The sequence below is a fragment of the Pelodiscus sinensis genome, chromosome 7 (genome assembly GCF_052426305.1).
Source record: "Pelodiscus sinensis isolate ZL-2025 chromosome 7, ASM5242630v1, whole genome shotgun sequence".
NCBI classification, from domain to species: domain Eukaryota; kingdom Metazoa; phylum Chordata; order Testudines; family Trionychidae; genus Pelodiscus; species Pelodiscus sinensis.
In genome coordinates, this window is record NC_143058.1 from 76987620 (window position 1) to 77219947 (window position 232328).

The 232328-nt window shown below is 43.4% G+C and overlaps 1 protein-coding gene and 1 long non-coding RNA gene across 5 annotated transcripts; one reads left to right on the forward strand and one right to left on the reverse strand.

The window, feature by feature from the left end:
• Positions 1–29349: 29349 nt before the first annotated feature.
• Positions 29350–208709, forward strand: ADAM23 (ADAM metallopeptidase domain 23). 4 transcript variants are annotated; one of them, XM_075934339.2, is made up of 26 exons: positions 29350–29701; positions 31070–31296; positions 55288–55364; positions 81125–81188; positions 89193–89275; positions 90036–90099; positions 91255–91327; positions 92803–92882; positions 97300–97365; positions 112981–113052; positions 120622–120788; positions 125583–125667; positions 126667–126757; positions 128530–128578; positions 134168–134267; positions 143949–144020; positions 150418–150504; positions 151739–151819; positions 160666–160716; positions 161564–161627; positions 164599–164704; positions 171199–171318; positions 172630–172798; positions 178983–179094; positions 195416–195506; positions 205601–208709. In XM_075934339.2, the coding sequence occupies exons 1-26, from the start codon at positions 29578–29580 to the stop codon at positions 205647–205649; spliced, it is 2424 nt and encodes an 807-aa protein (XP_075790454.1). In that variant the 5' UTR covers positions 29350–29577; the 3' UTR covers positions 205650–208709. The 4 variants fall into 4 exon arrangements, with proteins under 4 accessions (XP_075790454.1, XP_075790456.1, XP_075790459.1 ...); XM_075934341.2 differs by lacking the exon at positions 195416–195506; XM_075934344.2 differs by lacking the exons at positions 195416–195506; positions 205601–208709 and adding an exon at positions 192346–193374.
• On the reverse strand, positions 151814–165748 carry LOC149524099 (uncharacterized). Its single transcript, XR_016350113.1, has 3 exons — positions 165326–165748; positions 156899–156998; positions 151814–155686 (listed from the first exon to the last, which is right to left on the reverse strand). It is a non-coding gene; the product is annotated as an uncharacterized LOC149524099 (long non-coding RNA).
• Positions 208710–232328: the final 23619 nt, after the last annotated feature.

Here is a 232328-nt window from a genome sequence, read left to right on the forward strand (position 1 = left end):
TAACTAATTGTGCCTTTATAGTTTGATATTTTGTCTAATAATATTGGTTTTTAATCAAAGTTGTAAAGGAAAAGTTTTAATTAAAAGGTTCATTTTAAAATAAGTGTTAAAGGGAAAGGGGTGTTTTTAGAGGTATATTTATGTTTAAATCATTATTTCAAACTAAATTAGTACCATAGAAAAATCTCCTGCCCACATATATTTTTATGGTATAAGAATGTCCTCTCAACCTAACCTGTTTTGACTCATTTTGCAAACTGTTGTGTGAATGAAGGATATGCAAAGTTCTGTTTGTAAATAGGGTTTTATACACATTCTGCTTGAGAAAAGTTGTATATGTGTTTATGGTCAGTAAATAGACTGTCATTCATGCTTATCAATTGTAAACTTGTGCTTTTCCCACAATACACAACTTTACCTTGGAATTCATAATATCCACATGTTGAAGAGTTCATAATATAAAAAATGTTATGCATTTTTGCAAGAAAAGCCTTTTGTAAATAGGGCCCTATGTCAGAGTGATTTTTTTTTAAATCTGACTATTTAAATAAGAGTTTAAATAATTATATATTTTCTTTTAAAACCAGTATGAAGTGTAATAACTTATTTTTTTAAAGAAAAAAAAACTTGGAATATAAGTTTTAAAAAACTGTTGCTGTAATGTTGGCCAAATAACATTTATTTTATGTTAAAATTATTTTATATACTTGACTGTTAAAGACCTTTTCTGTGCAAACAAGGAGAAAAAATGAAAGGCAAATATAGAAACTTGGAAAGAAAACCAAAGGAAGTAGTGACAAAGAGATATTCAAAGGGTTGAGATGTGTATTGTATTCCCTAGATACTCATCTCATTAAAATGAACGGGCCAGATTCTGCTACAGTTATTCTTGTTACAGTACCTTATTTCATGAGGAGACCGAGACCTACTGCAAACAAAAAGAATGAATAAACATGGTAGAATCTGTTTCAGTAAAAATGGGGAAGGGGTATAAGTGAAATTCTGATAATGTTGAAGACAATGGGAATATAACTTTTCACCAAGGCCTGCTCTATACGAGGGACTAAGTTCGAATTAAGCTATGCAACTTCAGCTACGTTAATTTTGTAACTTTAGTCAAAGTATCTTAACTCGAATTTTGGTGCTATCCATAGTGTGGGAAGTTGAAGGGAACACACTCTCCCTTCAACTTCCCTCATTCCTTGTAGATGCAGGACTACCGGCATCGACAAGAGTGCCCTCTCAGTTCAAATTAGCATATCTTCACTAGACCCATTAATTTGAACCCCGGAAGATCGACTGTGACTGCTTCAATCTTATTTGTAGTGTAGACATGGCTTCAGTGTATTTAAATCACTTGTATCCACTGAAAGCTTCAATCCAGATTCATGTAGAAAAGAGGGATGCAAAAAAGAGGGAATAAATTAGAATGAGGTTTATTTATATTATATATCTATCTATCTATCTATCTATCTATCTATATATATATATATATATATAATGAATAGTAACAAAAACACACTTGTAAAATAAAATTAATGAAAGCTTAGACAAAAAATATTTTATAACAGCTGAAGTAATAGTTCCCAGCCCTATTTTTGTGTCCATGTTATATATAATTGTCTTTTACACATTTTTTTCACATTTTATTAAAGCAAATTTGTTTGTCTGATTTCCCTGTCCAGCTCTCTCCACTATTTAAAACCTGGCTTTTCTTCCCCATTGGAATTATTTTATTATTATTTTTGTTTATTTGTATTACTGTAGCATTGGAAAGCGCAAGTTATGGACTTGGACCCCATTGCGCTATGTCCAAACATAGAACAGAAAGATAGTTCATGCCCCAAAAAGCTTACAATCTAATTTAAATTTAGCAGTTTTCCCCTCCAATTCTTGTTCTGTTTGATTTTTTTCCCTTTCCAGTTCTATCTAGCTAACTTTCATGTGTTAATTTGCATATGTTCATAGTATCAAAATGTTCCTTTTTGAAGCCTTGATTCAGAAAGGTATTTAAATTTGTGCATAACCATAGGCATGTCTACACTAGGAAATTATTTCAAAATAACCGAATTCAAAATAACAACTCCCAAAATAACTTTTGAAATAAGTTTGTTCCCTGGGGAAAGCAGGAGAACAGATTCTGAAATAACAAGCCTGTTATTTCGAAATAATGGGCTTGGTAGAATGGATGGTCCGCTTATTATTTCAAAATAACTCCCTAGTGTAGACCAGAACCAAGTGAACAGAGCTACAGGTTGTACCTCCCTTAACTGGGACTCTCTGGTCCGGCAACATCTGTAGTCTGGCATGGACCACGGATGTTCCTGGACCAAAAAGCCCAGGAAAAGGGAGGTCTAGTGGTGGGGGCAGGAGCACCGTAAGGGGCACCGGCGACTCAGCTGGGAGCCCAGAGTTGGGGGGGAGTTCTGGCTGGATAGCAGGGCAGGGAGTTCTGGCCCCAGCAGAGCCCTTTTTTCTATCACTGATTCTTCAGTCACTGTTATTACAAACTCACTTTCTTTAATATGTTGCCATCAACAGACTTTGGGGAACATTTAAAGCACCGTAGATACAATTTTGCCTTGACTAATGAAGATTAAGTAATCACATGCTCAATTGGTGGGGAAAAGCTCTCTTTTAAGAGATGTAGAATCTAATACCCTAAATTCTAGACACAATTGAACATTGACTTACAGGTTTTCCATGACAGATGTTTATAGCTTTTAGATTTTCCAGCGTGTCTCTGACACTACTATATTTTCCAGTTTGTTCCAGAAAATTGTCATTTTTTGCAACATACCGTACCTGTATCATATTGAATCTGAGGTCAGGATAATATTGCAACCAAAGCCACCATATTTTTGTACATATATTATTCCTGCTGTAATTAATGTTCATATAGTGCTTTGTGGGTGTAAAGAATTCTGTAAGTATTAAGCATGGTTATTATCAAGAATTATTTTAATATTTCACCTCTTTAACACTCTCTGTGATTCTTGGCGTTGTGCAATACTGTAGTGCAATTCCTTTTCCATTTTATAAATAGAGTTCTTAATCCGACTTATTTTTTCAGATTTCCTGTGTTTTGTGTTAGTTCCTTTTTGCATTTTCTGCTATTAAAACAAATCTTCTGGAAACAAATAACAGGATTCACTAGCATGGGACCAAATGAACGATGGGTATGTCTACACTTGCCCCCTACTTCGAAGTTGGGAGGCAAATGAAGCATACCGAAGTTGCAAATCAAGCCTGGGATTTAAATATCCCGCGCTTGATTTGCATGTTCCCGGCCATTTTAGAAATTCACTAGCCCGACGTAACTGCCCGCGTCTACACGCGGCAGTGAAATGGGAGTCTTGATTTAAAGCCCTAACTCGAAATAGCTGGTATTCGTCCTGCAATGAGGTTTACCAGCTAATTCGAATTAGGGGCTTTAAATCAGACTCCCGTTTCACTGCCGCGTGTAGATGCGGGCAGTTACTCTGGGCTAGTGAATTTCTAAAATGGCCGGGAACATGCAAATCAAGCGTGGGATATTTAAATCCCGGGCTTCATTTGCAACTTTGGTATGCTTCTTTTTTGGAAGGGGGGGGGGGGGGGGCAAGTGTAGACATACCCTAAGAGATACTCCTGAAGGAGGAGAGAACATCCTAAGAATTGAACGAGTGGTTACAATTATGCATTATATTGGGGGGAAAAAAGTAAAATATGTCTACTTTTGAAATGTATGCAGAAATCTGTTTTGTGCTATGGGTTAATTAATTATAAATTACTGTACTTTTCCTGGAAACTTTCTAGTGGCATAAGGCTCAGCATGCCCAGAAATCAAAGATATTTTCTTGTCTGCTTTTAGTGTTTTACAGATATAAGTTTGTTCATTCCTCCACCTATAAAACACCACAAGTCCCATTTTAATAAAATAAAGAGTAAATATTGCATGTTTGTTAGTGTTTTTATTCCTGAAATAGGATTTTAATATATCATTAACTGGCACTATATATTCTGGAGTGATCAACACAATATATGCTTTATCATTAAGTAGACAACCTGTCTTGTCTCATGGAGGCCCTTTCTTCCTATTCATAATAGATGTGGACATTCATAAGCTCATAATGGGTGAAATCTTGACCCCCTTGGATGTCAAAGGAATTTTTACTATTGACTTCAGTTGAGACAGGATTTGATTCCAAGCTTCTGGGTTAATGACAGCAATCGCTTATAATGAAAGATGATATTTTAGAAAGCATTTAATATATTTTCTAGGTGGTTTTCAGCTGCTAAAAAGAATGTAAAGATGAGGAGTACCAGCTCCAAATGACCTGTCAGTTCCCAACCAGTTCTCCACAGGCCATCAGTGGCCAATGGACAATAGTTTGAGAACCTCTGTTTGAGTGAGGGCAATGTTTTGGAGGTGTTAACATTTCTTGTAGCCTTCCATCTCGGGTAAGTCCACTTGGCTTTACTCTGCAATTCTGTAGATCAAACTAGATTAGAACATGGGAACAGAAGAACCAAAATCACCTTGTGCATAAATGCTTTGTTTTTCTGGTAAACAGAATGCTGTAGCTTTTTTTTTTTCTGGTTACATCGATTAAATATCCTCATACAGGTTGGACCTCCCTAGTCCAGCATTGTTGGCACCTGACCAGCCCTGAACAAGAGAATTTTCTAGACCAGGAGGTGTCCCCTGTCACCACCGTGAGCCAGCCGGCCCTCTGCCCCTCACCCCCTCTATCGCCTCCCCAGCTGGGCTGTCCATCGTATTGCTGTCAGCCGCAGGCTGCCACGGACGGCCGGGGTTCTCCAGCCCGTGTCCCCGCTTTGCCATGGGCAGGTTTACCCAGCTCCACACTGCCTCAGGTAGCTAGACTTCTCCAGCGCCATGCTGCTGCATGCTGCCAGGGTTCTCTGGCCCCCAGCCCTGTGCTGCCAGGGGTGGCTGGCATTCTCCAACCCCCACTCTGTGCTGCAGTGGGCGACCAAGCTTCTTTGGCCCCCAGTCCTGTGCTGCCACGGGCAGCCAACATTTCCTGGCCCTGCACTGCTGTGGGCTGGAGAGGTTCTCTGTGGGACTCACTCCAGCTGGGCTACTGGCCCTCCTGCCATTAGGCTCCCAGGCTCTCTGGTCCAGGAGCATGTTGCCAGACCAGAGTGCTCCAGTTTTCAGAGGTGCAACCTGTACTCCCTGCTGCCCTATCTCACAAAAAATACACGTTCTTGTAGGGTTTTATAAACTAAGCCTTGTCAGGTTGGATCAATAAACAGCAAGCTTTTGAAGAACATTGTAGAAACCAGTGGTGGTAGTTCAGTAGGTGTACTCTTAGAAATTCACAATACATGCTAAAGGTTAGAAAGTTTAAGGCTAGAAGGGAACAGTGGATTATCTAGTCCAATGTGTATATCACAGGCCACCAAGAGTACCCAGCACCCACACTAAAACCCACAAACAGAGATGAAAGTAACTTAAATTTCTTATAGATACTATCATCTTTTGCGTGCACACACACACAGGCTCAGAGCAGAGGGCTGGGAGGGGTTCTGATACAATAGTACTTGTAGCAAATTTAAGGGAGGGGGCTTCAGGGAGGGGGTAAGATAGGTGTGGGTGTGGCGGGGCTCAGAGCAGGGGCGGGAAAGGGCTTGGGAGTGTGGGGACTCAGAGCAGAAGGCTGGGATGTGCATGGGAGTGCCATAGTAAGAGAATAGGTTGGAGTGAGGTTCAACAGTGCTCAATAAGGATTTGAAGGTTAACTGGTAAGCATCACCTTTAAAGGATGATGCTTAACGATTCTGGTTAACTGGTGGGGCTAGAGCAACTCCCTGCCTGCCATGGGCAGGAGGCCGCTCCAGCCCCACAGGGCGCACTGTGGACAGGAGTTGTGCCAGACATCTGGAGCAGCCCCTGTCTGTGGCGGTGGGCTGCTCCAGCCACATCCGGGGTGCGGGTGCTCCCCCTTAATTTGTTAACCAATTACATATAATGTAAACTTCATGTTTAACCAGTTAATCAATTACACAGGATTTTACATCCCTAGCACACAAGGCCCAGCAATTGTAGAGGACTGGGTCAACGAAACATGTCCAGATAATCCTGGCAAGTGACCTGCTCCCACGCATTACAGAGGAAGGTGAAAAAAACCCAAAGGTCTCTCATAAGCTCACATGGTGAAAAATTCCTTCTTAATCCCATTTATGACTATCAGATTCTGAGCACATGACCAAAAACTAACCAGCTTAAGTGCTTTGATGAATCAGGGCCTAACTTGTTAGTGAGCTGATGACTCAGTATCATGAAAAATACAGATGGAAGTACTGTCAATGAAATAGAAATCTAAGTATTGACCACATGTGGTCCTCAGAGGTCCAATTATACTTTTGTAAATATGGAGGTGCAAACCCTGTATCTTAATTCTGACTTGGATAATGATCTTTGCATATGATAATTGTAAGCTATTCAGAATGGGAACCACTTACTATGTACTTATACTTTGTATTTAATTCAGTGGACTCTGATCCTGCTCGTTGTCTTTGGATGTCACAATAACACAGATAATCAAATCCTTTTCGTTTCAGGTGGACACTATACAATTCTTTAGTATTTGTTACAAACTGTTGTGTGTGCTGCTAAACAACTGCTTCTCTCCTCTTTTCCCAGATGTCCAACTTATTTTATGCATATTAGTTGAAGTGTCATGAGCCCCTGCTGGTTAAAAAAAAAAGTATTCATATAGGACCATTATTATATACTGATGTCCAGAAGCCAGGTGGACAGTTTCAATCTTTGTCATTGCATTCTTTTCCTGAGGGGCAGAAAAATATAGGTTTGCCTAATTTCCCCCAGAAATGAAAAGGTATGGTTGATAGTATATGTTACTACCTCAATACTAGTCCTTCAACATGTTAAATCAAGGTTGGGAAATAATTTTTGATATGGGGCCACTCCAAGAATTTGGAACATGGTCAAGGGCCGCACTCTTCCATATTAATGGAGGAGGTGCAGGGTGTGGGACGGACGTTGGGTGCAGAAGGGAGCTTGCAGTAAGAGATTGGGGTGCGAGAGAGGGTGTGGGGTCAGGGAATGAGTTTGGCTGGAGGAGGCAGTTGTGATCTGGGTTGACTAGGATGCAGGAGGGGTGGAGGGTTTGGGCTGTGATGGAGGGCAGGAGGGGGTTGTGACTTGGGGCAAGGGACTGGGGTACAGGAGGTGGTGCAGGGGTTTGGGTTGTGACCTGGGGCAGGGGATTGGAGCGCAGGATCTAGGAGGGAATATGGGGGCAAGAAGGGGGCAGAGGCTTATGTGGAGGGGAGGGGCAGAAGGTTTGGGTTGTGACCTAGGAGAGGGCTGTGGCCTGGGACAGGAGATTGGGGTGCAGGATCTGGGAGGGGATATGGGGGCAGGAGGAGAGTAGAGGTTTTGGGTTATGTGGGGTAAGGGGCAAAGGGATAAGGTGCCAGAGGCAGGCTCTGGCTGGGAGACTTACCTGCTTGACTCTGAGCCAGCAGCCTTCTCAAACAGACTCCCCCTCCCCTCGCACTGGTTGCAGGATCCATGTGGTTTTTGAACAGTTATGAGCTGAGAGGAAGGTGAGGAGGATGCTTCCTAAGAGGCCTGTTGACAATAGGCAGCCCCCATTGGCTGGAAACTCTGCAATGGGATTGTAGCTTCCACCCTCCACTCCCGGGCTCACAGCTGTTCAAACAAAGCCCCACAGCTGCTTTTCTCAGCAGTCTGGGGTGTGTCAGGCAGGGAGTCCATGGGTGGGGTCTGGTGGCTTGGTGCACCAGATTCAGCCTGCAGAGGGTATTTTGCCCAGGCCTTCCATACTCACTCTTGAGCACATAAACTGCTGCCTCTTAACTCACTTTTGTGTTGTGATGAGGGAACTCTTTGCTTATTTTCCTCACTCTGTAACCTTGGTACCAGTGCACAGAAGGAAAGACTTAGCCCATACGATGGTTAGATAATCTATTGAATTGTACATAATCTCTGTTTTGACTGAACTTTTATTAAGAAATATCCTGCATCCAAATAAATCCCTAATGGAAACCTTCCTGCTTTAGGTCGATACAAATTCAGCTCTTTCTTTTTCCCAGTGTATTTATTTTACGTAACCAAATGTAAATATGAATTATAATTTGTACTGTCCATTTCATTCTTTCCGCCCCTATTATGAGAGAAAACGAGCTACTCTGAGGGCCTGACACACATTTCTTTGCTTCAATCAAAGATAAAAGTTTTAAATCAAAATGTTACTATCAAAAGACTTTGCTGAACATTTAAAGCACTGTACTTACAATTTTGCCCTGACTAATGAAGACTGAGTATTCATATGCTCAACTGGTGGTGAAAGCCCTCTTTTAAGAGATTAGAATCTAAGAGTTCGAACTAGGGATGCAAATGTAGCCGACCGAAATTGCTAAGGAACCTAAAAAAATGAGGACTAACGTTAGTTCCAGCCAAGGGGTTTGATTTGAACTAACGCGTCCCGGAGCGCACTTCCTGGTTCAAATCAGCTGGTGAGCAGAATAGCACGCGGGGGAGATTATGCTAATGAAGCACAGGATATTTAAATCCCCACTTCATTAGCAATTTAGGTCGGCTACATTTGCATCCCTAGTTTGAACTAGGGAGCAAGTGTAGATGTACCCTAATATCCTAAATTCTAGCCACAATTGAAATGTGTTCACAAGTTTTCCATGATAGATGTTTATGGTTTTTAGATTTGCCAATGTGTCTCTTTAACACCACCATATTTTCTAGTTTGTCTAGAAAAATTGTCATTTTTGAGTTGTTACAACATACTATACCTGTGTTTTATTGAGTCTGAGGTCAGGATAATGTTGCAGTCAAAGTATACTGTCCATAATTAATGTTCATATAATGCTTGGTGTAGGTGTAAAGAATTCTGTAAGTGCTAAATCTGGTTATTATCAAGGATTATTTTAATATTTAATCTGTTTAATATACTCTCAGTTCAGACTTCATTATTCAATGTGCACCACCTGTGAAATGTGATGGCAGCCTACTTATATACAAGTTCAGAAGATTATTAATCTTGGAGATTCCAAAAGGACAGTATCATGAAGCTCTGTTATTTATTTATTTATTTTTGAACTCTCCATTGTTTAAAGCTTTCTTAAAAGCTTGACAAAAATCTTCATTTGTCTTTTTCTATTTAGAATATTCTAAATTTCAGATCCAAATTTCCCCAAAGTTCAGGATAAAGAGGTGTCATTAAATTTGGATTTTGATTCAGCCATAGAAGGTATGCAATTTTATATAAAAATAAGACTGTTCTCTATCAGTGTCACCTGAATAACTATTATGCTTACAAGAAGTACATTGGATCTTTAGAAAGGCAATATGTCACATTTATTAACATGTAAAGCAGTTAGCATATGCTTACATAGGCGCACACACACACAGTCCCACCAAACATGATCATGGAGGAGCAGGGCTGTATTGGTCTGGACTGATGCTCCAATCTTGGCAGGATGGGACCCAAATATTATGGCAAAGCAGCTCCTTTTTATAGCAGTTTTCCTTCATTGGGAGCAGTAAGTTTTGCACCATTATGCTGGAATCAATCACCTTTTCCATTTCATGAGTGCTTGTTTTCTTAAGATGTTCTTGTCATAACACAGCTCTCTTGTCACAACTGATAGGTGCTTGCCTTATCTTTTAGAGTTGTGAATCTGCCCTTCACCGGCTTCTCAATAAGGGTAAATAGCAATCTCCTGTTGCCTTTAAGTCTGTCCTTGGTTGCTCCCTAGAACAGAGGTGGGCAATAATTTTTGATGAGGGGCCATTCCAAGAATTTGGAATGTAGTCAAGGGCCGCACTCTTCCATGATATTAATGGCGGAGCTGCAGGGTCTGGGGTGGAGATTGGGTGCAGAAGGGAGCTTGAGGTAACAAATTGGGGTTAGGGATGTAAGCGACTAGTCAACTATCCGATAAGCATAAGCTTATCGGATAGTTGACTAATGATGCAACTAATTGCTTCCTCCTCGCTTGCTGCCTCTATCAGAGAGAGGCAGCAAAGGAGGGAGGAGGAGCCAGTGCTGGGAGGAGCTGGCTTAAAAACCAGTTCCCCCAGCACCGTCTCTGTGGGGGGCAGAAGAGGTAGAGGCACACCAGGAAACGGCTTCAGTCCCCGCTTGCACTGCTTCTGCTGTGATTCTGCATCTGAAATGTACAAGAATCCCAGTGGGACTCTTGTACCTTTCAAAGGCTGAGACGCCACAGGGAGTGTGGGGCCAGTCCCATGCTGGCCCCATGCTCCCTGCAGGGCTTCCATTTTTGAGGCGCCCTTATAGACTATGGAAATTATAGACTCATGTGAGCTATAGATTGTCATGTCTCCATATGTGTGTCAGCCAACTCCCTGACTGCACTACATCTCCGATGACACATGCCAAGACTGCCCATGAGAGGAAGTTGAGGTGCATCCTGGGATATATAGTTTGTCCAGGAAGCCCAGCCAATAGAAGAGAATAGGACCATGGGGAACCTAAACTACAGATCCCATGAAGAATTACAGCAGCTTTTCCAAAGCAAAATACTTCAGACTTCAGCCAAAATATTTATTTTTGCCTTTTTACCTCCCTCCCCATCAAACTTTTCCATAGAAATTTTTGATGGAAATACAAAACACACAAATATCAACATTTCCCATAAATAAAAAAATAATCAATTTCCCAACCAGCTCTGAATTTAAACAAATGGATAAATAGTTCAATACAGGAAGACAGAGGCTTTGAACCATTGCCCACATTGTGGAGTTGAAAAGGGACTAGGAATCTATCAAGAAGACATCATGGATTACAGCAACACGCATGATGGTATGGAAGTTTGGACATCCTTTGAAACCTTCATGAGAGCACAGCATGCATGGCTCTCTCTGTAACACAGCAGCCTTCTTAGACTAACAGGGTGTGCCTCTTGCAAACACCATAGTGGGGCCCGTATGTAGCCATGCAGCTAAAAATGTAGCTTATGTGCCTCAGTGTACCCTGCCAGCTTTCTGAAAGCAGAAACAATCTTTACCTTTCCAATGGTAAAGATGAACCAGACAGAATTTTGTATTTGAAGCAGATTGCAAGGCAGGAATTGATCCTTATGGTTTTTGCCTTAAGTTTTAAAATTAGTATTGTGAAATAAATAAAAGGGGATGACGATTGTTTTCTTTAAACGGTAATTTGATGTTCGTGCTTAAATATTCATATTGTGTCTGTGTAAAAAAGCCCCACCCCCTGGCTGTGTACGACACTGCCGTGCCCCCCTTCGTCTCCCACTGTGGCGCTCGGCTGAGTTCTGCGCCGCTCAGCCAGGCTGCTTGCGCCATTTGCTCCCCCGCTGCGGCCTGGCTGAGCAGTGCAGAAGTCAGCCGAGCGCCACGACGGGAGGCAACAGCGTCTCCCAGAGGCAAGACGTAATGCTATAGCATTACAGAGTCACAGACATTGGGCTACTATATATATGATTAACACTCAAACAATATTTTGTATTTTTAAAACGTTTAACCTTTTTAATTAATCCTCAGAATATTCGTACATTGCAATTAAGGTGGAGGAAACTGAGGGGAGGGAGGTTAAGGCCAACATTCAAAAGTGCCCACTAAATGCACGTGCCCAAATGTTTGGATTCCCAGTACAAGACAGTGAGGCCCAGATTTTTAGGGGGGAGGGCTGAAAACCCAGGCCTCCATTTAAAATTAATGGGAGTGCTAAGTGCTTGGTGCCTCTGAAAATCAGGTTGTCATGCTCTCAAGGCCATGGGGCTTGTGTGCACTGTGCTAATGATTTTGAAAATGTTTTCTTTATTAACTAAGAATCCTGTCTCTCTCATGAATTCTTTCTAACTATGTGATTTCTTAAAATATGAATGACTTTGTACCACATTTAGTACTATCAGATTACTTAAATTATTTACCACTTTTTATCATCAGTTAGAGAACTTTTATAGAAATGGGAACAGGATCTTTCTCCTGGTTATTTTTAACATGTGCCAGTGGGAAGTCTTACCTCTGTGATGGGGCTCACAACGTTGTGCTATGGATTTTAATGGAGTTACAGATTGGAAATGAAAAAAGGTCTGTGAAGCCTCCAGCTCCATCCAATCTTTGTCTCTGCAATACGTTTTTGCATATTGCTACTGAAGTCAGTGGAAGATGAGGGCACTCATCACCTCTTGCTAGATCCTTATCATGCTGCAGGATCTAGCCCTTAGTCTAAACTTTCGACAGGAGGAAAGTTGACATTTAGAAAGGTTTAATTTAGCCTTATGCATCTTTTTTGTTTGAAGTAAGACATGAACTGACAACATGTTTTATTATCTTCATACTATTTGTGTTCAGAGCCCCCCATGTGATCCCGGCTTCAATTAGACCCATGTGCCGATGAATAAGAATGACTGTCCTTACCCTGGAGAGCTCATAATTAGAGATGATTAGAATTCCTCCAGTGGAACATTTTCTGTTGAGCATACCAATTTGTCTAAATCAAAAGTTCAGTGGAGATGGCTTGATTTTGATGAAAGTCTGATGGAAAGCAGGCAGAGTTCTGATGGAAGCCTGCCATCCCAGCAATTTTCTGCTGGAAATCTGATTTCCTTCCAGTTCACCTGTTTAACTCTTTGGCTTCCACACCGGGTGAGGTGAAGGTGTGTTGACTTGGGAATCTATATACCCTGAGAGGGCGAGTTCCCAAGCTGCCAGCCTCACAGTTCTTTGGCACTTCAGGCTTCTAGCCAGGGGCACTGCCTCAGAATTGCAGACCAACATGCACAGCTCTGGGGCAATGTCACAAAGTTCACTCACTGCAGGGATATCACCCCTGGCTGCTCTGGGGATTAGCTTTTTCCAGGTCTAACCCTCCCCCTTTGCCATCTCTACCTCTCTGTGTGACTTTCTGCCTTCCCTTTGGGTTTTAGCCCTCTGGCAAAATCACTGTACAGTCCTTCTAGGGTACTAACGTCCCACTGGATCACCTGTTTCAAGCAGTCTTCCCAGCCTGTGCCACTTCCCTAGTGGCTGATACAGGAACCTAGGCACTTCTCCAGGTTTAAACCAGAAACCTTATGTCCAGCAACTGTGGTCTAGACAACAGCACCCAGACTGTGTTGCTGTTTCTCTGCACTCCTTCCTGCTTCTTTACTCTTATCTCCCTCCTCCCCCAATGAGTTTATGAGCCCAAATGCCATCCTCCCAGGGAAGTGACTGCAGACTACCAAAACCTGTAGCCCCTTTCTGCTGCCACCTTTCTGGCTTTATACAGTCCCACCTGTTCCTTACCAGCTGGGCTCTATCTTCAGTCAGACTTTTCATTCCTATCTCGTCCCCAGTTGCAGTCTGTTAGATGCTGATCTCACTTAACCTGCTCTGCCTCGTGTGGGGTGAATGCCCCATCACAGGCAGCTAGCAGGCTGGCTGCTTCCAAATCCATTGATCTGGAGCTGTCAACAAGCACGACTGTCTGGATGCCCCAGGGATCCAAGGACCCCCGAATCAGGGTTCCATTCTCATTTTCTGTGCAACTCTAATCAGAATCTATATGACAGACAGGCCCCCGCAGAAACAAAACAGACAATAGTGTGGGGAAGGCTTAGGTAACAAAAGGAAGTGAGTTGAGAGGACAGGAATGCTTGTCTTTCCTGGTCCCCAGTAGGGATATAACTGACTTCTTGAGTAGTTGACTACCTGATAAGCCTACGCTACTTGACTACTTGCTACCTGTCTCCCCCTTGCTGCCTTGTTCTTGCTGTATCAGAGGCAGCAAGAGTGCAGTAGGAGCTGGTGCTGTGGGGAGCCATCTTAAAAGCTAATTCTCCCCAGCACTATCTGAGGGGGCAGGGGCAGATGAGGATTTTGCGGGGCCCAGAGCAGCACAATTTCGCGGGCCCCCCCCCTTTGACACGGCGCAGGCGCGGGGCTTCTTGAAGCGCGGGGCCCGGGGCGGCCGCCCCGCTCGCCCTGCCCTATATCTGCTCCTGTGAGGGGGGATGCAGGGGAGGCAGAGGCACAGCAGGTCCCGGCTTGTGCTGGATCCCGGACCTACCCCCACTGCAGTGCTGCAGTTTAAATGTAGTAGGAGCTGGGCTGCCTGCATGCTCGGTTCCTATCGACTAATTGTGTACTCGATACAGATTGAATCAAGTACACAATTAGTCAATTACCCGCTTCTTAACATCCTTAGTCCCCAGCTCTTTTCTCTGCCCTACTCTGAAATAGCTGTAGTGCTAACTGAATTTATTGTACAGTGTAGCTCCTCTTGTTAAGCCAGGCAAAGCTTGGATGAATAAATACGTAATTATTCAATCAGCATACTGGGCTGTCAAGTGATGTGGGATCTTTCATAACATAAATAATAGTCTATTTTTTGTTCCCCTACTGCGCTCAATATGCCTGACTTCAAAAATTAAGATACAATGAAAAATCTCTCTCTCCACTTTTAGTTCTACTGTGGTACATTCCAACTTCTCCACTTTGTGCTCATCAGAACTGATATTTTCTTTTCTATGGAAAACTAATATTCACTGGAATGTATCTTGGGATTAAATTAACAATTCTATATTGGAAATACGTATCTTGTATTTGACATTGTAGAGTAAATACAACCACTTCTGACATTTTCAGGTTTTGATGAGGTATATAGACTAAGGATGTTAAGTATTGTGTAATTGACTAATCGAGGGCAGCACCACACAGCTGATCCTGGCCTCCACATGGTGCTGCCTCTTTGAAACACCGCTGCAGCATTTCACAGAGGCAGTGCTTCACAGAGCCCGGGGTCAGCTGAGGAATGCAGCTGACCCTAGGCACCACATGATGCTGCTGCTTTCAAACGCTGCAGCGGCATTTGAAAGGGGAAGCACCACACAGCTGATCCTGGGCTCCACGCAGCGCTGCAACTTTGAAGCGCAGTGCAGAGCCCGGGTTCCCCCCCCCTCTTGCTGCCTCTATTTGTTACAGGCAGCAAGGGGAGTGGGAAGCCACTAGTCGACTATCCTGTTGACTATCTGATAAACATTTGCTTATTGGATAGTTGACTACTCCTCAACATCCCTAATATAGACTATGTTCTGGAGATGACAGAGGAGGGGTTAACTTCTTTCCTCTAGCTAGAGCAAGATTACAATTGCCTTCCTTGAGTGCAGGGATCCCTAGGGGATAGCCATCTTGGAGAACTGATTAAATCCCCCCAGCATGCAGTGGAGTGATCTGACACAATTGCTATGGAAGTCACTAGGAAGACTCCCATTAATGTCAGTAGGAGCTGGGTCAGTCCCTAAAGGCTGGCAGAGTCAGAGAAGAAAGATCTGTGGGGAGAGGGCTGGAGAGAATGGAAGACTAGAGTGGAGTGAAAATGGCTTTTATCTCTTCTCTACATGGCTGAAAAGACCGAAAAAACTCATTTTTGGACGTGGCTGAAGCAAGCCAGTGTTTATAAAACTGTAAATGTTATTCAGTGGCAAGCCCTGTTATATTTCTGCTTGGCTATTCAAGGAAAAGGACATCTTAACATTGATTTTTCAGTTTCATACTAAAGCACATCACAGAGCTGTATACATTCTGCATAGATACATTACTGTATAACACGTTCTAAGAGTTTTTGGGCCTGCTGCTTCTGAAATTTAACAGCACCACGACAACAAAGTGATTCCCAAAGTTGGGGATAAAAAACACAAGAGTTCATAGTTTTATACAGGAAATAAACAAAAATGTGCTGCTTACAACCCATAGAAAAATGTTTTACGAGCAAGGGTAGTCAAATATTTGTGTCAAGGTCCAATTTTCTTGTTCAAGGTATAATCAAAGTCCACACCCCAGAGAAAATATTAAAAAATAAAAAGATGTTGTGGTCCATTCAAAAGCATCTATTCAAAAGGGATAGAAAATAAGACCCAGAATATCTTACTGCCCCTGTATAAAACTATGGTACGCCCACATCTGGAATACTGTGTACAGATGTGGTCTCCTCACCTCAAAAAAGATATTTTGGCCTTGGAAAGGGTTCAGAAAAGGGCAACTAAAATGATTAGGGGTTTGGAACGGGTCCCATATGAGGAGAGGTTAAAGTGACTGGGACTTTTCAGTTTAGAAAAGAGGAGACTGAGGGGGGATATGATAGAGGTCTATAAAATCATGAGTGGGGTGGAGAGGGCAGATAAAGAAAAGTTATTTATTAGTTCCCTAAATAGAAGAACTAGAGGACACTAAATGAAATTAATGGGTAGCAGGTTTAAAACGAATAAAAGAAAGTTCTTCTTCACACAGCGTGTAGTCAACCTGTGGAACTCCTTGCCAGAGGAGGCTGTGAAGGCTAGGACTATAACAGAGTTTAAAGAGAAGCGAGATAATTTCATGGAGGTTAGGTCCATAAAAGGCTATTAGCCAGGGGATAAAATGGTGTCCTTGGCCTCTGTATGTCAGAGGCTGGAGAGAGATGACAGGAGACAAATCGCTTGATCATTGTCTTTGGTCCACCCTGTCTGGGGCACCTGGTGCTGGCCACTGTCGGCAGACAGGATACTGGGCTAGATGGACCTTTGGTCTGACCCAGTACGGCCGTTCTTATGTTCTTATCTGGTTGTCTGAATTTGGCAGCTATCCACATAATGACTGCTCCTGTCACAGCCCATAATTATATACCCCCACAACCAGCCTTCATTGTAACTGCTTCTAGAAACCAATGTAATGGATGGTTTGTTTGAGGGGTTATAAATCACTGATTTAAATTGGTTGTTTACTGATATTGGAAGACAGAGCACACTAGCTTATATAAGAATAGCCTGAGGCTTGGAGGACTATAATACTGATGAGTATTTGTAGTACAGCTGACAGTAGAACTCTAGAAATGTATCCACCTCTCTCCCCAAAGATTTCGGAGAGTTCCTAAAAGGCTCAGTAAGCTAAGAAGGTGTTATAATGGGAGTTCGTCCAGTCAGGCAGCAGAGCTCAGGTGATTCATCCCTGGTTGTAGTCCAGAACATTGGTTCTCAACCGTTTTTATGCCGGGGACCCGGCAAACCCATTCACAAACTTTTGGTGACTGGCATAATTTTATTTTCATATTTGCATATTCATTATGTAAATAACAGATATGCAAATATACAAATACAATGTTACCTGGCCGCCTAGTCCCAATCCAGACCCTTGCTCCCCAGTGCCTAATACCTTTTGAACCCCATCCCTACATCCTATGCCCTTTGACCCATTAGCCTCTGACCCCTATAGCCCATGCCAATACCCTCTTGCCCTGTGACTTCACCAGGTTCTCACCCAACAGCCCTTTGCCCCCCCACCCCAATGTTCCCCAGGGCGAGGCTGCCCCCCCCCAGAGAGCCTGGCTATTACTGCCATGCAGACGGGGGAGTGACCATTGGCAGTGCACGCACTACCTATTCCTTCACGCCCTCTTCCTCCCTAAGTCTCCTTCTCTGCTTCCTACTGCCGTGCCTCAGGAACCATGGCTGCTGGAGCTGAGCCACTGTGAACAGCCAGCTTGTACTCCGGCAGCCTCCGCAGCCAGCAAGTCGGAAACCAGCAGCAGGCTGTGGCCCACCAGTTGGGAACCACTCGTCCAGAAGACAAGGCAATCCAGGAGTCCCTCTGATTCAACAACTGAAATGTTCTTGCAGCCTAACAGCAGGTAAATATAGTGGTCCTGATACTGTTCATTCAGGAGCTCAAGTGGTCCAGAAACCAGACATTTCAATGGCAAAAAAATAGATCTGGAGCTCAAGAGACTAGCAGGAAGCTTCTTCCAGCACGGTCAGGATACAAATGTGGACAGTCCTTTTTGGAATCTGGGTGTTGTCTTGTCCTGTTTTTATGCTGGAGCTGTCGATGCCTGTGAAGGAAAGTGGCAAGCTGTTAAATGAATCATCATGCCAACTTTGGTGTTGCCATATTCTACTGGAATTCTACTGAAATCAAAATGGAATGCCATGACATAGCTGGCATGGCATCTATAGAACTGCTACTTGCCCAATAAACTTGCACAAACTATATGACTGAGTCAGGTGCAGTCTTCCGTGCAAGCAATGAAGAGAATTCAAGTCTTTTCAGAACTGCCAGGACACAGACTGTGGTGGGGGATTTGGGTTTTTTTTTTTCATTTTTGTAAACTTTTCTGCAGAAACAACACCCTATTTTCTGACCAGCTATAATAAAAAGACATGGCTTGTATGCAAGTGATAAATACCCTTCACTTATTCCTCACTTATGTTCTAACCTAAAACCCACTGAAGTCAATGGGAATCTTTCTGGCTTCAGTTACTTTAGCATTAGGTCTTTAGTCTCTGTTCAAACACCAGTAAATTCAAAGGGATGCTAACTTCCCACAGTGTAATCTGCTCCTCTGATTTTCCAGGTCAGGTCTTGACTGCTGGAAGTCAAAGGCATCATAAGGGGGGATATGATCGAGGTCTATAAAATCATGAGTGGTGGGGAGAAAGTAAATAAGGAAAAGTTATTTACTTGTTCCCATAATATAAGAACTAGGGGCCACCAAATGAAATTAATGGTCAGCAGGTTTAAAACAAATAAAAGGAAGTTCTTCACACGGCGCATAGTCAACCTGTGGAACTCCTTGCCTGGGGAGGTTGCGAAGGCTACGATTATAACAGGGTTTAAAAGAGAACTAGATACATTCATGGAGGTTAGGTCCATTAATGGCTATTAGCCAGTATGGGTAAGGAATGGTGTCCCCAGCCTCTGCTTGTCAGAGGGTGGAGATGGATGGCAGGAGAGAGATCGCTTGATCATTACCTGTTCGATTCACTCCTTCTGGGGCACCTGGCATTGGCCACTGTCAGCAGACAGGATACTGGGCTGGATGGACCTTTGGTCTGACCCAGTCTGGCCATTCTTATGCTCTTATAGCAAGTCTGTGACAGCAGTAGCAATGTGCTCGCTGCCTGGCTGATATTTAATTGGTGTGTGAAGGCCTTTATCTGTACCACATCACCCACGCATTGCCAGGGTTGTCCCATTTACTCTGGCCTGTCAGAAATTGTGCTCTACTCCCTACCAACTTTTCATATGACTCAAATGGGAAATTGTGCTCAGATGCAAAGGATATCCATTTGTGATAAGCAAAAGTGCTGCCACTTAACACCTCTAGTTTGTTCGGACTGAACAATATTCTTCTTCATAGTCAGATCCCTGTGATGGATTCAAGGCACAGGTATGTCAACTGATACATATTTATTCAAAGTTTTTTCTCCCTCAGTCTTTTTACATTTTACCTGCATCATTTTACACAGATGCAGGATATAAACGGTGAAATAGCAACTAATAGTCCTGTGGCACCTTAGACTCTAACAAAAATATATCTAGAATCACGAGCTTTTGTGGGTAAAACCACTTCATCAGAAGAGGTGGCGTCAAATAGCAGGCTTCATTCCACAGCTACAGTTAGAAGAGTTTGCTTACTGTAAGGGCAGCACATTTTCTGAAGCCAACCTGTGTTTACCTGCTAAGTATAGCCATGGCAGACAAAGTGACAAAAGTTTTCCAGATAGCCTACCTGACCAGCCTGTTCCTGCTTCTGTTGCACATCTTGGTTAGCAAATGACAATCTAGTGAACAATCAGAGGATTTGGTGTCAGTAATATGGTATTTCTGCTCTGGAAGGCATAAATACTTCACATCCTGGCTATATTTTTTGTTGTACGTAGTGGACAACATGCACTAATTCAACATATTGCTAAATCATTTTACAAGGTAGTTTATAAAATCTTCTGGATATGAATGCTCCAGTACTTGCCCATGGCTAATAAAATGCTTTGTTCATCACACATGATTATGCAGTGTGTTCATTCTGAAACTACAACCTACTGCAATTTATTTAAAATAATTCTTCATATCAGACATGACTTAGTTAGGCTGTTGCACTGGGAAAGTAATGTCAGTGCAATTACGAAAGCTTCTGACCTGTTTTCTGTTAATGGCAGAGATGATTTCTCTCCTTGCTGAATATTGGTGAGCTCTGCCATTTTTCTCAACCTATTTAATTCACCCATTCTTCTCCACCAAGATTTCACTGTGTCAAGAAAATTTAGAAGACTCTTAATTATTCCATATATTGTGAGCCATAACTCAGGATTATATGACATTATACATGAATGGATTCATTTGTATAAAGCTAGTACAAGCAACTAGCAAAAATGTCATGCTCCTGGTGTGTGGTTAGAGCCTTTATTCATTTCATTTTGTGGAGTTTATTTTCAACAATTTGAGGTTTATGTAGATGTCCAAAAATCTCAGATTTAGGGTGGAGGGGCTCTTTCTTATAAACAGTCATGAGAAATGTATACCATCGACAATAAAAAGCTAGGAGTAGGCATAATGATGCTGACATCTTGCAATGATTTGTAAAATTTTAAATTATTTATACTCGTAGCTCAGAGAATACTATAAATGCTCCACAGTATATTTTATTAAAGTAATTAAATGTCAATAATGTGAAATCTCAGTACTGCACAATCTCTGCTGTTAAATCTTTGCTGAGAAACAGGGAAAGGCTGCCATTTTGTTATGGTTTATGTGGATTAGGTGAATGTTAATTAGTGAGCTTCTACTATTGTTTGACGTTCTTTTTGGAATAAAAACCACTTGCATAGTTAATCTTCTTCCTTAGAAGTATTACTTGTGTTCTCTTAGGACAGCACTAAATTAGTTACTTGTAATGGTTATTTTAGATTGATTGGTGTCTCAGTCAACACTCCAGTCCTTCATGACCACACTTCAGTCCTTCCTGCCGCATGACACCATCTCTTGATGTAATATTTTGCTTCCACTTGATTACTGCAGGGCTGTGTTTTGCAAATGTTACTATCATTTAGATCAGTGTTTTTTAAACTTTTTAAGACTGAGGAACACCAAACAATATTTTTTTATGGGGAACACCAAGGATTTTTTTGTCAAAAAAACCAACAACAACAAAAAACCAGCCCCCAAGGAAAATTTGTCGAGCAAAACAAAACAAAACAAACCCATTGGACCAGGAGGGAGGGTAGAGGAGGGGACTTGAGGCAGGGAGCGGGCATGGGGGGGGAGCAGGGCTGGCCAGGAGGGGGTTGGGGGGAGCAGGGCTGGCCGGAGGAGATCGGGGGTGTCGAAGCAAAAACACGCTCCTCTCTGTTTAGGCGGCTAACAACTGATTTGCTTTATTGATCAGTAAAGCACAGTGAGCCAAACGTGGTCCCAGCAAAGCCGGGCCCAGTAAAGCTGCTAATACAATCAATCCTAGTATCTTTATACCCTTAGCCAAACAGTCCGACATCAGGGCATCCAATTACAGAAATCCTCAATTAAATTTGGAAAAACAAAGCCTTATCAACAAGATGGCGGATCTCAGGGGACTTGAGGTTGTGCCCTGGGTGGCAATGCCTATGACAGGAAGAGCCACGCGGTCAGGGTGCTGCTCTCAGGCCGGGTTCCTGCCACAAGGCTTGTCCAGGGTGCCTGCAGCTTTAAGAGGGCCAGGAGACAGGCACTATAGAGTTGTGATTAATTTGGATGAAGTGGCCACCAGGGCACCTGTGCTATTTCCTGGAGGCCTCTTCTTCTGAAAAAAAGAGCTCTCAGAAAAAGGTTTCTTCCTCATAGAAGGAGAATTACCAATGCCGGAAAAACCCCTCTGTTCTTTCAATTTGCTTTTGAAAGAATGCAATTGCAGTGTGGATGCAATTGAATTTTTTTCAGGAAAACAGGACATTCCCAGACTCAGACTAGGAGGCAGGAACTACCAGAAATAAAGGAGGAAGATCAAAAAGAAAAAGCAAAATCTTTAGTATCACCGAAGAAGCAAGTCATGCACCAAAATAAAGCACATTTTGGAATGTTAAAGACTGTTAGGTGACGTGTGTGCTGAGAGCTTGAAAGCTAAACTTCTCTCTGAAGTAAACTTACTGTGAAGGTTTTCTGACTCCTGGAGTCACAGAACAAGTAGAAAGAAACAGGTTAATTGTGTGTTTTGAAGCTATATTTATCTTAGCAAATGTTCATCATCTCGGTAGTTTATTCGGGGAAAGGTAAGAAAGGTTAGAAGTACTTAAAAGGACCTGTGTGGAATCTAGTTTATGGTCCGCTGGTGCCTTTAGTGAAGCTATGCTAGTTTACAGCAGTTGAGATCTGACTGCCTTCTTACTATATTATGTTTCCTATACATTTATTGCACTATATATTACAATTTTCTTCCTTTTATACATACTGTTTTAAATCATTTGCTCCCTCTTCAGTTCTAAACATCCAATCTGTAAAGCAGGGATGGGGAACCTTTTTTGGGTCAGGGCTGCTGACCCACCAAAAAAAAAGTCAGGGTCTGCACACAAGTGAGAAGCAAATAACCAAACCCTCTCACTGACGTGACCCCTGACTGAGGAGAAAGACACTTCCCACATTCCCCTCTCAAAGAGCCAAGGGGAGCTCAGCCTAATAGAATTGATGTGCTCCAGCCCTGTGGAGGGGGAGGCAGGAGCACCAGCACAGGCTTCCTAGTGCTGTGGGGATGGAGAAGGCTGAGCTTCAGGGGCCAGGTCCAGGGAAGCCAGGAGTTGCATCTGGCCCCTGGGCCTGAGGTTCCTGCTGTAAAGGGAATGAAATTATGATTTCTGGAAGGATGACTTTCAGCGAAGTCAAACATTGCAGGATTTGGATAAATGGCTCCATCTCTTATTGTGTAGAACATCTTCTGCATCATAAGAGTTGTTTAAGTGACAATCCATTCAAGGAATAGGTTTAGGCGATTTTTTTCAAAGGTGAATTGTGAACTGTTTGCAAGCTTGCTCTCTGAGTAGCTTTTCTTTGGAAAAGAGAAATTTAATCCAGCTGTCTGGTTTGAGAGGGGGACTTGACAGTTGTGACATTTTGGTGATCATCCAGACTAGTAAGAAGTTTTGTAACCATGTGCCTTGTAACTTTGGATGCCTTAATTCTGTTCTGCTATGGCTCAGAGCTCTAATACCAGTAGACAGCCCACAACATAAAGGTATCAACCCCAGCTTCTACCAGCCTAGTTACTCCCTAAGGGTGACATCAGTAACACCCTCTGATCCCAAGTTCCAGCAAATCCATTTCCCATATTCCTAGCTACTGAACACACTGACTTTTCTGCTATGGTTTGTCACCCTTTAAAAAAAGGAAGAGAATTTGAAGTGAAATATAGCCAGAAAACGAGGGTCATCGTCATAGGCTATACTTGCACTAAAAATAAATAGCCTCACAGCCTGTATCCCTCAAGTCTGAGTCAGCTAGCATGGTTTTTAATTGCAGTGTAGACATACCATATGATGCTGGCCCTTAATTTCTGGATAGCATTCACATCAGATCATCTTTTTTAAAGAAGATTGACGACGTTTTCCTGTTTACTCTGAGTGGGGCAAACTCCTCCTTCCTTAGTTTTCCAAGGCTGGGATTTTTATTTGCGTTCCAATGTCTGCTAATTTAGTGATCCACTGTTATCTTTGCCCAGATGGTACATTGCTGGGTGATTCCAGTTAGTTTTGTGTAAAATGGAAGATGACACTCCCTTCCTGATTACTTCACTCTCTGGTGTAAGGCCATGCTGCTGTTTTAATGACCATCAAGTTCAAAACATTACAAGTTTTTATAAGAGACCTTACTTGACACATATTTCTACATAATATCGGCACATACAACATTGATTCAATTGCTTATTTTTGGTTTTCAGACTCTGTTCTTTTTTTGGGGCACTTGGACCCTGATTGTCACAGCAGTTTTCTTTTAGATTATGCTCCCAAGTCTGGTTAGATCATCTACCAGGAGGAAACAAGGGTCAGTTTAAAACTACAGTAGAACTGCAGAGTTACAAACACATCAACCAACCACACACCTCACTTGGAACTGGAAGCATGTAATTAGGCAGTAGCAGAGACATCCCACTACTCCCCCCCAAAAAAGCAAATATAGTACAGTACCGTGTTAAACTTCTAAAATGATAAAAGGAAAGTTTTTTTTAAAAATGACAAGGTAAAGAAACTGTTCCTGCGCTTCTTTCATTTAAATTAAGAGGATGAAAAGCAGCATTTTACTTCCACACGGTAAAGTTTCAAAGCCATATTAAGTCAAAGTTTATTTGCAACCTTTGGAAAGAACGACCATGATGTTTTGTTCAGAGTTACAAACACCTCAGGAATGGCAGTTGTTTGTAACTCTGAGATTCTACCATACCTATGTGATGTTGTTGGATTTTTTTATGTGAACGTACAGAACATTGTTGCACCCACTGTTGCGTGTTGGCCCCAAACCTTGTACAATACTTGACTGACAGTGATCCATAAGTATTGCCAATATACACCTGAGGAATTCTGCTGTAAAGCTGTAGTCAAGCAAGTACACCATGGCCCCTTCCCTGAAAAGGATATGGACAGTTGACTTTCTCATGTAATGAACTCCCTTTTGGGAGTTACCTTCACATAGCAAAAACAATGGCATTCCCTCCTGTAACAGAGTTAGCCTTTACCTCACACGAGTGCCCCCTTTGGCCAATTGCAAGTTCCTGCAAGCCTCAGTTTTAAAAGCCTCGAGGCTACTCAGCCCTCCAGTGGAGTCACACCCTATGCAATCACAAACCACTTCCGGGTTACACTTCTAACAGAGGCCTATCCTGGTACCCTCTGTAGAGTGTCTCTCAATTCAATGCCATTCCCTTAGTTTGTTGCCTCACTCTGAATGAGAGTGGTGCCTCCAGGGCTTCCCTTCCTGGAGAGAAGTCCTTTGCCCTTTCTTCAGAGCTTTACCTTTAAGTCCATGAGTTGCTCAACAGCTCTCCACTGGGAGCTGTCCTTGGTTCTGCCAACCAGTCACCGCCACCTCCTCCTTTCCAGGTCTGGGCTTCAACTGAGCTGCCTCTAGTCCTGCAGCTTCTTATATAGTCCTTCCTGGCCCTTGATTGGCAGTCCTCTGGCTGCCTGGAGGACTTCTCTATGGCCATTTTGGCCTTAGGGTCTAGTCCCATTATATCTCCACAAGGGCAAGATTATATGAGAATGGACTAGATGACCTATCAAGGTTCCTTCAAGTCCTTCTAAGATTTTTATGACATCCAACATGCCAAGAACACTATTTCCCCTTGTAGACTACTGATATAGGTAGCATCTGAATACTTCTGTTTTATACTTGGTCTCTTTGGTATAGAAAGGATTCTGGGGTAGGCTGGAAAGATGTCAGAGCAGGAGGTGCAAAGTACAGAGCACAACTTATTCCAGAAATCTTGGCCACCAATGTAGTTGTTCGGCAGCTATTACTGACCAATGCAAAGTGGAGTAGTTCTGAGGCTACTATATCTTACACTAAGACCAGCTCAGAATCTGGCAATCTCCAAGAATGAAAGATAGAAAATTGGTGGAAAATGTTCTATGATTCTCAGTTGCACTGGGTATTGTTCTGGTACATCTTGGGGCCTCTCCTAATAATTTTAAATGTTCTCCACTCTACATAGTCAAATACCTTTTCCATGTTTCATGAATGTCAAGCATCAGGGATCTGGCATATGCTCAATACTGAATACGCTACAAATACGATATTGTCAATAGTAGGTCTTCTCAGTAGAGACTTGGTCTGGTCTAAATGCATTAATTCACTTCCCAAAAAATTAGTTAAGGTGGACTAGCAGTGCCTTGTGTGCTTCTAGAAAGTTGAATGCTCCTATATTTAAACCTCTGAAAACCTCTGTCCCGCTGCTGGCGTGCTCCAAGGCTTTGCTCCCCGTCTCCCTGCAGACCAGGGAGACGGGGAGCAGCTATTCTCGCCCCAGAGGATGGGGGCGGCGGACCGCGGCGCATCTGGGCTTCCCGCCGCTCCCGTCCTCTGGGGCGAGAAAAGCCCCGTTCGTAACTGCGGATCTGACATAAGTCGGATCCGAGTAACTCGGGGACTGCCTGTACTTATGAACATGAGGGTGGGGAGAAGAGTAGAGGTTGTATATCAGTAAGGCGTTGACAAAATAATCTCCGATGCTCACTGCAAATTCTACTCTAGCCCCTCTTGTGGCATACCAGTTTTTAAGATATACATGTGTTTGCCTGAGCACTTTATTTACATCAGCTGATTCAGCTACTTACTGGAGGACTGCATCTGTGGAAGCCCATGAGGAAATTAACCCAATTCTCATCACTAGCTCTAATGTGAGACAGCAGTATTATGATGAGGGGTAGTGCCACCACACTAAAGATCGCAAAAGAATTTCAATTTTTGAGGGGTGAAAGTCTACAGAATGTCTATCTTTTCAACTATTGTATCATTTACAATATTTTTTAGTAATTCACTTTACTTTTTCATTTTTCTGGAGCAGCTTGTGTGGGCGAGGGGGAGAATTTCATTTGAGGTTTGCTATGACTGTTCTAAAAAGGGATGTATGACTAAAAGTTTCTAATAATAATAACAATTATACTTAACTTGTATATAGCACTTTTCATCCATAGATCTCAGTGCACTTTTACAGAGGATGAAGAAGTAAAATCGATTTGGATTGGTGATGTGAAAAAGTCATGACGGAAAGATGCTCTGTAAATAGCTAAGCTTGTAAACATTTTAATTTTTTAAATAATTTCTTTTCATTCTGCCTGGGAAATAAACCCTGCAGGATTTCATCATTTTCAGCTCCATTGAATGATGAGCAGAGCTGAGATGCAGGGTATTGTTATGCTGCAAGATGTTAATAGCTGCCAGCTGTAGTAAGATGAGGGCTTAAAACAGAAGCCTCTATTACAGGCCTGGTGTGAGGCCGAGGCAACAGTGGTCAAGACTTCGCTAATATAAAGCAAAATCAAGCTGTGAGCAAGAGGCAGCCCCTGCACACAAAACTTGGCAAGGACAGTGCTGATATTGCAGAAACACTCATGCTAAGTGGTACTAGGCATGGGTTGTAAACACATTCCAGAGGGATGGTAACAGAGCACCTTGTTACGAGACATTTTGGTACCTACACATTCCCCATAGATCACAAGAACATACTAACCCAGCTTAGCACAGGGTAGGGCAAAATATGGCCCACAGGTTGGATTTGGCTTGCCAAGCCATCCATCTAGACTGTGGATGCCGCAAGGAGCCTTATGTAGACTCCCTGCCTGTCCCCACCCATTGCACGCTGCTCAGAAAAGCGGCTGCAGGGCCCTGTTTGTCTTTGAACAGCTGCAAGCCTGGGAAGGGGAGAGAGGCTTCTTGCACTGCCTTCACCACCAGTACAAACTCCCTGGCCAGTTTTTGGCCAACGGGAACTGCCTATTTGAAGAAAGGGCAGCGCAGCAAACAGCCCTGCATTTCGCCTCTCAGGCTCACAGCTATTCATCAATGCACATGGCTCCTGTAGCCTGTGTGATGGCAGAGCAGGCAGGGAGCCTGCCTGGGAAACCTGCTGGGCTGCTGGCCGGTAGTTGCTCTGTTAAGTCTCCTGGCCAGAGCCAGTCCTTGGCATCCCAGTCACTCCCTCCCCCCAAGCCTCTGCCCCCCGGTGTAACCCTTACCTATATAAACCAAGTCTCTGACCCCCTCCTACACTGATACCCAGAACCTGCAACCCAATCCTGTGTCACAGATCACAACCCCCTGCTGCCCTAGGTCGCAGTAAAACGCATGCACCCCATCGTACACCCTAGTCCCCTGCCCAAGGTCACAACTGCCACCTTCACCCAAACTCCCTCCTAGACCCCACACCTGCTTCTGCACTCCAATCCCTTATCACAAGCTCCCTTCTGTACCCAACCTCCATCCCAGACCCCGCACCTCCTTCTTTAATATCGTGGAAGAGTGTGGCCCTTCACCACATTCTAAAATGTTGGAGTGTCCCCCCCATTAAAAATTATTGCCCACCCCTGTTCTAGCATGACAGCATGATGAATAATGATGTCCTGATTGAACAACTATGCATGAGGTCAGGGTGATATCTGGGTACGTCAGAGAGTGGCAACATGATACATCCATAATGATGTGTAATGTGTGTACCTGTGTATAATACGTGTGTTAGAGGGGCTGTTGTTCTCCAGCCTAGGGAGCAACACAAAATCTGTCATTGGCTGAGCTGAGTCCATTGTCATGGGCACACATTCATAGCATAACTGTAAACATCTGATCCAGGGAGCTATTATTGTGCTCATTTACAATAAACCTGGTCTTTGGGGACTCTCTCCGAATCTGCTGTGCAAGCTACCTGTGCAGAACATACAGGGGGAGATGCATGCAGCAAAATGGTCATCATCATTGAATAAAGCAAGATACCTGTCAGGACAAACCACACCGGTGACTTCTGACTACTCCATCAAGCAGGTATTTGTCTTATAGAGGACACCAGACGTGGTTAAAACTGACAGTGGTGCTAAACACCCTTTTTCAGATTAAAAGGAGACAGTAATTAAATTCCCTTTGCATAGTTGTGGCTGGAAACAATAGAAGCCACCAATCAGAAGCTAAGCTGTGTGGTTTGAGGGATTCTGTCATTATATATGCAGGGGTTAGTGGATTTTTTTTGGCAACATTTGTATGTGTGAGATATTTTGTATTTAGCTGAGACATTCTGAGGAGATATCCCAGACCTGAAGAAGAGCTCTGTGTAAGCTCAAAAGCTGGTTTCTCTCACCAACAGAAGTTGGTCTAATAAAAAGCATGACCTCACCCATCTTGTCTGTGTAGAAGAGACAGAAAGCCCAACAACCAGCAGAGAATCAAAGAGGCAGTTATTAAGCGTGGCCTTGAGAGTCTCAGTCGAAGTGTGACAGTCATAGCGCTCTTTGGGGGCATGGAACTTGCACGAAGACTTGGGAACAGTGAACACAACTTCTTGCTGGTGGTGGCTCTTTCTGTATTGAGGGACACAGGGCGGTGCGTGTATTCTTTGTAAACAAGCGGGATTGTTCCAAAAAGTACAGCTGCCTGGTCTTATCAACGTCTTCTCTTCAACGAAGCAAGGCCACAAGCGCTGGCCAACTGCTTGCTCCAAGGGACAGCAGTCGCCATCTGATGTCTGTGGATCTCAGGCCACTTCTCCCGCGGGACCACAGGCTGGACTGCCTCGGCCCGGCACCCTCGGGGCCTAGCTGGCCCCGGATGAGGGATTTCTCCAGACGAAGGGAGGTCATTTCAGGCTCCCTCGTGGCTGCTCCCGCCTGCCCCTGTAGCCTGGGACCGCGCGCGGGGATCGGGGCCCGTCACCCCCCGACGCGGGTCTCCGCCCGCCGGCACCAGGGACAGCGGCCCCGCGCGCCGCACCGCCGCGCGCGCACCCGCCTGCCCCCGCCGGGCGCGAGCCCGCTCGGCCCCGGCACGGCGGGCTGCTGAGGAGGAGGGGGCGGGGCTCCCGCCGCAGCACGGCCAGGGGAGCGCGCGCCGGCGATGGGTGGGTGGAGTCGCGGCAGCCGTTGGCAGACGAGCCGCGCGCCGGGCTAGCGCGTGCCGCGGTGGGGACTGCGGCTGCCTGGCAGCGGGAGCCGCGCCCCCCCGCACAGCGCCAGAGCCCCCCCCCCGGCGGCATGCGGGCGGCGCGGCTGTGAGTCCCGCCGCACAGGGGCAGCCCCGTCCCGGCTCCTCCGCAGCGGCCGCCCCGGGAGCGATGAGCCATGAAGCCTCCCGGCTGCAGCGCCCTGCGGCAGCTTCTCTCCGGCCGCCTCCAGCTGCTCCTGGGGCTGCTGCTCCTCCCCGGCCCCGCCCGGCCCCAGCCCTGGGGGGCCGCTGCAGCCACCGGTGGGTAGAAAGCTCGCGCGCCGCCCGGTGTGTCCTCTGCACGCAGAGACCGGCCCGTCGCTGTGTGCATGTGTGTGTGTGCATGTGTGTGTCAGGTGTGTGTGCATGCGTGTGTGTGCATGTCAGGTGTGTGCATGTGTGTGTCAGGTGTGTGTGCGTGCATGTGTGTGCATGTCAGGTGTGTGCATGTGTGTGTCAGGTGTGTGCGTGTGCATGTGTGTGCATGTCAGGTGTGTGCATGTGTGTGTCCGGTGTGTGTGTGTGCATGTGTGTGCATGTCAGGTGTGTGCATGTGTGTCAGGTGCATGTGTGTCAGGTGTGTCAGGTGTGTGTCGTGTGCGTGTGTGTCGTGTGCGTGTGTGTCGTGTGCGTGTGTGTCAGGTGTGTGCGTGTGTGTGTGTGCATGTGTGTGTCCGCCCGTCCATGTCACCCCCCCAACCATTTTCTTCGCCAGTCTACTCTGACCATTGCTGTCCAATGCAGAGAGCCGTCTCAGCGCTCAGCGTTTCCCTTTTGCTGTAGTGTGTGTCCAGATCGGTGCATTTTAAAAATACCAAGCAGTGATGGATGAAAACACCCACATCCTATTTAAATCCGGTGTCCCTTTCTTTTTGCACGGGCCGGGAGGAGAACATGTATAAAATGCATTGATGAAGCACTGGCAGATGTTTGGGAGGGTGTTTGTAAGAAGAACATCTGCAAATAACGTATGTTTTTTCAAGATTTGATTTCGTTTTAGCTGCATTTAAATGAAATGCAGAATGCCGGAGACACTTGTCTTTAAAATGGTGTTATTAGTACTACTATTGTGTTGCTTGCCAGATTGAATGATACCACACACCTTAAAAATGAACAAAAAGGAAATGTGGGTTTGAGCAGGAAAACCCTGGAATGCTGCTCACTAGAAGTGTTCTTGGCATCCTCAAAGTTACAGGAGTAGGGAAGATTGGCCATTATGTAAAGGGAATCGATTAACATTCTGTGCACATGGACTCCGTACTCAAGTTGTCTTGAGAACGTGGGGAGCATTCCCAGCAGTTTTATAGATGTACAGCACAGTGTGCAAACGTGTAACTAGCAGAGAGGGGAGAACTGCATGTCTGTTAAGAGATCCCTCATCTCATAAAGCTGAAAGGCTTTAAAACATTCAACATCTGAGATTGCATGTGAAAATGTACATGAATTTAAATAATACAGGATAGCAGAAAACCATTTAAAGTGTAAAAATAAATCAGACCTATTTCATTAATCATTTCTGTTTAAGCAAATAATATACTGGAATACAGCAAAAAAAATCTCTAGCTTAATTTTATGGAAAGAGACACATTCTGCACGTTAGTTTATGGCTGTCATATCTTTCTTCCTCAGCTCTGTATTGGAATGAAACTGCAGGAGGAATAGCAGGAGCACTGGCAGATGAAGAGAATATACTCCTACAGAATAACAGAAGTAGCAGTAAGAATAACAACCCAAGCAATGAAATCCAGAAAGAAATCACACTGCCTTCAAGACTGGTCTATTATATCAACAGAGACTTTGAAAGCCCTTACCATATCCTGGACACTAGAGCAAGGCACCAGCAGAAACACAATAAGGTAGGGACAAACCAGACTTAGTATTGTACAGTAGCTTATCCTCTGGTATGGAAATGTAATAGTTTAAATTATTTATTTAAACAGGACACCAAGACTTCAGAGGTCACTGCACCACTTTTAGAAGTTAAAAAAATTGTGGAGATTTAAATATGGGCCTAAACTGAAATTCTGGATCCAAATAACTTATCCAGGTATTTCAGGGAAATGGTGGAATTGGATAAGAATTCAGCATTTTTTTGCTCAATGTTATCAATATAAATCATGTTAGTTTGACTACATCTGAATTGAGATACATTAAGCAGCAAAATACTGTTATAAAGCTGTGCTAAACTACTCAAGTATTTGTGGCCCTTGCCTTATTTGAAATCATTTAGCTTAAAGTGTTGCCAAATAAACAAAATTCGGATGTCCTACTAATGCATGTACAGTAACGATAATTATAAAAGCTGCCAGTTTTCAAAATCTTTAGCCAGAAACAACATTTTTATAATTAAAAACAAAAAATACTTTACCCACACAAGATAAATATTACAGATTTATCAACTTGAGATGGTCAGTAGAAATGTCTGGTTTGAGGTGTGATTTAGTAATATAGTTTTGTGTAGTCAGCAGGCCTAGAAGTAAATATAACTGAAAATTATCTCTTAAAAGCCATAGAATCATAGCGTTGGAAGAGACCTAAGGAGGTAATAGAGTCCAAACCCCTGCTAAAAGCTAAATCATTCTAGCCAAATAAGTCATTGCCCTAGTGAAAATGAGTTTGGAAGGGAGAGAGCAAGTGACACAGGGAGGGAGGATGGAGCGAGTGGTGGAAGGGCCTTGAAGAAGGGGCTGGGCAGGATGTCCCTGGATATTTTTAAAACAATAGGGGGGTCCTTGGATTGCTAAAGTTTGAGAACAGCTGTTCTATGGCACTATCATCCATTGTTGGAATCCTGTTTATTTAGCCTATTTTGCTGCCTCCTCTTTTCCCCCATGCTCCGGGGAGCCGTAAGCCACAAGCTACATGGCAACCCCTGTGCTCTGGGGAGCCACAAGCCATATGGCCTCCCCTCTCCCCTGTACTCAGGGGAGGTGGAGCTGTGTGGATTCTGGGGCATGAGGCCTTCTCCCTCTCGGGTGCTGTGGGAGCCGTGCAGCCTCCCCCCTCACTGGGGCTCTGGGAGGCAGGACAGGAGTCACATGGCCTTCCCTCTCCCCAGTGCTCAGGGCATGCACCTCTCCCAGCAGCCTGCTGCAGAGTGGGTGGGCTTGGCACTAGCAGCACCTCCTGGATTCCCTGATGAGACTCCATGCTGCAACTTTTGGGGTGAGGACGAGGAGCGTGGGGCCCCAGTCCCTGGCAGTGGCTGCAGCCCCACCTCTCCAGCGTGTTCCATGGGGACGCTGCTGCCTGGTTCCCTCCCACCCAAGATGGCGGAGAACCTCCCAAGAATGAGCAGATCCTGCAGGAGATTGGGAGCAAGGACATGGCCTGTGTGGGACCCACCCTGCAGTGAAGGGCTGAGGTTGGGGGTCTGCAGAGAGCGAGGGGCTTCCCACCTGGTTACACCCAGAGACTGGGCAGGGCCCCTGCACCGATAACTTCCCCTGCTTTCAAGACACCCAGCCTCTGGCGAATGCTGTGGAGATGCTGTCCTTTGAGAGTTCGCTCCCCACTTGGGATCCCTTGGGAAGGCCTCGCCCTCCTTGGGTGCCGTGTCCATCCCTCTGTCCACAAAGCACTGCCCCTTTCCCCCCGTCAACTCCCGTCATCTGCCCTGCTCGCAGTGCTGCATCCCAGCCTTCGAGGGAATGGGTCAGGGGCGGATATAGGGCAGGGCGAACGGGGCGGCCGCCCTGCGCTTCAAAAAGCCCCGCGCATGTGCCGTGGCAAAGGGGGGGGGGCCCACGGAATTATGCTGCCCAGGGCCCCACAAAACGGTCATCTGCCCCTGGAATGGGTACACCCGCTGGAACATCCTGGGACCAGGACGTTGGCTCAGGCAGGCTCTCCAGGGTATGCCATGAGCTGGGCAGGTTTGGCCACACAGCACATCCAGCTCTTTGGGGACAGCGCAGTTACGCTGCACCCCAGCCACTTCTCTGACTTTCTGGAGCAGCCTGTCTGCGCTCTGGGCTCACCATAGAGCAAAGCTGCCCTGAAGGCCATTCACACGGCGTGCAGCTTGACGAATTCGTGGGAGGGACAGGGTGTGTGGAGGAAGGGGAGAGGGTGTATGTGAGGATGGGCAGTGCGGTGAGGTGGATATAGGAATGGAGGTGGGGAATGGGCAGTGTGGGGGTGTAGAGGGGGAGGGGTTAGGGAAGGATGGGGATGTAGGAATGGAGGAAGGCGGTAGGGATAGGAATGGAAGAAGGGGGCATGGGCTGTGGGCCATGGAGCTCCAGGACAAGGACTAGTGGCTCAGATTTCCCCACCGGGATTTCTTCCTGCGTGACCCAAAGCTGGTTCTCAGTAGGGCATGGGCATGTAAAGCTGGGGGCTCCCCCATGGTTCCATGTTTCTCCATTGCGCCCTGTCCACATGGAGCATGTCCCAGACCCGCGGCCGGAGCTCACTTGCCAGCTGGAAGGGCACATCTGGAGCACTGCTGCCCTGCAAAGACGGGTAGTAACCACGTGTGGAGAATGGGGAATTCTCACAAAAGTGGCCAGTGAGAGGGGAGTTGGTGAACATAGCGAGCAGGGGACACGGCCCCCTAGTTATTATATAAACAACATTAGTAAAGCTCTTTGACTTGATGTACTGCTTTTCTAGATTTGCTATGGAAATATAATTCATTTATGTAGATACTCGTTAGAAATTCTCCTTAGTGTTTTCCAAACTTACTGATGAGGATGGTCTTGCTCTTTTCTCTCTTATGACTTCCTGCAGAAAGGGAAAAGTTGAGGAAATTCAGAGATGGTGGAGTGTGAGGAAGAGTGTGTGTGCAGGCCTACAGAAAGGTTTGGGAATGTAGGTCTTGGAATAATGTAGATCTGTGATTTGTGGGGAAATTTTGCAGATCTTGAGGGACCCACATAGTCAGCTGCTCAGCTAGTCTCTCCTTGTGTTATTTCTCCATGCATTTTTAAAAACCGTTTTGATGCCATTCCTTGCCTTCCTGTGCCCTAGTATCTATCTCAGATTTGTGTAGAAACTGTAGATGGAGCAGAACTACAGGAGTTAATGCTGATCTTGTTAGCATTAATTTCAGTTGCTATGTTCAGGGCTGAGTACTGTGTAGAGTGGTTTTCATTTCTACTTGGCTATGTCCCCTTAACCTGACAATCCCCATGATGCCATATTCTTATTGAGGCGTTTCAGTAAGCTTGAAGGTCAAGCAGAGCACGTCTTGTTGGCACTCTTCCCTCTGATGGATTTTTGCCCTTTTGAAGTTGAACTTCCACTGCTTTGATCCCTTTCACACAGCAAAAAGGATTGACAATGTTTTCACTGGATTCTGTCTTATGCATTGCATTGTTTAAATTGCTTATCTGTACTTCCAAGGTACTGACAGTTCCAACCGATCTTATATTTTGGACCTGGTCCCATAGCTGTCCTCTTCATTTACTTCAACAGTCCCTCTGTCAATATTTGTTTGTTTCCTCCTACTGTGTATTTGTATCAGAGAAGACAAACAGCACAAAAATGTGTAATCTTTCAGTCACAGTTTGTCAAAATACTACACTTACCACATGAAATGAGTGTTTTATTCTTTTTACAAATATAATGATAAATAAACAAGTTATATGCATCTTTTGGATTTCCTACTGCATTTTGTGTGTTGTAGTTCTGTTTTCTTTTGGAACGCCTTCTGGTTAGGAATTATCTTTTATGTATTATTGTACTGAGATGATCACATTTTAAGTGCTAAACAAATCAATGATTTTCAAAGCCAAGTCAACAGGAGGTCTACTTTGAGGACTGATAATTTAGGTGTAAATAGAAAGGGGGAAAACATGGCAGCCTTTTAAAAATGTGCTAGTTGGGAAAATGGTTGATATTTTTATGCATTTCAGTAAGATGTATGACTACAAATCTTGTTTTGTGAGCATTGTTTTATTACCTCTTTTATAGTAATTGGCACTTAAATGCCTAGAAATGAAGGGCCTAATCCCATAAACCCTTTCTGTGCAGCTGCTGTTGTGATTAATAGGAATGGGAACTCCCCATAGCGTTGTCTGTGGGATTGGGCCTTTGAATGACTCCTAAATGCTGAATCACTATGCAAAGCTTATGGATGTATGACTATGTATAATGAGAGAGGTGTATGTAGGCGAGCAGAGAGAGCAATGTCGAAAGGGCTTTAAAACAGCATTTTTTATTTAAAATCTCTTCCTCATGGTGAATTGTTTACAAGCTGATTATTCTGGATGATATATATATGAATTAATGAGATACTGTCAGGATTAAAATAATGGATCTTATTCTGTTCCCAGTTATACGGATATAAACCAGTTGCATTAATTGGGATCACATTAATGTGACTAAGAGGAGGATTTAGTCCAATATATTGTAAGGTGCTTACTGGTAACACTTGCGACAGTGCTGATTATTTAAAAACTCTTTCTTTGTGCTACTTTGCTTTATTTGTCTAATCTGTTTTCATTTTCTGGTTTTTGTATTTTGCAGTGCTTGGGTTACGAATGCTACAGAGAAATGTCTAACTAAATTTTAATTATACAACTTTCTTTTTTAAAGTATTTTGTTAAAACATTTCTGTAACGTTCTGGCCCCCTTTCTAGGGGTGGGGAGTCGTCATGTTTTGCTGTCTCAGTCCTAATTAGTCCTCCGGTTACCGACCGGGGCGGAGGGGGACCTGGGCCCGCCCTCTCTCCAGGTTCCAGCCCAGGACCCTAAGGGTGGGCGTCCAGGACGCACCGCCCGACCGGGGGGGCTATGGCCGCAATTCACCGGTCCCCGGGGTTTTCCGACCCCGTCCTGGGCTGCTTCCTCCGACCCCTTCAGTTCCGTCTGGCCGCGCTTGGTTCGGTGGGGTGCCGGGTGTGATTCACCCTCTCTGGTCGCGGGGGTTCTCCGCTGCCAGTCCTGGGTTGCCTGCCGGTCTCGCTGCGTTCCCCGTCCTCCGCGCCTGCCGGCTCGCCACCCCACTGGGGCTCCGTCTCTCTTTCCCGGCTCACGGCCGCCCGGCTTTTGAATCCGGCGCCCCTGGTCAGGGACGCCGGCGCATGCGCCCTGGGCTGCTGGGAGCGCGTGGGGGTTGGGCGTCGGGGAGGCTCCTGCGCCTGAAAATGCTCCGGTAGCCACCGCCGAGCAGACGCGGCAGAGCCGCTCGGGCGTCCCGGCAGCTGTTCCCCGCGGCGCCTAAGTGCGGGGCGCGGGGTTCGGGCTTGCGATTCCTGCCACCCCGTTACAATTTCCCATAAATATTAAGTTGTGGGGACTTAAATTACCTTTGAGGTCTACGTAATTTGTCAACATCAAATTCAAATGTTTTATGAATAATAAACAGTATACTAAACATTTATGAACGGATGATTATACAAAATTAAGCTTCTCTGATGGTGTCTTCTAGACTGAGCACTGAGTCCCATTGGGTAGATAGAAAGATTATTTAGCTTAAACTATATAGAAGCTTCTGGGACCCCATAAAATTGGGTCCATAATCCATGAACTATTGGAACTCATTTACGAAACTTTTCTTAAATATTACATGAATTAGAATTAGGATTTATAATCCCTATTCCATGATGAGATATCCTTTGAATTATTATGTATCTTAATTAAAACTATCTTCACATAAATTTTTTCTGAAGAAAAAACCTAATCAAAAATCCAATTTAAATTAAAAAAATGATTTTTTATTATTTTTAAATAATTGATTTTTTTATCTGCCCCGAGACCAAAATTTCTCAAATTGGGGTCTTGACCAAAAAGGGAATTGCAGAGAGGTCACAAAACTATTTTAAAGGAAACTTGGTATTGCCACCCTCCTTCTTATACTGCATTCAGAACTGTGCAGCTGGACAGCAGTGGCTGTTAGCTGGGCAGAGCCTCACCTGCAGCAGTGCAGAAGTAAGGGTGTCGGTACTATACTTACTTCTGCGCTGCTCTCTGCAGAACTGGGCTTTCAGTCAGCAGCTGCCACTTTCTGGCTACTCAGTTCTGAAGAGAGCAGTGCAGAAGTGCAAGGGTGGCATGGTATGATATTACCACCCTTTTGTGCTGCTGCTGGTGGCAATACTGTCTTCAGAGCTGGGGCCTTGGCCAACAGCTGCTCAATTTAGAAAGCAGCTGGTCACCTCAGAATGCAGTGCCTCTGCCAGAAGCAGCACAGAAGTAAGGGTAGCAGTACCACAACTCCTCCCCCCCCCCCCCGCCATAATAACTTTGTGATCCCCCTCCACAACTGCTTTTTGTGTCAGGACCCCTACAATTGCAACACTGAAATTTCTGATTTAAATGCATGAAATTTATTATTTTTAATCATAGAACACTAGACCTGGAAGGGATCTCGAGAGAGGATTAAGTCCAGTCCCCTTCCCCCACTGCAGGACCATAATATCCTGTGACTATGACATTGACCACTGAATTTGGCAAGGCCTTATTTATGTGGTGGTTTCTTTTAATGTTTATGTTTCTGTGTGATGGATGCATGATCACTGTTATCATATCATCTAGGTTAACAGTGTAACTTAAACTGTACTGCACAGTAAATGCACAATCATGACTTAATCCTGCCTGCACCCCTTACATGCTTCTGTAATACAAATAATTAAACAAACAAAAGAAACAGCCTGATATATCATGTCATGACTGAGGCATAGCCAAAGTGCAGTGTGGGGAAGCTTGCACTACCACTCTGCATGCTATGTGTGCTCTGTGGCTAGAGGACTTTAGTCTTTACTGCTGCCAGCCTGGTTGCGCACACAAGTTCTTCAGCCACTTAAAAATATTTTAAAAATTCAAAATATGTCACAGTTTTTTTAAAAGTAGCCTTTAGCAGATCTGACTGTCTTCTCAATTGTTTTTATATGTCTTTTAAATCTATCTACATACATGCACAAGAGACTTATACTAGGGTTGTTAAATTTCAATTACTTGACAAGTGATATAGTCAATGCAATTTGAATTGAATATTTGATTAGTCAATAAGGGTGCTTCTGCCTTTGAAGTGCAGCTGGGAGCATGGGGCCAGCCAGGCAGTCCCCCACTGACCCTGTGCTCCCTGTGGTGTTTCAAAGTGGCAGCGCTGCGTGGAGCTCGGGGTTAGCTGGGGACTCCCCTATTGACCCCCAGCTCTGTGCGGCACTGCCACTTTAAAACGCCGCGGGGAGCCTGACATCAGGCTCCTCATGGCATTTCAAAGTGGCAGTACCGCACGGAGCCTGGGGTCAGCGGGGGAGGTCCTAGCTGATTCTGGGCTCCACACAGCGCTGCCACTTTGAAACGCTGCGTGCAGCCTGGGGATTCCTCAGCTGGCTCCGGGCTGCATGTAATGTTTCAAAGTGGCAGCGCTGCATGGAACCAGGGATCTGGCCCCAGGCTCCATTTCCCTTTGCTTGCTGCAGCTTTCTGATAGACAGCGAGGGAGGGGGAGTGAGAAACAATTAATCAGCTAGTGTGTTGACTATCTGATAAGTATTTACTTATCGGATAGTTGACTACTTGACTAGTCGTTCACATCCCTATCTTATACCACTTAAGCTATGTACTTCCCAGTGATCTTTCTGTGTCATCTGTGCATTGAAAGACCACTGCAATTAGGTCTAAATAGTCCAAATTATCAGTAAGGCCTCCAATCATTTTTGACGTCTGATCTTCCAAATTTTTCTTTGATCCTAGATAGAAACACACTATATCATTTTGGTTAGATGAAAGCTTGAATTTCTAAGATATAGTCAGTGCAGTGCTGAATGTCTAATGTATTTTTCTCAAGCAACAAGTAAAATATTTTAAAACACTTTGGTACCTGAATGCTTCTTTGGCTCCATGCTGAGATGTTCACCAGGCTAGCAATCTATTTCATTTCTGAAAATTCACCAAATATATAATAGAAGTTGTTCTCAACTGGGCTAATAGTTCTCAATTGTACTATTTAGATTCATGTTCACCTTTTGTTATTATCCCAGAATGATGCACGCAAATGTAGTGTTCCTGATCACATTGCCCTCTCCCAAGTGCTTCAAAATGGATTCCTTGAGGATCCCCTCCATGATTTTTATAGGGACTGAGATAAGGCTGACTGGTCTGTAGTTCCCTGGATTGTTCTTCTTCCCTTTTTTGAAGATGGGCACTGCATTTGCCCTTTTCCAATCATCCGGGATCTCTTCTGATCTCCACAGGTTTTCGAAGATAACGGCCAAAGACTCTGCAATGACATTGGCCAGCTCCCTCAGTACCCTCGGATGCATTAAATCCGGACCCATGGATTTTGTGTATGTCTAGCTTTTCTAAATAGTTCTTAACCTGCTCTTTCTCCACCGAGGGCTGCCCACCTCCTTCCCATACTGCGTTACCTGCGTTGTTCTTTGCTATTTGTAGTTAACATTGATCAAAATGACAGTGTGGTCTTCTAGTAAGTGATTAATCCAACAAAATAGGATTGTTCCTTTATTGTCAGCTTGTATGTTGTAAAAATGCATCTTTGTGTCGGCTGTGACAGCAATATTGCATACACTGTTTAGTTATGAAGGGGGATGTTAAAATGAGGGTAATTTGTTAACTGTGTAACCACTGAAAATGTTATCCATTATATGGTTACAGCATGTGCCAGCCGTTGCCCCATGCTGCTACCTCTGATACAGGCAGGTGGCTCCCTGGGAGCCTGACCAAGAGCCATGTGTAGCTGTTATGCAATTTGGGTAACTGATAAGCTCATGCTTATTGGTTACATGTTTATGTGGCTACATTCTTACATTCTCAATCATGAAATGCATTAATTTTTAAGAATAGGAAAAGGTTAAATATCAACTTAATGCTTAAAGGACTCTTGCAAATGTTAACTTTCTGGAAATGCCAATTTACATTTAGCAAATTTAGAAAACTAGTTGATGAACATATATACATACAGGCAGTCCCCGGGTTACATGGATCCGACTTACATCGGATCCCTACTTACAAACGGGGTGAGGCAACCCCGCACTAGCTGCTTCCCCCCAGCAGACCAGGGAGACGCGAAGCTAGCGCCCCCCCCCCAGCAGACTAGGGAGACGCGGAGCGGCTTTTCTCAGCAGACACCTCAGCTTGAGAATAAAGGACTGAGGGAAGTGAGGTGTGGGAGAATAAAACTGAGCTCTGGAGAAATGTTTGGCTAGAGTTTCCCCTACAATATGTACCAGTTCCGACTTACATACAAATACAACTTAAGAACAAACCTATAGTCCCTATCTTGTACGTAACCCGGGGACTGCCTGTATAGGAGCTGAGGGCAGAGATGGTGCAAAAAATAGCATAGATTTCTTACAGCACATAGAATTGATACAAATTTACACCAGGACACTGGGTATTAAGAAAACTTTATTCCTTTTATAGTGGCCAACAAATCTTAGTTAACTGGATTAGTGTTGTAAATAATGAAAGAGAACAAACTCAGATTCCCCCATTCTCTGATCTGAGCAGTAATCCCTGCTTCATGGAAAGCAGCCAACCAGATCTGTCGTCGACGTACCAGATCTTCAGAAAAAGAAGCCACGATAAATCATGCAGGAAGAAATGATGAAAGCAGTCAGGGCTACATTGTGACTTTGTTACAAAACCTCATGCACAGGACAGCATATAGTGTGTGTTCTCGCTAGGAATGTGAAAATGTAACTTTGTACACAGTTAACTGATTAGCCTGGGCTCATCAGTTAATCTTCACAATTTCCTGCAGGCTCCTGGCATGCACAGGGAGCCAGATTAAAAGGCTGGCTCCCTGCCTTTTTGCCCCCATCTTCCGCTCCCTTGCATTGCTGCCTCTAACAAAATAGGAGCACGCACGGGTTCCTGGGGGGCTGACTCCCCTCCTCCCCAACACGTGTACCTAGCCTTGAGGCTCTGGGCTCCCATCCGCCCCAGCATTGGGGAGGCCATGCGGGTGCTCCAGCCCCACATCGCTCACCCCTGCAGCTCCTCTTGCTTTGGGGGAAGGAACCCCAAGCCTCATGGGCTGAATTCAGGAAAGCCAGAGCCAGATCAGAGCCACGAGTTCTGCCTGATGGAGGAAGAAGTGGCTTAACGTGCTGCTGCTCTCCCTCCCTTTGGCAGGCACAGTAAAGCACTACACGGAGGCTCCCCTCCTGAAAATCTACTAGCATGGACCCTCCTAGGCTTTGCTGTGTGAGGGGAATGGGGGGGAGTGCCTTTCTGTTTCCCAGTCAGGGACCATTTTTTTTTTCTTCTCACTTTTGTGCAGCCGCTGACTGATTTTTCTGTGTGTCTGTGGTTTCCAACCCAAAAAAAGTTCTCCCTGTCTTAAACATTACTTGCATTAGAATTAGAATTAATAATCCCTATTCCATAACTTTGAGCTATGATGTATCTTAATTAAAACACAAGTTTTTTTCCTAAAAAAACTGATTTAAATATAAAAATTCAGATTTTTATTTTTGTTTAAATCACTGTTTTTTATCCACCCTGCTATAGAGCAACATATCAAAACTATTTATAGTGGACTATTTAGAGTAATGGCAATAATGGTTTACTCATGAGTTAACATGCCTTATGGTAATGGTATTTATAATCCACCAAGTGTGTAGTAAAAATGTTCAATAAACTTCATATAAGAGAACCAAGAATGGTGAGATAATATCTGTTATTGGATCAACTCTTTTTGATGGAAGAAAGAAGCTTTAGAGCTTCACAGACCTGTATGAGCAGAGTCTGTTTATCTTTCCCAGAACTGAAAAATAATTCCGTGAAGCTTGAAAGCTGTCTCTTCCATAAAAATATTTTGTCTCACAGATCCTGGGATCAACATGACTACAAAAAATAGCTATTCATATAAGTTAATTGTTAGCTGTATATGCTCATTAGCATATGTTTTTAGAGCTAATTTATAAAATAAACCTTACTTTGCTCTGTTTTTCTCCTCCACTTTCTGTGGACATGTGTATCTAAGAAGGATTTCTTCAAATTTTAAACAGCATAAATATCTTGAGTTTTGTATGGTTCAGCATAAAAATGGCCATCAGACCAAATGTCCATCTAGCCCATTCTTCTGTTTTCTGACATTGGTCACCACCAGGTGCCTCAGAGGGAATGAACAGAATAGGCAATCATCAAGTGGTCCATCCCATGTTGCCCATTCCCATCTTCTGACAAACATAGGGTAGGGACACTATTCCTGCCTATCCTGGGTAATAACCATTGATAGACCTATCCTCCATGATTTTATCTAATTCTTTTTTGAACTCTCTTAAAGTCTTGGTCTTCACAACATCCTCTAGCAAGGAGTTCCACAAGTTATCTATGCACTGTATGAAGAAATACTTCCTTTGGTTTGTTTTAATTCTGCTACCAATTAATTTCATGTGGTGATCCCTAGTTCTTGTATTATGGAAATAAGTCAATAATCATAGAATCATAGAATATTAGGACTGGAAGAGACCTTGAGAGGTCCAGTTCCCTGTCCTCATGGCAGGACCCAGTACTATCTAGACCATCCCTGATAAACATTTATCTAACCTACTCTTAAATATCTCCAGAGATGGAGATTCCACAATTTCCCTAGGCAATTTATTCCAGTGTTTAACCACCCTAACAGTTAGGAACATTTTCCTAATGTCTAACCTAAACCTCCCTTGCTGCAGTTTAAGCCCATTGCTTCTTGTTCTATTCTCAGAGGCCAGGAAGAACAATTTTTCTTCCTTCTCCTTGTGACACCCTTTTAGATACCTAAAAACTGCTGTCATGTCCCCTCTCAATCTTCTCTTTTCCAAACTAAACAAGCCCAATTCTTTCAGTCTTCCTTCATAGGTCATGTTCTCTAGACCTTTCATCATTCTTGTTGCTCTTCCCTGGACCTTCTCCAATTTCTCCACATCTTTCTTGAAATATGGTGCCCAGAACTGGACAAAATACTCCAACTGAGGCCTAATCAGCGCAGAGTAGAGCGGAAGAATGATTTCTTGTGTCTTGCTCACAACATACCTGTTAATGCATCCTAGAATCATGTTTGCTTTTTTTGCAACAGGGTCACACTGTTGACTCATATTTAGCTTGTGGTCCACTATAATCCCTAGATTCCTTTCTGCCGTACTCCTTCCTAGACAGTCGCTTCCCATTCTGTACGTGTGAAACTGATTGTTCCTTCCTAAGTGGAGCACTTTGCATTTGTCTTTATTAAACTTCATCCTGTTTACCTCAGACCATTTCTCCAATTTGTCCAGATCATTTTGAATTATGACCCTATCCTCCAAAGAAGTTGCAACCCCTCCCAGTTTGGTATCCTCTGCAAACTTAATAAGCGTACTCTCTATGCCGATATTTAAATAGTTGATGAAGATATTGAACAGAACCGGTTATACCTTTCCAGCAGGATTGTGAACCGTTAATAACTACTCTCTGAGAACAGTTATCTAGTCAGTTATGCACCCACCTTATAGTAGCCCCTTTAAGTTGTATTTGCCTAATATATTGATAAGAATATCATGCGAGACCGTATCAAATGCTTTAATGAAGTCTAGGTATACCATGTCCACCGCTTCTCCCTTTTCCACAAGACTTATTATTCTATCAAAGAAAGCTATCAGATTGGTTTGACAGGATTTGTTCTTTACAAATCTATGCTGGCTGTTCCCTATCACCTTATTATCTTCCAAGTGTTTGCAGATGATTTCCTTAATTACTTGCTCCATTATCTTTCCTGGCACAGAAGTTAAACTGACTGGTCTGTAGCTCCCTGGGTTGTTCTTATATCCCTTAGGGTATGTCTACACTACCCTCCTAATTCGAACTAGGAGGGTAATGTAGGCATACCGCACTTGCAAATGAAGCCCGGGATTTGAATTTCCCGGGCTTCATTTCCATAAGCCGGGCGCCGCTATTTTTAAATCCCGGCTAGTTCGAACCCCGTGCCGCGCGGCTACACGCAGCACGGAGTAGCTAGTTCGGATTAGGCTTCTAATCCGAACTAGCTGTACTCCTTGTGGAATTGACTCCTTCTCAAATTGACTCGACTACCTGATAAGCATATGCTTAGTCGACTACTTCTTTATATCCCTAGGTAGTGAACTACTCCTTTATAACCCTAGTTTACAGTCCAAATAAAGCCTTTTCCGAAAGATCCCTTATCCCTCTTAAAATAAGGAATGAGGGATCTTTTGGAAAATACTTTATTTCCCAAAAGATCCCCGTCTAGACTGGCGCTTTTTTCCGGCAAAGCTCCGAGCGAGAAAAAAGCGGCAGCCATGTTTATGCAAATGAAGCGGGGGGGATTTAAATCCCCGCTTCATTTGCAATTGCGATGTGTCTAATTTGCATCCCTTTTACGGAAAAGGGATGCAGTCTAGACACAGCCTAAGGTTGTGTCTAGACTGGCAAGTTTTTCCGCAAAATCATCTGCTTTTGCGGAAAAACTTGCCAGCTGTCTACATTGGCCGCTTGAATTTCCGCAAAAGCACTGACGATCTCATGTAAGATTGTCAGTGCTTTTGCAGAAATACTATGCTGCTCCTGTTCGGGCAAAAGTCTTTTTCCGAAAAACTTTTGCGCAAAAGGGCCAGTGTAGACAGCTCAGATTTGTTTTCCGCAAAGAAGCCCCAATTGCGAAAATGGCGATCGGGGCTTTTTTGCGGAAAAGCACGTCTAGATTGGCCCCCAGACGCTTTTCCGCAAAAAGTGCTTTTGTGGAAAAGCATCCTGCCAATCTAGACACACTTTTCCGAAAATGCTTTCAACGGAAAACATTTCCGGAAAATCATGCCAGTGTAGACGTAGCCGAGAAGTATACTTTAAAGCTAAATGATTTCCTTGGTTACACTAACTTCCAGTGGCTTTAATGAGAATTAAAATCAATGGGAGTTAAATTGAAATCAGTGGTGCTGCTCACGGTTAGAGTTAGACATGTGCATAAGTCTTTAAAACATCAGGGGCTTAGTTACTAAAGTTGGCAGATATAAAACTGGATATATTCTGAGTAAATCTGTGGAGCAAAGCATGACCTATTTCTATCTCATCAGGAAAATATTCTTAAATTGATTTAGCAGATAGCTTTTCTATGTTGAGAATTTATTTCCCATTTCAACTAAAAATCCAGTTTATCCATTTTAAAAAATATTTTACAATTATATAGCTCAAAACAATTTTAATTTATAAATGAGTAGCTGTTTTTAAAAAAAGCTTAATTATCTCTTTTAGATACATGCATACATATCATTTTTCCAATTTAAGCATTTATTTTAGTACACAACAGTAGCACAGATGTACAGAGAAAGTCAGCTGGGTATACTTCTGAATCATGAGGTCTATTAATTTTTAAAAATCCACTTTTTTAATATGGATCAAGAAGTCAACTCTTTACAATAGCAAACTCAGGAGTTTTGCCCAAGTAAGGAATGCAACATCTGTCTCTTACGTGTTTGGCTAGGCTACCAAAAATTTTCTAAAAAGCATCAAACTTACAGTGTGGAAATCTATATCTAATTATACACAGTAGGAGATCTAAAGGAACTGTTAAGTAGTCTGTCTACTTAAGCAAAAATCTATCCTTTTAAAAATGTCTGATACTATCTGATGAATAAACTTGATTACTTAATCTATTGGCTTGTAAAGGCAGTAGAATTTTACAGTTAAATAATCTAAACATATATCCCTCAATGATGTGGCCTTCGACTGAGAAGGAGAAAGACACTCCCCACTTTCCCCTCACACACCAGAGCCTAGGGGGCACAGCCCACTAGATTTTGTTTGCTCAAGCCCCAGAGTGGTACCATAGGGTGGCTGGAGTACCAGTGAGGGCTCCCCAATTCTGGGGGAGGCCCTCAGTCTCGGGGGCTGAATCCAGGCAAGAAGGGGCCACATCCGGCCCCTGTGCTTGATGTTCCTCACACCTGTACTAGAGCAATGGGGTAGTGCTCTTCATAGAATTTTATTTTGGTGGCAGCAAAAATGAGAGAGAGAATCCAACCCTTCCTTCTTGAGCTAGCTCCACTAGTGGCATTTGATTGGTAGCACTTTGCTGCTGGAAAGCTTAATGTGATATTGCAGCTTTTCAGCAAGAGGGTAGCCTTGGTTGGTGTAACAAGCACTTGTGCTGAGAAAGCAAATAGTTTCTTTTATGTCTTTTAAACTATGTAATAAATAGATGGGAACAACAAGAATATAGGTGGTTCTTCGAGTGCTTGCTCAGGTGTATTCAATGTAGTGTGTGTGCTTGCAACGTGCACTGGTGGCAGAAGATTTTCCCTTAGCAGTACCCATAGCAGAGCTTGCTCAGGTGCCCCCTTGAGAGAGACACACATGCTTTGTTTTTGGCCCCCTTCACCCTCAGTTCCTTCTTGCTGCCAGTGATGGTCCTTGGAACCTGCTTACCTCAGCGTTAGCTGTTGCACTTTTTCCAGTTGTTGGACTCTATTTTCCTAGTAAATAATTACCATTGTTAGTCAGTTTACTGTTATCAGTCAGCTAGTATAAGTCCTGTAGGGACTTAGCCTTGGGGTTGGGCATGTCAGCTGCAGTTGCTGCCAGCCCATGCCAGTGAGTGACCACAACTGCAACTGTTTGTGGTGCTTAGCAGAGACACACATTAGTAATATGTGCCAGGTTTGTAAATCTTTCTAAGTCTCATAACAAAAAGGAGAGAGACATTGGTTTTAAGACTCTCCTAATGGAATCCACCTTAGCTCTCGTGCACGAACAATTAGACTCAGCACTGACTGCCAATACGCAGCACTTAGCTGGTGCAGTCAGTCTCCCAGGACTCTTCTCTGGCTCTGCGCAAGCCCAAACAAGATGGGCAAATCTTTGGGGCCTACAAAGGATAAGCCCCAGATGATGGCTGCTGTTGACCCTTCTGCTGCACTATAGCAGACTCCTTAGTCCCCTTCAGAGTGAGGCTCCCTCTCTCTCTCTCTCCCCACCTCTTCATCAGAGTGGCTTTGAACAGGTGCTAGTGCAGCCCATACCTGTAGCTGTGGGACTGTACCATAAAAGAAAACCTGCCATGGCACCACCCTGGTCTCCACAGATAATAAACTTGGGACTGGTACTCATTGTAATTTGAGCCTTGTGTGATGTACCGGTTGGTAGCACAGCACCACACCCTCTGTCAACACGATTCCCCAGTTCCGTCTTCCTGCAGTGTGTCTGTGAGGAGTGCAGGGGTTGATGGTCCCACTCTGCTTCGTGGCACTGCTCTTTGGACAATTGGCACCGCTCCTGAAGCTGCTATGAGCTAACCAGCCACTGATGCCTGCACCACATGTTCCCCAGCAGTCAGGTTCTCCAGAGGACCATTCTCGTCTCTCCTCTATCCTGGGCATCCCCATCAGATGCCAGAGTGTGGTACTGCACTAACAACAGAACTTGTTCATTGTCTGGTGGCACTGCACACTGTGGCTACGTATACACTACAAAGAAAAGTCAGAAAAAGATAGCGAATTGCGAACCACAATTTGCGTATCTTTTTCCGCTTTTCTTTCAGAAGAGGCTTTTTTGAAATTTGGCACGTCTACACAGTGCCAAATTTTGGAAAAACCTGCTCTTTCGAGCCATCCCTTTTTTCTCTTAAAATGAGGTTTACAGGGATGGTGAAAAAATGCGTCCGCTTTTCCAAATTTTTTGGGGAAAAGCAGATGCGTTCCTTGGATGCAGCAGTACTTTTCTGGGATACCTCTGGTATCCCGGAAAAGTGCTGCAGTCTAGACGTAGCCTCTGTCAGCATGGCCTTGGACCAAGCCTCAGTGCTTGGTCCAGTGCCCTTGTTTCCCAGACTGCTCTGTGGCTGCAGACCTGGCCATCTTAATGGTACCTATGGGGGTCTGCTCTGCCGTCCCAGGTACCACGCTTGGTAGCTGGCATGTCCATGGCACTGTCAGCCTCCTTTGCTAAATGCCCTCTGGCACTGGAATTCTCAAGGGCTGCCACTCTGTAGGTGGAAAAGGAGTTAGAGGCACAATCTTCAGCCTCCTCAGGTCCCAAAGAGGTACCAGTGGTGCAGACTGCCTCTTCCTTTTGACCTAATCCCCCTCATCCTCCAGTGGTTCCCCTGGGTGACTCATAGGCCCACCAGGAATTCCTAAAGAAGGTGACCAGCAATCTAAACCTTCTGGTGGAAGAACTCGAGGAGCCTGATGAGCCCCTCTTTGGGGTGCTAGGACAGGCAGCTCCAGACAGGGTTTTCCCCTGCAAACGGGGTGACCAAGATTGCTACTGCCCTGTAGCAAACCCCCTCTTCTATTCCTCCCATTTCCAAGCGGGCAGAGTGCAAGTATTTTATTCTGGCCAAGAGGTATTAGTACCTCCATTCGCACATGCCTCCCAACTCACTGGTGGAGGTGGCTGTGAATCACTATGAGAGGCAAGGTCAGTACAGGGCAGTCCTGAAAAATAAAGATTCGAAGAGACAGGGCGTAAAATTTATTCATGCTCCAGCCTTCAACTCATAGCCTGCTACAAAGTAAACAAGTGGCAGGCTACCACAAAAATTGAGCCTTCTCTCCCAGAGGACTCAAAGAAGGTGTTTTGGTCCCTGGTGGATGAAGGGGCTATGGCAGCACTCCAGGATGCAGCAGCCTGTACCATGGGCATTGGCAGTATCTATGTAAAGGGTGTCCTGGCTGCTCCTGTCCGGCTTCTCTGTTGAGGTCAGCAGCCCATACAGGGTCTCCTCTTTGATGGGGCTGCTCTGTTTCCAGAGCAAACAGACACTAAGCTGCATGGCTTGAAAGACTTCTGCACCACCCTCTGTATGCTTGGGTTGTGTGTTCTGGGGCCTGAACACAAAAAGTTTAAGCATCCTCCTGCTCAGCCTTCCCGGTCTTATCAGAATGTGGGGAAGGGCAAATCTAAGGGGTTCAGACAGAGGTAGTCCAAACCTCATTCTTCCTAGCAACTGGGCTCCTCCCATTCCAAGCTTACTTCCAATGTTACTCTCCTTTTGAGGGTATGCTCGAGGGTGATGTACTTCTCAGATCACTAGATCCTTCCTCTGTGCTCTTCTCCCACCATTTGTGCCCTTTCCTCCCTGTGTGGTATGTTATGACTACAGGATCCTTGTGTCCTCAGGACAGTGTAACAGAGCTCTATGCTCTAGCTCGCCTCCACAGTTCCTCCAGCCCCTCTGCCCATCCCTGTTCAGAGACCTATCTCAAGATGTTGAAAGGTTGCTGTAAATTGGTGCGGCATAGCAGGTTCCATGCTGCTACAGGAATCAAGGGTTTTATTCCTGCTATTTTTTGATTCCCAAGGCCAAGGGAGAGTTCTACCCTATTCTGCACCTGCGTGGCTTGAACACTCTGATGCAACAAGCCTGAGCAATGCGGCCTTTGGAAGAGCTGTGTTGCAGGTGGCATGTCAGTAAACTTCTTCCACCTCCAGAGAGAGTGCTTGCAGTCACCTACATTTAATGGACATGAACAAGGACTTGAAGAAGAAAAGATACCTGTGTCTGTAACTGGCATTCTTCAAGATGTTTTACTTATGTGCATTCGACATCTTTCTCTCCTTCCCCACTGTTGGATTTTTCTGGCAAGAGGCTGGAGGGGGCTGGAAGCGCTCTATATAATGTGGCATCTGTGCACTACTCCACGGGGCACCTATGTCAGCCCCACTATGGGTACTGCTAAGGGAAAATCTTCTGGCACTGGTGTATGTGGCAAGCACACACACTTTGAATGGACATGAGCGTCGTATCTCAAAGAACTTGAGTTACAGAAACAGGTAATAGTTTTTTTTCACATATGTTCACATGAAGTTACATATATCCCATATGTGTGTCAAGTATGTTCATGCATACAGACTGCACAAGCAATAAATGTAATTTTTCTTGTGCACAGATGAGGAAATATCTAAAGGGTGTGCATATAAACAAAGTGTTAAATGCTTTGAGGAATATCCTTTCTTATTTAGATTTATGCTATTTGTGACTTGTTTGTGTAAGAGGAAACAAATTTTAAATCACACTTTAGCATTATAAAACACTAGAATGTCAGTGTCTCGCCATATAGGGATTATAGGGATTAATGCACTTTAAAAGAGAAAAATATCAGTAGTGTGTAACATTCTTGAGAAATTGTCCCTCTCCTATGAATGCAGCACATAACATAAAATTATAATGGCTGAAATATGAAGTAATAAAACATTTTATGTTAAATTGTTATAAGTAATGTAAATCAGTCATAAGGATGAAATACTATTTTAGTTTTCACTAATTAGGGTGACCTACTCACGGATTTATGGTTGCCACATGAGAGTGAATACATTACACTAATACATAAAAGTAATATATTCGTTTCATACCACTGTTTGAGCTAAAGTTTTGCTTTCGACAGGTGTGATACCCAGGATTCCGGAGAGGTCATCTGAATTCACTCAACTAGGATGCATTGCAAGAAATGGGATGGCTGGTGTCTATTCCAATATTTAGTTTTATCAAGCTAGCACAAAACAATTTCTGTATTACCTGATTGGTTAATGAAAAGTCTAAACAACATAGTTCCCTTAAAGCACCCAGCCTCGGGTTTACGTGGCGCTTATAAACTTTGCTCTCCCCCGGGTGTCCAATAGGTCCTCTACTGTGGGTGTGGGGTAAGGATCAGGCTGTGTGATATCATTTAGTTTCCTATAATCCACACAAAAATCTCATAGTCTTATCCTTTTTGGGTACTGTCACTATAGGAGATATCGGGGCTTTTGGGTTTGGTGATTACTCCCATTGCCAACATGCTTTCTACTTCTTCCTGAACCTGTTTCTGCATTTTTCCCTTGGCCCTGTAAGCCCTGCTAGGAGCTAATGGGGACCTGTGGTCTTAATGGCATGCCATTCTATCGGTGAGCCCTAGTCTGTTTGAAAATGCTCACTGGTGATGCTTCAACAACAACAGCAATTCTTTCCTTTGAGTGAGCGGTAAACCTTCCCCCATCTCAATGCTTCAAGAGATGCCGCTACCTAACTTTCAGCAACCATATAGATTAAAGGGACTAACATTGTCTGTTTCTCAGCACAGCATGTTAGGGATGTTAGTGTATAGATGTTTAAATGATTAACCAATAAACCTGGGCTTTTCAGTTAATCCAAACTACTACACACAATGCCCCCCTTGCTGCCTCTATATTAGAGGCAGCAAGGGCGGGGGGGGGGAAGGGGGAAGAGGTGGGAGCCAGTGCCCATGGAGAGCCAGCTTTTAAGCCAGCTCCCAAGCATCAGGTCTCATGGAGCCACTAGTCCCCCCGCTACTGCACTGCTGCCTCTGATAGGCAGCTGTGTGGAGGGTTAAAGGTGCAGGCGGGAGCCAGTACACATGGGAAGCTGGCTTTCAAGCCAGCTCCCTGCATGTATCAGCTCCTATGGAGTCACCTGAGGCCCCGCCCCCTCCCATGTTCCTGCTTCTTTATCAGAGGCAGCAGCGTAAGAGGGGGCAGGCTTTTAAGCTAGTTCTTCATACACGTTGGTTCTGCAGAGCTGCCTGCCCCCACTTGCTGCCTTCCACAGAGGCAGCAGAGGATGGGGGCAGGTAAGAGTCGGTGCTTGGTGGGAGCTGTATCTGAGGCAGTAAAGGAGGGGGAGCGACTACTGCAACAGAACAGCCTCTGTCTGCAGTGGCCTGGGCTCATTGTGGACAAAGGCTGCTCCGTGGGATGCCGGAATTGCACCTGTCCACAGAAGCTCGGGCCCCTTGCAGACAGGGGATGGTGCCACTCTGCACTGCTGCCTCTGTGTTAGAGGCAGCAGTGCAGGGTGGCAGGGGCTCCCCAGGAGTGGAGCTGGGAGCTGGAGTTCACTGGCTGCAGGTCCTGATCCTGAGGAGTATTTAGTAACTGTGACTGTTAAAAATTGTTGACAAACCCTGAGGGGCAATACCTTCCAAAGAATCATGCCCTGTGGTCTCCGCACCCAAGTTGAATAAAACCGCCACTGGTACTTACAGCGCTGGGACCAACGAAAATGATACCTAAACCATCTCACAGTACCTCCAACAGGAGGCATTCTGAACCGCTGACACGGACACTGGCCAAGTCGGTACTGGCCCCAAGTATAGAAGTCTCTCCGATACCGTCTACAGCTAGGGTACAGGCAGACTCCCTAATGCATGGACAACTTATGGCACTGGTGGTACTGACCTTTGCTCTGCGAAGACCATTGACTGCCCATCAGGAGCTAACAATAACATCGGTACCGGGCACACCCTTATTCAGTACCGACGACACACCAACACTGGAGGGAAGAAGTAGACTCGCTACACCATTGAGTTTGGTGACCCCTTTCTCCAGCAATAGTGATGATGAGATCACATTCTTCTCACTACATTAAACGCCAAAGCTAGCTGCACAAATACAGCTACAGCAGCAGATGGCTCAGCCCCAGATGTGGCAGTCTTTTCCATGGCTCCCTCCATCCTGATTCCACAACCTTGGCAGGGATGGGACCCTTTTGATACCTTAAAGACTCACATACTGGTACCTCAATTGATGCCGCCACCCTGGACTCTGACAGTGGCCCGCAGGTCACCTACAGCTGCAAGATCTGAGGTTATCTGGATGAGCTATAGGACTTGGATGACTCTTAGGGAGACCTCCCTCGCACATCTCGTCCTCTTTCCCGATAAGACAATAATGCTTCCTCCACCAACTGTGGGGGATGACTTCAAGTCTTTTCAAGACTTATACAAAAGGGTGGATAATACCCTCGACATCTCATTGCTCGAGGTGCCTGAGACAATGTTTGTGGAACAAACTCACCAACATACTGCAGACCTTACCTTCATCGAAGATTGCACTGCCAGTCAATGAGGCCATATTGGACCCAGCAAAAATTCTATGGCAAACGCCAGCATCTATCACCCCAACATCAAAAAGAGCAGACAGGAAGTATTATGTCCCAGCGAAAGGGACTGAATTTTTGTTCATGCAGCCACCACCTAATTCCTTAGTCATTGATGCAGCCAACAACAGAGGCAAGTAAACACAATATAAATCCACCCCTTATGACAAGGAATGGAAGAGGGCAAGTCATTGAGGATACTCACAGACAACGCTGCCTGCATGTTTTACATAAATCGCCAAGGCAGGGTGAGATCAAATACCCTCTTCAGAGAGGCAGCAACACTATGGCAGTGGTACATTCACCACCACATCACCCTATCTCCCAGACAACCAAAACATCACTGCAGACCATCTGCCACGTATTTAATCAAGCAATACAAATGGGAGATTCATCTTCAAGCCGTATATATGTCTGCCTCAAGTGGTGTTTTGTGGAAATAGACTTATTTGCAACATTACACAATACCAAATGCCCCAAGTATTGTTCCAAGGTGAGGTTGGGCAAGGACTCCATGGGGGATACCATGATGATCAGTTGGGCCCACAGTCTCTTATATGCCTTCCACCACTTCCTCTTCTTGGCAAAGTCATTCCATCCTCACAGGAGGAATAACAGGTAGTTCGATTTAGGGTTTTAATTTGAAATACCGGGTCTCTGCCGCGTGTAAACGCAGGCAGTTAGTCCGGACTTGTAAATTTCAAAAATGGTGACCGGCCGGGAATATGTAAATCAAGCATGGGATATTTAAATCCCGGGCTTGATTTGCAACTTCAAATGCCTACATTAGCCTCCCTAATTCGAACTAGGGGGCTAGGGTAGACATACTCTAAAGGATGTGCAAAATCTAAATGACTAGGAGAGGCTGCGGGATTTGGGCTTATTTAGTCTGCAGAAGAGAAGAGTGAGGGGAGATTTGATCGCAGCCTTCAGCTTCCTGAAGGGGGTTCCAAAGAGGCTGGAGAGAGGCTGTTCTCAGTAGTGACGGATGGTAGAACAAGGAGCAATGGTTTCGAGTTGCAGGGGGGAGGTTTAGGTTGGATATGAGGAAAAACTATTTCACTAGGAGGGTGGTGAAGTACTGGAATGGGTTTCTTAGGGAGATGGTAGAATCTCCATCCCTAGAAGTTTTTAAGTCTCAGCTTGACAAAGCCCTGTCTGGGTTGATTTAGTTGGGTTTGGTCCTGCCTTGGGCAGGGGGCTGGACTCAATGACCTCCTGAGGTCTCTTCCAACTCTAGGATTCTATGATTCGATGTTGTTATCTTGTTCATAGCCTTCAGAGAGAAAGCAAAGTGCAGACACTCTCTTACCAGTTGGGACTATTATAGTGTAACTTCCAGGAGCAATGAAGCTTTAAAGCCAGTAGTCAGGAGTGAGTGAGTTGCCTGAGGATGGTGATATGTGGGAGCTGGAAACTTTTAAGTGGGTGCTTTTGAGTGACCATTGAAGGTGAGTACAGGTGCAGTTGCCCTGAAACTTTGATCTTTTATTAAACAAGGTAGTTTGTTGTGAACCTGGTTTTCCAGGTAATACATGAATATGCTGCAGATATTGTTAATCTCTCTTAGATCAATATTGAACATTTATTTGAGAGTTCAGGTTAGAGAATTAAAGCCATTCTGTTTTTGGCAACTAGGTCTAATTTAAAGTTAAAACTGAAATTTGAATAGGTTGAAAATCGTTGACCTAGTAATCAATAGCATGGCTACATCCACAAATCCAAAGTTTTTGATCTATTGAAGGAGTCCTGCATTCTGTATATATGAGCCTTGCTGTGAATTTGTATGCACATACTTGCATTACAAAGGCCTTAATTATAATTATTCACTCTTTTAAAATGAGTGCTACGTGCTGAATAAAATTAGCACACTGTGTATATACTGTAGTAGGTACTTCTTGTTATGCTATTACTATATAGATCTAAATTATGGGATTTATAAAAATATGTAAACATTTATATGGGAGTCCTAAATAAGTTGTATCATATTGTACAAAATACTGTAATAAAAAGACAGACTTTGATATGACTTATTTTAAACATATAGTAAAAGTAAAGGGTTTTTTTTCCCCCATGTCTGCAGGCTGTGCATCTGGCCCAGGCAAGTTTCCAGATTGAAGCCTTTGGTTCCATATTCATCCTTGACCTCACATTGAATAAGTAAGTGTATGATTCTGGGTTTCTTTGTTTCCTGCTATTTGTGGACTGTCTCTTTGAAAATAGAGCACTTTTTTAAGGGAGAGGGCAGTAGCATAGGGCAAGTAGAATCCTGTGAGCTTTGGTAAACTACACCACCACCCATTAATATACTGCCACTTTGATATATTGAAATATGCGTGAAAGATGGAAAGCTTGCCTAAATTAGGTGTATTAATCTAGTTTTCTTTAAGAAACGATATGTTCTGTTCTTCAATACTTTCATGTAAAGATGAAAAATAGAAATAGAAATTTTAGTTTGGGTCCTAAGGAATATAGATGCTCACTTCTGTTACTGAGGGGTGTTTGACCTCTGCTCTGCCCCTTACCCCTCACTCCACCAGTTCTCCCAAGCCCCCACCTTTGAATAGTGGCAGGTAGGAGGCACTGGGAGGAAGAAGGAGAAGCTGATCAGTGGGTCCTCTGGCAGGTGGGAAGTGCTGGTGGGTGGTTCTTCATCCAGAAGTTGGTTCCAAGTTGTTCTTGTATCCTGAAGGGACAGCAAATTAAATCCATATAGAAACTCATTTACAACTGGTGTTTTATTTCATTGGTAGGTAAGATTAGAGGTATAAAGCAGCTTTAATTAGAGACTCAGCTTCTGTCTCATTCTTTTCAGTTGCACTACCTCTACCATATCTCCCCAACTGTGGCAATACGTTGACATAAAAAATGCTGCTGTCTGTACTTCTAAAAAGAGTATGTGTGTGTCTAGAGTGTAGACTACAGGAATTTTTCGAAAAAAGTGGCCTTTTTTTGAAAAATCTTTACTTGCATCTAGACTGCTGTAAATCAAAAGTAAATCGAAATAACCCGGCAGTTTTTTCAACCATAGAAAACCTCGTTTTACGAGGAATAACGCCTTTTTTCGAAAGTGCTCTTTCGAAAAAAGGTGCTATGTAACACAAACTGTGCTTTTTCAAAAGAGAGCATCCAGACTGCTTGGGTGCTCTTTTTCGAAAAAGTGGCTTGCTTTTTTGAAAGTACTGGTGGTAGTCCAGGCACTCTTTTGAAAGAGGCTTGCAGTCTAGACATAGCCCAAGACTCCTATAGTGCCAAGGTTTGCCACTATATGTTGCGATATAGCTGAGGGAAAAGAATGAGGGAATAAAATAAGTATTAAATATGCGATGAACAGAATTCTGTAAGCTCTGCACAAAAAATGCATACACAGCTTGTGCTGTCCTTGAGAATGACAGTGTATTTTTAAACAAAAATGAATCAGCAGAAATTAGTATTTTTCAATATTAAAGAAGTATTGCTCTCTTCTTGATGTCGAGTTAAGTTTTTTTTCGGTTAGTCTGTTAGCAGTTTTGAAAGTTTTTTGAGATGTAAAGGTACAAGGTGTAATGTTGCAATTGTATCAAATACTGGGTTATAGAGGAACAAGCTGTGGCTTTTGAAAATTTACTGAGTCACTATATTCCCATATCTGTTGCTTATTTTTACTCAGCTCTTCTGATTAAGATGTTTTGTTTTTAAAAGTGAACTGGAAGGCTTTTTATCTGCCCACAGCTGAATTTAGAGTTAAATGTTTTTCTGCAACTAAAGCATTACATGGAACTACATTTGTTATATTTTTTCAACCTTTGCACCTTCACCTTTAAAATGTAAAATGGCTAAAAAAAACATATGAGGACATTAGAAGGTGGAGCCAGGGACTTTAAGCGGCAGGCAGGGTGAAGGACCAGAGAGAGGAAAGAAAGCCTGGAGCCTCATGGGAGTTGATTAAGTACTGCTGTGTTTCAGCCACAGGAAGAGATCCTAGTGCATTATGGAAGATGGAGTGCCTGGGCAGTGGAATAAGAACTAATTCAGGAGGATAGTTTGAGGAAGGACCGTGAACTGCAAGTCACACAAGGAACTTCATTGGCTCAAGTGGCTAGAGAGATTCATGTTGACCTGAAATGAAACATTTTGATATAGGACTGTCAAAACAAAAAGTTTTACTATTTTGACTTTTTTCTGAATTGGGACAAAAGCTAATGACATTATTTCCTGCATGCCAGAAATTCCAGTTTTAGATTCGCTCCATGTATCACTTTGCCTTTATATCCAGACACAAGTTAAATACTCTGGAACTAAAGGTGTTAAGTATCGAGTAACTGACTAATCGCGTACTCAATACAATTTGCATCATGTACATGATTAATCAATAAGGGGCTGCTGTGGCTCTGCAGTTTGTCTAATTTTCTGTACATTAAAAGTATCTTTTTAAATAATAGCTATGTTGCCGAAAAGTAACTCGAGCAACTCAGTCATTGGATCTATAGATTAAAATATGTTTTTATGAGTTGTGTAAGTTCAACAAAAACAAGTTATATTGGAATATATAACTAAAGTAAATTCAGCTTTCCACAGTCCTCAGAAGAGAGAACTTGCCATTTTTCCATTCCACTCTAGAGCACAAGGAGCCTGATGATGGATAATGGAAGGGGCTGTTGAATCAGTTTGAAGGAAACAAAGCACGTCAAACAACTAGTATTTTTCCATCTAAGATATAGAGACAATTAAAGTTTCAGGCATGAACAGAGTATAACTGCTTCCGTAAATTACACAAGAACAGTGACAGGCCCCTTTCTGAAGGAATTAAAAATCAGTTCAGTGTGATGGGGAAGCACCTGCTGATGAGATCTGTAAAGCTATCTGTATGCTTTCCACAGCATCATCTAGTCTTCACATCTTTAAAAGGCACATAAGTTGGACCTGATTTAATTTTCATATGCAGCTTTTAAAAGGAGTGTCCTACAAGTTTTTTGTCGAAGGTTATCAAGAAAATAAAGAAAAGGAGATAGTGCTCATTATTATGCTTCTTGTTGACTTATTCATGCCCATGTCATGAGGATTGGTGAAAGATTTAGGCTAAAATTGTGAAAAAATCATAACTTTTTTTCACAAAATTTCATCTGAAAACTGTGCCTCCTTTATGTGCTTCAACGTCTGCTTTGCTGTGAAATTTGACAACATGACTAATTTCAAAACTAAAATATGAAAATTTCACTTTTTCTTGAAATGGATTCACAATTTCCCTCTTGGAAATGACTGCTGCTTGAAATAGGGCCACTTGTGACATTTTTGCAAAATGGGGCCAACTTTATGTTCATAATGAAATATAAAAACGTATTTCATGAAGTCTTTTTTTTTGGAGAATATTTTGCCCATTTTTGTTTAGATGGGAAGGGAAAATGTATTGTTTAATTTCTTTTCTCTGATAAAACAGCTCAGTCAGTGTGAACATCTATGTATGTAGCAGTTAAAGAGCAATAGTTATACACGTTGAATCTCCTAAATCCGGGACTCTTTGGTCTGATAACAAACCACGGGTGTTGCTGGATCAAAGAACCCTGGATGGAAGTGGGAGCCCCAGCTGGGATTGGTGGCCGCAGGGAGCTCCAGCCAGTGCTAGCGGCGGCCAAGGAGAACCATGGCAGTGGGGCCAAAAGCAGAGCTGGCGGGGGGGAGAAAGAGAGGGGGGAAGGTGGGCTAGGAGTCCAGTGGTAGGGGACTTCCTCTGGTCCAGAAAATTCCCTCATTTAGGACCAGTTAGGTCTCGAGGGTGCCGGACCTGTATGACCAGTTCAGCTTCCTTCTCTAAAATCTACCCCCCCAAAAATAGTCATTAGTCAAAATTGGTGGGTTCGATCTAGGGCAGAGCAGAATTTGTTTGTAAAATTTGAAATGAATAGGGCTAAAACATGTGGCCAAAAAGTAGAGCTATTTAACATAATTCCAAAATTGTTAGTAATAAACCAAGTTGTAGCAAAAAAACAAACCAATCAATCAAGTAAACAGAAACAACAACAAAAAAGAACCCCCACCAACCTCAAAACAAAACAAAAACCTAGTTGTACTGGATTCCTCTTGCTGAAGGCTATTGATTAGGATCACAATTTGGTATTGTGTTTTGGCAGTTAGCGAGAGAAACTTAAACTCTTATTTAAAATAATTAAAGTGTAGCCCTGTTCTGTAGAGGGACAACATTTAAAATATAATTAGATTATGAAGAAGGCTTCTCAGTGTAAAAGGAATTTTCTTGGTAAAAATGCTTTGGGTATTTTCTCTTTAGAAGATGCATTAAAATTCTCCCAACTCCCTTTTTCCTCTTCAGAAATTAGGCTACTTGCCTCTCCCTGCAGACATCCTTGGGCCCATAAGGGAGGAGCTCTGTGGATCTGTGTGCATGTTGTATGAACGATCTAGGTGACAGGAGGTTTGGTGGAAAAATCAGAGGAACAGTCCCTTACTTCCTTTGACTTATTGAAGTCGATAGAAGGAGAGAACCTCCGGTTACTTTCAGGAATCTCACCAGTCTCCATCCCCTAATCTTTCACAGTTTCACTGTGGGCAGTTCTCCCATCTCTTGAACCACAGAATCACTTGAGGAAAGTTTGTTTGATCCCACGTGAGTCTCGATAAGCCCTTTTTTTTCTGAAGTCTGTTTTGAAGCATGGGTGAGAAAAGGCTGATAAGCTTGCTTTGTCTTGCAAGAAAGGGCCAGGTGGCCCTATTTTGTATTGAGGTGGGGGATTGATAAGCTTGTTTTGGATCACCAGCGGGGAAGGGGGTTTTGAATCGAGTTGGGGTTATACAGGTTTCAAACTCTTCAGTGAGATTGTTCCACATGAGAACTGTGTTCCTCTGCAGAGTTGCAGATCTTGCCATTGTATCATACTTGCACTTTCAACCAGCTGTCAGAATAATGATATAAACCATCCATGCACAACTTCATTATAGAGTGATACTTTGACAGAGTAGAAGGTGACTTAAGTTATGTTTTAGCTAGTATCATCTCCTTTTGTACTAAGAGTAATTGGCACCAGTGGGGCAAAATAATCTAATTTGCAACGAAGAACCTTCATAATTCATCTGTGCCTATCTGAACTAGGTAAATTCCATATCCCCCAAGAATCTATTACATAGCATTTCTCTCTCTCTTTAATTCTTCTCCTTGTTAAAGCATTCAAAGTTATATGTTTTCAGTTTAGTATCATTTTCTTAAATTATACAGATAAAAAGGAGTTTGATTTTTCTGTTACTTGAATAAAGTAGTAAATGCTATCTAAATGAATGTGCAATCTGTGAACTGTTAGTCAGTTAGTGTATGCTTATCTAGTATCTTTATGTATGTTGTCTGGAACAGATTACAGCAGAGTTTTCTCTTAGTATTTTTATCATCCATGGTTTGAAGGACTTTTGTGTTGTTACTTTGCAGTTCAAGAATAGTGCTCTTCATAACCTTCTGTTATACTGGGCTAACAGAGCCATTGATCAATTCTATTTTGAACTAGTGGGAGGGATGTAAGAAGCTAAACCAGGAGTTAAGTAAAAATTTCTGTCTTAGAACATTTTAAAGATGAGGTGAGATAGTGTAGTCATTTTTTTGCTGCCAGAGATGGCACAAACTAGGGATGTTAGTGATTAGTCGACTGTCCGATAAGCAAATGCATATTGGATAGTTGAGTAGCCACTTGACTAGTTGCTTCCCTCCCTCGCCTCTATCAGAGAGAGGCAGCAATGGGGGGGGGGAGGAGCAGGAGACAGTGCTAAGGAGAACTGGCATTAAACCAGTTCCCCCCAGCACCATCTCAGCAGGTGGCAGGGGAGGCAGAGGCACAGTGGGGAAACTACATGAGCAGGGACTGCTTCAGTCCCAGCTGGCGCTGGTTCCCACTGCAGGTGCTTCTGCTTTTGAAACGTTTGCAAATGTCTGCATTTGGTGCTGTGTGGAGGTTAATGTCTTAGTCCTAATGGGCATTACTTCCCAGGTGGTTCCAAAGCTGTGCTAGGGATGTTTTCCACCAGCACGAATATGCAAAAGCAGCATTCTAGAATAATTTCAGTTACTGATAAATAGCATTTCTTTCTGTAGTGTTTGCAATATTCCTTCAGAATGTTCTTAAAATGTGTGACTTCAAAGAAATCTATTCTTGTAGAACAGTTTTTTGACTTGCTTCCACCTGTTCAACACATTTGCTAAAGTTATAATATGAGAAATATAATATATATTGATGTCAGTGATTTGGGTTATCATCAGACAATAGACAGAAACTGTCCACTCCACTGGGGGGCTCTTACTCCATATCTTTAACCGAGTTCTCACCCTTCATAAAGGAGGGCTATGAAGTGTAAAATGTTTGCTTCAAGAGCATCCCTGAAGGTTGCTCTGGATACTGCAGGATGTGCAGCTACAAGGGTTATGCCCACCAGCATCTCCATGTGAGTGGGGGTCTTAGCAGTCTTAGGTTTGCCTTATGAGATCCAGCAAATCATTCAGAACCTCCCCTTTGAAGGTACATTCCTCTTTTTGGAAAAGATGGACAAGAGACTTCATAGTCTTAAAGACTCAAATGCTACACATAGATTTTTAGGATTCCATACCCCAGCCACACAACATAGGCATATTGCACTTCACAGTCAGACCCACCCTTATGTACCTCATGGCTGGCTGTCAGGAGTGGCCAAGAAGGTGAAATAGGAACAGCAGGGCTTGGGCTAACCCAAATTTTCAGCAAGCCATAAGCAGCAGTTTTGAGGGTATGGTCCAGAACAACATCAGTTATACTTTCAGATCTACTCTACCTTACTTTCTCATCCCAACTATCTCCTTTCTACTGTGCTTGGTCCCAAATTACTTCAGATTGTTGGGTTCTATGCAAGCTAGAGCAGGGATATTCCATCTAGTTTCCCTCCTCCTACCATTTCACCCCCTTTTCCTATCCCTGTTCTGGGACCCTTCTCATGAGCAACTCCTAATTTAGGAAGTGCAAGTTGTCCTATCTCTAGGGACAGTAGAGGAGATTCCTCCAGAAAACAGAGGACAGGGTTTTACTCCAGTTATTTCCTAATTCCACAAACCAAGGGAGGGCGTCAGCCCATTCTAGACCCAGGACAACTCAATAAGTTCATAGGGAAACTCAAGTTTTGCATGGTTTTCTGGAATCTATCATTTTCCCTCTGGATCTGAATGACTGGTATATCGCCCTCAACTTGAGGGATGCGTACTTCCACATCTCGATTTATCAACCTCAGAGGCAGTTCTTGAGGTCCATATTACCCAACAAGCTCAACTAATTCATGGTGCTCCCCTTTGGCCTATCCTCTGCCTCTCATGTATTTGCGAAATGTGTGTCAGTCAACACCTCTTTCCTCGCAGGCGACAGGTGCAGGTCTTGCTAAACCTGGACAACTGGCTCATCAAGGGCCAGTCCAGGAGTCAGGTAGAGGTCCAGGTGATCCTTTTCAGGGTCATTTTCAACAATCTAGGCCTCCTCTTCAGCATGCCGAAATCCACTTTCTCCCCAGTTCAGAGGATAGAATTCATCAGGACAGTCCTGGATTTGACTCAAGCAAGGGATTATCTCCCAATGCAACAGTTTCAGACCATGGTTGCTATTATTTAAGGACCCAGAAGTTTCCCCAAAGCTACAGTCAAGGCTTCCTCAGACTTTTAGGCCACATGGCTTCATGCACAAATGTGGTATGGCACGTGAGACTAAGATTCAGACCTCTTCAATTATGCCTGGCATCAACCTACCACCTGTCCTGAGACAAGCTGGACAGCCTGGTTAACATTACCCCCTCATGGTGCTGGACTCTCTTCTTTGGTGGCTCAACCTGCCATGAGGGCAGGGGACTAGACTTGATCTCTTGAGGTCTCTTCCAGTTCTAGTATTCCATGATTCTATGAACTAACAACAAATACGCTCTGGAGTCCCTTTTGTGACACGACAGCCCTCAAAAATCATAGTTGACAGATGCATTGGACTTGGGGTGGAGAGCTCACCTGAGAGGCCTCAGAACTCAAGGCCTTTAGTCTCTGACTGATTGGCTTTTCACATAAACATCAGGTAACTTCCATATACTTAACTGTCTTTCATAAGGGCAAGGTACAACTCGGGTTGCACCTGGCCTTCTTGCCCAAGATGATATCCCAATTTCTCTTGGGACAAGATATTATCCTCCTGGGTTTTTACCTGAAACCTCACACACTGGATATCTGGAGAGCTCTTGCGTTCCACAGTGAGTGCGCTAAGGCATTTGGGAGAAAACCCAGCTCTTCTTGGTGACAGCGGACTGGATGAAAGGTCTTCTAGTTTCATTGCTGTGCATTTCATCTTGGATCTCAGATTGCACTTGCTACAAGTTAACTAAGATCCCAGTGCCAGCAGTCATGGCCCGCTCAGTGAGAACAAAGGCTTCCTTAATTGTGTGCCTGACCCAAATTCCAATCTAAGAGATCTTCAGGGTGGCATAGTAGTCTTCAGTACATATGTTTACTGCTCATTATGCAGTCAGCCAGCAAGCCAGAGATGATGCAGCGGTTGGTAAAGCAGTGCTCCAATCAATGATTCCTGAACTCTACCTTCCGGGTGTAATAGTTTGGGAGTCACCTGTGTTTGAATTGATGTGAACACTTAAAGAAGAGACAGTTACTTACCTTCTCTTAACTATTTTTTGAAATGGGTTGTTCATGTCCATTACAGTACTCACCCTCCTGCCCCTCTGCCAGCAAGTAGGAACCGAAGTGGGAGTCAGGCTGGCAGTGACATATATAGGCTGCCATAATGATGTCTCTCCAAGGGTATGTCTACACTACAAAGTTAATTCGAACTAACAGCCGTTAGTTCGAATTAACTTTAATAGGTGCTACACATGCAAACTGCTAGTTCGAACTTAATTCGAACTAGCGGAGCGCTTAATTTGAACTAGGAAAACCTCATTCTATGAGAACTAACACCTAGTTTGAATTAAGTAGTTCGAATTAAGGGCTGTGTAGCCACTTAATTCGAACTAGTGGGAGGCTAGCCCTCCCCAGCTAGCCCTTCCCAGCTTGCCCTGGTGGCCACTCTGAGCACCACCAGGGAAACTTGTCTGCCCCCCTCCCGGCCCTGGAGTCCTTAAATGGGCATGGTCTGGCTACGGTGCCCGTGCCAGATGCAAGCCCGCCAGCACCCAGCCAGCAGACCCTGCACCTGGCACAGCACGAGCCAGCCACCCGCTGCCACCCAGCCCTCCGCCTCTTCCCAGGACCAGGCTGGCGGCTCCCAAGAGCCTGCCCGGGCCCACAAGAGGCGGGCGCCCGCCTGGTCTAGTGCGGACATCGTGGACCTCATCCACGACCTCCGCACTAGGCACAGGAAAGTGGCCGTCTAGGGCAGGAGAGCTGCCAGCCTGGCCACCAGGAGCAGGTTTGCATGAAAATCAAGGTGGTCCAGTGAGACCCCCGACCCTGAGCTTAGAACATAAAAACATAAGAACAGCCATACTGGGTCAGACCAAAGGTCCATCTAGCCCAGTATCCTGTCTGCTGATAGTGGCCCACACTAGGTACCCTGGAGGTGATGGACCGAAGACAATGACCAAGCCATTTGTCTCATGCCAACCATCTCCAGCCTTCCACAAACAGAGGCCAGGGACACCATTTCTACCCCCTGGCTAATAGCACTCCATGGATCCAACCTCCATGACTTTATCTAACTTCTCTTTAAACTCTGTTATAGTTCTAGCCTTCACAGCCTCCTGCAGCAAAGAGTTCCACAGGTTGACTATTTGCTTTGTAAAGAAGAACTTTCTGTTATTAGTTTGAATCCTGCTACCCATTCATTTCATTTGGTGTCTTCTAGTGCTTCTGTTATGGGAACTAATGAAGAACTTTTCTTTATGCACCCTCTCCACACCACTCAGGATTTTATAGACCTCTATCATATCCCTGCCTCAGTCTTGTCTTTTCTAAGCTGAAAAGTCCCAGTCTCTTTAGCCTCTCTTCATATGGGACCTATTCCAAACCCCTGATCATTTTAGTTGCCCTTTTCTGGACCTTTTTCAAGGCCAAAACATATTTTCTGGGGTAAGGAGACCACATCTGTACACAGTACTGAAGATATGGCGTACCATAGTTTGATACTTCCCCTCCTCCTTCTTCCCCTGCCTTCCCCCTTACAGCTCCCTCCTCCCAGGTTTCCCCTTCCCCTCTCCCACCCTCTCTCTTTCCCTCTCCCACCTCCTTTTCCCAGTCTCCCCAGAGGTTACTCTCCCCCCCCCCCCAGTTGTGTTAAATAAAGAGAGTTTCTATTTTTGAACACACGTGTCCTTTATTTTTTACATCAGGAAGGGGGGCTAGGGAGGGGTAAGTAGAAGGTGGTGAGGGAGGAATGGGGTACGAGCCCCCAATGGGGAGGACTGGGGTGGCTCCTCGGGGTGGAAGCCTTCCTGCAGCCCCCGATTGATTCCCCCCCCCCCGGATGGCAGCCTGCGGCAAGTGCAGCCGGGCTGATGGCCGAGTGCTGTGACGTGCCGAGTGTGGGCATTCAGGGCACTCCAAGCCAGGACTGCTTTGCTGTCCCTCATCGAGTTAGACAAGCGAGCGGGGAACCCCTGAGAACTGTCTGTCCGGAGTGGGGGTCGGGTCCCTTTAAGCACAGCCCTCGGCTAGCCTGAGATAGCAGCTCCACGCTCTAAGTCCTAATCTGATGCCCTGTCGGCACTGCTTCCGGCCATCCTTAACCTCGGTTCAGGGTTCACTCAATGTGGACATGCTAGTTCGAATTAGCAAAATGCTAATTCGAACTAGTTTTTAGGTCTAGATGCACTAGTTTGAATTATCTTAGTTCGAATTAACTAATTCAAATTAAATTAGTTCGAATTAGTGCTATAGTGTAGACATACCCCAAGAGACTCCTCAGCCAACCCCTCAGGAGTTGCTAGAGGAAAAGTTTGTACAAGTGACCCACGCACACACCTGTTTGGAATGGACAGGAATAACACATCTCAAAGAACAGTTATGGGAAGGTGAGTAATTGTCTTTTTCTTTGGGAGAGACAAGCCCCCTTTTTCCAAGTTCTCCTCTTCTTCCCTCCCCAGGCTCCTGCCCACTTGCCTCTGCTCTTAGTAGACCTTTCTGTATGCTTGTAATGAGAGTCTAAGGAGTGTCTCTGAGAGCCTTACCAGCTTCTCGAACCATCATTCCTGCTTTGCTGAGATAAATTACTAGATTATCACATTCAGACATCTTTTCTGCACAGTAAATGGAAAAAATGCGGCTTTCACATTTATCACTGGGATTTTGTTTTTTGTAGCAAATTTGGAAACTGACCATGAACATGAATATACCTTTAGGGTCTGAATATACCATTAGGGTCTGAAGCAGTATGTAAAGCACTAGCTAAAGCAGCATTTTTTTTAGTAATGTGGAAAATTTAAAGGGTGACTGTTGACCTTGCTTGCACACACTTTAAACATGAAAGATTCAGTTTCCCCTCTAATTTTAATGAGTTTCTTTATTGCGCACATGTGTAAGCTATTTCAGAGGCTGTGTCGCTATATGCGACTGCTGAGCAGCAAGAACTTTTCATATTTTGAAAGACTAGAAGACCTTTCTGCAAGGCAAGAACTTTCTCAGATTTCATTTTGGCAGAGTTTCTTTGCCTTAATCAGTTTTAGGGAGAGTCTAAACTGAACAAAATGTACTGAAAAGAGGATAGCTAGAAAAAAGTGTCCTCAGAGGATATGATGTAAAGACCTGAATTAACATTACTGGTAATATTTGAAATGAAATACAGGCAGTCCCCGGGTTACGTACAAGATAGGGACTGTAGGTTTGTTCTTAAGTTGAATTTGTATGCAAGTTGGAACAGGTACATATTGTAGGGGAAACTCTAGCCAAACATTTCTCCAGAGCTCAGTTTTATTCTCCCACATCTCACTTCCCTCCGTCCTTTATTCTCAAGCTGAGGTGTCTGCTGAGAAAAGCCGCTCCGCGTCTCCCTGGTCTGCTGGGGAGGCGTTAGCTTCGCATCTCCCTGGTCTGCTGGGGGGGCGTTAGCTCCGCATCTCCCTGGTCTGCTGGGGAGGCGTTAGCTTCGCATCTCCCTGGTCTGCTGGGGGGGCGTTAGCTTCGCGTCTCCCTAGTCTGCTGGGGGGGGCGTTAGCTTCGCGTCTCCCTAGTCTGCTGGGGGGGGCGCTAGCTTCGCATCTCCCTAGTCTGCTGGAGGGGGGCGCTAGCTTCACGTCTCCCTGGTCTGCTGGGGGGAAGCAGCTAGTGCGGGGTTGCCTCACCCCGTTTGTAAGTAGGGATCCGATGTAAGTCGGATCCATGTAACCCGGGGACTGCCTGTATTAGAAATATGTGGGTTTAATGTGAGACTGCACTGCAGGAGCCCCCAGAGGTGGGGCTGTAGTTGAACCCATGGCAGCATGGCACCAGACCCTGGAGCAGCCTATTGGAGCACAAGGCTGGGGATGGAGCCCCATAGTAGCCCCGGGGCCAAGCCCTGCAGCAGTGCCCTGGAGCCTGGGGCTGGGGTACCACGGCTGCCCCCAGAAGTGTGAACTGGAGCCCTGAGGCAGGAGTCAGAGCCTCTGATGCCTAGGGAGCTGGCAGCAGCTGGGCAGGCAGCCCAGCCAGGTTGCGGGGCAGGGCTCCTCATTTTTCCATCTGTCACCACTGAGAACAGCCTCTCTCCATCTGCCTTGGAACCTCCCTTCAGGAAGTTAAAGGCTGCTATCAAATCCCCCCTCACTCTTCTCTTCTGCAGACTAAACAAGCCCAAATCCCTCAGCCTCTCATTGTAAGTTATGTGCTCCAGCCCCTTAATCATTTTGGTTGCCCTCTGCTGGCCTTTCTCTAATGTGTCCACATCCTTTCTGTAATGGGGGCCCCAGAATTGTACATAGTAGTCCAGATGTGGTCTCACCAGTGCTGAATAAAGGGGAATTATCACTTTTCTAGACCTGCTGGCAATGCTCCTCCTAATGCACCCTAATATGCCATTACCCTTTTTGGCTACAAGGGCACACTGTTGACTCATATCCAACTTCTCATTCACTGTAATCCCCAGTCAGGGGTCTTCCTTTGTTGCTCGTTCCTCCTTGTATTTCTTCCCCGTATCCGACATCCTTACTTACCTCAGGGCTTTGGTCGCCAACCCCCAACAAACCTAGTTTAAAGCCCTCATCAGTACGTTTGCAAGCCTGCCCACGAAGATGCTCTTTCCTCTCTTCGTTAGGTGGATCCCATCTCTTCCTAACAATCCTTGTGCCCGGAACAGAGTCCCATTGTCGAAGAAACCAAAGCCCTCTCTTCAATACCACCTTTACTTTCTCAATTCGGCAATCCCTACCCGGACCATTTCCTTCAATCGAAAGGATGGACGAGAACACCACTTGTGCTTCAAATTCCTTGATCTTTCTTAGCACTACATAATCTGCTGTGACCTACTCAAGGTCATTCTTGGCCGTATCATTAGTTACTACATGGAGAACTGGTGATTTCCTATTCCTGAAAAATAATGCCTAATTCTTTTTGCCAATATGATAAGGAGCCACCTTAGCAATTCTGGGGGAAATGGCTGTTTCCAATGACCCCTTCGTCCCTGCTCATGTACACTCAAAATTGGTGCCATGGTCATAGCTCCAAACAATAGTTACAAGTTCCATTATAAAACCTTTTTATAACTTCTCTAATTTTGATTAGGAAACTTCATTTGGCCTGAAAATTGTCGTGTTTTATGCACAGCTGAATGAAAATAAGTCGTGTAAAGAACTGGGGATTACAGTGGATGAGAAGCTGGATATGAGTCAACAGTGTGCCCTTGTAGCCAAAAAGGGTAATGGCATATTAGGTTGCATTAGGAGGAGCGTTGCCAGCAGATCCAGTGAAGTGATTATTCCCCTTTATTCAGCTTTGGTAAGGCCACACCTGGAGTATTGTGTCCAGTTCTGGCGCCCCCCCCCCCCACTATAGAAAGGATGTGGACGCATTGGAGAGGGTCCAGCGGGGAGGGTGACCAAAATGATTAGGGGGCTGGAGCGCATGACCTATGGGGAGAGACTGAGGGATTTGGGTTTGTTTAGTCTGCAGAAGAGAAGAGTAAAGGGGGATTTGATAGCAGCCTTCAACTTCCCGAAAGGAGGTTCCGAAAAGGACGGAGAAAGGCTGTTCACAGTAGTGACGGATGGCAGAACAAGGAGCAATGGTCTCAAGTTACAGAAGAAACTGATTCTGAAACAGATTACACAGGAAGAAGAAAAGTATCTAGCAATGCATTCATAGTCATGAGAATCAAACATGGATCCCTGACTCCCTTGCAGTACTTCCTCTGAAAAGGGGGATAATAATCAGGATTTATTCAAGAATGGCTAGAACATTATCCATCAAAATACCATGAAGGAATTCATCAGATTGAGATTCTCCATAGAATTTATGTACATTTCTCCTTCCATTTTCATTCAGGCATTAAGGGAGAAGTTATTTCTTATAATTTCTTTTGTGTGGTAACTTACAATTGGGGGGATGGGAGAGGTTTTTTGTGTGTCTAATTGGATGAAATTAGAAGGAAATCAGAGCTGTACTAGATTTTAAGGGATTTTAAGTGGATGTACCATTTATGCAGCCTTCTATAGGAAAGCATCATTCATATAAACAGTAATAATACTAGGGGACTTCACAGATATAGTAAAAGTTACTTGGAAGTTTCAATTGATCTATGTCTTCAGTAAATTCGTACATTTGATTTTTAAAACCTATAGTTTTAATACAAGACATCACCACTGGCCTATAAATAACTTGCATTGAATATATGAAAGTAATACTCATGCTGGTTCCTTGTTTGAGATCACAAGGAATTTGTCTTCAGTCCTATTCCTGGATGACATTTTTGTCAGAGCAACTTCAAAGGCAGCAACCAAAATTGAGATTACTATAAATGTGCAGTGGAGCAATAATAAACTTCAAGAAGAACACTCTAGTTTTAGCAAAGCATATAGTTATGATTGATAAAGAGACTAGGCTACAGAGCAGAAGAAACTCTGACAACATCTATGCCACATTCACATGTAGCAGAAGGGCTACACAGGGAATGCAGCAGTGCTTTTGAAAATAAAGGAGCATCAGCAAGCATACCAGAAGTCTAGGGAGGTGAATGGTTGTTCTGATTCTGCCAAATAGACATGCCACTACCAAAATGCTTCATGGATACCTCCCAGGAGTCCTGGGCAAATTAAAGCAACAATGAGGAGGTCATTGTTTATAAGAAGGAGGGGGGACTCATGAGGGAGGCAAGCAGAGGATCCATTCTCCCTCATAGCTAAGTATGCTAAACATCGATTAATTTACTAGTCAATTTCCATTGACTACTTGACTAGTCGATAGGCACTCCCCATTCCTCCCCAGAGGGGGATCTTGTGCATTTCAAAGTTGGAACTCCGCATGAAGCCTGGGTCCAGTGGGAAGTCCCACTGACAGCTTCTGCTTTGAAATGCACAAGAGCAAATCCAGTTGGCTTTATGCAAAGACTTGGCTTTATACAATAGATTGAGAAATGTGTCTGGGATGGAAACTAAAGGAGGCATGAAGGTAAGTATAGTGGTCAGTAGGTTTCTGGTGTAGGGTGGTGGAAATTTGTCCATCATTTAATGTACTGTAGTGTAAAGGAAGTGGATCTCTCATGTGGATTGATCCAGGCTGAGGTTGATAGTGGGGTGGAAGCTGAAATCCCTGTGAAATTTTTCAAGTGTCTCTTTCCCATGGGTCCATATGATGAAGATGTCATCAATGTAGTGTGAGTAAGGATGCTAGGGGGTGAGAGCTGAGGAAACGTTGTTCAAGGTCAGCCATAAAGACATTCGCATATTGTGGGGCCATGCAGGTGCCCATGGCTGTGCCGCTGACTTGAAGATACAAATTGTCTCCAAATTGGAAGTAGTGGGTGAGGACAAAGTCACAGAGCTCTGTAACCAGGTGTGCAGTCGTGTCATCAGGGATGGTGTTCCAGACAGCCTGTAACCCTCTTCATGTGGAATGTTTGTCTCCCCCTCCTACAGCAGCTGATGTCACCCATTTTCAGGACCTCTTTTAATGGGTTGCTGTAAAGCCACCTCTTCAAACAATCTGTCCTGAATTCCCTGTTGTAGAAGCTGTTCACCAGGGCTGTGTCCAGACTCAGGGTTTTTTTCGAAACAAGTAGCCTTTTTTCGAAAAAACATCACCTGCGTCTAGACTGCAGCTGCGTTCTTTCGAAATTAAATCGAAAGAACGTGGCTTTTCTTTCGACGGCGGTAAACCTCATTTCACGAGGAAGGACGCCTTTTTTCGAAAGTGCTCTTTCGAAAAAAGGCGTTCTTGAATGCCAACAGGGCTTTTTAGAAAGAGAGCATCCAGACTCACTTGCTGCTTTCTTTCGAAAAAGCGGCTTGCTTTTTCGAAAGTACTGCTTGCAGTCTAGACGCTCTTTTTCGAAAAAGCCTCTTTCGAAAGAGGCTTGCAGTCTAGACATAGCCCAAAGGAACAAGCAGCAACATTTTCATTCTGCTCCTGCAGACTGGGACAGCAAATGGCTGTTTCTCTTCAGCTGCAAACTTTATGCTTCTTCTACCCTCCAATTTAGATTGGGCAATTATGCAGCCTTCCTTAGTAAATGCGCCCACAAAAATTATTCAGAATACAATGGCTTTATTAATGCCATTCCCGAGGCAAAGAAATAGCAATTTAAAGCAGTCTTAGCAGTGGGCTGTACAGTCTCATGAATGGCTCTACAGGCTGCTTTTGACACGGCTGACACATTAGTTATGAGGTGGGCATCACGGTTCAACTCTTCAACCTTCCCACATGAGATACAATCCTCTGTAGAGGATCTCCCATTTGATGGCGAGAAATTCTTCACTGCAAACACCAATGAGGTCCTTCAAACTATGAAGGACTCCAAGGCCACACTTTGATCCATTGGCATCTACATGTCATGATCAGAAGGAGTGCTGACCAGCGCGTGATGACTAAGGAGTTAACTCAGGTACCTAGCAAAGGTGTCAGCTGGGGGGGTTGGGCAATCAGCCAATAACAATGCAGGTAGGAATTTTCTTTCGCTCTTCTTTGTTTGAGAGCAGAACAGTTTCCACCAGGAATTAAGGGAGACTGGAGATGCTTTCTCTCCAAGAACAGACTTCTTGAAATGTGTAAGTAGGGAAAAGTTTAGATAGTCTGTCAGGGTTTATTGTTTTCCTTGTTTGGGGGTTTGGAAATCATGTCTGAGCTGGCTAATTGTTTTTCTCTTTTGTAACTAAGGATTACAGCCCAGGGACTTTCTCTGAGTATATATCAAATTGTGGCTATTTATCACCTAGCCAATTTACTATGCTTGCAACAGTAGTTTTGTTTTGATAATAAAGGAGTTTCTGTTTATTTTAATTAACCAGTACTGGTTGGTTGTTGTGTCCTTAGGATTAAGTGCCTAGTTACAAGGGCAGAATCCATTGTTGTCTGTGGATTCCCTCTCTCTGTTTTCCCAACTCTAAGCAAAATGGAGGTTGGGAGCAGTGGGGAGAGCTTTACCTTAGGGGAGTAGATTCCCAAGTGATCTCTCCCTGGAAAAGGGTTTATTTTTATATTTTCTTGTGGTGGCAGTGCGGAACCATTCTTGTATTTTTCGGATCTTAGGAGGACTGAGATTGAATAAGTTTGTCTCTGGGAATCACAGAGACAGGTTTTGCAGGTTTGTTTCCAGAGAAACAAATAGGTGTAAATGCTGATTTCCAGCTTCAACTGCAATGCCTCCACCCGCTCAATCTAACAAACCGATTTGAGGAATTAATTGAGGGTTTGGAAAACTGGTCATCCTCCCCAGTGTGTCACCATTTTTCAAACTATTTGGTCACAGTCTCTTCCCATTCTACCACAGTTGGCAAGCCATGACCTCAGATGGATGTTGCAGACAATATGATCAGGCTACACTGTCCCCTTGACATCTGTACCCGCAACCCCCTAAACTGTCCCTCACCGGGGACCACTCTTACAATCTTTTGCTTCACCAAGAGGTTCAACATCTCCTCCAACTTGGAGCCACAGAACTCATCCCAACCCAATACAAAGGGAAAGGGTTCTATTCTCACTTTTTTCTCACAGAAAAGAAGAGTGGGGGATGGCGCCCAATTCTTGACCGTAGAGCTCTTAACAAGTATGTTTAAAATGGTAACCCTCACAACTCTTATCCCAGTGCTGAAGCAGGAAGACTATTTATCCTTCGACCTTCAGGACACATATTCCTTTGTTTCCATACACCCAGCTCATAGATGTTTTCTCTGTTTTATTCTAGCTCACAATCACTACCAAGACCTATTTTTTGGCCTTTACATGGCACCAAGAGTGTTTTCCAAAATCTTGGTGGTAGTTACTGCGCATCTCAGAAAGAAGGGTATCATCATTTTTTCCTTGCCTAGATGACTGCTTTCTGAAGGTGCATTCCATGCAGGACTAGGTCCTCCAGCACCATCTGATGTTTCCAATTCCTCAGCCTACAAATAAATGAAACAAAATCAACACAAAACATTCAGTTCATAGGGGCTCAATGTGACACAACAACTGTGACTACCTCTCTGCCACTTGACAGATTCGAAAACATCAACACACTCTCCAACAAACTGCAGCACAGTCTCCAAGTTACAGCCCGTGACACTCTCCCATTATTGGTATACATAGCCGACTGCAGTGTAGTTATCCTAAATGCATGCCTCTTTATGCGATGTTTACAGGGATGGCTGAGTACGGTTTACAGACCAAGGAAACTGAGCTCCTTTCGATCTGTCAATCACTCTGTTGATCAAACACACCCTTAGATGGTGGATGCTTGCTCACAATCTTTGTTCGGGGTCCTGTTTACACATTAAGATCCCTCTGTGACTGTCACTACAGATACCTTCCTTACTGGATGGGGAGCACATCTGGGGAACCATACTTCCCAGAGACCACAGAAAGAGCACTATGTATAAACTTGAGCTCTAGGTAGTTTGATACGCCTGCAGCCAATTTCTTCCTCTCATTAGTAACAAGCATGTCAGAGTCTACACTGACAACACAGCCTGCATGTTTTATATAAACAAACAAGGCCATGCCTGATCCCACACCCTCTATACAGAGCCCATGATACTTTGGAACTGGTGGCTCCAGCACAGAATAACAATATATGCTTTTCACCTTCTAGGGGTTCTCAGTATTACCATGGACATCCTCCACAGAGCTCTTTCCCCAGAGCATGAATGGGAGATAAGTGACAATGTTATCATCCTAGTCTTCAAACTTCGGGATAATATCAACCTTTTTGCCACTTAGAGCAACAAGAAATGCCTAGACTTCTGCTCCAGAGCAGAAATGGGAAAACGATCTCTGGGAGATTCACTACTAATTCAAAATGGGACTATGGTCTCCTATACACATTCCCACCAATACCTCTCCTCAATAGAGTGGTCAAAAAATGTTGGATGGACAGAGCGATGGTCATACTCGTTGCCCCCTCATGGCCCAGACAACCTTGGTACCTCTTCCTCACCAGGATGTCAGTTTTTCCACCGATTACCCTTCCACAAACCATAATCTTCTGTCACAGCTGGGAATATAGGCACAGCAATCAAGCCTTCATATGCTAAAACTTAAAGCCTACTACCTCAATGAGGCCTTCCAGGTACCCCTGGAGCTAGAATGTTCACAACCTGTCCAAGTAGTGTTACTCCAGAGCAAAGCTCAGACCATTCAAAAAGCTTATATACAGAAATGTGAAAGATTCTCACATTGGTCGCTTCGACAGAGGCACTCCACCAGCTTCTGCATCCCTCCCAACAATCTTTCATTATCTTTTACACCTTAAACACTCGGGTCTCTCCTTTAGTTCCATAAAAGCAAATGTTGTAGCCATTACAACTTTCCATATAAAAATGGATGATACTGATATATTTGCACACCCATTGACAGAGATTCCTTAAAGGTCTCCAAACCCTTTAGCCTGACATCAAACCACTGGCTGAACTGTGGGACTTCCCTAAAAAATCAGTCCTGTTTCCTCATCTGTCTGAACCAGATTATTTCCCCAAGCTTCTTGTTCTTATTGAGTAGACTGAGATGATGTGGCCAGATCTGCTGCGGAAGCACAGTGACAGTGCCATTGTTTTTCTTCACAAGTGAATTGCTAATGAGCCAGATTGGCTTGGGTAGGTTTGAAGGGTGATGCAGTACATGAGTGGAAGGACTTCTGGGCAGCTTGTCTTTTGCATTCTTCGTTCTTGCCGCTACTTGTATATGCAGATGACAAGGTCCACATAGGGATCTAGGCCTCTACAAAGCCTTGTCTGGAGTAGACCAGAGAATCTGGCCCAGAAGGACAGGATGAGGGGGCCCTAAAAAAGGAGAAGGCAGGGGTCAGTGGCGTGATCAGCACACTGGGAAACAATCCCTATGGGATTTCTGAGTGCAGCCTGTCACATACTGCTCTTTTTGTTGAGTCCTAGAATTCAGTAGATCCATACATTTTTTTTCTTACAAAATCTGCTTTATAGTCAGCTGCACCAATGTTCCCTCTAATTTTTCTATCCATGTGCAGAATATTTTTATGTGCACCAAAGTATATGTGAATGTGCACTGCTAGTAGAAACATATGTTTGTGTTTCTGTGGACATTGCTGTGGGTGCTCTGCTAATCAGCTGTGTGGCATTTGAAACTCTCAAAGAACACTAATCAGCACTTCTGTTAGCAGAATGTGAAGAATCGTACTCTGTGTATTACTTGATAGAATACATAGTTTGATCATGCTCCATAGCTTAATTCAAGGTCCTTTCATACTTGCCAAGAATGTCTTCCCTTCATGCCCAGATCCAAACTATCAGCAATGTTTGGTATAGAAAATCTGCAGAGTTGCAGTGTTGGACATTATTTATTACGCTTTGAGACGTTACAAACTGAATTTACAAGCCTTTGCATATATAGGGGAAGAGAGTGCTCTGGGCAATAGGCCCAGATGATAGACCAGATGATGCATTCCAATCAGCTATGCTTAGGAGAAGAAGGTAGAGTAAGAGGCATCTTTTGTTCCTCTATATTTAGATCAGGGGTCTCCAACCTTTTTAAGTACGAGATCACTTTTTGAATTGAAGTGCAATCCAAGATCTACCTCAAATATAAATACCCTTGCCCCACCTCCTTCCTTCCCCTTCTCTTCTCCGAGGCCCTGCCCACTCCATCCTCCCTCTCTTGCCCATCCACACTTACTTTCATCAGGCTGGGGCAGAGGGTTGGGGTGCAGGCTCTAGTCTTGGATTAAGGGATCTGGAGTGTGAGAGGGGCTCTGAGCTGCTCTTGGCAGGCAGTTGGGATGTTGGAGGGGGTTCTAGGTTCAGGCTCTGGGATGGCATATGGATGCAGGGGTGCTTGGGACTTGAGGTGTAGAAGGGGGCTCATGACTGGGTAGGAGTTTGGGATGTGAGCTTCACCTGGGCACTGCATACCTCCGGTGGCTCCTGGGTGGTGGTGCAGTAGGGCTAAGGCAGGCTCACTTTTGCCCTGGCCCTGGCCCACTCCGTAAAGCAGCCAGCAAACTCCCTCCATCCAAAGTCCTGTTGTGCCCCCTCTTTGCTTTGTGGAGAAAGGATACAGAGTGGGAGAGGGCACACCTTGACATCACCACCCCTCCACTCACTCCTCTGCCCTGCACGGAAAGCAGGAGGCTGCCCAACGGGAGGGGCAGCTGCAAGGCAAAGGGCAGGAGATGTGCAGCAATGGGTGGAGGGGCAGCTGAGGTGCCGGCACTTGCTAGCCTCTTGGCCAAACCAGCCAGGATCATCTGTCGGAGGCTCCAAGATCTACCAGCAGATCCTGATCATCTGGTTGGTGACCACTGATTTAGATCAAGAACCTTCTTTGCCCTCAGGCAAGTTAGAGCAGTAATTAAATTTCCTACTAAAATTCTGTCCTCATTTGGCAGCAGTGATAGAGCCCATAGATTAACATTTGAAATCCATTTGAAACACTTGGAGGAAAGGAAATTATCAGGAACAGTCATGGATTCAGCAAGGGCAAGTCATTCCTAACCAATCTAATTGCCTTGTATGGTGAAATAACTGGCTCTGTGGATATGGACGTGATAGACCTTGAGCAGTGGACATAATATACCTTGAGTTTAGCGAAGCTTTGATATGATCTCCCACAGTATTATTGCTAGCAAGTTATAGAAGTATGGCTTGGATGAATGGATAGAAAGCTGGCTAGAGAATTGAGTTCACTGAGAAGTGATCAATGGCTTAATGACTAGTTGGCAGCCAGTATCAAGCAGATTGTCCCAGAAATTGGTCATGGGCCCACTTTTGTTCAACATCTTCATTAATGATCTGGATGATGGGATGTGATTGCGCCCCTCAGCAAGTTTGTGGATGACACTAAGCTGTGGGGAGGAGAGGTAGATACACAGTAGGGGAGGGATAGAGTCCAGCGTGACTTAGACAAATTGGAGGATTGGGCCAAAAGAAATCTGATGAGGTTCAACAAGGACAAGTGTAAAGTATTCTAAGATTTTACATCCATGAGTGGAGTGAGTTTTGTCTTGTGCACCAATATTGAGGTCACGTTCACTTGATCAGATGTGTGCCACCATGTCACCCAATTTAGCAAATATCTTGAATATAGTTTTTTAAAACATTATGGAAGAAAGAATACTTAAATAAGAGATAATTAAAAAGGTGCATGACTTTAAATGTTTTTTTGATATGAAGTCAAATAAAAAGAAGATTAATATAGCAACATTTTCAGTAGCCAGCTTCCTCTGTTTATAGCCCTTTCCCAGACCCTCCCCCAGCTGGACTAGATGATCTCTTGGGGTCCTTTATGGTAGAACCTGCCTGGACCCTGTGCTGAGGTGACAAGTTATTTAAAAGATATAGGGTTTATAAACTTTCCTCCATTAACTCCACACATTTAAATTCTGTCTCTTCAGGATTGTTTTGTGAACTATATGTTTGCAGACTCCATTCACATAATCTAGAGAGCAATGATATAAATAAAACAAAACAAAACAAAACTTAGAGCTAAGGACTCAAGCAACACTGGGTAAATCTTCTAGTGAGCATGCAACACTAGAAAGATAAGACAATGATTACTTTCTAACTTGATCAGAAGCAGCCACCCATAAAAAGAGACATACGGTTTTCTATATAGGCCTTCTAAGAAAATGATACCATTTTTTTGTAGACAAAATAAGATCATCTCTCCTGCTATATTGTAAGTGTCCAGAATGCTGCCGGAGCTGGAACCAGGGCTGTGGTGAGGCTGCCCCAAATGAATCCCTTTCAAAAGGTGGCAAACACAATTTGTTTTAGAAGACTGGAGAGGTAATGGGAGGATTAATGTTGTTAGTGCCTGTGAGAGATCTGGCAGGTAAAGTAGGTGGAAAATCCTGAAAATCTGGATGGTGAGAAATTCTGCTTCAGTGATTTTAAAAGTTCCCAATAAGACTATAAAATACTGGTCTAGTCAATGAAGGCTGAAAGTGCTTATGACATGTACAATAATACTAAATAGGCTCCTCGTGATTTCCCTTAATATAATACAATACATACCAAAGGGAATTAATCATGTTCAGGCCAACATTTTCAAATATTACCAGTTTGTTTTATTAAAAGCTGAAGATAAGTACAAATATCCAGAAATCTTCTCCCAGCTTAGCAAAGGAGCTGCAAACACCTCGCAAAATATTAGCCTGCTTGAGTCACTGATAATAAATAAGGGTATGTCTACATGGCAAAGCTATTTTGAAATAACAGCCATTATTTCGAAATAACTTTACCAGCATCTACACAGCCAAACCGCTATTTCGAAATTAAATCGAAATAGCAGAGGGCTTATTTCAAAATTGGTAAACCTCTTCCCATGAGGAATAGTGCCAATTTCGAAATTGCTATTTCGAAATAAGCGCTGTGTAGATGCTTATTTCAAAATAGGGGGCCTCCAGCCCTTCCCAGGGTGCCTTGGTGGCGACTCTGGGCACAACCAAGAAAACTCCTCTCCCTCCCTCCCCCGGTTCTGGCAGGCCTTAAATGCGATTCAGCGTCCTATCAATGTGGATGTGCTATTTCGAAATAGCAAAACGCTATTTTGAAATGCATTTTGTGTCTAGACATGTTATTTTGAAATAACACTGTAGTGTAGACATACCCTAAGAAAGTAGGTCCCTGCTAGCACTGCATCCCACCAGATCTCGTAGGGTATGTCTAGACTACATGCTTCTGGCGACAGAGGCATGTAGATTAGGCTAACCGGCATAGGAAAGTGAAGCGGCGATTTAAATAATCGCCTCCTCATTTAAATTTAAATGGCTGCCGCGCTGAGCCGATCAGCTCTTTGGGATGAGGTTTACCTGGAAGGTCGACAAATGCCTTTGATGTCGACCGTGGAGCGTCCAGACTTCCACGCTGAGCCGACAAACAGCTGATCGGCTCACCGCCCCTCTTTCCTCCCCCCGCAGTGGCCTGGCTAAAATGGCCTGTAGGTTCTGAAGATTGGGCTGGGGGCCGGGAGATCACACGAAGCTTCCCCCTCCCACTCCCTGCAGAGCAGAGAGCCCCATGGACTGTGCTTTAAGCCATGGCAGCTGCGTGCCTGAGGGTCCTGTCAGGGTGGTCCATGGGCCAGATTCGATGGTTTGGTGGGCTGGATCTGGCCCCTGGGCCATATTTTGCCCAGTCCTGGTGTAAGCTGTTTGCTAGTATTGGCTGGCATAGTGAGGGAAGAACATGTGCCAGGCATTGGGGCGATGCTAGTACTGCAAAATTATTAGTATGATATCCGCTAATATGATGCACTGTCACATAATTTGCATAACTCTGAGCATGTGAGAAGTGCTATAACATATGTTTAAGTGATTTATTTTATAAGGGCCCCAAAGTCTTGTTGAGTTGAGCTCTAAATCAGTGTGGTTGGGGCATTGAAACTGTCCCAGATATGTAAAGACTGAGCCAGAGGCTGGGGGGGCATAGGATACTACCCATTTAGGGCTTTCTTCTTATCTGCTGTGCAGGGGTAATAAGGCAGTCTGGGAACACCAGGGACCAGTGCTGCTCCTACTTCCTCAAATACTACGTGAGGCAGAAGTCCCCCTTTCCAGGAGTGGAACCAACCATCTGGCACCCAAGTGTGGCGCTTTAAGCTGTCAGAGTAGCTAGCATGTTTCCACTATATCGATGATCTCCTTTAGTATCAGAGCTGTTTTTATTTTTTTCTCATCTCTTTGACAGAATGGGAACTTTTGCAGAGGGAGAAGGAGTTTTCAGGCAAGGAAGTGTGGGAATGATAAAGGGTAAGATTGAATGAGAGAATATGAGATGTGAAAGAAATAGGGGATAGTCCTGCCAGGATATTAAAGGCTTTGTAAAGAAATGTTAAGAGTTACTTAAAATAGTTAAAGTTTGTAGATGAAGATTGAATAAAGAACTAATATATAGAAAGTAGGGTGATTATGGTTAATAGATAATCTGTAATATATTTTTTAGACTTCATACTCTTGGGACAGGTTTTCTGTGTGTTACTTTGATATGAATAATAAATATAATACTTATTTGAAAACAATAGTTAAACTACCCATACATTGTTCTAAGAACTAGTACAAACAAAATTCATAAAGCTAATTTATATTAATTTTAATTCGTGTATACATTAAAGACAAATGAAATCATACTAATGTGAAACTAACACAATGGAAATTTAGCCAGGGAGTCAAATTCCCATAAATCTAAAGTCTTTCTTGCCTCGATATGTAACAGCAAGCCATTTTCTGGATATGGCTTTCTTGATTCTTTTACTTAGCCAGGTTAGGAAAAAAATGATTCAAGGACTTCTGCAAAAATGATAAAATTAGTGATTACATGTGCATTTTTGGTTTTTTTTTTTTAAGAAATACCATACTAAACGTTTCCCTTTTTTACAGTGATTTGTTATCCTCCGATTATGTGGAGATTCACTATGAAGATGGAAAACCACAATTTTCTAAGGTACTATTTATATTAAATATCAGAGATTCATTTCCCCTTCCTTTGTACAATGACAATGCAGTGAAATACAAACTTTCTGTGTTGTTCACAATATTTGTCAAATACTAGAGGTCATTTACTATATACATCAAGGAATTGTGATTTTGTCTAGCAGATGAAGATTCTTCAGAAACATTGTAAAAAGAGTGGGCAGGTATCTGCAAGTGAAAGTCCCAAAGATGAACCTAGGTACCCTTTCTAAAATATAACTTTTGCAGTTGCTCCCACACCAAGGGTCATCATCACTAAATTCTTTATTAAGCATTTACCAGTCCTTAGCATAAAATGCAAGGCTATGTGATAATGGGAAGCCAGTAAATAAACTCAGGCTATGTCTACACAGCAGCGTTATTTCAGAATAACTGATGTTATTCTGAAATAACATAGTCCACATCTACACAGCAAGCAGTTATTTTGGCATAATGTTGAAATAACATCGAGCTGGATCACTTCTTACTCCGACTCCTGTAACCCTCATTTTACGAGGAGTAAGGGAAGTTGGAGGCAGAATGCTCTTAACTTGGATTCCTGCTGCATAGACTGCGCCAAAAGCCGAAATAAGCTATTTCAACTGAAGCTATACAATTGACGTAGCTCAAGTTGTGTAGCTTATTTCAGCTTTAGCCCTGCTGGGTAGATGTGCCCTTCGTGGCTTTTCTTTGCAAGAGTTTTTATAAAACCACGAATCAGAAAAATATATTTTGAGTGAAATAACTCCCACCTCCTTCAGAATGCCAGTAGAAAGCCTATGCCTTACTTACGCTCTCACATTAGAGCTTAAAGTTGCATTTAAGCAGTGCTAGGTTTTGCACAGAGATAAATTTCACTTCTGAGAGAAAGGATTGCATAACCTAGTCCTTTAGGGAGACAGGGGAAAAATATGTATGTTTTAGTTTGATTTAGATGATGCAGGGAAGATTACTATATTTCTGGGATGTGGAATAGCAAAGATAAGGGGAAAATGTCTTTAACTGTGATCTTAGCTATAAATAGCTATTAAAATAGCTATAAATGCCAGAATATAGTAGATGTTGCAAGCCACTCTTCATGAAACATGTCACTGTTCAGAGGGCCAGAAGATCAACACAACACGCAAATCTTATTTTGACATCCTCAAAACCAGGTTGAACTTCAGCTTTTATGTGGTTGCGGTTTGTCTGGTTGCTGTATGTCCATAATCAGTCCTCCTCATTGAGGATCTTAAGAGTTCAAAATTGTAGCTTTTATTCTAAATGTATCAATTTATAATCTGTTAATAGAAAAAAGTAATTTCATGCAGCACATCAAGGAAATTGCTAAAACATTACTCAGGAGAGCGCACAAAAATGCTAAAGGAAGCAAGAAAACAGTTCCTTCTGGCGTTTACACAGACTGAAGCAACTGTCAGCTGCAGCACCAGCAATGAGCACTGCGGTTGCTGAATCATGAGTCTAACTTTAGACTCAGCAAATGGGCCACCTTTGCAAGCTGCGGTAATTTGATCTAAACTTTCTGTAGGATATTTTCTGAGTTGATTGACTTAGAAACACTAATAGGATTATTGAGGTCACTTGATCTACAAGAAGCATAATTAACAAAAGTAAAGAAAATTTACCTAGGGATTTTTAAAAATCTGTTCTGTCTTATTTAGATACATTTGACAAATGGCAAGCTGTTTATTTCTCACTGAATATAGAGAAGTGAAATCTTGATTAAACCAGCTCTTTCTAGAACTACAATATATAGCGTGGACTAGATCATGATCTCCTTAGTCTCATAAGTAATCTTATTAAATTCCATGGAACTACTTATATGAGAAAAATGATCACTGTTTAGTTCTTTGGGAAGAACTGTTTAAATAAGTCCAGTTCCATAAACTTCAGAACCCAGGCCATTGCTTAACGCATATATGGGCAGTGCTCATTTTGTGATGGTACTGGCCTGGCATGCAGTACCGGCACCTCCAGACGCAGTACCAGCAACTTCAGTCAGAGCTCAACAACTTTGCATCTGGAGTACCGGCACCTTTTTTTTTTTTTTTTTTTTTTTTTTTTTTAAATAAAAAAAGCACTGTGTATGGGTAACTGTTGTATAACAGTAGTGACTTACTTAATTATGTTAAGAGTACATGAACTAAATTGTTCATAAGAAAAGGTTGTGCTATACCCGTTCTAGATTCTGAACAGAACATTTCTTAAAATAAACAAGATACAACATGAAATTGATGCTGGTATTTATAGTTCAGTAAAAAACATTACATGCAAGATGATTCCTTAGGGTACATGGTAGGTTAGAACAATTGGAGGAAGAAGCATGATCGAACTGTATTTACACTTTTCTCGATAAAACTATTGCAAGCAGTTTTTTTACTTTGATTTTAGCTAGCATTGTTGATGCATATTAAAGTCTGGGACTTTAATTGATATAAATCAGCATGGGTCCATTGACTTCAGTGGAATTATATTGATGTGCACTAGCTAAGGATCTGGCATTGAAAGCTTCTAAATTCCTCAGCTCTTTCTCTTCTAAATTTTTCAGCTATTTTCCTAAATGTTCACTCTGTAAAAGTTTAAATTGAGACTCATGCTTTCAACTTAAGAATATAAGGACTGAATGGTTTCTAGGTTTGCTCTTGCCGCCAGCCTTCTAATAATAAAAAGTAAATGCACTATACTTGTTTACTGAATTGAATTATTCACATGAAACACAATTCTGCTATCCTTGTTCACAATGAATAGTCTCTTAAGCCTCTAGCAGTCCCATCAATAAAATGACTCACATTTAGATATTAGTAATTTTGTTATTCACTAAGGGCACATCTACACTACTAGATAAGGTTGAATCTACTATGGTTGATTTATGGACACCCAATTTTGAGAAGTCGAAGGTCTGTGTCCTCAGTATGGGCAAGAACCTAATGTTTCTCCTTGGCTACGTCTACACTGGCACCCTTTTCCGGAAATGCTTAAAACGGAACTTTTTCCGGAAAAGCATCTGTGGCCAGTGTAGACGCACTTTTCCGGAAAAAAGCCCCGATCGTCATTTTCGCGATTGGGGCTTTTTTGCTGAAAAGACTACTGTGCTGTCTACACTGGCCCTTTTCTGGAACAGTTTTTCCGGAAAAGGACTTTTGCCCGAACGGCAGCAGCATAGTTTTTCCGGAAAAACACTGACAATTTTACAGTAGATCATCAGTGCTTTTCCAGAAAAGTAAGCGGCCAGTGTAGACAGCTCGCAGCTTATTCCGGAAAAGTGGCTGCTTTTCCGGAATAAGTGGCCCAGTGTAGACACAGCTCTTGTGTCTCTGCGTCATATTATGGAGCCTGCTGTTGACTCAGAGTGAGGCATTGTGGATAGCTCGGCAGTATGGGCTATGCTTCTGGTGTCCGCTGGGTCCAAAACTTGGAAGCGGGCGGTTAGAGGGGCTCATATTGGATGTGTCCCATAAGTACGCTGACTGTGTGTCTCAGATTTTCCGGTACTGTCCCGAATTTAAATACTGTGTCCCGCTGTCCCCATCAAGGAGCAATGGTCTGAAGTTACAGTGGGGGAGGTCAAGGCCGCCTCCTCCCCACCACCACACGCTGCATGGCTCTCTCCCTGCCCCACGGGATTGCCTGTACTGTGTGGGATCCTGGTCTGGCTGCACAGCCTCCTCCTCCAAATGTGCAGCTGGCTGCTTGTTCTTTGTAACAGCGGCTGCTGCTGCTGCCAGAGGGAGAGGAGGTCCAAGGCAAAACGTGCCAAGGAGCCAGTCTCAGACCTCGGTGCCTTGCAGCTGTTGCCTGAGCTCCGCAGGGGCTGTGCAGAGCCCAGCTGAGGCATGCTGGGACTTTGCAGGTGTGCTCCATGCACTGCCACTCTCTCCCCACTCCTCCCCACCCTGCTGGGGGAATGGCAGTACATGGAGCTGCTCGCTCTGCCACCGTAAGCCGGATCTGGGGTGGTTGGTGCTTTCTTGCCCTTCTCTCCCCTCACTCCATGCACCCTCAGAGTAGGAAGCTGGAGGTGGTGCTACAACCTCATGGCTGTGCGGGCTCCCTGCTGCGTGTGGGGAAGGGGGGGGGCCCTAAACTCCCTTCCCACCTTGCTGGGGGAATGGCAGCGCGTAATCCAGAAGCTTTCCCCACTGTAAGGGGTCCAAAGCCAGGTAAGTGTCCCCTCATGCCAGACCCCCATGTCCCAAACTCCCTAACTCACTCCCCTCCCCCTGCCAAGACCCTGCACCCCCCGCTTGCTCCTATACCTTCCCTTGCTCCTGCACTCTCCCTCCTGGCAAGACACCCTCTCTCTTGGCCAGACACCCTAACCTCAGCTTGCTCCTGCACCCTACCCCCTCACCAGACACATACCCTCCCCCTGCTCCTGCATCCACTGCTGTTCCTGCACGCTCCCTGCTGGCCACACGCTGCACCTTTCCTTGTTCCCGCTCCCTCCACCTGGCAAACCATGCTACTCCCAGTCTGTTTCTGCACTCTGCCTCCCAACCAGACCTCGCAACCTCTCCCACTTCTGCATCCCACCACCCTCCCATATCCTGCACCCCATTCCTATCTCAGTCGCTGGCAGCCCTGTCCTACACACTGAGCCCCTCATTTTTGTCCCTACCTCAGAGCCTAAGGGGGTCCATAAAATCCACTAATTACAGAACCCCAGAAAAGTAAATCTTGCCTATGAAAAGCCCTGAACCTCAGTCTTCCTTGTCCCTTGCCCTCACCCCTTGAGACTAGAGCACCAGCTGAGCGAGGTGTCTCAACTGAGGACCACATCAGGGAGGGCTGGGGGTTTTTGGAGGAATTTTTTTGCTTCTCACTTGTGTGGTCCCCAGCTGTTTTTTTCTGTGGGTCAATGGCCCACAACTCAAAAAAGGTTCCCTACCCCTGCCATAAATAAAGAAAACATTGAAACCTTTTGTATTGGACATAAATTAATATTTTACTTTATTTAAAATAAAGTTTGATAAACTAACATAAGAAACTAGCGGTGTTATGGGGCGTGGCTAGTGGTGTCAGGGCATAGCTATTGTGTCCCCATTTTTGGTTCAGAAAATATGGTCACCGTACCCATAAGGCATTTCTCTAGTCCCTCTTGTCTTGCACAAGATAAAGGGGACACAGTGTGTGCTCATGGATGTCATGGTGCGCCACATGGCACTGTAGTTTGAGAATTTACGTATGTTGCTCCGCCAGGAAGAGGATAAGGATGAAGCTCGGTGTGGCACGGAGGCCCTGCTCAGGCAAGCTCTGGTGCTCATACTAGCACAACTGTTAGTCAATCTGGTAGACATAGTGCAATGCTGGTTCTGGTGTTGGGAGATGACCTTAGATTGGTGGGACCTCATTGTCATGCAGAGATGGGACAATCAGCTTAGGCTGCAGAACTTCCACATGTGGAAGGCCATGTTCTTTGAACTGTATGAATGACTTTCCCTTGCCCTAAGGTGCCAGAATACTTGCATGAGACCTGCTCTGATCATGGAGAAGCGTATGGCAATTGCCCTATGAGAGCTTGCCATGCCAGATAAGTACTGGTCAGTTGGGAACCAGTTCAGGGTGGGGAAGTCTACAGCTGGGACTTCTGTTATAGAAATAGCCAAGGCCATCAACAACATTCTGCTGTAGAGAGTTCTGACTTTGAGGAATGTAGACAACATCGTGGAGGGCTTTGCCGCCATGGGCTTCCCTAACTGTGGGGGCACCATAGATGGCACACACATCCTCATCCTGGCCCCTGAACACCATGCTTCAGAGTACAGCAACTGGAAGGAGCACTTCTCCATGGTGCTGCAGGTGCTTGTGGATCACAAGGGCTGCTTCACTGATTTCAATGTGGGATGGTCAGGAAAGGTGCATGATGCCTGCATCTTTTGGAAGTCCTGCCTCTTCTGAAAGATGCACGGTGGAACTTTTTTCACTGATTGGAACATCTGAGTTGGAGAGGTGGAAATGCCCATTGTGATCCTGTGTGACCCAGCCTGTCCCTTGCTCCAGTGGCTCATGAAGCCGTACATGGGCAGTCTGGAGTCCTCCAGCAAGAAGGAGTTCAACATAGGGGCAGAATGGTGGTAGAATGTGCGTTTTGACATTTAAAGGGTGGAGGTTCAGGAGTCTTCTTACTCACCTGGACCTCAGTGAATGCAGCATCCTCTTCATGATGGTGGCTTGCTGTGAGCTTCACAACCTGTGTGAGAACAAGAGGGAAACTTTTTTTGGCTAGGTGGAAGGTTGAAGGAGAACTCCTAGCCAGAGAGTTCAAGCAGCTGGACAGCAGTGCAAAGGGCAGTGTTAATCAGAGAAGCCTTGAAAGCCTCTGAAATAAAAAGTTGTCTTCAGTGCAGTCCAGGAAGTTATTGGCTAGTCTGTGCCCTGCTGTGTTAGTTTCCCAACATATATCTGGACAGTTGAAGTCCCCTATTACCACCAAATCCTGCGCTTTGGATGATTTTGTTAGTTGTTTAAAAAAAGCCTCATTCACCTCTTCCGCCTGGGTAGGTGGCCTATAGTAGATCCCTAGCATGACATCACCCTTGTTTTTAACCCCTTTTAGCCTAACCCAGAGACTCTCAATACGTCCATCTCCACCTCAGTCCAAGCGTGTACATTTTTAATATATAAAACAACACCTCCTCCCTTTTTTCCCTCACCTGTCCTTCCTGAGTAAGCTGTATCCTTCTATACCAATACAGGCAGTCCCCGAGTTACGCGGATCCGACTTATGTCGGATCCGCAGTTACGAACGGGGCCCTTCCTCTCCCTGGTCTCCAGCAGACCAGGGAGAGGAAGCAAAGCGGCAGAACACGCAGGCAGCGGACAGGGCTGTCCGCTGCCCACGTGCTCCGCGGCTTGGCTCTGCTTTGCCCCCCCGTCCACTCCTGTCCCCCTGGTCTGCAGACCAAGGGGACGGAGGGGAGGAGGGAGGCAAAGCAGAGCCAAGCCGCGGAGTGCGCGGTCAGCTGACAGCCCAGACGCGTCTGGGCTGTCCGCTGCCCGCGTGCTCCGCGGCTTAGCTCTGCTTTGCCCCCCCCGTCCCCCTGGTCTGCAGACCAGGGGGATGGGAGGAGGGACGGGGGGGGCAAAGCAAGGCAAAGCAGAGCCAAGCCGCGGAGCAGCGGCCAGCTGACACGGCTTGGCTCTGCTTTGCTCTGCTTTGCCCCCCCCCCCCCCCCCCGTTGGGAATAGTGTTACTCCTGGGGAAAAGCAGGAGTACAGATATTGACTTCTGTGGCCCCTAAGAGAGATTCAACGGGCTTTGTAGTACGCGACCAATGGACTCGTGGCTTTTTACTAATATATTTTATCTAATATCTCAGAACTGTCTATTGATAAGTAAAAACAGCATCATCTCAAAATTATCTGCTTTTTGTTTGTATTTACTATCACATTTTAAAAATGTGGTAAAAATCAAGTTTTTACTAGTGTTTTTCAGCTTGTATAGTGGAGACAATACTGTTCTGAATTTCTAAGCTGGACTTTCTTCATTAGCCATTCATGAACAGCTATATTGTTTAAGTAAAGTCCCAGTTATACAAAGTTTCATTCTAGATTATTTTTAGCAAGACCATCTTAAGTTTGACTTTCCAGACAAAGCGTATGTGGGATAATGTTAACCCCCTCCCAAAAAAACTTCTAATGTCAATGGTTTTGATCTGACCCCCTCTGAGAAATAATAAACTTGAATCCCCATAATTCCACATCTAAAGAATCGTTTTTGAGGAGAACTTCTCTTTAAAGAAACAAAATAATTAATGACATTGTGACTGTAAGTAAGGAAAAGATCAACCTTTTCTATAGTTGCAAGACATATATTAGTAAGTTATTTGCTTTTTTCTAGACAGCGTATTTCCCCCTTATTCGTGATGAGGATACTCAGTGGTTGTTAATGTAACAGACTCTTTCCTTGAAATTTCTTCACCTGGTATGTAGGAGCCATTTTTAATCTAAGTAAATATGTTAAATTATCATTTAATTATTTCTTTAATATCTTTAGGGTGGAGAGCACTGCTACTACCATGGGTACATCAGAGGTGTCCAGAACTCCAGGGCTGCCCTTTCAACATGTAATGGACTTAAGTGAGTTCAAATCTTCATTCTTGCAAAGAGATTGCTTGCTACGCTTGGATTCCTGTGCTTTGGGTTTCATCTCTTAGAGTGAGCTAGACTAAAATTCTTGAAACTGTCAAAGATTGTTGGCATCCTGAAATACAATCTTGTTTAAAAAATAATGCTTCAGTCACTCCCCTCGAATACCCTCTATCAACTCCTTGCTGGCCATGCTCAGCTATGGAGTTGGATTGGCATTGCAGTTTTTAAACTGATTTTTACCCTCCTCCCTGTCTATAGATTTTAGCTTTTGGTTGATGACTTCTTTATCTTTTTAGGATTTTTTTTCCTTGTTCCCTTTAGTTCTTCAGTGTTCTGCAGTTTCTTCCTCAAGCCATGTTCAGGACTGGAATAACAGAAATGTTCTAAGTCAGGAATGAGTTGTCTTGGAAAGACAACGTGGGGAAGTTTGTACTGTACAGAGCCTGTCTTCTGTAAATCTTGCTTTGACCACTACTATTAATTTGTTTCTAAGCACGAGTGATGCTAGAAATTGTTGGTTCTGTTTAGCAAGACACTTGCAGATTGTAAATACCTAGACATATATTAATCAAGGTAGCTGATTAAAACGAGATCAGAAATAAACAAAAATCAGACTTATGATGGTTTCTTCACTAGTTTTAAATGGTACAATTGGATTTGTTTACCAAAGACCATAGGTTGGATTAAAAGTATTCCTTAGTACTTGTATCGGTCCTACATTTCTTCCTTTTGCTTTCTAATGTTCCAGTGGCATGTTTGAAGATAGCACCTATGTTTACTTCATAGAACCAATGGATCTGACCCACAGTGCAGTAAGTTCATAATTTGTAATATGTTGGATTTTGTTTGTCACGGGACTGCATAAATGTCATTTCTGACTAGTGGCTTGCAAATCAGAATGATTAAAGATTTATTTTTAATTCTATATTTAAACTTAAATTTTCTAATCTTATTTCCACTTTCAATATGGAAATGAGCCATCAGGGTTTAGAAATATATTTACTCAAATACCTTTTTTACATTCTGAGCCTGCTTTATTTAACTTGTGAGTCTCTTTAATTATAGGGTTCGTCTAGACTGGCAAGATTTTGCTTTTGCGCAAAAACTTGCCAGCTGTCTACACTGGCCACTTGAATTTGCGCAAGACCACTGACTTTGTAAAGTACAAAATCAGTGCTTCTTGTGCAAATACTTTCACGCCCCCGCTCAGGAAAAAGCCCTCTTGCACAAGAATACTTGCTTAAGAGGGCCAGTGTAGACAGGGAAGAATTGTTTTGCGCAAAAAAGCCCCGATGGTTAAAATGGCGATCGGGGCTTTCTTGCGCAAAATCGCATCTAGACTGGCCACGGATGCTTTTGCACTAAAGCACATTTTGCGCAAAAACATCCTTGCCAATCTAGACGCGCTTTTGCGGAAATACTTTTAATGGAAAAACTTTTCCGTTAAAAGTATTTCCGCAAAATCATGCCAGTCTAGACTTAGCCATAGTGTTTTTGTACTATTGGACCATGTACTAGATTAGGAAACCAAGCCAAAGAGGGCAAGTTATTCACCACACAGACAATTGGTTGCTGAGGCAGGGTTAGAATAAAGAGGCAAGAAGCCTGACCACCAGACCCAGTGAGAGACTTGTGTTACCTCTTCTGGCCCTGGAGAAGGATACAGCATTGTTAATTGGGAGTCTGTAACCTGTTCTGGAAGAGAGTTCTCTAAATAAGGCCTTCTACAACAGACCAGTACATCGTTCTGAACAATGCAAGCTTTTCTGTTCAGATTAATGTTCCAAGAATCCAATGCTTAGGAGTTATCCTGATAAAATTTAATTAGCAACAATCTAAAGAAGTTACATTTATGTCAGTGGATATTGCTATTTCATTTTAAAGGAAAGAACAGATAAAATGTCAATCTTTCATTTCATTTGGCATTGTTAATAAGAAAATGTTTTTGTACATTCTTTTTGTTTTAGAAAAGCACAGGCAGGCCACATGTCATCCAGAGGACTTTAGGAACACAAACTTCAAAGCAGATGAAGAATGTTGGTATGTATTGTGTGGCAAAGTTCCAGCTATTCCCCATGGGTCTTCTAATACTGGCAATTAGTGTTAGCCTCAGATGCTCACTGTGGCCCTCCACACAGCCTCTTTCTCTTTACTGGAGACAGGAGCCACAGCCTACTGAGCCATACTTATCACAGGCTAGTTCCTAAGTTTGGGGTAAAATCCCCTCTGGAATCCTGATCTCCCTTCTCAAGGCAGATTTTGAGATGTCATGGGGAGGTTAGGGAGAACCTGGGCCCACCCACTACTCCAGGTTCCAGCCCAGGGAACCTAAGGCAGTGGCAAGAGGAAGGGTTACTGCTATTTTTAATTTAGCAGCTTTTCCTGGGCCACTTCCTCAAACAATCCCTCCTAGTAAATTTCCTTTGGTATCTGCTCATCATTCCTCAGCTCACACCAACAGGCCTTCCTGTCCTTTGTTCATTCCCTTCCTCTCCATGTCTTTGCCTGGGGGAGACCTTTTAAAGCAGCACCAAAGGCTTTAATTGGTTACAGCTGTCTAATTAGCCTGTGGCTTCTAGCAAGTTCTTATTGACCCCAGGTGTCTGCCTGATTATGCTGGACTTAGGCTTAGACTTTTGTTTTTTTTACTCAGGAAAGAGAAAGCTGTTCATCCAAGCTCCATGTATTCCCTCTACCTGTGAATGGCAGATAACTGGTCTGGATCTGTCACAACTGATTACATTATATTTTCAGAAAAAAACAGCAAGCAAATGGTCTGGTAGCACTTTGTAGACTAAGAAAAACATGTAGATGGTATCATGAGCTTTCGTGGGCACAGCCCACTTCTTCAGATGACCAGAGTTACGATTAGTGGAAGCTCCATTTTATTTTCAGTAACGGAAATAATTGTAGTTGTAATGTAAATACAATTACAAATGTAATTTAAATGTAATGTAAATACTGAGTTTATTTCAGAAATGTTAAAATTGAACTAAAATGTTATCACTTATCACCTGTGTTTAGGTTCGTCTGACAGAAGAACTTTAATCAGCTGCTATTTTTAATAATTAAAACTTTAACCAGCTGCTATTATTTTATGATTGTCATTAACAAATGAAAGAGAAAATGCCACATTGTATGGTCAGGTCTTAGCCTCTTTGTTCCTTTTTAGTGCATGTTGAATTGTTATTTTAAATCTGTTCACATATTGTTACTGATGTGCAATCCTTAAAAGTTGCAGATTTTGATGACTACACTGCAGTTCACCTTTAAAGGAATATGCATGAATTAGATGGTCACAGTCCATTTCCCCCTGGATAGGTTATCGACATTACAGTGATTTCTAAAATGTTTTATTGAATGCTCTTTGGATTTCACTAAACTTTTTAATTTTTCTATCTTCAATTACAATGTACACACATATACCTATATCACTGTAAACAGTTTCCATGTTTGCAAGGATTTAAACTCTGTTTTTCTTCATAAATGTTTGAGTTCTGTTTTATTTTCTTCAGAGGCAGAATCAAATTCTGAGTGGTCCTTCCTGTCTGAGTTACAGTGGCTGAGGAAAAGGAGAAGAAAGAGGGCTGTGAGTGTAAGTGTGTTTAGACTAAGCTCTGCAGTGCTGCATAAACTTCTAAATTCTTTAATTAAAAGTGAGCATAGCTTCTTAGCAAACAAAACCTTTTGAAGGTTTGAAACAAAATTTAAAATATATGACTCTTATTTTTATAATGCAGTACTGTGTTCAACCAAATGATGGCATTATATTTGCACCTAAATGTTCGGAGTAAAATAGGTATAATATATAAATATTATAATACCATTACTGTGACAATAATACCATGTACCATTTGAACCAAAATTTGATAGTGAAAGTGTGATTAAAATTTTAATGGTTAGTAAGGTCTGACAATACTGTGGACAGAGTACAGCCCTGGTTGAAGTCTGATTACTATATAGAAGCCCTAATCTGTGATCACATGACTAATTAAATAGCATGTCCAAAAGCACAAGTAACAAATGTGTGATCCAAAATTATTATGGTCTGAAGTCACCATTGTGGTGTCCTGACAGATATCTTGCTGCAGTCACTGATGATAACTGTTTGACTGTGTGTGTGTACTCCCCCTGTGTGTTGCACTGGCTCTGTGCAAGTACCCAGCACAGAAGACTCCAAGAACACACTTCGAAGACCACAAAAATCAGATACAAGATGAAGGCACCAGGTCAGATTTGTTGTCAGATGAGACACTGCCTCTAGCTCCCTAGCTCAGATGTCGACAGTTTTGCTAGTACATGAGTACCCCCTGCCAATAAAATCAGCTCAGTCAGTGATAGGATTTCCCACTACCCCCTAGGCTGGACAAGGGCAACCTCCTTACAAACCAGTTACACATCACTCCTAACATATTAAGTTACCACCCTCCAACTTTACCTACATACCATCCATTATCTTGTACATGGTGGTTTGATCAAAACATTCCTATCCATCATGCTGTCATTTTAGACCCTGGTCTAAACCTGGACCCTGGCCTCAACCTGGGTCAGTATGTCCATGTTATCTTTGGGGAGTGTGTTGGTACTAAGATGTTTCTTAACAAGGTGTTCCATTACCATCCCTCTAGAATGTGTTTGGCCAGTGCATAGTACCTCTTAGGTATGAGTGTTTCTGTGATATCAGCCCTGTTCTTCCCAAGTTAGATGAGCAGGGCCTGCCTCTTGCTCACAGCTTAGCTTTGCTTTTTGTCAGCAAAGCCTTGATCATTCTTGCCTAGGCCTCAGGCCTCACATCAGGCCTGTGAAATATGAACTTCTCTTTCAGGCCCTCATCTTACTACACTTTTGTCTTTTATGAGGAAGCTGTTTACTCATCATCCCAGAGAAGCATAATGTTTGGATTGAATGTGACCTAGTGGACTAAACACTTACGTGTTTACTTTACCTTTCTTTACAATCCTCGCATTCGTGCCCCATCTGTTCCTTAGTCAGCACATTCCCTCATACAACTGATGGACAGATTTTATTTTTCTATTGTTTTTAGTCCCTTATGGTGGTCCTGTGAATGTTAGGTCTGGGACCATAATAGATACGTGGAGTCTTGTTGGGAGTGAGCTGTAACATGGCAGTGCTAATAGCTCCTTCCATTCCTTTCTTTACACTAAATTGTATTTTGGCTTTTTTGGTTTGTTGATGCAAAATACCATTCCAAGTAAAGCAATAACTGTTATTGCCTGAATTCCTTTTAAGAGTACTCTTAGGGTTCTGACTACTGGATGAAAAGTTATATCATCTGGACTTGCTCACCAGGTTTTTTACACTTTCTGTTCCCTTGTTGGATAAGTTGGAGTATGGGTACCAAAGCTTCTTTATTTTGTAGTTACCAAATCATGTATATATAACTGTAATTGTTCCACTAGTGGAAAGAGTTCAATTAACACATTATGCAGGTGTCAAGGAGGAATTATTGTTTCAGTGACAGTGCTAGCACTGCATGTTAGCCAAAAAGCATGGGCTCCTATTTGGATTGTACCCATAACTGGCACACAGAATTCTGTGTCACTCGCAGGTCATATGTTTCCTGGTATAGGGTACTTGGAATATTCCAACACTCACACCGCATCTTGTATTCAATCCACCTCAGTAGCTAGTTTCTTTTGTACCAGTTGAGCCCAGCCTCTTTTTGTGTTGTTGATATCAATTGTGGCTTAACACTTGCATAGCCACCATCCTTGAGCAACAAACTTGATTAATTTCCAAGCCCACTTCAGTAACTAAACATGTAGTGAGAGAATGCTGTATGTATTCCTTACCAAAGTTCCCACATTATATGCGGGATTGTGATTGGTTCTTGTGTCCATCTTGGAACAGCCATCTTGAGGTATATGGTTTTAATATCATCATGATTCAGTTTTGATACTTCATTAAATTTGGCAAATTGTGAAATTATTGGAGCAATGCGATTTACTCCTTGCCCTGTATTTGTTTCAAGTTGGCTGTGCAAATACTAGACATTTGTGACCAATTTTGTAATTGAAGGTGCAGCAGATTTTCTAATTAATTTGATTACCTTGTCCTCGCAAGCAGCTGCCAATTAAATATCATTATTGTCTAGGCTGGCAATAATTAACAAAATGGTAATATTTTGGTGACTAAATCCTTGGATAAGTAGCTGGATGTTATCCAAAGTGATACCTAATACCTCCTCTTGTTTTCATTGATCTTTCTATTCCATTAACAATATTGTTGACTTTTAAATTGAGGATTTCAGTGTCTGAAGAATTCCAGATGGATATGTCAGGGCTAGAGCCACTCCATACAATTTCCATTAGAACTCTTTTTTTCTCTTTGATTTTGCAGAGTATTTTGAAAACCCTTTCATTATTGTGCTTGTGTTTCAATTTGCAAATTGAACCAATGTGTGCATTGTTTGGGGTATTTCATTGGCACAGTCATGCTGGCACAATCAAGCTTCAGTGGCACATGTACCTATCCCACTTTTTCTGCCATATACCCCCCAGTAGGATGTAAAATATTCCTGAGGTGGGCCACAGCTGTATGAGGGACACTCCATTGGAGGAGTAGTGTCAATGAGTAGAGTGGTAAGGGATGGGGTTAGTATTGGAGTTGGACAAACTCCTTCACATGCTTGCACATGGTAGACACATTTAATAATACTTTGGTCCATAGACCAAGTCCTCATGTATGACTCTGTATTGTTTTAATTAGGTCTGGAATGTGAATGGTGACACTTCATTTATTTTATAAGTTAACAAAGCAGTTTGTCCAATTTGCATAGGTTTTTGGGATTCCCTGCAGAGGGCTAATGATGGGGATCCACTGTTCAGAACTTATCCAAAGCCATCTTAGTAACTTCATTTGTATGTGTTTGAATATCACATAGCAAGTTGAGATTTTCCCCCACTATCACCGTGGTGTGTAGTTCCACTATTTTATTTGGTGCCACAAAACTTGTTTCATTTTTGGAGGTTCTCTTTTATGTTCTTTATGTATGTGATTATGTTCAGTATATATTTTTACATTCAGGAGTGTTACTGCAACCTACTTCTAGGTTCGCAGTGAAAATAGACTGATCATTACCGATAATGTCAGCAACCATCCTACAACAAACATGTTTTCCCTGTGTCTTTTCCAGTTCTTTTTCAATTGGCCATCAAGTCTTACAATTTCTTGGACAAGAATTTCTTGAGCTTGACTCATACCTTCAACAGTCAATTTCTATCCCATCCTAATGTTGAGCTGTGATGATCTGTAGTTAAGTCCTGCTTGTCAGCTTCCTTCTGCTTCACACAACAACTTTAGAGTAGTCCTATTCAGGAGTGATGTGTAATTCTGAACCTCCACCTGGTCTCCACCAGCAACATCCATGGTGCCAGACCAGTTAGTCCAAGCTGAGAGAGGTTCAACCTGTAGTTTAGTCTGCATTTCATTATGTTTACTTATATGTGAATGACTATGTTTGTGGCTATTTTTAGCTTTCATTAATATTACTTCGTACTAATTTGTCTCTGTGAGATCAGCTTTGTTCTGGGATCATACAGCACAATATTTGGGACTTCAAACCCTATCTATTTTAAAAAATCACTTTTCCCTATATCTATTAAATATTGCCAAGGGATTCTAAAGTTGTTTTCAGGGTCTTTCTAAATGCTAAATTGTATGGCAACAATAGCCTTTTCTGTAAACATTGGAAAAAGAGGTTGGATCTGAATTTATTCTAAATGATATGGTCCAGATCCTAAGCTGATGTAAATCCATGTAACTCCACTGAAGTTAATAGGGCTATGTTAATTTACATTAGTTGAAGAGATTTTTCAACTCTGGCAAACTTACTCACATCAAGTAACATTTATGTGAGTAGTACTGTTTAAGCTGGTGAGCTATACAAACTTGGCTCTCCCACTGCTACTAGATAGCTAGACCAGCTGCAGAGTTATTTTTAAAACTTACCATCACTGTCATTTCTCACAATGTATTTTTAAATCCAACAGGCATCTCGTGGTATATTTGAAGAAATGAAATATCTGGAGCTCATGATTGTCAATGACCATAAAATGGTAAGGATATTGATTCAGTGGTAATCTTCCTTGTGATTTGATTCAGAGGTTGGTCTATCTCTGTCTAACATTTTGTATTGCATTGTATCTGAGTTATCTCACTCTGGCTCAGATTTCTGAGTGTGGAAAGAGGATCTATACCCCTGGTGGGGGCAAGATAAGGTAGCTGTGTGTAATAGGGAAAATAAATTACATCCTTTTTAAGGACTGCAGAAATTCTTCCCACAGAGCAAGAGAGGAATGGCATGACGTGCTTCTGAAAAGTGTATCTGAGGCACTATCTCCTGGTACTACCCCTTGCTATGCTAAAAGATACAATGCGGCTCATAACAGTTAATAATAATAATAATATCTCGCATTTTAGACAGAACTTTAAGTAGTCAAAGTACTTTACAAACATTAACAAACTAATATTTATATTAATGATATAGTAGGTATTATTGGTGTTCATATGTGTGTTTGTGTTGTCTATACACACACACACATATATATATATATATATATATGTGTGTGTGTATATATATATATATATATATATATATATATATATAAATAAAAAAACACGTCACAACTGTCAGGGTGGTTAAACACTGGGATAAGTTGCCCAGGGAGGTTGTGGAATCTCCATCTCTGAAGATATTTAAGAGTAGGTTAGATAGACACCTGTCAGGGATGGTCTAGATGGTGCTTGGTCCTGCTATGAGGGCAGGGAACTGGACTTGATGACCTCTCGAGGTCCCTTCCAGTTCTAGTTTTCTATGATTCTATGATATATACACACTGTGACAGACCCATGTAATCAAGGCATGCAGGCATCTGTGGCCAATTAAGAACTTGCTTGAAGCAGCAGACTAATCAGGGCACCTGCAGCCAATTAAAACCTTCTAGGGCCAGTTTAAAAGGCTTGCATAAGAACAGCAGTACTGGGTCAGACCAAAGGTCCAGCTAGCCCAATATCCTGTCTGCTGAAAGTGGCCAATGCCAGATGCCCCAAAGGAAGGGAACATAACAGGTAATCATCACATGATCCCCCCCCCTTTTTTTGCTCAATAACTTCTCCTTCAATCCCCCCCCTTTTTTTTCAACAAAAGATCCTCGGTGTTCCTCATAAAAAAATGATTGTTTGTTGTTCCTCGGTCTTAAAAAGTTTAAGAAACACTGGGCTAGGGACACCACTCCTACCCATCCTAGCTAATAGCGATTGATTAACCTAACCTCCATGAATCTATCTAGCTCTTTTTTGAATGCTGTCTTCACCACATCCTCTGGCAAGGAGTTCTACAGGTTGACTGTGCACTGAGTGAAGAAAAACTTCTTTTTTTTGTTTTAAACCTGCCACCTATTAATTTCATTTGGTGACCCCTAGTTCTTATAAGGCTTCTCGGGAAAGGCAGAAGAAGGTCAAGGACAGAGAGTGAAGAGATACACTCCCAGCCCTTTGTTCTCTCAGTGTGATAGGTGCTGTGGAGGAGAAGGAAAGATTGCTCAGGTACTAGGGATACGGTACTAGAGGGATCATTTGGGGAAGTGGCCCAGGGAAAGGCTGCAAGACTGGGAGTGGAGGAAACGCTGCCACTTGCCACTGCCTTAGGGTCCCTGGGCTGGAACCTGGAGTAGTGGGCAAGCTTCCCTCCTCCCCTCCCCCTTGTGCTGCCTCTGATATTAGAGGCAGCAGCACAGGGAAGAAGAAGCAGATGAAGTCAGTGTTGCCAGCTCCCCATGAGCATTGGTTCCTATCTGCTCCCCCACCTCTGTGGGAGGCAGCTCCGCAGAGAGGGCACACATGGGGAGCCAACTTAAAAGTTGGCTCCCCACGCGTGTCAGCTCCCACCTCCCTCCCTCCCCCATGCTGCTGCCTCTGATAGAGAAGCAGCAGCATGGAGAGGCCAGGTGGCTCTGCGGGGGCCAATACGTTCAGACAGCCGGCTTGAAGACAGCTCCCTGCGTGTACCAGCTCCCACCTGTCTCCTACGCCCTGCTGCCTCTCCATCAGAGGCAGTGGTGTGGGGGTGGAAGGGAAGGAGGTGGCTCCATGGAATCTGGTGCTCATGAGGAACCTCTGTGTCAGGGTGGGGGAGTTTGTGTAGTTGACGGGATTAAACGATAAACCCAGGTTTATCAGTTGATTTTGTAGTCATCTACAAGTTAACATCCCTAGATTAAAGAAACAGGCTGAGGCTAGTAGGATACAGCGTAGAGCTGTGGTGTCCCAGCCATTTCTGAAGCAGTAGACACTATAGTAGCTACTGCTATAGCGATCTAGCCACACTCAACCAGCCAAATAGCCACATTGTTAATGCAAATAGCTTTGATATTTGGGCAGTAAGATATGCATGTGAAGTTATCTCTCTCTTTTTTTTCTGCCTGGAAAATTCATGCTTATAAATAGGCAGTGTAATGAAATGCACAATAAATCTTGCCATTGGATTAAGCAAGATGTATCACATTTATGAAGAATTCAGCTCTTATTTCTTCTTTTCCTCAAGGAGATATTGAAGAAACTAGATCAGCTGACATTTAAATGTTACTTCTTTCATTAATTGTGCCAAGTAAGAGAGATTTATCAAAATGTCAGTGCCCTGCCAGTTGAGAAGATTAAATAAGAAAGGTGAGGCATGGGGAGTAGTATAGGAATATGAGGTCTCTCAACAAATGTTGTGGAGTGTATTGAGAGATTTCCCCAAATCTCAGGTTACCTATGGGTTGAATAAATCATTTACTCTGCCTACCATGTGGGGCCACAAACTCTACCCATCTATTCCCCACACTAGCACGTTATGTACCCTCAAAACTGTGGAGTTTTCACTTTAACTTTGATCCTCCTGCAGGTCAGTAGGAGGGCTTGATTTGTGCCTCAGTGTTCTGTAGAATGGAGATGTTTAGAAGGGAACAATTTTGCAAATTTCTGCTGACCTGGTTTACAGGCAGTTTTTTTTTTTTTTTTTTTTTTTTTAGTGGTACCTGTGCCCGTAGGTACGTGTCTTTTCAAGCACTTCAGTTTCAGAAGAAACAAGCAGCATGTACTTGTTTAAGCAGGGTTATGTTATCTGAATTTTCAAAAAAGAGGACACCTGGTGCCTGCAGGTGCTGCTGCAGCAGCAGCTGCTCCCCTTGCACAGCCGGGCAGGCTTGGGAGCCAGAAAACTCGTCCTTGCACACGCCAAGCTCGGGGCTCTGGCCGCCGCCTTACTGCTGCTGGGGCTGCCACTGCCCCCACTGGCTCTTATGGTGTGAGGGAACACTGCGTGCCGGGCTCTCGCTTCCCCGATGCACTGACCTGAAATGTGCAGCAGCGCAGGCTCCAGTCGGGGGCTGGAGACCTGATGATTAGGGAAAACCACAATCCCCATTATGCAGTACCAGGGCCCTAGTACCGAGCACAACCAGAAACCCGGAATTGCTCTTGGCCCCAGGCCGTATACCACCAATACCCTAGTTAGTGCTGCCTCTACCCAATGACAAGTCTGACAGCGGCCAGGAGGAAGTCATGGTCCATTGTTACTATACAAAGACCCTCCCCAGTTCCATCGAGCCAACCCCTAATCGTGGAATGGGACCCCTGGGGTAACCCTCTCATCCATATCTGCCCCCCATTACTTTATTGCAATCCCTGGGCAATATGCACATACATGGCGATCCCATCTGGTGTCTCTCAGAGAGGATACACCAGATGGTCTCCCACAGCCTGGCTGTCCAGAGCCCCTGAGCCATTGGCGGAAGAAGCTTTTTCAGAGCAGGAAGAAGGGCTTGAAGAGGAATCTGTCTCTCCAGGAAACTTCTTTATCTCAACTAGATGAGGCTTCTGCCCTTACCCCATCACTAGGTGGTGATTTTAAGAACTTTCTGGATTTTGTCAATAGAGTGGCAGATTCCCCTACAGGATACACATCCCAGGTTGGGGGATATTCTGCACAACTTCTCCTCATCCAGAATTGTCCTCCCAACTAATGAAGTGATTCTAGATTCTACCAAAGTTGTCCAACAGGTGACTCCATCACACCAACCGGCAACAGAGCAAAAAAAAACCCCAAACAAACTATGACCAAAAAACCCCTAAAACCGCATGTCCCTCAACGTGGCAGACTTCTGTTTCAACACCTGCCACCTAACTCCATTGAAGTGGATGTAATTAATACGTGAAGCAAGCAACACAATGCCAACTGTGCCCCATACAATCGAGTTTGGCAGGATGGATTATTTGCCAGTGACATAATTGCTAGAATTGCAAAATACCTAATACGATTGTATTAATTATGGGAAATTCATAGCATTTCTGGAACATTATTGGAGATACAAAAATAGCAATTTCAGGCCATCCTTAGAATCCATTAATAACAAGCTTGGTGCTAAAGATAACACTGTATTTAGCTGACAGATCAGCCTGTTTAGTTTTAATGACAATAGTACTGAGGCAGGCATCTTGACTACTACACCTTTCTGAATTGCCTAAAGAGGTGCAGATGACTTCCAGTTTGAAGGCCCTTTTGTGGAGAAGACAAATTCTTCTCTCCACATCCTGAATTCCTGGACCACATTACTCTCCCTATAAATATACATTTCAGGGAAGAAAAGAAGATATACCTATCAGCTACACAATACCCACCATCTCAGAACTGTTATGAGCCATAGTGTAAGAGGACCAAAGCTCAAAAATTGAAGCTGTCTGCGTCCCAAATCACTCTCTCTCAAAGCACCTCTTCAAAGCACTTTTCATGGGGTGGTTGAGGGCAGAAGGGAACTTGGGGTAGGGGATTGGAGTGCAGAAGGAGATGGGGGGTCTGGGAGGGAGTTTGGGTAAAGGAAGGGTTTGTGACGTGGGGCAGGGCATTGGGGTACAGGAGGGAGTAGAGCATCCAGGAAGGGTGTGTGGGTGCAGAAGAGGATTCTGACCTGGAGGATGAATGTAAGAGGGGGTGCAGGGACTGGGAGGGGGTATGGATGCAGAAGAGACTTTGATCTGGAGGAGGTGTGTGGGGATTTGGGTTGTGACCTGGGATGTGGGGGTGCAGGAGGTGGTGTAGTGTCTGGGAGGGGGTAGGGATGCAGTAGCAGGGATGCAGAGAGTTAGGGTTGTGACCTTGGGCGCAGGGGTGCATGAGGAGGGCAGAGCATTGGGGGAAGTGAGGTGCTGAGATGCCAGAGGCAGGCTTTGGCCAGGCAGGCTCTATCTTACCTTGGTGGCTCCCAGCCAGCAGCCCAGCAGGTCCCTCAGGCAGGCTCCCTGCCTTCCGTGCTCCCAGAATAGTGATAGAGATGCAGCCGTGTTAGTCTGGTCTAGCTGAAACAAAGACAGAACTAAAGACACTTTAAAGACTAACAAGATGGTATATTAGGTGATGAGCTTTCGTAGGCCAAACCCACTTCCTCAGATCAATATGTGGAAGAAAATCGGCCCGACCATATATACCAAAGTGATACAATCAAAAAAATGAACGCATGTGAAATTGACAAATCAAATTTTAGAACAGAGTGGGGGTGGGGGGAAAGGTTAGTGTCTGTGAGGTAATGACATAGGGGTGATAATTGAGGAAGCTATCTTTGTAATGGGTGAGATAATTAGAGTCTTTGTTTAAACCCATACATAAAGTGTCAAATTTAAGCATGAATGACAATTCTGAAGCTGCTTGTTGAAGTCTGGAGTTAAAGTCTCTTTGAAGCAATATGCATGTTTTAAGGTCATTGAGGGAATGGTCAGTCTGGCTGAAATGGCAAGCTTAGCCTTAGAGACACATGCACTTATTGATGATTTCCTGTTTACATCTATGTTTTGAGACTTATCATTCAGTGTGACATGTTAATTTGGTATCTCTTCAGTTTCTTGTTCAAAATGTCATGTAGTATCAAATCAGATCATAGAATCATAGAATCATAGAATAATAGGACTGGAAGGGACCTCAAGAGGTCATCGAGTCCAGCCCCCGCCCTCAAGGCAGGACCAAGCTCCACCTACACCATCCCTGACAGATGTCTATCTAACCTGTTCTTAAATATCTCCAGAGAGGGAGATTCCACCACCTCCCTTGGCAATTTATTCCAATATTTGACCACCCTGACAGTTAGGAATTTTTTCCTAATGTCCAATCTAAACCTCCCTTGCTGCACTTTAAGCCCAGATGTCCTGCAGAAGTGTTAATGTCTGTCATCAACACTATTACCTTATCAAAGTTGAAATCTTTTTTTTTTTTTAAAAAGGAAGTTAATTTGACAAGATCTGTTTTTAAGTACTTTCTCATGTCTATTCAACTTATGTGTATGTGCTCGCCACATGCCCTGATGCCAGAAGATTTTTCCCTCATCAGGGAACTGGCTCTGACACTCTCTGAGTGGTATGTGCATGCTGCAATATATAGAGCGCTGTTGGTGTCTCCCACCTTCAGTTCCTTCTTGCCACCAGTGATGATGCTTGGAACTGTGCTGCTATATCTCACACTGTTGCTTCTCATTACTCTTCAGTGTTAATTATCTATTTTCAGTAAATAGATTCCCTCATTTGTGCTTCTTATTGACATTGAGTAGAAACTTGTGAAGTCCCTTCGGGACATTGCCTTGGGATGGGTCATGTCTCAGCCTCCAGGTTGCAGGAGGCCTATGCCTATTAGCAATTCTCATGATAGCTGCATATGGTGCTTGACAGAAGCACATATTTATGATAAGTGCTGAATTTCTAAGTCCTTCAAGCCAAGAAACAAAACGGAGAGCCTTCCTTATGGAATCAAAAAGTCTAGAAAGGTGGGGAAAGGCAGATCCCTGGCCCCACAAAAGAAAAAGGGCAAGCTGGGGAAATCCTCATGGGTGGGGCAGGGGTACTCAGAGCACGGCACTGATTGCAACCCCATCTGTTGCACTGATGTAGTTGTCTGCACCTTTTTACTCAAGCCTGTGCTGCATGTAAGGAGCAGGACACTGAGGCATAGTTAGCAGAGTGGTTGCTGTCCTTTGACCAGGAAAATGGTGAGCGGAGGCTCCTTTTGGTGTTGGCATTGCTAGTACCTGGTCACGGTGGACCTGACTGACAGATAGGAGCATTTAGTGACCAACATCTATCAGCAGATCTGTGCCAAACATGGATTGGTGAACAGTACTAAGTAGTGGATGACCAGTGATGAGACCCCAAGTGAGAGTGAGAATATCCATAGTGCTCTTCTGAAATTTGCTTTGGGGAAGCCTGTGCAGGCGAACAATGCCAGTGTGGGCAGTGGTGCCACTGAACGGGTGACCTGTCTCTTGAGTAGCACTGGGATTGTAGTGAATACCAGTCCGGATTCTGCCATTGCTACCAGGGATTGTGCCTCATAAGGTCTTCAACCTGCCACCAGCAAGCCACATCTCGAGCTTCCAAGCCCTGTTGAGATGCTTGAGGACTGCACCAAGCTATGGACCTTGGTCAAAAGCGTGTCAGCTGCAAAGGGGCGATTTGTAGTGCTGGTGCTGCTCATTCCAGATTTAGCAGGGCCCTGACACAGGGGTAAATCCGCTCTTGGGCCACCACAGTCCCCTTCCAGACAGTGCTTCCGCTCTAAAGGGACACGACATTACAGATTGTCCACACTCAGAGGAAGAGGACTCCAAGGGAGAGGAGAGATCCCCACTTCACAATTCTTCCTCATCGCCTGACGAAGCCATCATCAGACAATACAAAACAATTTCAGGATCTGTTTAAGAGGGTGATTCTGGCACAGGAACGCGACCTGCAGGAGGTGCAAGAGAAACACTGCAGACTTCATTACAACCTCCCACCTCTTCCAGAATTGTGCTCCTGATGGATGAGGCCATAGTGGATCATGATGATAATATCTGGCAGACTCCAGTATCAATAACACCCACCAACAAAAGAGGTGACTGTAAATATTTTGTCACACCCAAAGGAATAGGCTTTCTTTTCTCACATCCACCTAACTCCCTGGTAGTGTACTCCGTCAGTCACAGATTGAGGCAGCCTAGTTTGAGGTCCACTCCCCAGGATAAGGCCCATAAAAGAGTAGACATCCTGGGTAAAAAAGTGTACTTATCGGCAACACTGCAACTAAGAGCCACCAACTATGCCACCATGCTTGCTAACTATGACGACACCAACTATTCTAAGCTGCAAGAGCTTTCCCAGTTTCTCTTGGAGCAGAAAAGACCACTGCTCCATAATATTATGCAAGATGGACACACCATTGCCCACACCACTTTACAATCTGCAATGGATGTGGCAGACACTGCAGCCCACACCACCACAACAGCCATTGTCATGCGCAGAGTCTTTTGGCTTCATTCGGTGTACCTAGGGAGCTGCAGCAAAAAGTGGAGGACCTCCCATTTGATAAGATCAAGCTTTTTGCAGCAAAATTAGATGAATTTTATGTTATGAAGGATTCCCAGATGACATTGAGAACTCTAGTCAAGTCACCACCAAATAAGAGACTCAGATATAACAATATCTTAGACCAGGAGAGCCATAGAGACAACAACCCCGATACGTCTTCAGGTAGAAACATAGGCCACAGGAGCACAGACTACAATGTCAGCAGCAGCCCAGGACGTCCCAACCTTCATCATGCAAACAACAAATTTGAAGGTTTGTGAGCAAGAGAGAAACCCTTACTATTGTGACAGCATCAACTACATATCTTCAGTTCACCCACCATCTTCAGCCCTTTCTACATCAATGAGCACAAATAACATCAGTTTGAGGGTGCTAGAGCTCATAGAAGTGGGCTACGCCGTCCCCTTTATCTCCATTCCCCCTACCCATTGCTCCTTCACATGCCCCCCCTTTGGAAGCTCCTCTCACGAGATTCTTCTCTAACAGGAGGTCCAACACTTTCTACAAATAGGAGCAATAGAGCAAGTGCCAATGGCTTTTCAAGGAAGTCTTTCTATTCAACATACTTCCTAACACAAAAGAATACTGGCAGATAGAGGCCCATTTTAGATTTAAGGAAACTCAACTAATACGTAACATTCAGAAAGTTCAAGATGGTGACACTAGCAACCATTATACCTGTGTCAGGGCCGTTCCTCACTCTGGCACTCCAAGTGCAGAAGATGGGGCCCCACAAGAGACCTTAAATACCTTGCCTCTATAAGCTCTGTTTACAAAAACTCCCCAGAGTCACAGATGCACTGGCTCTGAGAAAAACAAATGCTGCTACTATCATGTGATTTAAACCCTGAAAAAACAGGAAGGAACACTTGAATTCCTTCCCCAGGGATACCCCAAGCTCTTTTACTACAAGAGAACTTGAAAACAAAGAGAAAACAACTGCAGTCTCTGGTTGCTGACCTCTTAGTCTGAGGCATGCATACACATACACAGAAAGACTTCCTATTTCTTTCCAGGATAGAAGACTCAAATCATCACTTTAAAAAGGTGATTTTATTAACAAAACAAAAAAGATATATTTGATAAAGCATACTTAGTTGCTAGGTGTCACAGTGCAAGTGAGTAAGACAATACACAGAGACTGCTCTTAGATAGTGAATGCGGGAGGGGAAGCATAGATTCACACAGAAGTTTAATCGAACAACCAAAACAAAGAAAAATACCCTGATCATGACTAAATACACCTTTCCCCTCTACTCATGATCCATGCTGATCTGTACTTCAAGGCCCAGTTCACTCCCATGTCCATTATTTCTTACAGGCATGGTAATTCTGATTACTCCAGCCCTCATCTTAGAATTCTCTCTCAAAGAAAACTGGCAAAGTATCTAAATACAATTCAGATTTCAGGACTGTATTCCCATTGGTTCTTTTGGATCCCTGCCAATACCCTTGCTAACTACCTGAGTTTAACCTCTTAGTCACCAGGTGCTGGCCAGCAATCCTATCCATCACAACCTGCTTTGGATTAAGGGGATTGGCTCACAGCTCTCAACCTTCAGGATGAATACTTTCTCAGCAATACACCCTACACATAGACATTTGTTACATGTCATGGTGGGAAACCAACACTATCAGTACTGCCTTCCCCCATTCGGCTTTTCCGCAGCCCCCGGAGTTTTTTCAGAGTCTGGCTATGGTAATGGCACCCTCTGCCATCAAGGGATAGTATTCCCATACCTTGATGGCCACCTTGTGAAGGGTGAATCATTTCAGGAAACCCAGGTCAACACAACCATCTCCCTTTTACTTGACATGGTCAACATGACCATCTCCCTTTTACTTGACCTTGGGTTCCATGTAAACTACCAGAAATCTACTCTCCAGTCCACACAAACTCTGGAATTCATAGGAGCGCATATCAACTCCACGTCAGCCAGGGCAGCACTACCCAGGCACAGATTCGAGGCTCTCCAGAACCTCATAACTGCGGCACACACAACCCCAACTAGAACAGTGCATGAATACCTCAAAATTCGAGTCATATGGTGGCAACCACCTATGTGGTGAGGTAGGCCAGACTGCACATGAGGTGCCTGCAAGGTTGGCTGGCTACTGTCTTCACCCCCTCTAGTAACCCCTCCCCCCAAAAAAACAATTGTTACCATACCTCCACATGTCCTCAGCTCCCTGGACTGGTGGACAGACCATCTGGGCCCCCACACTGTACAAGGCAAGTGGTCATTCAATGATCAAACACTCCACATTAACTTGCTTGAACCTAGGGCGGTTTGTTATGCATGCCATCATTTCATATCATAAATAGCACACAAGACAAATCAATGCCATTACAGACAATACCACGTGTATGTACTACATCAATCGGCAGGGTAGAGCCTGGTCTACTTCCCTCTGTACAGAAGCATTGAAACTATGGAATTAGTGCAAAGTTGGCAACTCTTAATTGTAAGTCATTCTGTAAAGAGGGGAAAAGACAATGATTCAAGGGTGGGAACCTTTGAAACTGACTGCACAGCCTCTAATTATAAACAATCCACATGAAAATACTTCACAAATAGGAGATTGTTATGAATACTTATGTCACGGATTATGTCCTGGAGACAATCATATAATTATGTCATGGAGAAAATCAACAAGACTCTTCTTATCATTCACAGAGCGATCCAAGGGTCAATCCATCTTGCACCCACACACTATTTACAAGACACAACCACTAGATACCACCACTACTCATTCTACTAGAGTGGTTGCCTCCACAACAGCCTTCCTCAAAAACATGCCTTTAGAGGACATTTGCAAGGCAGCCACTTGTTATCTGACCACGCCTTCACCAAACACTAAGCTCTTACCTCCACGATCACTCCATCTGGGGTGCTTGGACAAACAGTACTATTCTCAATCTCAGGGGCAGGGCTGCCATCATGATACAAACTCTGCTCTGTAGTCCCCCAGAGTGGAGCACCCACAGGGACATCACTCAAGGAAGAAAAGAGAGTTACTCACCCTGTGCAGTAATGGAGGTTCTTCAAGATGTGTGTCCCCATGGGTGCTCCACTACCCTCCTTCCTTCCCCTGCTTTGGAGCTTCTTCCAGGGCTAGAGCTAGGGTAGAGAAGGAATGGAGGGGCCGTGCTGCGCACATGCCTAACTGACACCAGCGGCACGAGGAGACATCTCGGCACTGCTGGAAAAATCTCCGGTCGCCAGTGTGAGGACACAGCAGCAGCAGAGTGACGCACCGCGGGGACACACCTCTAACGAACCCCTGTTACTACACAGGGTGAGAACTCTCTTTTCCTCTGACTACTACCAGAGTATGCATTCATTTCCTGGGGCAAATGGTGGCTATTAACACGTGGATTCTTAAGGGAGCCAGTCATAATGGTCTATAGTGTGTTTTGGTGAACTGTAGCAGAGGGGGGGAGCTAGTACCCCAACTTTCAGTGACTCACAAACAGGTAATTCCATTTTTGACATAAAGTCAGATGAGGCTACTTGTAAGTATTCACCAATGTGAATAAGAGTTGTACTATTCTGAGCTTCTAAGCATATATTTGAGTTTTTGCTTACCAGCAGAGGGCAGATTTCTCCTGCAATAAGATTGTACGCAGAAAAAATCCTCTTTTTATGCAGTGTTTGAGACATTCAATTTTATCATGTATTGATAACCGGTTAATGTTTCAACTTTTCATATTTTTTAAAGTTTCTGTCATTATAACAGTGAAAGTCCAAGTACATGCATTATTTCTGTTCCTTATTTTTGGACAATTATATTAATCTTATTTTCTATTTTTGGAACTTCTCTGGTATCTTGTAATGTACTCTCAGTATAGCTCTCTCTGTATTCAAATATTTTAAAGAACAATGGAACACAAGAATATTGTTTTCACTACTCACTTCTAAAAAAATCTTTCAACTTGTTAAGGATAGCATATATTTTTGTACCAAAGGGTTCCTCAAGAAAAACTTTAAAATCTACTTTAATGGTGATGGTGTATGCCATTTAAGGCCCATTTTGATGCTGCATGTGGTAATTTGGCAAATGAACAATTACATAGGTAGGGTCCCCTGCCAATGCTATGTGGTGTGGGAAGTGGGGATCCCACCAAGGCTGTGCATAGGTCACTGCAGAAGGTGGTGTTCAGGTAGGCCACAGGAGGGGGGTCGGTCCATGGGATCAGTGATTACACAAATCAAATGGTTTATCACCCAGTGCAAATTAATTGATTGGGCTGCAGCTATTTCAGTGAAAGCTGATAGGGTAAAATCCACCACCTCTATGTATTTCATCTTTATGAAGCTGAATGACTTGTGTAAGGCAAAAATAGCATCAGTCTAAATGAAAAGAAAAATTGATCTGCAGTTTAACAATATAATGTAGTATAACATCTTTGAGAGATTATTTGTCATTTTCAGTTTGACAGGTAAAATGATTGGTTGTCCAGATGAAAATTATAAATAGTTGTAATTTTTAAATTTCCTTCTGTAAGGATCTCCATGCTATCTGCTGTAGTCCAGGGAGATTTTGTTTTACTCACCCTGATTCAGGATGGTTTTTAAGCATGAGTCTAGCTTTAAGCATGTGAATACTTACTCGGTTGCTTAGAGTTTGGCACATGAACCCTCTTGCCTCAGTCTCACATCAAGTCTTTAGAACAGGGGTGGGGAACCTTTTTGGATTGGGGGCTACTGACCCACAGAAAAATCAGTCAGGTGGGGGGCAGCGGGGACTGGAGTGCCAGCATGGGCTTCCCAATGCTGGGGGTGGGGGGAAGAACCTTGAGCCCCAGAGGCCAGATCCAAGCAAGCTGGGGACTGCATCTGGCTCCTGGACCTTAGGTTCCACACCCCTGTTTTAGAATAAGGGTTGATAAGATATTTTGTGGAACTGGATTAGACAACTAGTGGGGAGGGATACAAATGGGGCACCAGCCAAAAGTGGCCACATGCCTTCCCCACGTGACTCCTTCCCTCCCCTGCTCGGAGCCCCCATACTCACCCCATTCTGTCCCTTTTCCATTCCATGTTACCTGGGGTGTAGGTATGCCCTGCTGTACTGCAATGGGCAGCAAGCAGCATCTCACACAGTGTGGCTAGAGGCTGCCTGGGAGACTGCAGTCACCCCACTCCCTGTTTTCCCCATCCCAGCAAGTTACCTAGTGCAGGGGTGTCTCCTCCTGCTGTGCTGCACCAAGGAGGGCTGCATCCCTTCCCAGTAGCATGACTGGAGGCTGCCTGGGAGACTTCAGCAGCTGGGCAGTGTGGATGGAAGAAGCGAGGCTCTGGCCCTGCTTATACCCCTTCAGCTCTGCCCTGGTTGGCTGCTGACCCCAAATACTATGGAGAAGGGGGTAAGGGGTCAGTAGCAGTGTTCCCTCTCAGCTGCCTGGCAGCACAGCTTCACAGGTGATTAATCAGCCCCATCCAGTCAGAGGCTCAGGGCTCCATGCATGGAGCTGACTGACTGGGCGGGGCTGATTAATCACCTGTTAAGCTGTGCTGCTACTTGGCTGAAAGGGGAACACTGCTACTGACCCCTTGCCACCTCCTCCACAGCATTTGGGGAGGGTCATGTGACTCTTTGAACCCCTCCCCCTTATCACACTTTTTCATGGAAAAGTTTAAGCTGTCATCAGTTATTGCAGATTTTGAGTTCACTGCCCATGACATTTTGAAGGCGTACATTTTCCTCTTTGCAGATTATATTGTGAAATATAATTGTAATTTAACAATTTTGTTTGACATCTTTGGCAAGTTTGACTTGTTGGCAGAAGGAATTGAAAAACCAATATACAGAAAGTCCTGCACGCATTTATTATAATCTATAAAAAAAACTTCAGAAGCAGTTAAGGTTACTACTCATGCACCATATATCCATGAAAGAAAGAAAGAAAATAAAGTTGATCCATTTAACAATACATATTCTCTATTTCTTCATCATCAAACTCTCACTCACCATTATCTTAACACAGACTAGGCATGGCAAGCTTAACTGTTCCCTTTTTTCATACTTCTGTGCACATCTGACCCCAGTATTTGTGAATGTTTAGTGCTTTAGGCCTGGTCTACACTAGGACTTTACATCGATTTTAGTCGCATATGGTCAATTTCCTAAATGATGCATCCACTCTGCTAAGCCTGTCACATCAACCTTAAGAGCTGCTGTAATCGATTTAAGTACTTCTGCTTTCCATGTGAGGAGTCACTCCATTCCTGACCTTGCACGGTAGAAGTTAAGGGAGTGTAGATGCCAGAAATTCCACACTATTGGCACACAGGGTCCTCCCGCAGACCCCTGCGCTAACTGCTTGTGCCTCTACTGCACTCCCACTGACCTAAAAAAATCCCAGGAACAGTAGAATGGCCTGTCCCATCTGGCCAGAGCTGCAAGCCTGTTCAGAGCAAGCAGCACACCGAGGCACATATGGAAATGACTCCCAGCAATCCTTTGAACACTGAGACAACTTTGAAGATTTCTGCTCCCACGGGATCCAGTTCCCAGGGGCACAGAAGAGTGTTGGTGTGGAGTGTCCAGGGAATCTTGGACTTTGAGGTGTGGAGCGATGAAGCCATTCTCACCCAGCTCCGAACCAGCAAGAAGAATGCCAAGATTTACAGCAGGATTGCAAGCTGCCTGGGGCTAAAGCCTATTCCAGGGACACTCGGCGATGCAGAGTAAAAATCAAGGAGCTGCACCGGTCTTACTATAATGTGAAGCAGGAGAGCAGACGGTCTGGTGTAGCACCTCACATCTACTGCTTCTATGACCAGCTAGACACTATCCTGGGGGTCCCAGACAGCTTCCCTAGTGTGGTCATGGAGTCAGGCCAAGTCACACCTGGCATCAGCCTGGAGGAGTGGGGAGTGGAAGAGGAGGAGGAGACTAGCCAACCAGCAATCCCTGAGAGCCAGAAGCTTGTCATGATGCTGGAGCCAGTCCCCGCCCTCCCAGGACATCTCCCAGTCCAGCATAGAAAAAGTCCTGTTAGCCCTAATTATGTCTTTTGAAAAATTTGACTATTTAAACTGTTAAAAGATATGTAAGAGGCTCTTTTATGGCTGAATAGTTTTACTAAATGATTTACATGTGTATATGATAAATGTTTTTGAGCCTGGCACAGCTTTCATTTAGTTCCATAGAAACATAGACATTTGGAGGCATGCTGTGATCCAGAAAGACTATTTGTGGGAGTTCTCACTTAGCATGTGTTGAGATTATTCATAAACAAATAATGTATCTCCAGTAATTATTGAAGTTCTAATTTCTTTTTAATTTTTTTCTTTTAGTTCAAAAAACATCGTTCTTCCCATGTTTATACAAACAACTTTGCAAAGTCCGTGGTTAACCTTGTAGATGCCGTAAGTATCTGAAAACTATCTCACTGAGTTAATTATTTTAAGTCATTATATGGAAAGTTGACTTTACAGACATTAGGATGAAATAAATGCACTCAGCTCCTGTTAAATAGTTGAAAAATAATTTTACAGTTTCTATGCAGAGGACTGATTCAGGCTGTTATGTAGAAAGATTCCTATCCATAAGAAACCACAGATTTATTTATTTTTTTGTTTTCTCAAAGCTTCCACAGATTTGCTCTCTGGAGTGTGAAGGAGCTTTCCACATGAGTTGCTGATTTTTGTGTGTGTTTATATATATATTGTGGCAAAGCCCCAGCTATTCCCCATGGGTCTTGCACTACTGGTGGTTAGTGTTAGCCTCAGAGCCGTGCTGTGGCCCTCCACACAGACTCTTTCTCTTTACTGAAGACAGGAGCCACGGCCTACTGAGCCATACTCATCACAGGCTAGTTTGGGGTAAAATTCCATCTGGAATCCTGATCTCCCTTCTCAAGGCACATTTTGAGATGTCATGGGGAGGTTGGGGGGAACAGACAGGGTTACTACTACTCTCAATCTAGTATCTTTTTCCTGGGCCACTTCCCCAAACAATCCTTCCTAGTACCTACTAGTACTTCCCCTTTAGTACTTGCTTATCAGTTCTCAGCTCATACCCACAAAGCTCCTCCACACAGCACTTCCTGTCCTTTGCTCTTTTCCTTCTTCCTCCCTTCCTTGTCTATGGGGAGACCTTTTAAAGCAGCACCACAGGCCTTAATTGGCTGCAGGTGTCTAAATAGCCTGTGGCTTCTAGCAAGTTCTAACTGACCCCAGGTGTCTGCCTCATTATGCTGGAATTAGGCTTGGTCTTTTTTTTACTCAGGAAAGAGAAAACTGTTTACTCAAGTGCCAGCATGTATTCCCTCCACCAGTGGAGGCAGATGGCTGGTCTTGGTCTGTCATGAGTTGTGTGAGGATGTGTTGCAGGATAGCTTGACAGCACAAACACCATCAGATACCAGGTGTGTACCCTGCAGATACAGAGGTGACGGATAAGGAAAATCACTGAGAGTCAGAAAGATTGGGGGAGGTAAACACCTGCTAAGGAGACAGAGACTTAGTTGAAAGGTTTAGCTTGGTTGCCTTACTGCCTACAGAGGCCACCTGAGTCTGAGAGAGTTCCTCCTCTCAATTTTCCCCACAGGCTGATGATGAGTGGCTAAATTAGACTGAGGTAAAGGGACCAGATTTAGAATTGTAATGAGCCATTCAAGTGAGCATCTAGGGCCAGAAGTTGCCATTTTTTCCCCAAGAGAGGAAGAAAAATATCAAACTACTGCTACCCAGAAGCGCAGGACTCATGGTGGGTATAGGAGCTTTGTCACAATATGCATATGATAGGAAGTGAACTGGTTTTGTATGAAACATAGTCTATAAACTGAAACCAAGATTGGAGAGATAAAAATATGATTTCTCTTTCTCAGTTTGTATATATTATGACAAAGTTCCAACTGGGGCATCTGGCATTGGCCACTGTTGGAAGACAGGATATTGGGCTAGATGGACCTTTGGTCTAACGGAGTATGGCCGTTCTTATGTTCTCAATTTAGGCACCATTTCTAGGGCATCCACTTGCTGTTTGTTGAGCTACTTTCACCATTGGCCAGCATGAGGAACAGAGGGAAACCAAATCCTATAGTCTCAGTGAACCCTCCAAATGATACAGAGCTGAATAATCCCCTTTTTCCCCAGCCAGACTTTTCGCTGAGTGGAAATGGGGAGTTGGTAATGAGGGGAACTTGTCCCCCTCCCCACACTCTACGTTCTAGCCTAAGGCCTGGTAAAAATAGTTTTCTGTAACACACCTTTCCCAGCACTTCCCTTATCACAGGCTCTTCCTCCTGGTACCCACTTGTGCTTGCTCCTCCTAGGTCCTCCACAGCTCTCTCTGGGTATGTCTAGACTACATGGCTCTGTCGCCAGAGCCATGTAGATTAGTTTACTAGACATACCCAAATGAAGCGGCAATTTAAATAATCGCCACTTCATTTAAATTAAAATGTCTGCTGCGCCGTGCCGATCAGCTGTTTGGCGGCACAGCGCTGTAGTCTGGACGCTCTGCGGTCGACATCAAAGGCATTTGTCAACCTCCCCGGTATGCCTCGTGGGATGATTATTTAAATCGCTGCTTCATTTGGGTATGTCTAGTAAACTAATCTACATGACTCTGGTGACAGAGCCATGTAGTCTAGACATACCCTCTGTCTCCTCAACTCCTCACATACCAAACTACCTGCAGTGGTGCTCTTTTTAACTAATATCAACTGGTTCTTAATTGGCTCCAGGTGTTCCAACTAGCCTTGCCTCACTTGACTCTGGAAGCCCACTTAATTGGCTCCAGGTGCTTAATTGCCCTGATTGATTCTGGCAAGTTCCAGCTAGTTCTCGGCTAGCTCTTATTAGCTCTTATTAATCCTTGGGAATAGAGATTTCCTAACCTAAGGCTAATATACTTCCCTTCCATCATTCTACCTCACACGACCCACTGAGGATATCAGCTGGAGCATCCTCCATGGCACTATGAGCACGGGCATGTACTTGATACAGTTTCTCCTTTCCCTGATGCTTGCCTCTTTTGCGGTGTGAGGGAGACCTTGGCACACATCTACCTTGAGTGCACCACATTACAGCTGCTTTTTCAGCTCCTCCAGAACCTCTTGTTGAGGTTCTGGCTGCACTTTTCACCTCACTTACTGATTTTGCACGCCACATCCATTGCCCTACAAAGTCGCAGGACCTCCTCATCAACTTCCTCCTGGCTATGGCCAAAGTAGCCATTTGTAAGACCAGGGAGAAAAAGTTGGTTGAGGAAGGAGCCTGCAACTGTGGGATCTATTTCATTTTCTCTCTCTGCTCACACATCTGGGCAGTGTCCACTGGCTTCCTTGATGCTTTCAAGGAGCAGTGGGTGCTGTTCAGGGCTCTCTGCTCGGTATCCCCATCCAGTTCTTTTGTTCTGGCTCTTTGACCTTCACACCCTATTTTTATTTTCATTTTGTCCCTCATAATCAGTTGGAGTCAAGGGTTCGGTGGATCCTTCCTGTAGGCTGGAAGAGAGTCATAGAATCATAGAACTGGAAGAGACCTCAAGAGGTCATCAAGTCCAGCCCCTTGCCCAAGGCAGGACCAATCCCAACTAAATCAAACCGGCCAGAGCTTCGTCAAGCCGAGACTTAAAAACCTCTAGGGATGGAGATTCCACCAATTCCTTAGGTAACCCATTCCAGTGCTTCACCACTCTTCTAATCAAATAGTTTTTCCTAATATCCAACCTGGACCTCTCTCACTACAGCTTGAGACCATTGTTCCTTGTCCTGCCATCTCTCACTACTGAGAACAGCCTTTCTCCATCCCCTTTGGAATCTCCCTTCAGGAAGTTGAAGGCTGCTGTCAAATCCCCTCTCGCTCTTCGCTTCTGCAGACTAAACAGACCCAAGTCCCTCAGCCTCTCCTCATAGGTCATATGCTTCAGCCCCATAATCATTTTGGTTGCCCTCTGCTGGACCCTCTCCAATGCGTCCACATCCTTCCTGTAATTGGGGGCCCAGAACTGGACACAATACTCCAGATGTTGCCTCACCAGAGCCGAATAAAGGGGAATAATCACTTCTCTGGATCTGCTGGCAATGCTCCTCTTAATGCAACCTAATATGCCATTAGCCTTCTTGGCTACAAGGGCACACTGTTGACTCATATCAAGCTTCTCATCCACTGTAACCCCCAGGTCCTTTTCTGCAGAACTACTACTTAACTGGTTGGTCCCCACCTTGTAACTATGCTTGGGATTCTTCCGTCCCAAGTGCAGGACTCTGCACTTGTCCTTGTTGAACCTCATCAGATTTCTTGTGGCCCAATCCTCCAATTTGTCTAGGTCACTCTGGACCCTATCTCTGCCCTTAAGTTTATCTACCTCTCCCCCCAGCTTAGTATTATCCGCAAACTTACTGAGGGTGCAATCCATCCCCTCATCCAGGTCATTAATAAAGATGTTGAACAAAACCGGTCCTAGAACCTGTCCTTGGGGCACTCCGCTAGAAACTGACTGCCAACCTGACATCAAGCCGTTGATCACTACCTGCTGGGCCCAGCCTTCTAGCCATCTTTCTATCCATCTTACCGTCCATTTATCCAATCCACATTTCCTTAACTTGCTGGCAAGAATATTGTGGGAGACCGTATCAAACGCCTTGCTAAAGTCAAGGTATATAACATCTACTGACTTTCCCATGTCCACTGAGCCAGTTACCTCATCATAGAAGCTAATCAGATTGGTTAGGCATGACTTGCCCTTTGTGAATCCATGCTGACTATTCCTAATCACTTTCCTCTCATCCAAGTGCCTCAAAATAGCCTATTCCACTTATGGCCAAGCACCTCCATTGCAGCTACGGGCGACCTCTACAGCCTACATACACAGCATCCTGCTCATGGACATGTGCACATCAGCAACGTGGCCCTCCTCTCACATGTTCCCTAGACATTATGCTCTGGACAGCCACCCCTCCTGCGGTACCCACTTTGGACACACTGTCCTAACTGCTGTGCACAATAATAACCAACCGAAGCACCTGCCTCCATCACAGGTACTGCTTCTTAGTCACCTAAGGTGGAGCACCCACAGGGACACTTCTCGAAGAAGAAGAGAGGATTACTCACCTTGTGCAGTAACAGAGGTTCTTCGAGATGATTGTCCGTGGGTGCTCCACCACCTGCCCTTCCTCCTCTCTGCTTTGGACTTGCTGGTTTCTTCTTTCAGGGTAGAGAAGGAACTGAGGGGACAGTTGGCTGCACAGGCATCGTAGCAGCACCATACCAGATGGGAGGAGAAGGGGAGCCTACCCACTCCTCTAGGTTCCAGCCCAGGGACCCTAAGGCAGTACCAACTGGCAATGTTTCCTCCACTCCCAGTCTTGCAGCCTCTCCCTGGGCTACTTCCCCAAATGACCCCTCTAGTACCATATCCCTAGTCCCTGAGCAATCTTTCCTTTTCCTCCACAGCACCTATCACACTCCCAGTCCTTTGTTCTCTCAGTGTAACTCCTCACTCTCAGTCCTTGGCCTTTCTCTGCCTTTCCTGAGAAGTCTTATAAGAACTAGGGGTTAGCAAATGAAATTAATAGGCAGAAGGAAGTTTTTCTTCACTCAGCGCAGTCAACCAATGGAACTATTTGCCAGAGGACATGGTAAAGACCAGAACTTTAACAGGGTTGAAAAAAGAACTAGATAAATTCATGTTGGTTAGGTTCATCTATAGCTAGTAGCCAGGATGGATAGGAATGGTGTCCCTAGCTTCTGTTTGTTAGAGGCTGCATATGGATGTCAGGCATGGGATCACTTGATGAATACCTGTTCTGTTCACTCCCTTTGGGGCATCTGGCATTGGCCACTGTTGGAAGACAGGATACTGGGCTAGATTGACCTTTGATCTGACCCAGTACGGCCGTTCTTATGTTTTTATGTTCTTATGTTCTTTAGTTTATTAACTATGAAAGATACATTTTAAGTGATTAAACTAATAAACAAACAAAAATGCTAACTAAGCTTAACGTATTGGAAGGATAGGATTAAAATTAACAGTCCCTCACCCTAACTGGTACAAGCAGTCTTGCAGATTCTTAAGGCACAAGCTGCACTTGCTTTGCAGTTTGGGATCCCTGTTCCTGTTTCAAGTTCTTTTGTTTTGGAGCTTCTCGTAGGTGTTCAGTTGTGGGACAGTGAAGAACAGCCAATGATGTCATTTCCCTGCCTCTTAAAGCTTCTTCAAATGCCAGCAACCCTTTTTTTCAAACTTGGTTCCCAGACCATTTTGGGGTAAAATACTGGGGTCCAGAGCCGTGTGGTGGTGTTAGATGTCCTTGCAGAGTCATAGCAGCCATTACTTTTTGTCTGGAGCATTTTCAGGAAGGCTCAGCTCTTCCATAGCCCATTGTCTTGGATGAAGAACCATTAGCACTGTTTGGCTTCTCCATTGTTGCAACTATGGCTGTTCTCTAGAGTAAGCCCATTTGAAATATAGATCCATAGTCAATATTTTTAATTTCAGATACAAAAATCATACATGCATACAAATAGGATAATCATGCAAATCATAACTTTTCCACTGACACTTGACCTATCTTGTACAAAATATATAATTATGCCATAATTAAAACAGAATTATACAACTAGGAAGAATATGGGATGCAGTACAGTGCAAAAGAAGAAATGTGCAGAAAAATTATTGCAATTTCAACTCTGTTATAAATTTGTTGTGTATGCCAGAACTGTGAGAAAATGAATTTGTTACAAATCAGCACTTCATGATGTAGCAGAGCTAGTGTACTCCAATATTGACTATGTAGTATGGTTAGTTGAAGTATCTTGTTTCTGTGCTATCTAATATAACACATCTAAGCTTGCTTAGGGTACAGCTGAGCAACAGCTGAGAGGTGTAATTCCTAGTTCAGCTAGATGTACATGCACTAGCTCCACTTGAGCTAGCCTACTAAAAGAAGCCGTGTAACTGTGGCTAATGAGTGGCGTGTTAGACCAATTGCCTGAATACAGTTCAGTCTGACACCCTGAGTATATACTTGGGCATTTAGCTTATGCCTCCTCCACCCGTGCCACTATGTCCACACTGTTTTTTTAGGCATTTGTCTTGAGTGCATGTTATGTAGATGTATCTCTGGTAGATATTTGTCCCCAAATTCTTAAATTATAGATAACTATGCAGTCCTTACAGGTGGGCTGACTATTGCACTAGGTGTCAATGTTCATGAATTTAATGTAATTCCAAGAGCATATATGTGCTGTCTGAATTACAGGCAAAAAGTCTGTTTTACATTTGTTTAAATAATTTTAACAAATGATATTACTCTCAAAAGAGGATAACAAAGATGCTACTTGATTTATTTGAGTATAAAAAGAGGTTTCTATAAACAAAGGTTGGAAAGAGGCATTTCTTTATTATATAGATATTAGTTTCCTGAGGGCTGTAAGTTTGGGAGTTGGTGTGGAATAAGTAGGAATAAGGGATCTTCCGGAAAAGGGCTTATTTTCCAGAGAATCGCGCCTACACTGGCGCTTTTCTCTGGCAAAAACCCCGAGCCGGAAAAAAGCGGCAGCCATGTAAATGCAAATGCCGCGGGGGATATGTAAATCCCCCGCGGATTTGCAATTCCGAAGTGTCTCATTGGCATCCCTTTTCCGGAAAGGGATGCCAATGTAGACAGAGCCTTAGTGTATCTTGAGGAAATTTCTATGGGGAAATGTAGATATTCCTATGTAGTGACTGGTTACTCAAATGAGAAACACTAAAGGGGAAAAGGAGGTCAGTACTGAAATGTAGAAAATTGATTTTGTTCTTTAGAATAGTAAATTTAATAAAATAAGATTAGCAGATTATAGATTTTTAGGCATATCAGCTAACTATTTCCCCATGTTTCCCTCTTTCTTTATCCTCCTTGTCCTTCCACTGACTCTGACTGGCTAATTGTGCATGTCTGACCCAGTGTTCTACTCCTGTGCCTGTCCTGTCTCTGCCCCCAGATATACAAGGAACAGCTGAATACCAGGGTGGTTTTGGTTGCTGTGGAAACCTGGACAGACAGAGATCGTATTAACATTCGCCCTGACCCTCTGCAGATGCTTCATGACTTCTCCAAATATCGACAGTACTACATCAAACAGCATACTGATGCTGTACATCTGCTCTCGTATGTACTATTAGATCATGATTTAATCTATTAGTTTTATACCTATGTAGGAAGTCTGCTTGCCTAGTAGCCTACATCTCTCTCTTCTTCTCTACCTGAATGTCAACCAACCTTTGCCTATATTTGCCAGTTTCTGGTATTTTAATCTAGCAGCAATCCCGTCTACAGAGTTCAACAAGGTATATTATGGGTATACCAATGTGTATTATGAAATACAACTGGTATTCACTTATTAATAGAGCCCACATATTTACCTTTGTATGTTCTAGCTATCTTTCATGAGATCTGATTAGATTTGATAGTTCTCTGTTTTAAAAAAATAGCTTGCATATACAGCTTATTTATCAAGGAACATAGCCCAGTAGTCTCCTGAATGTTTTTCTATTGATTACCTTGTGATAGTTTTTATTTACTATATTAGATCCTCTTGCATAGATATTTCCATGGTGAGGCAGTAGACCCTAAAGCCATGGCTAGTTCACTGTAGCAGTAGCCATTTTTGTGGCTACTGCTTCAGAACTGGTTGGACACCACAGCCTTAAAGACATTCTTGAGATTCCAAGATGGTGCTGATATACTCCTATGGCTGAAATCAGTGCAGCTACAGGATTGAGTAAACATGGCTATTAGCATGCCCTTGAGGTTTTTGGACATGTCACCCAGCTCTACAGTTTACCATCAAACTAACAATGAGTAGCAAGATATGGCAGAACTGAGGGTGTATTCTACAGGAATATTCCATTGGCATATTTTACTCAGCTCTGTGGCTGCACTGCAATTAGTTAAAGGAACTCTTGCAGTTGTACATGCTTAAACCAGAAATGAATTTGACCTTTGAGGCTATACATTCTGGGGCAAATCCTACCTGCATGTCTGTGGGAATAGAAGAGAGGCTTCTGGCAACACAAACAGTGTTTTTGCTGCATGTAGTTGGGGGAAAAAAAGTAGGCCTGGGAGAGGGGCACATAGGGCATAGCTAGACTACGCGGAATGGTCAGAAGCGGATATGCAAATTCTACGGGACTTTGCATATCTTTTTCCGATCTCACTTCCGAAAGCCGAGCTTTTGAAAGTGAAACTAATTAAGATGCGGCTTTTTTGGCGAACCGCCCCCTTCATCGAAGAGCCGCTCTTCCTCAAAAAAGGAGGTTTACGTGGCTTTTCGACAAAGGGGGTTTGCCAAAAAAGCCGCATCTTAATTACTTTCACTTTCAAAAGCTCGGCTTTTGAAAGTGCGATCGAAAGAAGATATGCACATTTCTTTCGACCTTTCCCTGTAGTCTAGATGAGCTCCTAGGGTTGCACATCCATTGTGCAGTTCAGTCCCAGCATTGGCAGGGGCTCTCTGGTATGAGTGTGTAGGGGATCTGTCCATACACACATCCTCAGTTGTAGTCTCACCTGTGGAAGGTGAATGCTAGGGATTTAGCAGGCCTGCTGTTGGGGGCAGGACGGAGGGAGAGGCAAATGGGACAGTTGCCCCGGGGCCTGGCAATTCAAAGGGGCTCAGGGTTCCTGGCCACTGCTGCTCTACTGCAACAGTGACGGCCACCTGGAGCCCACGGACCTTTAAATTGCTGCTGAAGTGCTGTGTGCTCCAGGCAGCTCTGAAGGCTGGTCGGGGAAGGGAAGAAGTTGGCGATGTGCTCTGGGTGGCTCTGAGAGCTGGCAGAGAGGGGCAGCAAAGAGCTCTTGCTGTATTGGCTCCTCCCCTTTTGCCCCAGGTCCCACCTCTTCCAGGAGCTTGGAGATAGTCCCCCCCCTCACCTGTCTAGGGGCCCATGGAAACTGTTTAGAAGCTACTCCAACCAGCCGTATCTAGTGGGGCGTTTTTTAATGCCTCTTTACAGTCTGGACAGGGATGGTGTGAATTCCATCTCCTTAGCATCCAGCCAAGATAATTGGTCTGATTAGTGGTGTTTAGATTTATGCTCTTTATGTTTAAATTTTACATTAACAGTAGGAACAATTACATTTTTTGCAAGTATGGACATAGATATAGCCAAATGCTTTTAAGCACTTCCTTGCCCACAACTCTGGTATACTTCACTTCTGTGCAGAGGAGGGTTATTTCCTTTACTCTGTTAGGGCCTAGTCCTGGAACATTGCACATCCTATCTTCATTGTTTTAAATGGGAATTAGGGTTGGTATCTTGGTAATATTTAAAAAAACAAACAAACAAACAAACAGATACTCCAGCAGGAGTGTTGGAACCTCCCCTGCTCTACCTGCTCCTGATACCCTGCCCCTCCCTTCCCCTTGAGGTCCCATTCTCATCCACTCCTTCCCCTTGGCTCCTCTTTCCCCCATCAACTCCCTTTGCCCTGTCACTCACTGCTTCCATATCACCACCAGGTCAGGAAGGACTTGCCTATGGAACCAGTGCCAGGAACTGCAGCTGCCTGATGCAGGCAGGAGACAGCCCCATCTAAGGGTACGTCTAGACTACATGCCTCTGTCGCCAGAGGCATGTAGATTAGGCTACCAGACATAGGAAAATGAAGGGGCGATTTAAATAATCGCCGCTTCATTTAAATTTACATGGCTGCCGCGCTGAGCCGACAAACAGCTGATCAGCTGTTTGTCGGCTCAGCGCGATAGTCTGGACGCGCGGGTGTCGACATCAAAGGTATTTGTCGACCACCCCAGGTAAACCTCATCCCAGGAGGCTTACCTGGGTGGTCGACAAGTATCTTTGATGTCGACACCCGCGTGTCCAGACTATCGTGCTGAGCCAACAAACAGCTGATCAGCTGTTTGTCAGCTCAGCGCGGCAGCCATGTAAATTTAAATGAAGCGGCGATTATTTAAATCGCCCCTTCATTTTCCTGTCTGGTAGACTAATCTACATGCCTCTGGCGACAGAGGCATGTAGTCTAGACGTACCCTAAGTAGGGGCTGGCACAGGTGATGTTCTGGTGCCTCCCTCATCTGTTGTCCACCACTACGAAACAGTGACTCTGGCTCCCTCCATCCATATTGGATACTGCTACAATGGAGCACCCACAGAGACAACACTCGAAGAAGAAAAGGGGTTACTCACTTTGTGTAGTAATGACTATTCTTCACCATGTGGCCCCCCCCGTAGGTGCTCCACGACCCTCCCTTCCTCCCTCTCCTCTGCTCAGAGTCTTATTACTTGGGTGTAGATGAGGAACTGAAAGGGTGGGCTTGAGCCACGTGAGCTACATGCTCGGGCGGGAGCTGCATGAGACGTTTCCTGCACATGCTCAGCTCAACAGGGGAAACTGCTTTGCAATGCTCTGATCTGCAGCTCCGGGTGACACAGTGGAGCACTCCCAGGGACACACATCTCAAAGAACAGTTGTTACTGCACAAAGTGAGGTACTCCCTTTTACTCATCTTTCAAAACTGTTCTTCGAGATGTGCTGTTCATGTCTATTCCAATACTCATACTTCTTCCCTTCTGTTGGGAGCAGCTGGCAAGAATGAACTGAGGAGCGGGTGGGTTGGCAGGGCCTGATATTGGGCACCATATTGTCACCATTCCATGGGACACCCAGGCCAACCCTTCGGGTAGTTGCTAGAGGAAAAATCTTCTGGCTACTGTGCACATGCGTGTGCACACACCTGAATGGAATGGACATAAACAACTGTTAGAAAAGGTGAGTAACCATTTTTCCTATGTGGTCATGAATTAAAGTCTCTTGAAATTGTAAAGTATGTATGTAAAAGAAAGTTGGGTTAGGAATTCTGGAAGACTGTCATCTTAATTTATTGACACTTGTGCAAATTATCTTTATAATATCCCTTAAAAGACAATTAAATGTGAAATATAGTAAAAGAAAACTAATGGTAGCTGTGTAATTGGAACTGAAAGATGAAGTTTCATAGAAGATAAAATAATAGCTGCAGTCAAGTGCACAGAAGATACTGAGGTTTTTCAGAATAATTTTTCTTTTAGGAGTCTGTTCAAGATCAGCTAGACCTAGTCTTAGTTGTGGCTTCTGATAAGATCTCAGCTTACGGTAATATGGCAGCAAGCAGTTTGATTTTTTTTTTAACTTTTGAAGTCATTAAGTAAGGTAACAGGATAATGAATCATGCCTAGGCCTTTAATACAGTGTTGTTGAGCATTAGCATTTTGCTTTGTTAAGGCATCAGGTATATAAAATCATACTGTATATTTTTGTACAGTTGATAATACTCCACAGAAATAATAGAGAATGTCTTTACATGGTACAGTATCATTTGTTATGCAGCAAAAAACTGATTACATGAGGAGGATGTAGGCCTGGAATACACCGACAGGAAAAGTACTAAATTCTATTCAGTTTTTAAAAAGGTTGAAATTAAATGACTCAAGGTAAAACAGTCAATTAGTATGTTGATTTTTAGTTTAAGAATATCACAGCAGAGATGTGCTAAACTGATTACATACATTTTACTGCAGAAATTTCTTCTTGATAACTTATAGTAAATTGTAACATTTTCACTATTTTTGCCTTTTCATGGATACAGCATCACTTTTTCTTTCAAGAACATGTGATATATTACACTTTGTGATTTTTTTTTTTTGTTTGCTGGTTGAAGGGTGGGACTTAATCTGCAAAATAAGCATCTCTTTTCATGTGTTCCATTTAAAAAGTGAATCATAGTTTCCATTGAGAATAAATGAATAGTTGTTAAATGAATACAAATATGCACAAAATGTATTGTTGTATGAGAATTTGAGCTTTCAGATGACTGACTAGTGGCCTATTGAAGTATATTGATTAAATTTCTCATTCAAATTCTTATGTATATTTCATTTAATTCTTTATTTTCTTAAGGAATGTGACATTCCACTACAAGAGGAGCAGCTTGAGTTACTTTGGAGGGGTTTGTTCCATGACCAGAGGAGTTGGAGTGAATGAGGTAACTTTTTCAATTACTATTTTTTAAATGTACAATTTCCTGTTTATGAACTCACCAACTTTTATATTTGGCATCTTTGTTTTATTCTATGACAATAGCGCCAAAAATGTAACAATACTGTAGACAATTCATTGTATTGACATGGCATTACCCAAAACCTTGCCCTCTATATATTGGGCCAAATTCTTCTCTTAGTCTAGGTCTACACTGTAAAGAAAAGCTGGAAAAAGATACGCAAAAGAACCGCTTTTCTTTTGAAAGATGCTTTTCCAAAATTTGTTCCATCTACACAGTGCCAAATTTCAGAAAAACCTCCTCTTTCAGCAAATCCCTTCTTCCTCATAGAATGAGGATTACAGGGATGGCGAAAGAACGCATCTGCTTTTTCGGAAATTGTTCCAAAAAAGTGGATGCATTCCTTGGACATGGCATAGCTTTTCCGGGATGTTTCCGGTATCCTGGAAAAGCTCTGCAGTCTAGACAGCCTTAGGTACGTCTAGACTACGTGCCTCTGTCGCCAGCTGTTTGTCGGCTCAGTGCGGCAGCCATGTAAATTTAAATGAAGCGGCGATTATTTAAATCGCCCCTTCATTTTCCTATGTCTGGTAGCCTAATCTACATGCCTCTGGCGACAGAGGCATGTAGTCTAGACGTACCCTAAGTTAGCCAGTGGAATTCCATTGACTATAGTGTGTTTTCACCAGCATAACTAGGAGGAGAATTTGGTCCTATATGTATATCATGCTAATGACTTTGTTTTCAAAAATTTCACTGTGAAAAGTACCAAATGGACCAATTGACTTCTTGGTAAAGGCAGGTACCAGCTCCTCTGGCCTTTGTTTCTTTGGTGTATGCATGCAAGTTACATACAGATTTGATAAAATTGACTATATATGTGGTATTGAATTAGTAGTAACCCAGAATAAAGTGTTGTAATATAATTTGCAGTAACTAACTTGGTGTACTATTTTTTAATGTTATCTTCTCCTCTAAAAACAGTATGCCCTTCCATTGGCTATGGCACAAGAATTATCACAAAGTTTGGCTCAGAACCTTGGAATACAGTGGGAGCCAGCAACCAGAAAACCAAGTATGTACTGTAATTGTGCATTGACTTTCTTCTGTCCTCCTTTGCTGTACGTACACAGTTTTTGTAATCTGTGTGGTTACATATATATGTACATTGACATAACTATAAATAACATATTGCAAATGATTTTGTTATATGCTGGAGAATTACAGTAAAAACCCAAACTTGAGTTTAGCCAAATAGATGCCAAATAAATCATAATCTGATTTTGCACGCAGTCTACAATCGTCATTCTCAGTGACTTGAATGACAGTATTGTCTCCATCAAGGAGTCAAATTCATAATTGATGTGTACAGTGGTGTGTCTTAGAACCTGTTATTCTAACTTAGATGCCTTCCCCTCTTATATTCAGATTCCCTTACCTAAACATTAAGTAGAATAGATGTAATTAAGTCACATGGAATTTGTGGGCAAAGGAGTCTACCTTAAATTCCAAGAAGCTGCAAAATATTGGATTATGTTAATTTATTTTAAATCTTTTTTACACCTGCTCCACAGCGGATATATTATCCTAATTTGCACAATATAGCACATGAGTAGAGTGTATGTAAGTACTTTTAGGGGAGTCTAAGAGTCTAATCCAAAGCCCATTGAAGTCAGTTGGATCTTTTCTTTTCACTTTAGTGGGTTTTGGATTTGTCCCTGATTATCTAACGTTCATCACTTTATGTATCTCTTCTCAATTTGACCAGGGAGTCTGAGATGAAGCCCCAATGTTAAGTAACTCACACATGCTTGTCCATCTTTCATCCATAGCAGTATTATGTGATCATGTTTAACTAGCAGTTACCATACCATGTATATGAGATACAGCATTATTTTGTTTGATTTAGAATAGGAAAAAACTGCTATTTCCAATATGGTTGTGATATAACTATTGATATATGTTGTGTGTTGGAAATGTCCTTCAGAAAGCAGCAGAATCTAATCAGAAATACCTTTCTTCACTTTGTTGGGGTGGGTTAGTAATAATCTTTTAAAAGGAAATATCAAGCAATTATATTCTTGTTTTAAGCATGTCTTTCAGAGAGTAGGCAAGTAAATTGAGTATAAACATTTTTGAAAATGGTAGTAGAAATGCAAGCATTAGTAGTATTAACCAGCAGATAGATGCAATAGCAGAATGATGGAAAAGTGTAAAGGTGTGAATAACATAACAATCCTACCAAATTACATGTGGTTATTTTGTGTTCTGAATACTGAATGTATCCAAAATACAGCATCTCTTTTTAACAGATTCTTGTCTGTATTATTCAATGTTTGTCTTACAGATTGTAAGACATTTTTACTTTGAATAACCTATTGCTCCTATGTTTTAAATTAACAAATGATTATTGTGTTGACTTAGATGATGTAACTAGTACAACTAGGGATGTAAAGGAGTAACCAGTTAACCAGCACCGGGCCAACTGGAGCAGCCCCTTGCCCATGGTGCACTGGGAGTGGAGGCTGCTTCAGCCTGGCTAGGCCCACTGCGCCCCACCACAAGCAGGTTAACCAGTTAAACATATAGTTTAACTGGTTATGATATAAAATGGGATTTTACATCCCTAGTACAAATCCCTTTTATTCAACCACTTTCTGTCCTCTGTGCAATTGAGATAAGTTAATTGATAGTTTGAGATGTTGTTAAAGCAGAGGGAACAAAATTTAGCTGTCTTACGCACCAGGACATTCCAGTTTTAGGGTTAGATTCTGTTACAATTAACAGCCATCTGACCACCATATGTAACTAATTTAAATCTTCTTTCTTTTGATTTTGTCTGAGAAGAATGTGACTGCACAGAATACTGGGGTGGCTGCATCATGGAAGAAACAGGGTATGCTGTAATAACTTATAACTGAGGGCTTTGGAGATGACATCAGAGTGCACATTGTGACATAAGTATTTATTAGTCATTATAAATCTGTTTCAGCACTGGTAAGATGAAAAGCCAGTACTTTAGCTGTGAAGACAAACATTTGTGCTGAATAAATCAAGCATAAAAATATTAAGGAACATAACATGGACTCATTACATGGATGTTTTGATATTAGCTTATATTTTTAGAGTGGGACTTTTAGCCCAGAGTTTCCCTGCTCAGTATCCCTATAAGAGAAGAGATACAAAATCTTTAGCTACCAGAAAAGACAGATATTCTGTCTAGTATGACAAAATGGAAGGGAACAAGGAGTAATCTGCAAAACCACATTTCACAGCTGAGATACTTTTACCCACATTTTCTGAAGAGGAAAAAATTTAAGAGAATTTGTACTGACTGTTTTGATATGTCCAATTTGTATTCTTAGTTTTCCAGACAATAATTAAAATTACCTTTATATATCTCTTTCATAACAAAAGGATGCCAACATGTATGTAAACATTTTAAACTGTATGTGCTGGATATAGAAACCAAAGAACCCGCTACTGAAGTGCAGTCACTTTTGTGATGGAACAAAATAAACATCATAGAATCATGGAATTCTAGAACTGGAAAGGACCTGGAAAGGTCATCAAGTCAAGTCATGAAGTTTAGTCCCCTGTCCTCACCACGGGACCAAGCACTATCTCATTCCTGATAGATGTTTATCTAACCTTCTCTTAAATATCTCCAATATCTTCCACAGCCCCCCTACACAATTTATTCCAGTGTTTAATCACCCTGACAGCTAGGAAGGTTTTCCTAATGTCCAACCTAAACCTCCCTTGCTGCAATTTAAGCCCATTGCTTCTTGTCTGATCATCAGAAGTCAAGGAGAATAATTTTTCTCCCTCCTCCTTGTAACACTCGTTTAGGTATTTGAAAACTGTTGTCATGTCCCTGAATACTGTTATCATATAAATATTTAACAGAACACAATAGTAATACACAATAGTTTAGGATAACTAGCAAGAAAAAAACTTTTCCAATTGAAGCTGTGGGGGGAAATGTAGGTAAGCAAAACATATAATTCAAACTGGAGTTTTGCCATGAAACTGTTGCTAATATCTATTCTACAATATGTTTTGTCTATTTAAATGCCAGGGGGCTAGAGCCAATCAGCCCTGTTCACTAATCAGATGCAGCTGAAAGTGTAATAGGCATTCCCTATAAAGAGTTGCAGGAAGCTGAGGGTTGGTTGAGAAAATGGCTAATTGAAGAGTGAGAAGCTGCAGTCCCCTGCACTAATTCCCACAGGGAAGGGAGACTCCAGATGTAGATGTGAAGTCCTGGGAGTTGTGGCTATTTTAAATAGAGGGGCAGGAGTTTCTACTCCCATTACTTTCTCACCACCAAGAAGTCAGGTGGAGACCTAATCTGGACTTTCACAGATTAAACCATCAACTACCAGCACTTCAAGATGGTGACCTTTGCCACAGTTATCCCTGCCTTGGTCAAAGGAGTTTTCCTGTCTACCCTTGACCTCCAGGACCCTTACTTTCTTATATCAATACACCCTTCACACAGGAAATTCCTACGCTTCACAATATGAGACAGACACTTCCAGTACAGATTGTTACCATTCGGACTCTCAACAACGCCAAGAGTGTTCTCAAAGGTGCTGGCGGTAGTGGCTGCACATCTACACAAGATGCACATCACCATTTTTCCCTACTTAGACAACTGTCTAGTGACAGGCCCTTCACAACAGCTCACATCGCAGGCAAATTAACAAGAACCCTCTTCGAAACATTCGGCCTCCAAATAAACATAGCAAAGTGCACAGTCACTCCAACTCAGACACGAGTTTATCGGGGCATACCTAGTTTGCACACAAGCCAGGGCCGGCCTCACTACTGACCCGCAGGTGGGCTACACTGAGGGACCTTATAACAACAGCCCAAAATAACCCAGTGACATCAGCACGTCTCTGCCTTCAAATCATGGGTCACGTGGCAGTGGCCACTTTCATAGTACCCCACGCTTGCTATGCATGAGGCCACTACAAGCGTGGCTGCATTCAACCTACCACCTGTGAATCCTCTCTATGACTAAGCAACTCCCCTTACCTACCAGAATAAAATCTTCTCTCACATGGTGGACCCAGCAGGGCAATGTATGTGTAGGCATCCTTTTACAATGCAGTCCCCTATCAGCCACAATTACTACAGCCACATCGCTTCTAGGCTGGGGAGCACACCTTGGCCACAGAGTAGTCCAGGGCCAATGGCCTCAGGATGAGTCCAGGTAACACATCAGCCTACTAGAACTAAGGGCAATATGAAAGGCATGCTTACATTTTCTCCCCCGATGCACAACAGAACAGTCCAAATTCTCACGGACTTACCACAATGTATCACATCAACAGATAAGGAGGAGCATGCTCCTACCAGCTATGCTGAGAAGCGGTCCTACTGTGGGAATGGTGCATCATGCACGACATACACCTAATTGCCACTTAGCTCCCGGGCAAGGACAACATACTTGCTGACACACTGAGCAGACAATTTCCACAGAATCACGAATGGGAACTAAACCGATCAATTTTGATTTCCACCAGTACACTCCTTACTTACACAGTGCAGGGGTCAGATAACACATCTGACAGTCCACATGCTACACCTTCAGGTGTGGATGCTTGTTAGCTAAACAATATGGAAAGGTCCTTTCCAGAGTCCGAACAGCTAATTTTGGCAAATTCCAGGAGATCTGCAACATAAGGACCCAATTCCAGCATGGGACTTGAACCTCATGCTAAAAGTTCTTATGGTCAAGCCATTCAAGTCCCTAGCCAAGTGTTCATTGTTACATCTATCCATGGCCTTCCTTGTTGCAATTATCTCTGCTAGATGTGTTGGGGAAATAGCAGCCTCCCATACACAATATTCCACAAGGACAAAAGTGGTACTGCAGACCCATCCAAAATTCCTCCCCAAAGTACTTACCTCATTCTTCTGCAATGAACCCACATACTTACCCGTCGTCTTCCCAAAGCTACATAACGACAATAGAGAGGCAACACTCCATAATTCGGATGTCCACAGGACACTTGCCTTTTACTTGCAGCACACAAAGCCATTTTGGAAATCACTGCAGCTGTTTGTTTCATCTGCGGAGGCATCACAAGGGTCACCTATATCAAAACAAAGAATGTCAAAATGGATATCTAGCTGCATCCACCTGCCATATATCGTAGCAGGGAGATAGCTACCACCCTGTAACAGGACCTACTCCATAAGGGCGATGGCAGCATCTACTGCATTCCTTCATGGTGTACCCACGGAATATATCTGCAAGGCCGCCACATGGGCGTCCACACCTTCATTCAGCATTATACAATCCAAACATTTGCAGATGCAGAGATGAGATATTCTCGGTTACAGACTCTCACCTGACAAAGCTCCTTCCACCATCATAGAATCATAGAATCCTAGGGCTGTAAGAGATCTCAGGAGGTCAAGTCCAGCCCCCTGCCCAAGGCAGGACCAATCCCAACTAAATCAACCACTCCAGGGCTTTGTCAAGCAAAGACTTAAAAACCTCAAGGGATGGAGACTCCACCACCTCCCTAGGTAACCCATTTCAGTGCTTCACCACCCTCCTAGTGAAATAGTTTTTCCTAATATCCAACCTGTGCTCCAGCCCCCTCATCATTTTGGTTACCCTCTTCTGGACCCTCTCCATATCCTTTCTATAGGAGGGGGCCCAGAACTGGATGCAATACTCCAGATGTGGCCTCACCAGAGCTGAATAAAGGAGAATAATTATTTACCTGGATCTCCTTGCAATGCTCCTCCTAACGTAGCCTAATATTCCATTCACCTTCTTAGCTACATGAGTACACTGTTAACTCATATCCAGCTTCACTATGTGACACAAGATGGGAGGAAGGTGGTTGACTCTTTGCTTTGTGAAGAACAACTTTCTGTTACTAGTTTGAAGCCTGCTACCCATTCCTTTCCTTTGGTGTCCTCTAGTCCTTCTATTATGGGAACTAATGAAGAACTTTAGCAAAACGCTAATTCGAACTAGTTTTTTAGTCTGGATCCGTTAGTTCGAATTAGCTTAGTTCGAATTAACTAATTCGAACTAAATTAGTTCGAATTAGTGCTGTAGTGTAGACATACCCTAATATCCTTACTCGCTATTTATTGACAATTACCAAGCAAGCAGAATACACATGCTAAAAATACAGTCTTATGCTTACTAATCCTGATAAAGGCAGGCAAACTTGCCCTGTTGGCCAGGCGAAATCAGTCTTGTCTGTATCCTGGTTGCTGCACGTCAGAGTCATGCAGAGGAGTTGTGGCAGGTCTGGTCTTAGGCTGGGTCTTGGAGGTAAGTTCTTCCAGATCTATATAGTGAAACTTGAGTCCTGCTTAGCTATACCTTAACCAATTATTTTACTATCATTTTGCTAACCAAGCATAACATACTGGAAGAGAATTATCTAGTCAATTGTACCCCACCACCTTAGCTGATTGGCACCTGGTAAAATTATACAACAGACAGAAACAGTTAACAACCAGACAGAGATCATACAGACAAACAGTAGGAAAGTGAGCACCATCAGCATAGAATGAGGGTTCCACAACCTCAGCTATTAATAAACAATTTCTCGACAGACAAAGTTCTGTTAAACTAAGTTTTCTTTCCCCATCTTGAGACCTGTTTCTTTATGTGGGGACAGTGAGTGCTATCAGGACAGGGTCGCCATCCTAACAGCCTGGGGTATTGTTGTTTTAATGCAATTTAGATGAAATGTGAGTGTGTGACTCCAAGCATTGCAGCTAATGGTTGCTGCTCTTCAATCTGGCTGCAGAGGAAGGCTTTAGGCCGCCTCACATGGCTATTGTTACACCCCTCTGCTTCAGATCAACATACTGTCCTCTGGAGTAGAGAAGGAACTGAGGGACAGTTGATGGTACGTGGTGGTGAACTGCTCACACCAGTGTGACACAGACACCACGTGTGCACTGCCTCCCAGTTTACTGCTGCTACAAATCTATAAGGGCAGGGCGCTGATACACCTCACACGGAACAGTCCCAGGGACAACCATCTCAGAGAACCTCAGTTACTGCTCGCATGCTTGGATTGGTTGCTGAACAAAACACACGTCAGTCAGTTTTTTGGAATAGATACACCTTAATGGGTAAAAAAATGAATCCAGATAACTGATTTTCAAACATGGTAGCTGTTCAGTTGGCTTAGAGACTGTTACGTATTAAGATTATAAGGTCACTGTTGCATCCTTGCTGTGGATTCATATAGCAGGGAGAGAAATTTAATGTAATAAAATACAAAACAGTATTAAAAGGTTGATTCTTTTGTTTTTCAAAACATGAAGGACTGTCACTGAACTGTGGATTTTGTGTTTGACTATCATAAACCTCTTGTAGCCACCCCACCCCAAAAAAAATTAGAGCAGCTCAAAGGCGGGTTATACTTTTGTCTCTAGCAACTGGGTTCAGGGAGGTATTTACTCAATTGATTCTTTGTCATTTTAGGGTTTACCACCCCAGAAAATTTTCAAGATGCAGCATAGCAGAATACAAAGAATTTTTACTCAGAGGGGGAGGTGCTTGTCTTTTCAACAGGCCAACAAAGGTAATTTCACTTAGAAGATTAATTCACTTTGAGGTTGACTATCAGGCACTGCAGTGAAGATTAAATGGTTTCATTGAATCTTCTTTTCCCTTAAATGCATGATTTATTGGGCTGTTATAGATTTTTCTGGTTTTTAGTTGCAGTTTTGTGGCTCTTCCTCCTCATTAGCAGTCATTTTAATTAATAAGAATTATTAGGGAAAGTTAAAACTTGTCTTCAGTAAATTCTTCATACTCAGATAATTATTTAAGCCCTAACTCTGCCCTAATTTGGACCATTATGAAATCCTCATAAGTAGACAGCTGTACCCATTGAACATAGAATCATAGAATACTAGGACTGGAAGCACCCCGAGAGGTCATCGAGTCCAGTCCCCCCTGCCCAGTACTGTCTACACCATCCCTGATAGACATTTATCTAACCTACTCTTAAGTATCTGCCAGAGATGAAGATTCCGCAACCTCCGTAGGCAATTTATTCCAGTGTTTGACCACTCTGACAATTAGGAACTTTTTCCTAATGTCCAACCTAAACCTCCCTTGCTGCAGTTTAAGCCCATTGCTTCTTGTTCTATTCTCAGAGGCCAGGAAGAAAAATTTTTCTCCCTTCTCCTTGTGACACCCTTTTAGATACCTGAAAACTGCTATCATGTCCCCTCTCAGTCTTCTCTTTTGTAAACTAAACAAGCCCAGTTCTTTCAGCCTTCCCTCATAGGTCATGTTTGCTAGACCTTTAATCATTCTTGTTGCTCTTCTCTGGACATTCTCCAATTTCTCCACATCTTTCTGGAAATGTAGTGCCCGAAACTGGACACAGTATTCCAACTCAGGCCTAATCAGCACAGAGTAGAGCGGAAGAATGACTTCTTGTGTCTTGCTCACAACACACCTGTTAATGCATCCTAGAATCATGTTTGCTTTTTTTTTTTTTTTTTTTTTTTTTTTTTGCAACAGTATCACACACTGACTCATATTTAGCTTTTGGTCCACTATAGCCCATAGATCCCTTTCTGCCGTACTCCTTCCTACACAGTCGCTTCCCATTCTGTATGCATGAAACTGATTGTTCCTTCCTAAGTGGAGGGACACTTTGAATTAGTCCTTATTAAACTTCATCCTGTTTACCTCAAACCATTTCTCCAATTTATCCAGATCATTTTTAATTATGACCCTATCCTTCAAAGCAGTTGCAACCCCTCCCAGCTTGGTATCATCTGCAAACTTAATAAGTGTACTCTCTAGGCCGATATCTAAATCGTTGATGAAGATATTGAACAGAACCAGTCCCAAAACAGGCCCCTGCGGAACCCCACTTGTTATACCTTTCCAGCAGAATTGTGAACCATTAATAACTACTGTCTGAGAACAGTTATCCAGCCAGTTATGCATCCATCTTATAGTAGCCCCATCTAAGTTGTATTTGCCTAGTTTATTGATAAGAATATCATGCGAGACTGTATCAAAAGCCTTACTAAAGTCCAGGTATACCACATCCACCACCTCTCCCCTATCCACAAGACTCGTTATCCTATCAAAGAAAGCTATGAGATTGGTTTGACATGATTTGTTCTTTACAAATCCATGCTGGCTTTCCCCTATTACTTTATTATCTTCCAGGTGTTTGCAGATGATTTCCTTAATTACTTGCTCCATTATCTTTCCTGGCACAGAAGTTAAGCTGACTGGTTGTTAGTACCCTATCCCTTTATGTAAAAAATTGTGTACACATTTTGCACAGGCGTAGATATAAGAGCAGTTAATGCTCCATGTTCAGTTAATCCTCTGTGCCTGGAGCTATTGGGAATGGTGCCAATGATTGCACTAATGAACTAGACAGAAATCAGTAATTTGCTTCACATAGGCTGTTAATTTTTGGTCACTACCAACCTGGATTGGATTTGTATTGGAAACACAGAGATATAAAGCACTATCATCTTTAGATGTTGGTCTTTCTGAGACTGGAGATTTGTAGCTAGTAGTGTCCATTGGTCTGTGCCTGTGCCGTTTCTCTCCTTGTACTCCAAACTGAGAGCACAGAAGTCAGTATGGACCTCTCCAGTTTCTTCTTACCACCACTTGGCCAGAATTGGAATTCACTGTGTCAACTACAATTTTTCTATATTTTGTAAGCAGTTTACAGTAAGTAGTTTACAATAAGTTTGGACTTTATTGTTGTGTTTTTAAAGCCAATATAATTTAGTTCTCTCAGCAGAGAAGAACTATGCTAGGACTCTCAAGATACAAACTGTTATGGCCAAATACAATTTTATTAATTATGGGAAACTGGGAGTGTTTCTGGAACATTTATTGGAAATATAAAAGTAACAATTTCAGGCTATCCTTAAAGACTATGGCTGTGTCTAGACTGGCCAGTTTTTCCGGAAACTCAGCAGCTTTTCCGGAAAATCTTGCCAGCTGTCTACACTGGCTGCTTGAATTTCTGCAAAAGCACTGACTTCCTACTGTAAGAAATCAGTGCTTTTTGCAGAAATACTATGCTGCTCCCGTTCGGGCAAAAGTCTTTTTCTGAAAGACTTTTGCGCAAAAGGGCCAGTGTAGACAGCAGAGATTTCTTTTCCGCAAAAAAGCCCTGATCGCGAAAATGGCTTCCTAGTCTGAACTACCTAGTCCGTGCCGCATGTAGCCGCGCGGCACGGAGTCCGCACTAGCAGACATTTAAAAATGGCGGTGCCCGGCTTTATGCAAATGAAGCCCGGGAAATTCAAATCCCGGGCTTCATTTGCAACTCCGGTTGCCTACATTACCACCCTAGTTTGAACTAGGGTGGTAGTGTAGACATACCCTAAGTGGTTCAACTTATTTGGCTGAAAGGTTTGTTCTGTTATCTTGTAAGACGTATATGGGATTTTTTAGGGGAAAAGGCAGTAGGCCATGTTTATTGAAAATAAAAGGTAAAAAGCTTATGCATTTATTCAAACACATACACACACACTGTCCTATTGATGTTATAGTTACTAGTTTGTTCCTTACATCGACTTAATGGCCAGTGAAGTCAAAAGTGAGGGAGGAACCAGGCTTCTGTTGGTCCAGACTAATGGTCCCAAATCTTGACAGGATGGAACCTGAAAAACCATGCAAGTTATCCATCTTTTGTAGGAATTCCTTTTTCGGCAGATCTATGGATTTTGCTGCATTACATGGTATTTCATCACTTTGGAACATGTTTATTTGGAGGCTATTTTTATTTACCCCATATCTGTCACTGAATACTATGGGCCCATTTGATAGTTCCTTTGTATCCCCAGGTTTCCAGCCCCTCCTCTGACCATCTGCATGCTGTGCTGACCTTCAAACTAAACTGTTTTTAAATGCTTACATACTTCACTCGCACAAACAAAAATTAATCAATAAAAGGTCGCATAGTTGCTTTTGTAAAAAGAGATCTAGTACAAAATATTCTAAGATGAAAGTAACTATTGCTATTATATTCTTCCTTAATGCAAAAATATTCTTGCACTCTTAAATTAAAGAAGAAAACAATTCTAACTGTAATGCAAAAATATTCTTGCACTCTTAAATTAAAGAAGAAAACAATTCTAACTGTAATAAGTAACAATAGTGACAAATAGACCCTTTTTGTTTGTTCCTACTTAACATTAATAACAAACACAAAAATACTGCTTAATTCATCTTTAGCAACAGCACTGAACTGTTCCTTTCTGCTTGTTAGAAAGGATAGCTGGCAAGGTATTGTAAAGTATATCACATTAGTGTACATTTTAGCTACATAGGCTGTGCCTAAACTACACCCCTCTGTTGGCAGAGGGACGTAAATTAGAAGTTTCAAAAGTGCAAATGAAGTGGGGATTTAAATATCCCATGCTTCGTTTGCATAATCGCGTCATGGCACTGTTTCGAACAAACACCATGTCAAAAGTGAAACCGCGGTCTATATGCATTTTTTTCGACAACGAGGTGCTTTTTTGAAAGATCCTATACTGTTTTGAACAAGTATCATGTCAAAAGTGAAACCACGGTTTACACACGGTTTTTTCAAGAACGGGGTACTTCTTCGAAAGATCGTGTACTGGATCTTTCGAAACATGTAATTTACATCCTCTATGACAGAGGGGTGTAGTTTAGACATAGCCATAGTGTGGGAAATCTCTGGCCTTGCCCCGGGGGTCCTGCACTTCTGAGCAGATAGTGTTTGCCTCAGAGGCTCACTGTGACCCTCCACATAGTCTTTTGTCTTTTTCTATAGGCAAGGATCAAAGCCAACTGTGCCATACTCATTATAGACCAGTCATGTGGGTTTAGTCCCAGACTTCCCCTCAGGGGTGACCTCCATAGTGGTTTCAGCCCAGGGACCCTAATGGCAGTGGCAGCAGATAGTAAATCTTCCACCAGTAGAGCTGTAGCTTTTCCCTGAGCTACTTCTCCCAAACAACTGCCCCTAGTATCTTCTTCCTGGTACCTAAAAGAGTCCTTCCTGCTCCACCACTGCACACTTCCTCAGTCCCAGTCCTTAGCTTCTCATCCCTCTCTGAAGGGAAGCCTATTAAACCCGTCTCAACTGGTCGTGCCTGGCCTGCCAAGTGTTCCTTCCACAATTACGGGGCAAGTACATTTCAGTACTAATAGTCTATATTGTGACAATGTTTTATATAAACAAATGGGGTGGTGCTTGTTCCTCTCTCGTGTCACAAAGTCCTGCTCCTATAGGAATTTTGTATTACCCATCACATTCACCTGTATGCTTCATACCTATCCAGGGAGCAGAAAGCTTCAGCTGTTCATTCAGCACCCACAAATGGACACTTCAGGTGAATGTCGCCCTATCCATCTTCCACAGATAGGGTCCTCCCCAGGTGGACCAGTTCATGACGAGAAGCAACCGCAAATGCTACCTGTTTTGTTCCTTTCAGAACCACAGCCTGGGGTCTCTAGTAGCTGCTTTTCACCTATCTTGGTTAGGACGCCTTCCCGCCCTTCCCCCTCATACACACTGTCCTACTCAAAGTTGGAAGGACAGGGCATTCCTCATATTGGTGGCTCTGGAATGGCCCACCATGCTTCTGATCCTGTCAGTGGACAGTTCGATAGAGCAGAGGTTCCCAACCTTTTTGATACCAGGAACCGGCAAACTCATTCACAAACTTTTGGCGGGCAGGTAACATTTTATTTACATATTTACATATCAGCCCAGCACCTTGCATCATGGATCACATTCTGCATCTGGGTGTGTACAGTCTAGCTAAAGTCCCAGCACTGGTGCTGAAAGCACATTTCACAAGTATGCAGTCCTCCTCTGTGGTGTTTTTTGCACAAGTCCCTATGCAGGACATCTGTTAAGCAGCCCATGTGGTCATCTATCCTGCATGTCCCACTACACCATTACTCAGCAGGCATAGGCTTTCGGCAGGGTGGTTCTGCAATTGGCAGCCAGGTGATCTCCAACCCGTCCTCTGGGGGAAACTGCTGGTGAGTCATCTATTGGAACATACATGAGCAATAACTTGAAATAAAAATGATTAGCTACCTTTTGTACCTGATGTGTTTCGAGACATTTCTCGTGTCCAATCCAAATCCCGTCCTCCTTCCTTCTGTTAGAAGAGGGGAAGGTTGAAGGTGCCACACCAGGTGGATACACAGTCAACCCAGTAGGTATTGCTAAGGGGAAAATTCTCTCTTGATCATGCATGCAGCATGCACATACATCTTTTGGAATGGACATGACCAACAAATCTCAAAGAACAACAGTTACAAAAGGTAGATAATTGTTGGGTTTTTTCAAGATGTGTAGTCCCTGTTTGTATTCCACTACCCCCTCCTTTCCTTCTGTTTTGGAACCCATCTGATTCTGGGTAAGAGAAGGCATTGCACACTGCCCTTTATGCCCTCTGTTTAGAGCACGATGAGAGCAACTTCACGTCCGTAGACCAACAGACAATACTTGCTACAAATCATAAGTCATGGGTGTATGCAGCACCCATGAATAAAATATGGATAGAGACCACACATCTCAAAGTTCCAGTTCCAGATGAGCAATTTCCATTTGTATTACGAGTCATCTTAGCCATTTAGTCTCCTTTTGCCCATTTACGATACAACAAAGTTACAATTTTTTTTCTGACATTCAACAATAGTTTCCCACCATATTAAACACGAAGTAGGGTTAAAACTATTTCCCTTGTAAAACTAATTGACATTGTAGTCTGGCATTTTACCAAATTGTCAGCCTTGGAGAGTTTAATCCCAAATGAGACTAAACGCTATGACATTATATATACTTTATCCTCTCCCTGATCTCCATTAATTGAAAAGTCGTTGGCTTTTCTCAAGTTACCAACCCTTTGCCTCCCTCCCCCCAGCTCCAAAATCTTGTAACTGTGTGATAGATTTTACATTTTAAGCAGACTTTGCATAAAGATGTCTGTAAATGGAATGAATGTTAAGACAAAAAAAGTCTTAATGGGTGTGATCATAGTAAGATTATGGTTGACTAATGGATGAACATGAGTAAATCTTCAGTTGACTGAAGATGGAGACCAACTCCCTCTTACTCTGGTGACAATGATCCTTGGTGATGATTGTATAATGGAAAATGGATTTTCAGGTTCAGAGCAAGAACAGGTGATCTTGCTGTCCGTTCGGCAGTATTGATGACTTGTAGAGAAAAAGGTATGTCTTAGTTTTCATATCTGTACAGAGAAGAATAGTTATTCTAAATCATGCTTATATTTTATTGGTGAACAACTTTGTATAAAGCAGTTCAGTACTCATTCAACCTTTAATGCCCAAAAGTACAGGCTCTTTCAGTTAGCTAATATTTTCTGTAAAAGAGAAAAATGTGTTTGAATCTTTCATCCTAGCAATATTTTAAAATTGTCCATATGTTTTTTCTCCAAAAAGTATTCAAAGAAGAGTTCAGTGACATGTCATGATATCCTTTATTTAGTAAAACAACAGGCAAACGGGTACCTGAATGTACCTCAAACATTCAGTAGCATTCTGTTGGTTGATATGTCCCTATTAGTGTCAAATCTCTTGTTATTGTCCTGTTTTATAAACATAACTATTATAAAATGTCAAAAGTAGGAAATGCTTTTGAAAAATAATTACTTTGCAAAATGGCAGCACTGTAAAAATCATAGCTTCTGCTTTAAAAATTACTATGTTTTGAGAGCTGGCAAAGCAATTTGCCTTGTACAGGTTTAATGAAGTGACTTTACTGCACTCAAAGGATGGAAATATATTCTAGAGGTCAACAAAAAAATCACTGAGAAATGAAAAATTGGACAAGAGGAATTCTAAAGTGACCTTGAATGACTAAGTTGATTTATATGACTCCTGAATCACTGACATTTGTAGAACTCAGCAGTAAGGAAACCTGCAGATGTGTTATTGTCTTGCATCTACCAGTGGGTGTTTTCAGTAGATGTAACAGTAAAGGGGGTGTGGGCTAAGAGATAGAAAATAGAAATGAGAAAAAAAATTAGGAACTCACAAATGAACCTATTAAATGTAATGTTTACAAATAAGTTACACAAAATGTAAATCAAAACTGTTAATGACCACTGTTGTGGCTCAGTGGGTAGTGGAATGAACTGCCCCTCAGGAGATTGGAATCTAAGATCTTCCTTAGGATACCATAATCCTCAGCTAAGGAGAGCGAATGGTGTTTTAATTTAGTGTGGTGGGCACATTATTAAAACCCAGGCTCAGATATCTGTTATTGCTTTTCTCTGAAACAGAAAACAAAAAATAATATGCATAATTACTGAAGAGCAGAGTTCTCTGTTTTTTAATGGTTGGACTTTTACTGTTTGCAGAATGACAAGTAAGTAGCCAATATAGACTAATATTTCTTTTGATCCTGGTAATAGCTTTTAGCAATATTTATTCATATTGATCTGGCTCGTCATATGTTAATTGGTGAATAAGACACAGAGAACATCCTTTGATGCTTGTGGGATCTTTCTTGGTTACTATTTTTTTGTTCATGAGTCCAATCAATGAGGGTATGTCTATACTAGCTCGTTAGTTGGAGCTAGGTAGGCAAATGAGGGCAACCGGAGTTGCAAATGAAGCCCGGGATTTACTCCTCATGGAATGAGGAGAAACAGTTAATTTGAACTAAGGAGTTAGTTTGAATTAACGTTTAACTGCCGCATCTAGCTGCGGGCAGTTAGTTTGGACTAAGGGGGATTTAAAAATGGTGGCGCCCAGGAACATGCAAATGAAGCCCGGGATATTTAAATCCCGGGCTTCATTTGCAACTCCGGTTGCCCTCATTTGCCTACCTAGCTCCAACTAACGAGCTAGTGTAGACATACCCTAAGAGAGGAAAATGGGGTCTATTACAGTTTATCTTTATTGGTGTCTAGGGTGTGTCACAACTTCCCCTTTTGGACATTCGCCAGGCTTCTGTGTTGGAGTCACATCACTGGGCCTCTGTGATTTTAAGATTTTCTGAGATGAAGAGCCTCTGGTTCTGAATTTCTAGGCAGATCATTCATCTAGCATGGTCTGGCTAAACTGAGACCCTGCAGCGCAACTGCTTACACTCTGAGACTAGTGTTGGTTACTCCATACACCCAAGTTGCTAATGTTCACCCTTTCCAAGATGTGGTTATAGTTCATGTCTTCAGGAATATATGATAATTGAAGCAACTGATACAGACTTTTTGTAAAAGGGATTTTGAGAAACATTTAGCCTTGATTTAAACAGCACAAGAGAGACAAGAACTTAGGCAAAATAAGAAATATCTACCTGTGAAACTGATTGTTTCCTCACCACTCTTGTACATTCTTCAGGATTTGGTCAGAATCTTTAAGATATTCAGGATCCCTCATCTTTGAAACAGAGTCTCTCCATCTACTGTAGCCAGCTTTCTTCATCCTGGTATGGTTCCATAGTGACAAAGGTCCCTTCCACTATGAAAGCATGACTGCTTATTCTTTTCTGCCCCAAGCATTTTTTATTTCTGAGTCCCCCTATACTTGTTTGCTATTAAATGCTAATATTAGAACCTGGTTTCTTTGTTTAGCATTCTGGAGAAATTCCACTGCTCTGAACCATAGCTCTATTCAGAGAAAACACATTTTTCCTGACTTATCTAGGATGCTATATATGGGCAAGGTCTACTAAGGGTCTGATTACAATTGTCCTAGTTAAGAGACACCTGCAGGTACCTCTCTTTTTAGCTCAAGGCGTATAAGGTAAGGACTCAGCACATGAGGCTTAAATACATGGTGACTTTATAATATTGTAAGTTGTACGTAAGCAAATTCCCCAAAGTGTCACAAGATGTTTGTACAGATCCCCCAAATTATATTACATATATTTCTCAGAAGGAAAAACAAAAACAATGGGAATATATAGGATTGGAACAAGGTAATGATACAGCTCCACTAGAGCACTTTCTATTTTCTTTTTACTATTTTTATTTCTTTGGTCCAGATTGTTCATAGCTGCTCCCCAACTAATGCAGGAAAGGAGACAAGTAGCCCATCCACCTTGCATTCCTTAACAATTGGCTAGCTAGCTGCATGCTACTTGCACCCCCTCAGAAGTAGTTGTGGGTATCTTCCCTCTCTGGTGCGTTGTCTTAGCAGCACTGTGATGAGGGTCTGTTCCTTAAAGGCACAGTTGAGTCAGTTGCTAGATTCCATCATTTTTCACAATGTTTTTACTTTCTCTCCCGCTTTCTCTCAGTTGTTTGAAACTCCTGAATGTGGAAATGGATATGTAGAAGCAGGAGAAGAATGTGATTGTGGTTTCCGAATGGTAAGTTTAAAATGTTCTTATGTTGTTTTTGCAGCCCCTGCTCACAATAATATATTGATCTAATGTTATATGGGGGGAAAATTCAACACAATAGTCTTCTATGCTGCCTGCCTGTGAGAGAACTTTGATCAGAGAATTGCATTAGTCAACTTTCTGTAGAAGAGAGAAAGCATTCTTCCTAATGAGAAAATATTTTTCTTCTACACTGTTATGCTTAATCTGACATATAGAAGAAACTTGTTGCCTTTCCGATTTTCCCAGTCCACTTTACATTTTACTTTCAGTATTCACAAACAGGGAAGAATTGATAGGGGAAATAGAAGTAGGTGACAACCTGGCCAACAGTGACTATGAGATGGTTGAATTTAGGATCCTGAAAAAAGGAAGAAAGGAGAGGTGCAGAATACAGACCCTGGATTTCAGAAAAGCAGACTTTCACTACCTCAGGAAAATGAGGAGGAGGATCCCCTGGAAAGCTAATAAGTGGGGGAAAAGGAGTCCAGAAGAGCTGGCTGTATTTTAAAGAAGTCTTATTGAGAACTCAGAAATAAACCATCCCAATGTGCAGAATGGCAGGTGACCAGCTTGAATCCTAGAATCAGAGAGCTGGAAGAGACCCCAGGAGGTCATCAAGTCCAGCCCCCTGCCCATGGCAGGACCAATCCCAACTAAATCAACCGAGCCAGGGCTTTGTCAAGCCGAGACCTAAAAGCCTCGAGGGATGGAGATTCCACCACCTCCCTAGGTGCTTCACCACCCTCCTAGTGCTTCACCACCCGTGAAGATTCCACCACCATTCCACCACCATTCCCGTGCTTCACCACCCTCCTAGTCAAATAGTTTTTCCTAATATCCAACCTAGACCGCCCCCACTGTAACTTGAAACCATTGCTCCTTGTTCTGCCATCCATCAGTACTGAGAACAGCCTCTCTCCATCCTCTTCAGGAAGTTGAAGGCTTCTGTCAAATCCCCCCTCACTCTTTTCTTCTGCAGACGAAGGAAACCCAAATCCCATAGTCTCTCTTCATAAGTCATGTGCTTCAGCCCCCTAATCATGTTGGTTGCCCTCTGCTGCACCCTCTCCAATGCATCCACATCCTTTCTATAGTGAGGGCCCCAGAATTGGACACAATACTCCAGATGTGGCCTCACCAGAGCCGAATAAAGGGGAATAATCACGTCTCTGGATCTACTGGCAGTGCTCCTCCTTATGCAACCTAATATGCCGTTAGCCTTCTTGGCTACAAGGGCCCACTGTTGACTCATATCCCACTTCTCATCCATTGTAATCCCCAGGTCCTTTTCTGCAGAACTGCTACTTAGCCAGTTGTTCCCCAGCCTGTAAAAATGCTTGAGATTCTTGAGAATCTACACTTGTCCTTGTTGAACCTCATCAGATTTCTTTTGGCCCAATTCTCTAATCTGTCTAGGTCACTCTGAACCCTATTTCTACCCTCCAGCATATCCACCTCTCCCCCTAGCTTAGTGTCATCCGCAAACTTGCTGAGGGTGCAACCCATCCCTTCATCCAGGTCATTAATAAAGATGTTGAACAAAACCGGTCCTAGAACCGATTCTTGGGATACTCTGTTAGAAACCGACTGCCAAGCTGACATTGAGCCATTGATCACTACCCGTTGGGCCCAAAAGTCTAGCCAGCTTTCTATCCATCTTAGGGTATGTCTAGACTACATGCCTCTGCCGACAGAGGCATGTAAAATAGGCTACCTGACATAGTCAATGAAGCGGGGATTTAAATATCCCTGGTTCCATTAAAATAAAAATGGCCGCTGCGCTGTGCCGGCTCAGCTGATTGTCGGTACAGCACGGCAATCAAGACGCGGATCAGTCAACAGGGGAAGCCTTTGTTGACCGCTCCTGTAAACCTCGTTTCACGAGGAATAAGGGAGCGGTCGACAAAGGTTTCCCCTGTCAACTGATCTGCGTCTTGACTGCTGCGCTGTACCGACAATCAGCTGAGCCGGCACAGCGCGGCGGCCATTTTTATTTTAATGAAGCCAGCGATATTTAAATCCCCGCTTCATTGACTATGTCGGGTAGCCTATTTTACATGTCTCTGTTGGCAGAGGCATGTAGTCTAGACATATCCTTACAGTTCATTTATCCAATCCATACTTCCTTAACTTGCTGTCAAGAATATTCTTGCCAGCTTGGCTTACCAAAGAAATCTTAGATGAGCTTAAACACAAAAAGGGAAACTCACAAGAAGTGGAAACTTGGACAAATGACTAGGGAGTAGCATAAAAACAGTACTTGAGCATGCAGGGGTGTAATCAGGAAGGCCAAAGCGCATTTGGAGTTGAAGCTAGCAAGGGATGTGAAGGATAACAAGCAAGTTTATTACAGGTATCCTAGCAATAAGAATTTGGTCAGGAAAAGTGTGAGACCCTTACTGAATGGAGAAGGCAACCTAGTGACAGACAGTGTGGAAAAAGCTGAAGAACTTAATGCCATGATCTTCACAGACAAGGCCAGATCCAGACCACTGCACTGAGCAGCACAGGATGGGGAGGAGGTAAGCAGCCCTCAGTAGTGAAACAACAGGTTAAGGACTATTTAGAAAAGCTGGACATGCAAAAGTCCATGAAGTGTTAAGAGATTTAGCTGATGTGATTGCAGAGCCATTGACTGTTATCTGAAAAATCTTGGCAATCGAGGGAGGTCCAGGACATTGGAAAAAGAAAAGTTTACTGCCCATCTTCAAAAAGAGGAGGAAGAAGGAGCCGGGGAACTACAGACTGATCAGCCTCACTTCCATACCTGGAAAAATCATGGAGCAGATCCTCAAGGAATCAGTTTTGAAACACTTGGATGGTTGGGGCAGTTAACATGGGTTCACCAAGGGCAAGGAACCTCACCAACCTGATTGCCTTCTATGATGATATACCTGGCTGTGTGGATATAGGGAATACAGTGGATATACCTTGACTTTAGCAAAGCCTTTGATTCGGTCTACTATGAGAGACCTGCCAACAAGTTAAAGGAGTACAGCTTGGATGAATGGACAATAAGATGGATAGATCATCAGGCTCAATGGGTGGTGATCAGTGGTTTGATGTCTAGTTGGCAGCTGGTAGGAAGAGGAGTACTCTAGGAGTCAGTCTTGGGGCTGGTTTTGTTCGACATCTTCATTAATTATCTTCATGATGGGTTGGTTTACACTCTCAGCGAGTTTGCAGATGACACTAAACTGGGATGGGAGGTAGATGCATTGTCAGGTTAGGATAGGGACCAGAATGACTCAGATAAATTAGAGGTTTGTGGCAGGAAAAAAATCTGATGAGGTTCAAGAAGGACAAATACAGAGTCCTGCACTTAGGACAGAAGAATACCATGCATTGCTATAGGCTGGGAACTGACTGAGTAGGCAGCAGTTGTGAAGAAAAGGACCTAGGGATTGCAGCTGATAAGAAGCTAGATTGTTGCCAAAAAGGCTAACTGGGCTGCATTAATAGGAGCATTGCTATCAGATCAAGAGAAGTGATTATTCCTGTCTATTCAGCATTGGCGAGGCAACATCTAGAGTATATTGTCCAGTTTTGGGCCCCCACTATAGAAAGAATGTGGACATATTGGAGTCCAATGGAGGGCAACAAAAATGATTAGGGGTTTGGGGCACATGATTTATGCAGAGAGTCTGAGAGAACTTGGCTTCTATAGTTGTCAGAAGAGAAGAATTAAGGGCGGTTTGATAGCAGCCTTCAACTACTTGAAGGGAGGTTCCAAAGAGGATGAAGCCAGGCTCTTCTCAGTGGTGGCAGATAATAGAAGAAGAATGGTCTCAAGTTTGTACAGAGGGCTGGACTAGATGAATTCCTGAGTCTCTTCCACTCCTAATCTTTTATGATTCTGTGTAGCTTGCTGAACTCTATGATCAGAGGCAATCATGATGAGGGGGCTGGGATAAAACAGCATTACACCATTTATAAGAGCACAAAGAAAGAAGAGCAAAAAGCTGGGGAAGGGCTGAATGACAAAAAGCTACAGACAGAAGAGAGAATAAATTCTATATCCATGCCTACTTCCAGAACAAGGGAAGATATGAGGCATGGAGGAGGAATTTATTCTCTCTTTTTTTTTGTCTGGGGGCCTGAGATAAATGGTGATAGGAAAGAAGTTAGTTATATAAACACCAAGCGCGCGCTCTCTCTTTCTCTTTCTCTCACACTCACACACACACACACACACACACAGACTGAGCCATCGATTGATGGATCTCATCTTGTATGTTGGTAAGCGACTAAACCAATCCTTGATCAGCAAATCTGATTACAGGTGTCCCGTAAAAATCCACAATCTGAGTGTTGTACATTCTTTTTGAATCCTACGCTTTTCTTGTAATTGCTGGATACGTTGATTGTCAAAGCGTTTGAGAACCTGTACAATAGTTTGCTGCCAGAACAATCTGTCCAGAGCTGTGATTTTCAGGTCACTGGGAGATACGCTGCATGACTTCACATTGACCTTTAAGATTTCATTATAACCCTTATAGGACTACTTACTACAAGAGGTGTTAGGACTGTTTCCCATTCTGGCACCTTGAGTGCAGAAGGTGCGGGCCTGCAAAAGAACTTAAATACCTTGCCTCTTTTGGTTCTACTTACAAAAACTCTCCAGAGTCACAGATTCACTGACCCTGCTACCATCAAGTGAATTAAATAATCCCTGAAAACCAGGAAGAAACACTTGAACTTCTTCCCAAGGGGTATCTCAAGACCTTTTGCCTTAAAAGAGCTTGAAAAAAAATAAACAAAAAGCACAGAAAACAAACTGTCTCTGATCGCTGACCTCTCAGCTAGGCAGGCACACACAGAAACACCTTCTGTTACCTTCCAGGACATGGGAATCAAATTATAGCTTTAAAAAAACAAAACAAATGGTAAACTTGAGAAAGCATACTTGGTTGCTAAGTATGACAGAGCAACTAAGAAAAGAACAGATCAAAACACAAAGAACCACACACAGTCTCTTTGGGCTACAGCTTAGATATGGTGAATGGGGGAGGGAAGGCACATAGAATTCACATAGAGAAGTTTAATCAAACAGCAAAATAAATAAAAATACCCCCATTACGACTAAACATACACTTCTCTGTCTACTCACTATCCGTACTCTCAGGCCCAGTCCATTCCCATACCCAATTTTTCTTATAAGCATGGTAATTCTGTTTGATTACTTCATCTTGTCTCCTCCCGTTGCTAACTTAAAATTCAACACACAAGAAGAGTAGCTGGGTATCTATATTCAATTTACATTTCAAAAGCCTTTCCCATTGGCTTTCCTGGCTTTCTGCCAACAACCCTAGTTACCTGAGTTTAAGCCCTTACTCACCAGATGTTGTCCATCACAAGAGGTAAATCTTTAGTTCCAAGAGATAAATCTTCACTTATGAATGGTTGTGAGTTCCAACCCCGCTCTTTCTTCTCAAGCCTACCATCATGCACAGGAACTGCAACATGAACATTTGAGGGAGAGAACACAGGTTTGAGAGACGAGTTGCGTTCTCCTAGACAGATGTATCTAAAAAAGGCTTAGCGAGCTCTGTCTGTCATGGTTTGAAATCAGAGTTTCCCTTTTTCTGTCCATGGCACCTTATTCCATATGGTTTGGCGCAATCCCTCGAGATCACTCCATGGAGGGCTTCCTCAATCTGCCATCTTCAGGTTGTATCTCTACACCATTATATCCCAGCGTGAGGAGCTGATCTAGAATAAAGGGGTTGGCAGAGTTTCCACTTGAGCTTGCTAATTATACTTCAAGGATTTCTGTTCATTCCCCCTATAGTGAACTGAGTCTCTTGTTGCTTCAGAATCAGAAGTTGTTTCCAAAGCTTTGTCATCTGTGGTTGCACAAATGTACCTTCTATGTGTACTGAATGTTCAGTGCCTAACGCTGTATTAGTTAGTGCAGCCTCAGTTCCTTCTTTTCCACTGCTAAGAGCATTAAGGAAGCCATTAGCTTAGTCCAAGTCTTTTTCTGCAGATCTTTATTTACGTTCTTTTAGTTCTTTTGTAAATAATGGTATATACAGCTATTTCTTTTAGCAGTTTTCTCTAGGGAGTGCAAATTGCCCCAATTGCTTACATTGGCATGGAGTCCATGTTGGATTCTTATCCTCAGCAAGTTTGAGACTATAAGCATTGTCTCTTTAGATGATCCCAAATCCAATATCTGGTTGTTGCTATAGAATTTTTTCCACGGATTTCTCTGCTAATTTGATGATTAGATAGCATAAAAGGTTCTTTCATTTTATTTTCTAGTCAATGGAGGTTTGAATCCTTTCTCTGATGATACAGGATGGTGTGTTTGGATGGTTGAGAAAGAATAAGTGTACAGAATGGACGATTCATAGAACACTTAATGTATTTTCTTTAGGAATGCTATGAAAATTGCTGTAAGAAGTGCTCTCTCTCAAATGGAGCTCACTGTAGTGATGGACCCTGCTGTAACACATCCTGCCTTGTGAGTCGTCTTATAGCATTTTTTTCTGTTTACTCTGTCTTCCCTTGAAGTAATGTACCTGATACAGGTTAAACACTGGGTCGCAATGTGGGGAGAGGGAAACATGCCACATAAGCTGAATCAAAATGTTTTTAAGGAACAAAACAAGAACAGTGGCCTTCAGACAATGTGACAGTCGATGGGGATTATGTGTATGTGGCTATTCTTAATGTATACAGAGCCTACAAGTCCAATCAGTCTGACTTCTTGTTCAGCCAATTGCTCAAACAAGTTTGTTTACATTTGCACAAGATAGTGCTGTCCACTTCTTTTTTACAATCTTTCCTGAAAGTGAGAACCTCTAAAGATTCATATGTCCCTTCATTTTTCAACCACCATTCCAGAGGACCTACATCCATGCTGATTGATAACAATCCAAACTGGTGCAGACCAATTCATATTAATTTTCCTCATCTGAGTCAGATTGCCACCATCAGAAGGTAGATTTTTTTTGAAGGTTTGGGTTCTGTAGTTTTCTCATCAGTGTTGTACTTCTAAGAATTTCTGAAAATATGCACTGCATCTCATCCATCTCAGATTTTGGAAAGTACTTCAAATTCTTAAACCTTGGGTCAAGTGCAGTAGCTATCTTTAGAAATTTCACATTGGAACATTCTTTGCCTTTTATCAACTCTGCAATGAAAGTATTCTTGAAACAAACATATGCTAGGTTATCATCTGAGACTGCTATAAAATGAAATACAGGTTGAACCCGCCATTTTCGCGATCGGGGCTTTTTTGTGGAAAATAAATCTGAGCTGTCTACACTGGCCCTTTTGCGCAAAAGTTTTGCGCAAAAGGACTTTTGCCCGAACGGGAGCAGCCTAGTATTTCTGCAAGAACACTGACAATCTTACATGAGATCATCAGTGCTTTTGCGGAAATTCAAGAGGCCAGTGTAAACAGCTGGCAAGTTTTCCGGAAAAGCAGCCAGTTTAGACACAGCCAGGTATTACAAAATGTAGGTTCCTGAGTTAGTCACGCAGTATTTCTGTACTAAAGGCTTCCTCTGGATATGGTTTGTTCTTTGTAGTATTCAATGGGCAAGACTCAAAGGATATTGATACTGATACTCATTTGAAAATAGAGAAATATAGCTTTGAAACATAAGAAATATTTCTTAATAAGAGTCTGGAATATGTGAGTTTGTGCCATTATATAATCTCAGTCCTAACGAATGGTCATTGTATTCTAGTTTTTCCCACGAGGTTATGACTGTCGGTATGCAGTGAACGAGTGTGATATTACAGAATACTGTACTGGTGACTCTGGTCAGGTATGCTCTCTTTGTACTCTATTCAGTGTTGTAAATCTTTTCATCCCAATTAAATATATTGTATTGAAATGACCAGTTCCCTCACTAGTTGTAAATATTAAAATGTATTTTGAATAGAAGTGTCTTTGAAGGTGTTTATTCTAGTGATTAGCAAGCAGCTGTTCTCAATTATTTAAAAAGCATACAGCCTGTTAAAAATGGAAGAAGGAAAACTAATAAAACAATACAAAAAGTGAATGTCACACACCCCAGACTCACAGTGTAGGTATGCATGTGTTAGCAAAAAGAAAAACAAGTATTTAAGGAAAGTAAAAGGAAAGAAAGCAATCAAAGAAATAAAGAAAGGAAAATTAAACTTGTTTGTGCTGTGCTGAATGATTTGTTTCAGAACATTATTTATCAAAAGAATAATGACAGAGAGGCTGCCTTTACTCAAACCCAATTAGAATTCCCTGGAGTTCAGTGATGGCACAACTTAGCAAAAATATTAAAGAAAAGGTATTCATTTAAAGCTGTATTTCATTCTACCCACTATAGATTCTTGACATTTCAGATATTGACTCATCTCCTTAATTTCCTTTAGAGATATGCAGTAAGAGTAGAATTTAACATGGCACTTCAAGGTTTATCAGACAATTAAAACTATTAGCTATTCATACCAGTATAATTGATTGTTGTTTGTGATTTTGGTGTGAGCTACTTAAAGGTTACATGAGTCAAATGGAATCCTAGAGACCTTGGCTATAGCAGTCTCTTGGCTGAAAACTGAAGAAAAAAATTAAACTTTTACTTTTTACTGATGAAATGTATTTATCTTAAGCACAAGCATTACAATTTTTGTTTACCACAGAGCCAGGATTTAAGTAGAGAATGAAATCTGTCATATCAAAGAGCACTTCTAGAGATTTAGATAGAATAATATGCTCATTTTTTCTCCCTCTTTCCTCATACACACGAGCAGTGAGCAGAAGAAAACAACAAAATAATGCTCTGGGAATCTGGCATTTGCACTGGCTCCTAAAACTCTTTTTGGGTAAGATTGTTTGGTCCTGCACAGTGCACAAGTGGAAAGGGATTGTAGGCCAATCATAAAGTGATCCTTGCTGTTCCCTGAATACAAAGACTGAGCAAGATTGATGTTGTCAAGAGTGGTATTTCCAGAGTTTGTGGGGAGGGAGTGGGGCAGTGCCCTCATTCCCATCTGTCCCTCAGAGTTAATGAATGCAAAGAGGAGTTGAAATTCCAGCCTCCTCTTATTGGGTAGAAGAGCAAGTCTAACACTAGCCCTGGTGATGCCATTAAAATGGGATTGTGGCTCACTTTGAGGTCTTGACCAACAGTCTGAGGGCTGCTGAACTAGACTAAAATCCTGGCCTCGTGTTCTCTCTTCATAGGTGTTCAGTCATCAGCTGAAACTAACATGGCCAAATGCAATGGTTTTAACTTTTCCCTGAAGCCCACCCCTTCCCTTCTTCTATCATTATGGGCTTTGTCTCTCAAGATGATAGTCTTAGCTTTGTAAAGGTTGAACTTCCCAAATCCAGGACTCTCTGGTTCAACAACACACGTGGTCCAGCAAGGCCACAGATGTTGCTGGATCAAAGAGCCCCAGAAGTGGGAGCCACATGGGAGAACGCAGGGTGTGTGGAGTCCCGGCTGGGGGAAGAACCCCAGCATCAGCAGGACCAGGCAGCATCGGGGAGCCTCTCCCCCGGTCAGGGAACCCGCCAGTGTCAGTGGGGTCAGGCGGCCGGAGAGCCCCTGGCAGCAGGACCAGCAGCAGCCAGAGAACCCCAGGAACCCTCCTGTCAGCAGTGGGGCTGACATGGCCAGGTAGCCCTGACCTGGAAACCACTGGTGGCAGCAGGGCCAGGCAGCAGGTCCCGGGAGCTCTGGCTGGGGAACTGTGGTGCAGGGCCAGGCCACAGCTGGGGAGTCCCACCCCCAGCAGGGAATACCTGGTGGCAGTGGAGTTGGTCTGGCAGCTCCGGCCAAGGAACCCCGGAAAATGCCCAGTGACAGCGGGACCAAGCTGCAGCTGGGGGGCTGGCAATAACTGGATGGCCTGAGGCTGGGGAACCCCAAGGAACCCCCAGTGGGTTGATGGCAGCTGGGCAGCCCCAGTGAGGAACCCCTGGGATCCTCCAGAGGCAGTGGGGCTGGCAGCAGATGGGCAGCTCTGTCTGGGGAACCCCTGGCGCAGCCTGCAGGCAGCAGGGCAAGCAGAGCCTCGGCCGGGCCAGTTTTAGCAGGGCAGCAGCAGTGCGAGTAACCCCAGCCTTGGGAGCCCCAGGGAGAGGAGCCGGCAGCAGGGCAATCAGCAGGGAAGCATTGACCTCTCCTGGTTTGGCTAACTCCCTGGTCCAGGATAGCTCAGTCCCAAGGGTGCCAGACCAGGGAGATCCAACCTGTATTTCATTTGAGCCTTTCTCTCTCTCTTTTGGCCCTGTTGCCTGAGGGCTTGTCCTTCCCAAGTTCATTCAACATGCTACTCCCTGGCTTGTCACTTGGACTGCATTACTATCCTTTTACAGTTCTCTTGGATCCCTGTCTTCCGTCACGTCTAATGTAGATTTCTTATCCTAACTTTCCACTGGTTAGCCCTGCCTATCTGTCCATCTTTCTGAAAGGTTCTGTCAGTGATTGCAGCCTTGAAAGCTCTCATCTGCTTTTTTCACAAGCATCTTTGTGCTTTCTTCTATGCTGCTGCCTTGCATAGCAAAGTTTCCAGTCAGAATCCTTAATCACCACATCATCATTCTTTAAGGCCCTTCTCAGGCTCACTTCTGCCATTTGTACTATCATCTGGCAGTTGTGATTATTACTAATACACAGTTAAGATTTGTGTACAGTTAGAGCTGATGCACATGAAAATTAATCCAGAATACGATAAAGTGAATTTTAAAGTAGATCAATGCCGTCAAAGCTTTAGAAATGGATTAAACGAATTTGGAATAAGGCATTCTTGTCCCAGAATAAGTTTGTCCACACATCAAGGTAGTCAGAAATAGTTACCTCAGAATAATGTCGTATGTAGATAAGCCCCAACTCTGCACTAAAATATCCCATTCTCCCCCTAGCCTGCTTGTTTGTCTCATCCATCTGTTATGCCAGTCTCTCAGACTAAGCTCTGCCAGGCAGACTTAATTTTATACAGTGACTTATTCAATAGGACTGTCATAGTTGAGTCATGTAGGCACTACCTTAAACAATAATACTAATGAAATAATATAGTATTTAAAATGAGTCAGCGTGGCAGAATTGTAACCTAAATTTATGGGCTGCTGGAATGAAAAAAATAAGCAAGTATCATGAGAAAAAGGAGAGCCCTGGAAAATCTAGCAATGTATGCAGATTAATGGCCAAAAATGAAGCTCAAACAAGAACAACACTGCTGGAATCCAGCTAAGAAAGTACATGTACTTAGAAGCAGAAGTGGCTAAAAATCCTGCATGTTAGAAAAGATAAGTAAAATATGCAAATGTAAACTATTAAACCAATACGAGAAATAAGAGGAAAATGACAAAAATGGACTTCCAAATTTCTCACAGCAGAGTGAATAAATAGATAAACTTCTAAAAAGCTAAGAGATTATTTAAAATGTAGTCTCTGAAGACAGTTAAAAATGGACAATCTGAAGCATTGTTTCTCCTTCAAGTGGTGTCCCTGTTGGTGCTCCATTCAGATGTCGGTGCATCCTCGCGCCGGCAGTCGGAGATTTTTAGCCTAACAGTGCCTTTCCACACCGCACATGCAAAGTCACTGTCTTGCGCTGTTTTGTCCATTAGCTGTATGCGGGGTGCAGGTCCCCTCAGTTCCTTTTCTACCATCCTTGGCAGAAGATGGAGTTTCGGACCAGTGCTTTTTCTGAGAGGAAAAAAGAAACCTGTTAGATAATTTAATTGTTGTTTTAGTCAGTTCCAGATTACTTTTTCTTCGAACCTACAGTTAAAAAAAAGTTGCTCCCCATTTTTTTTTCTTCTTCCAAGTTCTTTGTACTCCAGATTCATCATGCTGGGTTCCCCCAGCTTTAAGAAATGTGACTTATGCAGAGACCCCCATGCCGATTTTGGATGGGCATGCCTCTTGCATAAAATGACTTGGTGAGGGCCATGTAGTGCAGAAATGTCAGCACTGCCAGAGCATGGCCGCCAGAGCTAGAAAAGACTGTGAGATGAGGCTCAAAAATTTACTTTGAGAGAAATACCTTCAGCTGCCGGATCTGAAGAAAACTGCTACTTTGGAACCCTCAACTCGGCGAAAGAGTGCCAATTCATCTCCTCCCAAGAACTCCCGCGGGCCCTAGTCGTTACTGGCGGTGCCTTGAATGTCCCACACCGCACGTTCTCTGGTGCCATCCACTTCCAGCGCTGCGGAAAAGTGGAAAGTGGCACCATCAGAAAGGGTGGAGTCAGAGCCAAAGAGAAAAGCTAACTCCTCCACACCAACCAGCAGGGTTCTGCCCACAAATGCAGACATGCCACCGTCTCCAGTACCGATGGACATTGCAGCACCATTATAATCATCCTCTTCTCAAGAAGTGCCGGCACCCAAGCAAACAATGGCACCAGACGTTTCAAGACTCAGAAGAGGACTGAGACATGGCACCGAACACCACAGCTGCTGATCGGTGCAGGCAGACTTTCACCTCCACACTCTCCTACCATTATGGAGACTAGCCCACACCGCTGCTCACCAGAGAATATTTTCTTTTCACCTACACCATCCTCTCTGGGCACCAGCACCGGTCATGGTAGCAGATTCTCCTCCCAGCATTCATCGCTATCCAGTTGAGTGGCGTCTTGGTGCTCAATCAGGTACCAATCATCCCATAATCGACCTCAGTAACCCAGGTTCAACCATCCATGGCCATACACACCTCAGCAATATCAACCTATTGGCCACCCTGGGAACCGTGGAATAAGTACCACACTCGCTCCTCCCCATCAGTATGAATCACAAAAAACAACAGCAGCTACTCGCTGTCCCCCTACTACCACCCAATCATCTCCGGTCCATCTGACATAATCACCTTCAGTGACAACCTGGCTGATCCAGTGGAAGAAGACAATGACTTACCCCAATCAGACTTGGACAGTCACTCTCCAGCCACCCCAGTCCTTTTCGTCTCCCAATGAGGCTGTGTTCCCTTCCTTCTCTCCTGGCACAATTTCAGGACCTATTTAAAAGGGTGGCACAGTCTCAAGACATCGCTCTACAGGAGGTACAAAAAAAGCAGCACAAATTGCTTAAGATACTATAACCTACCACCTCATTTAAAGTAGCCCTACCAATTGATGGAGCCATAATGGAATTGTGTGAAGTCATATGGCAGACACTGGCCTCTATTCCCCCCCCCCCTCCAATCGTAGGGTGGAAAAAAATCTGAAAGCGGCCTCCAGTATCCTGTTTTCTTTGAAGTAAGAAAATAATTTGAATAAAAACCTCTCCCGTGGAAGCTGCTCCCCAAGCTGCTCTGCCCCAGGCGTCCCCAAGTCAGCCGCTGCTGAAACTGACCAGCACTGACTACAGGAAGCCCAAGGCACAGTTGCTCTGCCCCAGGCTTCCTGGAATCAGCCACTGATCAGTTTCAGCAGCAGCTGACTTGGGGATGCCTGGGGTTCTTAAGTTGAATCTGTATGTAAGAACTGGCGTCCAGATTCAGCCTGTTGAAACTGATCAGCGGCTGATTCCAGGAAGCCCGGGGCAGAGCAACTCTGCCTCCCTGTAGTCAGTCGCTGGTCAATTTCAGCAGCGGCTGAATCTGGACGCCAGTTCCGACTTACATACAGATTCAACTTAAGAACAAACCTACAGTCCCTATCTTGTACGTAACCCGGGGACTGCCTGTAATTCAAAATATGCAACTGTATGACTGTTTATGAACTTACCACAGAAATATATGTAGCTATCTAAAGCTGCGTTATTATTTGGTTGTGGTAAAATTAATGAACTCTCAATTTCAAATTCTTAATCCCTTTTTATTTATATTGTGTAGCATTTCCATGTTTTCTTAAGTTTATCATTGCGGAGAATAACTATGGAAAGTTATTCTTTTTGTGATCTGTATATTGGTTGCATAACTCTGCAGCCAGGATCTTCTACAGCTAAATTCATAGACTTCTTTCTACAAGGGACAGATTTACCCTGTGTAGAGTTCTGTGCTGGTTCTAAGAGTTGGGGTTATGCCCACTTGAATCTGGGACCTCTAGGAGCAAGTTTGATCCTTACAGCTGCTTAGAACAATCCCAAGGGCTGCCCTAACTCGTGCCCAGCTGCTTATGGACTTTGTGGCTGCTCATGAACAGCTGAGGTAAGGTCTGTCCTAGCCACATCCCCTCACCTGTCAGTTGACTAGGAATGTCCCTTCCCCCACATCAGTGACTCTTGCAGGAGAGAGGAGGGTATAGGTTTGAGTATAAGCAAGTTCTGGGTCTATCAGCAAGTCCTCCTGCATCAGGAATCATTCATCAGAGGCTCCACAACTGATTTGCAGCCCCTTTGTGCCAAAATTATTTCTCTAAATATGTTCTGTGCAGTATTTTATGTGGGTTTATTACACTATACAATTTAGTCTGTTTATACACACACCTTAATAAAGGACCAGATAAAACAGAATGTTACAGGTAATGTTAATAAGTGAATGTTTCAGAAAGGTGGTAAAGTGGTGACCTCTCACATCTGTCTACCAACCCAGCAAGCACTTTTGTCCTTAAGTTTTTACACTGTTTTGAGTATGTTTGGAATTCCTTCTGTTTACTGTGAAACAGACCCCCCCCCCCCCATTGGAATTACTTTCATTCAAAGTTTATTCTGAAACTCACAAATGTCTGGTTCCTTTTTTGTTTCATTCTCTTTTCCCTCTTGATTTGAGTTTCACTGTCAAACAACATTATGATATTTCTTAAACGGCTATATGATGTGACTTGTGTAACCTTTGTCTTCCTTCCTTCCTCCCAGCTGGCATTTGTTATTCCTTACCGCATGTCTCTCCATAGGGTGTAAATTCTTGGGGGTGCATTTACTGAATCAATTTAATTTGTCTGTAAAACACATTTTGGATACTATATAAACAGAATAAGCCTTCTTCATTATTTTTCCTTTTGAACTTTATACACTACAGTCATGTATCCTATGAATCTGTTTTCTAATAAAATATAAACCTAATTTTTCTGACTTCTTATACAGAAATTATAAATCGGGCACTACCAAATTCACAGTTTATTTAGATCAGTTTAAACCATACATTTAAATCTGAAATGTCAGTATTATAAATGTAAGGGTCCTGACCCAAAAAGGAGTTGTGGGGGAAATATAAGATTGTGAGGGATTGTATTGCCACTACCCTTATGTCTGCACTGCTGCTAATGCTGACACCAGTATGAGAAGTGGGTAGCTGGCAAGTCGTAGTTGCTGGTTGGGAAACCTATTCTGAAGGCAGAATTGCTGCCAGCAGCAGTGCACAAGTAAGGGCAGTACGATATGGTATTGCCATCCTCACTTCTGCACTGCTGCCTGCAGAGCTGGACTCGTAATCAGCAGCCACCATTCTTTGGATCCCCTTCCTTCTGTGCAGCTGCTGGTGGGAGTCCTGCAGCCAACCAGCTATGAAAGCAGCATGGAAGTAAGGGTATCAGTACTGTGACCCCCCTAAAATAATGTCTCTGCAACTCTCTTTTGGGTCAGGAACCCCAGTTTGAGAAATAACGCTCATCTCCCCTGTGAAATCTGTACAGCAATTCCTCATTTATCACGGTAGATACGTTTCAGAAAATGATCGTGCTAAGTGAAAACGAGTGTTACGTGGGGTCAATTTTCCCATTGAAAATAATGGAAAAGGTGGGGGTTGTGTTTCTAGTGCACGTGTGCTCGCAGCTCCAGCCTGCACTTGTTAGCAGCTGGGACCAGGACATAAGGTTGGGGGAGAAAAGGGACTGACTTATAGCAGGGAGGGGAGGAGTTTGGCTCTGGAGAAGAGAAGGGAAGGACAGGGGAGGGGGCTTGCAGCTGGCCACGAAGTTTCCTCAGCTGGCCGGTCACTAGGAGCTGCATGGAACTTCCCCTGCCTCCTTGCAAAGCGGCAGAAGTTCACCGCTCGCCGCACCGTGCCCCCGCGACCCCGTCTGGCTCAATGCCTTGCTCCCTCTCCTCCACCCCCCGCTTGCAGCTGTCAGCTGGGTTTCCCCAGCTGGCCAGTCACCGACAGCTGTGCGGGGCTTCCCCCTGCCTTCGGAGGTATGCTGCTCGCTGCGCCATTCCCCGGCGACCCCCTCTGGGGATTCTTCGCTCCCTCTCCTCTGCTCCCATTTACAGCCAGCGGCTGGGTTTTCCCAGCTGGCTGATCACCAGCAGCTGCGCGGGGCTTCCCCTGCCTCCCTGCAAAGCGGCAGAGGTTTGCCGCTCACCGCGCCATTCCCCGGTGACCCCTCCTCACCAGATGCGAGGCATCCAGACAGGGGGGGTCGCCGGGGAACGGCGTGGCACGCGGCGAACTTCTGCCACTTTGCCGGCCTGTAAGGGAAATCGTGTTATTGCGAGGACGGGTTGTGTTGTTCAAAAAATGTTCCCCTCAAAAAAATCGTGCTGTTGCAAAAACGTGTTAAGTGGGCACGTGTTAAGCGAGGAATTAGTGTATAGAATAGAGTACAAGATCAGATTTCATGGTTCGTGATTTGCTTTTCATGGCTGTGAATTTAGTAAGTCCCTAGTTATAATCATTGGGATCCTTTGCCATTCTTAGTGCTCTCTTCTGTTTTTAAATATTGTTTAACATCTGCAGTATGTGTTTATTGTCCTGCAGTTCAAAATGTTATAATTTGATGAAGATTTTTTCTTTTGATGTTCAGTGCCCACCAAATCTTCATAAACAAGATGGATATGCTTGTGATGCTAATCAGGTGTGTAACATTTTTAAACCTTTGCAAATCAATGAATAATGAATTCAGTGTAAATTTTCACTTCTTAAATGGCTTTTCTTCCTTATTTTTCAGTGTCTGTTTTATTCATAACAGTTTGTCAAACGTTGTGCACACAGAGCACTTATTAAATTTAAGGATATCATCCATCCTTCTCTTCAAGTTCTTCCCTGTCACTTTTCTGATTAGATTTGAAGCAATGTAAAGAAACTTACACTGATGTTCCCTGTGCTGTCAGTGCTGTTTTTAAACATTGAACATTTCAGTTTTAAGTACAGTCAGCTTGGCCCCTTTCAGTTCACTTTAAAATTCCACTTTCTCCACTGGCTTTTATTTCTGGCCAGCACACAGTGTGCAGAAAATAAAAATTCAAGACTGGTGAGGATCAGTGAGTACTCCAATGTACAAGTGTATATTTTTATGTAACTGCAATTATTTACTGATGTTAGTTCAGTTGAAGTTATCAGAAATGAAGGGCCAGATCTTTCATTACTTTGCATTTTATGCAAGCCTTTACACCTTATTAAGTGGATGTTTAATGCTGTCACTAGTGTGGGTGGGTAGAAAATCTGATTTGGCAGCATTTTCAACCCATTGTGGTGAGTTTAAATGACAACATGACTTGCAGTAGAGAATTAGGCCTTTAATGTATAAATATATTTTCCATTCCCCCTCCCCACAACAACTGCAAGCATGTTAAGAGGAGAGTATATCTCAATGTATAAAATGTAACTATCAAAATGAAACAAAACTAAAGGACAACATTTGATTTAAAATATAAAGTAATATGTTCAGTTTCCTTTCACTAATTTTTTGTATTTTTGTTTAGGGACGTTGCTATAATGGAGAATGCAAGACAAGAGACAATCAATGCAAATACATTTGGGGAATTAGTAGGTTGACATTGCCTACCTTAAGTATATTTTATTCATATGTATTCTTTAGTTTGTAGTCTCAGTATTTCCACGTACGGTATTACCTTCCTTCATTTAAAAGTTTCCACCATAGAGCAGAGAAAAAGTGTCTGAGATAATGAGTTACTTGTGATGTCATTTGAAGTTTGGGTGCTGTGATAAGTTGGAGCCATGGGAGCCGGGTGGTTATTACTTGCTGTGTTGTAGGTATAGGTAAGCTGAGCAGCATATTCTTTAGCTAACTCAGGCTGAAACTTGCCAGAAAATATAAAACTAAACTCTACAGGCATGTTAGATCTTTGGAGAAATGTCAGGTTGGCAGTCAGTTTCTAGCAGAGTGCCACAAGGACAGGTTCTAGGACCGGTTTTGTTCAACATCTTTATTAATGACCTGGATGAGGGGATGGATTGCACCCTCAGAAAGTTTGCAGATGATACTAAACTAGGGGGGGAGGTAGATACACTGGAGGTCAGGGATTGAGTCCAGAGTGACCTAGAAAGATTAGAGGATTGGGCCAAAAGAAATCTGATGAAGTTCAACAACGACAAGTAAAGAGTCCTGCACTTGGGATGGAAGAATCTCACACATTGTTACAGGCTGGGGACCAACTGGCTAAGTAGCAGTTCTGCAGAAAAGGACCTGGGGATTCCAGTGGATCAGAAGCTGGATATGAGTCAGCAGTGTGCCTATGCAGCCAAGAAGGCTAATGGCATATTAGGTTGCATTAGGTGGAGCATTGCCAGCAGATCCAAATAAGTGATTATTCCCCTTTATTCAGCTCTGGTGAGGCCACATCTGGAGTATTGTATCCAGTTCTGGGCCTCTCACCATAGAAAATATGTGGACACATTGGAGAGGGTCCAGTGGAGGGCAACCAGAATGATTAGGGGGCTGGAGCACTTGATCTATGAGGAGAGGCTGAGGGATTTGGGCTTCTTTAGTCTGCAGAAGAGAAGAGCGGGGGCGGGGAGGATTTGATAGCAGCCTTCAACTTCCTGAAGAGAGATTCCAAAGAGGATGGAGAAAGGCTGTTCACAGTAGTGACGGATGGCAGAACAAGGAGCAATGGGCTCAAGTTACAGTGGGGGAAGTCTAGGTTGGATATTAGGAAAAATTACTTCACTAGGAGGGTGGTAAAGTACTAGAATGGGTTACCTAGGGAGGTGGTGGAATCTCCATCCCTAGAGGTTTTTAAGTCTCGTCTTGACAACGCCCTGGCTGGGTTGATTTAGTTGGGATTGGTCCTGCCTTGGGCACAGGGCTGGACTTGATGACCTCCTGAGGTCTCTCCCACTCCTAGGATTCTATGATTTTAAATATTTTTTGCTTTCAAAATATTTCTTCATATCTGAACATAAATGTATGATTTTTAAAAAATAAATCACACAGATAACTACTGACTCCCTCGTCTTCAGGGAAGTCATGCACAACTAGATAATAATTTTGAGCGTAAGACAACAGACCTGAACTACCAGTATGTGTCAGTCTCTTGCACTCATATCATTGTGATGTTGGTGTATCAGATTCATCCCAACTTATGTGATTGTGGGGTATGAATGGCCTGAGAGAGAAAAATGAATGTCCTTACCCATTATGGTGTTAGGAGATTTCTACCTTTTGCTGTCTGATAAGCAACACAAGATATACTGCCTTTAATACAGAGAAGGATGTGGACAGTAGTTTTAGTGAACTCCTAGTATCTACCTCTTAATTCAATGACAGTACAGCACACCTTTTTCTCTAATTGTATGGTTAAAAGTATTACGTTTTACGGCATCCAATCTCTTGTTATCTTGAACCTTTGTTATAATATTTTAGTTGAAATTATTTAGATTCTTTTCTGTATATGTGCCCTTGCTATAACTAATCAATTTTATTTAGTTGTTACTTTTTGTTTTATGCTAAATAATGGAGACACTATTTTTTTAAATGGAAGAAAGTTTAAAGGGAAGTAATATTATAGTAACTCCATGAGTGTGAAAGGATGTTTACTGGTCCATCCACAAGCACAGAAAAGTAACATCACAGATCACATTCTGAAAATATCTTTTCAGACTCTGCCTTTGTTCTCTCTCTACTTTCAGCTGTTTCAACAATTTCCCATTATTGTTTGCTCATCCTTACCCACATCCAGCTTACAGCTCCTGCCTTTTTAGGTAGGAGAGAATCTGAAAAAGATTTATTCTTAGTGCAGTATTTTAATGTGAAGGAACCCAAAAAGACTAAACAAAAGAAAGATTAAAAATGTTTTAGATTGAAAGTGGCTTCTCTGTCCAAACCTACTTTATTAGGAAATTGAGGACTTCTCTGCTTGCACTGAAAAACCTTGAGTTAGTCTCAGAAAACACCAATGGGATCTTATGCTGTTCTCACTTATGTTTGTTTTGTAACTGTTTAATTTCTGTACTCCTGATTTACACTGGTATAAGTGAGAGGAGAATCAGGCCCCTTAAATTCTTTCCCTAGATATATCAAAAGGCAAATATCTTGTGCTAACAGAGAAAATATAATTCTACTTACACACCAGTATAAATCAGGAATAACAGTAGTGAAGAAAGTTAATTGTGCCACTATAAAACTGATGTAATTGTGAGAAGAATTCAACCACCAGAATATTCAAGTGAAGGACATACACACATAGGTAGAGCTTGTGTAGACAGGTCACAACAAGGGAGTCTCCCAACTGATATTCAGTGCAGATATTGTAATGTGAGAATAAGGTGGGAAATACTTTCTCTTTTCAGTTGCCTGATAGAATTCTGTCTTTTCTTCCTTCTCTTTCCCCCTCTCATGTAAAGAAACCCTACTCCATAAATTGAAAACACAGGATGAAATTTCAAAGTTTTGCATTTACATTTTCTTGTAAAGTACTGTCACATTAATTTTATGCCACAAATATTTGCTACTGTCAATGTAAAGTGCATTTTCTTTTCCTTTTTTCATCAACAGAGGCTACAGGGTCTGACAAATTCTGTTATGAGAAGCTTAATACAGAAGGCACAAAAAAGGGAAACTGTGGAAAGGATGGAGACCGATGGATTCAGTGTAGTAAACAGTAAGTTTAGGTTTGTAGAAACTGGGTGAAATTGCTAAATATTTTTCAATTTTTTTCAGCAGATTGTTTTGCATGGTTTTAAATCCTCCAGTTTTTTCTTACAAAAGTTCAGAACTCCAGGATATTTAATAGATTGGTTTGCACAGTCCTCATGTGGCTCATTTTTGGAGTTTCTCGCATCCAGATTTTTATGCAGAAGTACTGGCAATTTGGGCAATTTAGGCTTGGAAAAGTTAGAGGTTCTTCTTCGAGTAGTGTCCCCGTGGGTGCTCCACTGTAGGTGAAGGGTTGCCCTGAGCTGCAGATCGGAGCTTTGTATAGCAGTTTCCCCTGTTGAGCCACGCATGCCCAGGAAGCGTCTCGAGCCCTTCCCGCCTCCTGAGGAGTGTGACTCAACCCCCTCCCTTTCAGTTCCTCTTTAACCGCCCTCGTCAGCAGACGGAGCAGCCAGGAGCTCCCTGTCAGACTGTCTGACTACTTTCCCCTTAGTTATTTAGGCATAGTTAGCTTCCCCTGTTTTATCCTAGTTACTCTTTCCTTGTTTCTTTATTAAAAAAACAACAACTAGAAATAGGAAAAATAGACTTAATTAAATCCCCCCCTCAGGGGGCTTGAACTTACCTCAGACCGGGACTCCGGTGAACCGGCTTTCTCCCGTTTGTCAAAACAAGAAACACATAAAGACTTTAAAAAAAAAAAAAAAAAGAAGAAGCAGCAGCAAAACCACATAAACTATAACAATATAGACGATAAATATAATAATTTCAAGAGGGAGAGAGCCCGCAATGTCCGGCTCCTCAGGTTTTAAAAAGTGCGGTCAATGTCGGGACCCAATGCCAGCTTCAGATGGCCACTTGGACTGCATACGGTGTTTGGGGGAGACCCACTCTCCCCACAACTGTACCCACTGCAATTCCCTGACGGCGAGAGCCAGAAAAGACCGTGAGCTCTGCCTCGGGATGATTTTATTTGAAAAAGCTCTACAGCCTGCGGGAGAACAATCTGCACCACGGCAAGAGCCTCCGCCGCCTTCCAGAAATGCCCCGAGAGCGAGACCCTCTCCATCCCGCTCTCTTCCAGCCTCTTCCTCTCCCAAACACAGAGGAGAGGCACACCAGGCTATGAAGTCCCCTGCCACTAAGGCTTCGGGGCGATCCTCCCACTCCGCGCCGGGATCGGGGCGCTCAACAGCTGAGCGGCCCCGGGAGCGCTCTAAGCAGCCGGCACGGCATGAAAAGCCAGTGCCGATCCTGGCGCGGAGAGGGAGGATCGCCCCGAAGCCTTAGTGGCAGGGGACTTCATAGCCTGGTGTGCCTCTCCTCTGTGTTTGGGAGAGGAAGAGGCTTCCAGCCCCGGCACCGCTTCAAGCGTCTGCGGCGCCCCGGGAGCGCTCCAAGCAGCCGGCACGGCATGAAAAGCCGGCGCCTCTTCAAACCGCGGTGCCGCTTCCAGCCCCAGCGCTGCTTCAAGCCTCTGCAGCGCCGAAAGCTACACCACGGCTTAAAGCTGCGGTGCCTCTTAAAGTCACGGCACCGCAGCAAAAGGATGGGCAGCCTCCAAAGCCACTGACACCAAGAGATGCTCCGCTGGTCCTCCCACAGCCAGACAAGCAGCCAGATGGGGCTCCTAGGGATCAGCCCCAACAAGAGACTGATCCATACAGCAGGCATCACTATCTGTGCCTGCCCTCTGCTTCTTACTCTCCTGAGGGGTCTCCATCAAGGTGATCCCCTCCCAGGTCGATATCACCGTTGTCTCTTCACGACGCTCCCCTTCCTGATGATGACCACCACACAGTCTATTCCTCGCGACATCCGTCACCTGGGAAGGCTCGCTCCCACCATTATAGGGCTCCGCCACAGCATGGCCTATGGCACCCATACTGGCCTTATCCACCGCAATGGGGACCATGGGAACACTGGGATCCATATGGACACCGCTCCCCACCTCGTTCCACTGCATCCCGGAGAAGTTTGCCTCGGCCACAACCCCTACCTCCAGCAAGTTTTTCGGAGGACGAGGTGGGACAAATCTCAGACAATGACTCAGATACTCAGTCAGTAAACGTCACGCACTCTGATGCCCTTGAGGACACCGAAGTACCATCAGACACTGGAACGATTGACGATCTAAAACAGTTCCAAGAACTATTCAAGAGAATAGCGACAAGCCAGAATGTCTCCCTGCAAGAGGTGCAGAAGAAACAATACCAATTGTTAAAGAATCTACATCCGACACTACAGAGCAAGATTGCCCTACCCATAGACGAGGCAATCATGGAGACCTCAGAAGATCTGTGGAAGACGCCTGCATCCATCCAACCAACTAACAGGAAAATTGACAGAAAGTACTTTGTCCCCTCAAAAGACAACGACTTTCTCTTCACTCACCCACAACCTAACTCACTAGTCGTGGACTCAGCACAACAATGAGCGAAGTTTCCACAGTATAGGACGGGCAATGCAGACAAGGACCACAAAAAGTTGGACTCCTTTGGCAAGAAAGTATACTCCTCTTCAACCCTACAACTCAGAATATCAAATTACTCTGCTCTCTTAGCAAATCACAACTTTGACAACTACTCAAAACTGGGAGAACTAATGGCACATCTCCCCGACTCCAAAAAACCCATCTTAAAATCAATAGTTCATGAGGGCCATACGATCGCCCGCGCCACTCTCCAAATGGCAATGGATGTAGCTGATAACTGCAGCCCAAGTTACAGCTACAGCGGTAGTGATGCATAGAGCTTCTTGGCTCCAGTCGCCTGTGGAACGCGTGCATCCGCAACCAAGTCACCCTTATAGCATCCTACCTGCCCGGAGTGAACAATACCAAAGCGGACTCCCTCAGCCGAAACTTCACCGCAGACCACGAATGGGAGTTACATACGGAGGTGGCGAACTCAATTTTCCACCAGTGAGGATGGCCATTGATACACCTCTTTGCTTCTACCCAGAACACCAAATGTCCCCAATTCTGCTCACGTGCAGGACTTGGCAAACACTCTCTGGGGGATGCCTTCCTAATCAAATGGACAGCCCCCCTACACTACGCCTTTCCTCCCATACCGCTCATCCCAAGAGTTCTGCGCAAGATCCTGAGAGACAAAGCCCTAGTCACCCTGATTGCGCCATCATGGTCTCACCAAACCTGGTACCAATACCTTCACAGGCTAGCGGTCCAGCCTCCCCACCCACTACCATACCGGATAGACCTACTATCTCAGGACGACGGCAGGATACTGCATCCACAACTCAATACCCTGCATCTTCACGCATGGCTTCTCTCTGGTTCTCGGAGGTAGAAGAGCGCTGCTCCCAGCGAGTAAAAGACGTCCTCCTCCATAGCAGGAGACAGTCTACTCGGAAAACTTACCAACAGAAATGGACACGTTTCTGTCACTGGTGTCAGCGAGCCAAAGTTGAGCCCCATGCCTCACCACTAAATACCATGCTAGACTACATTCTGGACCTTAAAGCATCAGGACTGTCAATCTCCTCTCTAAGAGTACACCTCTCTGCAATAGCAGCATTTCATACCTCAGTAGACGGCGTCTCCATTTTTAACCATCCTATTACGAAGAGATTTCTCAAGGGACTCCAGAATGTGTACCCACCACATAAGGCCCCACCCCCTTTGTGAGACCTAAATCTTGTTTTGAACTGCCTCACCAGACCTCCCTTTGAGTCACTGGCAACAGTACCACTTCCCTTCCTTTTTATGAAAGTCTGTTTCCTCTTAGCCATCACCTCCATCAGGAGGGTGAGCGAACTCGGAGCATTAATGTCAGAACCTCCTTACACAGTTTTCACAAAGGATAGGGTCATACTGAGACCCCACCCCACGTTTTTGCCAAAGGTCTGTACAGAATTCCATCTCAACGAACCGATCATATTACCTACCTTTTTCCCAAAACCACATTCTTCGCAGACAGACGCCAGCCTGCACACTCTGGACATCCGGAGGGCCCTGGCCTTCTTCCTAGAAAGAACAAAACCATTTCGTAAATCTGAAAGACTTTTTATCTCCATTGCTGAACGATCCAAAGGGACACCAATATCATCGCAACGAATCTCAAAGTGGATATCGACGTGTATAATCAAATGCCACTCTCTGGGCAATAGACCGCTACAACGCCCACCACGAGTGCATTCTGCTCGAGCCATGGCTGCTTCTGCAGCCTTTCTGGGCAATGTCCCCTTAAGAGACATTTACCGGGCAGCAACATGGTCTTCAGACCATACTTTTGCTAAACACTACGCTATCCTTCCACAACTCAAGAGTGATTCAGCAGTTGCCACAGCAGTACTCTCTACCACTGCTAAACAATGACTCCGGCTCCCTCCAGCCTTACATTGAATACTGCTTTGTAGTCACCTACCGTGGAGCACCCACGGGGACACTACTCGAAGAAGAAAAGGGAGTTACTCACCTCGTGCAGTAACGAGTGTTCTTCGAGATGTGTGTCCCCGTGGATGCTCCACGACCCTCCCTACCTCCTCTCTGCTCGGAGTCAAAATTCTCAGGCGGAGACGAGGAACTGAAAGGGAGGGGGTTGAGTCACACTCCTCAGGAGGCGGGAAGGGCTCGACACGCCTCCTGGGCATGTGTGGCTCAACAGGGGAAACTGCTATACAAAGCTCAGGGCAACCCTTCACCTACAGTGCAACCCTTCACCTACCCTTCAGTGGAGCACCCACGGGGACACACATCTCGAAGAACACTCGTTACCGCATGAGGTAAGTAACTCCCTTGTATCATAGCACATAGTCACATATCTGTAATATACATGCACACAAAGTCAAGCAGAGATGTTAGTAGCCAGGGGCAGATGACCGTTTTGCGGGGCCCCCCCTTTGCCACGGTGCATGCGTGGGGTTTTTTGAAGCGCGGGGCCCGGGGCGGCCGCCCTGCTCGCCCTGCCCCATATCCGCCCCTGTTAGTAGCCAAAGATATGCATACTGGCTCTGCCTCTAGGCATGGCCAAGAAATCTGAGCTAGATCCTGCGATCTCAGGGTAATTCCACCATGGGTAGGGGAGGTGACAACTTGGTAATAGTCTGCTCTCACTGAGTTCCATCATGCTGGATTTCCTTGCATATGATACGACTACATATTTGGAAAACACTCGTAGTCATGGATAACAGTGAGCACTGATCTGTGGAAGACAAAGTCTCATCCTACCAATGTGCATCCAAAGATGTCCCGTAGCTGGTGCCATATGAGATAAGTATCCACAGTGCTCATGGGATGGAGGCAGTTAATTTAGTACTGAACATTTCCTCTGGCTCTGCTAATCCTGCCAATGTAAGCTCCTCTTCTTTAGCTCTCCCTGTTGTTTTGGGCATGTGTTGAATTTCCAAAAAGGAAGCTAGTTGAGAAAGCATATAACTAGGTTAGAAGACTTATTTGATTTAGTGAATTTTTCCACTTCAGGAATCATTCTGGTGTAGACTTAGATGTTTATTAATTTATTTACTATTTGTAATTGAACTGATTAAGTGAACACATTTCAACCTATGCATGGTCTGAACTTGTTCACTACAACTATTTGCTATGTGTCACTTGACATGTATTGCTCCCTGACTGGGTGACTGAAACTTTGAAAGTAGGTTCATGAATGGCGAATACTCTTGTTAATGTGTGAAAAACAGCCATCCCCCCCCAAATACTCAAATTTTAAAAAAATTCTAAAACCATTTCCCTGGCTGTTTGAAAATAGCTAATAAAAAGGAGCACAAATGTGGTCAGACTGAACAACCATTTGGAATGCACACAGATGTTTACACTGTTTTTGTAGTATTCATCCAGTTGTGTGCTACTTTGATGCAAAATGCGGGCAGTCCATTCAAGGGAAGCCAGCTTGAAGCTTAGTAGGCTATTGTTATTTATTTGTTATAAAGCAGCAGAGATAAACCAATCTTTTTCCCCCAAGAATTCAGTTGTGCACCCTGAACATTATCGATTCTTATAATATTTATGATTGTTTTGTGATGACCCAGGGAATAAAATAAGCAAACTGCTAACCAAAAAAAGCACAATGTAATGTAGTATGGCATAGCAAAACTATTTATGATTTGTCTACTTGTATGCACCTTTTAATATGATATTCAAGTACTATTGTGGAAATAGATGTTTTGTTCAGATGAATATGTGGAAATGATGCTATACATAATTAATCAAGTGGTAGACTTTTTGTTTCTGCTTTTGCAATTAACACCGTATGTTGGTTATGACTAACTTCTACCATCTTTATTCATGTCAAGTAGTACCTTACTTGGAGTAGTACCACCAATGATAGTGATACCTCTCCCTGAGTACATTAATACTTTGTGATCAGCAGTGGCAGAAACTGACCTGAAGTTATTTATTGCAGTAATATTGGTTTCATGCATTGATTGCTTTTGACACAGAATTTTGTATCTTCGTCATAACAAGAGTATTTATTTGATAACTTTGTCTTTGTTCCTTTCTTTATTTTTCTTTTGCAGTGATGTGTTCTGTGGCTTTTTACTCTGCGCTAATCTTACTAGAGTTCCACGAATTGGTCATCTTCAGGGAGAAATTACCCCAACCTCTTTTTACCACCAGGGACGTGTGGTGGACTGTAGGTAAAAAACTATAGAGCATACACAAATAGTTTTTCTATCCATAACCAAACTGGATGGATTAAAAGCTGGCCAACTCATAAGTCTGAAAATGTAATTGTTAATGAAGCATCATCAAATGGGCATGTTTCTCATGGAATTCCGCAGAGTTTGGTTCTTCTCGCTAGTAGAGAAAGGTATAACATGATCTAGTGTCTGGAAACTGAAACTAGATAAATTCAAACTGCAAATAAGGTGTCAAATTTTGACAATGAGGGCAAACCAATTCACCAAGGGCCATGGTCAGTCCTCTATCACGGACAATTTTTAAATCAGTATTGGAAGCTTTTCTAAAGAATATGCTCAAGGAATAACTTTGGAGAAGTTTATGGCTGAGGACTGGTCTACAGTGAAAAGTTACATCAGCATAGCTCTGTCTTTCAGGGGTGTAAAGAATCCACAATCTTGAGAGATGTAATTAAGCTGACAGTGCATTTGAGATTAGAGTTTAAGATGGGGTGGGCAATAATGTTTTGCTGTGGGCCACTTCGGAAATGTTTGAAGTGGCTCCGGGCCACTCAGGAAGGGGCGGGACATCAAGCGGAAGGGGCGGTACCAAGATGCTTCCAGGTTCCCCACCCCCAGACAATGATTGGTCTGGGGGTGAGGGAGTGCCATTGCCCCCCCCCTCCCCACGTTCCCTCTAGTTGCCCATGCCCCTGGCATGGGAGGGCCTGGGGGCAGGGGAGTGCACAAAGCCTCCTCTGCTCTCCCCCTGCCCTACGAGCAGTGCGTGGTGCTTCAAAGCGCCGTGTGCTCCTGGCAGGAGGCTTTGAACGCTCCCCCACTCCCAGGCCCTAATTGTCCTGGGGGCAGGGAAGCAACAGGGCCTCCACGGCTGGATCCACCCACTTGGTGGGCCAGATTCTGCCTACAGAGGCCCTTTTGCCCATCCCTGGTTGAAGGCATAAAACATTTCTCATAAAATGCACATAAATATACACATGAACTAGTAGAGTTTTCTGGAAATATCCCTGTAGGATATTAAAAAGATACTGTCATTATAGAAATGGAAACGAAGAACAAATTAAGATTGCATGTCAATACCTAGAATTTTTCTCCATATTACAGCTACTTCATGTCAGTGCTAATGTGAGAGGTTTGCAATTAATAGAAAAGTTTCAGTGTGAATTTGTGCATGCCATTACCTTCCCTATAGTGTTCTGAGGAATGAATGAATTAAAGAGCTTTTAACATCCTTACCACTATTGTGTTTTAATATTTTAAAAGGCTCTAGCCATGGTATTAATAGTATTTTAAAACTTCTTCTCCTAGTGGTGCTCATGTGCTTTTAGACGATGATACAGATTTAGGGTACGTGGAAGATGGAGCGCCATGTGGCCCTCACATGATGTGTCTAGACAGGAAGTGCCTACCCATACAATCCTTGAACATAAGCAACTGCCCTATTGGTTCTAATGGAAAAGTCTGTTCAGATCATGGGGTAAGTCCACATCTGTGTTCCAGCAGTTAAGCCCTATTCCCACTTCCAATATCAACAGGGCCTAGTGTAGAGTGTTCTGTACTATACCTATGATCTTCATAAGCCCTCCTGAGTTCCTGAACACACACGTGCTGGATTTTCTGACAAATTTCAATTCTGTGAGCATGTGAGAGGCACTGATAACATTTGAAAAAACAAGATTTCTAAACTGTGTAACAATTCACTTAGTTCTTCGAGTGATTGCTCACGTGCATCCGGTAGGTGTTTATGTGCACTGCATGCATGATCGCTGGAGAATTTTTCCCTTAGCAGTACCATTTGGGCTGGCTGTGGAGCCTGCTCACATGGCACCGTTCTCCCGTGAGACATCTGGCCACCCCCGACAGATGCCATTCTCCAGGGGACCGTAAGTATGCACCACCAAGGCTCCCCCACACAGTGTACGTGGTACTGGCTCGAAAACCCTATGGTGGGGAGGTTCCTAAAGGATCTGGACAGGTTGTAGCCTCAGGTCAAGGACCCAGTTTCTACATGGAACCTGAACCTGGTCCTCTCTAGGTTTATGGGTCTGCTGTTTGAGCCCCTAGACACCTTCCCTTTGTTGTCTCTCTCCAGATAGGTGGCCTTCCTGGGGCCATATTCTTGCCCAGGAGGGTCTCTGAGCTCCAGGCTCTCACTTCAGAACTACTTTACACCCTCTTTTTCAAAGACAAACTACAATAACGCCCTCACTTGGTGTTTCTGCCTGTGGTGGTTTCCCAATTGAATATGAAACAGGACGTATTTCTGCTGGTATTCTTTCCTAAGCCCCTGTCAACAATAGATGTTGTTAGGTGGATGTTAGATGTGCCCTAGCAGTTTACATTGACCACATGAAACCATTTATTAAATCAACACAACTCTTTTTTGCAATATTGGAGAGCATAAAAGGCCTCCCCATATCAGCCCAGCATCTTTCATCATGGATCACATCCTGTATTAAGGTCTGTTATGACCTAGCGAAGATCCCAGCACCAGTAATAACAGCTCATTGCATGAGGTTATAGGCTTCTTCAATGGTATCTCTCACTCAAGTCCCTGTCCAAGACATCTATGTGGTTGTCCAGCCACATCTTCACATTTCAGTGTACCATCACCTAGCAGGCACAAGACAATGCAGCTTTCAGCAGGGTGGTCCTGAAATCAGGAGCCAGTTTATCTCTGACACCTCCTCCAGGGAAACTGCTGGTGAGTCACCTATTGGAATAGACATGAGCAATCACTCGAAGAAAAAACTGTTCTGTACCTTTCGAAACTGTTCTTTTAAATGTGTAGCTCATGCCCTTTCCAAATCCTACCCACCTACCCTCTGTTGGAATAAAGGAGCCAAAGGGAATTGACAATGCCTTGAAGTTCCCACACTGGGGAGGGGAGCGGGGGGTGGGGGGAAGAGGTAGGCTCCACAGCCAACCTGACAGGTACCACTAAGGGAAAAATTCTCCTATGATCGTGCAAGCAGTGTGAACACACACCTATTGGAACAGACATGAGCAACACATTTAAAAGAACAAGAGTTATGAAAGACAGGTAACCATTTTTTTCCATGTTAACATTTAAAGTAAGCTCTTCGAAAGCACTTTTCACTGGCCTGTGGTCCTATTTAAGTCAATGGTGAACTCCAGTACAGTAAAAACTTCTCTAAAGTTTCACCTCACATTTCAAACCTCTGAAAAATTGATTTGCCACAGAATCTAGTTTTAATGCTCTAGAAATTCAGGGTTCTTGCCGTAAAATTTATAACCAGTGTGGCATAGCCAGTGTTCTGGGATACTTGAAGAGACTGTGAAAGCCCTACTTTACCATCAGCTAGGTTTTTAGGATTGTGTTACTAGAAATAACTTGAGTCATATTGGAGCAGATTGCAAAGCAGCAGCAAGAGGAAATATAGTGGTTTAGTGTTCCAGCAAGTTAACTGGAGAAAAGTAGACCAAATTGAGCAAGATCATCCTTCAGGAAGTCACATTTCACTTTGAGTGTGCAGGGAAACAAATGCAGGGGGTTGTGTCTTCATCTGACGCCTGATTAACTTCTTTTGGTAAGGTGTCTATCTCATTGAAAGTGGATTAAGAACCATTAGTGCAAATAACTTTACCTATCTCTTTCAGGGATTGCACCTGTGTAATGACAGGGATAGCTTGCCACTGCAGACAGTAGCCAAGGAACGTCTCCTGGTAGACAATACCTGAAAATGGCACATCCTTACTTGGTGTGCATTCATTCATACAGGCTGACTTTGTGAATTGAATACTAAATTACTGGCCTTCTCCTTGAGTAAAGCTTGTTTCTTTATTCTCCACAAATTCTTTTTTACATGCAGTATACTTCCTCTTAACAAACCCATAATCCCCCATTCCAGTTTATTAAGATTAATTTGATAGCATTTAATAGGGGACCTCTTAATGACTCTAGACTCTCACATAAATAATCCCAGGTTTGTTTCATAGGTGAGCCTTCTCATTCTATTTATTGTCTCTATTGCACTGTGCTGGTCAGAAAGCGTCTAATTCTCATAGCTTAATATCACATTTTCCTAGGACAATTAATAATATATACTTTTAAGAAAAAACATTGGGCTAGTTAATCCTCTTAGCCCTCCTCATGTTACATTGTACTCCAGAATGAAATATGAATGTTGACCCTCTACATATGCAGATTGTCTTATTCTGCCTAATTAAAGATGTCGTTATTGTTTAAACCAGGGTTTCCCAGGATTCTTTCCTGGAGTCTGATCTGTGCTGCATCAATAGGAACTGTGACCCATTAAAACTTCTTGAGGAAAATCATTAATTTTAATTACTTACATTAACTGTAAATGCAGTGTACATATTCTCTTTTCATTTTAATGTAAACAGTTGTACTGATAGAAATTCCTAGCAATATGCAGTCAAAAATGCTTCAAAAATCTTTTAAACCCACCAGTTTTTGTAAACAATTTAAAAAATGTTGAGTGAAATGTGGCATTCAAACAAGGGAAACAATGTATAAGTTTACACAGTATAAAACTGAATAAGCAACACAATAATGTTAACAAGGTTGTTTTAAAATCAAAATAGTTGTCTTTAAATACTGGCTTTTCAATTTATTTAGTGTATAATCTAAATTCTGTGCTGTGTGAGAAAAGACCCAACTCTACTCATTAGAAAATAATAATAAAAATATAACAGCTCTATTATCACGCTCATCCAATCAAGTAAAGTATAATCCAAACTTAAAGAATTTGTCATCCTCTCTTCTCATCACTTTCTTTTGTTTTTTTGGGTGGCTCATTTTGTGTTGGTGAAGATGGTCTGTGATTCTCATCCCACCAGTGCACTTTCTCATTTTCAAAAGCAAAGTAGATCCATGTCAGATTAAAATACCGCTTGCCATTTTTTTACACTTGTCAATAGTAGACTGTACATTGCTAGACAGGGGAGTGGACAGCCTCTGTGGGCCCCTGGACAAGATGAGGGGTGAGGAGTGGCTCTGAGCTCACGGAAGGTGCAGGGTAGAAGCAGCCAGACCTCAGCATTGCCCAGACTGCAGCACACACCCCTCCCCACTCCCGAACTCTCAGAGCCACCCAGAGTATGCATTTCAGTGCTCCAATAGCAATTTAACGGGCCTGGGACTCCGGCCACTACCGCAGTAGTGGCACCCAGTGAAACGGACCAGCAGCGGACTTGGGGAAGCCGGGGGCAGAGCAGCTGGGGTGCTGCCGGGTTGGTCCCGCAGCGCCGCCCTCTCCCACGCTGCGCAGTTCCCCGTCGACCCTTCCCCAGACTCCTCATAGCCCCCCTTCCAGTACTCCGGCATATCTGATAATCCGGCACCCCCTAGGTCCTAACGGTGACAGATTATCTGAAGTTTACTGTATACAGCTTAAAACATTATTTATGTTGCTTTTACTTAGAGTTACTTGAAATTAAAGATTTACTAAGAGATTGACTGGAGTACGCAGTCTTACCAGGGGACTACCTGGACCTGTCAAAGTAGAGTGGCCCACATTTTAGGAACTCCTCGTTTAAATTATACATAGTTTTGACATTATTTCCATCGTAGCACATATGATTAAATTAACAAGTGTCTTAATAAATGATCGAACACTTCATTTTTCAGGCCAGTTGTGCTTCCCCTCCCCACTTTTTGGCAGGGAGAGCAGGACCAACAAGAGATAAGATAGACTGCTATAATTTCTACAGATATGTACCAAAGAGGACTGGACTATAGATATATATATATGCTTTTCTTATTACGGAATATTCAGATGGGAAGAGAATTCTTAAAGGGAGACAGACTGAAAGAAGGAAGGAGAATTGGATGCATAGTGAAGGGGGCAGGGAGAGAAAGAGAGAGAGGGAGGAGCAATAGGGGAGTTAAGAAAGGGCTCCAGGAATTCTCTTGAAAACTTTGAAGATTTTTCCACGTTTCTATTGTGCCTTTGCTAATTCAAATGTTCAGTTCAACAGACCTTTCTTACAAGTAAGATTAAAGTTATCTTTATCCTTCTTGATAAGCTTCTTTAGCGAACCCTAGAGGATGCGGAATGAGATAAAGGTATAAACAGAAATTACACGGATTATTTACTTTTGATGGAGAGCTTTGTACTGTCTGACAGCTTGGTTAAACATTATCTATAGACTATGTAGTCTATAGTTTTTATACATTATGTACCAGTTGATTTGGTACCTCTGTTCATGACTAACTGCCCTGCTAATTTTTTTAATAAAAATTTCATTCTTTCTATCTTTTCACTTCTCCAGCCCACCTTCCTTCTGTCACTTTCCTCAGTAATTTACTCCATCTCTAATTTTAATTTTTACCATCATCAGTTTAAAACCATCATCCTCTATTTCTTATAATGATACATTTTATTGATTTGTTCGGAGTTCATAATTATTAAAAGTATAATGTAATTTTTGGTGGGGTTAAGCCCAAATTTTCCAAGACAGTTTTAAAGTGAATTCCTGGCCTATTCTCTAGAGGATAAGCAGATTCCTTCAGTTTGAAAGAATGAGGAAGAATGGGACAATCAGCAGTGGCTACAAAACTTTTGCATGTGTAAGGCCATGCAACGGTGTGGGAAACCCAGCCGGGGGGGGGAGCCTCTTAGGTCCCATCTGGGTGCCTCACCCTATAATCATTCCCCCCTCCCCATATAGAGCCACTATCAGTGGAGCAGTAAGGTTCAGCGTGCAAGTCTATAAGGTCCTCAGTTCATGGGGCAGTAAGGCCCAGCAGCCAAGTTTATAATGCTGTCAAGGCACTCACCCCTTTTGAGGGTCAGTGGGATGGGGAGGTAGGGGAACCCAGGCCCTCCCTCTCCACTGGGCCCCAGCCCTGGGCTCTGTCAGTGGTGGGCATGTTCCACCACTAGCTCAGCAGGGAATCCACCCGAAATACGCCGAGTTCTCCGGGTGCCCTCCAGCTCCCCGCACTGGGCTGTTTCCCACCCTGTCCGAAGGCCAGCATCTTCCTCCAGGCTAGTTTCTCCCTCTGGCATCCACCTGCTGCAGGATAAACCTAGTCAATAAACTGAGAAACCTTCCCTTTAAACATCCAAAAGCCCATTCTAACACCATTCTCCTCCTCCTCCTCTTCCTCGTCCACACTGTCCTCCCTGCTGTTACCCAAGGCTGGTGCCTGAAGACTCTTGGGAGGACTCTGTGGATTGAGTTGGGACACTGATCACGTTCCTCCCCTATAATCCCATGCTGCAGCTACTCATAGAAGCAGCATGTTTGTAGTACCAGCCCTGACCATCCATTTGTCTCCATTGTCTTCTGGTAGGCCTGCCTGAGGTCCTTTGTTTCTTTGGCTTCTTCATAGTTCTACCTGAACAGATTATTCAACCCACACAGCAATGAGGTTCAGGGTCTCCTGCATGCTCCATGCTGGAGCTCATTTTTGACCCTGAGCATTCATGGTCAGGTGTGCTGCCTGCTCTGAGGTTTGCATGCACACTGGCCAAACAGGAAGTGAAATTCAGATTTCCCCAGGCCTTTTTCTGTGCACTTGCTGAGCAGCAGAGTTCGAAGTACATTTGTTATAATATGTATTCAGTAAATTTTATTCTGTGAATCTTAAAACTTATTTCTATCATATACTGAATAACCTTAATCAAAAGTATTTCACAACCAGCTATTTTCATGTTCTTCTTTTCTAGGTCTGTAGTAATGAAGCCACTTGCATTTGTAACTTCTCCTGGGCAGGGACAGACTGCAGTATTGATGACCCTATCAGGGAATCTCCCAACAAGAAGGATGAAGGACCTAAGGGTTTGTGTGATTTCATTTTCAATATTTAGTAAATGTTTAGATTATTCTTCTGTATTAGCACCAGTAGAATTAATATGTGGGAACGGAGAGACATAACCCTATCATTCATAATCAAATCCTTGAGCATATTAAAACCATGCCTTCTATGGCCATATTAAAACTGTGCCCGTAGAAGGTAGATGCATATTAGTTTGAAGATTGTGTGTATACTTTGACTATTATAATCCATATTCCATTCCTAGAAAGATATGAAAACAGACATTTCTATTCATCTCAATTTTTCCCCTTTATTCTGTTCATTAATAGCCAGCTTCATAATTTAAAGCTTATGTTTACAAGACTTCTACATTTATTTCCATATGGTGAGTTTGTTCATCCTTTAGTAGAGATTTTCTAGTTGCTGATGTTCCTTGATTGTTCCAAACCATTCCTGAAAGCTAGAACACAATGAATGGAAAAATGAAGTCTCCCTTGTAGAAAAGTTTCTTTTATAGTTATCGTGAGTGTAAAGGGTTTCAACTCATCGTGGACCCGAAAAGGTCTTAGAAAGTTTGGCTTCCTAAGCATCATATTCCAGGGGGAAGTGGGAACAAAATATGTGAGGAACTGTTATTTTTTTATTCTGTTATTAGTGTCTTCTATTTTTTGCATGTTGAATATATGCCTAAAAAGCTGTATAAGAAATATAAAAACCTAGCAGAACTGTGAGGGAAATACTCTTCAAAAATACTTTTCACATAGAAAGTTATGCACTTGAAATTGTGGCTCCCCATTAGGGATGTGAACAGGTAACTGGTTACCTGGTAAGCATCACTCTCACTAGTTGTGAGAGGCATGCACGGAATGCACATACTTCCCCCTCTCTCCCTTAGCGTCTGGGGAATGGAATGAAAAGCAAGCAGCATCCCAGAGCGTACGGCTATTGCCCCCCTACCCTCCCAAAATGGCGCCCTTACCTTCCATGCTCTTACATCAGCTGCGGGAGCTATGTGTGGCTGAGTCTAAATGCAGCAACCCAGAGGAGGGAGGAGTACTCTGCAGTCTGCCTGTCTTGCAAACAGCCAGCTCCCATTGGACAAAAACCAGCCAATGGGAGCTGTCAGTTGTGCCAGATATGGCAGCAGTGTACAAAGTCTCTCCACCTCCCGATACCTGACAGGCTCACAGTGTTCGGAGAGCTGCTCTAAGCAGCATTCGAGGGCAGGGCAGGCATGGAGTCTGGCTGGCCAGATCCAGTGGCTTGGCAGGCTGAATGCAGCCTGCAGGCCATATTTTGCCTGCCCCTGTCCTAGATCCTCCCTGACTTTCTGAAGAGCCACCTGCAAGGACTTAGAAAAGAGACTCTTCCTTTCTGCGCAAAAGGCTGAAATGCAGCTTCTGTTGAGGCATTTAATATTTCTGTAATACTTGTCCTGCAGATGCATTAGATAAGAAATAATAAAAAGAAACCCCTTGTTTAATTTATAAACAAATCTATTGAAGACAAATAGAGAAAGTCATCTTGCCACCTAGTTCAACTTCCTATTTTTCAAACTTTTTTTACTTTCAAAATGGAAAAGCCATTCTAGAAATAAACATATAAATTCTGAGATGTTTTGGGAAAAAGTCTTTGTGAATAAATATTGCCAGTTCTCTTAGTAACATTGAACTAGCAGAAATGGACAAATGAATTACTATAATACAATATAGTGGCTATGTTGAAAAAAATGAACTTTATATGTATAGTTTTCTTTTTAGTTTAATTTGATACAAGAGTGAAACATAAGGTGAATTGATAGTTTTTAAAAACATGTGGCAATATTATTTTATTGAAGTTGAATCCCTAAGAGACTTATGACAGGGAATTGGACATTGGTTACTTTCTTCAGTTTATTTTGGTCTGTTAATAGAGAAATCCAATTGGGAAAATGTATAAGGAAGCGTAAGGAAATAAATAGCTTTCTGCAATGATATACAACTCTAATGTACTCGAGTACTTCCTATTAAGATTTGCTTTTTATTACTAAAATTACATAACTCACATGTCAGCATACAAACAACAGACATGAACTACAATGTTTTCTATATTTCTTTAGCACAAAATGTAAGTTCCATAACATTGCTGAAGAAGGAAACTCAATTTTCTCAAGATTCAGATAACACAGATTCAATTGTGTGAACATCACAACTAGATTAACTCCAGTGTCACAAATGTCACCTAGTATGACCACAGGTTTAAAAAACATGCAAGGATTATTGCACTGAGACTCACAAAATCAATGCAGAGGAAAATACATGAAATAAGAACCTTTATAAATCTGATGATAGATACCTCAGTGGAATTCATCTCAAACCTTCCATTTTTTACTGTTTTGGTTACAAATAACTACACTGCAATGTATCAGTGTTCTAAGAGGCTAACTTTCTCTTAGAGTGGGATGTAGTGATCTCTCTTGCCCTTCAATGTAACTTACTTCCAAAACATACAGAAGTCTGGAAAAACAATTCCCAAGTATCATATTAATTTGTCTACAATATAAGAAGTCCCTTGGTTCAATTAATTTAGCATTAATCCCAGGAGTCAGAGGTACTGCTTCCTCCAGATTCTGACATCTAACAATTCAGATACCTGGAGGCTGGGTGGAGGAAAGATTTCTGATGTTAACTCTGATACTAATACAAGAATTACAAAAACAAAGTCCAAAAATCTTCTACAGCTTCAATATCTTAAAAAAATGTTAGCAGCACCTTCCCACCTACCCCGACTTCAGAGTCGGCCCAACCTACGGGCTGACCAGGCTACCGCCCGGGGCGCCCCATTATAGAGGGCGCCGTGCAGGGCTGCCGGGCTGGACCGCCGGGCCAGGCCGGGGCGGCACCACACAGGCTCTGCGCACCTGGGGGCGGGGCCACGTATACGCCACGTGCCCGGAACGGGCCTGCGCATGCACTGGGCGCCCGGGGGCAGGGGACGCTGTGCTCCTGGGTGGCCAGGCCGCGCATGCGTCGCACTCCCGGGGGCGGCGCCGCACTCCTGGGGCCCGGGGCGCATGAATGGCTTGGGCTGGCCCTACCTGACTTACACCACGCACAAGGTGATTGACTGCTTTCATAGAGCTTACACTAAAGCACTGGGCACCATCCAGTAGATCGGGATCTACCAGTAGATCCTGGAGCCTCTGAGAGGTGGTCCTGACTGGTGTGGCCCGGAACATACCAATTGCTGGCACTTCAGTTGCCCCTCCACCTATTGTCAGGTTGCTTCTGCCCTCTGCCTTGAAGCTGCCCCCCTGCTTGCTGTGCTGGGCGTAGGAGGGAGAAGGGGGGTGCTGATGTCAGCGTGTCCCTCCTCTCCGCACTCCTGCACCCCATCTCCACACAGAGAGAAGGGGATGGAGGGAGCTTGGCAGTGCAAATCTCTGTCACTCTCACACACACACTGTCCTTCCCTCTCATCTCTCAGCCCAGCATGTACACGGGGGCTGTTACCACTTTTACTGCTCCCAAAGTGGGTTCGTTTTAGTGTTTGACCAGTCTGTGCATTTCATAACCTTCATATTTCTCACACTTCAATTTAATTCTTTGAGTAGTGAGATCTAAAATGCCTACCCTGTCATGTCTGGAGTAATTATCCCTGTGGTGATTGTGCTCCAGGAGGTGGCTGGCATGTTCCTGCAGCCCCTGAGAAAGGCAGAGCAGGGGGTCTCCAAATACTGTCTTGCCTGTGGACACCACTCCTGCAGCTCCCATTGATCAATAACAGAGAACTGTGGCCAGTAGAGGCTGTGGGGTCGGGGCTGTAGATGAGGGGCAGCACATGGAGCCATGGCTGTATGTGCCAGCTGCTTTCAGTAATAGTGCAGGAGTAAGCCTGCCTTAGCTCTGCTGCTTCATCCCTGGGTGAGCTGTCTGGCTGCTTTAAGGGTGGGCGTGGGGAGCTTAAGCTCCCAACCCTATGCTCCCCAGGCCAATGCTGTATCCTCAAGTCCACTCCAGAACCCTGCCCACCTCCCTACCTTCAGCAGGTCTCTTATCCTGCTTTTCAAGTGCAGGAGCCAACTCCGTCTCTGGGGCAGCCCCTTTTGGCTATCCTGCCACTCTTGAGGGGGCGGGGCAGGACTTGAAACCACCACCCTGCCCTCTCCAGTCAAGTGATGGATCCCATAGTCCACTCAATAGCCCAACCCACTACCCTATTTTCAGAGGGTCCTTTATTAGCTGTCTGGTCACTCCCTGGGTGGGTGGAACTCAAGCCCCCAACTCCTAGGCCACTCCAGAGCCCTGCCCACCTCCCTACCTTCAGGGGGTCTCTTGCCCTGCTTTTCAAATACAGAAGCTAGCTCTGTCCCTGGGGCAGCCTGTATTGGCTATCCTGCCCCTCCTAGAGTAGGCAGAACTTGAACCTGCCACCACCGTGCCCGCCACAAGCTAATGCTCTATGCCACTCCAGCACCCACCCCACCTCAGTGTAACCCCTTTGCTACTAGCCCTGCCCCCAGAGCCACCCGGTGCCAGCTCCCCAACCCAGACACCCCAGTGTCAGCCTCCTGCCTCTTAAAGCCCCCACCCCTTAGAGCTCCCCAGTACTAGTCCCACCCCAAAGCCCCCCAGTGTAAGCCCAACACCCCCAGCACTAGCCCTGCTCCCTTGAACTCCCCGTGCCTGCCTGCCCCCCTCACCTAGCATTGTGCTGCCTCCCAGCCACCAGCTGAGTGCTGCTGCCTGGCTTGCGGCCGTTCTAAGGCTGCTGTGTCAAGATCTGTGGAGCCCTCCTAGGGTATGTCTAGACTACATCCCTTTGTCGGCAGAGGGATGCAGATTAGACAGGTCGACATTGCAAATGAGGCAGGGATTTAAATATCCTGTGCCTAATTTGCATAAAAATGGCCACCATGTTTTGCCAACTCAGCACTTTGTTGGCAAAAAGTGGCAGTCTAGAGGGGGATCTGTCGAGAAAGAAAGCCTTTTTCGACTGATCCTCTAAATCTCCTTGCAGGAGCCATAAGGGATCTGTCGAAAAAGTCTTTCTTTCTCGACAGATCCCCCTCTAGACTGCCACTTTTTGCCAACAAAGTGCTGAGTTGACATAACGTGTTGGCCATTTTTATGCAAATTAGGAGCAGGATATTTAAATCCCTGCCTTATTTGCAATGTCGACCTGCCTAATCTGCATCCCTCTGCCGACAGAGGGATGCAGTCTAGACATACCCCCACTGTGCAGCCAACTGCTCTTCTGTGTCTGGGAGGAGACCTCAGCTCTGGTTGGCTGAGAGGCAGGGCAGGACACATCTCTTCCAATAGCCACGGTGGGAGGGGAGGTGCTGGGTAGTTAGCCCCAGCCTCCAGAGCCACCATAGCCCAGTAACCAGTGGTTCTCAGCTTGGCACCAGTCCGCAGACTGGCGGTTAAGAACTGCTGGATTAGACTATGGCAAACCGGTTGTGTGAATCTTCCTGGTACTACCCTACCAATTTAATGATCCATGTGCATCCTACTGAGACATATTAGCAGCTTGTTAATGTAGTTTAAGCAAGCTAGAGCAATGCAGTATCACACTTCAGCTTGCCATGGTCTAATTCTTGAGGCAGATAAGCTCTTATGATGATATTCTTATGATGATGAAAGGAGTTAAATGCTTAATATCCCTTAAAATGAGAATATGCCTTTGGAAAGTACAGATTAATTAGAATTCTCATACTGGTTGATATTGACAAGGATTGAGCTGAAGGAAGAATTATAGTAACTCTGAAAAATGTTACAAAATTGAAGAATGTTAATTTTTTCTGATTTCAATTTCTCTGCCGTGTTCTCTAGTGCTGAAGCATCAGAACAGATCAATTTGGGTGAAGGTTACTAACACTTTTTTCAGAGATGTGAAAATTCATATAATTAGCAGTTTTTCACAGTATAAATCCCTGCATTTTTCTTATTATGATTGGTTGGTAGTATGTATAGCAAACATATTGCTTGCTATTTCTTTATTCTGTTGTGATGATTGAATGCTGTTCCTGTTGCACTTCTGTTTTTCTTTCTGTTTTTTTTCTCAGTTGCTTTTGCCACTTTCCTGTATTTTAAGGGTTTAAAACAGTCAGTGGTCATTTATTATTTTAAAGTTAATTCATATGATGATATGAGCTAGTCTAAACTCAGAAACCTATTGTATCCTGCAATGGCAGACCAAGAATAGAATATTGCAGGACAGTAGCAGTTTTTGGAGGTGAATGAAACTTATAGCTACTTACAGTAGTAGATTATGTTCTTGAAGTCAGCTTTTACATAAATGAGTATCTTCCTGTGCAGATTCATTTGCAGTATCTGACTTTGGCTTCATTTAACTGTGTATTGTACTTGTACCATAAGTTGAAGCATATGAAATAGACTACAGTTTAAGACTATCTAAAACATACTTTCTTTATGAGTAATAAAGTCTCACTTTCAAGTCTCTAATCATTAAAGCTAGAGAAATAGGTACACATTAGATTTACAGAGACTCATGCCTGTGTGAGTTCAGTGAGTCAGCAAAAGTCTATTACTATTGAATTTAATTGTTAGATTATGGGAAGTATACAGGAAATTTTTCTCCTCTCAGAGGAAAGTTCCTTGCTGTGTCTGAAAAATAAATCTCTGTGTAATAAGAAGAGAGCATCAGCAAGTAGAAAATACTTTAAATCCAAAATCATTGCCTAACAAGCACATATCATGAATGATTCTTCTTATAACTGCTATTATGTGTCCAAAGTATGTAACTTTAAAATCAATACTTCCCACATACAAAAAAATCTGTCCACTTTAGGAAGCATTACAGTGTAAGTAATATAAATACTTGTATTCATTAATAACCTATCTATTGGAAAAGAAATCCCTCAACAACAAAAAATCAAAATAAGCTTTTTATTTGGATTGGTTTACAATTTAGTTTTCACTTCAGTTAAAACAATGATTTTTGTTTTTTGACCTTTCCCCTTCTTTTTTCCCCATTGACTGCAATAGAATGAATGACATGTAGGAGCTTCGTCTGTCCTCTCCCCTCTACTTCTTGATTTTGCCCTACTTCTTTTTCCACTCTGTAATTTTATAAACATTTATAGAGTGGCTAAAGGACAAATAGAATACACTAACTTTGAAGACATTTTCAAATAAAAATTCAAAATAATTTTATTTTCCTTTTGCTACTCTGTAACTTTTCAGAACATCTCCAGTTTTGGAAAAGTTATAGGGTGGGTAAAGGGGGAAAAAAAGCAGTGATAATAGGGAAAACAACAAAAACTTGGGGTGAGGCACTCGCCTGAGACTTAGTTCAGTTTCCTTCTCTGACACCTGTCTCCTACATGTAGGTTTCCTACATGGTATTAGTCATGCTATTTAATCTCTCTGTGCCACAGGTTCCTTTCTGTAAAATGGTGATAACCCTTCCCTACTTTACAGATAAATATGTTTAAGATCATAAGGCAATCAGATACAGTAGTAAGGAGGGAGTCATTGATAGGTTAAAGAACCTTAGGAAAAGAGAGAAAAAACCCTATTAAACTGAAGTGACCAAGGACCTCCTGCAATAAAATCCTCAGGAGAGAAACAGGCCAGGAAACTTCTCAAAATTCACCTAACTAATTTTATCTTGAATGTTTCCATCAAGGAGATGAGTTTGTGGGTGGGCTCCACAAGAGGCAGGAGATATGACCAACACCTCAGATCCTATGTGCTGATGGCTTGTTTTTGTCATACACATACTCCTCTCTGGGGCGGGGTGCAGACACAAATGGGAGCTTTGGAACTGCCCAAATATCTGCCAGGCTCAGAGAAGAGTGTACCACGGAGTGAGGTGCATTGTTCCCTCCATCTCCACTCATAGGTCTCCAAAACTACACATTTGGGGTATGTCTAGACTACATACCTCTGTTGCCAGATGCATGTAAATTAGACTAACCGACATAGTCAATGAAGCCGGGATTTAAATATCCCCGGCTTCATTAAAATAAAAATGGCTACCGTGCTGTGCCAGCTCAGCTGATCATCGGCACAGCGCACGAGTCAAGACGCGGATCGGTCGACAAGGGAAGCCTTTGTCGACTGCTCCTGTAAACCTCATTTCACGAGGCATAAGGGAAAGGTCGACAAAGGCTTCCCTTGTCAACCAATACGCATTGTGAGTTGCACGCTGTGCCAATGATCAGCTGAGATGGTACAGTGCGGCAGCCATTTTTATTTTAATGAAGCTGGGGATATTTAAATCCCAGCCTCATTGACTGTGTCGGGTAGTCTAATTTATATGCCTCCGGCAACAGAGGCATGTAGTCTAGACATACCGTTGGAGTTGTGAGGATTGCACAAAATGAGAGTCCTCAAGGAGTAAGCCAGCTCCAGGCCAAGAAGGTCTAGTTATGACAGTATCATGTACTTTGATTTCTGTCATCTCTTTTGAAAGAAATACCAGCACCAAATAATTAAACCTCCTTTCACTGCCCCTAATTTTTCATTTACATGTTATGGTTAGTCTAAGAAATCAAGATTAAAACAAATTATACTAGATCCATTATACCTCAGTTGTGTACATTTGCTTTGGACTGAAATATGGCAAGTATATCCTTGGCCTTGGTTTCAATGCTTTTAATATGTAGCTATTCTGGAAAAAAATAACAGTAACAAGCATATTTTTTCTGTTTGAACAAATTAAAAAATACTGTAGCTTATTCTTTAGAAGAATTGATTTTGGTGAACAATTCAGAATCAAGAGGACTACTTATGGAGTAAGGTATTGCTCAGTGGGAGAAGGGGTAGAAGAATCAGGCGTATGTGTTTTTCAGCAGGAAAAAGTATAAGCCAAGATATTCTAATTTCTTTGAAGTAGTTAGGTGTTTATTTTGCCAAAAAACCTTAAATTCTTTATTTTACCCCCAAAAAGTGTAATTCCCTGTTATTTTGATCATTTGGATAAATGATATCCATTTAAGAATTCTTTTGAATGCCTTCATAGGTGTTCTCTATCTCTTCAATCTTTTTTTTCAGGGTGGGCAGGAATGTATGTGTGTGGAGGGGGAAAAGCATGAAATTCAAATCTAACTGTGCTCAGAATTAAACCTTTAGATTAAAGGACTCTATAAGCATGATTTTCCACTGCCTCGCCCTCTGTATAATCATGTATGCCTATAATAAATGGGTATAAAACACTACCATACTGATTTGGTAATATTTTACACCTCATTTTCAGTTACTTTGCATAGCATTTAAATGTCTACACAGAGGACAAGGCAATGGAGAATCTGGTCTATTGTATCTACAGCAGTGATTTCAATCTTGTTTTCATTTGTGGAACCCTACAAATTTTTGAATGGAAGAGATGACACCTTTGGAAATCTTAAGACATAAGTTTGCAGACCCCCGAGGTCTGCAGACCACAGGTTAAAAACCACTGTAAGTACTGAGATTAATATGCACTGAAAATAAATGTCATTCTGTTCAGAGGCATTTCCAATGTTTAAACATAATGGGCCAAACTAATCTCTCACATAAATTTGTGGAATTGTACAAGATATTAATTTGGCTCCCTGGGTTGACTATCAGTTATCCTACTCAATTTTTGTTTTTGTCTGGTGCCTGCTCAATTTCAGTTGGATGGCAAGCTGACTGACTTCCATGGAAGTATGAGCAGGCCAGTAGTACATAATTCAAAATAACCTGGTGTATCTCTCTGTCACACATACAGGGTGTGGTAGTGATTGGAACATATTTCCACACAGATTTTTTAAAACAAATTGCATTAAATTTGTTTAAATAAAGAGTTTATTGCAGTTTATTCAATGCTTAAAATTTTTAGGAGTACTTTGGTCTTTTGTAAGCAACACTATATGATGTAATAAGTTAACAATGTTCATCTTTAACTGTTTAGTTTAATGTCCTGGATACAGTGTGTTTCTGGTGAGAGAAGAAAGTTTTCTTATTGGTGATCAAATTGTATATGCTTACATTTTAAATACATTTTAGGTTCACATAGGCTGAGGATGTTTTATTTTTAAATAATAATGTGATGTAATCACAGGTTATGAAACATTAGTTTTAATGTTACAATAAAATTTGTTAAAGTAATTTTGTAAGCATTCAAATACTAGCTGAGGCCACATTTGGCTTTTCCATATATTTAAAGCTATAGTATTTGTGTAGAGAAAGATTTGTTGGGGACTTGAACTGTTTCACAAACAATGGATTACAAAGTGAAATATCCCTCCGAGGTCTATTTTATTTTTCATTTCAGACATATACAGTTATGTGATCATTTCCTTAAAAATCTTCCCTTTTCCCTCCACACAGTGAGCATGGCCACTAACAGGCTAATAGGTGCAGTGGCAGGGACCATTCTGGCTCTGGGGGTGATTTTTGGAGGCACAGGGTGGGGAATAGAGTAAGCATTTTTTTTTTAGTTTAAGAGTTTTATGTTTGGTGCCTAGTGTGTGAGGTACGCACCTGAGCCCTCCGTGTATTATCCCATTAGCTTTGTGTCATGTGGTGATTGTATTCGTCATGTGATTTGAATGTGTCTGTGTCATGTGATTTGCTCATGCAGTGTTGAACCCTCTCCTGTCTGGGACAATGTGGGGCATAAAAAAATAAGTTTGTGAATTTTTACATCATCACAGATAATACAATTAGATGTCTAAATGTTTCATTGCTCCAAATTATAAAAAAATGAAAACAATAATAATTTGAAGATTGTGATTATCTATTTTTGCAAAATGTAATCTAATAGAACAAGATGGACTGTTTGCTACAATTCACATTTTTTTGTTTTAGTGAATGGGGCATTCATTCTAACAGTGGGTCATAAAAGAAAACTACTCAATTGAAATTATATATACATAGCTTTCTAACAAAGTTGCTGGATGTTCTGTTGATAGAATTTTCAGTTATCACAGAGCAGTACATTATTTAACATTTGAACAAGAGATACGATATTGCCTTTTATAATTTTGGGGAGTTCAAATCTGAGGCATCAACATACTAATTTACATGTACGTTTTAACAAGGGGTATTTATATAATGTGTATGATGTATATGATAATCCTGAAGTAAGTTCCTTTAATTCCGTATTCAGGGAATACACTGCAAATCATGAAATAAACTGCCGTTATTTTGATCTTTTAACATTTTTCATCTGCATTCTGCCCAGAAATATAACTCCACACAAACTTTATCTAAGTTTTCAACCCCATGAAAGTGTTTCCCCTATGGGAATAGTATGTGTTATGTAATTACAGATTGTACCACGGTGCATACGAAAGAAGGGGAAATTAAGTTTGCCAGGCCACCTGAATTCTGGCATTTCTTAATTTCTGAATTCTTAACTCTGCATCATTAACATTCTTTTACAATGGTACATAATTATATAAAACAATGAGGAATCCTACTGAGGACACTGCCTGGTGGTCAGTAAAGTCTGGTTTATTAGCTGCACAATACTTAGTTCTGCCACTTGAGCTAATAGCAGTAAAAAGTCATTATCCCATGTGTGGGCCACCTACTAGTCGGATGAGACAAACATTTGCCAGCGGGTTTCACTGCTATTTACTGACAGCAGAGGATTATAGAGATAAAGGACTACAGGGTTCAATTCCAGATTCTGACGGAGCAAGAGTTCTTATGATTACAGACCATTCTGCGTTGCATCTTCACCCCTCTCTCACATTTCTCCACTCCTATCCGCCCCTAGCTCTTGTCCCACTTCCACTTTCTCCTAATCAGCACCTCTGTTCCTGTTCCCCATCTCCTGCCTATCTCTGCTTCAGTCCACAGTCACTCATCCTGACTCTTTCTCCTTCTCCTTTGCTCCTATCCTCCCTACCTTAGCCTCTGCTCCTGATAACCCTTCCACCAGACTCACTCCTCCTATCCATCCCTCCGTTTTAGCTCCCCACATCCACTTTCCTCACCTTGTCAGGTTCATGCAATACCCTCTGTTTTTGCATCAGACAGCTTCCGCCTTCCCTGTTTTGTAAGCACCAGGAACAGGAGCACTGAAAGCACAAGAGAGATGGAATTCCTGCTCCCAGTTCCTTTGCCTAGTGCCACAATGAACCCTAGCTGCTCACAGCAATTGGAGGAAGTGTCCTACTGAATCCCTGATATGGGCTTTAAGCATTCAGAATTTAGAACTCTGAACAGTTCTCTTCTGAGCATGTGCAAATTGATATTTTTCAGAGGTTTATAACTCGGAGAAAGGCACATTTCTCACACCAGCGCATTTCTGCTGCAAATGGCGAAGCTACCGTCCAAGTATGGGCATGCTACAGTTTCTCAGTTAAATTATTATAAGAATTTTTTAACTTGAACTCAACATAATATTTTCCTGTAATCTCAGTCTCAAAAATAATATAACTGTTTTATCTGAAACTTTCCAAAAAAAACTCAGCATGAAAGAGATGTCTGTCACTGAAAATTTTAGCATGAACAATTTGGCAAAATTATAAGCAACTGAAAACAGGATCTTACAGTAAAAAGTTTCAAGCAACGTTAACTGAGCTACCATCTGTGCTTATACTAAAGAGATTTGGCCTAATCTAGAACTGTTATTAATATTATCAGTAATAGATATACAGAACATTAATTTAGTTACTCTCTTCAATGGGATAATCCTGGTGATGGAATATAGAGCTTGATCCCAAGCCCTTTTGAAGTCAGAAGGATTCTTTCCACTCAAAAAGTGCCAGTAGGCTGAATAATGGCAGATCATGAGTACTAACAGGGGTTGGCAGATCATGAGTACTAACAGATCTGAGAGAATTTAACCTCTACAATTTTTATTTCTCTCCACCAGGCAGAATAGAAAATGCATCCAAAAGGCCACAGTGAACACAATTTAATACTTTAAATTTGCATTTTGACTGTAGAACTTATATGGCCGAAATCTGTTTGCTGTTTCCTCCATAACCAGTACTTTTTATCATTTACTGAAGCAATAAAGAAATATCTAGTGGTATTTACTTTACAGTATTTACATTAGCAGCTAAATAATGACATCTCAATAAAAATATAAATTTCCTATGTATTATTTGTTTGATAAAATGCAAAAAAGAAGGTAAACATTAAAACATAAAAATGTCCAATTTTCATGGTATTTAAAGTTATCTTGCATTAAATGCTTAATCTATTGTAACATAGTCTTTAAAATTAGTTTTCCAGTATGTCTCTGATCTCTTTATACATTTCCAAACCGGAACTAGTTTTACCTGGAGAATTCTTTTCTAAACAAATTAATTTTTACCTCTTTTTGTTCTGTTTGTATAGCACCTATCATACTGGTGTCCTGATCTGTGACTGGGGCTCCTTGACACCATGGAATAATAATAATTATTATTTGTATAATTCTTTACACAGAAGAAATCATGTAATATATGTCTTCATTGAAGTCCCAAGTAAAATCCTGGACCCACTGAAGTCAGTGGCAAAATATCCATTGAGTTCCATGAGTTAGAATTTTATCCCGAGTGTATTCCACAGGCATTTTCAGTTTCTGTTTAATTGATCTTTCTTGCGATATCTATCAATCTCTATGAATAGGAATCTATTGACTACCAGTATTTACTTAGATTCCACAGGAAAAAGAGGAATTTTAGCCAGAATCTTTTTAACAAGGGTTTCAGCTATCCACTACTATATTATGTTCCCATTTTTAAGGCTGTTGGCACAGGAGCTTGGTTTTCTAATTATTTTCTGTAGTCAAAGAAAAGATGTCCCTTCTCTAATTGTGACACAGTTGGGCCAATCTCAGGTGACTTGTATCAGGACTTTATGGTATTCACCACAGTTATTATAACTTTAAAGAGTTTTCCTTATTTTCTAAATCTAATTTTTATTTAATTATTTAATCCTATTTAAATCTGATTTGAATTAGCTTGATGGTAAATTTATTCACAGTAACAGTATTTCCTCTGTTTGCTTTCCTTAAGCTCAAGTCTTCTCTTGAATCATTAACATTTTACATTTTTCTATGTACGTGTAAAACATTTTATCAAACATATAATAGACACATGGAATATTATTTGTTCTGTACATGTAGACATATTTCAAATATCCTGAAATGGCCATTTCTGGACTTCTGATTCAAAATTACAAATATGTCAGATAAATGTACTAGCTGTGGTGTTTTTGTGGAAAAATTACTTTCTATGGCCAGGCAGAAAAATAATTTCTAAGGATTTCCCAAAACTGAAATGTTGTATAAATCAGTTACTTGCTATGCTTGCAAAAACTCTAAAAATAGTATGCTTGTATTGAATCCAAATCCATTTACCAAAAAAAAAAAAAAAGATAGAAGTTGTGCTTTGGATCAGGCAAAGATAATAGATGGAAAAGTATACATTGTTAGTAATTGAGGAAAAAAATCTCTTAATTGGAAATAGAATGCCCATGCAACAGCATTTGTTAATCCTCCAACATGCTCAGTGTTACTGATTGGTAGCCAAGTCTGACTATGAAAGGTAAGTTCAGTAAGATACATTTTCCATTATTAGAAAATTTATGTATTATTATTGTTGTTACATTTGCGCTCTGCTCATATCTATTAAGTTCAGATTCTTATTAATATTTCTGAATACTTGTTGTCTAAAGAAGTATTTTTAAAAAGGGAATAGATTAATTAATTTTAGACTGATTAGACATAATTTTTGGGGCCATAATCTGCCCCCATCTATGGTGAGTACCACAAATAGTCCATTTGAAGTAAATCAGACTATTATAGAACAAAAGGCACTACTCAATATTAGTAAAATTTGCATAAGCTCTATGTGTTAATTCAGAATAATAAATCATGAATTATCTGCAGCATGATGATATGTATATTGTTTAATCCATAGACATGAACTCGTGAAACATACGCTGTATAGACAATGTTTTTTCTTTGTACTGTATATTGAAAACAAAAGCTGAGGAGCTTGCTTTTTATTCAGTCTGACCTGATATCATAAAATCAACCCAAAGAAACAACTGACTTATGTAATGTATTGTTCAAAACCAGGTCACTAAAATGAATATAACATTAGGTTATACTCTCATTACTACATCTGGTACTTGGCAATTAAGGCATCTGATGCTAAACTAGCCCTTGAGTTCCTTCGGCTGTGCCAGGTACTCCTCTCTGCTTCCTCCATCTTTTCTTCATGCTCCTCTTTTCCTCCCTGTAGCTCTCTGATAGTATTCCAAACACTTTGTGATACCAAAACCAGAACTGTGCTATTTAGAATAACAAAATGGCCAATACCATGGAGTAGCTGTCTTTTTGGATTTCTTTCATTAGTATTATTTTTGAAAGTCTGTTAATGGGTTTTAAATGTTTATATTGAATTATAAGTTGTGTGATATGCAAAAGAATTGTATTAGATGTTACTTTGCCTTTGACTTAGAGATAGTAGATGTACATTCAGGAGTGTCTAATACCAAAGAATTTTGTGGTCTGGAATTAATCTGGTCAGATCTATTTTGTATTTTTTTCCTGCTTTTCCCCAAGCAAATAAAGCACTTATGCAAGAAATTGTTAATTGATCTTCAAGTGTTTTATTTCCTTTTAAAGAAAATTACATCAAATGGATTTTATGCCATTTTTTATTCAGTCTCTTTTTCCCTGCCCCACTTTATTGTTCCGTGGCTGTTTGAAGATAATGGAGATGCACTGATGTTTGGAATGCTTCAGTGGGAATGCAACTTTTATTTCAATTACAGATCTTTATTATTTGAATCGTATCCTTTTACTCACCACTCTTTCAGCTGAATTCTCTGTAGTTAATAAACTTAAGGATGACATAGCCATAGGGATTATATGGTGCTATGGGCTTCCTAAAATGTGCTGAACACTACCTGATCAAGTTGAAATAAGTGGGATATGGGGGTACTCAGCAACTTCCAAGATCCTAACTACCTAAAAATTCCTTTTTTTCATTTGCCATTGGAGTGAAATAAGTAGGCATTAAGTACAACAGTTATGTTTTATTACTCCTTGAATCCTAATTTGAAAAAAGTTAAGACTTTATTTAATTTGACAAATATATGAATGTTTTGAACTGATGGTTCGCGTACTACGTGCTTATTGGAATAGTTAAGCCAGAGAATAAAGTGAATGACAGTGTTGTTAATTTCTGAGATACGTAAAAATCTAGTATTAGAAAAGAAGTATAGCACAGTGAGAGACATTACAATAGCTCTGGTTATTCATGCTATAAATGAAAAGCAAGTGGGGGCCTTTTGAAAATGTTTAGATACATCTTGTAGGTTATTTGTTTTCCTAAATTGCTTGATTACGTTTCCCTTGTCTTGAATGAAGTGGTTGGTTCTTATGTTTTCTTCCCATAATCCTTTATCGCAGGTCCTAGTGCCACCAATCTTATAATAGGTTCCATCGCTGGTGCCATCCTGGTAGCAGCTATTGTCCTTGGGGGGACAGGATGGGGCTTTAAGTAAGCAATGCCGCATGTCTTCTCTTCAGTGGCTATGGCATTTCTATTCTCTGCTTACAACACTAAGTTTTGAGTTCCTGCTACAAGACTGAAAGTGAAAAATACTGCTTCAAATAAATAGTTACACTAGCACTGAAAAAGAGGGAAAATGTTAAAAAAAAAAAAAACCCCACAGATGTCACCAGGGTGCAAAGTTGGAGAATATGTGAATTAACCTTCATAAGATCATGGAAAACAACCCCAAAAGTAGAAAAAATAAATAATTTTCTTCCCATGAAGAAGGTCAAGCCATTTCCCTATATTAGTATTATTTTTGGTATGCTTTGCAGAGTGAAATATAGTGGTAGGAAATCAAAAGGTACAGTATGAAAAGTAAATTAACATGAAATAGTGTACAGGAGTGCTTGAAAACTGACACAGTGTGTCTGATTACAAATGGCTAACCTCATATGAAGTTTACTATAGAATTAGTTGAGTTTTTTGACTAAATATCTTTCTGTCATAAAGACTGATTCTTTGAAATAGAAACCTTTCATGGGAAATGGGCAATTTTGAGAAATTTCCCATTTTGAAAAATGTTGAGGAAACCAGTGTTTGATCATTTCAAAATAAAAAAGTTATATTTAAAATTGAGTTAATGTATAGATTAAGAAAAGATATAAATTAAAATAAAACATTTACAAATTATCAAAGAATTTGAATAATCCAAACTGATTTTTTTTTCAGATTATAAGGTCATGAACATTTTCAAGATTTTGACCTTTTGTCCATGGGATGGGATTTTTTTTGCAAAATCTCTGAATTTTTTCTGAGACAAGAAACCTGATTCCTGCCCACCTATTACCATTAATTGACATGAGCAAGTTAATTCCGGGTATAACTCCCATTGACTGAAATGGAATTGTATTTTGAGTGATTTTGGATTATTATATGTGTGATATGATATAAAATCATGCTTTTCCTTGTGTTGTCCATATCAAATTAGCACACTAAGGTTTAAATTTGAACTAGTGTAAATCTTCAAAGTTCCACTGACTTCTGTGGAGTTAGATTGACTTATACCAGATGAGGATCTCTCCCAAGGTGATTAGCCCCAGCAAAGATGGTGATAATACTCCCCATTGTTGCAGTAAGAAAAGACAACTAAGGTTGTGGCTGCTTTTTTGTGCATCCATGCATGACAACAGCTATTGACTATTAATTGTGGGGTTGAGTAAAGATTACCTAAAATGTACAAATTTAAAAAACGCCTGTTAAGATCTTAAATCTTCAACAATGGGTAGTCATAAAAATTACATGTGTATTTAGATATAGAGTATTTAGAAATAATTTCCTTTCTTGCATAATAGCCAATACGAGATTTCAGGATTGTTAATTTCTCCAGCAAAAGCCTACTACAGCAAATAATCTAAAGCTTTATAAAAATACATGTGTGTAGTTTTCAGCATTCTCTTTTAGGAGAAATATAACCCTCAAACCTTAGTAGGTTAGAAAAAAAATCTGTTTACTTTTTAAAACCTATTAATTTCTCATGTTAATGCTACACATTCACATTCAGTTGGGGCAAGTCTTGCCTCAATCTCTGTGGGTGCTAAAAGCTCTTTTTAGGCATAGTGGTTGTTAGGATTGTAGAGTGCAGTTCCATGGGAGGAGCTTATGTGCCCATGGAGAGAGTACAGCTGTATGTTAACCAGGCTGGAGTCTGAAAAAGCTACTCCCAAATAGTAAACTGGAGAAGCAGAGGCAGAGTAGACGCAATCTGGATGAAGAATGCATCCCCGCTTTTGCCATTGTACACAAATGCTCAGTTAAGCTGTTCGGACTAGGAGCATTAGGCAACCAATAATCAATGAAGTTCTTAAATAGTTTTCTGAATTTATTGATTTCATATTTTTTTTAAAAAGCACTTCAGGTTAGCTATAGAAAGAATTAGATAGCTAGGGAAATATTGTTTTGCATGCTCAAAAAGTACAAAAGAGGTGATATCCAATTTGTGATTTTTAAAATTATTTTCCTAATCTCTCATTCACAATTTTCTCAGGAGTGGTATATGAAACCCTCCAGAACTAGGGTGGTATGATAGCAGCTCAAAACTAAATGATTTCAAAAGGAAGAAAAGGGTAGTTAAAAATACTTGATTCTGTCCATGCTTTAAACATAAGCAAAATGTCTATAATTCTCTTTTTTACCAAACTGGCAATCTATTAGGGTATGTCTACACTCGTACCCTCTTTCAAGAGAGGGATGCAAATGAAGACATTCGAAATTGCAAATGAAGCTGGGATTTAAATATCCCGTGCTTCATTTGCATATTCACGCTCTGGCGAAATTGCGCTATTTCGAAATAACAGATGCTGTTAACATGCGGTTATTTTGAGAGAAAAGCCTTCTCTTGAAATAACCCTTATTCTCTTGAAATAACTGTGTCTTAACAGCATCTGTTATTTCGAAATAGCGCCATAACGCAAATATGCAAATGAAGCCCAGGATATTTAAATCCTGGTTTCATTTGCATCCCTCTCTCAAAAGAGGGTACAAGTGTAGAAATACCCTGAGAGTTTAAGAAATTCTGTCCTTATATAGTCTCCTGTGCTGCCTATTAATTTCAATATCTGTGGAGAAGTGTGAGGGCAGAATTTGCCCTGAAAATTCATGTCTTCCTTGCAAGATAGTCTTAATGATGACCTGTACTGGTTCATCAAATTTTCTCACGTGGCCACTTCTGACACAGAGTCTTCACCCATTTAAAGATGGAAGAATCTGGCTCTTATGACATTCAGTGTGTAGGTTAAAAGCAGAACAGTAGATGAGGTATGTGCTTTGGAATATGCAGCTCTTGGACTTGATTTATATCTCTTTGCATGCAGACTTGTCATTGAAATAAGTGGGGCTTCTGCAAGCGAAGAGACTGCAAGATTGCCTGTAATGTATAAAGGCCTACTCTGTGGTACATTAATTACTGTTCACAACCTTTCTCTGAGTATTGTTTTGGTCTACATTGCATCTTCTATAGCACAGGTCATATTAAATCCAAATTATAAAAGAAAATTAGCTGTCTGCAATATCATAGCAGGTACATTAGATAGATATATGTAATTTAATTAGATAACTTATTTATAGTATTGTTAATTCTCTTTAGGAAATTGAGCCAAATTCTGCCCTTTTTTATTGAACAAATGTTCAAGTAAGGACTGCAGAATTTGTACCTTTGTAATTGTACACATGCAAATAATGTCACGCCTGTCCTTCCCTCCACTTCTGGACTATTTTCCTAGAAATTAATGTGATGTGAATTACATGGCTGAATAATTCATGCATGAATTACAGTATATGCCCCAGGTCTGTATTTGACCATTTGACATGTAATGCTCCCAGTGAAGTAAAAGGTAGCCACATACATATATCTCTGGTAAAAAAATGTTTGAAGTGTTGTATTCCAGGGCATATCCTGTTAAACTCCTTTAAAGATCTTTCTAGTGTGATAATTGTTTCTGGATGTTAGTACAGTAAACCTGGATTCAGGAAAGTATTACTATTCAGGACAGCACTTGAGCATATTCTTAACATGTTTGCTTAAAGCAGTTAAGTGCTGTCCTGAATAGGGGTGAAATTAAGTTCACTCTCAAGAGTGTTTGTCAGTCAGGACTTTAAATGGGCTGACTGGCTTAAATAATGCAATGTTAATTATTCTTCTTGGTATGTCAACATATTTTTTGTCTAGCACAAAACTAACCTGCTCCCCCATTGCTTAAATCAGTTATACAAATGTTCCACTTTGCATCCTGAATGTCTTCCTGTCATACAAAAAAGTTGAAGTACTTGGTATCTCTGTATGAGTAAACTCTCACAGTGAAAATATCAGGAGTTCAATATTTTTAAAGGGGCAAGATATGAATATTTATTCTGTAGCAGAACCTCAAATATAATGGCCTGGCCTAGCTCACAGCTTGAAGTGCATGGTTTTGTTTTTTGGGGGGGAATTGAAAAGGCTTTTTCACATGTATGTGGAAGAAGGCTAGCACAATATAGGTCCTCTTACACTTTGTTTCCAGATTTTTTTGTAGCCTAATAGAAGGGGTTACAATTTTCATTTTAAGATATCTTATTTCAGTCTTTAGGAATGTGAGAAAAAATAGCCAGTACTTTACAAATTAGGGGGTATGATTTCTGTTCCACAGGTTATCAGGTGTTCACATGCACATACAGTATTGTGGTTCAATTCCAAATGAAACGTAAGCTGCAATTATGCAAATTTTGTTCATGAATGTAGTGGATCTGTTTGATAATAATTAGCAAAAAAAAAATTTTCTTTAAAGAAGTAAAGTTAACTTTAGGATTAGGGTTGCCAGGTGTCCGGTTTTGAACTGGACAGTCCAATATTTGAGCTTTCTGTTCGGGAAACAAATTGAGAAAATATAAATGTTCGCTATTTTCTAACTAAGATGTAATGTAGATTGTGATGTAATGTCAAGTGTGTCCGGTATTTTTGTTGAAACCATCTGGTAACCCTAATTAGGATTTAAGTTTCGACCTTTTCTGGAAAGATAGGGATAAAAATAGGGAAGAAAAGATGTTGAGCTCAAGTGTCAGGAGGGCATTTAGTGCACATAGATATTAAGTAACATATTTTGTGAATTTGAGTTCAGTGTTGTCTAGTGAGCACCCTGTTAGGAATTATACTTTGTTTCACAGACGACCTTTCTTCGTATTTTGACAAAGTTGTTATTGATGTTTGTACTGCAGTAGTTTAGGAGCCCCTCTCATGGGCCAGGGCTCCACTGTCCTAGGCAATGTGCAAACACATAATATGTACTGATGCTGAGCAGGTCCATGAACCTCACTCCAAACATTACAATGCTTCATTAAAGACTGAAGTGGAAGTGGAACAAGGAGTTAGATAATGTGTGCCGTCTTGTACAGGCCCTCCTAATTTCATGTTTAGGCCTACTTTCCAGTTCTTTTTAATATAAAGACTGTATAAGTAGTTTTGCTGGAGTAAGGAATTCAGTTGCTTTTTTAAATGTTGGCTTGATAGTTTGTTGCATTTTGAAAGAGGATACTTGATATATAAATAACAATATTTAGTAATAGTACCAGAAGAACTAAATGTTTAAAAAATTGGAGAGTTTCTTTTGAGACTGCATAAATAGTCCTCAGAATGTGAAACAGACTAGGAGAGGAAGTGTTGTGGTAGGTAAAAATGCATAGGTACAGTATTATTCTCTGTAATATCTGCTGAAAAACAGCTCTTTCCTGCCAGGTGGAGGATTACTAAGTGGGCCAAAAGTCTCAGAGGGGTAGTCATGTTAGTCTGTAACTTTAAAAACAATAAGTAGTCCTGTGGTACCTTAGAGAGTCAAAAATATATTATATCGTGAGCTTTTGTGAGTAAAACCCACTTTGTCAGATGAGTTGGAGTGGAAATTACAAAATCCAGAATATATATAACAGGACAAAAGCAGTTACCTGTCAGTTGTAGGAACAGTGTTAATGAAGCTAATTGAGTCAGGCTGGATGTGTTCCATTCATAGCTTTTGATGTGTAAATGCGAATATCAGAGGCAGAGGAAATTGCCTTTGTAGTGTTTTTACTCAATCCTTAAATTTCTGCATAAAGGCAGAGCCAAATCTTGTGCTGGTTTCTGTAGACACAGGAAAGTTTTTTTTAAAATGCTATGTTTCTGTTGTGCTGCACAGCAGTACAGTAGAGAGCCTGTGCAGTCAGATTCTGAAATGCCTGTATGCTGTATACAGTAACTACACTGCTCTCTGGTTTGTGAATAACCACTATTTTCCCCTCCACTCTGCATTTCCTTGCAAAATATGTGCACAGCATGAATCTACCTGCTCAAAAATCAAACAACATACTATGTCTACTACTATTCCTCATCCCGGCAGATGACGCCAGGCTAGCTAAGCAGGTGCCCTAGACTCTATCATGGTTTTGAGGCTGAAAGTCCCTCCCCCAGCTTTGATGTTTTAATTTGCAGTTTTACATAGCAACAGCCTGGTTACTATGGATTCGTTCACTTCTTTTTCAAGATTTGATGTGGGGAAACTTTACGGAAACATTACTGATTTGAAGGGACTGTACTATCATTGGAGTATCCCTTGATTATTTTTTCTTCAAGATTTTGTTTTTGTGAACATGGAGAAAGGAACCAGCTTACAAGAATATAATATACTGTAATATCAGCAGTAGTAGTTAACTGCTACTAAAATAAGCGGTGTATTTGTGCATTAGTGCTGTGTTCTTCTCAAAACACTTAAGCAAAGGGAAGAAAAAGAGGTTACCTCAAAAGTGTAATAAAAGACTGTGGGGTAGCAGTGTTTTTAATTTGCATTTTTATTTGTGCAAAGAATGAACTATACCATCAAAAGGTTCAAAGCAACTATCCCAGATGGAACGTAGGTGATTATTACTTTGCACTCTGGCTTGTTATAATTATGCTATGAGTATTTTATGGTTAACAAAAGTAATAATTGTATTTTCTTGGATTCAAAGGTAATGGAGGCTGGATTTTATTACTGTGAATTTTTAATATAAAAGAAAAAGTTAATGCTGTGTTAGAGTTCTGTAGCTAAAAGGGTGCAACCCTCCTCCCCCAAAGCAAAAGGCACTGCAGAAGTTGTGTGACCTGTTGCATGACCCTTATTGTGTGGGCTCATCTCTTCCTTGCAATGGTATTTTTATTGTGCTAGTGAAAGAACCTAGGCTATTCCTTCTCCGGCTAATGAGCTTGTGAATGGAGCCTCGAAGACGAGCCACTGCTTGTATGTACCGGAGTAGGATATGGAGCCCTAAACAGCAGCCTCTTTTAGTGTGAAAAGGAAGTGATCTTAGTGCTTCTGCATTTTGCTGCTGAAGAAGAATGAGCAGAAGGGGCCAAGAGAGAGTCCAAAAGAACAGCCGTTGCTAGTGGAGGGTATCTGTCTCTTAAGCAGCAGTGAAACCCGGCAAAATTCCTTTTAGGGTATTTCTATGCAGCATTTTAAAGTGGTCACTGGTGTTCAGACTCTGAAGTGTAGGAGAGGGGATGCTCAGAGTCTCACTCCAAAATGCTGTGTAGAGATACTTCTATTGGGGAGAGAGGTGCTTGCTGTTCAGTATCTCAGAATAGCTATTTCCAGAAACAGGTGAGCCAGCCAGAACGGAAAGGCCACATCCCAGGTAGGCCTGTCTTCCATCGACTTCCATCAGTAGGAGCCAGGATATTTACCTTCATGTGATAGGCCAAGTTCTGCACTCGGATGTGCCCATTTATGTTCTCTTCAGTGACATCCATATGCATTCATTTTGGAGAAGAATGTGACTGAGTCTGTTTAGTTCAGGGGAACTGATCATTTAACAAAAGAAATGATCCTTCAACATTTCCACTTGAAGTCTCTATTTTAAGTGCTTTATAACTCAGCTACAAAAATGGTTTGAATTTTGATATACATCTTTCCTGCTAGTAGTTAATTTTATAGTCAGAAGCTCTGCTTTACTTTTTTGAAGTTATAAAAATATAGCACAATAGTCTTAGATGTAATTGGATTTTAATGGTGTCTTTAGTCCATTACATGAACTGGGCTTTGTGGATCTCTATATTTCAAATATTAAGACTGAAACATGGTCTGAAGCCACAGCCTGCAGTAGGGGATAGTGCAAAGCTGCACTGCCACAGTGGAAGCGCCTAGGTCTTCCTGGGACAAAGCACAGCTTCTGCAAAACCCTTTAACAGAATGTGGCATGTGCCTCTCCAGCCTGATTGCACATAAGGCCTGTTCTGCTGATTAATATGTGGGAGGAGCATGATTCTTTTGGGGAATCTATCCACCTTAATTAAGCACTAGGAGATACTCAGATAAGTGTTACGTAAGTGCAAGGTCTTATTTCTTACCGAAACATTAAGAAGCAAAACCAACATCAAGCATAGTGTATTAAAAAACCCCAGTTTTGTGTACTCATTTTGAATGTCACATTTAGAGCTCTACATCCTTCATTTTCAGGACAATGGCTTTGTCCGACTCTGATATTGTGGAGAAAACGGTTGTTATTAATGATTGACCAGAGGAAACATACATTTTGATGTAACGTATTAAGGAAACATTGAAAAAGAAGAAAGGCATTAGCTATTTTTTTTAACCCTTGGAAGAATGTATTTTCATTTACTGAACTGTAGGACATGATTGAAATGCAATTTGTGGCTTTGAAATAGACCCTAGAAGACATTTTCTGTGATGTGAGCTATGTTATGCTTCCACAAGAGTTTGGCAGTTGTTTCAAAGTATGTCCATCACTGTTCAAAGACAGTATTGAGCAGGATTGTTCTCCCCAGAAGAATTACTCTAGCAGATGGTCAATTGGAAAGACCTGGAGAGTTATCCTGGGAAGCTAACAATACGTTTGCCCGCTGTAAATTTGTACTGAAAGTCACAGCAGAGCTCACTCAATAGAAAAACTTCAAGCAACATGACTGATAATAGAATAGTGATTTGTTCCCTTAAAAATAACAGGAATGCAGACATTTTTCAGAATACTTCTTTACATTTGGAGCTCAATGGTCTGGGTTAAATCAGTTGGATTTTTCGCATGTATTAGTGATCTGATTTTTTTTCAGATTTGTTGTAAAGGTAAATAACTGCTGGTTATTGAAATTTGAATTTCTGTGTGCAACATAATAAAAATACAGTCATTTAAAGCACTCGTTTTCACACACCATAAAAAAATAGAGAAACTAGTAAAGTGCAGACAAGTTTTGATTCAGATTTAAATAGCCAATATTATTCAGACTTCCTACTATACAAGTCTACATCTGACTAGAAAGTATATCCGTTAATACCAGAGCTACTCATTAGGGTACGAATGCTGAACAGATTATCAACCCAGCGGTCAGTTTGAGTCATGATGAGAGTTAGTACAGCACTTTTCTATAAAAAGTAAAACAATGAAATTTTAAAAGCCTGTAATTCTTACGATGCATGCCTTTGTTACAAATAGTTTAGCAGTCACTGGCACATGAGCAAAGGCTGCCAGGTTCTCTTAAAGACCTATGCTGGATAATTTTTCTTTTTGCAGTGATTCCTAAGTTACTTGTGCAACTTAGGAAAGGCTTGGTTTCATCTTAAGCACTACAGAAATGGTGGTCATGGGAAGAGCACAGTCAACAAGGAAATTTTGGGCTTTGTGTATATAACATTTAATTCCTGTTCTACAACTTTTGCATGAAAATTTGGTGGCGGTAGCGGTGCACATGCCCAATGTTAAGACTAAATGCATGAGCCCCTTGCTTGATGCCCCACATAAAGCCAGATTTTGGGGAGGTTGCACCCAATTTGTGTTGTTGCCTTGTAATGTCTTGCTCTTTATTGATATAGGGTATCAGTGTCGTAGGAGACTGGACATTAGTATCAAAGCTAAATCGTAATTGAATAAATAAAAGCCTCTGTCCATTCTCCTTCGACTGCAATGTCTCAGTATCTGCTATATTTTGTATGTTACTGGAGATTCAAAGCACTTTGTCCATAGTAAAGTAAAGGCTCACAGAGGCACTAACATAGCTTGGTCTACTGTAAAGTTATGTGAATTCAGTGTAGCCACTCAAAGATGGATACCTGAGAGGGCATGGTCACCTCATTTGTAGTGGATCTATTATATTGGAGATTATAAACAACCAAGTACTCTTAAAATGAAGAAAGGCAATATTGTATGTGAAATGTCACTGGTTCGGATGGTTTCAAATGATATACAAATGTTGTCCTGGCTTACTGTATGACATGTCTGTACAGTCTGAAAAACTTCCCCTCTAAACAGGATTGACTGCCACTTGTAGTACTGCAAAAATAAAAGTTATCTGTATATACTGAATCGATTTTACTCATCAGTTTTAAACTTCATAAAGACAGCAGGAATTGATACTGTAATACCGTGTGTCCAAACTCCCTCAAGGTCAAATCATTACAGTTGCTTCACTGTAAAGTTAGTTTGTGAGACTACCTCAAAGTGAGCTTATTGCTTTACTATGGTGTTAACAATATTTCTCTTCCATTATGCCTAACTAATGTTTTATGTTTTTCCCCCTCATTTCATTTCCTTTTGACGCACACTGGAAGAAATGTCAAAAAGAGAAGGTATGATCCAAATCAGCAAGGTCCTATCTGAAGGAACTTAATTGGAAAAGCTTCTTCTTGCACTACTGGATTCTGAGTGTGAAGTCTTTGCTGTCACTGTGCAGGAACTCAGTAAAAAAAAAAAAAGAACATTAGAACTAAAGTCAGGTTGCTATGGATGGAATGAAGGAACACTGTCTTTTTTGGAGATAAGTTCAAATACTCCCTTACACCTTTCTTTTTTTAAAAAAAAAGGCGACAACAGTGATGGACAACTATTTATTATTTTGTTTTTTCAAAGAAAGAAAGAATGGGGCAAACCAAGCAAGTGCAATAAGAAAACTGTTCCAAAATAGTAAAATAGAAGATTTTTTTCCCCAGCCTGCTGGCACTCAAACTTGAGTTCGCGTGACTGGTTTTGGGTTGGGTTTTTTTTTTTCATATTAAATTACAAACTCCAGTGGCATGAGCAGCTAATTTCAGAAAGGGTAAACTGCATGGCATATGTACAACATACTAGCTAGCAAGCCAACCTACGCAAGATCTGCACCCAAATATATACAAAGAAGAAAACAACAGAGTACAAAGGTGGTGATATCAGTCTCTTTTTATGAAATCTTCCACCAGTGCAGTGCATTCATTCTCTCTGGATGCCATAGTTCCCTGTGTTTTTATCCCCTGGACTAAAATTCCTTTGGGTATGGGAGCTATTGTTTTTGAGCTGTGATAATGTATAGTAGTTCTATAGAAAGAAAAAATGTAAATAGGGAATAAGAAATTGACATATCATTTTCACAGATCTTTATTGAAGGATTTCCTTAGAAACATTCTATTCTCTATGTAAATCTATTTTTGGTGGTTTAATTTTGCTCCCCTTTTAATCTTTCTAGCATGTTGTATAGCGGGTGTTCTGGGCTTGCTCAAAAAAGGCAGATGTAGCATGCAGTTCCAGGGAGTTCTGGCACCAAACAGGTGTGATCTCAAATTTGTATGCTTGAAACCAAAAAACAAACCTTATTAAAATGTGTAAATGCATATGTATTTAATAAGTCTCTTTTGAATTACTTTTTTGGCTGTCATGCAGATTTTCTATATATATATAAAATGTAAGAAAATTGACACCATCTCAAATTAATCACAAAAGTGCCAAGCTCATATCTTTTTAATTTTAACAACTATTTTCCTCTGTCTAGCTTTCTCAAGTGAAAAGGAAAACAAGCTTAAATAAGCCTTAAAATATTCACAAAATGCTGAAAGCTTAAAACAGGCTTTCCCTGTAGTCTCTATTTTCCCGCCCATACTCCTCTCTCCCTTCCTGTAGGCCTGCAAAGATGATCCAAACATCCAAGTCACTCTGAGTTTCCCTCTTTAGTACCTATCATCTTTCAAAGTACAATCTGGAGAGCTACTATTTCTGCTATAGATGGTTATTGTCACTCCTAGGGTTTGTTCAGATTTCACTTCCAAGGATTGGGTACATTAGTTTTATTATTTATATGTTCATACATGAGATAGTACAGCCCAGTGGAAGGGCTCCCATTAACTTTAATGAGCATTGGACATGGGCCTTGGTGAACTGGGCATAGATAAGGTTTAGAGCTGCTCGCACTTCTGCTTACTCTGGTTTTACACTGGTAACTTGATAGGTTTCAATAGAATTACCAAATGAAAGGGAGTTAGTCCTATAATTTGAACCCTTTTTAGGTCAAATTTCATTTTCCTGACTTCCATTTTCCTTGTTCAAATGTTAAACTAGTTTCTAGATTTAGTGTTAAAAATTTACTTAGTGCTGCAATTACAACAATTTTTTTGTGCTTTATTTTTTTCTATAAAATGTTTTGGTCTCCAAATGTATTTCAAACTCTTTCACATTGGATATTCTCAAAGAAGTCTTTCTGTTGAAAATTACTCTATGCTGTTTTGCAGACACAATAGTTATTTGTCAAATGATGTTTTAGTTAACATGTGGTTTTGTTAAACCTACCACTGTTATTGCATTATGAGTAAGAGGTGCTATGCTGAGGCAGTCTATGTTGGTATAGTTCTACACCATATTGTGATAACAGGGCTATTTGCAGCGTTATTTTAACAGTAGCTGACTTCAGAACACGAGTTTTGGTTGTATTAATGTTTGATGACAGTGAACACTTGTAATTTTTGAGGGGAACTCAAAGTACTTGCGTTGTGATATTGTCCACTGGCACTATGTTTAGTTCCACTTTGCTATTGTGTATGGAAGGTATAATTACTCTGACAGGTACTAAGCTGCACACATTGTTTCTCCAGGATCAGTGTAACCACAGTAGAAATGCCATTGTGGTTACAAAAATCAATGAGGTGTCTAATGTAACTACCTGTAAAATAAAACTTTGATGATAAGCATTTCACAAATAACATTGTAAATGTGCGATGTGATGTTTTTAATCAGACCACAGTGGTCCCCAAATATTATGTACATATGGTAAGTGTTGGTGTAACTTTTTGTTACACTAGCAGTTTCATGGGAAATACGATTTCTGTATTGGTTAGACTCCACTGTTTAGCTGTGTGCGTGTATGCGTAAAACACACAAGCATTATGCTCTGTATGCGCAGGATGTAAAAGACATCACATCATTCACAAAATATTCTACTACATTTTTTCTGCAGTACTAGGATTATGTAGTCTTATCCATTGAGCTAGATAGAGTTGATTTTTCTAAGCCCTTTGTTTGCCACAATTAGTAGAGTATGTTCATTTATTATAACATATGTCACATTTTAATATTAATAGAGTAAACATTAAGCAATGACAAGTTCCCATTTCACCCCCTATATTTTTGTTCCATTATATGATTCATCTTGACAAGAAAATATATGGTAACTATACAGCTCTTACTGCTATGCTGCATGATCCCACTGAATTGACCTAATCCTTTTGTAAGAGAGGTCTATGAGGCAAATTAAATGTAATGTAGGTGCATGTTAAAAGAAACAAATTACATAGAACTAGAGTTTTATAAAGTTTTCATTACTATGCAAAGATGAGCATTGCACAAACAAAATGTAAAGACAAATGTCTGGGGAACTTTACAAAATAATACTTGAATTTATTTTTGTTTGAAAGCCTATCAGCCATGTTTTGTATTCATTGTTGCTTCCACTATTAATCTTTTTTTTAATGATTTGTAAATATTTTTAAGTGCACAATATGATGTTATGAACCAGTTTTTGTTTGGAGTTAATGCTCATTCATAACTTGTTGGCTGCTCATGAATGGAAATTTAATAGTCATTGTTCTGCAACTCTTAGTAAAATGAGAATTAAAATATCATAAACATGGAATATTGTAACTTTGTTTTGATCATTTTTTAATTATGTATGCTTATTGTATTAAATTCTTGTGTTCAGAATGTCACCAAGCTTGCTGGAACAATCAGAAGCCTCAATAAGAATGTCTGATTATAGATTCATCTAACTTCACATACTGAAAGATTGTTTAATTATAACATTCAGGTGAGATGTTTTGTTTTAAAATTTACAGACTTCTCCATCAGAAGAAAAAAATGGGTGAGTTGGTTCAGTAGAGATGCCAGTTCTAATGATGGTCTATTTTATGATCAAAAAGAGCTAAAACCCTGTAGAACTCCCATTTAAGTTAGTGGGAGCTACAGTGCTTCTGCGTTAAATGATAAAATATTGGTCTATTGCATATGAAAATTTACAGTACTTTTGCTTTCAAGGATTTAAATCTTATGTAAGTACCATAAATGCCAACATAATAAATTAATGATTTTGAATTAATTCCTGTCATCATTTGTACAAGTGCAACCCCAGTTTATTCAGTGGAGTTGCATGCTTATAGCTGAGTGATAGTCGTGAACCTCTCACTGATAGTAGTGTAAGAAGCTGAATGTCCTTAGTAATTTTTTTCAGTCTTTCATGGGAGAAAAGTATGGTTTTGTCTTAATACCTCACTGTACCCCGGCGTGCCCAGGTGTACCCCGCTGTACCCTGGTCTCTGGCCGGTACCTCCGGTTCTCCGCCGGACTTTTAGGTGATTCACCTTTTTTCTTTGGCGTGGTTGTAGTCCCCCCCAACCGCGGGGTGGGGGAAAGGGGGGCCCGGGCCCGCCCTCACTCACGGGCCCCAGCCCAGGGCCCTAAGGACACGGAACTACCTCGCTCCGGTCCGGCTGACGGGGCTCCTGCTGTAACTCGTCAGCCCACCAGCCCTAATGGGCTCTGCCCTGGGCAGCTTCCTTTCCCCACCCCCGGTGTTCCCCGCTCGGGGTGTTTACATTATGCCTGGCCGACAGGCTGCCGGTCCGACCGCGACCCTCGCCTAGGTGGGGTTGCGTGCTCCTGGTCCGTGATTGGGGCTGCCGCCAGCCCCGGGGGTGTCGCCCCGATCTCCCCCTCCCACGGCTCCGTGCTCAGCCCCTCTGCCCTCTCGTCTCCCTTTGGTCATGGCGGCGGCGCTTTTAAACGTCCCGCCGTAGCCGTCCCCCCTGACATCCCAGGTCGGGGCGGGGAAGTGTCCGTCCGCCTTTGCCGCCGATTGGCGGCCGTCAGGGCCTGTCAAGGCGGGGGAACTCCTCCCGCCCTATCCCCTCCTCTCCTGTCGCGCCGTGGCCACGCGCCGGTGCGGCTGCCAGCGCGGCTGCCGGCGCTTTAAACCTTGGCACGGCTTGCGTGCAAGCCGCGCAATCCCGTGCCGACCACCCCCCACCCCGAACGCCGAGCAGCGCCTGTTCGGCGTGGCTCAGGGGGCAGGGAGGGGCTGCCCCGTCACACTCACAAATTACATTAATCAAATTTTTCATGTGAACAACATATGAATAAAATTTCTAAAGCTGCGAGAAGCAATAACAAAGCTTAAGTCCCATTGAAAGTGAATGGTATTCCACATGTAGGAAGAACATAAAAGAATTCTGCACCACTGCACGTGCAGAATTCCTTGCTGCACAGAATTTTGTGTTTTCTCACAAAATACATTCTGCCAAAAAGGGGATGCAATTATACCCCCACTGAGATGCCAGAACAGAGAGTAAGTAGCCTTAGCTGCAGATAGGGAACAGAAGAGGTGCTTTCCTCACAGAAGGAGAAGTTCCAGATACCAGCAGGTACTGCCCTCAGCGTTACTGTATGGACTACATGTGTGCACTGTAAAATCTACTATATATTTGAGTGAGTTTGTGAGCAAGCGAGTCTGTCCATCCATTAGTTCAAGAACTCCTCCTAAATGGTAAGAGCTAGGACTGTCATATTTGGTATACAGTGTCCTCTTTCATCACTTGCAGCAGAGGTGGGCAGTAATTTTTGATGGGAAGCCACTCCAAGAATTTGGTAAGTGGTCAAGGTCCACACACTTCCATTATATTAATGGAGGAGGTGTGGGGTCTGGGACAGAGACTGGCTTCAGAAAGAAGCTTGAGATAAGGGATTGGAGTGTAGGCAGGAGTGTAGTGTCTGGAAAGGAGTTTGGGTGAAGGAGGCAGTTGTGACCTGGGGCACTGGACTAGGATGCCAGGGGTCTGGGATTTGACCTAGGGCAGGGGATTGAGGTATAAGAGGGGGTTCAGGAGTTTGAGTTGTGACCTGGGGCAGGAGGGGATGCTGGATCTGGGAGGGGATATGAGTGCAGGAGGGGGCAGAGAGTTTGGGTATGTAAAGTAGGAGGAAGGAGTGGGGGGCAGAGGGTTGGGGAAGGGAGGGGCTGGAGTGCCAGAGACAGGCTCTGGCCAGGAGATTTACCTGGGTGACTCCTGGCAAACAGTCCAGCATGTTTCTCAGGCAGCCTGCCTTCCCTACCCCCGCACAGCCTGGTGGTGCTTTGTGGCTGCCTGTTATTCAAACAGGCAGCTCCCATTGGCTGGTTTCTGGCCAGAAACCAGCAAATGAGATTGTGCTGGGGGCAAGAGGCAGTGCCTGAAGCTTCTCCCTTCCTCCTCCCTCCAGCTCATAGTTTTGAAAGAGAAATGGCCTGGCAACTGCTTTTTCAAGCCACATGTGGGTGGGGCTCCCCGCTATGTCTGCAGGCTGGATCTGGTGGCTTGCCAGGCTGCATTCGTCCTGCGGGTCGTATTTCGCCCAGGCCTGACTTAAAGCAAGGGAAGGTTTTGGTTGTGCCAGGACAGTGGGATGTGCCTGGAATGGGATTGTTTTTAATAATACAGAAAGGGAGGAGGTTGCTAGCAGGTACAGTTACACTAGAGAACAATGTTTCTCAAAGTGGTCCATGAAACCACTCAGAGGAGCCTGCTACCAAGCATCTCTGGTGTGTTCATTTACCAGCGCTGCAGCCACAGAGCCTCACCGCTCCCATTGGCTCCAGTTTGCCATTTGCAGCCCAGGGGAGCCACAGGACGCGGAGTGGGCTGGGCTGGAGCCAGTGGGAGTCACAAGGCTCCATGGCTGCCGAACCAATAGATGAACACTCCAAAGCAGCCAATTAGCAGGTTTCGCAGAGTGGTTTCAGGGACCACTTGAGAAACACCGCTGTAGAATGATCATAGGGGGCAGCAACAGGCCAGATGGGGATCGGGACAGCTATGACCATAGAAAAGTAGGGGGGTTAGTGAAAAAAAACTATTTCCCTAGGAGGGTGGGGAAGCACTGGGATGGGTTCCCTAGGGCGGGGGTGGAGTCTCCATCCCTAGAGGAGTTTAAGTCTCGGCTTGACAAAGCCCTGGCCAGGTTGATTTAGTTGGGATTGGTCCTGCCTAGAGCAGGGGGCTGGACTTGGCCTTCTGAGGGCTCTTCCAGCTCTATGGTTCTGTGGATGATGTTCTCAATGTCTGCTGCAGACCTCCAGATCAGGTGGATGAGGTAGATGAGGCTTTCTTCAGACAACTGAGAGAAGCTTCCAGATCACAGGCCCTGATTCTCATGGGGGGCGTTAATCACTCTGACACCTGTCGGGAGACCAATACAGCAGGACACAGACAATCCAGGAAGTTTTTGGAGAATGTTGGGAATAACTTCCTAGTACAAGTCCTGATGGAACCAACCAGGGGCCATGCACAGCTTGACCTGCTGCTCACAAACAGGGAGGAGCTAGTAGCAGAAGTAGGTGTGGGTGGCAACCTAGGCAGCAGTGATCATGAGATGGTAGATTTCAGGATCCCAACCAAAGGAAGGAGAGCAGCAAAATACACGCCCTGGATGTCAGAAACGCAGACTTTGGCTCCCTCCGGTTACGTCTACACAGCAGGATTAAAGTTGGAATAAGCTACGCAACTAGCTACATCAATTGTGTAGCTTGTCAAAATAGCTTAATGTGGCTTTTGGCACTGTCTACGCAGCAGGAGGTCGAAGGAATAACACTCCTCCTTTGACTTCCCTTATTCCTTGTAACATGAGGGTTACCATGCGTCACAGTAAGAAGTCCTCAAGCTCGACATTATGTCATAATAAAAGCTTGTAGTGTATTTGAGTGTATTTTGACATTTTGTCAAAATAAAGGCTCTTTGTTCTTTCAGAATAACATCAATTATTCCAAAATAACTCTGGTGTGTAGACGTACCCTCAGGGAACTCATGGGCAGGATGCCCTGGGATTCTAACAAGAAGGGAAAAGGAACCCAGGAGAGCTGGCTGTATTTTTAAAAAGCCTTATTAAAGGCTCAGGAACAAACCATCCCGATGTGCAGTAAGAAAAGCAAACGTGTTAGGTGACTGGCCTGGCTTAACAGTGAAATCCTTGGCCATTAAGTCTGAAAACTTGTGGCAATTGGGGGAGGTCCCAGCAAATGTACCCATCTTTCAAAAAGGGAAGAAAGAGAATCTGGGGAACTATAGAACAATCAGCCGCGCCTCAGTCCCCAGAAAAATCCTGCAGGGGATCCTCAAGGAATCCATTTTGAAGTCTGGGAAAAAATTGTGACCTGGGAGAAGGGGGAAAAGGGTGCAGACTGCAGAGGTTTTGGATGGCGACCTGGTGCAGGGAGATGGGGTGCGGGGTCTGGGAGGGGGTTTGGGTGCAGGAGTGGATTCTGGCCTGGGGGAGGGGTGTAGAAGGGGGTAGAGAGGGAACTGCAATGGGGGGGGCAGAGGGTTTGTATGGTGACCTGGTGGAGGGAGTTGGGCTGTGGGAGGGGGAGGGGCACCAGAAGCAGGCTTTGGTTGGGAGGTGCTAACAGCAGCCCTGCAGCACCCCCAAGGCAGGCTGGATTCTCTGCCTGCTGCAGCCCCAGACCACTTGAAACTGCAGGCTGCTCCCTCCACTCAGCTCTCAAGTCCCAGAGGGCAAAGAGGCTTGCGCTGCTCCCATCCCCCAGGATAATCCCTCAGCTCCGACTGGCTGGTTGTTTCCAACTGCAGCAGCTGCATGCCTGAGGGTCTCAGCAGGGTGGTGGTCCGTGGGCCAGATCTGATGGCTTGCCAGGCCAGATCCATCCCCGAGCTGCATTTTGCCCAGCCCTGCACTAGAAAGGTTTTTTTTCTATCATACACAAGCTATGTACGGTGCTGGCTGGGCATTATGGAAAGTGGAGCTCCCCAGACATGCTCCAAAGCCTGGGGCCAGAGCGGGAGCGTATAGGAGCTGTGCAGTGTCAGCCCTGGTCAATCAAGAGCAAAGGAGATAGGGCTGCTGTAAATCAATCAGAGCCAGCTGCTCTCACCTGAGGCTGCCATGGAGCCTTTTAAAAGGAAGCCCTTACAGGAGAGTTCATGGAGTGAGAGAAGATCAGAGCAGACTAAGAAAGGGAACAGCAACATTGCCAGCGAGAGAACAGTGGGGGTGAGGAGCCCCACACAAGGGTTTTAAGCCCCCCTTCTCCCGGTAGCCTGAGAGCCCAGCTGGGAAGGGCTGTCTTGGCAGCCCAGGCTGACCCTGGGGCACTGGCCCCAGTGCCTTTGTGGCTGAGAGACCAGAGCTTGAACCCTGCCAGGGGCTAATAGCACAGGAGTGAGACTGCCCAAGGAAGGACTGAGCTGGGTACTGGACCCAGGAGTGGGATTTCCCTGCCCCACAGCCAAAGCAGAACCCCCACATAGCTGGTTAAACTGGATTAAATCTGCCCTAAATCCATAAGAAGCAAAGCAACTTGTTCATCTTTGTGGTGCTATTGTGCACAGAACCCCCAGAGCAAAGCCCTGCGCGCTGGGCTACCCTGCTCCTCTTGGAGGGGTGACACAGGCCTTTCTTAATGAAGGGAACTATTTGTCTTCATTCTCTAGAATGAGGCGGCTCTGACTCTTGAGTTCAGGACCTCCTCATTAACCACAGGAAGATTCAAAAACCCTAATTTCCTGAAGCTTTCCAATGACTGCTTGAAAGTACGATAATAGTTCATGCTGCTTGGAGCAGCACTCCCATTTGGCTGAAATCTTAGTCGAGCGTGGACTATTATTTGTAACTGCTATTGCCATTCACAAGATCTGAAAGAGTCAACGTCAACACGGAGCAAGTCTCAGGAACAGCAACACAGGGCGAAGACTCTGAGACCTGGTCTACGCCCCGTCGTCAGATCCAAGTAAGACGTGCAACTACAGCTACATAAATGACACCGCTCGAGTGGACGCGTCCTACATCGCGTTTCTGTACCATCCACATAGCAGGAGGCCAATGGCAGCAAACACTCCCAATGGCTTTCCTTACCCTCCTGAGGAGCAGGAGTATTGGTGCCAATGGGGGCACCCTCTGGCTGCGTCTAGACAGGCAAGTTTTTTCCACAAAAGCAAGTGCTTTTGCGCAAAAACTTGCCAGCTGACTACACTGTCCGCTTGATTTTGCGCAAAAGCACCGACGTTCTACTGTCTGAAATCGGTGCTTCTTGCGCAAATGCTTTGACGTTCCCGTTTGGGCAAAAGCCCTTTTCCGGAAATGTGTTTGCGCAAGAGGACCAGTGTAGACAGCTGAAAACTGTTTTGCGCAAAAAAGCCCAGATGGCGAAAATAGCGATCGAGGCTTTCTTGTGCAAAACCGCGTCTAGATTGGCACGGACGCTTTTCTGCAAAAAATGCTTTTGCGGAAAAGTGTCTGTGCCAATCTAGATGCTCTTTTCTGCAAATGCTTTTAACGGAAAAACTTTTCCATTAAAAGCATTTGTGGAAAATCATGCCAGTCTAGACAAAGCCTCTGAGTTTGATTTAGCAGATCTAGGAAGACTGACTGCAGCAGCAATAGTCTCCTACATGGTATAGATGTGCCCTCACGGTCTAAAGGGAAGGGTGACAAATCAGTTAATTATTCAAAGTGACAGATTTGCTCCTCTACTCCAGCTTTGCATCTATTTTATATAGAGATTATTTCGCTCTCACTTCAAATATGTGAAGGGGGCCCTCCTTCCATTAGGGTATGTCTACACTTCATTCCTCTCGAGAGAGAGGAATGCAAACGCGGACACCCGAAATTGCAAATGAAGCGGGGATTTAAATATCCTGTGCTTCATTTGCATAATTGTGTTATGGTGCTATTTCAAGGAAAAAAACAGGGTTATTTTGAGATAAAACCTTTCCCTCAAAATAACCCTTGCTCCTCATTTCAGTAAGGGTTATTTCGAGGGAAGGGTTTTATCTCGAAATAAGCCCATTTTTTTCTCTCAAAATAGTGCCATAATGTGATCATGCAAATGAAGCATGGGGTATTTAAATCCCCGCTTCATTTGCAATTTTGGGTATCTGCATTTGCGTTCCTCTCTCAAGAGAGGAATGAAGTGTAGACATACCCTCAGCTAGTTGTCACAAATACTGTGCTAGAAGCACACTGATGAACCAATATGTAGACCAAATCCTGACCTGGTTTTAATTGGCATATCCCCGACATAAAAGCAGCAATACTGATTTACAGCAGCTGAAGTTCCGCTTCCATGCAAGTGTAACCTATTCACCTTCTGGGTCCTATCAAGTGGTACCAAGACAGTGGTACAGAGAGAATAACGAGCCTGAGAGTTGTTGTTAACGGTGCTAAATCCTGCTGGAAAGGGATAACAAGTGGAGTTCCGCAAGGGTCTGTTTTGGGACCCGTACTGTTCAATATCTTCATCAATGATGTAGATATTGGGATAGAGAGTACGCTTATTAAGTTTGCAGATGATACCAAACTGGGTGGGGTTGCAACTTCTTTGGAGGATAGGGACATAATTCAAAATGACCTTAGCAAGTTAGAGAAATGGTCAGAAGTAAACAGGATGAAGTTTAATAAAGAGAAATGCAAAGTGCTCCACTTAGGAAGGAACAATCAGTTCCATACATACAAGATGGGAAGCGACTGTCTAGGAAGGAGCATGGCGGAAATGGATCTAGGGACCACAAGTTGAATACGAGTCAACAGTGTGATGCTGTTGCAAAAAAAGCAAATATGATTCTAGGTTGTATCAACAGGTGTGTTGTAAGCAAAACTCGTGAAGTCATTCTGCCGCTCTACTCTGCACTAGTTAGGCCTCAGCTGGAGTACTGTGTCCAGTTCTGGGCGCCACATTTCAAGAAAGATGTGGAGAAATTGGAAAGGGGACAGAGAAGAGCGACAAGAATGATTAAAGGTTTAGAGAACATGACCTATGAAGCCAGGCTTCATGAACTGGGCTTGTTTAGTTTGGAAAAAAGAAGATTAAGGGGGGACATGATAGCGGTTTTCAAATATCTAAAAGGGTGTCACAAGGAGGAAGGAGAAAATTTGTTCCTCTTGGTTTCTGAGGACAGGACAAGGAGTATTGGGCTTAAAGTGCAGCAGGGGAGGTTTAGATTGGACATTAGGAAAAAATTCCTAACTGTCAGGGTGGTCAAATATTGGAATAAATTGCCAAGGGAGGTGGTGGAATCTCCCTCTCTGGAGATATTTAAGAACAGGTTAGATAGACATCTGTCAGGGATGGTGTAGACGGAGCTTGGTCCTGCCTTGAGGGCGGGGGGCTGGACTCGACAACCTCTCAAGGTCCCTTCCTGTCCTATGATTCTATGATACAGGCCCTTAGCTGAGAGCACAGCTCATGCACTAAGCGCCAGAGATTCTAGGTTTGATTCTGCCTGTTGATGTTACACGTGCACTATTCAATCGGCTTAAAGGGTAGGATTCACTTCAGATAATTTTCAAGCACATTTTAAAATTAGTGCTACAAGTGTCCGTTATGTTAATTATGACTTATGTTAGGAGAGTTACCTGCACAGATTTCTTTATCACTTCCACACTTTAGGGACACACATTTACCCAGTTCCTAGAGCTCAGGGTGTAACTCTCCTGCGTGTCTGCAGGATCTTTCACCACTGAACAAGCCTTACACAGTAATTTCCTTATGCTCTATTGATTGACAGTTCCCAAGAAAGCAGAATACACGTGCTATGCACACGGTGCCATGCTCACCAGCCCTGGTCAAGCCTGACACACTCCCCCTGTTCGGCAGGCAAGGTCAGTCTCATCTGGATCCCGGTTGCTGCAGGTCACAGGCATGCAAAGGAGTCCTGGCAGCTCTGGTTTTAGGCTGGGTCTTGGAGGTGAGTTCTTCTTCCAGGTCTTCCCTCCTCCTCCTTTCTGTTTCTTTTTTCCTTTTTCTCTTTTCTGCTGGTCTCCTCCTTGGACTCCAGTGTATATAGTGAAACATGAGTCCTGCTTTGCTAGACCGTAACCAATTATCTGACTATCATTTTGCTAAGAGATCGTAACATACTGTAACAGCTTCAGAAATGGGTTGTGACCCCAAAAGCTCATGATTCATGTACGTGTTTCCTTAGTCTTTAAGATGCTGCTAATCTATTGGTTGTTCTTTAAGTTTATACTGTAACAGAATTACCAAGCCAATTGTACCCCTCCACCTTAGTTGATTTGTGCCTGGCATAATTAATTGTACAACAGAAAGGAACCATTCAAAACCAGACAGATCATACAGACGAGCAATAAGAAAGTGAGGACCATAAGCGCAGGTGCCAGAGAGCACAGGCAGAACTGCTGCGGGAGGGCATTTCTGTGTTCCAGGTCCTGCATTAGACACTGGACCAGAGGCTCCAGGAGGACGTGCAGTTGCGCAGAGAGCTGGAGGGAGTTTGTACAGCCCTGCTGCAGAATGTGCGCAACAGTTCAGCCTCTCCTTGCCCCCCCAGAGCCAGCTCCTGTGCCTGTCCCAACTCCTAGACCAGCCCCTACCCCACCTCCTAAGCCTGACCCTGTTCCAGATCCACCTCCTGCCTCACCCCCTAGCCTCCCCGTTCCCAGTGGTCCCCGAAGTCCCCGCACACAAGGCAGTGGAACCAGCCAAGCCAGGCGCCTCTCTCTTCCCCTTGGAAGGGCCTCATCCCCCTTCCCTCCCACCACTCTCCTCTCCCAGGTTCTTTCCCCAGTCCCTCCCCATGCACTGGGTAAAGAAAACTTAGTTTAACAGCATTTCATCAGGTGCCCTTTGGGGAAGGTGGGGCAGCCTCAAGTTTCCCCCCAACAAATTGTACAGGACCATTGCTGGCTGTACCCTGGCATCAGGGAGTGACGGGGAAGGGCACCGTTGCTGCGTTCCTTGCTCTGGATGGGGAGTGCAGGGGCCAGACAAACCTAGACCTTGCCCAGCTGGGGAACGTGCACCCTAGTAACTACTCACCCTTCTTCTTCGAGAGGCCCCGTGGGTGCTCCACTCGAGGTGTCGGGTCCGTCCCGGCGCCGCTGGTCGGACGCTTTCAGAGCCGTCTTCGGCCGGTCTGCGCATGCCCCCTGCAGCGCGCGGCTTTCGCGCCTTTGATCATGAGCGCAGACCGGCCCCCCCGCCGGTTCCTCTCACTGCCCCTGGTTGCTGGCGGAGCTTCATGATCCCCTCAGAGCAAATCCTGTCAGAGAGATATTGTTAATTAGTTAGTTTTGATTAGATAGTTAGTTACCTGTTAGTTAGTTAGTTTAAAAAAAAAAAAAAGACGTTTTTCTAGGCAATTTCTGCCAGGGCGGCAGTTTGCCTTAGCAACTGAATCATGCCTGGGACACCGGGATTCAAAAGGTGCTCCCAGTGCACAGAGGCTATGCCAGCCTCAGACGGGGACACAGTATGTGTCAGCTGTTTGGGGGAGTCCCATGTACCCCAAAAATGCGTCCATTGCCTGAAGTTAACCCCGCGGGCGCGCAGGGACAGAGATCTCCAGCTCAAGGGCTCTTCAGCCGCCACAAACTACACAAGAGCAGACAGCTGCTCCAAAGAGAAGGGCGCTATCCCCAAGGGTGCCTAAAAGAAAAAGGCGTCTCCCGCCCGCTCGCTCCCCGCTGTCCCCCTGCCGCAGGTGAGCCAGGATAAGTCGGAGGCGAGACCGGCATCAAAAATGCTTCCCTGGTCTGTGGCAGAACCAGCAAAGCCGCCCACAGCTTCGGCTGCTGTAGCAGCTGCCCCTACGCATAGGGAGCATGTACGGACCAGAACCCCTTCGGGGGATAACCTGGCCATGCCGCTAATGCCACCAACGAAACCGCCTGACAGGGATCTGTCCCCGCAGCAGCGGGACAAGTCAGAAGCGGCAACGGGGTCGGGACAGCTGAGAGAGGCATCCCCGACCCCTCCACAGGAGCGAGCATTGGCCGCTCCAGAGAAGACACAGCGGCACCGAGAGACCACGGCTCACCGCACGGTGCCGACAGGGCAGACGGCACCACAAGAGAGAAATTCCCCCGGAGCACCCCTGGTGCCATGTGAGAGCACTCGCTCCTTGCCTAGGGAAAGCATTAACTCGGGGCCGAGAGCTGGAAGCAGTATGGTGCTGGAACTGGTGCATAAGGAACAATATCATCATAGCAGCATCCTACTTACCTGGCATAGCCAATGTCATTGCCGACTCCCTAAGCAGGCGCTTCCCCATCGACCACGAGTGGGAGATGAGGCAAGATGTGATTCAGGACGTCTTCAACAGATGGGGCACGCCCCTGCTAGATCTGTTTGCGACGGCCTCCAACAAGAAGTGTCGCCTGTTCTGTTCCAGAGCAGGGATCGGCAAGGGATCGCTAGGCGATGCACTACTAACCAGCTGGAAGAAATCACTGCTGTACGCGTTCCCTCCAATAGTTCTCATTCCCAGAACACTGGAAAAGATCAGAATGGAGGCAGCAACGGTGATTTTGATAGCACCGGTCTGGCCCAGGCAAGCTTGGTATCCGTTCTTGCACAGGATGTCTCTACGGCCTCCGTGGCCTCTGCCTTTACACCAGAACCTTCTCTCCCAAGAACGGGGTTCTCTGCTACATCCCACGCTGGAGACGCTACACCTGACAGCGTGGCTCCTGACTGGCTCGACCAGGATGAGAACCTTTGTTCACAGCAGGTCGAGTCCATTCTAATTCATAGTAGAAAGGATTCAACAAGACGCACTTACCTCGCTAAATGGCGCAGATACTCGGCTTGGTGCCTTCTAAACAACGTCCAACCCCTGTCCGCTCCATTACACCAGGTCCTCGATTACATGCTGCACTTGCGGGATTCAAAACTCTCGCTGGCATCCCTCCGTGTTCATCTATCGGCCATCAGTGCGTTCCATTCCCCAATACAGGGGTTCTCATTGTTTTCACATCCGACCACCAAGCGATTCCTCAAGGGTCTAAATAATGTAAGTCCACCTCGGAGACCTCCTCCACCGTCGTGGAATTTGGACTTAGTTCTTGAAACACTTATGTTTCCCCCATTTGAACCACTTGCATCCGTAGCATTACAGATGCTGACTATGAAGACTGCTTTCCTGCTCGCAATTACATCAGCGCGCAGAGTCAGTGAGTTAGGAGTAATGATGTCGACTCCCCCGTTCACATTGTTTTCAAAAGAATCAGTGACGCTACGGTTGCACCCGGCGTTCACCCCTAAGATCTCCTCGTCGTTCCACATCAACGAACCGATTGTACTTCCTTCTTTTTATCCAAAACCACATGCCTCAAATAAGGAGGCCATGCTTCATACACTGGATGTCAGACGTGCCCTGGCCTTCTACATAGACAGAACCAGACAATGGCGCCAAACAGATAAGCTTTTGGTATCAACAGCGCAGTGATGCAAGGGACAGCCGCTTTCAACTCAACGCATAGCTAGGCTTATCTCCCTCTGCATAACCCGGTGTCGCGCTATTCGTAACAGACCGTTGCCCTCCAATCCACGGGCACATTCAACTAGGACAGTAGCAACCTCTACGGCCTTTTCCAGGGGAGTTCCCCTGGCAGATATCTGTAGAGCCGCTACTTGGGCTTCAAGTACTTCCTTTATGAGACACTATGCCATAGTGCAACAATGGGCGTCAGACCACGCGGTGGCTTCTGCAGTCCTGTCTTCTACAGGCAATAATTAATTGACCCGGAGTGCTGGTGTCCTGGTTACTGCTATACAGTCACCTAGAGTGGAGCACCCATGGGGCCACTCGAAGAAGAAGAACAAGTTACTCACCCTGTGTAGTAACACTTGTTCATCGAGATGTGCCCCGTGGGTGCTCCACGACCCGCCCTCCTCCCCGCTCCGGGTCTCTCCCTTTGATTTATCTTTCAGGGACCGAGCGGTGAGAGGAACCGGCGGGGGGGCCGGTCTGCGCTCGTGATCAAAGGCGCGAAAGCCGCGCGCTGCAGGGGGCATGCGCAGACCGGCCGAAGACGGCTCTGAAAGCTTCCGACCAGCGGCGCCGGGACGGACCCGACACCTAGAGTGGAGCACCCATGGGGCCACTCGAAGAACCAGCGTTACTACACAGGGTGAGTAACTTGTTCCTCCCCTGGCTGTGCCTGCTTGAGCTGCAGCACCCATGGAGAAGTGCATTTCACCTGGCCCCAAGCTGCTGTGGTGACAGAGGGTTGGGATTGTTCTCTCTCTCTCTCCCCACAGGGCAGCCTGCAAACTGAACCCCTCGCCCCCAGCCCCGCCCTAGAGCAAGGATTTAAATGAAGCATGGACATTTTCATTTTAACTTCCAAAAAATAAAAATGAATTGAGTGGAGGACCCGAGTAATGCTGGGTACATCTAATGATAATAAATATTGCCAGCTCCAGTTCTCCCAGCCATACTCACCTCATCCCCTTTGGGACACTCAGTACATTTCTCTCTCAATTGTTCACCCTAACTCAGTGCCTCATAAAACTGTTTCAGGGCTAGTTTAGAATACCTTGTCGATGCTCTAAGTACTGCAAACCTGGCAAGCACCGTGCAGGGATACTAATACACTGGAAAGAGAACCAGTAGGCTGATACGGAGGCTTGACATTGGTAAGGACGATGTCTTTTTAGTGAAGGAGGTTGTGCTGGAGTTGCGCCAATGTTGATCTGAGAGACACAGCCTAGCTTCCGACCATGCGAGCGGTGTAGTGCTCCCTGAGAAAACCAAGAATCAATTCTGCGTTTCTTCAAGCGCCACCCCCACCCCTGCAGGAGGTTTGATTGAGAAAAAAGGGCCAAGTAAAATTATCGGCTCTTCAGTCATGGGTTTTGCCACCGTCTTAGTTTTAGGTTGATGCCCAAAGGGTTCCACCCAGAACTGTCCTTTTGTCCTGCAGGGTGACTCACAGCCTCCCTAAAATGTCTCAATGGAGTGGGCATGATTATTGCCCACAAATAATGGGAAAAAGGGAAAGAAAAAACGGAAGCGCTAAAGCAGCGTCTCAGCAGTTGCCCCTCTTCCTCTGCAAATGAATCGCTTCTAAAAGCACAAACGCCACACAAATGTGCTTGGATTTCATTCAAATTAATCAGGAACGCTCTCCTTGTGATCTCCATCAGCTTATCCTATTTCAGTTCTCTGGAGCAAACTGTCCTCAGGGCACAAGCAGTTAATTGTCAGCACCTTCATTACAAAGATACTGTTAGGATATTCCTTAAGAAAGTCTGTAAATTACTGTTGTATTCAGATACCTAGAGAATGGGCGTCAGGTGTATGAAACACATAGCCTGGATCTACATAATTTATATTTCAGAGTCTGAGTTTATTTCTCTAGCAACTAATCTGCCTGATTTTGTTTGTGGTTAAGTGGAACATTCTGATAAAATATTTCTTCAAATTTTTGCTAAATCCAAATGCTATAGGAATAGAAGAGGAGTTAAAGTTGCTTGGCAGTTCTTCATATCCTTATACAACATGGAAGTTGACAGCAAGTCACTGAAAACCTCACAGCCAGGAATGGAGAAAACAGGGCTGAGTCTCCTTTACCTGATTTACAGTTTGCCTTGTTCTGGGGTGTAGAGGGAGTTTTAAAATGCGTGCCTATGAGAATCCGGCCACACTACATCAAACTGATGGTTGAAAAGTCCATAATAGCACACACATAAAAAGGAGGAGAGAAGGTGGGAGGGGGAGGGTTAAACCTGGGAGGAGGGAGCTGGAAGGAGGAGGCAAGGGGAGGAAGAGGGAGGAGAAGCTCAGGGTCGGGGGTCTTGCCAGTCCACCCGTCTCCCAACACGGGTGCGGGGGCCTCAGCATCCCCAGGGGTGCCGGGGAGGAGGGAAGGGAGGAAGAAGTGGGAGGAGGAGCGATGGCTAGAGTGACAGGAGGCACCAATCTCTGCACCAGGGTCTGCAGGTGGTCGCAGATGGCATGGCCCTGGGCAAGCAGCTCCGGCCAGCTCTCCCGCTGGAGCTGAAGGTCTTCATGCCCCCAGCAGTCCAGGGTGTGGTGCTGGCCTCGCAGTATCCCCAGGTGCTGGTGCTGGTTACGGGTCAGCCGGCTGGCCCGGGTGCGGGAGGATGTCTTGGGCAGGGAGGTCCGCCCTGCACTCGCAGCTGGTGCAGCTGTGGAGAAACCAGAGAAGTGTCAGTTCTCCCTGGGGACACAGTGGGTGAAGCCCAGCCCCCCTCTGCAAGGCACAGACGGCAGGTCTCCGCACCATTGGTGCTGATGTGCTTGCACACAGGCCATGTTCAGCATGTCCTGCTCTCCCCGGGAGTGGGAGCTGGCCCGGGACTGCACCCAGGCCCCTGTGCTGTATATAATGTGGGCGTGGGAGGGGTGGAGATGGGCCCTGCTTCTGGAGGGAGGGCGTTGTGCAGTGTCCCACCCCAGGGTCGGGAGTATGTCATGTGCCTTCATACATACACGCGTGTGGGGAACAGGCCAAGGCCCCTGCGTGGCAGTCAGGTGGGGCCTCGTGCCCAGGAGTAGCATGGCACATGCACAGGTTGCGTGATCTGTGGTCAGCAAAGGCCATGTGTGCGGTCCCTGGTCTCCCTCTCCCCACCCCCACCCCCCATGTAAGGGGACAGTGATGGCATTCACATGGCATTGCCTTCCCAGCCTCAGACAACACCAGAGACAGACCCGCTGGGACCACTTGGGAGTCCTGGGAGCGTGGCGTGCTCCCTCCAGGCTCCTGCGGCTCCTGGCCCTCCTCCGTTTCCTGGTCAGGGCCCTCTGCCTCAGGTTCAATGACCACCTGGGGGGGCACGGACTGTCCCACCCCCCCACAGCCTGAGTACTTCCCTGCAGAGGGAGGGAGAGCTGGTATGCTCTTGGGCCATGTCTACACTAGGCGATTATTTTGAATTTACTAAGTTTGTCTTATGGGCACCCGATTTTACAAATTCTAAGTTTCGTGTCCTCACGACGAGGAAGAATCGAATTTAGTCTGAGGTAGCACATCCACATTAATGGAGCCGGCCTCAGAGCCCCAGGAAGCATTCTGGAACGCTGCAGGAGGCCTCCTGGAGGCAAATGAGCAGCACTGGAGTGTCTACACTAACATTAGTTCAGACTGACAAGTTCAGGAGTAGTGTTACTCCTTCTGAAAAGCAGGACTACAGAGTTTGAATTGCATGGCCCCTTAGTCCAGAATAACAGCCTTGGTAATGTGGATGCATTGCTTCGAAAAATCGACTTTGAGGGGCTAAGTTGAGACTAAGGTGCTAGTGTAGATGGGGCCTTGGTGATTTATGTAAAAAACAGAGGGCATATTAAGTCCATCATGACCTTAATTGGGGGGCGGGTCTTGATGAAAGTGCACATGGGCATTGCTGCCATGACTTAGCGCCAAAAGAGCAATGTGGAGAGTCACGTCTGTGAAGGCTATTTGCCCTGAACCTTGTGGTTGTAGTTGAGCTCCCCAGCCTTTTAGGGAGGCATCTATCCCGAGATGGTGAATCTGTGGAGTAGGAGGAAAGCTCTCGCTTGTACAGCATTGTGGGCGGTGCTGATAAACTCCAGTTGCTGTACCAGGAGGAGTGTTCTTGTTCAGCCTTGACCAGTACCTTGGATGGAGCAGCCTGTACTGCTGATGGTCCTACCCAAAGGAAAACTGTAGGAAATCTCATGTACAATGATTGTATTGAGATATGGAAATACACATCTTGTAAGTAAAGGGTTGGAAATCAAGCTCATTATTCAGGAGCTGGAATAATGGCTGCTAGCATGACCATCTTGAACAACTGTGCTTTCCAGTATTTGTTTAATGCCCTTCAATCTAAAATGGGACTCTAACCTCTCTTTTTTTTGACGATCAGGAAATAATGGGAGTAAACCCCCTCGCTCCTGAGTTGCAGCAGGACTGGTTCAATGGCATAGCAAGTGATCTATTTCCTGATGAAGTAGGTTCTCATGAGAAGGGTCCCTGAATGGGGACAGGGAAGGCAGGGGTATGAAGTGAATGGCGTAACTTCAACATAACCTGTCAAGGAGATACAATTGATGGGAAATAGGGCCATGTGACTTCTGAGGAGTCATGACAGGTGTGTAGATGGCAGCTAATGTTGCAAGAAATAATTGTTCAGCCCCTCAACCTCCCAGTGAATAGTGCTTAGAAGAGGAGGCTTGAGAGGTAGCGGATTTGGGTGCAGACTGCTTCCTCCTTTGAGTCCTGGTCCTCTTACACTAGGACTAATAACAGTGCTAAGATGGTAGGTGCGATGGTTCACCCCATGCTTTATGAAGTTTGGCTTATGAATATAAAAATGCATAACTCAAAGACACTTTAAACAAAATATCTCATGTAACCTAGCAATGTTAATGTTGCCATCTGCTGGGGCTGTGTAACCTATTTTGGTGCATGTATCATTCTTGTGTGTAAAGTCAGAAGCAAGGTTCCCTCTAAGCTGCATGGCAGGATGGCCCTGCAGCTGCTTAATCAACCCTGCCCAGGCAGGGGCTCAGGGCTCCATGCATGTAGCTGCCTGACTAGGTGGGACTGATTAAGTAGCTAGGGGATTGTGCTACCACAGAGCTTGGAGGAAACCTTGGTTAGAAATATGAAGTAAGACACTTTATAGTTTTAACTATACCAACGAGAGCCATTACTGATACCTCCTCAGAAGCCTTAACAACTGGGCGATCAACTTAATGACTTGTAAATAATCTTGTTTGTCTTTTAAGTCCAAAGGTGATTGGATTAGTAAGACATGTGACCATACCACCTGGTACTGGGATTCCATTCTGAAGCAGGGTAAGAATCTGCTTGCAATACATTTTTTAGTAATTTAGAACTAGCTATGTGTTTTCTTTCCTTTTTTTAAAGTAACTTACTTTGATCAATCTATTTTCACTTATAACCACTTAAATCCTACTGTTTGTACTTAATAAAAACACTTTTATTTACTATTAGGTAAATAATTGTGGAAGGGATAAAATCAGTGTGCATGTCACTGTCATTGATAAAATGGGAGAATATCCTCATGAACCTTCTTTGTGTAAAACTTTTACTCAGAGAAAGACAAATTTATTTGGAGTTTTGATTCCTTTTGAGGGTTGGTTTCCTGAGTGCTGTGCCCTAGAACTGCATCCTCCCAGAGGTGAAGTGGTTCAGTGTATGCATTGCTCTACAGGGATGGCAGTTACCCCATGAGAATGGCCAGACTGGGTCAGACTAAAGGTCCATCTAGCTCAGTATTGAATAGAACAGGCAATCATCAAGTGATCCCTCCTCTGTCACTCATTCCCATCTTCCGACAAACAGAGACCAGGGACACCAGCCCTACTGATCCTGGCTTACATTGATGGACCTATGCTCCACGAAATTATCTAGTTTTTTTTACCCCTGTTATAGCCTTGAACTTCATAATATCCTCTGGCGAGGAGTTCCACAGCTGACTATGGGCTGTGTGAAGAAAAACTTCCTTTTATTTGTTTTAAATCCCAGCTCTGCCTTGTGTGGGAGACCAGAGAATCTGGCCCAGCAGGACAGGGTGGTATAGAGAGGAAGAAGGCAGATATCAGCGGTACAGTCAACACACCACAGAACAAACCCAAAGGGTCAGCTGTGACCACACCCTGTCACAGAGGGTATTGTGTGGAGAGGTATCTCTTCTTTTCTGCCCTGGAGTGTAGACTTGTAGGAAGCATAAAATGGTCCTGGAATCCAGGATGTGGAGAGAGGAATGTCTTCCCTGGGAAGAATTTGGCCCCTTTACACGGGAAGTCTTCTGCACCTCTTTGGGCAATTCAGAAAGGTGTAGTCAAGAAGCCTGCCTCAGTACCACTGTCATGAAGCCTGGGCAAGCCATTGTATCAGCTACATACAGTGCTGTTTTAGCACCAAGCTGACTATTAACCAATCCCCTCTACAGATGGCCTGAAACTGCTACTTTTGTGCCTCCAGTAAACGTTCCAGAAACACTCATTTCCCGTAATTAATAAAAATCCTATTTGGCCATGACAGTTTGGTGATTCACAATTCTAAACAGTTTGTCACAGACAAATATTCCATCTTATCACAACACATGGTGTGAGCTGAATGGGCATTATGTTTGTTTGCTTCGTGCATTAACCGCATCCACATTTATGGAGTTGGGTTGCAGATGCTGAAACAGGGTGACTCCCATGTTGAGGGATACAGGGCAGAGCTTTTTTGTGGTGTGTGTGTTCTTTTTTCTTTTTCTTTGTTGCTGTGGACAACGTTGACAGGGCCTAGAATCACCTCATTAATTGGGAGGGCAATTCTGGATGAGGAGGAGGCGTGCAGAATATCCCCCAACCTGGGATGTGTGGGGAAATCTGCAGCTCATCTGCCACTCTGTTGGAAAAATCCAGAACGTTCTTAAAATCATCAGGGTAGGGGCAGAAGTCTCATCTGGTGTATATAGTAGCCCAATGACTGTGACTCTGTGACGCTGTTGCCTCCTGCCATGATGCTCGGCTGACTTCTGCTCCGCTCAGCCGGGCTCCCACGCAGTGGCCTGGCTGAGCTGCACAGAAGTCAGCTGAGTGCCATGGCGGGAGGCAACAGCACCGCCCAGAGGGAACAGCCAGGGGGCAGCGCTTGGACGAGCGGGCGTCTCTGATGTCAGGAAAAGGCACCAGATTCAAGAGGAGGAAAGCGAAGCAGACACAGAGGATGTGGAGGAGACAGAGAGGAGGACAGCGAGAGAGAGAGTGAGAGAGAGGCAGGAGGAGGAGAAGAGAAACACAGAGTGAGAGGCGGGAGGGGGAGAAGAGAAAGAGAGAGAGAAGGAGAGAGAGGCAGGAGGCGGACAAGAGCTGAGCGAGAGAGAGAGGGTGAGGCAGTAGGAGGAGAAGAGAGAGAGAGGCCATTTGCGCCACTTGCTCCCGCGCAGCAGCCCGGTTGAGTGATGCAGAAGTCAACTGAGCACCATGGCGGGAGGCGAAGAGGGGCAGGGCAGTGACGTACACACCCAGGGGTGGGGCCTGGATGAGCGTGCATCCACCTTGGAGACAGAGGAGAGTGGAGAGAGCGTGGGAGGCAGGAGGGGGGAAAGAGACAGAGAGAGAGGCAGAAGGCGGAGGAGAGCTGAGAGAGAGAGGGGGAGGCAGAAGGAAGAGAGAGAGAGAGAGAGAGAGAGAGAGAGAGAGAGAGAGACCGGAGGCTCAGGAGAGAAGACCAACGTGGAGGAGAGACTTGAAAATCCCATCTTATGGCGGGCTAATTGTCTAGTCTAGTCGAGATAAAGAAGTTTGCTGGAGGGGTAGATTCCCCTTCAAGCCCTTCTTCCTTGCCTTCCTTGCCCAGGGATTGCAATAAAGTAATGGGGGGCAGATATGGATGAGAGGGTTACCCCAGGGGTCCCATTCCACGATTAGGGGTTGGCTCGATGGAACTGGGGAGGGTCTTTGTATAGTGACAATGGACCATGACTTCCTCCTGGCCGCTGTCAGACTTGTCATTGGGTAGAGGCAGCACTAACTAGGGTATTGGCGGTACACGGCCTGGGGCCAAGAGCAATTCCGGGTTTCTGGTTGTGCTCGGTACTAGGGCCCTGGTACTGCATAATGGGGATTGTGGTTCTTCCCTAATCATCAGGTCTCCAGGCTACCAGAGTTCATGTGGTACCCTGGCCTCACTCAGTACCACAGGGAAACGCCTGTTACTTTATCAGCACCAATCTTTGAGACAGGCCAGAGCACTCCCTAGAGGAGAGTTTTGCTGCACAAGGTACTGAAAATTGTCAGTGCGCACTTTTAACAGTGGTACTATAACTCTCTTTCCCTGGGTACCAAGGACCCAGGTCTCCAGTGCTCTTGTGTTACCATGGACTCAGTAACACAGGGGAGTGTCTGTGGTATGTTGTCAGTACCGACAGTTGGAAGGTGCAGAGCACTTCCTGGATGGGAGTTTTCTCACACCTGGTAACAAAAGTTTTCTCTGTGCCACTCTTTTAGAGACTGTATGGTAACTGTCTCCTTACCATTGCCTCAGAACCTGACTGCTCCTGGCTTCTCTGGTGGTGCCTAGGGATGTTAGAAAGTGGTTATTTTAATAATCGGGTAACCGCTCAGCCTCTTAGTGGCTACTTAATGCTCCCCAGAGGCAGCCAGTGTGTTCCCAGCTCCACTCCCAGGGAGCCTCCTACCCCCACACACTGCCTGCCTCTGCATTGAAGCAGCAATGTGGAGTGGCAGGTGGCTCCCTGTGCACTCTTCATTGAAAACTCAGATGGGTGGGCAGGGACTGAGCAGCCTGATGGTCTGAGTTCTAAATGCAGAGCGCCGGGGAGGGGAGGGAAGGGGGTGGTTGCAGTTAACCCGATTGTTAAATATTGAACAATTTGCTAGTCGAGTAGTTGATGGAATTTACGTCCACTACTCGACTAGTCGATAGGCATTTCCGCATTCCTTCTCTGAAATGTACAAGAGCCCCCGCAGACTCTGGGTTGAACGCGGGGTGCCAGCTTGGAAATGGACAAGAATCCCCAGCAGGGGCTCTTATGTATTTCAAAGTGGAAGCGCCTGCATGGAGCCTGGGGTCAGCTGGGGACTTCCCAACTGGCCCTGGGCTCTGCACAGCATTTCCCTGGAACCCAGGCTCTGCACGCATTTCAAAGGGGCAGCACCACGTGGAGCCCGGGGCCAGCTTTGTGTGGCACTGCTTTGAAACACCAAGGAGGCATTTCAAAGGGGCAGCACCGCACAGCTGAGCCCTGTATCAGCTGGGGACACTGCCACTTTGAAGTATCCCTTCTCCCTCCTTTGCTGCTTCTATCTGATAGAGGCAGCGGGGGGGGAGGGGGAATGGACTAGTTGCCTAGTCTTTAACATCCTTAAAGTGAAGGGCTTTCACTTATACTGTGTTAGATAACCTGGAGTCAGGCAACAAAGGAGGGAGAGCACGTGCCCAGGCTCAAAGGACACTGCTACCAAAAATCCCAGATTAGAGGCACAGAGGTGCTCATACAGCTACTGTGGAGCACCCATAGTGACACTACTTGAAGAACTGTAACTATTTACTCCTGGCGGAATTCTGCACTAGCACATAGAATTCATGTCACACCTCATCAACTGTTCGGAGTGTACCACATCCACCCTGACAGAATTGACCCCCCTTAGGATTGGTCCTCCACATAGTAATGTAAGTAACCCATGTTCACATGTGTGGCATTGAAGTTTTCACTTCATGTAGCTGAAGAAATGAGTTCCAACCCATGAAAGCTGATGCCCAAATAATGTGTTAGTCTTTAAGGTGTGTCAGGATTTCCTGTTGTTTTTTCCTGAACAAACTAACATGAAACTTATATTTTTGTGTGATTTTTGTAAGCAAGTAATTTTTAAGTCAGGTGAAATTTGGGAGTATGCAGAACAAATCAGACCCCTGAAAAGGGTTGAGACATGCTGGTGTCAATGCATAGATCAAAGTTTGTATTAATATGCCTAATATGGAATTTTTGTAAAAAAAAAAAACCCAAAACCTGAATCTTTTTTTTATCTGTATTGTTCTAGACATTAACAGGGATTTTCAAATGAATTACCACAGTCATTGAAATTGGCATGATTATACTGTTTCTTTCATAAAATATGCTGCATTTTGCAGAACTTTAAAGTACTGTGCCCAGAATTTTTAATTTTTGCTGCAGAATTCCCCCAGGAGATGAGCATTTAGAATCAGTTCTTCAGCTGACCTGGGTGGTATGATGGCTGTACTGAGTGGTGCTGGGGCTCCCACTGAAACAGGGCTGTAACACAAGGAATGATGCCACTTTCCAAATGCAAAGCAGTATAAGCTGAGAGATGTGTAACTGACCAGGACTTATTCTCTGGGAAGAATGGCTTGGTTTCTCAATTGGTGTACACTGGTTGATTTCCATTGATGTCAGTGGGACTATGCAGATTTACAGAAACTGAGAAACTAGCCAGAAGGGAAAAAATGGAGCCCAGGTCTGGGTTCAAAACACTTATTTAGCAGTTTCTCAGATATTTTGGTCGTTTATTCTAGTTGGGCCAATTCCCAGCAGCTGAGGGGGTTGGCCCTAGGTACGATCTAGTGTAAGTACAGAACATGACCCAGGTGGAACCTCTCTGGCCCCGCGGATGTTGGCGGACACGAGAGCCCCGGGGGCAGCTTCAGGGAGCCAGTTTCCCCATTTTTAACTCTCGGCGGCCACTTTGCGCCCCTCCCGCTGCCCAACCTGCAGGCTCCGAGCGGGGTCCTGAGCCGTCGGCTGGGCCCGCAGGGGCAGTGCCAGAG

Excerpts from the sequence above, each read along its gene's own strand:
- ADAM23 (XM_075934339.2), top strand. The coding sequence starts at position 29,578 with ATGAAGCCTCCCGGCTGCAGCGCCCTGCGGCAGCTTCTCTCCGGCCGC. Across the intron at positions 164,705-171,198 it reads TGGATTCAGTGTAGTAAACA|TGATGTGTTCTGTGGCTTTT; the intron begins GTAAGTTTAGGT and ends TTTCTTTTGCAG. Across the intron at positions 171,319-172,629 it reads GGACGTGTGGTGGACTGTAG|TGGTGCTCATGTGCTTTTAG; the intron begins GTAAAAAACTAT and ends TTCTTCTCCTAG.